Source organism: Monodelphis domestica, chromosome 3, assembly GCF_027887165.1.
Source record: "Monodelphis domestica isolate mMonDom1 chromosome 3, mMonDom1.pri, whole genome shotgun sequence".
In the NCBI taxonomy this organism is placed as follows: Eukaryota; Metazoa; Chordata; class Mammalia; order Didelphimorphia; family Didelphidae; genus Monodelphis; species Monodelphis domestica.
The window spans coordinates 268,932,248-269,147,761 of record NC_077229.1 but is presented as its reverse complement, the minus strand read 5'-3'; the positions used below and the strand labels follow the sequence as shown (position 1 = coordinate 269,147,761).

The window sequence follows — 215,514 nt, the reverse complement described above, 5'->3', positions numbered from 1 at the left end:
AACTAGGCCTCCAAGTTACTTCATACAGGACCTTCCCTATATCATTAACCATTAAATTCCAAAATTAAACTCAAATCCATGTTAATACTAATAATATCTATCTATACATTGAAATATATATGTAGACATATATAATGTATATATATATATATGTAAGTATGTATGTATGTGGGGATAGATATCAATGTATTACTTCTTATCTCCTTGATAATTTATTTCATCAAAATTGTAGATGATAACTAAGGCTACTATGGTAGCAGGAATCATTGCCCCTGTGGTAGTTCTTAGGCAAACAAAATCTACTCCCACCATGCAAATATATCTCTATCTCTGTCTCATTTTCTTGTTTCCCTACCTCCTTCTATAGTCCCTACCTTTTTTCTCTCACAATTCCCCTCTTCTTCTCTTTCTCTTTTCTCTTTTCTCTTCCTGAAATTCCTAATATCTTTTTGCTCAGTTTTTTAAATTCTTCTTGGTTTTTATCTCAGGCACATCAGTGCCCTAAAATGGACATTCCTTCACTCTACTGATAGTATTAGGACTTAAGAAGTTGATTATTACTATTAGGAAAAAGTATATTTTATCCTTTATTCAATATTTTGCAAAAATTATCCATTACTATTTTAAATCAGTAAAATTGATATTTTCCTCAGCTCAACATTTCTGCAAATCTTAATTTTCTTTTTGCTTTCCTTTTGGTTTGTTCTTTTTAGTAGATTATACAATTTAATTTTGGAATCCAGATGCCAAGAATATATTATATTGCAAAAAGATAATTTCAAACTTGATGAAAAATATATATTTCAATGATTTTTTTATAAGCAGATAAATGAATAACTCATTGAAATAGCCTTTCAGTACTTATGTCTTAGATAAGTGTTACAGATGACTAATAAACTGTTGTAAGCATTGAATACGAGGAGGAAAGCAAACTATGGCATTTGCTTATAGGCGACACCATGTAGTTTATAGAGATCATTGTTCCCTAGGCACCTCATTTGGGGCAATGCAAGAGCATAGAAATGAAGTCATATTTGTCTCTTCTCCCACTCTTCTAATATCATAACGTTCTGCCTCAGTAATATTAAAATGTTCATCCCAAACTCAATGGTTTACCCATTGACTTAATGTGATGGTTTATAAGAATCCTTGGAATGGTAAAGGCTGGTGCCTTCCTTAGGGATATTGACTCTCCCTACAAATCACTTGCATTTCCACTTCGTGTATTATGACAGATATGATTTTAACAAGAAAAAGATGTTGCCTACCTTAGAAATAGAGGTAAAAATGGAGGGTAGGCATTATAATGGAAGAGATGCTAGTGAAAAGCATGACTTGACCAGAGTCACCAAGTTGGTAAGGCAAAGAAAGAACCCAAAGATATCCAGTTAATGTAGAATATAAGGTAGAACAGGTCATAGACTGCTGTCTCAGTTTCCTCATCTATAAAATAAGAGAATTAAGCACAATGGTCACTAAGGTCCCTTCCAATTCTAAATCTATGGCATTATGTCCAAAGCTGACATATTTGCTTCTAAATGTGTTCCTCCTCCTTCTTATTGCACTGTTACCATCAACTTTGATTCTTTCCTTCACCTTCCATATGCAATTAACAATCCTATTGATTCTTTTCTATAATATGCTCTCATCAATCATCATAACTCTACTTCAAATCCTAGTTACTACTAACTTGGCCTAGTTCTAGCGCTTTTCTTTTCAGACATCTCTGGTTAACTCTATTGGCTACTGAGTAAAGTTCAAATAACTTTGACATTCAATCTTATGCTGTCCTAGTTTTCCAATGATCTTCTTGATAGCAGATAGTTTTACACATAATTTCACAAGGAAGCAAAATAATACTATGGCCCATGATACCTAGAAAACTGAAGTCAGAAGCATCTTGCCACCCTCCCCACACAGAGATTCTAGATAGTCTTCACAAGAAATTCCAGGGTCTGCCAAGCTTTCCAAATCCCACTTTAAATTTAGTTAGTTAATGCTTAAATTTTGCCAAGTAGAGCATGCCACACCAATCCACTTCCTATCATACCAACATAACAATCCCAGTCATCCATCAATGTCTTAGATATGGAGCTATATGTCCCTACTACCCTCCTCTGAAACCATCATCCATATCATAGTTTGATCAAGTCCCTCCTCACCCTTCAAAGCACCAGTGTTCCACCTTCCATTTGAAACCATGGAGTGCAAATATTCTTCAACTGTTATACTGTTTAATTTCCCATCACACTCTTCCAGCTCAGTCACTCAGATCTAAGCTGCATGGGATTATTACTTCATTTTGAAATTTGTTCCTATCATAATCATTCTTCCACTACTGTAGTGGAGAGGGATATACTGAGAGAGGGACTAGTAAGATGAATGACACAGGAAGCAGGTGAGGTAAAGGACTGAGTTCAAGGTCACAACTTCCTTCTTTTTTCTCTCTGCTGGACAGCCCTAATGGAGTGTGACCTAACAGGTGGTGAGGCAGCCCCTCCCCAAAACTTCTCCTTTGAATATTTAAATTCTCCCTCCTACTACAAAGTTTGAAGACAGTTTCTGATAGTTGAAGGTCCTATTTATTATTTTTTTGGGAAAGGGAGAATAAATAAGGAAATAAATAAGGAAATAAAAGGAGAGAGGGAGAGGAATTTGCCCAGTTATGACCCCTATCTCTGGTTAAAGGCTTCAATTCAAAGTCTCTTCAAAGAAATATAAGGTTGACTTTTCCTGAGGGAAAACCAGTTATATATCAGCTGGGATCTGCCAGGAGTCATCAAAGACCACGCCGTTTGCCACGGTCCACATGGAAACCAGGGACTGCAAAGCAGCCCCCAGGAAGGATGAAAACACCCACTGAAACCCCCCTAAATAACTTTTATTATTAACATCCCCTTATTATTGGAATTGCCATGAATATTATTCTTACTTAGCCCCAGGAAAAATAGATGAGAGCAACATGCTTGCAGGGTTAATATATATGTCCCACTCTGTCCCCCTAAGATATTACCAGGAGAGCCCACTTACAAAATTAAACCTAAGGATTCTTATATACCCACTTAGATAGGACCCTCTTTTCTAGGCATAAAAACTTCTGGCAAATCTGTGCTCTGAATTCCCTAACCTATATCTAGGTCATGTTGATTCTACCTACTGATCCTGCCCTTAGCAACAATGTTTCATTGACTATCTCCCTAGGTTTTCTGTCTATTGTTAGTTTCTATGGAAACATGTATGTTGAGACTGAAACTGTGTGCCAAGTAGATGTGTGATCATGAAGTTATAAAATAAAGCCAGGCCTCAGCCAAGGTGGAGCAGTTTATCCTGTGAAACCTGTGCTGTCGGTTGAATGCAAAAGCTGTGTCCCATCCATCGTTTTGCTGACACCATCCCACCTCCAAGACCCCAAAGCAGGGATCTTCACTGGGCAGGACTCTTTTCAATTCAGCCAGGTAAAGGAGGGTAAAATTCAAGCACTTCTTCAGCCTTCCTCCTTCAGAGGGTTTGGCCAGAAAGAAAGTGAAGTCAAGTGGTGAAGTGACCAGATCAGACCACACTTCTGGCTAACTGCCTCTCCTCTTGAACCTTCTATGGAACTCTCTCCTCCCCCACTGGGTCTGTAAAGTTCCATCTCATTCCTCTTAAGCTTATTTTCTTTGCATCTCATTTTCTTCAGTCTTTGCCCAGTTCTCTCAATAACACTATCATAATCATTCTTCCGCTTCAGGACAACATCATCTTAGTTCACTGATTCTTAGACAATCCATTGATACAGTTTAATACTTCCTAACCCTAAATTTTGGGAAATCCTGAAAAACTTACATGAAGTGATGCAAAGTGAAGTGAGCAGAACCAGAAGAATATCATACACAGTAATAGTAATATTGCTGATGAACAATTATGAATGACCTATTTTTATCAGCAATAGAGTAATCCAAAATAATCTCAGAATTCATGATGAAAAATGCCATCTGCTCTCAGAGAAAGAACTGATGGAGTCTGAATGCAGACAAAAATATGTTATATTTCACTTTCTTCTTTCTCTTCTTTTTTTTTAGTTTGAGATCTTTCCCATAAAATAAATAATATGGAAAAATGCTTTACATGATTGCAAATATAAAATTGATATCAGATTGTTTACCATCTCTGGTAGGGGGGAGGAGTAAGAGGAATTAAGAGAAGAAAGGTAGAAAGGATGGGGAGAATTTGGAACTAAAAATAAATTTAATGCATGTTAAAATTGTTTTTACAGGTACTTTTTGTACTTGTCAAAAATATTATTTAAAAGTATTTGCTGAATTTGAATTTGAACTCCTGATCCTCTGTTTTTAATCATCAGATGTCTTGTATCTGCTTGTTCTATCCCGGGATATTACTTCTCTTCTTGGAAACATAGCCTTAGCCTTCTCTTTCTTGGAGAGTTGAGGAGCCCTCAGACAAAGAAGCAGGACTTTCTAGGTAGACTTCCATGTCTGTGCAATCTTATCTAATATATAAAGTCTGTATTATGAAACCAATTCAGAGACTCAGAACTTGCTTAGTTTTCCAGAAGTCGAAGAAATGTCTTCCCTTTCTAGACTTCATTTTATTTTCTATAGGGAGGGTTTTTTTTTTTTAACATTTCTGTGGTTATCTAATTTCCATGTGGTGATAGAAAAAGTCTGGACATAACAGGATATCATTGAGAATGGAAAAGTATTGCCACCATATTCTGTCTCAGGCTAGAGGTACAAATTCCATTATAAAACTGACTTACAAAACTAAATTGTAAAGTAAGGAACCTCCAGACCTTCACATTACTAGGTAGCTCCAGCAGGGAATCCTTTAATAATGATGTTTCTTGGGGGGCTCAGTTCTTATTTCAATGCCATGTTCTTGCTGCCTCTGCTCAGGAATCAGTAGCTTTGCAGAATGTTTGTTTATATATCTTGTAGAAAGTTTGACACCCCAGCGTGTGGAAAAATCCAAGTCCCAACACAACTGATCTCTCTCAAGCATGGAAAAATACAAGCCTAGGAAAACAACTGCCAACGTCATGGACTACAGCTTAATCCTTAATGCATTAACAACTGGAATTGTGATCTAGGACTGGTGGCCCTTTAATGAAGCAATAATGCATAGTGATATAGCCATCTTTGGTAACTGGAAGAGACTAATCATGAAGATGGAATAGTGTAAGAAGCAGAGTTGATCTAAGCTATAAAAACTTTTGTTTCAATTAGTTAACCAAATGCTAATAAAAACTGAGAAGAAGAGTTCAACCCACAAAACCCAATAATATATTATCCAATGAAATATCATTCTACCAAGGGTCATTAAAATTTTAAAACAATCCTCCCCCAAAATATTATACTAAAGGGTGTTAAGGCAAGGAAATAATTTATACCCACCATGTGAGTTCATTTCCCAAAATGTGATAGAGATGTCAAATAATGGATGGGAGGTAGATTGTTTTGGGGGAGAAAGTACACCTCTATTTTTAAGAATTTCCTATTGATTTTTTTATATCAATGAATGTTTATAAATAATGTTCTTTGACATAGATCACATAAATCACCAAAGCTATCCCATAGTCCTCTGTCTCCCCATGACATCATCACTAGGAAAACTCCCTTCAGAGAATCTGGGAACTACTGCATATGTTTAAATTTTATGTGAATAGATATCTATACTTGAATGAGTATGGATATCCCATGCTTTGGTGTATGCATGGGAAGCCTAGATTGATAGAAGTTCTAAGCAGACTTTAATAAGCAAATATATTTTTAAAATTAAGAATTCTGGGTCTGCTACTTTGTCCTGTTCTCTTCTCATATCTCCTATATTTCAGTACATACATGAATAATTTCCAAGTATCATTATTTACATAAAGTCTGCCTTGATATACTCAAGAAGTTAATGCCTTCTCATTCGCTCTACTTTGTACTTAGTCTCATTTTTGTTACCATTCATTTTTATTTTACATATGTAACATAACATCATATGTAACATAAAATAATATATGATTTGTCATAAATATGCAATAAATCATCATATGCTTATCCAAGAAAAACAAATTCTCACGTTAACTTTGTCCAAAAATCCATAACACAATCTTTTTTCCCCACCTTTCTGCCCCCTACCCTTGAAAGAAGGTAATATTATGTTGTTTGTAGATATATTATCTTTTAATACATATTTCCCTGTTTGTCATGTTGTGAAATGAGATAGCTATTGCTAAAGCTAGAGAAAAATTCATGAAGGACCTAAAGTGAAGAATGAAATGTTTCAGTCTGCATTTGGACTTCGTCAGTCCCTTCTTTGTAAGTGGATATTCTTTTTTGTCATGAGTCCTTTGGAGTTGTTCTGAATCCTTACCTTATTGATAGTTAATAGTTAAATCATTCAGTTGATCATCGTACATTATTGTTGTTTCTGTGTTTAACAGTCTCCCGGGCCTGATCACTTTGCATCACTTTGTATAAGTCATTCCAGGTTTGGGGGTATCATCTTGTTTATCATTTCTTATAGAATAATAGTATTCCTTTACAACCATAAACCACAACTTGGTCAGACATTCTCCAAGTGATGAACCTTCCTTCTGTTACCAGTCCTGTGCTGCCAGAAAAAGAGCTTCTATAAATATAATAGAACATATAGCAGCTTTTCCCTTTTCCTTGAGCATCTTAGAAAATAAACTTAATAGCAGCATTATTGGGTCAAAAGGCACATAGTTTTATAACTCTTTGTGTATAGTTCTAGTACTCTCTTCTTATGCATTAATTCTAAATATTGTTCCATGATTTAATTTATTATATTTTGTCTCCCCAATGCTTTGCATAATAACTGGCATCCCAAACTGCTTAATTAATTCTGATTGATTTATTAAGTGGTTGGTGGGTGTGGGTATTCACTCCACTAACACAGATCTCAATCTTTCCCTGTCTTCAAAAAAAGTAGAGAGGTAACAAGAGCAATACCTTAGGACTTTAATGTATCAGAAATAAATAAATTGAGGAATAGATTCACATAATCAGAATTGTAGATTAAGAGTTGCAAGGGAATCAGTGGTGATCTAGTCTAACCCATACACTAAAAGTTGTTTAAGTTGACCATATCCTAAGGCTATCTATTTCACTTTGGGATGGCTCCAAAGATTTTTATTACATCCAAACTAAATTGTCCTTTTTGCAATTCATACTATTGATGGCTCTTAAGACTCTCCTCAATATTACAGTCCTTTATATACTTGAATACAAATATTATTATCCCTTCACTCTTCTTTTCTGCAGCTTGAAAACACCCACTTCCTTCAAAAGATCCCCAAGAAAAGAGTTTCTGAGTTGCTGTAAGAACAATAATAAAGCATGAATTCTCTGTCTTATGGTGAGACTCCCTATACTTTACTGGGGTGATAATATATCTTAAAGCCTATATCGAAAGCCCTCCCATTTTGTTAGGTACTTTCAAAGCATATCCTCCACTGACAGACTTTGAGAACATAAAGCAAACTCCATAATTCAATAAGACATCAGAATGAGGTCAAACATATCTTTATTCAGTTGGCTCGAATTTGGGACATTGCTGATTGGACACTGAGAGAATGGTGAGGTGCTAATGTGTCCATTCCCAATTCATAATCCGGCAGTACCTGAATCCTGATATTCCCAGATTTCTCCATTGTTTCTTCTTTGCGATCAGAAATCTAGGTTCCTCCAAACTGCACAAGCTTATAACAAAATCATTTCTTGGTACCTGATCTATCCCATTGAACAATATTACTACCCTAAACCAAACTGTCCATTTGAAAAATAGTCCTATGAATCCAATGGAAGTTTTACCTTAAAATGTCAAATAATCATTTTTCTTCATCTTCTTTTACTCATTTTTATTTTCCTCCCAGTGATTTGACCAAAGTAAACACATTTTGGTATTATGTAGACATATACTTAGAGTTCACAGCAACACCAGAACCCCTCCAAAAAGCCAAAACATTTTGTTAATCATCAAGCAAACTCGAGTTTCCAGTCTACAATTCTTAATTATTATTATGTATTCTGCTATTCTTTAGTTATAATAATTAAGACATACAATTGTTTTAAGACACCACTAAAGACTCAGCTTCCACTATTAATGAGGTTCTACATAGACTTATAACTGAAAGATTTATTTAATAATCATTTTATTCATTATTCTTAATTATGACTTCACAGATTTTCTCATATGATATTTTTTTCTGATCAAATTCCACCAAAATCACATAATAGCACATTCATAGAATATGACTCACAGAGAACAGTTCCCCAAGCCATCAAGCATCCTAATGGCAAAATGAAAATATCACTAGTCTTGAAGTCAGAATTCATAGAGAGAATTTAAATTCCTTGAGGGCAAAATATTTTTCATTTGTCTTTGAATCTTCAGTATGTGTGTAGAACAATGCTTGGCACATAAAAGGTTCCTTATTAAGTGATTTTTCCCCTTGATTAGTTGGACTAGGGTACTATAAGAAACTAGGTATTTTAAGTTACTTATCCTTTCAGGACCTCATTGATCACAGTGGCACTAGCTGATCTTAAAAAGAAGTATGTTTCCATTATACAGACATTTTATACTTTCAAGTAAAATCTGTTAAATGAGTATAAAGCTGTCAGAAAATTTACATGACAAAAAACAATAGATAAAATTTCTGCTCTGATTCTACATTTTATGCAACCCAAATCCACCAGGTTGCTATGTGTATACTCGCACAAAATGTGCTTGGTTTTGGTTGTCTCATTCTCTCAAATTCTTAGTTTCTGAGTTTCTTCCAAGGTGAGCCATGAAGTTCAAATTCTCCCAGATACCTGTTGGCTGTAAATAAGGTGGTTCTTAAGAAATCATCACTTATAACACTCCACTAAAATAGTACAATTTGAGTATTCTGTTGCTTTTACTCTTCCAGATTACAAGGCAGTGTCATAGAATAAGAAAACATTGGATTTGCATAGGTTTCATATCCATCTATTTTTCTCAACCTCTATCTTTCCTTAGTGAAGTTACTTCCATTTTCCCCCTCAGTCTCCCCATTTTCAAAAAGATAATGCTATACGTACCACAAGGTTTCTGTAAGGCCCAAATAGAACAAGAGTGGTATGGTATTAAGAGCACTGACTGGAGTCAGAAGACCAGAGTTCAAATCCTGCTTCTGATGTTAATTGCTTATGTGACCTTGAGCAAATCACTTTAACTCTCTGTGCTTCATTTTCTTTATCTGTGTAATGAGGAAATTACTTTACATGGTTTTTGATGTATAAATTCAAACTCTAGATCTGTGATCCTATGATCATTCCTAAGGTATATGAACTTACATTAGTAAATTCTCAAGTGCTAGGCAAATTTAAGGTATAGAGAGGAGAAAAACTTGATCCCAAAAGTCTATCAGCACTTCAATCTCCCAGGCTCTTTCTTCCAGTGGGAAAGAGGACAAGTCGCCATGATTCAATCCTGAGTGCTACAACAGCTTTGTAAACTAATATTGAATGTCAAAAACAGAACTCCTACTCTTCTCCCCTAAATCTTCCCACCCTCCTACCTTTCCTATTACTCTAGAGAACCATGCTATCCTCCCAGTCCCTCATGCTCTTGGTCTAGGTGACATAATGGATTCCTCATTATTCTTCACCTTCTATACAATTGGTTACTAAAGCCTATTGATTTTACCATTACAACATCTGCAGGTATATTTTCCTTTCTCCTGCCCCCTCCCACCTTTTCAGCCTCCTTACACCTCATTCCTCAATGTGCACTCTTCAATCCAGTGTCACTTACTGACTCTTCTACCAACATCAGGTGGAGAATTTCTCTCTGACTTATCTTCCATGCCTGGAAGAAAAAATCCCCAGGTCCAGATGGATTCACAAATGAATTCTATCAAACATTCAAAGAACAACTAACCCCAATACTATACAAACTATTTAACAGAATAAGCCAAGAAGGGGTTCTACCAAATTCTTTTTACGACACAAACATGGTACTGATCCCAAAGCCAGGCAGATAAAAAATAGAGAAAGAAAACTATAGGCCAATCTCCCCAATGAATATAGATGCAAAAATATTAAATAGGATACTAGCAAAAAGACTCCAGCAAGTCATCACAAGGGTTATCCACTACGATCAGGCAGGATTCATACCAGGAATGCAAGGAATTAGGAAAACCATCCACATAATTGACCATATTAACAAGCAAACCGACAAAAATCACATGATTATCTCAACAGATGCAGAAAAAGCCTTTGACAAAATACAACACCCATTCCTAGTGAAAACACTAGGAAGTATAGGAAAGAAGGGCCTTTTCTAAAAATAATAAACAGTATATACCTAAAACCATCAGCAAATAGCATCTGCAATGGGGAAAAACTCAAAGCCTTCCCAATAAGATCAGGAGTCAAACAAGGATGCCCATTATCACCTTTATTATTTAATATGGTACTAGAAACACTAGCAGTAGCAATTAGAGAAGAAAAAGAAATTGAAGGTATTAAAATTGGCAATGAGGAGACCAAGCTGTCACTCTTTGCTGATGATATGATGTACTTAAAGAATCCTAGGGAATCAACCAAAAAGCTAATCGAAATAATCAACAACTTTAGCAAAGTTGCAGGATACAAAATAAACCCACATAAGTCATCAGCATTTCTATATATTTCCAACCCAGTTCAGCAGCAAAAATTAGAAAGAGAAATTCCATTTAAAGTCACCCGAGACAATATAAAATACTTAGGAATCTATCTGCTGAGACAAACACAGGAACTATATGAACACAACTACAAAACACTCTCCACACAATTAAAACTAGATCTAAACAATTGGAAAAACATTGATTGCTCATGGGTGGGATGAGCTACTATAATAAAAATGACCATCCTTACCCAAACATATATCTATTTAGTGCCATACCTATTGAACTACCAAAAAACTATTTTACTGAATTAGAGAAAACCATAACAAAGTTCATTTGGAAGAACAAAAGATCAAGGATATCCAGGGAAATAATGAAAAAAAAAATACAAAGGAAGGTGGCCTTGCAGTCCCAGATCTCAAACTATATTACAAAGCAGAGGTCATCAAAACAATTTGGTACTGGCTAAGAGACAGAAAGGAAGATCAGTGGAATAGACTTGGGGTAAATGACCTCAGTAAGACAGTCTTTGACAAACCCAAAGACCCCAGCTTTTGGGACAAAAACCCAGTATTTGATAAAAACTGCTGGGAAAATTGGAAGATAGTGTGGGAGATATTAGCTCTGGATCAACACCTCACACCCTACACCAAGATATACTCAGAATGGGCGAATGACTTGAATATAAGGAAGGAAATTATAAGTAAATTAGGTGAACACAGAATAGTATACATGTCAGACCTTTGGGAAGAGAAAGATTTTAAAACCAAGTAAGACTTAGAGTCACAAAATGCAAAATAAATAATTTTGACTACCTCAAATTAAAAAGATTTTGTACAAACAAAACAAATGTAACTAAAATTGGAAGGAAAGCAACAAATTGTGAAACAATCTTCATTATAAAAACCTCTGACAAAGGTCTAATTACTCAAATCTATAAAGAGCTAAACCAGTTGTACAAAATATCAAGCCATTCTCCAATTGAAAAATGGGCAAGGGACATGAATAGGCAATTTTTAGTTAAAGAAATCGAGACTATTAATAAGCACATGAAAAAGTGTTCTAGATCTCTTATAATCAGAGAGATGCAAATCAAAACAACTTTGAGGTATCACCTCACACCTAGCAGATTGTTCAACATGACAGCAAACTAAAGTAATGAATGCTGGAGGAGATGTGGCAAAGTAGGGACATTAATGCATTGCTGGTGGAGTTGTGAATTGATCCAACCATTCTGGAGGGCAATTTGGAACTATGCCCAAAGGGCGATAAAAGACTGTCTGCCCTTTGATCCAGCCATAGCACTGCTAGGTTTGGACCCCAAAGGGATAATAAGGAAAAAGACTTGTACAAGAATATTCATAGCTGCGCTCTTTGTGGTAGCCAAAAATTGGAAAATGAGGGGATGCCCTTCAATTGGAGAATGGCTGAACAAATTGTGGTATATGTTGGTGATGGAATACTATTGTGCTCAAAGGAATAATAAAGTGGAGGAATTCCATGGAGACTGGAACAACCTCCAGAAAGTGATGCAGAGTGAGAGGAGCAGAACCAGGAGAACATTGTACACAGAGACTGACACATTGTGGTACAAGAGAACGTAATTGACTTCTACAGTAATGGCTTTAAAATGTCCCTGAACAACCTGTAGCGATCTATGAGAAAAAAAAAAACAACTATCCTCAAGCAGAGGACAAACTAAGGGAGTAAAAACACCGAGGAAAAGCAACTGTTTGACTACAGAGGTTGAGGGGACATGATCGAGGAGGGATGCTAAATGAACGCCCTAATGCAAATACCAACAACAAGGAAATGGGTTCAGAGCAAGGAGGACACATGTGATACCCAGACGAATCGGCTAGGGAAGGGGTGGCAGGGGGTTGGGGGGAGGAAAAGAAAATGATCTGTTTCCAATGAACAATGTATGAAAATGACCAAATAAAATAATGTTTAAAAAAGAAAGAAAGAACGTATTTAATCAAGACAAGAAAGACAGTGCTCCAAGTGGCCCTTCAAAGAGTCATGCACTAGATACCACACAGAGGCAAAGCTCTGGGACTCTGGGAACAATGTCTCTGGGGGGAAAGCCCCTCAAAATGAGATTTTCCACTGAGCTGATGAATTTGGGGTTAAATATACCTTTGGGAAAATATAGGACAGCAAATACACAGTGACTGGTTAGAAGAAGGCTTGGGCTAAAGAGGCTATAACTAGAGAATGGGGTAGCAGGGAGGGGCCCAAGATACAATAGGAGAAACTTCTAAGACAAAAAAGGTGCTTGAGGTTTGAATATTTCTATCAGTCTTCTTCAGGGTGCTTAATGGATGCCTGATGGTCCAGTGTTCATTCTAAGAAAAAAGTCAGTCTGTGACTTCCCATAAGGTAAGTTCCCAAGTAACAAAGACTAAATTTGTAGTTCCATAAAACCAAATTCAACACTTCTTTTACCTCCTTTTGTAACCCCAGTGATTATCATAGTGCCTTGCACATTGTAGGCTCTTATCATTCATGGATTGATTGATTATTCTTTAAATATTTCAATGGAGTTATGACTTTATTAAAGATGGTTTTATTTCTAATGTAAATCACAATCCAACATCTTTTTATTCTGTGGAAATTTTGACCCCATCATCTTATAAATCCTCCACAGAGCATCTAATTAATGTCAAGGAAGCTTTTTTCTAGGTCTTTTAATATTACTCTTAAGCAAAATGTTTATGCTGTACATATGTTTTCCTTTATTCTTGACACTGGATCAGTTCAACTATTCTTTTCATCAATACATCTCCTGGTTGACTTGCATTAAGTCATTGCTATTAATATGCTATGATTTTTGCTCACCATACATGCCTCCTCTGCCCTTTAGGGCACTCATAATTCTGATTCATCAATGGTATTGTGTTCTATGATTCACAACCTTATAACATTACTTTGAAATTAATGGTATAAAGATTTTAGTGTTTTTTTTTTTCCTTGAGGGAAAAACTTGGGATCATTGAAAGCAAATTACAACTTTCCAAATGTGATTTTCTTATTCACTCATGGGTCCAGGTCATTGTCCATATGGGTTGTTTATTCAAGATGTTTGTTCTATGGACTGTCTAACTGTATATTATAGCCTGAGAGAGAGGTACTCTTCATCCATTAGATTTTTCCTATGTAGACAGTAACAAAGTTGTTTTATGAAACCCCCCAAATTTACCTTTGTCCCATGGGAACTTGCCTTCAAGGAACTCCCAAACTGCCCCTTTTCCAAGACTGAGCAATAAACCATTGAACACCCATTAATCATCCTGAATAGGGGTGATAGAAATAAAGTCTTAAGTACCCTTTTTGGTTTCTTGGTTTCTCTTATTGTATTTGGGCCTCTCCCTATTCCAGGGATGACAAACCTTTTAGAGATGGAGCACTGGGCCCCTGAAACACTGAGACTGAATGCCATGCTCCTCCCCCTCCTCACCAAGTTCCAGGTGCTCCATGCCCCTCCTTCATCCCACACAGTGGAGGGAGAAAGTATTCCCATTGGGCTACTGGGTGGAGGGGTGGGTAAAGTGAAGAATGTCCTCACTACCCATAGAGAGGGAGAAGTAAGTGGCCCAAGCACTCCCCTCTAGGTCTGCCACCTATGAGCCACCCATCTTATCTCCATGTGCTCCCAATGTGCTGCTAGGCAGAGTGGTGAGTAATGTGAAAAAATGTCATCAAGCATGGTGGAGAAGGGGAAGGGAGATGCTCTGCCCCAGTCCCTCTGCCTTTCTAGTAATAAATGTGAGGAGTGAGGAGGGGCCCCCCAGGTATGTGCCCATAGAGAGCACTCTTCATGCCATCTTTGGCACCCATGCCATAGGTTTGCCATCACTGCCCTAGCCTCAGGCTACGACCTCTTTCCCAAACCCCTATGCAACTAGTCAGTTTTTTTTCCTCTGGTTATATTACCTACATACTGTTTAAGATGCCAAGTTCTTTAGTTTGAAGGAAATTCCTATAATGAGGAAAATTCTCATGATGGATATGCCATCCATGGTGCATTTTCCCAGACACATTGTTCCCAGAGTGTCAGATCCTAGCTTGGTGTGGTGGTTTTGTTTTGTGTGCACATGACTCTGTGTGGTGGCCAAAAGAACTCTATCTCGCTTAACCCGATTAAAGACTTGTTCATTGTAACTGCTTTAATGGTTCTATTTTTCAAGTTTGACAACAGTCTGGCAAACTCTTTTGAGTGTTTGTGGGTCTAATTTAGGCAGTTCTATTTTATTCTAAGACTTAAAGCAATATCCCAAATAAGAATATCAACAATGATAGAGAACCCCTCTTCCATTTAGACATTGTGGTAGTATTCTCCATGAAAATGGCAAATATATTTAGGGAATCCCCATCTCCCTATTTTATGCCACACGTGATATTAGTCATTGGAGGACTATGGGAGGAAGTGGGGTGAATAGATTTTTATCTCTACCATTGAATTTTGTATGAATTTGATATTATATCTGAAACCCTTTATTAAAAAATTTTTTGAACCTCTGAGGTTTAAGTTTCACTCAACTGAAATTTTAACAGGCAAACCCTTTTTTCCATCCCAATTCTTATTGAACTTTCAGTAGCATTTTGTATTGCTGACCATTTTTCTCTCTTGAATAATTTCTTCTTGAGGTTTAGTGACACTTCTTTACTGGTTATTATCCCACTTGTTTGATATCTCCCCAGTTTCCTCTACTAGATCATCATCTTTACCATGACTCCTTACTTTGGGTATACCCTCCAAAGCTTTTTCATCCTTTTCTCTCCAGAGTGTTTTCTTTGGTGATTTCATCAGATCACATGTGTTTAAATATATTTTTTACTAATTATTCTGAAATATATAAATCTACCCTTTGTTACTCTCTCAAACTCTAGGCATAAATCACCAACTTCTTTCTTGACCACTTTCAACATATGTCCTTTGGGCATCTCAAACTCAACAGGTCCAAAACAGAATTTGTTTTCATCTTGAAAAACTGACTTCTCTATTAAACTTACCTGTTTCTGTAAATGAGATTACCATCTGCCACTTCACCCAAGTTCTCACCTTCTATTTCACGTTACCCTCTCGATCACCTATGTTAGCCTGACAACCACATAGCTGACAAATACAATTTCCTCTTCTTCTACAACATTTTTCACATCTGCCTCTTCTCTCCATTTACAGTCAGGCCCTTATCACTTTTCCTAAGGATTATTACAACAGCCCATCAACTAATTTCCCTACCTCTCAAATCTATCCCTATTCCAACCTTCTACACATAGCTGGCACTGATTTTCTAAAGTGTAAATCTGACTAAATCACTCACCCATCCAATTAACTCAAATGGCTTCCTAAACTAAAAGAAAAAATCTTTAATTTGCAATTTCAAGCCCCCTTTTAGTGTGGTCCCTATGTACCTTTCTTTTCTTATTGTATATTATTCCATTCATGTACTCTTCCAAGATCCAGTCAAAGTGGCCTTTCTTGCACATTGTCTTCCAATTATTATTATCTATTCTTTTACATCTGTTAATCCCCTTTGACAGAGAAAGGATTGCTATTGTCTTCCTCCCCAAATTACTGGATAGATAGATAGATAGATAGATAGATAGATAGATAGATAGATATTGCATATATATCTAGATGTATATGTTTCCCATAGCTAAACTGTAAGCTCCATCAGGGTATTATTCATTTTATTTTTAATTTTCTACCTTCATTGCTTTAACAGTACATAGCACATGGTGGGCATGAAACAAATGATTGTCAGTTGATAATCATGTATCTTTTCTTTGCACACTACAGTCCAAAAGTCATCCTTCAAAGACATGTACATATCAAAGCCTTGGACGGAAAAAGCTATCATTCTACAGTACATAATGAATATTTTCCAAGAATTTCTATTTCAAAATTTAGGATATGGAGAGAAGTTAACTGGTTTTCAAAAACTAGTTTTGCTTCAAGATAGATGAAATACATTGTCACATACTTATACTTGGCACATCTGTGGGTGGACAATCTGCTGTTCATAAAAATCAAAATATTTTCATGGCAAGCTCACTTTCCCTGTGAGTGGTTTGTGTATCTGGTTTTATTACTCATCTATCTACTAATTGTCCAGAACATTTTGTCCTTCTGTTACCTGTCAGGAAAAAAAGCCAATAGATTATTACTCTCTGTTCATTCTCTACTGTTACACAATTCTTCAATCTTAGAGGATGCTGTTGTGGCATTGTTATGACAAGGCTGTATTATCCTGTCTACACCCATTGATAAAGGTGAAGAAAGAGCAGTGCCTTTGAAGTCAAGATAGACTAAAGTTTAAATCAAAGCTTTAACATGTCCTACTCTTGTAAATTTGGAAAAGTCACATCGACTCTTAGTTTATGTTTACTGATCTATAAAATGGAGACATAGCTTCCACTTTGGAGCATCTTCTCCAATTCACCCACATTGCCTGATTGGATCCCTAGAAAGCAATGACTACTGCACTCCTTAGAGTAACAGGGACCTTTCTAAGGGGCTAAATTTTTAACAATGTTGTTCATAAACCTCCATCTAGTGTGGTCCCCATTCTCAGTGAACCAGTAAAATTCTATTGGTTTTTAGCAAAAGGGGTTAATGAAAAGTGATAACAAGATTAGAAATTGTAAAACAGCCATGACCCCTAACATAAATCTGGATTGAGACACTTCCTACATTGGTGACTCTGGGCAAGTCACTTAACCTCAATTACCTAGTTCTTACCTCTCTTCTATCTTGGAATCATTACATAGTATTGGTTCTAAGATGGAAAGTAAGGGGTTAAAATATCTTTGATCAATTAATTGATGTAAAGAATAGATATATGTATCCTGATAAATATTCAAGAAATCTAATTAAACCTAAGTATGATTTTAGTAATATAACCAGTTGGTTAAGCTTCATTTAAGATACTTTAAAATTATTTTTAAATTTTTTATAATTTAATTCTCTTACATATTTTATTAAATACATTTTTCTCTTCATAAAAATTGTATTATCTTTTAAGAATGTACAACAATATAATTATCATTTGTGGAACCAAAGGATTCTATTCACTCTTAATCACCATCAGCATACTATGATTCAAAGAACTCAATGGGGTAAACAATGTGCCTGCTTTAATGAGTTTACCACAATGTCATTAGGAGTCAAGAATGTCTATGATTTCACCTAGAGCTTTTACAAAGATGAGTATAAAGGAAGCCCAAAGAAGAAGGAATTTAAAATATTGCTTTGGAAATATTGAACTTGCTAACAGGAGTAATCTATATAGACCAGCAGCTGGTCTCCAAATTTTGCCCTCTGATGTAAAGTATTCTACCCCTTCAAGTTTCTTCTGCTGCCCAAAGTTTGGAGTCATGCCCAGCTATAACATATTAATTTCAGACAGTTTGCATATAGAGGTACATCTGTGAAATGTGGCGGAATGGAAAGAACTCTGCACTTGTCATGGAGTAATGAGAAATGTGTTCAAGTCCCAGCTCTGTTACTTACTAACATCAGAACATAGGGATGTTTGGATCTTGAGAAAAAGATCAGGAAGGGTCCCTGATACTTTATATGGCCCCAGGAAGGAAAGTCTATATGAATTTTCATAGTAGTGGACCCTGAGAAGCCATGAAATACCAACGCCTGAAATTGTTATTTTATTCATACCTACATAGTTTCCTTTCTTCTTTACCTCACTTAACATGCAGATACATGAACTATTTATTCAGATGAGAATTTAATTTGATAATGATTTGGATATTTTAATTAAACAAAAATAAAATATTGATGTTGAATTCTGAAAGATTCAAAACATTAGTACAGAATACTTATTGCTTGAATTTTCCATTTCCAGTCACAAATATATAAGATAATTAGAAATTGATTTTTTTGCATCTTTAGTATTGAATTTTTTGGACTTGAATAATGTTGGACAAAATTTTTAGCAGAGACTGACGAAGAAAATTTTTATTACTGACTTTTTATGACCTTTTAATATTTTAGGAAGAAATATATAGTAGTAGAGCAAGGGCAAATCCAGAGTTGAGAAGATTTACTTTAAAAATCTTCCCATGAAAGATACTAGCTCTGTTTATCATAGGAAAAAAATACCTCTCAGTGTCCTTAGGTAGCTCATTAAAACTATGACTTACAGATGGAGTACATATCTGTTCCAGAGCAATGTATTTCTATACTATAAATTCAACACACCAAAGAAATTACAGGTTATATCACTTCAGGTATGTTTGTGCATATGAATATACATATATAAATATTTCTACATGTGCATATAGCCTGCCATTTACTAACCTATAAATAACAATTCCCTGGAAGAGATACCACTGGTAGAAATTATTTTAGGACATGTGCGGATATATAATGCAAGATATGAGCAATATATGCCAGATGATCTCAAGGAATCAAAGAATAATCACACAGAAATATAGAAGATTTAAATAACATTAATCTATGAGGAAGGCCATAGTTACAGTTATCTCTATCCTCTGAAAAAAAAGGCAAGGGAAATAAGCTGCTAACCAAAATTTCTTTTATCTGTCATTAAGTGCCAACTTTTTCAAAACAATGGAAATGCTTCATTTGGCTTCTGTAGTTAACTCGGTTCCTCTTAGAATGGTATTTTACCCAGTTCTCCTTTTAATGTCAGTTAACTATTTCTTATCAAAATAAATAAAATTCTTGAGTTCATTTTAGGATAGAAATTAAAATCATTCAGTTCTACTTGGGAATTCTTTCCAGAATGTCTTCTTCACAGAATAAGAGTTAACTAAATCCAGCTCAAATTGGTCAGATAATCAACAAGCAATTATTTAGTTACATATGATGTACATATGAGTACAAATACCAGTGGAAAGAAAAACTTCCTGCTTTCTAGGAGCTTATATTCTAGTAGAAAAGGAAGCATATAAAAGCAAACAAAAGGGGGAGAGGAGGGAAAGGGCTAAAGAGACATACTAGAGAAAGTCCTGTAGAAATATCAGCAGTGCAATCTAGGGACAAATGAAGAGAGTTACTTGAGAATGAAAGACAACTAAACACATAATTTTCCTTCTAGAATGGAAGAAAAATTTAGTTCTCCTGAAGTCTCATCAGAATCTCAAAAATGATAGTTAACTCTTCAAGTCTATTACATGCTCATTCTCCAGTTACAGTTAACTGTTTATCTATCATAGTTTCTTTCTCCCCTCTCAGTCCAAATCTTTTAAAGAATGAATATTCTGAAAAGCTTACCTGATAGGTCTATGGATAAGGGAAGAATTTATGACCAAAACAAGAGATGAAAACCATTAAAGGAGATAAATTGGATAAGCCTGATTACATTAAATCAAAAAGGTTCTGCACAAACAAAACCAGTGCAGCCAAGATTAGAAGGAAAGCAGAAAACTGGGGGAATTTTTACAGCAAGTATCTCTGATAAAGGCCATATATTTCTCAAATATATGGAGAATTGAGACAAATTTATAAGAGTAGAAGTCATTTCCCTACTTGACAAATGGTCAGAGGATATAACAGGGAGTTGTCAAATGAAAAAATAAAACTATAGTCATGTGAAAGAATGTTATAAATCAGTATTAGAGAAAAGCAAATTAAAATGACTCTGAGCTACCACCTTACACCCATTTAAAAAGGAAAAATGACAAATGTTGTAAGGTATATATAAAAATTGAGACACTAATAAACTGTTGGTGGAGTTAGGAACTGATTCAATGATTCTGGAGAGCAATTTGGAACCATGTCTAAAGGGCTATTAAACTATACACATTCTTTAACCCAGTAATTCCACTACTATGCCTGTGTCCCAAAGAAATTAAAAAAGGAAAAGGGCCTATATGTATGAAAATATTTATTCCAGCTCTTTTTATTGTGACAAAGAATTGGAAATTGAGAAGATGGCCATCAATTGGGGAATTGCTAAGGTAGTTTTGTATATGATTGTGATGGAATATTATTATATTATATTATTATATATTATATAAGAAATGAAGAGCGGGAAGGTTTCCAAAACCAGGAAAGACTTATATGAACTGCTCAGAGAAGTATGAGAACCAGGAAAATATTGGATACAATTACAGCAATATTGTATGATGATATCTGTGAATGACAACCATTCTCAGCAATACAGTGATCTAAGAGAATTCCAAAGGATTCATGATAAAAAAAAAAAAGCTATCTACCTCCAGAGAAAGAACTGATGGAGTTTGAATGCTGATCAAAACATTTTTTTTACCTTATTTTCCTTGGTGGTATCTTTTTGTTCTGTTTTCTTTTACAATGTAAATACAGTGGAAATGTCGTTTGTCCTTCCTTTTTTAAAGAGGACCAAGAATATCATGGAGTGACACCTTGACTTGCACTTAATTTAAGTGAAGGATAGTTGCACAAAATCATTAGCCTTATTTTCTCTTCTAGAGTCACTGAAGTCTTTCTGGCAGCAAGAGAAAAAGTCAAGGCAATTGGGGGGATGAAGTGGATGGCTTTGCCATAATCAGTGTCTGATCCCTAAGCAATCCACAGAGCCTGCTTCAACCACTTTCATGGACATTGGAAGAAATTGTTCATGTCCTCCGGTTTTCCAGGGTAAGTCTTCACATGCTTGGGGTAGACATCCCCCTAACTCATCAACGTTTTTGAGGTCTGTCAGTTACCTACAACCCCCATGATGAGATGTTTTTATGCAGTATGACCACTGTGTATGCTGTAGTTTGGAGGCACAAGTGAGAGTTGAATGTCAGATGAATAGCAGAGGTGGATGAACAACCCAGAAAAAGGCTCAGCAAACTCACACACCAGAGGTGCTCATCCTACCAGAACACCCCCCACACTTCAATATGAACCTATGTTTTGCATGACTCCACATGTATAACCTACATCAAACTTCTTGGCTTCTCAGTAAAGAGGGGAGGAAAGAAAAAGAGGAAGAAAATTTGAAACACAATTTTTAAAAATCAATGTTAAAAATTTACACCTGTAATTAGAAAAATATTAAGTATTTTTAAAATGACAATTAATTGTCAGTCCAAAATTCTCTTTTCTCTCTTAAAGGTACAGTAACTATATCTAAAGTTTTTGTTGGAGGAGCTATTTAAAGTGGAGTTTCATATTCATATACATTTCCTTTTAGACCAAATAAGCTCATTGGTATATGAACCTCCTAGTGAGCAGCTTCCTTATTCATTGAAGATAGACATTTTCTCTGCAACTGGTAGTCCTAGGGCATTGAGTAAAATAGGTGACTGCCAGGGTCACCCAGTCAGAATATATTGGGGTTTTCCTGATTTCAAGGTCAACTGACCATCTATTACACAAAGATGTCTTTCTACACCTAAATTACTGCATAATGTCACATACTTACATACTTTATTTGCTAGTTATGCCCTATTCCTGAAACCTGTCAGTCTTCTTCTGCCCCCCATTATGTTCATACTTTTTGCCCCCTTATTCCAATTTGTATAATTCCTAACAATATTCTAAGGCTTAATTTAAATTTTACCTCTTCTGTAAAAAATTTTCTGGGAATATAATTCTTCTTAACTCTCATAACAGGTTGATCATGCCTCTCTTTTTATTTATCGTATTATGTTGTATTATTATTATTATTATTTGCTTACATTTCTTTTTTATCCTACTAGATTACGAACAGGAATCATCTCTAATTCATCTTTGTTATCCTTTACAAAGCCTAGCAGGCTTAATTCTTTCTTCTTCCTCAAATTATTTTCGATTCACTTATCAATTTATACATTTCAACCCCTAGCCAAATGGAAGTCTTGAAGGACAAGTGCTATTTCTCACTTTTGCCTTTAAATCCCCAGCATCTAGCAGAATGTCGTACATAGTGGATGCTTAATGATTGCTTCTTGATTGTTCTAAACTGGAATCAATCTCATAGAGAAATGTTTAACTGAGTGTTTGGTGACTGACTGAATGTATAATGAAACTTGTCAGAAGGCAGTGGTATAAATAGATATGATGGAGCCCGGGTCCCATATATCATTTATTTGAAGTATATTTAATAGTAACAAATATACCAAGTAGAATAAAAGAAAAATAAAACAAAGGATATCACAAGAAAACATACTTTACAAAAAAGAAAAAGATTAAATGAAATAATGAGCTAGTTTCAAACTAATAATGAGTTTGTTTCAATTAAGTTCAAACACAATGAATAAATATTATGGGGGTAAAATAAACTACAGATCAAACATTAGAAGAAACAAAAGATCCAGAAGTGAAAAGAGATCTTTCAAAGCTATTTGTTGTGGCTAATATGTTCAATAAGATCTGAAAAACAAATGGATGGGACAGAATGGAAATATTAAAGAGTTTACTTCTTCCTCAAATACATACGAGACTTTCACAATAGCTGACTTTGGGTCAGTGATATCAAGTAAAAATATATCCCTGAAGATAGCATATTGACTTAAAAATGAAAATTAACATCATGTATGTTACCTTATACCTCTACTTATTTTGTTATACACTTTTCAATTATATTTTAATCTGATTTATTATCTCACTATAGAGGTTTGTAGTAAACTGGTCCATGTACCAGAAGTTTGGCACCTTTACTCTGGAGCTTTACTGGATGGAGATAGTGATCAAATTTATTTCCTAGGTAGGAGAAACTCCCAAGTGAAAAAAATTCACACTATCAATACAAACTTAGAGTTCTAATCTCTAAGAGCTTCCTACAGCATTCAGAGGAAAAATGACCTGCCCAATCTTATAGTCTGTACACGTCAAACCCAAGTCTTCTATCTTAAAGTTCTGTTTTCTACTAACTATTCTAGACTTCCTCTTTAGGTCTTAAAGCACAAAAATAAATATTAAGTGATCATTCTTTTTCCAAAGAATGATTTAATAAAAACAGAAAATGGGAAATGAAATGAAATGTTAAAAAAAGATACCGACATAAAGGAAAACTGAAATATGACTTGCTAAATAAGGAGCAGTTCAAAATAATCAAATCATGCAAAGAATTTTTAAACTATATAAAATTAAAAATAATACTGTTATAATTAAGAAAAATTAATGGCATAAACTCAAACAGTCTTCAAAGTTGCATTGATATCACTGAATGCTGATAGAAACAAAAGAGAAAATGCTAAAATTAATTATCTGAATATAACATTAAATATATCATTAAAAAAGTAAGAAACAATAACTCGGGGAATTGGAAACAAGCACAAATAAGTAACAATGTTTTGAAACTTGGAAGTAAAATAAACAAAATTGAAAAATCTAACAAATAATATTTAAAATTAGAATAATAAAATGAATATAGGCCTACATGATTACATTTTTAAAATAGAAAAGATAATTGCCAGAAACAAAAAAGGGAGACTGTGAACAAAAAAATTAAGCATTATGTATCTATATAACAGAAAACTGAAGATTTAAATGAAGTTGATCAATAACTACATGAAAGTGAAACATTTGTATTGACAGAAAGAAAATATAAATAATCCAATCTCATAAAATATTTAATTAACCACAAAAAAAATTAGAGAAAATTGCAACTGAATTCTATCGCACATTTTAAAGAAATACCTGCTAAGTTATATATATATATATGTGTGTGTGTGTGTGTGTGTGTGTGTGTATAAAAGAATAGAGAAGTATGATAATCTTGCCAATCTTTTAAGAAAAAATGTAGTTTTTTGTTATCTTAGTCATTGTAGTTGTTTTCTTTTTAACCCTTTAATGCTTTAAATATATAAAAGTTAATCAAAATATTGCAGAATTCTTCATTAAAACACTACCTTGTTCCTCTCTCTTAGTACTGAATTGAACTAATTTAAATATTTTAAATCTATAGCCAAAAGGAGAGAAATGAAAATAATGTATTCAACTTAAAATATTTAAATTACTACCCCAAAAAGTTTTCAACATGTGTGGTTCTGATACCAAAGCAGGCAAACATTAATAAAAAAGAACTATAGTAGGATCTCATTAATAGTCATATAAATATAATATTAATTAGTTGGATTTATATTATGAATATTATGAAAAATAGTATAACAAACTTCATTAATAACAAAATGCTAAAACCATGCATACATCGATACAAAAATATATTTAACTAAATATGTTTACGATGAAATATTAAAAGTCATGAGATTAAAGAGATCTTTTTTCTTAAAATGGTATCCAAAGGGGGCAGCTGGGTAGCTCAGTGGATTGAGAGCCAGGCCTAGAGACAGGAGGTCTTAGGTTCAAATCTGGCCTCAGCCACTTCCCAGCTGTGTGACCCTGGGCAAGTCACTTGACCCCCATTGCCTAGCCCTTACCACTCTTCTGCTTTGGAGCCAATACACAGTATTGACTCCAAGACAGAAGGTAAGGGTTTAAAAACAAAATGGTATCCAAAACTAAGAGCTATGATGACTTATAATGGAGAAATAATTGAAGTCTGCCAAAATAAAAAATGTATGAGTAAAACTACAAAATACTCTACAAAAATAGAGGTCTAAATAATTTAATTGCTCATGGGTAGACAGAGCTAATATAATAATATGAAAATACTCCCTACAACAACTTACTTGTTAAGTTCCATAACAAACTGTCAAAAGATTACCTTATAGAACTAGAAAAATAATAATAGTGAAATTTGTATAGAGGCACAAAGGGTTTGTAATCTCATGGGAAATAATGAAAAAGTGATAATGAAGGGGATCTAGCAGTACCCGATTTCACACTAGACTACAAAGCAGCAATTCTCATAACAGTTTGATACTGACTGAAAAATTATAAGGTCAGTTGGTGAAACAGATTAGGTGGACAACATACAGAAGTAAACAAAACTAGTTGCATAGTGTTTGATTAAAAACAAAGGCCCCAGCTACCATGATAAGAACTATTTTACTAAAACTATAAGGAAAATTGAATAGCAGTCTGGAAGAAATTAGATTTAGACCAACAACTCACACATTATGACAATATAAGTTCCAAATGGATGTGTGACTTAAATATCCAAGTTCATGGCATAAATGAATTCAAGAAAAATGGAAAAATATCCATTAAATTTTTGAGTAGAGGAAAAATTCATGATCACACAAGTGGAAAAGGATTACATAAGATAAATTGGATATTTTTTACTCCAATAAATCAAAATATTTTTACACAAAAATACAATAAAAGTTAAGATTAAAAGAGAAACAATTAACTGGAAAATTAATGTTAATAGATTTCTTTGATAAAGGTTTCATTTCCAAGATATACAAGAAATTGATTCAAATTTACCAAACTAAGAGATACCACCCGACTGAAAAATGATCTAAGGATATGAACAAGTAGTTCTCAAGGGGCAAAATCTGGACAACATAGAATTATTTTTAAAAATGTTCAGTGGCAGATAGGTGACCCAGTGAATTGAGAGCCAAGCCTGGAGATGGGAGGTCTTGGTTCAAATCTGGTCTCAGACACTTCCTAGTTTTGTGACCCTAGGCAAGTCACTTAACAATCCCACTGAGGGAAAAAGGGATTTCCATTTGCAATGTCTCCAACTAAATTCAGCTGGGTCACACCTTTTCTGCTCTACCCACAGAAAACCAGGTTAGCCAGTTCTGTATCAGAGTTCAGCTCTGTCATATGACCAAGGGTTAAGAGAAGAGACCATATAAGGAAAAGAGGATTCTCAATGGGAAAGGTAATCAAGGGTAGAGGTTGATTTTGTTTAGTTGACTTCTTCTGACAGACTTGTTATCTCTGATTTCTCTTAGCCAATGAGGAAACAGGGGAGGGCTTCCAGAGCTAGGCTTCTGTGGCTGTGGTCAAAGGGGTGCCAGTATCAAACTCTGGTTAGGTACTGGATCTTGCAAGGACATTAATAAAGGGTTTTTCTACTTCACAATTGAGTACAAATTTTCCATTTTAGATAAGACCAGGTTTCTTACACCATTTCCTACTCTTTAACACTCTTCTGCCTTGGAACCTTGGAACCAATACACATACTGATTCTCAGGCTGAAGGTAAGGATTGTTTTAATGCTTCAAATTACTATTAACTAGAGAAATTCAAATTAAAACAATTCTCAGGTTCCACCTCATACCCATAAGCTTGGCAAAGATGACTCCTCAAAAAAGAAGGAGTGGAAGGAGAAGAAGCAAAAGCAGAAGAAGAAGAGAAGAAGCAGAAGAAGCAGAAACAGAAGAAGAAGAAGAAGAAGAAGAAGAAGAAGAAGAAGAAGAAGAAGAAGAAGAAGAAGAAGAAGAAGAAGAAGAAGAAGAAGAAGAAGAAGAAGAAGAAGAAGAAGAAGAAGAAGAAGAAGAAGAAGAAGAAGAAGAAGAAGAAGAAGAAGAAGAAGAAGAAGAAGAAGAAGAAGAAGAAGAAGATGATGATGATGATGATGATGATGACGACAAATGTAGAAAAAGCTACAGGAAAACAAACCAATTGATATATTGTTGGTAGATCTAGGAATGATTCCAAACACTCTGACAAGTAATTTAGTCATGTTAAAAAAACTGGCTCTTTGAGCCAGTTTTATGATTCCTCCCAAAGTGTCCAAATAAAGAGGAAAAGATGATATATGTAAAAAAAAAAAAGTATTTATAGTATCCCTTTCTGTGATTAAAAAAGTACTGGAAAATAAGGGGATCCCCAAGTGTGGAGGAATGGTTGAACAAATTGTGCTATGGGCATATAATGGGATAATTTTGTCTTCGCATTTCTGTTTTAGATGTATTTCTTATGAACAACAAATTGTGGAGTTTTGTATTACATACAACATGTCACTCATTTTATTGGAATGTTAAGTCTATTTGCATTATAAGTTTATGAATAAGGTTTATATTTTCCCCAATATTTATCTGGCACTGCTTTAATTTTTTTTTTTGTTATTGTTGCTCTTCCTCTTTAAAGATAGTATTTTATCTAAATTTATTTTTGTTTAATCTATTTGAAGGCAATCTTCTCACAATCTTCTTCCCTCTCACCTTCAAATCTCCTACACCCTTCTGATTTGACAACCCTTTCTCTATTTTTGGAGGATTGTTTAATTGATTATTCCCTTTATCTTTCATCATTTACTTGGTCATCTAATTCTCCCCCTCTATTTTTCTGTTAATTAGTTAATTAAAATCCCTCTTCCTTTCTTCCTTTTCACTTTCCTTTGATTATTTATTTTATTTTCTAAGCCTCTTTCTAAAAATGATTTCTCTCCCTCTTTTATTTATCTTCTTCCTTTTCTGTTAATTTTTTAAACCCTTAACTTTCATCTTGGAAGCAATACTGTGTATTAGTTCCAAGGCAGAAGAATGGTAAGGGCTAGGCAATGGGGGTTAAGTGACTTGCCCAGGGTCACACAGTTGGGAAGTGTCTGAGGCCAGATTTGAACCTAGGACATCCTGTCTTTAGACCCGGCTCTCAATCCACTGAGCAACACAGCTGCCCCTGTTAATTTTTAATTTTCATTCTTCAATTTATGATGCTTATGGTTATTCCTTCTTTAGTACACATTTGTCCTGGTATTAAAGTTTCTAAAGTTCATTTTTTAATTACTTTTTCTAAACAATGTCTATGTCATTTTGACTTACAGATATTGTTCCCTTCCCCCTTTGTTGTGCTTCACTTTTAGATGTATGAAATAGAATAAGTAAACTGAGGAAACTATTACTTCTTGAAACAGAGAAAGTAAACTGAAGGGAAACTGTTACTCTTTGCAATGACTGCCATTCTCTGGCTTGTGACTAGAGAGAGCTGCTAAGGGAACCTGAGGCTGCTTATTTGTAATGGAGGTAGAATTGAGAAATACTGGGGGATGCCACACAGAGATGCTGGTACATATGTGACTGCTCTGGGGAATGCCTACTGATCCCTACCAATGGCTGATGGATCAATCTATTTCCTAACCTCCTTCCTCCCTCACCCTGTCCTTTAACCACCCTCTTCTGGAAGCCTTTGGCTTCCTCCCTCCCCACCCCCCTGAGTAGACTATAAAATACTCTAGTTTTCTTTATCAGGTAAGGGGTTTATTGTGATAACAGGATGGGAAACTGAGATAAGAGGAATGAGAATTTCCCTAAACTATGGGGATAAATTTAGGAAAGTTTGAGGAAATAGTCCAGTCACAAACTGTAACTCTAAGACAGTTAGGGAGATGGAGGACAATAGCAGTTCAAAATCTTTCTTCTTCTTCACAAAATCAGCCTGGCTTGTCTCCTTTCTCAGCTTCAATCCCAGAAAGAAACAAAGTTCAAAGTTTCTCAGTTTCTCCTGGCCAGCTCAAGTCTCATATAGACCACCAACTCAAAAGCCAACTTTCTCCTTCTTGTCAACTTCAACTGTCCAAAGTCAGAACCCCCCCCCAAAAAAAAGACAAATCAACCCTACCAGGGTCTTTCAGCCAGCTTCTCCAACCTCCAGAGAGAGAGAGAGAGACTCCCCGTCCCCTCCCCCTGTCATCTCAAACTGCCAACTCCTGGGAACATTCCATTTGGAATCCTAGTTCTTGCATCTTGGTTTACAAGTTCTCTCAGTTTCTCTCCATGCCTCTGCCACAGTTATCAAATATTTTAGGAGTTAGAGAGAACAAAAAAATTATACTGTGTTAGAAGCATTCAATTGCTCCTGGTCATTTAATTCATTTTGCTTCCTCTAGTTCTTATATTTATTTTCATTCACATTTTCCATAATTATTTTCATTCACATTTGCATGAACTCACTGGGTTCATGGCTCTTCCATACTGTTTTCTTCTGATTGTCTCAGGAAATCTTAATTCCCCTTTTGTGAGGCATGATCTTATTCAAGATGTCACAACATCATATCAGAGGTAATGATCTCTCTAAACAACAAATCCCTAAACATTATACACATAATAAAGTTCTCATTACCTGATATAAAACTAGATAAATAGATATATAGATAGATGCTGGATGGATATATAGTTACCAGTTTTTCTATTCTGCTAACTATTTTTGCTGGTACAGATCATAAACCTGTAATCCATTTTAGCTTCTCCTTTTATAAATCATATTTCTCTCAAACCATTTGGGAAGAACCTGCTTTGGTCCCATGCTTTCCTAGGAATATACTTATTTCTCATCTTCTTCAAGTATAGGCTTAATTTTCTTTGTCATATAATATTTAGAGATTACTGGAATTATTTATACCTATTAATTGTTGTTCTGCTATTGATTTTAATATCTTATTTCTTCATTTAAATATTTGTGTTCTAGGCTTTTAACTGACTTATCTTCTTCCTAAAATACTTGGTGACTTCAGTCTTTTGTCCCCTTATAAGCATCTATCTCACTTTATGACTTCTTGAGTTGAGGATCCCCTGAAACCTGGACCTTAAAATAGTTTCAGCCTCTTCCTTTGTGGGTGAAATCACTTTTCACTGACAGACCCTATCAAACATAGCTTCTCGGGAGAATGATCTGGCCCCATCATGATGCCATTTCCCTTTCTTTTAAGGACTTCTGTCAAAGGCAGAAAGAATATGCTTTGACTTTCCTATACTTCTGCTCCTCTGCAAGGGAAAGGGGAACGTTGAAATCTAATGGGTTCTTGCCATTGAATGAGGGAGTAAAGGCAAAGAAAGATTGCTCTTTAGGAGGGCAGAGCCTACACCAACTGGTCCTCTTTGAAAATTAAGGAGGAACAACAACAACAGCAATAAAATGGCTTGATGATTTCCATAGCACAAGCCAATGAAATAGGTTTTGCTGCCCTCCTAGTATATGGGGAGCAGTAGTAGTAGAAGTGTTGACAGAGGTCATTAGGGGTTAGCAATTAATCTTGTCTCTAGTTAATTCACTTGGTTAGACTTCTTGATGATTTGACATGTAAAGATGGCTATAGTTGCTTTACCATTTTGCACATAATTCTCATTTGAGAAACTTCAGGATGTTTTGAGTATTAGAGAAAATATCTATTAATTTCATTAATGCTCCTTGAGGGCAGAAACTGCTTAGTTTTCTTCTTTGAATCCTCTTTCCTGCTCTTAACCAAAACGTGACAAATGACTGGAGAAATTTTAAAAGAAAAAAAATAAATGATAAACTAAACTTCATTTAAGGATACATGATAGGAATAAAACAATGAAACATTTCTACTCGTGTTTGGAAAACACTGACTTCTTTGTTTCTCAAGTTACTACAAAATGATATTCTGTACTACTATTATAGAAGGCAGAAAATGAATAAATCTTTATTAGTAGTAGATGTGTTAAATGTTGCCATTCTTAATCCCAAAGGTATTTTGCAATGTATCAACTATTTTTTTCTCCAACAGTGAGAAACTCTTGGATTGATGGCTATAAAATCCATATTCCATCTTTCACAATTCTCTTCCATTATGCCATCAGCTAGGGATCTTGGGTCTTATAAATCCTGACCTTCATTTTTCTTCATTTGCCTTTAAGTGGATCTCTGCTGAATGAATTGCATTGTAGAGGGTTATTTTAGGAAAGTAGAAAATACCACTTGTTACACATATATATGATGGTCTTTTGAATTGGACAACTTATCTCTGATAGACAAATCAAGTTTTCAAAAAGAGCAATAGAAAATATGATATAATTTACTGTTTCTGTGCCTGACTGACTGATGATTCCTTGTGATTGGTACCCTTGTAATTGATAGACCACTGACCTGAACAGCATCTCTTTATTGATTTTCTGTTGGATAAGGTTAATAGCTTATTTGTTCTTTTGTGTTTCCAATTTCTATGTGATGTTTGTTTCTCTATTTTTTTAATTTCCTTTTTTTATAAAAACTACTTAGTAAATCAGATTATCATTATTGATGTCAGTAATCAAGTAGAGGAACAAAGCTGCTTGGTAACATGCTGAGTTTCTGATCACAGTAAAAACCTCCCTCACTCAATTAGTTCCTTTACAGATGATTTAAAATATTCATTTCTCCCCAATCATCTAAAGTTAATCCCAAATTAATTACTATGCTGTGAAAAGTTGGTGCAATTCAAATAATTTCAAAGAACAAATAGGATTAGATCAAATAAATTTAGTCATCCAAACCTTATTTTTCATATTTGCAATGTCCTCCCACAGACAGATGGGATTATTTATAGGAATCATTGTGTAATAACTCTGCAGGAATTTGAGGTTTACAGTTAGAGCCCATTCCTGAGAGAAGAGCCATTGTCACCTGACAAAATAATTCATGGGAAAAATATGAAGGAAAAACTCATTAAAATGCCCATTATGCATATCTGGTCTTCTTCCCAAGAGTGTCTTGATTGCAAACAGATGATCAATTGCCGTTTGTTTGATAATAAATGACTCAGGTTTAGATCTGAGGAGGATGGTTCCAATAGTTCCATAATCAGCATCCCAGCATCATGAGCTTTTTCCCTATAATGATCAGCTTTCATCTTGTGAATAAACAAACTTGTTCCTGAGAGTACTTAAAAAGAAACCTATCATCCATATTTCCTGATAATAATGAAAAGAGAACCAAACCACAGTGCCAACCTTATATTTATGGAACAGAAAGTATGATAATCTAGAGAAAAGCATCAAGTCCTGAACTGAAGTGTATTGGAAGCCAAATATCAAAAACATGCAGTCAGTGCTTAAATATGTAAACAAAAGAGTGTCAATTTTGGTGAAACTACTATTTTTGTGCTCTGTGGAAGAAATGGTCAAATAAGTGACTTAATAGTTTGACCTGGCCTGATGTCTTCACATCACATTTGAAAATTGCCTTTAAAAAAAAAAAACAGTCCCTCATATATTTTGGTTTTTTAACTAGAGTGATTTCTTAATATATTCCTTAAAGCCTATGGCCATTGAATTCTCGCTTGTAACCAAGAAAAAGAGTTTAGCAAAAATAACCACAAAATAACTCCATAGGTAGAATTTCCACTCATAGTCCCACACCTCTCTTCTTAAAGGAGAAAAAATGGTTTTTCATTATCTATAATCTGCTCTCCACAACCAAAATTAATTCATTCAACTTGAATTTGGCTACCTCTAACTTGTTTTCATTTATATAATTGTATATCTTTTTCTCTTGATTCTACCTTCTCTCTTTCTCACTTCATTTTAGTCTTCAAATGATTTTCTAAAAGCTGCATATTCCTTGTTTCTTCTGGCACAATAAAATATTTATTGTATTTACATCCCACAGTTTTTTCAGTCATTCCCCAATCAATGGGATACCTTTATTCCTCCTCCTTTTTTTGGCTATTACAAATAAGTCCTGCTATGAATATTCATACATATAGGACCACTTTTTGAATCTTTAAACCCCTTGGGGAAAATTCATAGTGACATGGGCACTGTACCCCCAGAAGCTCAGGCAAACTATTATCAGGGAAATTCCTTTGCTCCTTTACATCCTCATGACTCCTAGCCTAAAACATCCAATGACCCTTATAGCACCCTGACATGATTGTCCTCCTTTGATCATCCTTTAGATTTAAGATGGACAGAGAGATGCACCTCCAGGCTACACCTCGATCCTATCAGGCTACATCTCAGACATCTGTCTGTTCCCTAAAACTAGGGAATCTTAATGAGGGTCATTCCCTATGTCTCCAGGCAGACCCCAGTCAGGTGACCAACCCACCCTGCCAAATGCCTGAGTGACAACCACTCTAGAGTCATATCCACACTATGACACAGCATTTGTTGCAAGAGTATAAAATCCCCAGAATTGATGGGTTCTGGGAGCAGCCTTCCATCTTGCTGTTCCACCTGCTATCCTCCTGGCCATTCTCAACATTATTTTCCTAATTTAATAAATTTCTCTTTTTGTTTTTAAGCTAAGTTTTGGAGTCTTGCATTCTTGCAAAAGGTATCCTTCCCAAACCCTGAACCCCATAACACATAGTAGTGAGACTTCCCAAATCAAAATTTATCAAAGTTGATTTCCTTGTATAATTCAGCATTGTGTTCCAGAATATTTATACCAATCAATTGTTCCGCTATTAGGATTTTGTTTGACTTTATTTCCACAGTCCTTTCAATACTGACTTAAGTAGACATCTTTTATAATATTTTTCAATTTGATGGGAATAGGGAAAATAGAGGTTCATATTTTCTGCTTCTTCAAGTCTGCAAAATTTTCCTTCTCTTGATATTATTGCATTGACTATCCCTAGACCCAGATTGCCTTGGCAAGCAGCCAATTTTATATCCCCAACTCTATTATTTTAAATATCTTCCTGGTTAAAAAAAAAAAACAGCACATGTAATATAATCCTCCTTTTATCAATGAGGAAATTGACTGTGGTTCTGTTTTCATGCAGTTTAGTTGATGGGAGAGCTCAAACTCAAACAAGGCCCTCCATAATATAATTGAAATATACCTTTTACAGTCTTATTTCATATTATTCTTCTCTTTCTTTGATGTATAAGGGTGAACTCAAAGCTTCTTTAACCTCTGGGTATTTGTTCTGCCAGGGAGATATTGTTATAAGGATCTAAGGAGGAAAAAATATTTAAAAGTACATTGTAACTACAAAATTCTACATAAATGTAATCTCATATTTTTAGGTACCAGAGTTGGGTATGTAAGACTGGCTTCCCAGCAAGATGAACTGAGTCTAGGAACAAAATCAATATACATTCACAAATATATAAACATATACCTAAGCGTGTGTGTATATGTATATATATACATGCATATATATGTGATATGTATGTTATATGCACATGTCTGTTCTTTTGTTTTTATTTTAGGATTAATAAGAGAGAAATCTCACAGTTATTATGTGATTACCCCCTATATAAATGATGACTAGGTATAGTGAAGCAGTCAAAGATTAAAAAATCAGGAGAAACAATGTTCACAATACTAACATAGAATAAGGTCTCATAGAAAAAATCCAAGCCTCAGATGATGCAGCTTATTTTAAGGAAAATATTAAACCTGAAGGTAACAGCTAATTGCAGAAGGTGAGTAAAGCCCTTCAGAGGTCAAAGAATTTTCTAATGGAAATAGGCCTTTTAGACAATAGTCTAGAAAGTAATAGATAATCCACCCCGTGAAAAAAAAAATTCAAGAGACTTCTTGCCTTTCCCTTACCCCCAAACTTAGTAAGGACCTTTGCTGATGCTATGGCCAAGACAAGGAATGATACTCCTCTAAATAAAAACTCAATAAAAACTGCCTTGAAGTTTTGAACAAGAGAACATGACAAAGTCCATTTTCCTCATTAGTGAGAGATTATACTCTAGGAAAGAAGTTCAGGAGAATCCAGAGGATCAAAGGAATTCCACATGCACCAGTGCCAATGTGCCTAGCAGAGAAAGCTTAGCAAAATCCAGTGAAGACCACGCATGTCCTGAGTGTTGCTCTTCAAAATTTCCTTTATTTGTGTGTATTTTTCCTCCTTGGTGATGTGTATATTTGTGAGAGAGTATGTCCTAGGTGGATGGAACAGTTTATTTGGAATTTTTTTTCTATTCCACTTCATTAAATGCTTTTGTTTTGAATTCATTTTATCCTCTCTCAGACTTCTAAAAGGAAATGGATAGATGAGATCTTGTGAACAATGATTTTAGAGTATATCCACATTCATACAATACCTGGAACTTGGAGCATGTGCATGTGGGAGACTTGTTCTATAAGTCAGAGGATATGCCTGATATGGGGTCACAGGGTCCCCTGGACACTGCAAATCTCTAAAGGGATCCCAGGTTGAAGAGCACAGGAGGAATTTCCTAATATTACACCCCTGCATTGCTGGCTAAAGAAAGCTGGCCCCAGTGCAAGCAAAGAGATGACTAAATAAAGGATTCTCTGCCTCTTGTTTTAGATGCATTTTCCCTAGTTTTATGATAGGGCTCTTAGCACAGAGAAATATCTTCTATTTGCACCTCAAAAATTACCAGGTTCTTCAAGCCAGGCAGTTCACCCACCTTTATGATCAGAATGCCATAAATGATGTATATCTGTGCTTCTGCTCTAGGCTCCAAGGCACATCACCCTGTCACCTAATCCTCCTTGTTAACCTCCTCTGTTTTCCCCCCTCCTCACCCTTTTTTCTAAATTGCATAGATCTTGTTATAAAAATCCTAGACCCCTTCTCTTTGTCAGGTCTTACTTGCACCTGCATTCCAGTCATTCAACTCAATAAATGTCCTTATTTTTAAAGATATTCATCAGATCCTGGTAATTCTTTAAGAGCGCACCCTCCTGAACATCAAGCTCTCCCACAACACTCCCAGATACTACAAGTGTATTCTAGATTCCAGCTGTTCTATGTTCTAACTGTCCCTTACTTCCTTAATTTTTCTACAGATGAAAATCTTTCTCCATCCACTTCATCAGCCTTTTCTTTTCTTCCTTACTTTCTTCCTTCCTTCTTACTGTTCTTTATCTCTTTCTTCTCCTGCTTCATTGGTGGCCCTGAATATCCTTGAATGAATCTCGAAGATCTGGAATGAGTGCCTGACTGCATTTCACACATTGTTTTAACCATTGGGTTCAAATTCATTACCCATCAATTTCTTCATTGATGTATTGGAAGGATTACATTTTCAAGTTTTTCTCAATAGTTCCAGTGAGCAGTTAGGTGGCACAATGGAGAGAACATCAGGTCTAGAGTCAAGAAAACTCATCTTCCTGATTTCAGATCCAGTCTAAGACACTAACTTGCTATGTGACCTACAAATCACTTATTTCTATTTGCCTCAATATCCTCATCTTTAAAATGAGCTGAAGAAAGAAATATCAGAGCATTCTATTAGCTGTGCCAAGAAAACTCCAAATGGGGTCACATTTGACTGAAAGCCCTGAAACACAACAGTGGTATTCATCACTGAGAAGCATAATTTGTACCCAAAACTGTTTTTTGAGGATTCCTTTTTGTTCCAAGAGACACTAATTGTACTTTGTCAGGAAAACAGCAACCTGTTTATAATCAGCCTCAGTGCATCAAAGTCTCTGTGCCTTATAATAGCTCTGTGATGAAGTTGTCAGTTCTCAGTCTGGTCGGCTCAGTTGATAGAAAGAGTTAACACTCATTTTTCTGGGGTTTTCTGTACATGACCCAAGTGGAGCAAACAGAGCTCTGGGCTTGGAATGAGAAGACAAATCATCACATTCAAAATCAGAGAATATTTCTTAATATTTACCACATATAAGGCATTAAGGTTGCTGATAGACAATACAAAGTGAAAAATACCATAGTCCTTGTCCTCAAGCCAATGGAAGTATAATGAATGGGGATGAGAGAGACAATGTGTATATTAACAGATGTGACACAAATGGCTAAGGAGATAATCTTTGCAAAATTTGAGCATGGAAATATACCTTATCTGTGGCTCATCTGGGCCTTAAAAGAAAGGAATGTTTTCCTTTCCAGGCCAGATATCACTTGTGTGAATTCAAAGGAATGTACAATAAGATTAAAAATCAAATTTCAAAATTAACAGGTTGAATTCACAACAGAAACAAATGAGACGTATCATAACCGACAATATGAAGGTTATACAATATATAAATTATTAATTTAAAGCAAAATGATTGTCTTTAAAAAGTAAAACATCTAAATTATAAGAATATGACATATATGTGTATCTTGCAAATCCAATCTTAGAAAACAAAATTAAATAAGCCATAAAGGAATCTAAAAATAAAAACCCTTAATCCAAACAAAATTATAGAAGAATTTTTTTTAAATTTAAGGATCATTTAATACTTCTGCATCACAAATTATTCTTAAAAATTTGAGAAAACAAATACTCTACCACACTCTTTTTATGAGTCAGATATGATCCTAATACTTACACCAGCGAAGGAAAAGACAAAGAATGAGAACTATAGATGAATATCACTAATAAATATTGATACAAAAATGAAATTGTAAGAAAAAGACAAACTCCATAGATCCCCAAGTGAATCACTTTGACCAAGTTGAAATTATACATATATTCTAAGATGGCATTACTTATATTTAAAATAAATATAATCAAAATGATATGATTATGACAAAAGATAGGGGGGAAAGCCTTTAAGAAAGTGCAACACACATTTATATGAAAGCTTCTAATGTGATTAAACATAATGAGGTCTTTTTAATATAATCAAAAGTATATATCTAAACCCCAAAGCTAAATATTTTTATAAAGGAAAAACTGGTAGAGTCTGTTGACTAAATACAGAAATTTAAAAAAAAATGCTGTTGGGGGCAGCTAGGTGACTCAGTGGATTGAGAATTAGGTGCAGAGATGGAAGATCCTGAATTCAAATATGTCCTCATATACTTCCTACTTGTGTGACCCTGGGCAAGTCACTTAATTCCCATTGCCTAGCTCTTATAGCTCTTCTATCTTGGAGCCCATACACAGTACTAATTCTAAGATGGAAGGAAAGGGTTGTTGTTGTTGTTGTTGTTTTTAAAGATGCCCCTCTTTCCCACTGTTACTTCGCAGTTCTACCAATGCTACCAATAGCATTAAGAAATGAGAGACCAACTACAGGCATAACATCCACAAAGAGGAGATGAAATTTTATTCATCTGCACTGATTTAGAAAAGAGCATAGAAGAAACTGACTAAATTTATAGCTTAACTAAAAGAGCTTAAATTTTTAAAATATATTTAAAAAAGAAATCCATGAAAATAAAAGGCATTTCAATATTTCTAAATCTAATAGGAAAAGGGAAAACCTATCCAAGAAAAAAAAACATGTAAATTGCAATGAAGCATCCATGTAAAATACCAAAACAAATTCAACATAAAATGGAATTATAAAACTTTTCTTTTTCTTCTTTTCTTTCTTTTTTTTGTACAAAGACTGGGTCTATCTTGCCCAGGCTGAAAGTACAGGGACTATTCAAAAACTCAAGCCCACTCTAAGGAACTTTTATTTGTTGCATTTTCCTACCTGGGCCAATTTACTTCTTTAAGCAACTTGATGGCCTCACCACTCAGAATCTCTTCCTATCAATGTTGACTTATTTCAGATATTCGATTAATTTAGCCCACTATAACTCAGGACACTTAAACTCCAGAGATGCACCAGCCTCTGTTCCAGCAGGGATTTCAGGTATGTACCACCATACCATACTCTAAAACATTCTACACAAATAATTGAAGGGATATTCACTGCTCATGTTTGGAATGCACAATATGCTAAAAAATGGCAGTAAGAGATTAATTTAATGAGAGATATTTAATTTATTTTATTTAATAGTAGTGAAGAGTGAAAAATAATTATGAACTTCAAATTATATAATTTAGTAGTAATGATCAACTATTTGGTACTAGTGTTTTTTTTTTTAAGGTCTCTGAAACAAGTGAGAAAACTAAAGATGGAAAAAAGTGAATATGATAACCTAGTTGTTGATAGACCCAATAGTGTAAACTATTCCGAAAAGGACTGCATATTCAGCAAGAAACTACAAGCAAAACAGAAGGCAATATGGCAAAAAAAAAACAACCTATAGGATGGGGAGGAAGGGCTATAAAGGGACTTTAAAACAGCATTTTGTAACCATAATAATTCCTAAATAAAAGTTTGACTTAAATATAAGATATCTGATCTATTTTTTTAAAGAAGCAAAGTCAATAAAAGTGACTTTAACAAGTATGACTAGGGAATAGTATTATTAGATAATTAATTAGGTGATCTAGTGGAAAGAGCACTAGACTTAGAGTCAAGAAAGCTCTGAGTTCAAATCCTGAGTCAGATACTGATTAGCTGATTGACCCTGGATGAAAACTACATGAGGTGACATATATAAAATATTTTGAAAACATTACAGTGCTATATAAATGCTAAAAAATGAATATCACTCAATTGACCAAGGTATCTATTTCCTTCCAGCTGACTTTAAATTCTCCATAATTAATCAAAAAATAGTTTCACATCCTAATAATTCTACTTCTTGCTTCCCCAAGTATTTTCTAATCACAGCCTACCAGAAGCAAGAAAAAGAGAAAATTAAGGGAGATGTAAACTGTTTTCCCAGGAAGTATAGACACTCCTGAGGGGGTAAAACCCCAAAGTCAGGACCACTCTATTTAGGGAAAAGGAGAAACATCTGGTCAGGGCTGAGGGTATGAGCAAAATTCATAAAAGGAGGCATGAATACAAACTAGAAGGTGTTACCCACCAGGCAATAGCTGGGGTAATAGAGGGGTAATGGCCAGAAATATAAGTCAGAGGAAGCAGGAGGCAGAAGGGCATCTATGGGTCCTGCTTACTTGTGCCTTGTAGCCTAAATGCTCCTGCTCCAGATAGGGGTGAACACCATGGACAAACAGTGGGATTAGAAAATCCTACTGCATGGTTCAGAATAGAAGAATTAAGACTAGACAGGCCAATGGGGGAAACTGAAGGGAAAAAAGTAAGCTGAAATCTATGCTACTTACCATGTTCTGGCATTTGAACGAACATTGGCTCCAAGCAATGGAAGAAGGTAGACAGTTGTGGTCAGAACTAGCTTTACCTGTTGCATGTCCACAAATACAGAAGTAGTGGCTAAAAAGAGAGAAAGCTGAAGACAGAGAGAGATCCAAATAGGTCCCATTTATCGAGTTCTGCCAACTGAAAAAAAAAATCATAAATCCAAGCAGAGTCTAAAAGCCTAGTTTCAGAAAAATATGGAGTCTGAGAGGGATCAGCAAATCGTATGGAAAGATGAAGAAAAAGAAAACAACTGTGAGACCTGAGTAGAAGGAAAAGAAAAGGAGAAGAGAAACCTATCCAGAGATCAGCCTCAGTCTACCAGAGCCAGATAATACCAAGACTAAAATGTTGATGTTGTAGAGGTGGAGAGAGTATGAGTGGCAAGAATTAATGCAATCTCAATAGCAAATGTTATGGCAGAGAGAATTTTTAAAGAATTTTTAAGGATGTTTTTAGAGTTTCCTGGTAAATGAGTATAGCTTCTTCTCTATCTTTTCTGAGATCCACCCCCCAAAAAAAAATCTAAATGGGACTAGAGCTAGGACAGAAGTTCCTAAATGTATTCAGAGATATGACCACCTTTTTTATTTCCCTCTCACCATGTTACCCCATTGGTACTAGGATGGTAAACAGAAGGAAATAAATGTTCTCTCAAGTTCTTTCATAATTTAAGGAGGAAAACTGATATTAAACATCCAACCCAAATGCTGCCTGAGATCCATCCAGTACCCCAGACACCAAAGTAACTTCTTTCACAATCTTAGAACCAAAACACAGGAAAGTTCATGAACCTGATTATCTGGCTTTTACGTCAGAGATTAGATTGCTGTCCTTGTGTCCTTTCTTCATTAAACGACTTCCTTCCTTATCCTCCATTTTGGAGAAGGACCAAAGCTGGTCCTCCTAGGAGGACCAAAGGCTCTGAGCTTTGCTTTTGATTCTCTGGACTTCAAAATCCTGCTCTTACCCATTTCGGCTGGCTTCTGTTTTATTGTCCCATTAGATTATAAATTCCACGTATAAATGAATTAAATAATTAATAAAAATAAAATCTTTTTGCTAGTATTTATATGCCCAGTGTTTAGCAAATTCCCCAGCACATAGTAAGTACCTCATCAATGCATTTTTGTCTTGCCTTGTTTACATAAAAAAATCTTTTTTAGGCCAGTATCAGTCGAACATACAGACACATACACATGTATATATACTTATATGTAGACTAAAAGCTGAACTAATATATTAACTGATGTTAATAAAATAATGACAAATATTTTAAATACTCAAAAAAGTTGTTTTTTAAAAAATAATATATATTTAGCTGTCCTGCTAAGAGTATAAATTTCTAAATTTAGTTATATTCCTTTCCATTATTTAGTTCTTATTACAGTTGAGACCATCAATACATGTTAACTAATGTTACTGCTAATACTTCTATCATGGCTTGTAAACTTGGAAACATAATGAAATCTTTTGATGAATTAAATCAGAATTCATTCTATTAATCTGACTATTCTCTCTCTCTTAAAGATGGAGAAACTAAAACATAATTGGGTAACTGCTTAAAGATCTAAGAGGTTTTATGATGAAAGATCAGATTTCTTTCTCAGGCTTGATAATATAAACATTCAGGTGTTAAATTCTTTTATCTTAAATTATTTTTCCTTTTATTTACTTTTATCTTAAACAAGGGAAAGTTCATGGTAAAAGTATAATAAAGATTTGAATGGCAGATCTATTTACTTTTGTTTTCTTCCAAAACCATTTTAACTCCTATAATTAATCTTTTTTTTTAATAAAAGCTTCCACTTCAGTTGCAAATATAGTCTTGGTGTTTGGGAATACCCAAATGGGGAATTTCCTTTGGGAAGAGACAATAATAGAAAGAGAAAGAAGGCATTTTGTATATTGTTATATATAAATGACTCAGTGTCAGCCTTTATTCTAAACAATTCTTCCAGAAGATTGAAAAGGAAAGGAAAAAAAAAAAAGGCCAAGACAGTGTTCAGGGAGTAAGGGACCAAGGCAAGAAAATGAATTTTGCTTCCTAAAAGTGAGTTTTCTAAAATGGGTTATTTGAAGTGAAATGAATCCAGGGAGATTCTAACAGAATTTTAAAGATTTCTCCTATAACGCAGATTTCTAAATGTAATTATTTAAACTATCTTCTCTTTTTGTCTTGTCAATCTTAGGCTCATCTCTCCCTGTCTCCCTCCAAAACAAACTTGTTTTGTTAGTCACATAAAAATATTCAGCACTTTTCCTTATAAAAAATGCACCCCATTGGGGAAAAAATGTGTTTTTAATCATGTATACAATTGGGCTCTTTCACTAAGCTGTTAATTAAGATTACAGAATTTTTAAATTATGAGGAACTTTATCAGCCCTTTACTCTAATTCATATATGAAAGGAATCATCACCATAACACATCTGACAAGCAGACATCTAGGTTCTGCTTGAAGATCTCTAGTGAGGAAAAACGTGCTATATTTTAAGACATCCAATTCTACTTTGGGGAATCTCTAATTAGTAGGAAGATGTTTATTTGTTTGTTTTTGCTGACATTGAGCCTAAATTTGCTTCTTTGTAAGTTCTAATCATTACTCCTGGTTCTGTCCTATAGTACCAAAGAGAACAAGTCTAATCTGTCTTTCTGGTTACAGACCTTTAAATATTCAAACTCTGTATTCATGTTTCCACTGAATCTTCTGTAAACTAAACAAATCCATTTCCTTCAACCACTCCTCATAAGGCATATACTCAAGTTCCTTCACCACCCTGGCTGCCCTCCTCTAAACCTCTGCAGCTTATTAATGTCTTTCTTAAATCATAATGTTCATGATTGCATTAAATTTTTATCATAGATTTGAAACATTATAACAAGGCCACATTAAAGCCTACAGTAAAATTTGGAACAAGTTCATTCTAAATTTATATTTGATTCAGAAACCTTATGAGAAAAAAAAAAAGCTAGAAATTCAGTGACCTGTTCTTCAGCATTCCCTACAGGGAGACCAACACTGATAATCCTATATTCACAAATAAGAAAACTGAAATCTTTTCAGTGACAAAAGGCAATAAACAACTAATAATGAGTTCCTTTCTTTACTTTTTTTGTTGTAATCTGTGTTTTTATAGAGTTTATTCAGGTGGGCAAATAGTAAGCAATGAATTAGTCAACTAAAATTTATTAAGTACTCATCATGTACCAGGCACTGTTCTAAGGAAAGAAAGTCAGTGGTTTAAAAAATGCATAAATTAATTCTAGGCATCATCTCATACCCTCCTCTCTACATTTTAAAACCAAAAAGACTGAACAACTGAACGATGAGTATTGTCCAATAAATTACATGAGGAGACAATAAAGGTGGAAATGCCTTGTTAAAAGATGACAAAAATAAACAGTAGGAAAATAGCATTTGTATCGTGCTCATAATGATATCAAGTGCCAGCTGTTTATCAGATAATCCTCATTTGTAATGAGAGATGAAAAGGGCAGTATTTATTGATAAAAAGACATCTTTTTTTAATCATCTCTGCTTTTCAGGATTCTTTGATGTTGAGTAGAAAATTGGAAATTAATTTCAGCCTCATCAAATATTACTGAACAATTTTTACTAGATTTTACATTTTCTTCCATTCCACACTACCCTATACACTCCTCCCTAATAGACTTATAAGCTTATTGAGGGAAGAGATTGTGCCATTTATTTTAATTTGGGTAATCCATGTCCTAGAACAAAAGCTCTAGGTTTATAAGGACTGGGTTCAATCTTGGATCCCACCAATAATTAGACTCTTTTGCCTATTTTCCACCTTCATCTAGAATTTGCACTAAAAACTCCAGAATTTGGCTAAAGTTACCTTCTCAATGGGTTTCTTCTTGAACCATCTTCATTTGGTTCTCTCCAAAAGTTCACATCAAAAGGGAAGAAGGTCCTCAATTACCTAACAGGCATATAAGCTAACCACATATTGAATATAAGACAATTTTTATTTACTTAAAAGGAAAGGGAAATGGTGTCTACTTAAGTACACAGTGAAAAATTACCTACTTATTTCTGTTGAAATTTCCTCTGTTGAGATTAATATAATCCTCCATACTTATAATATTATGTCCATGTTAAATCCCTTGGCAAAAGCACTCAAGGGTACTAGAATGTCAACCTCTTTTCCTCCCAAACATGTTGTTCATCCTTCCTCGTTCATGAATTGGATATGTGAGGCAGGGTTATCAAGCCAGGATAACTCAGAAACAAGACCTGGGTCCCAGAGCTTCCTTATTCCAAGGTGCCTCTCTAGCTACCATTCTATGCTATCTCAAATAAAAATAAAAATAAAAATAGATCCCAACGTATGACTTTAATGAAGAAATGACAAAAAAGAAGAAAAATAGTTGAGTATTTCCCTTAATACATTAAATGTAAAAGGTGCTGAATAAATATTTGATTATGAATGAATGAAATGTTTTTTTCCCTTTTACAAGGAAAGGTCAATCCCTATAAAAAAATCACTAAACTCTTCATCTGCTACAAATATAGTTCTACCTTGACAGGCCAATTTATTATAATTAGAATGAAAGGGAACTGACCTTGGTATAGCTCATTGTTTAGAGGTCTTTCCCACCTTCTATGCTGCTTTCTTTATTATCACCAATCAATCCAAGTGTGACTTATGATAAGTGATTTTCACTTAAATTCTTTTGCTGTACCTATTGGAAAATGCTTCTGAATGCCTCTGTATCCTCATTAATGCCTTCATATGTGGGAATTTAAGGCTGAGGTAGAGATGAATGCTACTACTTTCTCTCAGTGAAATTCTAGTAAGGTTTGAGTTGAAATGTGTGCTTCATTGTTCTATCTTGGGTTGTGGCTTAAAATAGCATTGTAATTATTACAATTTAAAACCATCGTTATTCAAATTTATATTCCCTGTAGCAGTGTTTAGCAATATGTCCTGTACGTCCCCTAGAACAACATTGTTGAAACTTTTAGAGATTATATGCCCAAATGCACCATTAAGCCACCTGTGAGCTCCTCTTATAACCCCAGAGAGTGGAGGGAAGAAGTGCTCCCATTGCTCTGTGGCACAGAGGGACAGAGCATGCAAAAATGTCCTCAAGCATGGTGAAGAAGAGGAATAAAGCAGCTCCCCTCCAGCATGCTGGGGCACAAGTGCCACATCTTCACCAACATGACCCTAGAGGCAGTTAGGTGGTGCAGTAAATACATTTATAGACTCAGTTCCTACTCCTGGACAAGTCACTTATCTTCTGTCTGCCTCAACTGTAAAATGAGTATAATAATAATAATAATAATAGCATATTGTTGTCATAAGAATCTAATGAGATAATATTTGTAAAGTGCTTAGCATGGTGTCTGGCATACAGAAGGCACTTTATAAATGTTTGCTCCATTCATTCTCACTAATGACAGAGTTGAGACAAGGATCCAGAACTCCTGATGACCAGCATAATTATATTGTTACTGTAGATCTTTATTTTCTTTGGGTGACAGGAGAAAAGAGGCTGGAAATCATAGCCTTACAGTTAGTAAGAGTGAGATCAAAGTCAGGAATTCATTTTTATTAAGATTTTATGCAAACCAAATTTGATTAAATTGACTAAATTCAATGGAATTGATTTAATAAGCCTGACATTTTTTGGATAGTCTTCCAAATTGCACCAAATGACCAATTAGACTGAAACTCAAGTTATCATATAGATACAATAGGTTAGGACAGGAATTTTTAACATGGGGTCTATGACCTTTTTAAAAAATATGTTGATTGCTTCATTACAATTTTATTAGATTCCTTTATGGCCCTACATATTTTATTTATGGAATTTAAAATGTCATTCTAAGAAACAGTTCACAGGATTCACCAAATTGTCAGAAAGGTCCTCAACTACAAAAATGTTAAGAATAGCTGGTTTAGGGAGTTTTCTAATTAATTAAAATGTTTAGATAACAGTAATTTAAAAAAAAGTAGTATCATTCAATTTAGAAAATCTATCTTAAAGGACAAAGGAAGAAATAAAGTATTCAAAATAGAAATATAACATTTCTAAAAGCTCTTTGAAGAGGTATGAGAAAGTCTTCAGGGGTCTCATCACTTTTTCTCATATTCTCTCTTAAACAGGAATAAAAATAGTCAACAGAAAGAATGATAGTAATAATAATAGTAGCAATAACAATAAAATTTAGGATGGAAAGTCGAAGGTTGATAACTGAAGCTTATTAAAATATATCTCAGATCTCAGAGTGAGCCATCCAGGATAGGTAAGGTCAAAATGATATATCAAGTTGTCTTATCTTGAGTTCTGAACCAGAAACATTTTCATTCATTAAGACATTCAAAATGTATTCTTACAGTGTTCTGTAGGTCTTAAACGTGTAACCCAGAAACTTTTAAAATACAAGAAGTAAGAAAGAGCAGGCTACAGCTCACAAAGAAAGAAAATGTTTTTAAAGCCTAGAGCAATTTTCTATTTTAGCTCTTCAGTCATTTTTTTAAGAAGCAAAGAAAAAGAAGTTTCTAAATAATTTTGGTGCCCTGAGCATAATTTTATCAAGTAAAATGACAAAATATGACACTATTATCAGTATTGGAATTTTGAAAAAGTTTTCTTTTCAAGTCCTTCCTTCTGGACACGGTTTGGCAAAAGTGCACTTCAGTCCCTTATTGAGGCAAAGCAATGCTGATTTCTTGGAAAAGGGCTGAACTTTGAGTTAAAAGACTAAAAGACTGTCAATCTGTCAAATATTCAATCAGTCAACATTTATGAAGCACATACTGTGTTTCAGGCAATGTGCTAAGCACTGGGGATACACAAAGAGCCAATAATTGTCCCTGCTGTCAAAGAGTCTATAATCTAATGGATCTGGTTCCAAAACTCTGTGATGTTAGGCAAAAAATCTTAACATATCTCTGCTTCCATTTCCATATCATGTCCTACTTTAAATTACCTTTCTCGCAGCACTGTTGTGAATTTTCTAAAGAATTATACCATTCCTTTCAAGGAAAATTACTTCTCAATTAAGATAAATATTTTATATAATAATCACACTATAAAAACACAATGTTAAATCCAGAAAAGGATTCAGTCATATGTTCCTCTAGTTCTAAAATTCTAATCAATTTCCAGTAATCAACTTATAGCTACATTTCTTTCCCAATTTAGAAAACAAAATAAACAAAACTACATTGATGGGATAATAATTAAATGAGAACTTCCCAGATAGACTCAGAATAGAAGTGGATGTATATTGCCAGCTATGTTTATATCTATGAAACATGAAAAATCTGGGCAGGATAGAATAAAAATAAACAAAAGTAGTTATTCAGCAGGGATTTTAAAGGAAAGAAATGAGAAAATGGTTACAAAACATCTAGGGAAGGGTCACAGAAGATCAAGTCATCCCAATAAAACATACCTGCATTACTATATGCATATGAATTGCATGAAAACATGACAAAATAATTTGTGGCTGTGATTACAGCAGTACTTTCAGTAGCTTTTGCCTCTTTTTGTATTGCCAGTATTTACCATACCAAATCAATGTTTATTTATGGAATGGTTCTAATTTGAAAGCTCTCAGAGAACAGAAACAAATGTCCTGAGTCTCAAGAAGGACAGAAGTCCAGATTTGTTTGCTTGCTTTTGAAGAGAAGTATCTTCAAAACATGGGTCAATGGAATCAACTGTAATTTCTGACAAAATTATAAATCCCTTTATTAAAAGGAAGGTTTGTGAGCATTTGGAAAGAGAAGCAGTAATATTGAAGAATAAGAAAGGTTTCATTAGCAAAATGTCTTATCCAACTAACCTCATTTATTGCTTTTCATATTATTATTATCTTTGTAGATCATTTTTACCTTTGTAGGAATTATTATGTAGATATTATTACCTTTTTAGGAAATGCTATATGGACCATAAAACTGAATTTCTAGTTTTATCATTATCTCCTCATCTGAAAGACTCTCATGTTATTCTTCCAGATGAGAAGGAGATGATCATAAAACTACATATATTTGTAACTGGCTTCAAGACTGAGCTGCAAAATTAGGAAAAATTAAATAAGCATATGCACATATGTATCCATTTTACTAGGACAAGAGAAAGCATATTTGGTTAGATAGACATCTTTGTGAAAATGCTTTGGGTGTTTTATGTACTACAAGCTCAACATGAAAAAAAATGTTATTATAGTCAGAAAAGCTAATACAATCTTAGGTTACTTTAAGAGAAAGACAATGTATAGGGAGTGCCAAGTATGTGGAAAATTTGAAGAGTGCCTAAAGGAGCACTACTAAGCTGTTCCTAGATTCCTATAGATTTAGAGCTAGAAGTAGCATTAGAGGCCACTGGGTTCAACCAATTCATTTTACTGAATTGAATCAGTGTTTAAGTAATTTGCAAAGATTGGAGAGAAGGACACTTGGGTTCATTGCTCACATGTAAAGAGAGCATCTTCTCTTGAGACTGATTGATTAAATCCTATCACATGCATTGGAGATAATAATCCATTGACAAGTGGATGCTGTTTTTCAAGAACACATTGAATTCCTGTTTTTTCCCCTTATTTTTATTATTGCTTTTATTTTGATTAGAATATTTGATTTTTTCCCTTTGTCTCATTTCTTGTACTAAAGGTACATACAATTAATATTATTTTTCTGTAGTTATATATATATATATATACATATATATATATATATATATATATATTTGCTATAATATTAATTCATGCCCCAAAAGCTTTAAACTGTGGAAACCTGCCATTTATTGATAAAATTTTGTGGAACTGTGATTAATGTTTGTGTCTGATTCTAGAAAATGGGATAAAGAACAAGGGGAACAGACTTAACCTGAATAGTGCCAAAAAGAGCACACAGGAAAAACTAGTGTGAAACTTGAGGTTCTAAGGCTTCACATATGTTAAGTCATAGGACTTCCTTGTATCTACACTCTTTGTGAAGTACTCAGACAAGTACCAAAATTTGACTATCATCCTGACTCCCCATATCCCTGAGAATGACAAAAATCAGACCAGGAAATAACACTTCCCTATCAAAATAAAATTTTATTTCTTGTTCTTCTTATAGTATGGCAACTTCCTGTAGTCTTGGCTGCAAATGGGCAAGTGAAATATTACTGCATTCTGTCCTACAGACTTGTGGGATAGAAATTACTTTATATTGGACCTATACAAGGGTCTATTATGAATTTATTCTTGCTTACTCAACATTTTATATACATAGATTTTGGTATTTTTATTCTGATTTTGAATTTTTTCTTTCTACCAAAAGTTTAACTTTCTTCCATTTTTTTTCCTTCTTTCTTTATATTTTTGAGGGTTTTTTTTGTTTTGTTTTTCTCTTCTTTTGATAATTGACTCATACACCCCCATAACTCGACATTGCATCCTGAGCTGAACTGGGTGATTTTTAACACCTACTTCAGGGGTGGTTTGCATTTTAATAAAAATCCAAGATTTTGAAATTTTGTTCGAGAAAAGATCTTCAAGGAAAAAGCTTGCTAACTCCTAAAATCCAGAGAATGAACTGTTGCAGAAAGATTCCAGAAAATCTACACTACATCAAGAAGATCCAGGATGAACTTTGGATGTGGTTGATTGAACTGGTTTGATTGAACATTTATTTGAATGTATACTCCTATGCCAAAAGGGGACTGCCCCCTAATTGGTTTTTGTCAAATGCACCCAGGAAACATTGGTTTTGCTGTCTGTCTTCTTTTTCCCTCTTCTATCTAACTATTGAAATTTCCTCTTAGAAGGTGAAATTATATATGCACCTTCAGTTAGAAAACTTAAGGGTGCAGGATGATGACTATGTTTAGTGATCAATTGGGGAGAGTAGTCTCCCAATCATCATCGAGGGGACTGCGAACTTTAGATTACTCCACCCTACTTAGTCTAACAAAATCAGAAATGTCTACACCCATACTTAAGGATTAAGTATCTAGGAGGATGGCCTATGATAGAAGTGTGCTAGCAAATGACAAATCAGAAATAGCTGACAGACCCCTGGGCTGTCCTAAGTCAAGCTTAAGCTACCAATGGTACAGGTGAGAAGCAGGAAAGTGATGTAAAACTGTTCATATATTTGGTGTCAGTTTCTCTATTGGGGCTCTTTCAGTGGAGAAGTGGCTCTGGCTGGCAGTGCGCTGAATGTTTTGACATCTTGGCGTGGAGGCAGCTATTGTCTGGTTTAGTGGCAAGTTTTCCTTGATACTATACTAGGAGAAGCTGAGTGGCTATTTCAGGTTCAGACATCTTAGCTGAGCTCTCTTGGAGTTTAGGCTGATACTTTCTCCTTTACCTTCCAAAACTATCTCTTAGAGAAAGCCTCTAATCTTCTGCGGGAGAAATCCTACACCTTTTCCCTCTCCCTTCTCCTTAATTTCTTTCCTCTATATTAATTAAAATTACCATAAATTTCCAGCTGACTTGGGTATTTTATTTGGGATATCCCCTGGTGACCAAAATTAATTTAGGTTAGGTCACAACCCTAAAATTATCCTTACACAAAGCAAAAAGTATAGAAAGAGGAACTTAAATTAAGATCTTTCTGATTCCATGCCTACTGTTCTAGCCACTATTGCCTCTGAAAGAATGTATATGCTTAAAGATGGAAGATAACAACAGGTAGAAACGGTAATGAAGGTATTCTAAAAGATGTCCAACCTAAAGAATGAAAGGATTGAAAATTCAACCAAGAAAAAAATGAAGGGGGTGTCTGTTTCACAATAAATTGCCAGTAAGAGAAAATATGTCTGGTTTTCAGTAGTTCATTTTACCTTTTAGTCTTCCTCTCTTCTCTTCTAGGCTCAGGGAAGTTGTTGGAAGAAGCTCAATCAGGGACCTCTCAAGATTCACTACATTTCCAGTTTTAGACATATAGCTAGTTTTGTATATATCTTTTTGCAAGTTATCTTCCCCATTGAATTGTAAGGTCCTTGAGGATAGGAATTGTCTTCGTCCTCTTTTGCACTTATGAAAATACCTAGCAAGTAGTAGACACTTAATAAATGTTTATTGATTGATTGTATAGAATGCACTTTAGTACTGGAGGAAATGAAGAGGTATATAAATTGGTTCACTCCACACTTAACTCTTTTGACATCCCCAACTTATTCAATGAATGGCTTCTTTCCATGACTCCAATTGCCATACCAGGGGTAGCTTTACCAGTAGGTAGCTTCCAAAATATCAATTCTTCCACCTTCACCATTGTGACAGAGGTTGGCACTAGAGAAAAGTGCCAGGCTGAAGAGTATGTGAACCGGAAGTGGAATCCAGAGGAGGAGGAGACTCTGTCTTAGAGAACATTGAGGGTCTCTCGGTCTTGAGAAACCAAAGAGAGAAGTTGGGGAAAAGACTTTCTCCTAAGGGTTACCTACTTTCCCTGCTGGTGACTAGAAATCTTTTCCCCCCAACACTTCTCAATTGAAGGGACTTCTGAAGAGAAACCTGAGCAGACTTTTGCCTCAGCTCCTGTTCCCCAGGGGTGAGTCAACCTGACTCTCTCTCAGGGAGGCTCAGGCTGCCAAGGCCTGAGTTCCCCCCAAACTCAATGAGGGAGGGGAAAGGGTTTATATAGAGAGAGGGACCCCTTTCCCCACTTTCTTTTTCCCAATCTTCCCTGCCCATTATTCCTTTTGTATTACCTGATTGAATTAACATTAAAAGTTATCTGTTCCCCAATCTGCGTGTGAGTAAATGGATCAAGGGGAGACCTTTTTGTTTCCAGTAGTGGAGGAGGAACAAGAGCGAATTGGGGAGAGCAACTTTAGCTAAGGAGGGAAGTTAGAAGAGGGAAAATCTTCAAACCCCTCTCCTCTCTCTGAGCCAATTCATTATATCTGCTGTCTCCTCTGAACCCCACTTCGAGAAGGGGGTTCTCCTCTCTTTCTCTCTATCCATACTGAAAGTACAAACTTCCCACGGGGGACAAAACTTCCCTCTTTATCTTTTTCTAATACACCAAATCTACTTCACTTGTTTCATTCATTAAGATTTTCTACTAGATTGGAAGCTACTTGAGAGCAAGGACTATTGCTTTTTAATATCTTCAATACCTAGATTATAGTAGGCACTTAATACATGTTTTCTCCATTTCTTAAATGAATCCTTAACAGTATCTTTGAGGAAAGATTTAAATATCTTAAATATCTTGGGGAGGTAAGGGTTTATATATCTTAAAATAATACCTACTTAGATCAAGAATAGTTGAACAACAATTAAAAAGCCAGACTAGGGCATTAAGGTGAGTTGGAGGAACTATCCCAGGAGAGAAGAAAGAGATGGCTAATAAAGAGGAGGTCAGAGAAGGGGCATGGGGTGAAAGATGAGTTATGTCTTCCTCATGGTTTTGCTTCTTCCTGTCCCTGGCTAGTATACTTAAAACATGTTGATTTCTTTCTTCATATAGCCCAAGTGCTCTAGGTTACCAGCTCATATCCATACAACAAAAAACAGAGCCCTCATTAGCAGCTTGTTTGTTCTGATCTTTGAAAGGCATGAAACACAATTAACTGCCTTTAAGACAGCATCAGAAGCTCAGTCTCCTCACTAATTGGCAGTCATATTTTTGAAAGTCATATTCTTTATTTCATGAAACCACAGAGTTCAAATATTCAGAAGCAAAATTACATATATACATGCATATATATACATATGTAGATAACAAGAATTAGGTTATGGTAAGTGGACTGAGCCTTATCTTGATGGGAAATGGATCACCCTTGTAAAGACTACTTGATATATGAGATGCTATTATGGTTCCATATCAGTCCTAGCCCTTATGAGATCATAGGTCCATGTTGGCAAACCTATGGCACATGTGCCAGAGAATGCTGGAATGGACTTCTACTGGTGCCTGAGGACATTTCTCACATGACTCACCCCTCTGTCAGGCAGTCCAATGGGAATGATTCCTCCCTTCCCTGCCTGGGGTAAGGTGAGGGGCTCTCATATGGCATGAGGGTTGCAGTTTGGGCACTCAGTCTCTAAAAGATCCCCCTTCACTAATATAGGCTATCCAGCAAGGATGGCTATGCCTTGCTTCCAAGTCAGACCCAATTTCTTTTTAAACCACTCCAACAATGATTTAAAAAAAAACTTTACCCAATAAACAAACAGATATGAAAGAAAAGAAATTTCAATAAGGTAATCCACACAAAAATCTGAGTTTGAAATTCCATTCTTTCACTTACTTTTTGTTTGAAATTATGTAAGTCATGTAACCTCTTTCCTCACATGTAAAATGAGAAGATTGAACCAGATAACTTCATAGGACCCTGTTGTTTAAAAAACATAATGTAGGTGACAGAAGGAACAATAAGGAACAAAAAAATCCCCACTTTCCACAATGAGTTCTCTAGTTCTGAATTCTTATGTATTTCCTACCCACTTTGTTCTGGTGACACTTTCAATTCTGATTGGTATGCAGGGCCACTTCAGTATGAGGTGCTCCAGATTTACATTTGTTTGCTCTTTTGATCTTTTTATATATTTACTATTTTGGAATGTACCCTCCAATCTTAAAAAAAAAAAAAAAACTTTAAAAAAGCCTTCACTAGCATCATATTCACTCAAGCTATTGTCCTATTATATTCTTTCCCACCCTTTCTCAGCTGAACTCCCAGAAGCTCTCTACATCCTTTCACTTCCTGTCTTTTTATTCACTACTCAACCCTTTGAAATCTTTTTTGCATATATTTGTCATCTGTTTTTCAGATCTCATATGTTATCTTTGCGCCAACCCTATTCCAACTCTATTTTCAGTCACCTAGATTCTCAATATTGTTACATCCAGTTCTTTATTCTCCAACATCCAATCAGTTTATAAATTTTGTCATTTCTACCTGTATGTCTATTATATCTTTTCTATTCATATAGCCACCACCATATTTGAGGTCCTCATTACCTTTGGCCTAGACTATTACTACAGGTGACTAAATAGTGTTTCTTCCTTTCTCTCCACTCCAAACTATCCCCCAAATGACTGCCACTTCTCTACTCAATAAACTCACATTGCTGCCTAGAAGCTCTAGGATCAAATATCACTCAACATGTATAATCATTCTTTTAATTTCTATTTTTGTCAGTTTTAGAATCATTATGATGGTAACATCTGTCCCAAAGGAATGGGAGGTCCACAATCACCAAACTACACTGATCAATACCAGCAAAAGAGAAGAGGAATGAAAGGCACTCCTATGGCAGGGATTGAGATCATACCAAACCCATGTTTGCCTTGATAGCTTAACTAGATGAGAACACATTCCAAACAACTAACATGAACACGCCTCAGACTAGGTGATAAAAGGGCTTGGATATTGTATGTGAATCATTTTGCTAGAATGAGGAAAGTTGTCCATGCTCTAGTGATCATCTATCAATGAAATTGTTGAGAAGGGGGAAAATTCCAGAAATTATTGGAGTAAGTGTGGTGATCTAGCTAAACCCCCTGAGAAGAATGTGTGTGTGTGTGTGTGTGTGTGTGTGTGTGTGTGTGTGTGTGTGTGTGTGTATATATATATATATATATATATATATATATAGAGAGAGAGAGAGAGAGAGAGAGAGAGAGAGAGAGAGAGAGAGAGGAAAAGAGGGCATGGTTTCAGCTTTTGCCAGCTTCTCTCCCACTTCCCTTTGACTAGAGAAGGACAATATGGCACCTTCTATCTTTCCATCTATGATCTATCATGCCAGTCTTAGAATAGCACCACTTTTGCACAGCATGTTACTAAAGGGTATCCCAGGTGGCCATATCTGTATTATTAAGAGCCACTTCAAGGTTCCTCGAGGAACCTAGCAAAGAGTATCAATATACCGAGCTTGAGCAAGCCACAAATGGTAGAAAAAGGACTCCCAAATTAAGAACTTTGAGTTAACTCTTGTCAGTTTGTTCTCCTTCAACTTGAGTTAACACTTCCTTGAACCCGTATGAACTTAAGAAAGTGTATGTCACAGATGTGATGAGGAGGGAAATGCTCTGAACTAGTTAATCTTATTATACCACCTTAGTAAATATTCCTTTCTACAAGGACTTGAAAGGGGAAGTGAGACAGCTTGAAGTTACACAGGGAGAGAGTGGAACCAGTGTAGAACTTGAAATTAGGAGGGGATTATATTTGAATCAGCTGGATTTGAATTTGGACAGCAAGGAAGTACAGTGGATAGAGCACTGGCCTTGGAGTCAGTAAGAATCTTCCTGAGTTCAAATCTGACCATGTTACCATGAGGAAATTACTTATCCCTATTTCCTTAGTTTCCTCATCTGTCAAATGAGCTGGAAAAGGAAATGGCAGACAATCCAGCATCTCTGCCAAGGAAACTCCAAATGCAAACTCAGGAATCCTTACTCCCAGTGTCATAAATTCTGCTGCCTTACTGCAATAGATGATTGTTCTCATCTCTCTTCCAACTCAAATATGCTATGATAGTGTGATCCTATGATTAGGGGCAATAGCAACCACTCACCTAAGAGCCACCCCACAGTCACTCTCACCTGAGGCCACACTACATTCCAACTACCAGTGTAAAACAGACCTTGGGAATGGTGTTGCAACAGAAAGAGCTCGTACAAACAATGAAAACACCTGCTTGGAAGCCAACTGTCAGGACAGATCATGCCAGTGTTCTCTCCCAGAGTGCCAGATGGCAGAGAATTTTATGACTGCTCTTGAGCCATTATAAGATGATGATTTCCATAGGGAAAATGAGATTTCAATTTGCAGACCCACTTTAGCAAAACCCCATGATAATAAATTGCACAACTAGCCACTTAGCACTTTAAAAGAGTTCATCTTCTGAGAATATTCCCTTTTCCTCAAGTTTACCAGACACTCATTTCTATGACATATAATGTGATATTTTTTAAAGCATGCTTTCCTCATTACCGTAAATTCTGACAATTCTTTTTGTGGCTGTATCATCAACACTGGGCAATCAAGACTGTATCTTGCTTTCTGTCTCCAAAATGGGGCCCTCCTTGTTTCTTCTTTCTCATTCTTTTTGGCAAGGTGAACAAAGAATTCATTCTCTACAGTGTTGGTCAAAAAGAGTGGAAACCAAGAGAATTAATGGAGAATTATAATACCAGTCTCATGAATATTTGCTTGTTCATAAGACTTAAATTAGACTTAATTTAAAATTTTTAATTTATATCTAAGCTTTTCGAAAACTGAGGTGTTTTGCTTAATTCTGACAATAAAAGCTTCAAGGGTTCCTGGAGGCCTGGGTTACCTGAAGCTGAAGTTTTAGAATCAGGTAGCTCAGCTACTTATAACTGTTTTCCTGAGTAAGTTGCTTAGCCTTTTAGGGTTTAAATTTATTCATCTCTGAAATCAGGAAGCCCTAAAATAAGGTACCTACAGGTCCTTTCCAGCTCTAAACCTCTGATTTGAAGAAAGTTGAGGGAACCTACCTCCACAGAACAAAATTTGATTAGTGTAATTTCAAGGGCACAAAGAGATAAAGAAAATGCAAAGATGCTTAGTTTTCTCAATTTCTTATATCTGGTTTTTATAGGAAATTTCTCTGATAAAAGGCTAATTTCTGAAATTTATACAGAACTAAATCAAATTTATAGGAATGCAAGTCATTCCCCAATTGATCAGTGCTTTGATAAGGACAGCCCATTTTTAGAAGAAATTAAAATTGTCTTTAGTTGTATGAAAAAATGCTCCAAATCATTATTAACTAGAGAAATGCACATTAAAGCAACCTCACACCTATTAAATTGACTAATCTGACCCAAAAAGGGAAAATGTTGGAGGGGATATGGGAAAATTGCGATGCATGCTAGTATATTGTTGATTGAATGATGAATTGATACAACTATTCTGGAGAGCAATTTGGAACCAGCCCAAAGGGCTATCTGACCCAGCAAATATCATAGGGTGGGGGAAAGGACCTATCTATTTAAAAATGTATAACAGCTCTTATTGTGGTGACAAAAAATTCAAAATTGAAGGGATATCCATCAATTGGGGGATGATTGAATAAGTTATGGCATATGTTTGTACTGAAATATTACTGTCATAAGAAATGACAAACAGAACTTATTTTATTATCACTTTTTTCATTGTTACAAGGTGGAGTTATCTGGAAAGGAGAAGTGAGGGGAACATATTGGGAAATTAAAGTGGCATTGACATAAAAGTTATTAATAAAATAATTAATTTAATAATTAATAATAAAATTAATAAAAGAGTTTAAAGTAAAAAAGCTAATTGACATCCTTAAAAAGAGCAGTTTCAATTGTTTCATGATACTGGAAGTCAGATTACAAGGCATTAAGAAATGAATGGGGAAGACAGTGTGGGAGAGATTAGGTTTGGATCAACACCTCACACCCCACACCGAGATAAATTCAAAATGAGTGAATGATTTGAACATAAATAAGGAAACCTAAGTAAATTAGGTAAACACAGAATAGTATACATGTCAGACCTTTGGGAACGGAAAGACTTTAAAACCAAGCAAGACATAGAAAGAGTCACAAAATGTAAAATAAATAATTTTGACTACATCAAATTAAAAAGGTTTTGTACAAACAAAACCAATGTAACTAAAATCAGAAGGGAAGCAACAAATTGGGAAACAATTTTCATAAAAACCTCTGACAAAGGTTTAATTACTCAAATTTACAAAGAGCTAAATCAATTGTACAAAAAATCAAGCCATTCTCCAATGGATAAATGGGCAAGGGACATGAATAGGCAGTTTTCAGATAAAGAAATCAAAACTATTAATAAGCACACGAAAAAGTGTTCTACATCTCTTATAATCAGAGAGATGCAAATCAAAACAACTCTCAGGTATCACCTCACACCTAGCAGATTGGCTAACATGACTGCAGAGGAAAGTAGTGAATGCTGGAGGGGATGTGGCAAAGTAGGAATGTTAATTCATTGTTGGTGGACTTGTGAATTAATCCAACCATTCTGGAGGGCAATTTGGAACTATGCCCAAAGGGTGATAAAAGACTGTCTGCCCTTTGATCCAGCCATAGCTGGGTTTGCACCCCAAAGAGATAATAAGGAAAAAGACTTGTACAAGAATATTCATAGCTGCACTCTTTGTGGTGGCCAAAAATTGGAAAATGAGGGGATGCCCTTCAATTGGAGAATGGCTGAACAAATTGTGGTATATGTTGGTGATGGAATACTATTGTGCTAAAAGGAATAATAAAGTGGAGGAGTTCCATGGAGACTGGAACAACCTCCAGGAAGTGATGCAGAGCAAGAGGAGCAGAACCAGGAAAACATTGTACACAGAGACTGATACACTGTGGTACAATCGAACATAAAGGACTTCTCCATTCGTGGCAATGCAATGTCCCTGAACAATCTGCAGGGATCTAGGAGAAAAAACACCATCTACAAGGAGAGGACAAACTGTGGGAGTAAAAACACCGAGGAAAAGCAACTGCTTGACTACAGGGGTTGAGGGGACATGTCTGAGGAGAGACTCCAAATGAACACTCTAATGCAAATACCAACAACATGGAAATGGGTTCGAATCAAGAACATATGTGATACCCAGTGGAATCACGCATCAGCTATGGGAGGGGGGGGGGAGAAAATTATGTTTGTCTCCAATAAATAATGTTTGGAAATGATCAAATAAAAAAAGAAATGAATGGGAGACGAAAAATGGAAGCAACAAGAACTAATAAAATTTCTATAAAATGGAAGAAAAATATTGATGATTTGGGAGGATGGTAGAATCAAGTTAAGGTTATTTTTAAGATGAGGAGATTTAGGTGTATGTAAGTAATAAGGAATGAGTCCATTAATAAGGAGAAATTGAAAATTTAGGGGAAATAAGGAATGATCTATCTTCTAAAAGAGATAGAACAATATAGGATCTAGGGAACCACTAGATAGGTTACCTTTTTCAAGAAAAGTGAGCTTTGAGGGGCAGATAGGTGGCTCAGTGGATTGAGAGCCCAGCCTGAATATGAAAGATCCTAGGTTCAAATCTGACCTCAGATACTTCCTAGCTGTGTGACCCTGGGCAAGTCACTTAATCACCACTGCTTAGCCCTTTCCACTTCTGCCTTGGAAACAATATATGGTATTGATTCTAAGACAGAAGAAAAGAAAACTTTGTCTCTAAGACTAAAAAGGGCAAGAGAGTAGAAGATTAAGTTGAAATATTTTGAATTATAGAACCAGGGAGACCAAGGCACCCTTAGCAGATGGACTCCATGTTTTTTGATAAAGAACAAAGCAAGAAGGTCCTCTGCTGAAATGGAAGTAGAATGATATGGTCTCCATCAGCATCATCACAATGTCCTTGACCATCATGTGGTTAGAAATAGATGTTGTCTAAAGTCCCTTCCAACCCCATCTGAGATTTTGTGAACATTTGTGATCACCTGTATCAACTCTCAATAACTGGGAGACTCTATTGCTTGTACATAAATAAGGAAAGGCATAGTATTTTGTCATCTGTTATCCTCCTGATTACTTAGGTTAGTTTAGCATATTCTTAGCCTCTCTAAATTCAAGTCATTCCCTCTTGCCTTTAGGATCAAGTATTAACAGCTATCTTTGGAACTAAAAACTTGAATCCATCCTGCCTTTCCAATCATAGTGTCCATTACTTCACAAACTATACAGTTTAGCCAAACTGGCTGTCTTATTGTTCTTAATCCATGACACACTATTTCTCATCTCCACATCTTTGAACTGGCTGCCTTGTATGCCTAGAATACTCTCTTCTTACCCTTGGCAGCTAGAATCCCAGCTTTCCTTCAACAGTGAGCTAAAGAACCTTTCCATGCTCTCCTTTCCTACCCAAGCTGCTAGTGCCTTCCCCACAATGTTATGTAGATGCCTCTATATACAAATGTTGTCTCCTCTGTCTAAACTAAAAGCTTTGCAAAATCAGGAACTGTTTCATTGCTGTATTAATACCCCAGCATTATAGCAGATATAATAAATTCTTAATGGCTAACAATAGATATGTATGCATCCAGACATATGTATACCACTTTATATACATTACATATATATACACATATGTGTGAACACTGTTTGTATAAATATGTGTCTATGCATGTGGAATATGGGTGTGAAATATGATGATGATGATGATGATAATGATGATATCTACCCATATCTCCAGATATTACCAGGATGTTCTTAGCAATAAAGGAGTTTGATTTGTAGCCCTCTATTTTCCTTTCATTTTAATAACTAAAAACTTCATTTCTGCTTCCAATCCTTACGCTTACTCATTACCCAATGATAATAATAATTTATATAGCAATTTAGGATTTTCCAAAAGCTTTACATATATTATTTTATTTGATCATATAAGGTAAGAGGTATTATTATTCCCGTTTTATAGATAAGGAAACCAAAGCTGAGAGAGGATTAATGACTAAATCAGAATCCACATCTAACTAACTGTCTAAAGTAGTATTTGAACTCAGGTCTTCCTGACTATAAATCCAGCCTTTTATCCACTGTGCCACCTAACTGCCTATGAAACAGGGAAGATTAGGGAAACTATTGCCCCCAAAAGGCCAAATTCCTACCAGAATTCAAACAACTAAGTTAGTGGTAGGATTGACACTAAGATTCCTAGGCCAATGTTATTTCTACCACATCATGCTGCAATGGGAAAATATAATTTAGCTTGATGAAATATATTCATTTCATTAAATGAGGGAAGAGGACCTATACTTGGTTCTATGTATTAACTTTTAATGTGATGGGAAAATCCCATATCACCTAGATTCCTTGTTACCACACTGTTTTTGTGATCAGTTGATAAACCGATTTCTTTTCTCTCTGAACACTCTGAAATCTGCCACCTATGTTTGCTACTTTTAATATCTCCTGATAAATAATCCTCCTTAAAACTCCTAATTAATTTTCTTGCTTTTATCTGAGTCATGATCCCCCTCTTTTTTATTCCTTCCTTATTCTGAAACTGAGTTGGTTATAAAAACTCAAGTAAAATGTTTCATCTGATCAAAGGAGCTTGACAATTTCCTGAGAAACTTATCACCACCATGTTTCTCAACTCAGATCCTTCATTTTAATTAAACAATTACATTCTAATTATTTGGATTCTATTCACTTGACGTTTTTAAAGAATTAACAGGTTTTATAAAATAGAGAATTTTATCTTATTCCTCCTAATTATATTAAATGAACTCAAATCTCCCAATTAAGTGACATTTTGAAATCATGGCATTTTTCTTCAAAATATTGTTCATTATCTTAAATAGTTTCATAGCTATTGAAAAATAACATGGGCTGTGAATGAACTACAATAATAGATCCATAAATTGACTTTCTGCCCTAGGGTTAAAGCTAAATTTAGGATGTAGGTACAAATAAGTGGATGTGAACCTAATCTCATCTTACTCACTTTGCAAATACAGCACATGATGTCAGATTATAGACAATATTTATTGATAATAAATTCAAACCAGATTGTGCATCATAAGTGGTGCTAGAATCTAAATCTGGATACACAGAAAACAGGAAACAAGAAATTCATGTTCAAGTAGGCAACATGACAACTATTAAAATTATCAGATTAGTTCTAGCTCTTATGGACTATAGGAATCACTGAAATCCCCCTCATCATTCTAAGAATGAGAAAATTAAAACAGAGGCAAATGGCCTGTCCCAGCATAAGCAGACCTAATTAGTAAGTTAATACTTTCCACTACAACTTTTTCAAAACAGCACTGAATTAGAAATAGTTTAGATTTTATATTATCTAGCCTTACCTTCTCAATAATGTAATTTATCGTCAATAATAAAAACATTTATATAGTAAGGGCTAGGAAAAAAAAAACTTTCCTTTTAAGAAAACAACTTTTTGAAGTAGGTAATATAAGTTTTATTACACCCTCTCATACAAATAAGGAAACTGAGGCTTTGATAGGATATATAACATGGTCATATTTGTATAGCTAGCAAGGATCTGAAGTAGGATTCAAACCCAAGTCCTCTGAATCTGAATCCAATTTTCTATCCCTTCTATCATAGTCTACTTGCTGTTTGTCTCTCACGCATGATACTCCATCTTCCTTCTCCATATCTTTGAAGTGGCTGTTCCTCCATGCTTGGTATGCTCTCTCTTCTTACCTATACCTCTAAGAACCATTGACTTCCTTTAAGACTTGGTTCAAGAATCTTGTACAAGGGGACTTTCCCAGGCCCAATAGCTCTAAAGTTACTTTTTTAACTACTCTGTACACATCCAGTTAGTGTCAGCTTATGCTTATTCCTCAATTATAATGTAAATTCTTGAGAACATTTTACTTTTGATTTGTATTCCCAATTGCTATTTTATCAAAGGCTTTTTCTGCATCTATTGAAATAATCATGTGATTCTTGCTAGTTTGCTTGTTGATGTGGTCAATTATGTGGATGGTTTTCCTAATGTTGAACCAGCCCTGCATCCCTGGTATGAATCCTACTTGATCATGGTGAATGATCCTTCTGATCACTTGCTGGAGTCTTTTTGCTAGTATCCTATTTAAGATTTTTGCATCTATATTCATTAGGGAGATTGGCCTATAGTTTTCTTTCTCTGTTTTTGACCTGCCTGGTTTTGGAATCAGTACCATGTTTGTGTCGTAAAAGGAGTTTGGTAGAACTCCCTCTTTGCTTATTATGTCAAATAGTTTGTATAGTATTGGGATTAACTGTTCTCTGAATGTTTGATAGAATTCACAGGTGAATCCATCAGGCCCTGGGGACTTTTTCTTAGGAAGATCTTTGATGGCTTGTTGGATTTCAATTTCTGATATGGGATTATTTAGGAATTCTATTTCCTCTTCTGTTAGTCTAGGCAGTTTGTATTTTTGTATATATTCATCCATTTCTCCTAAATTGGTGTATTTATTGCCATATAATTGGGCAAAGTAATTTCTAATGATTGCCTTAATTTCCTCCTCATTGGAGGTGCTGTCCCCCTTTTCATCTTTAATGCTGTGAATTTGCTTTTCTTCCTTCCTTTTTTTAACTAGATTGACCAGTACCTTGTCTATTTTGTTTGTTTTTTCAAAGTACCAGCTTCTTGTCTCATTTATTAAATCAATAGTTCTATCACTTTCGATTTTATTAATTTCTCCCTTAATTTTTAGGATTTCTAATTTGGTTTTCTGCTGGGGGTTTTTAATTTGATCGCTTTCCAGTTTTTTCATTTGCATTTCCAATTGATTGATCTCTGCTCTCCCTTGTTTGTTAATATAAGCATTCAGGGATATGAATTTACCTCTGATTACCGCTTTGGCTGCATCCCAAAAGGTTTGAAAGGATGTTTCGCCATTGTCATTTTCCTCGATGAAATTATTAATTGTTTCTATGATTTCTTCTTTAACTAAACGGTTTTGGAGTATCATATTGTTTAATTTCCAATTGGTTTTAGATTTGGTTTTCCATGTACCATTACTAATCATTATTTTTATTGCCTTGTGATCTGAGAAGGCTGGATTCATTATTTCTGCTTTTCTGCATTTGTGTGCTATGTTTCTGTGACCTAATGTATGGTCAATTTTTGTGAATGTGCCATGTGGTGCTGAGAAGAAGGTGTATTCCTTTTTATCCCTATTTATTTTTCTCCATATGTCTATTAATTCTAATTTTTCTAAGATTTCATTCACCTCTTTTACCTCTTTCTTATTTATTTTTTGATTTGATTTATCTAAATTTGATAATGGTTGGTTTAAGTCTCCCACTAGTATGGTTTTATTGTCTATTTCTTCCTTCAATTCTCCTAGTTTCTCCATTAGAAATTTGGGTGCTATATTATTTGGTGCATACATATTGATTAATGATATTTCCTCATTGTCTATAGTCCCTTTTAACAAAATATAATTACCTTCCCTATCCCTTTTGATCAGGTCTATTTTTGCATTGGCTTTATCAGATATCATGATTACCACTCCTGCCTTCTTTCTATCAGTTGAAGCCCAGAAGGTCTTACTCCATCCTTTAATTCTGACCTTGTGGGTGTCAACCCGCCTCATGTGTGTTTCTTGAAGACAACATATGGTAGGGTTTTGGATTCTAATCCATTCTGCTATTCGTCTACGTTTTATGGGTGAGTTCATCCCATTCACGTTCAAAGTTATGATTGTCATTTGTGGACTCCCTGGCATTTTGATTGCCTTCCCTAATTCTAACCTTTTCTTCTTCGGCTCTACCTTTTAGTCCAGTGATTTACTTTGAAACAGTCCCCCTTGTCCCCTCCCTTGATGTTTCCCTTTTTAGTCCCTCCCTTTTTGTTCCCTCCCCCTCCCCCCTCTCTTTCCCTCCCTTTTTGTTCTCCCTCTCCCCTCCCCCCCCTTGGTTTTCCCTTCTCCTTACCCTTGTTGGGTAAGATAGAATTCAAGATCCCAATGGATCTGGATGTTTTTCCCTCTCAGAGCTGATTTCCCTGAGATTGAGGTTTAAGTAACCCCCCCCCTTCCTCTCCTTCTTATAGGAGTTTTCTTCCCCTCCCCTTCCCATGTGAATCTTTGTGTGAGAATGATTATTCTATTTGGTCTTTCTTTACCCCCTATTTATACATTACATTTTCCCCACATGTTAGTATACATAGGTTGATATAAATGTAGTCCTTATAGAAGAGAGTTTGAGTAAAAGAAGAAGATAACATTTTCCCCTTTCCTTAATATTTACCTTTTCAGGTATTCCTTGCTCTTTGATTTTCGGTATCAAACTTTCCACAGAGCTCTGGTCTTTTCTTTGCAAAAAGTTGGAAGTCTTCTATTTTGTTGAATGCCCATACTTTCCCTTGGAAGTATATAGTCAGTTTTGCTGGGTAGCTGATTCTTGGTTGGAGACCCAGCTCTCTTGCCTTTCTGAAGATCATGTTCCATGCCTTACGATCATTCAGAGTAGAACTTGCAAGGTCTTGGGTGACCCTGATTGGCATTCCTTTATATCTAAATTGTCTTTTTCTGGCTTCCTGTAGGATTTTTTCTTTTGTTTGATAGCTTTGGAATTTGGCAATTACATTCCTGGGAGTTGTGTTTTGGGGGTTTAGTGTAGAAGGTGTTCTGTGAGCTCTGTCAGTGGCTGTATTGCCCCCTTGTTCTAGAATCTCTGGGCAATTTTCTTTGATTATATCTTGTATCACCATGTCCAGTTTGGTGTTTATTTCTGGCTTTTCTGGGAGTCCAATTATTCTTAAATTATCCCTTCTCCCCCTATTTTCCAGATCTATCACCTTGTCGGTGAGATATTTTATGTTCTCTTCTAATTTCTTGGTATTTTGGCTTTGCTTTATTAATTCTTGCTCTTTTACACGATTGTTGTTTTCCAGCTGCCTGATTCTGGCCTTTAAAGCCTGGTTTTCTTTTACAGTTTCATCATACCGGTTTTGTAGATGCGTGAATTTCTTTTGCATTATTTCCAACTTTTCCTCCCAGAAGGCTTCCATCTTTTTGGTCATTTCTGATTCAAATTCTTCATAGGTTTGTGGAGAGTTTCCATTTCCTTTGGAAGGTTTTGGAGCATTTTCTTTTATATTATCTTCTGTCTGCTCTGTATTTTGTATTTTGGCTCCATAGAATGTGTCCAAAGTCGCCCCTTTCTTCTTATTTTTCTTGGTATTTTGGGGCTTCTGTGGTTCTGTGGAGTTTGCCATTTCTGAATGTGGAGGATTAGTTTTTCTTGTCTCTGTCTGGTGTTCAGAGGCTTTAGTCCTGGGCAGATGGTTCTACGAGCTTTCCCTGGGTTAAACTGAATATGCCTCACTGGAACTGGAATGGAAGGGTCGGACCACGAGGCCACACTCTCCCCCCGGCTCGCTTTCTGGAAGTTGCCTTCAGAATCGCTGGCTGTGAGGCTGTTTCGTTGGCCTGCGGGGGGATGGGCTGCAGCTAGCCCAAGCTCGGAGGGCAAGGACTTTCACTGAGACTTGGATAGCAGGATCCAGCCCGTGAGGCTGTCTTGCCCGCCCTGAGGGTTGCTGTTGTTTCGACCAGCTCTCTGCAGCGGAAGCCCCAGGCAGTAACTTTCACCAGGACTGTAGAAGGCCCTGAGGGTTCTGCTCTCTGAGCCAGGCCGGGCTGCGGCTTCCGGGAGCCTTGGACTCTGCGCTCCTACCCCTGAGGTCCGAGGGATCTCGGGTTCTGGCTTTTAAGGGGAGCCGTACCTTTTGATCCGGGTCCAGGTCCAGGAGGAGGGTTCCCAGGGTCTGTGCTGTTGATCGTTTTGAATTTCGGCGCCTTAGGAGCTTATCGTTTGAGATTGGTCGGGAAGGGTTTTCAGGAGATCTGAGCTTTAGCTTTCTCTAAGCCGCCATCTTAACCGGAAGTCGTATTCCCAATTGCTTAGCGGGGTGCTTGGAACATAGTAAGCAGTTAATAAATTATTGTTTATTTGTTATATTAAGAATCATCATTCTTGGTGGTTTTCTCTTTCACTAGAAGAGGACCAATGACATCACAATGTCCATGTACAGTGTATCAGACTGTGGCTGATCAGACTTGTATAGACTCAGAAGGCTCTACTACAGATCAGGCACAAATGGCCCATGTGAACATTTGGGATGGATTATTCGGGTCCGGGTTTTCACCCACCACCACAGAAGACCAATAGACAATGCAATTAGCAAGAGGGTCATTTATTGAACTGGTACACACCAGGGGTAACTCAGCCACAGAGTTCTCCCGTAGCTCCTGACCGCTGGGATTATATACCCTCCAGCATGCATTCCCCCCCCCCCCCCCCCAGTCCTCATCTGGTACATACCATTGTGGGAATGTTGCCAGCATTTATGGCCCCTAAGTTCTTATCTGGGACCTTCTGCTGCTGGGACCTTGACATATTAACTTCCAAGTTTCCTGCTCAGGCCTCCCTCAGGATGTGTTTCTAAATTTATTTTGAGCTACTGTAATACTGCTGAGCTCATAGAACATGGCACTTTCTTTGATGCGGGCATGCCCGCAGGATGGTCCTCAACCAGCATCTCCTGCATCTCACAGTCAGTACCAAAGTCTTTCAGAGAGACCTACAAGTGTCCTTGTATCTCTTCTTCTGAACTCCATGTGATTGTTTGCCTTGTGTGAGTTCTCCTTAAAATGGTCTTTAACTATCATACAAAGGGAAAATTAATGCTCTGGAAGAATGGGATCTCTCAATGTATAGTGATAAAAGATAATCAGCCCCTGAGGGACTCATGAAAAATTTGATAACCTCAATTCTAATTGGTTTTCCTTCACTCAAACTCTCCCTTTTCCAATCCATCCTCCATGCAGCTTCCGAAATACTTCCTCTAAGAGACAGACCTGACCTTATCATTTCCCTGATCAAAAATCTTTCATGATTTCTCACTAAATATAAGATTAAAATATAAATCTGGGATTAAGGTCCTCCCTTTGCTCTCCTATCTATCGCTCCAACCTTATTTCATAAACTTCCCTTCGGGAAAAATGTCAGCCAAACTGGACATATATTCTCTAACTGAGCACTCTCATTTCTCTCTGTACTGAATTTATATTGATTATTCTTCCTGAAAAGAAAGTACTTCTTCCTCCTCTGAGTTACTTACAATCTTTCAAGACTTTTCTGAGTTGCAGCCTCTTCTCTGAAGCCTTCCTAGAGATACTACACTTAATTCCATATTAATTATTATTAATATCATTCATTTTTCATTCAAGAATTTTCCTTGTGCTACACTTATTTTCTTACATTTGTGGCAATAAGAGTAGAACTCAAAATCAAAAAGTCTTGGATTCAAATCCTACTCTCTGACACATACTATTTGACGAACAAGTCACCTAATATTTAAGTGCTTTATGGCGATGCAGTCAAACTCAAATAGAAATGGATTTGTGAAACCTCCATGAAGATAAACAGTTACATATGAACATTTTCTATATTGTGTGTTTTCTTTATTTTGCTAAATATGTCTCAATCATACTTTAATCTAATTCAGGCAGTATGCCAGACTTCTGGCATACCTTTGCAATTTAGTCAGCTCTCTAAAGATTACAAATTTCAAAGTAGGTGCTGACCTACATTGACTATAGTTTCCTCATCCTGAAGTTTAGGCCCTATCCCTGGGGCATATCAGTGACATAGTGGATTGTACACTAGACCTTGAGTCAAGAAGCCCTGAGTTCAAATATGACCTCAGAAACTTACCAGCTGTGTGACCCTGGGCAAGTCTCTTAACCTTATTTGTCTGAGTTTCCCCATCTGCAAAATGAACTGGAAAAGGAAATGGCAAACCACTCCAGTATTTTTGTCAAGAAAACCCCAAGTGGAGCCACAAAGTACAGGACACAACTAGAATGACTAAATAATTATCAATCATTGTTATCTACAATTATTATCAACAAAACAATCAACAAAAATTAACAAAAATCTTTCAGATTAATAAGGGAAAAATGAGTGGATAAATGAGGCATTGAGGTGGTAGTAAATGGGGAGGGGCTACAAGTCAGAGACATGAGAGCTCAAAGCTGGCCTCAGGCACTAGCTGTATGATCCTGAGCAAGTCACTTCACCTTGGTTTCCCCATCTCAGTTTCCCCAATTGTAAAATAGGGATGATAATAAAAACCTACTTTCCCAGGTTGTTTTAAGAATCAAATGAGATAAAATTCATACAGTGCTTGGCAGAGTTCCTGGCACATAGTAGGTGCTAGATAAATACTTATTCCTTTTCTTTCTCCTTCCCTAAATATAAAGTGATTAACAATAATTAAAAGTCTCAAGAAATCTCAAGTATTCGTCCAATTTTAAAATCTTGAAAAGCTGGATTTTTAAAAAAGTAGACCATGTAATAAAATAAGCAACATATTTACTTCAAGATTTAAAACCAAAATCAGAATAATATTAGCTCTCTTTGAAACTCCCATCTCCTTTGACTACATAAGAAAATAAATAAAATCCTATGTTTTTTGTGAATATGCTTTTGCAACTCATCCTTTTAACGTCATACAAGACTGGAAAGTACTGTAATATGCTTCACCTATGTATTGCATCTTCCCCACTCCTGTTTCTTTTTATATCTTTGCAATAATTATAAATAAAGACAAGCAAAGGAAACAGTTATTTTGAGTAAAATGCAAAGCACGTTAATTTAAAAGTCTTATTGGTGTCTCAGAAAATCTCAAGTAGCATAAATAGCGTGTGCTGGGAAAGTTGTCATAGTAAAAAGAGGGGAAAAAAAACTGCATCATTAGACCTACTTAGTCTGTTTCCAAATATCACACTAGAGCTGATACCTAGATTGACATTTAGTAGGAAAAGTCATTTTGAATACTTAATCATTATTAAGAGTTCTCTAATTAAAAACAAAACAACAAACATCCTTACGCATCAATTAGGCCCTCCAGACCTTATAATACAAAAGGTAACACATGAGGTTTCAAACCTTATCTCCCTAGCTAGGTTAGCTTTCGAGGGGAAACAAAGCACATGGGAAGGTCTTCTGCTGACCTAATAAATAGCTGGGTTCTCCCTAACTTAGGAAATTGCATTAGCTACAGATGAGTTCTATTGAGAGAATTCTCCTCATGCTATTTAATTCCATTCAGAAGTACCTACCCAGTTTGTCCCTAATATAAAATGTCAGTCCAATCTATTAGAAGCATTTGCAAAGCAATGGTTTTATGACATGACATAATGAGATATAGTCAACTCAATTCAGGAAGAATTTATTAATCACCTACTACATTCCAGACTATTCATCTTTTATTAATGGACTTACATGCACTTATTAAACACCTACTGCATGTTAGGGATACAAAATGAGAAAATCATTACTCTTACACGATTACATTCAATTATGGGGATGTAGGGAGCAGCTGGGTAGTTCAATTGAGAGCCAGGCCTAGAGACGGAGGTCCTAGGTTCAAATCTGGCCTCAGACACTTCCCAGCTATGTGACCCTGGGCAAGTCACTTGACCCCCATTGCCTAGCCCTTACCACTCTTCTGCTTTGGAACCAATACACAGTATTAATTCCAAGACAGAAGGTAAGGGTTTAAAAAAATTATGGGGCTATAGTACAGGACAGCTAGATAAATAGAGTAATGGGTCTGGTTGGATACTACTGAAAAAAAAAACTGAACAAATTGGGATACATTATATACAAAGAAAAGTAAACACCAAATATATACAATGTAATCTCAAGGAAGAGGATACAAACTATTGGGAATTAGGGAAGATATCTTATAGGAGTTAGTATATGATCTGAACCTTGAGGGAACTCTAAGTTCCAAAGGGGTAGGTGAGGAAGGACAGCATTCCTGGAAAGAAAGTAAGTAAATGGTGGTGAGAATATGGAATGCCAAGTGTGGAGAGAAGCCATGGGACCAGTTTGACTGGATCTCACAATATGTAAGGAGATCTTTTTTGTAATCAACCTGGAAATATAAAATAGAGTTAAACCTAGAAGAGCTTTAAAAGCCAAACAGAGGAGTTTGAATTTGATCCTAGAGATGATAAAAAAAAGCCACAAAGGTTTGGAGGATGGGTTAGAGGAAAGATTGGATGAAGGGAAATCAACTCAGAGGCTCTCATTATAGTCCAGGAAAGAAGGAATATGATCTTAATTCTGGGGGTTGTGGATGAGTGAAGAGAACGGCATAGAAGTGGGAAATATTGCGGAGAGGTTCAAAGGTCCTAGATTTCAATCCTGGCTCTGTCCAAGCCATTTGACTTCCCTGGGCTTTAGTTTCCTTTTCTGACAATGAAGTTATATTATATGACCTCTATGGTCCCTTCTATCTCTAAATCTATGATCCAGGCATTTCTTCTGTCACCTGCTCTCTCTGGACCAAATGCCCACAGTTACAGTTGGACAATTTCTTGGAACAACAAAAACCAACATGTTTATAGCTCTTAAAAGTTTATAAAATGCATTACATCCATTAACTCATTTGGACCTCTTAAGAACCCTACAAGGAAGATGTGACAAATATTCCACAGACAAAGAAAGTGAGATTCAGAGAATTCAAGAGCCTTGGCCATGATCCACTCAGTAAGTGCTAGTCTTTTTGACTCCAAGCCCATTGCCCTATCACTGAGGCATGTTGCTTTTCTGGGCAAATTCACTTGTTGCCATGCAAAATATTCAGGAAAGTCAAAAAGCAACCAGCAAATTCCTAATTGCTTTCTGTACTAGTGTCTGTTGCTACTCTGAAATCCTTTAGATCTTTTCTAATTTACCATTATAAGCTTAAAACTTCCATAACAATGATGTACCCTATCCCTCAGGGGCAAGGAATATTAGGAACAAACATAATTCATAACAAAAACAACAATAATAATATTTAAAATGCTTTTAGTGGTGTTCAAAGTTACTCTTGGTATGTAAGGACTTAACCCTAATCAATTCAAAGACTGGGATAAGTTGAAGCATAAATCTGAACTTTGCTTTAGTCAAAACATGAGGTGACTTCCTGCAACAGAAACAGTTCTGATATATCATAGCTTGATTCAACTCCTGAGATTCCTGGAATTCTGTAGGATGGAGAGGAACAAGGGTCTTCATGCAATAGCCACCAAAGGAATCATAACTCACAGAATGGACTTCCTGTCTTGAAGAAATGGTATGAGGCTATGATGACAGAAGAACAGGAAGAGATTTACAGAAACAAGTGCAGCTAGCAGCTAAGAGTAACGTAAAGAATGGAGCTGAAGGAAAATTGACCTGAGCTCAAATTCTAATTATATCAGTTCTTTGTATAGTGCTTGGCACATAGTGGTGTAAAAATCACAGCACAGAGGATTAGGGACGGCGTTAGGTAGAAATACAGCATGAGACCAGAATGTGTCAGAACAAATCAGAAATAAAGTGGAATTACTAATACAAAATGGCCCCTGTTCATTCTTTCAGAAAAATACACATCATACTTGTAATATAGGTTGGAAGGGGTGGGACAGGAATATATGATTTCCTTTATGTCAAAAATTCATCTATTGATATAGAGGCTCATCAGCTTCTCTGTAACTGGCTTTGAGAAGGGCTTGCAGCAATGAAAAGATAATAATTGTATTATCCATGGTCACAGGGTCAGAGATCATCCTGCTAAAAGCCATCTAAGCTAACCCTCATTTTACAACCAAAGAAACTGAGGCTCAGAGAGGGTGTGTGACTAGCCTATGGCTAGTAAAGTCAAAGGCTAGAAACCCAAGTTTTTCCAGTTCTTGCCTTCTGCTCATTCTATTACTCAGCTTCTCTCCTAGACAGAGAAATACCTAAAGTCAACCATGCTCTTGGTTTACTAAGTTCTTTTCTGGATCTAGGAGAGAAAGATACCATCACCTGGTATATTTGCCTAATTTTAACTGTCTTTACTTTATGTTTACTTTGATCTTTGTTTTTGTTATTGGGAAAAATGGATCAAGGTTTTATCAACAAGTTAGAGCAGACTCTAATGGCAGGCGATTGGAAAATCTTGGGACTAGCCTTAGCAGAGCTGTTCACAGGGCAATGGCTGGTCTGGTGGGGCATGGGGCCCAGAACACACTCACAGTTTCTTTCATCTCGCTAGATACAGAATGAAATTTAAGAGTCAAAATCAGTCACACTTTTAGATAGCTCTAGTAGCAGTCAATAACACCCTCCCACAGTACAATGATAATTAGGTTTGCATCTCAAAATCACTTTACAAACATTAACTAATTAACAGTAGTCATCAGGCATACAAATATCAATAGGCAATTATAGCAGTACAGGCCCACAAATTCCCAGACTAAGAGTTTTATATGTACCTTGTGCCAAAAACCTAATTGCAATAAATAGATAACAGTCAAAACTATCCTACAGAATAACTATAGTTCAAGACAATAAAACCCTTTAAAATTACAAAAGAGGTAGGCACTAATGGCATATTCTCAGTAGTAATGTTAATAGAAAAAAATAAAGGGGGGGGAGGTACAGCACTAGTTGGCTCAGTGAATAGAGAACCAAGCCTGGAGGTCCTAGATTCAAATCTGGCCTCAGACATATCCTAGCTGTGTGACCCTGAGCAAGTCACTTTACCTCCATTACCTAGCCTTTATTGCTCTTCTGCCTTAGAAGTAAAATACAATGTTGAATTTAAGACAGAATGTAATGTTTAAGAAAAAGGAAAAGAATATTATTTTATGACCTTATTTTTATTTGTCCACTAGGAGGAATGTGCTTTAAATTTGGTTTGAGTCAATAAACATTTATCAAGTACCCAATATAGGTAAGGTCCTAGGGTTGTATTAGGAAGGCAAATGTGAAAATATGTAACTTAGACTTCAAGGAGCTTAAAATCTATTAGAAAAGAAGATATATAGAGATTTTTTTGTTATTTTTCAGTCATTTCAGTTGTATCTGGGTTTTCTTGGCAAATGTGCTGGGGTGGTTTATCATTTCCATCTACAGTTCATTTTACAGATGAGGAAATTGAGGCAAATGGTTTAGTGACTTCCAGGTTCGCCCAGCTAGCAAATATCTGAGGTCATATTTGAACTCAAGTCTTCCTGACTCCAGGCCCAAAGTCTTTATCCACTGTATACTTAGCTGCTGGTAATTCTAAACTAGAGCTTAAAGCAGAGATTAGCACTTAATGTAGATAGATGGCTAGATGAATGGATGGATTCATTGAGAGAGAGAGAGAGAGGACAGAGAGAGAGAGAGAGAGAGAGAGAGAGAGAGAGAGAGAGAGAGAGAGAGAGAGAGAGAGAGAGAGAGAGAGAGAGAGAGGACAGAGAGACAGACAGAGAGAGAGAGATCTAAGAGTCATCTGTATAGAGATGAGAACTGGAGTCAGGAGAGTATGAACTCACTGAAAAAGACTGTAGACAAAAAAGAGAAGAATGCTAGAGGGGCTTGGAGATCAACCCCCCCCCCCTTGAAAACAAGAAAAAAAAATGGAGCAAACCAAAGAGCCTGAGAAATAGGAGTTAGAGAAGCAAGAAGAGAACCAGGAAAGAACTAGGTCCTGGAAGTCAGCAGAAGTTGGGCCCAGAAGGAAGGGGCAATCAGTGATGCCAAATGCTGACAGAGGATTAAGAAAGATGAGGACTGAGAAGACACTGCATTCAGCAAATAAAAATCATTGATAACTTTGAAGAGAGAAATTTCTGTAGAATGCTGGGAGAAATTAGAAAGCAAGGGAGTATATGAAGCAAAAGGAAGAATTCTGAACCTTGTCCACCTCAGAACCAGCAAAGGCTTAATCCAAGGGGAGTTAGGACTTAAGAGACAAAGAAACTGAGATTAGATTCTAACTCTGATTTTCATTATAAAGCACTTCAACTATCCTGAGCCTCAGTTTACCCATATGTAAAAGAAATGGGTGTTCAATCACCTCTCTGAGGTGACTTCTAGCTCCATTTCTATAATTCTCTGCTCTTTTCAGTATGGTTGTTACTCTTGAAAGCAATACATGGGCTACACAATGCAGTGAATAGAATGCTATTCTGACATGAGATCAAATCTGACCTCACATACTAACTAGCTGTATGACCCTGAGCAGATCATATCATTTCACTTCTGTGTGCCTCAGTTTCCTTAAGTGTGAAATAGAGATTATAATAACATTAACCCCAAGAGTAGTAAGGATGAAATGAAATAATATCTCTAAAATAGCTGGAAAATAGCAAATACTTAATAAAAATACATTCCCATCTCAATAGAAACCATAGAAAGAAATAATAAAGAGATGCCAGGGCACTTTAAAATAAACCTTATTACTTAGCTGGTATGTTTGATATCTACATTCTTAGTTTGCCTGATTTCTTTGGAATCTTGAGAGCTGGCGTTCTCTTTGCCCATTTAACCTATCATTTTAATATGCTTCATTAAAGATGAGTGCTAAAAATAGTAATTAATATATTACCACTAAGTAGGCCAAAGAGATAGCATTTTTGATGGCACATACTATGACTTGGTCAGCTCATATTAAACCGCTTTGAATAGATCAAGAGTGTGTTGGCCACTTCCCCTTGGTTTGCCTGTGTTCCCTCATCTGTAAAATAGGGATGATAATAGCATCTGCCTTTCAAAGTTGTTGCTAAGGTTAAATGAGATGATGATTGTAAAGTATTGAGCTTGGCACAGAGTGGAGGCTAAGGAAATGTTAGCCATGATGATGATGATGATGATGATGATATAGCAAAATGGAGCCCATCTTTTTCTCTATGCCTTTGCCTGATTTTTTTCTCTTTCCCTTTGATTTCAGAGGATGAAGTGTTCCTAAATCTTTGCTGATAGTATCATGCCTGTTCTGGGAAAATGAGTATAGCTAAAATTCTGGACTTTCAAATTTCCTGATTTCTTTAAGCAGTCGTATTATAAGATGGATGCTGAGTGAACACAGCATGGAATTGTGGATCAGAAACAAAATCTGCTTCCTCTTCTGTGCCCCAACTATGGAGTGTCCAGTTTTTTAGCCTCTACTTGGCAGATTAGCTTCTATCCTCTACTGTAGTTATTTATCATGTCCCCAGTCTAATACTACTGAGATAAATATGGGAATATTCTCCTCAGCACATTAGAAGCAGAGGGATTCTGGTCTTCTAGTTTAAAGACTGGTTTGATGCTAAATAATAGAAGGCAGAAGCTTCTTCTACAGGGTTCTAACAATGAGGCAGCTAGGCAATGCAGTGGATTAAATGAATAAATGTATTTCTATAAAGAGATAAATAGAAGTCTAAATAAATGAATGAATGAATTGCTAGAATCAGAAAGATGAGTTCATATTCCAATTCAGACACTTACAAGGGTCACCTTAGTCAAGTCACAACTTCTATTTGCTTCAGTTTCCTCAATGTGAAAAAAATGGGGATAACAATCCCCTATCATCTATTTCTCAGAGTTGTGGTGAGGATCAAAGATAATAATCAATGTAAAATGCTTAGCACAATGCCTGGCATAGTTATTGCCACATAAATGTTTATTATGATTTGTCCTTAGGGCAACTATTGTAATTAGCTATGGGGAAAAGGGATGGGTGCTAGAGCAGCATTCCTGGAATAGCTTGTTCTAATGAGAAGCTGGGCAGTGTGTCAGAGCTGCCCAACTGCTCTAGAGGCCAGACAAATAACATGATGACTGTCATATGTTATAAGGTCAAACAACAAGAGCTGTCAGTAATACACTGAGGCCAAGCTAGAAGGCACCAAAGCCTACAATGCCTTCTGACTAAAGGATCTCTCTCTCTCTCTCTCTTCTCTCTCTCTCTCTCTCTCTCTCTCTCTCTCTCTCTCTCTCTCTCTCTCTCTCTCAAACCCTTACCTTCTGTCTTAGAATCAATCCTGTGTATTGGTTCCAAGGCAGAAGAGCAGTAAGGGCTAGGTAGTGGGGGTTAAATGACTTGCCCAGAATCACATAGCTAGGAAGTGTATGAGGCCAAATTTGAACCCAGAACCTGCCCATCTTTGGGCCTAGCTCTCAATCCACTGAGCCACCCAGTTGCCCCCCAGGATCTATATCTTTTACCAAGATTTCAATTAGGAAGAATTGGGTGAGAATGATTTGAAAAGTCAGAATACAGAATGGATGCCATGCAGTAATGCAGAATGGATGAAGTAAGAGAGCATGAGGTCCAATATGGCACAGTATTGGGCTCCCAGTCAGCAAGCATCTATTAAGTACTAAGCATTAATGAAGGTACTAAGGAGAGACCATCAACACTGAAAAAGTGTCTTAATGCATGAGCCTTAACCATCTTATGGGATGAAACACCATATAGACATAAATGTGTGTATTCAAAAAGACTATAAATGAGACAGTAGAGTGCTATCTTCTGCCACCTTGTGGGAGGCATGGGGGGATAAGTCTGTCCTGCAGGAGGCTAGTTTACCTGGCTTTTGAGGGAGACTCTCCTAAGTTGGATTTAGAAGACATCCATCTGTACAATTTGGTTTAACATCAGAAGTAACATGGTATAATGGACAACATTCTAGAGTTGGAGTCAGGATCATCTGGATTCAAATTCTGCCTCAGCATGGTAGCTGTAACTCTGGACAAGGGGGTGGTACTTCATTGTTCTTAGTTTCAGGTATTCTTTTATAAAATAAAGGGGTTGGATTCTGTGACCTCTAAGTCCCTTCCAGCTCTAGATGAACAATCCTACAATCATATGATGGCCTGAGAGAATAGTGCGTGTGAGCAAGGTCTAATGGTATCAGTGAATTTGGGTTGAGAGGCAATAGAAAGTGCCCTGGATTAATGAGAGTTAGGTTCTAAGAGCCTCATTCCTCCCAAGCAATCTAGAGTAGGGCTTTTTCCTGGGGCTCTAACACTACCAAGAAGATGATAAAACATAAAGGAATTAAATGAGTCGACAAAGGAACAAGTTGCTACATCACCAGAAAATAAGGTAGTTTTGTCTGATTTTGTCTAGAGGAAAAGGGGCACTTACCTCCAAAACTGCAATACTTCCCTTCCATGCAACTTACTTCATGACTTCTTGAGAAAGAAAGAAAAAAGAAAGAAAGAAAGAAAGAAAGAAAGAGAGAGAGAGAGAGAGAGAGAGAGAGAGAGAAAGAAAGAAAGAAAGAAAGAAAGAAAGAAAGAAAGAAAGAAAGAAAGAAAGAAAGAAAGAAAGAAAGAAAGAAAGAAAGAAAGAAAGAAAGAAAGAAAGAAAGAAAGAAAGAAAGAAAGAAAGAAAGAAAGAAAGAAAGAAAGAAAGAAAGAAAGAAAGAAAGAAAGAAAGAAAGAAAGAAAGAAAGAAAGAAAGAAAGAAAGAAAGAAAGAAAGAAAGAAAGAAAGAAAGAATAACCAGAATGTAAAGAAGAAAAAAATGTTGCTGTGGCAAAACATTCAAGTTTCAGGGGAACATTAAAATATGTTCTAAGACATTCATGACATATTTCCTAACCACTTCAGAAAAGCAAATTTCTTAAAAAATAATACTCATTTTCTCATTCAGGGGGGGGGGTGTTAGTGTTAGTGCAAGGGTGGGGCATATACATACATGCCAATTCATCAAGTGGCTGTATTTTATGCTATTTGGGATTGTGGGAATGACTTTGAAAGAACAATCTCCCACACTGGACCAAAATGTTCCTCTACTGTCATAATGCCGAGGCACCACAAAATGATGCTGAAGACAACAATGAGGGCCCACTATGCATATCTATGGCAATAATGACAAGTGACTGTATTCAGTGGTTTCCTACAATCTGAGGAAGAATGTCTTTTCTCTTATTAGGGACATTTAGGCTGCATAGTGAATAGAACACTAGACTTGGAACCATTTCATAAACTGAAATTAAGCCCCAAACACTTACTAGCTGTGTGATCCTGGGCAAGTCACTTGGTCCTATTTGCCTCAGTTTCCTCATCTGTAAAAAGATCTGGAGAAGTAAGTGGCAAATCATCCTAGTATCTGCCAAGAAAACCTCAAATGGGGTCATGACAAGTTGGTCATAACTGAAATTGAGTGAACATTTAGGAATGTAAATCTAGAGTAAGAATGACCTTAGGTCACCCCCCACCCCCTTAGGATAAGAAAACTTAGAGCCAAGAAAGAGATGAGAATTGCCCCAGGTTATGTAAGTAGAAAAGTAACAGATTCTGTCCTCTGACTCCAAATCTCGTGTCCTATCCACTTTACCATGCCTCTCCCACAAGGACTGCTTCATATAATCATGTCTGAAGGCACGAGACAAGAAGCATTGAAATTCTGCCGATTCTTGAGTTGAGTCCTAGTTGAGTCCTTCATCAGAATCTGAGGACAGATACTGGTACAGGTGGTGGGGTTGGTGGCCTGACTTGCCCAATATATGCTTTCTCTCGTCTTTTTCCGTTGCTGTAGATGTTACAGAAGGGATTTTTATATTCCGGTAAATGTTGGAGCACAGTATATAATAGTAGAAACAGAACCAGTCTCTAAGGCAAGAAAACCTGGTCTAAGCCAAATCTCTGACACATACTGGCTGTGTGACCCTAGGCAAGTCATTTAACTTGTCAGTCCTCTAGGCAATTCTCTAAGACTTTAAGTTACAGAGAGTTGCTGACTTACTTGGATAGTTTCCTCACCTAAGAATTCCCTATACCAAATAAATCATCAGTACCATCTCAATCCCTCTCTACTATATTAGCTTTCTGATGCAGAATGCCTCTATCTGTGTGAGTGTGTGTTTCTATATGTATCTGTGGGTATATTATATGTTGTCTATAATATTTCTATTTGTTAAAAGTATATATTATTAAATATATATTTCAACATAATTATATATTAATCTATTATCTTAAAAAGTTTTCCTGAGCACTGGGAAGTTTAGTCACACATCCAGTATATATCAGAATAAAACTCTGAACTGAGATTACCTTGACTCCGAATTTTAAAATCACAGAATGTGAAAGTTCAGAAGCATCTTTCCAGCCCCCTAAGTCAACCTATCAAAGAAAGCAATCTCCACTGTATCCTACCCAATAATGACTTCTCTTTGAATGTGTGCAGAGACAGAATTCTTCCAACACACAAAGCAACCCATTCCATTTATGAGCAGTTCTTTTCAGAAATATTTTTTTCTTGACATTTCCTCATCATTGCTCCTGGTTCTGCCCTCTACAAGGCCAAGCATAATCCTTCTTCCATATGACAGGCCTTCAAACACATAAAGAAATTTATTTTCCACTGAATATTTTCTTATTCAAATAAAACATATCCAATTCCTTCAATAAATCCTTTGACATTGACTTAAGGCCCTATCCAGCTTATGCATGTTGTTCATAAAGGGACTTGAAGATTTTTTTTTTTAATACTGTAGGCTTCTCTCAAGAATTGTTCCAGTAGAGCAGAATGACAGTGAGCCATATTGTCTCAAGGGCTTGAGTTGCTTCCATATGCAACAGCAAACTAGGATTTTGGGAATACTAACTCTTTTGGTCACTGTAAAGTCATTTGTGGCACTAGTTATAATTATGAAAAAAAATCAAAGGAATTCCAAACATCTGGGAAGTTATATATTACCTGGGAGGATACAGTTCCTGAGAATAGGGCACATTAATCAGCAATTCTTTCTGTGTAATTATCAATCAACAAACATTTGTTAAATATCTACTTTGTGCCAGGCACTGCACTCAGTTCTAGGGAAACAAATACAAAATGAAGCTTGAATTCTGATGGGAGAGACTATAAATATATACAGAATTAAAATAAAATGAATCCTTACAAATAAATATAAGAGGCATTCCTTTTGACCCAGCAATACCACTATTAGTTGTATAACCCAAAGAAATAAAAGACAAAGGAAAAACATCTAAAGATACAAAAATAATTATAGCAACCCAAATTGTTTGTGGTGACAAACAATTGGAAACGGAGTGGATATGCAAGATTAGGAATGATTGGACATGTGGTAGTATATGATTGTAATGGAATATTTTCTGTAATAAGTATGATATTCTCTGAAAACCCTGTAAAGATTTATATGAACTGATATAAAGTGAAGTCAGAACCAGAAGAACATTGTACACAGTAAGAGCAATATGAAATGATGATTAATTGTGACTTAGCTGTTCTCAGAAACACAATGACAGGAGTCAATTCCAAAGATTTATGATAAAAATAATATTCACCTCCAGAGAAAGAACTAATGGCGTAATGATTGTAGACCAAAACATATATTTTTTTATTTTTCTTGTTTTCTGTTTTGGTCTGTTTTCTTTTGCAAAATGACTGATATGGAAGTATATTTTGCATGACTACACAGGTATAATCTATATCAAATTGCTTGAAATATCAAGGATGGATGAGGGGAGAGAGGGAGGGAGAAATTTCAAGTGTTTAAAAAGCATTTTGAAATAAAATTGAGAAAAATGAAAAGAAGGAAAAAAATATGAGAATTTTTAAGTGAAAGGGTACAAGCACTTAGGGAGGCCAGGAAAAACGTCATGTAGAAGATGGTAGCTGAGCTGCATCTTCATAAAGTTTCATTAAGACTCAGTAACTATTCTCTACCAAACATTTTGTTCTTAAAGGCACAAAAAAAATAAAAATGAATAACTGCGTGAGTAGATAAATTAGTATGTGAGCCAGTTAGCCCAGGAGGTTAAGTTTGGTGCTAAAGCCTATGGTCAGAATCACAGTTTGATTATAATGATGATGATAGCTAGTGCATTAATTTTTTTCAAAGTTCTTTATATGTAGTTATCTCATTTGATCCTCATAGCAATCTCGTGAGGTCCTTGCTGCTGGTATCCTCATTTTAAAGGTAAGGAAATGGAGACTGAGTTCTAAGAATAAGTGGCACTCCTAGAGTGAACACAGCTGGTAAGCTATCTGAAGGAGTCTTTGAACTCAGGTCTTAGTGACTCTAAATTCTATCTTTTACAACATTTGATTGCTTCACCATAGGTTCCCACTGGAGGGGAGAGGAGGCAAGTGCAACAGGGGAATCTGTTCCCTAGCCAAAGAGAAATTGCTCTTCTGTAATCCATACCTGTAGTCATAAGGTGAATGGTAGGCAGGGAAGGGGGCAGGAATGGAGGGACTGGACATACATGAAAATCATTACTAAAATTGAACCAAAAGTCTCAAAGTAAAAACCTATAGCTATTACATTCACAGAATTGCTCTCACATAATCCTCTTATCCAGAAATCTCATAGATTATTGTCAGATATTTTCAAAAGGATTTTAAAGGATTTTTAGTGTTTTATTTAACTTCACTTTCTCTTTTATTTTTATAAATCATGATTCACTGTAGATATCATAGATATTGTAAAGAGCATTTTGACTAACAGTTTCCTGGTCAGTTCAAAGATGGCAATGTATTGGAAGTAGGGAAAAAAAACAATGTAGATCCTTAAATAAAATGCATTTGAAGTCAGTTTAGTTCCATAAATTTTCTATCACATCAGCCAATTTCATGGTTCTAAATTACATCATAATGATACAGAAGAATCCAAAATAGATATTTTACAAATCCAGATTTGACTTGCAATAATTAGTTTTTAGGTTTCCACTAATTGTCATATTGAATAAAATCTACTCTTCATTAAACGCATATAAAGCAATGACATTCCTTTAAAATTTTTATCAGTGGGGTGATGTATTTAAACAGCATTTTACTTTCATCATGCTTCAGGAAGGAAGTTTTATCTTCAGAATAGCATTACTTGACTAAGCTCTTGCCAGAATCTGTAGAAGAATAGCCTAGGACAATGATGATAAACCTTTGAGAGTCCTATGCCCGCCACCCACAATACTATAAAACAAGCCTTGCCAGCCCTCACCACCCCATTCTCCCCATCCTAGACAGGGGAGGGAGGAAGCACCCCCATTGGGCTGTTGGGCAGAGGGGTGAGTGATGAGAAGTGTATGTAGAGATGGGGAGCAGAGTGGCCAGAGCACTCTGCTCCCCTCCAGCTCTGTGCAATGTTGTGAGCTATGCTCCCCTCTGATCTAGCTCCTCTCCAACCTCACCACAGGAATCACCTTCACCATAGACTGAACAGGCTACCATCTGTGCCACCCCCTTATAGGGCATGTAAGCCCCTCTCCCCAGCTCCTAATCCCCAACAGGGGAGGGAAGGAAGCTCTCTCATTGACTGGTGGATTGAGGTAGGGGAAGTGAGGAATATCCTCAGGCTCATGGAGAGGGAGAGGAGAGCAGGTCCACCCTGAATCTCTCTAGTAGGGAACTTTGACAGGCAACTGCAGGTATGTCCACAAAGAGGGCTCTGTGTGCCCTTTTTGGCACATGTGCCATAGGGTCATCACCATGGGCCTAGGGTCTGCAATGTTTCACTTATACCTACAGCTCCAACCAGTTTACCCAGATACAAATCACAGAACCTTAAGCAAAGGCTGATAACTTCATATTTTTTTTTTACTTTTTGTTGACTTAATTGGATATCATCAGCAGATTTCACCTTTATCTTAACTATCTGTAAAGAGAGATTCTTAATTTTTTTTTGTATTATGACTCCTTGAGTAGCCTGGTAAGCCTATAGATCCTTTCTCAGAAAAACTGTATAAAGTCCATAGCATTACACAGTAAGTCAATTATAGTTAAATGTACTTATCCAATTTTTTTAAAGTTCTAAGACTTCAAGTTTAAAACTCCTGAATAGGTTTCAGAGACTTCCCTAGGCTTCAGAGATCCTAATTGTTGGGCATTTATCACTACTTAATGGGAAGGATAAGAAACCATTCAAAAGTGCACTGGCTAGTGTTTATTGTGATAAAGGGAGGAGTCATTGTATAACAAATTAAATGGGGAGAGAGAGAGAGAAAAGAAGATGACCTCACTGACTATACTGGCTAGAGAAGAATGCACACAAATCAAAGGACATTGCCATACCCTATATACTGTCCCTCATAAGGAGAAAATGTCATCCTATCAACTTTCACAGCAGATATCCAGAAGTAGATCCCACAAGCAGGAGAGGTGAAGACTTGGGGGGACTAGTTGAAGCAGCAATTGGCACATGTCATCTTCTGAAGTACACCAGGGTTGGCCAATGGCTCTTATTCTAAACAACTGGGCATCCCATAATTGTAGTTTACTAAAATATTCATATTTAAAGTTAAAAAAAAAACCATTGTAGTCAAATACCCTCCACTTCTCTACCGCTCTATCCTCATCTTTAATCACTTCTCTAGTAAGACACCTATAATGGTAAAAAACTTGGATATCATCTATTCTTAATAAATACAATAATATACTAAAATATTTTAATTTCCAAAGTACATATCAATACTTAGAACCCAAATAAAGGAAAGCTGGGGGGGGCTCAATAATTTTTAAAATTAAAAAGGAGCCCACAGAAAAGAATGTTTAAGAATCACTGATTTAATACAATGCATTCATTTTTAAATGAGGAAACTGAGACCCACAATTTGAGAATTTTAAAATGAGGAAACTTAGGCCAGTTTTGCCCAAGACCATATAGTGGATAGTTAGTGGTAGAGCCAATATCTGAAACTATTTCCTCTGGCTATAAATATAGGACACTTTCCATCATGCCATCCTGTCTCAAAATGTCTAATTTTACCTGCCTAGTATTTTTCTTTCCTTTGTAGCCTTTTTTGTCTTTTATCAAAACAAAAGAGAAAAAATAGTGTTTGTAGCCATATACCTCTGGTTTTCAAGAAAATCTTATAACTACAAGAAGCTTCCTAACTTCTGTTATTCAAAGTATTCCACCCCATCTAGTGTCTGGCTGCTTGATATTTACCTATAATTTGCATAGAACAGTCTTTTAGTAGCTCTTATTTTCAGAATCAAAATGCTCCTTTTCTCTGATACAGGTTGCTTTCTTTAGAGAGATCATAGTAAACTGTAATTGTGCTCAATAAAAGAATTTGAATAAAGCATAAAAAGTTATTTTGTTTTGTTTCAAGAAAGATAAAGGTGTAGAAATTCTCCTGATGTCATGATGTTTACCCACAGTCATTCTTTCATATTTTATGTCAAATATAATAACATAAGTGATGGTACAGTACTGGAATATGGAACTTAGATTCAAGAAGGCAGGGCTAGGGACTAGACATGTAATTAATTTCATTGACACAGGAAATTCCCAGCTTAGAAAATTCCCTCTGCCAAAAATGGGCAGCCCACTTTTCTGCAACTTGTAGTTCTAGAGGGATTATTAGCTTTGGATCCAAGAACTTAAATAAAGTTTTTTATAATTTTCAATAAAATTGGTTTACCTTTTAATGTTGTGTATTTTATTTACCCATTTTAAGCTTTCTTAAAAGGGGTCTATATGATGCAAAAAAAGTCCAACAATGCCCAGAAGTGTCCATATGATGCAAAAAGATTAGGAATTCAAGCTATATGTGTCATCTCTGTTTAAATAGTTGCCAATTGTTATATTTATTGGAAGAGATAGGGAGGATATGAAAAACCATGGGATAAAAGGAGGTTTGTTTGGGGGTATGGAGGAGTTGAGGGGAGGGAGGGAATATTGCTCCTGGTGAAGCAAAAGAGAGAGATGCCCCCTGCAGAGAGGAAGCAGCAGGAGTCCGATAAGGACTGTTTGTCCTTGAATGACTGAACTGATGGTCAGCTCCCTCTATGCACAGAAAAGATAGTCCACTTATCTGACTGCGAATTCAAATAATATAAAGTTTAATAACCAGTTGGGATTGGAGTTTTTCCTCAGCTTCAGAGCTGAGGCCAGGCCCCAGAAGCTGGTGGAGGGTTTCTCCCTCTCCCATCTACTCTATATCAGTCCTTGCTTTGTCTAATTCAGAATCTTAGCAGTAGACAGAAGGCAAACAAGAACAGTTGTGACCTCCAGAAGTGATTGGGCCTGAATCCTTGGGCTAAACCAAGAAGAGGCATGCCACTCCAGACTGGGCTGAACAAGCTCCTCTCTCCTTCAACACCAGGAAGAAAGTCAAACCCAGCAGGAAGGAAGTACTAGTCACAAGACCCAACTGCCACTCCCAGTTGCCCCTTCCCCCACCAACTGTCAGTCTTGTTTCCTTTCCACACAATTAGTAGATTAATTTTTTTAAAAGGGAAAGCCTACATAAAATTATGAAGAGTGAAAAGAGCAGAACCAAGAATGTGTCTGTGTGTGTGTGTGTGTGTGTGTATATACAGAGAGAGAGAGAGAGAGAGAGAGAGAGCAACAGCAATGTTGCTTGAATAATGACTTTTATATGTTTGAAGCCTGACATATATATGTATATATAAGTTTCAAAAGAAAGAACTGATAAATAGAAATAAGTAAGACATAGTTTTATGTAGAAATGTGTCTGTCAAATGATGCTTTTTCTGATGGGGTGAGGAAAGAGAGGGTGGGAGTTACCTGGGTATTTAATGTAACAAACTAATTAATTAGTTAATTAATTAAAATTTAAAATAAATAATTATATCAAATAAAAGTTGCCTTATGTATTGATAAATTATTTGCCTGAACTCACATGATCAGTATGTGTTAGAGTAAGAACTTAAACCCAGGTACTGCTACCTCTCTTTTTATCATACCACACTGACTCTCAAAATCAAAATCAAATTAAAACTTGCCTCTAACATTTCCTGCTTTTGAGATTCTGAGGAAAAAAATTTCTATGTACCTCAGGTAAGTCCTTAAGGTTTTTCTCTATTGAGAAAGTCATGGATGGATTGAAATAGTATTGGGGAAATTTCTCCAAACAACTTCCACTTTACAAAAATCATTCTTTTAGCACAGTATAATTCTTGTTCATTGGTATTAAGGAAAGAAAACTGAGCATAATATTCTGCATTGATAATTAGATTAATGATCTTGAAAAGTCAAAAAAAAATATTGATCTCCCTATCTATATAATTGGCTGAAGTAACCTATCCTATAATCACAACCCATGAATTTTCATGCTGGCTCAAGATTGAGCTTCTGTTACTTTGGAAGCGGGGGTAATATATATATGTGTATATATATGTATATATATATTATTTATACTAAAAATAAATAAAATATAATATATATAATATAAACATCAATGTTTCAACTTCCTTGTCTGTGGAATGTAATTGATAGCAATATATTCTCTTCACTAGGAGAACTTAGCTATAGAATAAAAATATAAGCTTTATTTGTTTTAATCTATTCTATATTCTATTAGGAAACAGGATGGAGACAGAAAGCAAACAGCAGAAAAGTAGGAATGATGGCTACATCTAAGATTCAGGATTATTTACTCTTTTGATTTAATCCAAGATTCTTCCATGACCAGCTGTTTCTTGTGTGAGCCTCTCTTTATCCGCTGATGCTCTTGTTGCTCCTCTTTCAATCACCATTTTCTTTGATATTGTGGGAAGAAGATATGTGCTTCCTGACATTAATCAGTTGGAACTGAGTATTGTGGGTAGCTAGAGACATTAATGAAAGCCCTTAAGAAGAGTTGCCAAATCAGAAACTGATGAAAATAGGCTACTATAGTGGTTCTGAAAATCAGAATTAGAGATTAGTAAATATATGTACATATTTTTACTGACATTTAGAAATTCAGTGTTTTATCTTGGAAAGGAGGAAATTCATCACATCAAAAAAAGAGTAATATAAGGTATAACCTTGGAAATATGGAGTTTCACTATATTTATTCCAAATGCTATATATTTTTTAATTATTTAAGTGGATCAAGTGGTATTATACTAAATTGGTTTCTACAGAGTACAGAATAGTTATAAGACTAGATTAGTAATAGACTGATCACTAATCAATAGACATGGTGCAATCCTCTAGTAATAAGACTTGAAAAGGCCATGACCCTGTAAACTATAAAGGTATCATGGTATGATATGTGATAGTCTGGTGCTTTTCCCCTCTTTTCTTATTTTTATTTTGAAACAGATAGAAAGAGCAAGAGTTGGAGACAAGGAACCTGGGTTCAAATCCTGACTTTACCACCTACTACTTGTGTGACCTTAGCAAAATATTTATACTTTCTGGGCCTTTGTTTCCTCACCAATAAAATTGAGAATATTGTCTTGGATGACTTCTAAAGTCCCTTTTGGTTCTCAATCTATAATCCAATGACTCCTTATGGGAAAAGGCCAGGACCTTGACTGTTAATTTAACTGAAATTTCCATCAGAGGAATTTCCTGAAATCATTCTGCAACCACCTCTATAGAAAAAGTCAAAAATAGCAGTGTTTGAGTCATTTCCTCTCTAACATGCTGCTATGTTTAAGCTGTTCTCTCCCACAGCTTGACTTCATATCAACATTAAGCAAGTCATTTCTCACAAGTCAGCAGCCCATTCTAAAATTTTAATTCAGTGCAAATAGGACAGCTATTTTCTTGCTTCAAGAGCAGAATTAACCTAAATATTTCACATTTTATGGAAGCACAGATCACTATTCAGTACACTGACTGGAATGACTTTTGCATTGATATTAGAAATCACTTCAGAAGATTATGTGGTAAATTGTACAACTATGAGTGGCATATACCCAGGGGTATGCTAGAGTCAGTTAGGACAGCTGAGGAGAATGGATTATCAGATTATTAGTATGTATGCTTAAACCTTAGAAATCATAAAACACTAGCTTGATTTAATGTTTTATTGATTTTTTTCTAGACTTTAAAAACTAATGTAGAAAATGTTAATAATAATTTCATGATACCTTTTTTTCAGAGTCAAGTGTTAAACATTTTCCAGCACACCACACCACGGTATATACTTTGGGAATGAAACAAATCAGAATTTTATTTATAGTGATGTTCAATGACTTTTTGTGTTATCTGTTATAACTTTAGTTATGCCGCTTTACTGCCCTCCTGATAAATGCTAAGTATGGGCACATATTGGAGACACAAAGTATCCTTTGAATTCCATTTTTCCCAACTTTCCATGTTCTCATACAATAATTGTTACATTGAATTAAAAAGAATGTGAAAATTCTGATTCAGAAACTAAGATTTATAATGAAAATATAATTTCTTTTTGGTAAGATAAGAATCCTTCCTCTCAGGTCTCACTGAAGTGTAAAGAGAAGATTGTATTATCAAAGGCTATTTGGTCAGAGGAGTCCAGGCTATGGCAGGTCTTCATTACCAATGAGAGAATGCTCTGGTTATTCGATTTCACAACAGGCTATTCTTACCACAGAGTCTGGCCAACAAGTGATTAGTCCATAAATCAGTCAAGCAGGCAAGCACTTATTATGTACATACTATGTGCCAGTTACTGGGCTAATAAGTAGGGATATAAGTTAAATGGTTCCTCACCTGAATAACTGCCCACAAAGAGATTACATTATGTTGAAGGAGAATATGCAATATAGAGGATGGTTTTGAAAAACCTGCTAAGACTTACATGCACTAGTGCAAAGTGAATTGAGCAGAACTAAGAAAACATTGTACATAACAAAAACTATTTAAGGATAAGCAGCTATAAAAGTCTTCACTACTCTGATCAAGATAGTGATACAAGACAATTTCAAAAGATTGCATGATGAAAAATGTCAATCTACCAATTCCAAGAGACTCGTGATAAAAAGGACTATCCTCTGCTATAAATTGAAATAAAGAAGTATGAATTCAGATTGAACCATGTCATTTTTTTATTTTTCACACAAATAAAGTCATATCTAAAAATTTGCAAAAAACATTAATTGCTCGTGGTTAGGCCAAGTTAATATATTAAAAAGGATGATTCTACCTAAATTAATTTACTTATTCAATGCCATACCAATCAAACAACTGCAAATTATTTTTATAGAACTAGAAAAAAGTAATAAAATTCATTTGGGAGAACAAAAGGTCATGAATACCAAGATTAATGAACATATATGAAGGAAGATATTCTGGGAGTAGCAGATCTCAAACTATACTATAAAGTAGTAATCATCAAACATTCTGGTACTGACTAAGAAATTAAATAGTAGATTAATGGAATCAAACAGATACACCAAAAAAGGCATAAATGACCTTAGCAGTCTAGTGTATGATCAACCTAAAGACCCCAGCTTTGGGGAGAAGAATATTTGAGTCTTAAAAGAAAAAAAAAGAATCATGAATCCCAAGAGGTTAAGATAGGAAAAGAGTATATATAATCCAGGTATGTATGACAGAGTAACATTCAAGGTAAAAGCACAGAAATTATAGATTAGAGATAGAGCATAATGTGTGAGGTATAGCTTATAGGCCAATATGGTTAGCTTATAGTTACCTGAAGTTCCCATGTTCATCATTTCCTTTAGCATAATAGTATTCCATCACAATCATAGATCACAATGTCTTCAACCATCCTCCAATTGATGGGCAACCCCTCACTCTCTAATTCTTTGCCACCACAAAAAGAACTGTGGTAAAAAATTTTGTCCATATAGATCCTTTTCCATTTTTAAAAAAATATCTTTTGGATATAGACCTTGTAATGGTATTGCTGGATCAAATGTTATGTACAGATTTATAGCCTTTTTGGCATAGTTCCATATTGTCATAATGGTTGGATCAGTTCACAACTCCCCCAACAGTGCATTAGTGTCTCAATTTTCCCATATTCCCTTCAACATTTGTTATTTTTCTTTTCTGTTATATTAGCCAATCTGATATGTGTGAGGTAGTAGTTCAGAATTGTTTAACTTGTGATTCTCTAATCAGTAGTGATTTGGAGTATTTTTTTCATATGACTGAAGAAAGCTTTGATTTCTTCATCTGAAAATTGCCTTTCATATCCTTTTACCATTTATGAGTTGGGAAATGACTTGGATTCTTACAAATTTTATTCAATTCTCTATATGCTTGAGAAATGAGGCTTTTGTAAGAAACAGTTACTTTAAAACTTTTTTCTCATTTATCTTTTTTCCTTCTTATCTTGATTACATTGGTTGTGTTTCTATAAACATTTTAATTGATCATAATCTAAATTATCTAATTTTAATCTTGTAATGCAGTCTATCTCTTATTTGGTCATAAATTCCATGCTTGAGGGGAGATCTTTCTAAGGAGACTAACAAGTTTGAGCTAGGCTGTGAAAGGTTTAAATGCTACTACCAGAGTTTATATTCAGTTCTAGAGGTGACTAAGTACCAAGGAACACTGAGTAGGCTGGTGCCAAGATCAAACATATTTTATAAGAAAATAAACATTATAAACTTAGGAGATTAGAAGGATAGTAATGTTCTCCACAAAAATGGGTAAAAAACAGGGATTGGGTTTGGGGAGAAGGATAATGAAATCTATCTTGGACATTGCAAGTCTGAGATGCCTGGGGGTAGATAACAAGTTGTAGATGTCCAACAGATAGTTGGTGGTATGGCACTAGTGCTGAGGAAAGAGTGTGGGACTGGGTGAAGAGATTTAATAGTCTAGTGCATAGACATCTTAACTGAACCCATGGGGAACAAGTAGTGTCACCAAATGAAAAACTGCAGAGAAGGAAAAAAAAGAGAACCCAGGGTAGAGATTTAGAGGTGACCTGGAGGATGATTCAGGAAAGGCAATGATTTTTTGGCTATAAAAATACTTGAAGCCAAATACAAAGTTACAAAAGGACTGTGATCTAAATGACAGAGGAAATACTTCTTTGAAGAAAGCCAGAGGTCTCTGAAGAACTGAAATAAGTAATACAGAAAACTACAATGTTACCTAGATTTTGAAAGCTTCCCTCAGTCTATATAAACAAATAGCAACTAAATTTGATATCTATTTCCACATTTTAAAATATGTCACTTGTTCTTTTTCTCTGGAAAACTAAATCAAAAAATGAAGAGGACAGGAAAAGAGTCAAGGAGAAGTATAACATCAGGGTTATTTTTTTGGTTTGGGTAAGGTAGCTTTCAAATTTCCCCATGCATGTGGAAAACAGTGAGCATTTATTAAATATCTACTGTGTTCAGGTATGCTGAAAGACTTGCCATATGGAGATAAGAATAAAGAAGCCCATGTCCAGAGAAGCTCACATTCTATTGGGGAGAAACAAATCTGGATAAAACACATAGATTCTGTACAAAATAAATACAAACTAAATTGGGGAAGAAGAGGGGGAGAGATCAGGAAAGGCTTCACATAAAGAAGCATTGGTCAATTATTGGCATGGCGACATTCAGGTAGCTGCTACCTATCCCCTCTTCCCAGTGTCAGAGAACATTTTTTCACATACCCAAACCCCTTGTAAAGATTAAAATTTAGGAATATGGGGAGACTGAGGCAGGTAGAAATTAGTTTCTCTCTGCAAGAAGTATTATATTTTTTAGAGGTTTATTAAAGGTTAAAGATTAAAGAATATACAAGTAAGAAACATGTGCCTAGGCCAGAGGCCTACACAAAATAACCTCACATCACACAAGAGACGCGCCTGCTCCAAAATGGAAGTCCAAAAGACCCCCAAAAACCTTTGCCACCAGTTTAAATCCTTCCTCGATCTTGGCCCACCTCAGAATTCCCGTGAGATTACAAAGCATTTTGGGGAAGTGGAGCAAAGGCTTGTGGGGATTGTAGTCCTGTATTCAAGTCTATTTTTTACATTCCTCCGTTTGATCGTTTGCAAAAAAATTATTTTTTTTTTCCAAAGGATCATGAAAACATAATCAATTTAAAGATTACAATAATTTGAGGATAAGAGAAAACAAACAAACCCAATAATTGCTGAACGCATTGACAAAAAGCCAGTTAGGGGGCAGGTCCCCTTTGGCATGAAAGTACAGATACAAATAAATGTTCAATCAACCACACCCAAAGTTCAATTTTGTGCAACTTGTGGTCTGGAGGCTTCTTCATGGTGGCTTCTCCAACAGTTCAGTTCTGGATTCAGAGAGGTAGCATCTTCTTTACCTAAAATTCTTCTCAAAAGGAATTTAAACTTTGCAATTTAAATAATGATATTTTTTACATTCCCCCCGTTAAGAGGATAATTAAAAAAAAAAAAGGATCACTTAGGGATGCATGGCTGAGGTATGAGGTATTTGAATCAATTGGCGAGAGATATTAAAAAGACATCAGAAAAATCAAAAGGAAAAGAAAAATTTCTGGATGAAAATATAGACTATCAAAGTCTTATGTGTAAAAATTCCAAGTAAAAGAAAAATAAATCTATAACAGGTCCTTGAATCAGGGCCCAATTAAAATGATCTAAGCAATGATGCATTTATCCAGTCAGTAGCCAGGACTACAGAAAGTTACCACACTATGAGAGGCAGAAAAGAAAGGGACCAGATTATAGAAGCCAAGGTTCTGGGAGCCAAGTTTGAGGTACTTGGTAGAATGTGGAACAAGGAAGACCTGCTTTTAACACATGTTAAACAGCCGCAACCTCAAACCCCAAACACCTTCAAGTCCTCTTTGTCTAGGCTCAAAGTGACATCAATTTCACCAGGATTGGTTGGTCTCTTTGACCTTATGCTCTATTGGCACTATGCAGTGGCTCTTTTGTGTATATCTTGTCCTAGAATCAGACAGAATCATTAAGCAAAGTCCCATAATTTATTTAAATAATTAGTGGAATCGTTTTTTATAGTCACAAGCTTTTTAGGGCACGCATTAGCAAATGTATTTCAAACTTGTAGCACTGAAAAGTCAAAAAGTTAAAGAAAATCTTAATGCTGGTGACCCGTGCTTCAAATATAAAAAGGAGAGAAAAAATAATTTTAAAAAACTGAAAAAGTATATTGCATGTGCAAGAAAAATATAATAATAAAAGAGCTTTAAAAATTCAAAAATATAATCATTGACACTCTGTGTCAGCTAAGAAAATATAAAATGCAAGGCTTTCTCACCAAAAAATGAGATCCATTTCCTCTTTGTATCTGGCCATGATCACTGTGAGTAGAAGGCAAATGAACAAGGTTCACAATTTTTTCATTTTTAAAAATACAGTAGTACAAATATGTAGTTATCAAAATCCTCAAAATTCTCATTAGCCCAATTAATTACAATAGCAAACAAACATACTTTCATATTTCACATAAGTTGCTGCATGGCATTTTTAAAACCTATGAATTGATGGACATTTGTCACAATTTTTACAAACATAGCAATCTTTCAACCTTGGTAATAAACATATATATATATATTTTTTTTTTAAACAAGGTAAAACTCATCTTGGGTTTTGAACATAATCAAGAAATCTATATATCCTTCTGGTAGAAGTAAAATAGTGAGCTGAAGAGCATAAATAAAGGGGTGCTCCTTTTTCTTGGAGGCTTATTGGGATACAAAAGCCCTGAGATTAACTGCCCAACTTCCATTCACATGTGGGAAGGTTGGGGTTTATAAAATGAATTTCATTTCAGCTACAATTGGCAAAAATAACCAGATTGTTAAAAAAAAAAATTCCAAAAATCATATTTAAAAAACCCTTAAAATCAAATCATTTGAGGTATTTAGCACATTAAAATTTCCAAAGGTTGTTAATACAATTATAACCAGTTCTGAAGTCCATCTATCCTCAGCAAAATAGAAAAAGGCTGTTTTTTCATATATGGGCTTATTCACAATAATATTTGTTCAACACAGTTATAGGGGAAAAACAACAGAATTTCAAAACTCACTACATTCAAAATAAATTCAATCAACCTTCAGTTAAAGCAGAATAATATTGAATCCAGTAATATATGAACTTAAAATCACAAAGTTAAACCTTAAACAAAAAATGCAATAGAATACAGAGATTTTTATAAGCCATTGGAGTCGGAAATGCCTTAGAATATAGCCTTTAGTCTCTTCAAAGTTCCTTGGGTTCTTATCCATTTAAATGCCTATTTTCTGAAGGGCTAGGCAATGGGTTTCAAGGGACCCGTCCAGGGCCCCATAGCTGGGAAGTATCTGAGGCCAGATTTTAACCCAGGACTGAATGTCTTTATGTCTGGCTATCAGGTCGCTGAGCCACCCATTTTCCTCCCCAAAGTTAAAGTTGAATCTTTGGGCTGAGTCTGCTCCCTGACAGGCAGGTAAAAGCAATGAAATTACCAGAACAGTCAAAAATCCTTTTAAACAGCCCATTGCTTTTTAAGTTTCTTTTTGAAAAATCTGTTTCTTCTCCTCTCCCTTTTCTCTCTTTCCCCTCTCCCCTGATATGATCCCTCCTCCTCTCCTCCTGCTCCAGTCCACCCACGTGGAGCCAATACACCTCCATTTGCTTGGAGGCTTAGCTTAAGGGAAAATTACCCTTTCTTCTTTCCCTCTCCTCTCTCCCCTCCGCCCTGTTATCAGCTGGTCGAAATGAGTCCTGATCGATCTGCTCCAAGGATCTGGGTGATGAGCTGGCTGGGTCGGAGGCCAGATGGGTGAGAGACAGACCGCCGGGGTGGGTTGGGCCGGGAGCTGGAGCACAGCTCGGGCACCAGGTGAGAGGCCAGGAGCAGAAGCAGGAGCTGATCAAGATGGTTTTCTAAAGAGCTTCTTGGAGAACAGTGGCTTAAAAAAAATCATTATCTAGGCTAAAAAATTTGAGAAGTTCTCATCCAATCGAGGTCATCATCTGTAAAGATTAAAATTTAGGAATATGGGGAGACTGAGGCAGGTAGAAATTAGTTTCTCTCTGCAAGAAGATTAAAGATTAAAGAATATACAAGTAAGAAACATGTGCCTAGGCCAGAGGCCTAGACAAAATAACCTCACATCACACAAGAGACGCGCCTGCTCCAAAACGGAAGTCCAAAAGACCCCCAAAAACCTTTGCCACCAGTTTAAATCCTTCCTCGATCTTGGCTCACCTCAGAATTCCCGTGAGATTACAAAGCATTTTGGGGAAGTGGAGCAAAGGCTTGTGGGGATTGTAGTCCTGTATTCGAGTATATTTTTTACACCCTCTTTCCAGCTACCCAAAGCAAGCACTTTTTCCATCCACTCTCTGGGGTAATGGAGGGAAGGGGAGTTCATAGACAGTCTGAATTTGCCCCATGAGCACTTGAACTTGAAAACCTTCACCAGCGCTGATATAGAGGGCAACGCTTAAGGTGAGACTTAAAGAAAACAAGAATTTCTAAAATATGGGTTTCAGTGCATTTCAGCAAATAGCTAGTACAGAAGTGTGAAGGCCAAAGATGAAGTATCTTGTGTGAGGAACCTAAAGAAGATCAGTTTAACTGTTGGAAAGATGAATAACTTAATAAGATGGGAAAGTTATGTTCAGAAAGAGAATAAAGGGCCTTAAATGACCAACAAGTAGGGCTTGTGTTTACACATACAAGAGGCAACAGAGTCACTGATATTTACGGAGTAGGGAAGTGACACAGTTAGACCTGCACTTTAGGAAAATCACTTGGTCAGGTGCATGAATGGCTAGTTTGGGGCAGCATAGTCAAATGATGATTTAATTTGGGAACATTTGCCAAAGTCATTGGCATTGAAAGTTAAAGGATATTTTCCAGAATATAGAATAAATGGAAACTTTGCCATCATTTAATGACAATGTGATGCAAGTTTCATGATATGACAGGAGCATGGTAGGACCTACGATTTAGAATCAGGAAGACTGAGGTTTAAATCCCACCTCAGACACTGACCACCACATTCACTTAAAACTTTCTGTTTTTCAGTTTTCTCATCTGTAAAATAAGGGTCTTTTCCAGCTCTACATCTACCAACTTATGATAAAACTGGCCCAAAATATCTCACAGCAAAGAGTTCACCTTAGTAAATCCAATTATTAAAAAATAACCTTTGGCATTCAACTCCTTTAATTCACAGAGAAAATGTAGTTTTATACAGAATATTGAATTGCCTCATCCAGTTTGAAGGAAGTGAGGTTTTTTTTTCCTTAACTTGGACTAAATGCTACAATTTTGTTTTTATGTGCCAATTTTTTGGCATGGCTCTAAAACTAACATCATGAAACGTGAGTTATATGTCCATAGAGAATTGTTTAAATTTCCCAACAGAGCTTTCTCCTCACCCACACCATATGGAGAGTAGTGCTGCAGCTCCCACTGAAGGAAAGCTACCTGAATATATTTAGTTTGGGGTGAACTCCAGCTTCCTCAATCAATTCTGATCACCCCTCAATGACATCATAAGTTCTTCTCTTGCCTCCTTTTCATCTAAACTCTGGTGAAAACTTTTGATCAATTATATTGCTGAACTTTTCATTCTTTTTCCCCTTAAGAGCCAGATGGGATAACAACATTCATTGCAGACAGCAAACCTTTGACTATCATGCCATCTTTGGAGGCTTTTATGATTTGTCATAGTATCCTTAATGAACCATTCATTTCCTTTACATCATATTTTTTAAGTTGTTGTGGTTATTTTTCTTTAACAGTGGCTCACTTTGTAGTTGCTAGTACTGAGATGATTTCAACTTCTAAATAACTGTTATTTTAAATTTCTGTACTCATTTTCCTCAGTGTTAAAGCTAAAGTAAAAAGGTCAGTGGTTTACTGGGCTCTCCAAAATCCTACTTATTTTATATCTCAAGTTTCCAGTGACACAATTTTTCTTGCTCAAACTTCATTTTGACCTACTTCAATTATTTGATCTTTGGTAACTAGCAAAAGCTATCCAGTCATATCTCGAGCTCTTCTAAGTGGTGGTGGTATGTCTTGTTTGGGAGACAATCCACTCTTATACATTACCACCACTACAACCAAAAGACTCCTGACAGCATCTATTAGTCATCAGACCCTTTTCTTTGCTCCCTTAACTATTAGATTTTTCTATCCACAAAAATAAAATTTTTGATAACATATAGTAGCCCCTCACGATTACCTTTCAACCTTCTGTCATTCTCCTGGCATAATTTAAACTTCAGACAGTTGCTTTATGAGATCAATTTATCATGTTAGCAGCCTTCTTTCTTTTAACTCCTTCTGTCCCAGATAGCAGAGTACAATAGTAATACAGTATGTTTTAAGTAACTGGATTAGGAAGACATATTCTATGAGTTATAACTCTTCAAACTAAACATTTTCTGTGTTAAGGACAGACCAGTTTTAGTGATGGAGGAGTTGCATGATCTGCCAAGGATAATGAATACTAATGAATAATGATAACTCATTTATTTGACAGAGGAAAGAGAGAGAGGGAGGGAGGGAGGAAGGGAGGGAGGAAGGAAGGAAAGAAGAAAGGAAAGAAGGAAGGAAGGGAGGGAGGAAGGAAGGAAGGAAGGAAGGAAGGAAGGAAGGAAGGAAGGAAGGAAGGAAGGAAGGAAGGAAGGAAGGAAGGAAGGAAGGAAGGAAGGAAGGAAGGAAGGAAGGAAGGAAGGGAGGGAGGAAGGAAGGAAGGAAGGAGAGAAGGAAGGAAGGAAGGAAGGAGAGAAGGAAGGAAGGAAGGAAGGAAGGAAGGAAGGAAGGAAGGAAGGAAGGAAGGAAGGAAGGAAGGAAGGAAGGAAGGAAGGGAGGAAGGGAGGAAGGGAGGAAGGGAGGAAGGGAGGAAGGAAGGAAGGAAGGGAGGAAGGGAGGAAGGGAGGAAGGAAGGAAGGAAGGAAGGAAGGAAGGAAGGAAGGAAGGAAGGAAGGAAGGAAGGAAGGAAGGGAGGAAGGGAGGGAGGGAGGAAGGGAGGAAGGGAGGAAGGGAGGAAGGGAGGAAGGGAGGAAGGGAGGAAGGGAGGAAGGAAGGAAGGAAGGAAGGAAGGAAGGAAGGAAGGAAGGAAGGAAGGAAGGAAGGAAGGAAGGAAGGAAGGAAGGAAGGAAGGAAGGAAGGAAGGAGAGGAAGGAGAGGAAGGAGAGGAAGGAAAGGAAGGAAAGGAAGGAAAGAAAGGAAGGAAAGGAAGGAAGGAAGGAAGGAAGATATCAGAGGCATATTGACTCCCATTAACAACCAGTAATTCTAGTAATATTTTAAGCAAGTTTCTGCTTTATCATCAGAGAAAAGAGAGGAGTCACAAGAGACAAAGGAGTGACCATTTCCAAGCTGAATATTCCCAGTCCTCTATTTCCAATCTGGACTAGGCCCATTATGAACACTATAGGACATTCCATTTTCCTATAGTCTCTATAGCTTATTCCTCAGTCATTCCTGAAGTTTGGAGGCAAAATCATACATTCTTCAACCCCAAGTGTATGTCATGCATACATGCAGAGTTGATAGTTGTCAGAGCCAAGATATACACCCAAAGGCACAGAACATTCAAGGGAATGATTTGTGGGGAGCACTGTCAATGGCAGGGAAGAATGAGGTTAAATGAATATAAAACATTGTAACAGAGAGAATTTCAATCTATTTACTTATGAACATTAAGCTTGTTTCCCATTACTGATAACCAGAACTATGTGAAATTGTCTCTGCTACTCTGAACCCTTAAAAGCATGATAAAGCAAGACTTAAAAAGCAAGATAAAGAAAGAAATAATAAATTTTCATCCCAAGGTAGAGCTTAACACAACTTACATTGGGCAATATCCACTAGAACCTAATCAGTGCCTATTATCTTAGCTTTCTCAGTATTAGTCCCTTGCATACAATTAGTAATTAGGAAATATTTTTAAACCTTTATCTTCTCTCTTGGAATCAGTACTAAGTATTAAGCAGAAGAGAGTAGTAAAGGCTAGACATTTCGTTGGGGTTAAGTGATATGCCCCGAGTCACACAACTAGGAAGTGTCTGAGGTCACTGAACCAAAGACCCTGCATCTCCAGACCTGGTTATTTATCCAATGATCCACCAAACTGTCCCTTAATAAATATTTTTTCAGTGAATATTGCTAAGATTTTAAAGAATTATAGAATCATGGATCTAGACTTTGAAGGGAACTGAGAAGCCATTTAGTTCAACTGCCTTATTTTACAAGTGAAGAATCCTAATATCTTGTATCTTTGTGGGCTATGTATAGAGTTATTCCCTTGATTGGCATGCTGAATTGTCCAGTGCTTTCCAAATAATAGACCTTTAATAAATGTTTGTTGATTGAATGGATGTTCAATTGCTGCTACTCCACTAGCTCCTTCACTTGCTTACAAATGTATTTACCCCTCCCCTTTAGACTAAGCTAAGTTGCACAGTTGACAGAACACTGTGTCTGAAGTCATGAAAATCTGCATTTTTATCTACATTTAAGAGCTAAGGAACCTTCCTCAAATCACTTAACCTCTCTACCACTGTTTCTTCAGTCATTAAATGCAAATAGTAATCACACCTACCTCCCAGAGTTATTGTGAGGATCAAATAAGAGATCTGGGTATCCCTTCCACATCATTGGGGTTAGGTGCATGATGCTCCCACACTCTGGAAAATGCACCTAATTTTTTTTGGCTCTCATTATGTACCAGAGAAGAAGTCTAAATTATTTTTCTTTTTTCTCTTATGAGGTGTTTACAGTACTTTATTGTAAAATTTGGGTTAAATATTTGGTCAAAAGCTATATAGATTCTAAAACCATTGAAATCACAATGGAGAAAGTCATGATTTGTAAAGGATAGATGTATTTACAAAATAAAGTTCTTAGCATAATGCACACAGAAGATGCTTGAAACATGCTTAATTCCTTTCTTCTTTCCCCCTCCACCTATTATTCTATCTTCCCTCTCTTTCTCACTATCAGATTTTTCAAAATAGATACCTAAACAGGAACTCTTCACTTCTTTACCTCCCATTCTTTCATCAACCCTTAAACTAGGTTTCAGCTACAATAGCCTACTGAAAAAAATGTTCTTACTCGTCATTAATTAGGTCTTAATTGTCACATTCAATGGTCTTTTTCAGTCTTCAGTATTCTTAATTTCTCTGTAGCTTTCAACATTATTGTTAAGAACTTCACAATAGCCTTTGCAGATACTTTATTACTTCTTAGCTATTTGGCAGAGGGACATAGTAATGTCTCCTTCTCTATTTGCTTTACACACAACAGTAGATATAGGGAAAAATAGAAGTAACAAATCATGTTCCTTGGGTAAGAAGTCAGCTGTCTATTGATAGTAAAACAGGACCTCCTTCATTTCTTTAAAGCCTTTTTCACCCTCAAAATGACCACCAGACATAATGTACATTTGGGGATGCAGGATCTATTTTTTTTTTGTCCATGGACCTCAGAAGGACCTAAGGAAAAAACTATAGTGAATATGGGAAAATAGAATGTCCCTGAAGGTTCATAATGTATATAGACCAGACACCATAAATGGTGAAGAGAATGCATGTAATGTTCAGTTTGGAACTAGGCCCTCTCTTTGTCTTCTATGTCTCCTCACCCATTTCTCTGGCAAGTAGAGTAGTCACTTATTTGAAAAATTCCTAGAATAAATAACTAGCGATTCATTGGAATCAATTTTGTCCTAAAATTCATTTTTAAGCCAAAGCCATGTACTTGTAATATCCTCCCTACAGAATTCTAGATTTAGAATTGGAAGGGATATTAGATATCATCTACCCCAACTGCTTTATTTGACAGATAAAGAAACTAAGGTCCTGAGATGTTTAGTGGCTTTCCCAAACACAGATTGCAAATAAAACATAGAATTACCTCCTTCTGTAAAAAACCCAGGTTTTCTGAGTGCAAATCCAAAGTCTTTTTCCATTCTACCACACTGACTTTCCTTTAATATTTCTTGACTTTTGAAATTTTAACTATTAAAAGCCTGATCCAAGTGTTAACTCCTTCACAAAGCCTTGTTTAACACATTCAGCCATGAACCAATTTCCCTCCTTACACCATACTAGCTGAAAATCCCTACTACACTTTTGTATCCATTCATGAAGATGTTTTATTCCCCTACTAGAAGGTAAATTACATAAGAATGAGGATTATGTTAGATCTCATCTTTGCATCCCATTTACTGCTGAGCATAGTGCTCTGCTTAATACAGGTGGCATAATAGATGTTCATTGAATTCAATTCAACCTGATTATTTTGCTTTTAACTGAATTTTGCAGAACAAAGTCACCTACAACTTTAGGTTACCAGTACAACCTTAAAGATCAAGTGTGTCTTCTTTCACCTTTCTCTTCTCAAAATACTCTCTAGTATGGATTCACAGCTCCCTCTGACATTAGTAAGATGAGGCACCCTTTACCACACTCATTCCTATTGAAAACACTAGAAAGTACAGGAATAGAAGAACCTTTACTAAAAAAAAAAAAAACAGTATATATCTAAAACCGTCAGTAAACATCATTTGCAATGGGAATAAACTAGAAGCCTATAAGCTCAAAGATCCCAGATTTGGGGATCAAAACCCACTATTTGAAAAAAACTGCTGGGAAAATTGGAAGACAGTACGGGAGAGATTAGGTTTGGATCAACATCTCACACTCTACACCAAGATAAACTCAGAATGGGTGAATGACTTCAATATAAAGAAGGAAAATATAAACAAATTAGGTGAACACAGAATAGTATACATGGAAAGGCAGAGTCAAGATGGCAGCTTAGGAGCAGCAATAGTTAAGACCTCTGAAAACCCTTCTTACTGATTACAAACTAAATGCTCCTAAGGGACTGGTCAAACCTAATAACAAGACAGAGCTAGGGAAAACTCCTGCTGGACTCAATACAAAAGGTACATCCTCAAAAGCTAGAATCCTAGAACACTCGGGATTAGGGGGAAGGCAGAGGGAAGGTCCTAGGACCCCTCCCAACACCACTTAGATTGCTAAGCCCCCAGCAGCAGTGGGAACCTCTGGGCAGGCAAAGGTGCCAGTCTGGAGGGTGTACCTTGTGGACAGGGCTCTGCCAGGCTCAGAGTGTCGAACACAGGTGGTGGGGAAGCAGCTGGAGAGGGAGCGAAGAGCTGGCAGCCTGAACAGGATAGCTGACACCCTCCATATTGCTCCAGCCTTCCAGGAGTTTTGGGCCTCAGGGCATAGCCAGTCCAACCCACCTGAACTTAATCCCATCAAAAGTCTTCAGAGCTCAGGGAAGCCCAAGTTCCAATACCCCTCCCTCACTGACTGCTGGACTTTAATCTGGTAAAAAGCCTTTAGAGGACAGGGAAAGTCAAACTCCAAAACTCCTCCCCCAGAGACTGCACTGAGAGATCTGACTAAGCTCCAAGAGGGGGAACTGACAGAAAGCCCCAAAACCAAAAAAATGAGAGGAGCAGGACAACAAACAAATACAGGGAGCAAGGAAGGGGTAAATATTAGCAAACAACAGAAAAAGAAGAAAGAAATTACAATTGACAGCTTCTGCACAGGCAACGAACCGAAAACAAACAATACACGGGAGGAGGCAAGTAATAAAACAGAAATCCAAGCAAATTTGGAAGCAGGCTTTGAAAGAAATCAAAATGAAATTCAAAACACTATTAAGAGAGACTGAAAACAATTGGAAAAGGGATTTAAAAACTAAGATAAGGTCATCTGGAAACAGAAAATGATGTCTAGAAAGCCAAAATCAACCAGCTTGAAAATGAGGAAACGAAGATGAAAGACGAGGCAAAGAAGATAAAAGATGAGGCAAAGGAGATGAGAAATGAGGTAAAGAGAAGGAAAGATAACCTCCAAAGAAAATCAGACCAGAAGGAGAAGGATGACCAAAATGCCAGGGACAAAATCCAGTCTTTGAGAACCAGAATACAACTAGAATTAAGTGACCTCATAAGGCAGCAGGACGCTATAAAACAAAATCAAAAGAATGAAAAAATTGAGGAAAATATGAAGCATCTCATTCAAAAAAAAGAGGATTTAGAAAATCTTTCAAGGAGAGACCATTTAAGAATCATTGGTATACCAGAAGACCATGACAAAAGAAAAAGCCTGGACATAATACTACAGGAAATTATTCAAGAAAATTGCCCTGATATTCTAGAACAAGAGGAAAAAGTGGAGATTGAAAGAATCTACAGATCATCTCCTGTACTTAATCCCCAATTGACAACACCCAGGAATGTTATAGCCAAATTCAAGAATTATCAGACCAAAGAAAAGATATTACAAGCTGCCAAGAGGAAGTCAGTCAGATACCACGAAACTACAGCGAGGATAACTCAGGATATGGCTGCATCCACACTGAAGGACCAAAAGACATGGAATATGATATTCCAGAAAGCAAGGGAACTAGGCCTACAGCCAAGAATCAACTACCCACCAAAACTGACTATATTCTTACAGGGGAAAATATGGTCATTCAACAAAATAGAAGAATTCCAAGAATTTTTAAATAAAAGTCCAGACTGAACAGAAAATTTGATGCCCAAGCACAGAACTCAAGAGAATCATTAAAAGGTAATTAAAAAAGAGGGTGGGGGGGAGAAAAACCAGACTGAACAAAACAAAAAACACTTTTTTAAAGAGACTCAATAAGTTAAAACAATCAGTATCCCTATTAGAAAAGAGGTCATTGGTAACTCTTAAAAATTGTTATTTTTAACTGGGCAGCTAGAAGAATTACACTTAGAAGGGACCTGTGACAAACTGTATAGGATGAAATGAGAAGACATAAAAATAGTTATATAGATATATCTATGCATAAATCCATATACATGTATGTATGTATATATATATGCAACTAGAGCTAAAAAAAAAGAGGTTAATACTAAAAGAAATGGGAAAAGAAATAAAAGGAGGTAGATTTATATGTCATAAAGAAGCTCATGATGGGAGGGGGGAGAACATCAATACAATGGAAGGGTAAAGAGGTTGGAGATAGAAAATACTCAACTCTTACGTGCATTGAAATTGACCCAAAGAGAGAACAACCCAATCCATTCAGGCAGAGAATAGATTTGCACCTTATAGGGGAGTAGAAGGGTAACAAATGGACTGGTGGGGAGGGAAGCAGTACAAAGAAGGGAGAGGGTGGGGGTAGTTTTAGAAAGACTGCAAATCAAATAAAGGGGGAATAACAAGGGAGGGGGTTAAAAAGGGAAGTCAAATAAGGGTGGGAACTAGGGAGTTTGACTAAAAACAAACATTGGTGTAGAAGGAAATAGTGAAAGAAGAAAAGGCAGGACCAGGAGTAGAAATCAAAATGCTGGGAAATACACAAATAGTAAGCATAACTCTGAATGTGAATGGAGTGAAATCACCCATAAAATGAAAGTGAATAGCAGAGTGGATTCGAATCCAAAACCCTATCATATGCTATCTACAAGAAACACACATGAGGAAGGTAGATACACATTGGGGGAAACTAAGAGGATGGAGCCAAATCTATTGAGCATCAACTGATAAAAAGAAGGCAGGAGTCACAATCACATCTGACAAAGGCAAAGTAAAAATAAATCTAGTTAAAAGAGATAGGGAAGGTAATTACATCCTGATGAAAGTCAGAATAGACAATGAAGAAATATCAGTACTCAAAATGTATGCACCAAATGGCATAGCATCCAAATTTCTAAAGGAGAAACTAGAGGAACTCAAGGATGAAACAGATAGGAAAACTAAACCTTTCTCTATCCAAATTAGATAAATCAAACCAAAAGATAAATAAGAAAGAGGTAAGAGATGTAAATGAAATCTTAGAAACATTAGTGTTAGCAGATATGTGGAGAAAAATAAACAGGGACAAAAAGGAAAACACCTTTTCAGCAGCACATGGTATATTCACAAAAATTGACCATGTATTAGGGCATAAATCATTGCAAACAAGTGCAAAAGAGCAGAAATAATAAATGCAACTTTCTCAGATCATAATGCCATGAAAATAATAATTAGTAAGGGCACATGGAGAGATAAATCAAAAAATTAATTGGAAATTAAATATGATTCTCCAAAAGCAGTTAGTTAAGGAAGAAATCATAGAAACAATTAATTACTTAATTGAAGAAAATGGCAATGATGAGACATCCTTTCAATACCTATGGGATGCAGTCAAAGCAGTACTCAGGGGGAAATTTATATCCTTGAGTTCATATATTAACAAATTAGGAAGGACAGAGGTCAATGAATTGGGCATGCAAATTTAACAACTTGAAAGTGAACAAATTAAAAATCCTCAAATGAAGACTAAATTAGTGATCCTAAAAATCAAAGCAGAAATGAATAAAATTGAAAGTCAAAGAACTATTGATTTAATAAATAAGACTAGAACCTGGTACTTTGAAAAAACAAATAAAATAGACAAAGTACTGGTAAGTCTAATTAAAAAAAGGAAAGAAGAAAACCAAACTGACAGTATCCAAGATGAAAAAGGAGATCTCACCTCTAATGAAGAGGAAATTAAGGCAATAATTAAAAACTATTATGTCCAATTATAGGGTATCAAATATAGTAATCTAGGTGACATGGATGAATACTTACAAAAATATGAATTGCCTAAACTAACAGAGAAAGAAATAGATTACGTAAACAACCCCATATTAGAAAAAGAAATTGAACAAGCCATCAAATAACTCCCTAAGAAAAAATCCCCAGGTCCAGATGGATTCAAAAATGAATTCTATCAAACATTCAAAGAACAACTAATCCCAATATTATGCAATCTATTTGGCAGAAGAAGCCAAAAAGTAGTTCTACCAAATTCATTTTATGACACAAATATGGTACTGATCCCAAAGGGAGGCAGGTCAAAAACAGAGAAAGAAAATTATAGACCAATCTCCCTAATGAATATAGATTCAAAAATCTTAAATAGGATACTAGCAAAAAGACTCCAGCAAGTGATCAGAAGGGTCATCCACCATGATCAAGTAGGATTTATACCAGGGATGCAAGGCTGGTTCAATGTTAGGAAAACCATCCACATAATTGACCATATTAACAAGCAAACTGACAAAAATCACATGATTAGCTCAATAGATGCAGAAAAAGCCTTTGATAAAATATTGAAAACACTCGAAAATATAGGAATAGAAGGGCCTTTCCTAAAAATAATAAACAGTATACATCTAAAACCATCAGCAAACATCATCTTCAATGGGGATAAACTAGAAGCCTTCCCAATAAGATCAGGAGTGAAACAAAGATGCCGATTATCACCTCTATTATTTAACTTTGTACTAGAAACACTAGCAGTAGCAATTAGAGAAGAAAAAGAAATTGAAGGTATTAAAATTGGCAATGAGGAGACCAAGCTATCACTCTTTGCAGATGATATGATGGTTTACTTAAGGAATCCTAGAGAATCAACCAAAAAGTTACTCGAAATAATCAACAACTTTAGCAAAGTTGCAGGATACAAAATAAACCCACATAAGTCATCAGCATTTCTATATATCTCTAACCCATTTCAGCAGCAAGAATTAGAAAGTGAAATACCATTCAAAATCACCCTAGACAATATAAAGTACTTAGGAATCTATCTGCCAAGACAAACACAGGAACTATATGAACACAACTACAAAACACTTTCCACACAGCTAAAACTAGATCTAAACAATTGGAAAAACATTGATTGCTCATGGGTGGGACAAGCTAACATAATAAAAATGACAATCCTATCCAAATTAATATACTTATTTAGTGCCATACCCATTGAACTACCAAAAAGCTTCTTTACTGAATTAGAAAAAACCATAACTAAGTTCATTTGGAAGAACAAAAGATCAAGGATATCCAGGGAAATCCTGAAAAAAATGCAAAGGAAGGAGGACTTGCAGCCCGAGATCTCAAACTATATACTATAAAGCAGTGGTTATCAAAACAATTTGGTACTGGCTAAGAGACAGAAAGGAGGATCAGTGGAATAGACTTGGCGTAAATGATCTCAGCAAGACAGTTTATGACAAACCCAAAGACCCCAGCTTTTGGGACAAAAATCCATTATTTGATAAAAACTACTGGGAAAATTGGAAGACAGTGTGGGAGAGATTAGGTTTGGATCAACACCTGACACCCTACACCAAGATAAATTCAGAATGGGTGAATGACTTGAACATAAAGAAGGAAACTATAAGTAAATTAGGTGAACACAGAATAGTATACCTGTTGGACCTTTGGGATGGGAAAGATTTTAAAACCAAGCAAGACTAAGAAAGAGTCACAAAATGTAAAATAATTTTAACATCAAATTAAAAAGTTTTTGTCCAAACAAAACCAATGTAACTAAAATCAGAAGGGTAGCAACAAATTGGGCAACAATCTTCATAAAAACCTCTGACAAAGGTTTAATTACTCAAATTTACAAAGAGCTAAATCAATTGTACAAAAAATCAAGCCATTCTCCAATTGATAAATGGGCAAGGGAAATGAATAGGCAGTTCTCAGCCAAAGAAATCAAAACTATTAATAAGCACATGAAAAAGTGTTCTACATCTCTTATAATCAGAGAGATACAAATCAAAACAACTCTGAGGTAGCACCTCACACCTAGCAAATTGGCTAACATAACAGCTATGGAAAGTAATGAATGCTGGAGGGGATGTGGCAAAGTTGGGACACTAATTCATTGCTGGTGAAGTTGTGAATTAATCCAACCATTCTGGAGGGCAATTTGGAACTATGCCCAAAGGGCGATAAAAGACTGTCTGCCCTTTGATCCAGCCATAGCACTGCTTGGCTTGTACCCCAAAGAGATAATAAGGAAAAAGACTTGTACAAGAATATTCATAGCTGCACTCTTTGTGGTGGCCAAAAATTGGAAAATGAGGGGATGCCCTTCAATTGGGGAATGGCTGGACAAATTGTGGTATATGTTGGTGATGGAATACTATTGTGCTAAAAGGAATAATAAAGTGGAGGAATTCCATGGAGTCTGGAACAACCTCCAGGAAGTGATTCAGAGCGAAAGGAGTAGAACCAGGAAATCATTATACACAGAGATTGATACACTGTGGTACTATTGAAGGTAATGGACTTCTCCATTAGGGACAATGCAATGATCCAGGAAAATTCTGTGAATCTTATGAGAAAGAACACTATCCATATTCAGAAGATAAACTGTGGGAGTAAAAATACCGATGAAAACAACTGCTTGACTGCAGGGGTGGAGGGGATATGACTGAGGAGAGACTCTAAATGAACACTCTAATGCAAATACCAACAACATGGAAATGGGTTTGAATCAAGAACATATGTGATATCCAGTGGATTTGTGTGTGGGCTATGGGAGAGGTGGTGGGAGGGACGGGAGGGAAGAAAAGAAAATGATCTTTGTTTCCAATTAATAATGTTTGGAAATGACGAAATAAAAATTAAAAAAAAATATTGCCCATTCTCATCCAACTCTAACAGTCAACTAAGCACTTACAGAAAATCCCTTGTCTTCTTCATATATTTAGTATTTTGGTAAAGGCTGAGGAAAAATGTTTTAGAATACCAGCATTTTGGAAAGGACAATTGATAATAGTGTTACATACAACACAATGCTAACCTAAGTACAAATGTGTATTTTAATCAGGCGCATTCTAAAATTACTCTAAAATGATAGATAGAACATGTATTTTATATACAATTTTGCTATTATTTCCTTTTTTCTCTCCAGACAAATCAAGGATATTCTATCCATTCTAGAAGGTTCTCAGAAATCAAAATAAAACTAATTGGACTACTATAGTTGGCAAATGATTCTGCTCTCCTCCCCATCCCCGCCCCCAAAAGGGGGATTTCCCTTTTCTAGTAGTATTTCTCCTATTCCTTGTGCATTTTCAAATACTCCTTACAGTGACTCTGGAAAACTCCACAAAGTTCTTTCAGTGCCTAAATCTGTAGTTCATGTGGACAAGTCAACTTGAATTTTACAAGGCCAGGTAGGTGCCCTCTGACTATATTGTTACATATATTAGCTATTAAGTCTTTGTTATCCATTCTTGCTCTGTAATTTCCAGGGCAGAGGTCATTCTCTTTTGCAAAGTAAACAAAGTAAGATTCAAGATGCTCTGCGTTTTTTTCTCTGTTGACAATTAATATTGTCCAATTCATCCCAGATTACCTGTCGTTTTCCTTTGATCCTCCTTTTCCTCCAAAAAGATGGCTTTTTATAGGTGGCCATAGTCTTCCTATTTACCCTCATATTTTTCTGAGCTTTAGAATTCCTGACAACTTCTTAGAGGACTGTGCCATAGTCATAGACATTCTCTGTTACTTTGTCTTGCTTTCAAGTTCTACATAGTATATTTCTTTCTTTTTTTTTTTTTTGGTTTAAGTCTAATATAGTTGGTGAATTCCCTGAACTCTACTTTCATATCTTAGACAAACTACCTTTTTCTTTCTCAAAAGAATTGTTTGCATTTTTTATCTTCAGAACTTTATTCTTGTGTAACTGCTGTTCTTCTTGGACTGACTTCTCTATCTTTCCTCTAAAGTGTTTGAAACTTGCTTTTCTATAATCCAGAGCACATGTCAAAATATGCCTTAATTTCCTTTCCAACTGTGTCAGAAAAACCCTTCTGAAATTCTCTCCTCCCTAAAAAGTTTCTCTTCATTTCCACCCCAAAAATCATTTCTTTCCTACTAACAAGAATCAGATCCAGAACAGAATATTTCATGCTTGATCCTCCACATTTTGAAGAATGAAGTATCATTGAGGCAAGTCAAAAATTATTCATTACTTTGTTTTCAGGGGGGAAAAGGAGAGAGAGAGAGAGAGAGAGAGAGAGAGAGAGAGAGAGAGAGAGAGAGAGAGAGAGAGAGAGAGAGAATCAGTAGATGTTAAAAAAGTTGAGAGATTGATTGGAAGTGTGGAATGGAATAGAATGAAGTAATGGAGAAGGTAAAATCAAGGATGATTCTAGTGTTTTCATTCTCAGTCTCACTGGGAAGAAATAGGTGCCACTAAAAAAACTGGGGAAAATTTCAGGTTTAGAGAGTCAAGATGCATTCAATTTTGAACATATGGGAGTCAGGATATTAGTGGCATATCCAGATTGATTTGTCCAGCAGGCAGAAGCTAGAATGAAATTTCAGGGAGAAATTATGGCTGGATATATAGATTTTGAAGTCAACTACATAGAAAAGAATTTTGAATTCGTAAGATAACCAAAGTAATGTAGAGAAAGAAGAGAAGTAGACTGAGAATATCTTTGAGGAAAATTATCTTAATTTTCTTCCATAAACACATGCTTTCTAATAGGCTTTCATTAAAAGCAGTTTGGAGCATGTGGATCTTATTGAAGTAAATATTTTAAAAATAAAGATAGATTGGTACCAAACAGAGACACCTTAAGTATAGTTCCTTTCAAAGGCAAGGCTGTGAATCAGATTAGATGAAGTCAAACTTTGGACATAGCCTAACATATACCTCAGGATTTGAAAATAACTTTAAACGAGTTCAAAGGAAGGTTAGATAGTAAGTTTCCAATGCATTAAAATTCTACGTGGGAGGTCAGCCCAAGAATGTTGGAAAATTGTCAAGAATGAAATATTAAAGATAAAAAAAGGAATTCTAATGGGGTTGAAAAATTGGAGTTGCCAAAGAGACCAAATTGGAGACCAAAGAGTCAAAGAATTCACAAACAAAATTATATTTTAAAGATATGTAGAGAAGATGGAAACAAAAACAGGTAATCAGAAAGAATATATGACTTAATTAGTGTTAAGAATGAAAAAGCTCTTAATCAGTCAAGATTGTCCAGAAAAGTTGAGGTCAACAAAAGAGATTTGAGGTTTACTGGGTTTTTTAAATATATATTAAGGAAAAGAGATAAATCAGAGAAAGTATTGGATTATTAATAGTTGTACATGAGATGATAATAACTACAACAGAGAAAAGAGAGAATTTCTCAAATCTTATTTCTGTTTTCTGTGACAATGAAAATGATCTTTGCACTAGAGATAAAAGAACTAAATCATCTGGCAGAGAGTGTATACTGTTATATCTAAAATTAATATATTTACCAGTTATTGTTTTTCACAATGTTTATTAAAAGAAAATGTAGATCAGTACAGAGTTAAATATCTTTCTTATTCTAAATTCTCAGACCACATGTCTCCTAGTTTCCAAACATCTTCCTCTCTCTTGTTACCTGTCTCTCTTTGCCAGAGTCCATCCAAAAACCCTGAAAACGCCTGCCCCCTTTCTTATATTGAAATTCAGGACATTCACAAATGTTCACAGGTGCAACCCTGGCACAAGTGTGATATTTGAAAAATGTTGACAGACCTGGTCAGCAATCCAGAAGGGAAGGGATGAACTCCCCTTAACACAATACCCAATATAATAGCTCAGTGGATAGAACCCTGGGCCTAGAGACAGGAAGATCTGAGTTCATATTCAGCCTCAGATACTTACTAGATGTGTGGCACTAGGCAGATCACTGAACATCTATCTGTTTATTAATCCACTAAAAAAGGGAATAGAAAAATAGTAAAGATACTCCAGTATCTTTAGGGCATTGTTGTGACACAGTGAATAGAATGCCAGGTCTTGGCTCTGGTAGACTCACCTTCCTGAGATAAAATCTAGCTTCAGAGATTTACTAGCTGTGTGAACCCTGGGCAAGTCACTTAACCCTATTTGCCTCCAGTTTCCTTATCTACAAAGTGAGCTGGAGAAGGAAATGGCCAACCATTTCAGTATTTTTGCCAAGAAAAACCCAAATAGGATCACAAAGAGTCAGATACAACTGAAAAAACATTGAACAAAAGTAGCTGTAGGTGAATTCCAGTCACCTCATACATATAAACGACATTGTTGAAAACCAAAGGAACTGCCAGTGATGACTGCTGATCCAATTTTCTGCAACATTTGAAAGGTCATGGAAAATGGAAGAAATACCACAAAACTGGAAAAGGTAAAAAAAAAAAAAAAGATTAAAGTCTTTAAAGTATAAATTAATTTAACTTCAAATTATGGGGGAGAGATAAAATTCTAGAATGATTCTAAATTTATATCATATTTTTTGTTATGGTTACTAAACTTATAATAGACATAGTTTACCTAGATTCTAGCAAAACATTTGATAAAGACCTAATGCTGCTCTTCTGGAAAATACAAAGAGATGAGCTAGATCATAAGTGTCAAACAAAGGCCATGTTCCTCCACATAGCTGAACTGGATTAAAATGTAATTCAGAAGTATTTAATAAAATAAACAAAAATACAATAGGACAAAGATACTGTTTGTATGTGATTTTCTAAGCTACAGAAATAGTTATGTACAGTTTAGTGTTCCCTAATCCTATTTGAATTTGACACCACTGAGCCAGTTGACAGTATAATAAATATGAATTCACAACTAGTTGGATAAATTAAAATAGTAAGCCTAATGATTTCATGTCATCTTGTAAGGAGTATGACATTAGAGTATGTCAGAATCTCTGCTTGAGCTTGGGCTATGTATCTTTTTAACAATAATATGGATAAAGGCACAGATATTATCTTTATGAAATTTGAATAAGGTAAAGAGAGTTGACATAAAGGGTAACAACAAAAGTCCAGAAACATCACAAACATCATAACTTTGGGATTAATCTTTTAAGATTAAATATAATAGAGATAAAGAGAAGTCTTTAAAATGTGTTTTACAATTGGCATCCCAAATACAAAATGAGAGAGGCATGCTTAGTTGGCAATTCATCTGTGGAACATAAACTCAACAAGCTTGTTTGACTGACTTGTCAACTACAAAAAAAATCTAATGAAATGATTGCATTGAGAATCAAACCTTCCAGGAATAAGGAGGTGATAGTTCCATCATACTCTGCCCTCATCAGACCAAATCTGGAATATAGTGTTTAATTCAGGGAAATATATTAAAGAAGGATTTTGATGTGCTTGAAAGTCTATAGGGAAGGATAGCTAAGATGATGAAGGGACTCAAGTGATATCATATGTGAATTGGTTGAAGGAACTGGGGACATTTAACCTGGAAAAGAGTACCCTTCAGATTTCTGTTATAAAATGAAATAAAGATGAGATACGCTCTCTTTGGCCACTGAGGGCAGAAGCAGAATCAATATATAAAAGCTGTAAAAAGGAAAATGTTAGAATTGATGTTAGGAGGGGGGATAGAATTTCCATAAATGGAGTGGGCTGGCTCTGCAGTTCCTACACTTTCCTTATCAGAGGTAATCAAATGAAGGTTGGCTAACCACCTGCTAAGTATGTTATTGTGGATATTTTTTTTTGTTTGTGTTTAAATGCCTACAGAAATTTCTTCCACCTCAAAAACTATATTTTTAAAAAGTATTATTTTTCATTAACTGAGAGGTCCCTTATGCTTTGCCCAGTGTTAACCTTGAAATGTCGGGGTAGACTAGAATGAAGAATCTGAGGACCTGGTTTCAAATACTGACTATTTTCTGTTACCTTAGCCACAGAGCTTCTCCTTTCCAAGGCTAAGTTTTCTCATTTGCAAAATGAAGGTGTTGAACTAGTTGATTTCTAAGGTCCCTTCCAATTCTAAATCCCAGGACCTGTAAAATGAAGAGAAAGATGGGATGATACCTAAGGTTCTTTTTCTTTTTTAATTCAATGATACTCTGAAGGGTAACTTATCAAGTTCCACCATTTAGGTTCACAAATAGTCTGAAATAGTCCATGCAAATACCAAGAGGGAATATTCTAAATAAATTAGTGTCATGATCCTATTGGTTCTAACAAAAATGCCAGAGCTAATTTTCAGTGTTTCTCTTGTGGAAACTGCTTATATCTACCAATGAACAGGTGAGATTCTTGGAGAAAAATTAAGAAATTTCTCTATTATAAGAAACAAATTAAAAAGCAACCTCAAAAAAGCAGTATAGTTCATGCACATGCATTTTCTCATAATCATATTGGCAATCAAAATGAACAGATATCTACATTTTTATGTTCTTCCACACCATGTGAAAATCATTAAGGTGTGCATTTGGATCATGGAGATACCAGGTGAGTCTATCAGCTTCAAAGCACACTTCAGAGACAAGGTCCTATAGTTTGTATCTTTCTCAAAATGTCTGGTCAGTATCAACTATCCCTGTTGTGATTTGGTCTAGTTTAAAGGACTTTTCCTACAAACATTCCAATTCTGACTTGGGTTATTGGGTCAATTGATGATTTTTCCAAGGCAAGATCAAACTGGACCCCTTGTGAACTCATCTCAGATTAGCCCAGAATAAATCCAAAATAGGGCTAAAATTCTGACTTCCTGAGACTCCTCTGAAGGTAACGCAGTACTGAACCAGTTACCAGTTTTTTGGAGACACAACTGAACAAATTAAGACCCAAAGTCAGAAGTCCTTGGGAGGGGGAGGTGAAGGTAAAGACAAAGACGTTTTGTTCTATCCTGAGTTAGGCTGATGCATTGACCTGAGGTTAAACATCTGTCAGGTAGCTGGTACAGAACACTGGACTTGGAGTCAGAAAAAGCTAAGTTCAAATCTGTCTAAAAAACTTTTGAGCTGTATGAACCTAAGTGTCACAATCCTTGACTGTCTCAGTTTTCTCATTTGTAATTTTTTGTAATGAATAATAATAGCAGCTACTTCCCAAAGTTGCATTGAGGATGAAATGAGATAATATGTTTGAAGCATTTTGCAAATCTTAGAGTGCTATATAAATGCTAGCTCTTATGATTAATATCTGTCTCCTTAACTTTGGTGTTAATTGACCAATCTTCACATTGCCCTGTAGAAAGGGAAATGAAGCTGCCCCCCATTAAATGTGTGACTTCATCTCACTGTTACAGAGAGGGTTAGTCATTTTGGTGGCAATAAATGACTTGTTAAAGAGCAGAATTGGAGAATTCAGAGACCATATGTTTTACAACTAAATAGGCCCGTATCCAAGGGCCCAAAACTCAAAATAGATAAAATGTTTACATCCCTCTTTTTTTCTGGATCCCTAATATAATGATGTTTAGAAGAAATGTTTAATGGAAATAGTATTGGCATAATCTGACTACATAAATTGAACAAATCAGTCTAGATATCTTTAACAAATTCATAAAAACTCATATTGATTAAGAGTAAGACAAATTGCATGGCTTCTTTGAACAGTATTTTATTTAGCCCAAAGAAAATAAGTAATAAAATATGAAGACGTGCAGTGGTTTTCTAATAATTTGCTCTATTCACCCACTCACCCTCATGGCAGGACAGGCAACTGTTTTGCCCCAATAGAGATACCATTTACTCTATTATGTGATTTCAGTCAAATTTAAGTCGATTACTAAAAAGGGAACAAAAAAGATAATTCCATTTTCTTGAAAAGCAAATGCAATGGCTTCCTTGCTTGTAATTAACATATCTGAAACCTGTAATTTGATTATTCAGTATCCCCTAGAGGAAGCCTACTTTAATATCCCTCCCTACTTGGTTTGGGTCTGTAAATTCCTTGGAAATTCAAGACCATTCTGTCAGGCCCCTTTATTATGATTCAATGAAACTGATGGGCACTGTGCATTTTATAGATTCTTGAGGAAAAGATTTAATTTTCTTGGTCCTACCAGATCTGTCATATTTTATCCAGCAGTTTCAAAGGTATAATCTCTGAATGGTTTTACCATCATAAACACTGTAGTTGCTTTAAAAAAAAAAACAAAAAAACCTTACCTTCCATCTTAGAATCAATACTGCGTATTGGTTCTAAGGCAGAAGAGGGGTAAGGGCTAGTCAATGAGGGTCAAGTGAATTGCCTAGGGTCACACAGCTAGGAAGTGTCTAAGGCCATATTTGAACCCAGGACCTCCCATCTCTGAGCCTGGCTCTCAATCCACTGAGCTACCCAGATGCCCCCTATAGTTGTTTTTATGCAGGCAATTGCTTGGCTTAGCCATCAATAATTCAAAATGGAGCAGCACACATGTGATGCCTCTGTTTACCTATGTGTATACATCTGTGTTCTATAAAGAGGCTGCTTAAACTAAAGCAGTTTGCATTACTATGGAGATAATATTCTTCCACAGCTGTCTGGAGAGAACAAGATTTTGCCTTTCTGCTACCTGGATAATGTGGTATTGCTATTTTAGGATAACAGATGACAACTCTTTCATAGAAGCATATCTTTCATTTAGTCGATAAAAATGTCCTCCCACCAAGTCCACCCACACAAAACAATCAATAGGAATGAAATTTTCGTCTACACAGACTAAAAGTAGTGGAGCCAAAAACAAGAGAAGAAACTAGAGGGTTATGAAATGTGAAATCTTCATTTCATTTAGCAATTTTTGAGCTGAGAAAGCATATAGACCTGCTTAGGTGTTTTCCAATTAAATTAGGGACATTGTTTAGTGTGTTTTGAAGTCATTCTTCCTAAAGTACAATGTTAACCTAGTTTCGTCGGGATAATTATTGTCTGTGCCCAATTAGTTCAGCCAAATTCATATAACAAGGGCTCATAAGACCAACTGTGTACATTCAGTCAGTACCACAATAATCCAGTCAGCTCCTCATTGGTCTGAGGAACACAGAGTGCCTTGCTTGGTCCTAGACAGCTATTCTGGCAAAGATACACCATTTTTAAAAAATGGAAATCAGGTGAATAGGTGCTGCTCAGAAAGAGCCAGAACAAGCATCACGGAACTGAAAAAGAATGCCAGAGCTTAAATCCCAGCCATGCTTGAGCAAAAATAATAATAATAATAAACCTCTCACATATCCCCAACAACTGGCCATCTGTCTTCCCTTGGTGATGGGAACACACTATCTCCCATGGCTTTTACTTTCTGACCTACTCAATTTGTTAGGAAGTTTTTCTATACAATGAGTTGAAACCTATCTCCCTGCTAGTTTTAGGAAAGAAGGTTGCTGGTGTAGGAAAAAGAATACTGATCTGGAATTATGGAAGAAGAATACAAATGCCAGCATCAATCTAAGCAAGTAAAATACTGGATGGAGCTTTTTATAGTCCCTCATGGCCCCCAAGTCGAATGTTTTCCATACACCGAGAATAATCTATTATCATTATTGAAAGGAATAGTTTTCTATAGAAATATCTATGAAAGTTATCACAAAGAAAAAATGAAAATAAGGAACTCAGTGGACAAAAGAGTAATATCTAATGTAATTATCGCAATCACAAATACCATTAAGTACCTCTTGAGTAAAGAGTGCTGCCAAGCACTGTGGGAAATAAAAAGTTGTCTTAGATAAGAAATCTGCCCTCAGAAAGTTTATACTCTAATAGAGGTACTTATATGGGTATATGATTCAGAGTTGTGGTTTTTAAAAGATTACTCTAGTACAAATATGAATGATATGAAAATAGGTTTTGAGTAATAAGACATGTATAAACTAGTGGAATTGCTTGTCAGCTCCAGGAGAGGGGAGGGAAGAAGGGAGGGAGAGAACCTGAATCATGTCACCATTGAAAAATATTCAAAAAATAATAATGTGAAAAAATTTAAATATAACAGAGGGTCAAGATACAAATATAAATATATATAATATACAATATTGCATGGTAATTGCAGGAGAAGCATCATGTAGTTGTAGATAAAGATATGATCTTTCAATCAAGAGGATCTTGGTTCAAATGCTGCCACTGTGCAAACCTGGACAAGTCATCTATCAGGATTGTAGGCAAATGTGGGGAGCCAACAGACCCCCCCCCCCAGCTGACAAGGTCATAGTTTGGGAAATGGGAGCTGCAAGGCAGCCCCCCCTCCGAGAACAAACCCCTCCCCCATTGACCCCCTTCTGTGACTTCTTGCTCTCCAACTTTCCCAACTAATGGACTTGTTATGATTATTATTCTCTCCCCCAATACAGGAGAAATAATATGAGAGCAAATACTTAGGATCAATACATATATATGTATATACATATACATATATATATATATATATCCCACTTTAATCCCCCTAGATTATTATCCCAAAAGATTGCATTTACAGAATTAAAGCCCAAAGATTATTGCCCATTACTCCTCCTTTCTCTTACTCAAGCACAGATTTGCTTCAAAGCCCCACAATAAACATTGGCCAAATGCTTGAGCACCATAATAAATCTTTCCTTACAGTTATCACACTCCAATGATTTGTTGATGGACAGAAACCAGGTAACATTGCCAGGTGCTTTAAAGTAACACAAGAAAAACAGAACTTGTAAATTGAGGAAAACCCCAAATCTGGTCTGACATTAAATTGCTCTCAAACCTTGCACCTAGCTACAAAATGTTTTGTTACCCTTCTCCTAAGTAATTGTGATTTATTATAAAAGCTGACCAAAAGTAACAATGATTCTCCTAGGTCAGGGAGAACTAACCTCTATATCACCCTGTCTATGTCATTCATCTATAGCAACAATGTTTCGCTGACTATCTCTTTAGGTTATGAGTCTGTTGTTAAGTATTATGGAAACTCATATATAGAAAATTGATTGTGTGCCAAAGAAGTATGTAATGACCAGCCTATATAATAAATGAACCTCCTTGCTATGGCAGAACACTGTGTGATTCCTAAGCATGTGGGCCTGAGCACATAGTGCTTCTGATCTCCATTACTTGACCAGATTGTCACATCTAGATGGAGGGAGTCCTCACCCTCAGGGAGACCGCTGGACAGCTCCCAAAGGGCAAATCTCTAAGGCTTACAATTGTAAAGGGGTTTCTATTATGCATTGGTAGATAGAGTTTCTTTAACAAGACTTCCCTACATCAACAATGGACACCCAAAATGCATTAAATTTACAAAATGATGCTTTACATAAATACAGAGAAAGGAGGTTATTTCACCAAAAAGGCAAAAAAAGAGAAGGCTTCAGGGAGTTAGGAGTAGCATTTCTGTAAAGTTTCTGTGTATGATTTTAAGCAGCAAAGAAAAGGGCTAGAAAGAGCATTCCAGGCCCTAAAAATAGCTTGAGAAAAGGCAGGGTAATAACAGTTCAGTTTGCTCTAGGAATATAGAATTATCCCTCTGCTTGTGGTAGAACATATATGGAAGGAAGTAATATAAGAAAAGGTAAAAAAAAAAGAATGGTGTTGGATGGTGGAGGGCTCTGTATTTTATTTCATTTTATTTTAATAACAAATTTCCACATAAGTTTTTCAGTTATATGATTCATATATTCTCCCTCCCATCTTCCTTTCCCCCACATGGAAGTGACAAGCAATTCAATCTGGGTTATACATGTATTATCAAACAAAGCACATTTCCATATTATTCATTTTTGTAAGTGAATATAAAACCAAAACCCCAAAACATGTACCCAACTAAACAAGTGTTAAATCATATGGTCTGCATACCTACTCTAATAGGTTCTTTTACTTGAGGTAGATAGCCTTCTGTGCCATAAATCCCTCAGAATTGTCCTGGATCACTGTATTACTGTTAATAGCAAAGTCTATCATATTTGATCTTACTATTATGTTTCATTTATTATGTAAAATGTTCTCCTTGTTCTGCTAATTTCACTCTGCATCTAGGTCTTTCCAGGTCTTTCTGAAATGGTGCAGGGTTTTGAATACTCAGCAGAGGAGTTTAAACTTTACTTAATAAGTAGCAGAAAGCCAATGAAGATTTTTGAGTAAATGAATGACTTGACTAGAACAATGCAAAATGAAGTTGAGTTTAGTGGCAGCAAATTTTAGCATGAAGAATGAATTAAAGAAATTATTAGAGTAGTTGCTAATGCATCATAATGAGGGTCTGTCCAAAAACTCTAGTATTGGAAATAGAAATAGGCTGGGTAAACTGGAATCTTTTCAGAGCTAGAAAGAACAGGATTTAGTTATTGATTGACATTAAGAAGAAAGGGGGCAAAAGGGATTTAAAAGACTGCCTGTCCTTTGATGGGTTTATACCTGAAGGAGATAAGGAAAAAAGACTTGTACAAAAGTATTTATAGCTGTGCTCTTTGTGGTGGCAAAAAAATGGAAAATGAGGGGATGCCCTTTGATTGGGGAATGGCTAAAAAATTTGTGGTATCTGTTGGTGATGGAATACTATTGTGCTCAAAGGAATAATGAACTGGAGGAATTCCATGGGGACTGGAACAACCTCCAGGAATTGATGTAGAGCAAAAGGAGCAGTACCAGCAGAACATTGTACACAGAGACTGATACACAGTGGTACAATTGAACAAAATGGACTTCTCTACAAGTTGCAATGCAATAATCCAGGACAATTCTGAGAGATTTATGAGAAAGAACACTATCCATATTCAAAGGAAGAACTGTGGGAGTAGAAACACAGAAGAAAAACAGCTGCTTGATCACATGGGTCAATGGGGATATGATTGGGAATGTAGACTCTAATCAATCGCCCTAGTGCAATTATCAATAATATGGAAATAGGTCTTGATCAATGACACATGTAAAACCCAGTGGAATTGCACATTGGCTAAGGGAGGGGGGTGGGAGGAGGAGAGGGAAAGAACATGGATCATGTAACTATGGAAGTTTTTTCTTAATTAATCAATTAAATAAAATTCAAAAAAAGAAACAAGGGGGCAGCTAAGTGGCTTAGTGTAGAGTTTAATGATTTAGATGTAGTGATTGCATTGTATGTAGTGATTAGAATACCAGATCTGAAGTCAGTAGGAACCGGATTCAATTCTTTCCTCAGACACTTATAAGCTATGTGACCCTGGCCACATCACTTAATCACATTTGCCTAGAGTTGTTATGAAGACCTAAAGTAAAGGCTTTTTAAAGAGAAGTGAGAGAGAGAGAGAGAGAGAGAGAGAGAGAGAGAGAGAGAGAGAGAGAGAGAGAGAGAGAGAGAGAGAGAGAGAGAGAGAGAGAGAAGAGTCAAAGATAAGCCCCCAAGTTACAAATTTGGAAAATACCGTGGAGAGATATAAATCGGCATTCAACTTCTCCTATATATCCTTTGTCTCTTCTGGGCCACATTTTTCATTTGTGAAACAAAACTTAGGTACATAGATTGTGTCTACTCAAGCATTCTTGTGAAATCCAGTTTTTACAAATTTGAGGAGGTTCAGCAAATGAAAATGCCCGACAGGTTCTATGATAGATGAACCTGCTCCAAGAGCATTGTAATATTCAGCAAGCATGCACAAGGGTTTGAGCAAGATATCACCCCACTCTGGGGAGGTCAGGCTGTGCTTGGAATCTTAAAGGATGAGATATTAATGTCTATCTAATTGATGAATTTATCAATGCAGCATTGCCAGTAAATAGCCAGCCATCTGGACCCAGAGGTTTGTGATCACTGCCGATTGTCAAAACAATGGCATTTCGCTGACCTTAAGAAATTTAATTTTAAAATGTTACATTGCTTACTATATAGATATAAAGAGCAAACTTATTAGAAAAGGCTAAGGTTCTAGGACTGAGAATTTCTATCTTTCTGGTTTCATTAGAATCATGTCTGTTCTGAGAATGTAAGAACATATAAAATATTAAAAGCTATAAGGAAGAGATGAGTGGAGAAAAGGAGAAATGTGAGTTACATAGGTATAGCGATTAGTTCAACCAGGGAAGGGAACACTTGGCCCCAGGGTACACCAGTGGAAGAGCAAGTTGCCAGGGACTAGAAATGAGTAACTACAAGAAATGGGAGTTGCAAAGTAAGAATCAGAAAACAATCAGTTAATAAACACTCATTAAGCACCTGCTGTTTGCCAAGCATTATTCTAAGCCAATATCAAGATTTATGGCGGAATGTCAAAGTAGAAAAATCAAAATAACCAGCTAAGTATCAAATCCAGGCCTGTACATGCCACCTCCAGGGCTTTAGCATTGGGCTAGATTTGATACTGATCAAAAACTGATGATCAAATAGCTGAAATGGACTCTAAACCCTAGAGAAAAGCCACTATAATACAAGAGTCAGCCTAGGAAAAGAGAAGCAGTAGAGATCAGAACATCAGAGCAAGGCAAATAAGCAAATATTGAAAAAGGGAGATGGTAGGGTGGAGGAGAAACAGAGTGAGAAAGATGTCCTAGAAAGATACTGCTAGGAGGGAGTGGCATGGAGGAGGCAGAGAGGAAGAGAGAGAAGAAAGATAAAAGAGAGGTAAGGAGTCATAGGGAGAGAGAGAGGGAGGGAGAAATGAGGAGGAAGAATAGGAGAGAAGACAAAAGAAGAAAACATAGATGAAAAGGAGAAAGGAAGAATCACTCCCCAATAACCTGGGTACCACTAGCACGGCAGGGCCAGTCTCAGTGTGCAGGTGTGTGAATCAGTCACATAGTCCACACTGGGGGTTACTGCCCTTAATGATCTACTGCCACAAACCAAGTCCTGTTACAACATTTCAGGAAATTGTGTTGTCTTCTGAGACATTGCTAAGGAACAAGGCTAAACACAGAGGAGAGGAAGCATGACATAATATAAGGTCTCTGGATTTGTAATCAGACAAGTGAATTTCAGATTTTACCACTATTAATTACTGCTTCTGTGGCCTCAACAAGTAACTTAACCTCTCTTTTCTTCACTTCCTCATCAATCAATTGAAAGAAAACAATGTGGGACAGTATAAAGAACACTGGATCTGAAGATCAAAAGACCACTTTTCAAATCCCATCTCATGATTACTACCTATATTGCCTTAGGCTAGTCACTTGACCTTGCTAGTCCTTAGTTTCTTCATCTATAAAATGAATAGTTCAATTCTAGTTTCATACAACAAACTAGGTGTGTGACTCTGGGCAAGTCACATAACCCTATTTTCCCATTTCCTCATCTGTAAAATAAGTTGGAGAAGGAAATGGCCAACCACTACAGTATATTTGCCAAGAAAAGCACAATGGGTTGATGAAGAGTCTACATGAGTGAAATGTGTAAACAACAAAAATGAAGGGTTAATCAAGATAGCCTCTGAGGTCCCTTCCATCTTTTATATTTACTGTTTCTAGGATCCTTTAGTTTCTCCTTTAATAAGATGATTGCTAAAATCCATTTAAACTCTAAATATTAAGAGCTTATGAAGTCCATATAAATTGTCACTACAATTCCCTATGCAAGGAACAGTGCAGAAAGCATATCTTCACTCCAAAATACAAATGTTCAAATATTATCTGAGATATTATAAGAATGCAAAAAACCTAGCCCCCCCCTACCCTTAGGACTTAATCTTTTAATTTCAAACTTGGAAAATGTACCCCAGACTATGAGGTTGAAATAAAATCCCCTGAATATTAGCATGAGAATACTAAGGAAAAGAACTTTTGAGTTGGGTACAAGTGAGGAAGTTTCTCATCCCAATGTTTAATCTGGTACCTCCCTATCTCAATTAATTATTCTTGCTAATTAGGTGATAAATTTTATGGTTTCTCTGCTGGGAGAGGAAAGCAAAAGATAGCCATCTAAATTTGGAGCCTCAGAATTCACTGTCTCAAAAAAAATCTTGGTTTTACCACCAGAATTATAGCTTTGGTTGGCAAGTAGATTGCTAATTGCTGTTGGCAAAGGATTTCACATAAGATTTCATCTGATAAAATCAATTGTTGTCTATTTCTACCCAAATAATAAGCAAATGTTAGTTGGATAGCTGCTTGATGAACATGATATACTCCCTAACCGCAAGAAGGTTACTATCTACTATTGGTAAATAATTCTACATTCATGTGGTTCTGTCAGTCTCCTTTTCAGAACAAAATAAATTTACTTTCCTTAAAATATTTGAGGATAGCCTAATGCTCAATTCAAATGGCTATATGGTTTGTTTTATTTTTCCAGGAATCTCCTTACTAATTTGTAATATAAAGAGATTTGTGATAAAAGTTGTTAGTTATATAATGTGAAAAATAACATTTTATCTATTATAAAAGTCAAAGCATAACCCAATATGTTCCAGGGAACATATTCCAAATCCTTGAATTCTTATACCACATAAAGAAATACATTTAGCAATCTGAAAAAGAATGGAAACCATATAAAATTCTCCAAGGTATATGATATAAACTATAAACAATGGGAGGATAGCTGTTCTGACTGTTCATCAAGGCCTCTAATTTTTTCCCATTTTTGAAAGTCTGTAACTCACTGCTAAAGATTCACATAAGCCTCATATTCAATCCAAAGATGAAAGAATCATGACTTATGTGGACTTGCACATTTTATGATTAGAAAGATTCCAAAATCTTCCTAAATAAGCAATCTTAAATCCTTCCTAAATAAATCTTCCTTAATACAAGCTGTTGGTATTAAACAGATTTGGAACTGAGGCCGATTGCCTCATGAATTAATGAAACACTAATTAAAGTATTTTACCTTCACTCATCCCTATTATTAGCTTGTAATTTCAGCTGTAACCCAAGTTAACAGAGGTTGTACCTGCCTATATGGACAGAATTATGTGGAATTCACACACACACACACACACACACACACACACACACACACACACACATTCATTCCTATATACATTTGCATTGAATCTAATTCTGAAAATACAATGGATTATTCCAGTCTAGGTACAACTCTTGCTAATAATAATAATGATAATGATAATGATAATAATAATAATAGCATTTATATAGTACCTTAAAGTCTACAGAGAGCTTTCCAATAATATCTCATTTGTTCCTTATGAATTAAGCACTATTATACTCATTTTGCAGTTGAGAAACCTGAGACAGAAAGAGGTTCAGTGACTTGTCCATGATTATACAGTTCGCAAGTAGTGCCTAAAGCAAGATTTGAACTCTGAGTTTCCTGACTTCAAATCCAATCATTGCTCTATCCATTAGACCATCTAGCTATCATCTAGCTACCTCCTAATTTTATAGATATTTTTACAGAAGACTAAAATAAGTGAGGATAAAGTATACAATCTGTTTACAATGAGTCAATAAGCATTTCTTAAGGACATATTTTATGCTAGGCATTGTGCAAAATGCTTTACAAATATTTTCTCACTTTTCATAAGAGCTTTGGGAGGGAGCTGCTATTATTATTACCATTTAACACTTACAAACTTTGAGGTGGAATTTCTTGGTAAGCATGGCTGCAGTTTAATCACAGGAATCTACCTTTGCTCATTGCCTACCGATATAGAATACCTCAAAAGACCAAAAAACAAAAACACAAAAACAAAAACAAATTCAGATCAATGAAGGGACACTACAGTAGGTATGGGGGATTTGGGCATTTACACACTATAAGGGGGTGAAATAGCTTCCACCAAAACACAAGCTGATCTATCCTCCCCTACCCAACCTACAGAGACAGTGCACTAGACTTAGAACCAGTGAACACTAGAATCACTGAGCAAGCAAGGGGCACCTCTAGGTCCTTGGCAGCTGACTAAGACCATGAAAGACCTACCCCTGAGAGAAGCTAGTCTTGAGACCCCAACAGGCAGGAGAGCTCAGACCATGGGCACAGATATAGTGTAGAGAAGGGCTGCAAAAAGGAGAAGCTCCAGAGACTTGAGAAGTGGCCTAAGGCAAAAACCTCACTCCTTAGCTCCATACACAGAGAGCCTGCCCTCCTCTCTCAGACTTCTGACTGGAAAGGGAAGGAAAAACTAGCATAGTGATGGCAAACAATGCCCAGGAAAAACAAATTCCCAACAACAATATACAGGACTGTTTCTAAGGTGGGAGTAAGGGTTTAACAACCAAAATAAAACAAATATTGGAGGAGTATGAACAGATCACTAAACCCACACATAGGCAGCAAATGGAAATTGGCCAAAAGCTATTGAAGAAATTAAATCAAAGCTTATTAAAAAGATGGAAGAATATTTGCAAGAAAAGTGGGAAATAGTTCAAAAAAGAAAATAGCAGTTTAAAAGACAGGAACTTCCAATTGGAGAAAAAAGCCCAGAAATCAAATGAAATGATAAATAAATTAGAGATCAAAATTAAACAGCTGGAAGGCATGAAAAGCAGGAGAGACCAAACCAAAAAAGGAAAATCAAAATAGTATAGCAGAAAACCAGGCTTTAAAGATCAGAATTGGGCAATTAGAAGCCAATATTCTTGAAAAACAACAAGAATTAATAAAGCAAAATCAAACAATTAACAAAATATAAGGAAACATGAAATATCTCATTGAGAAGATGACTGACCAAGAAAACAGGTCTAGAAGAGACAATTTGAGAATTATTATTCTACCAGAAATATTATTCTACCAGAAAGTCAAAAATAAACAGAAACATTGACATCATGCTACAAGAAATTATCCAAGAAAACTGCCCAGATTTCTTGAACAAGAGGGCAAAATAGACGTTGAAAGAGTTCATAGAACACCCTTTAAACCAAATCCTCAAAAGACAACCCCCAGGAATGCAATTGCCAAATTTTAGAGCTTCCAAGCTAAGGGAAAAAATTTACAAGAAACTAAAAACATAAAATTAAGATGTCAAGGAGCAATAATCAGGATCACACAAGATCTATCAGCTTCCACACTAAAGAACTACAAGGGTTGGGATATGATATTCAGAAAGGCAAGAGAATTGGGTTTTCAAGCAAGGATCACCTACCCATCAAAACTTACTTTATACTTCCAGGGGAAAGTATGGGCATTCAACAAAATAGAAGATTTCCAAGTATTTGTAAAGAAAATACCAGAACTCAAATGGATAGTTTGATATCCAAACACAAAAATCAAGAGAAACATGAAAAGGTAAATAAGAAAGAGAAAGGGGGTGAAATTATTTTATTTAAATTGTATTCTTTAAGTGCTTCAATAAGATCAAATTATTGATATATGGGGAAATGTTATTTGTAACTCTCAAATATTATATTCACTATTATAGTAATTAGTAGAATCATTCATAGGTAAAATTAGGATAATAAGTGGTCTAAGATGATATATAAAAAAGAAAAGAAAAAGGAAGAGAGGAATAGAAGATGGCACCAAGAAAAATTTGATGGAATAAGATAATATATAATAAGAATATAATAGTATTCTTCCCCTCATAAGAAGGAGAGGAAGAGTGCTAATAGGAAATACATGAACCTTACTCTCAGTGAAATCAGTTCTGAGAGGGAAGAGCATCTAGATCCATTGGGGTATAGAATTCTATTTTACCCTATAGGGAAAGTGAGAAAAGAAAAACTAAGGGGAGCAGTGAGTCAGGGAGTACACAAAAGGAGCAAAAGAGGGGGGAGGGAACTTAATAGACTATAAAAATGAGAAGGGAACAAAAAGTGAGGAGGTGGAAAGGGAAGTAATTAATAAGGATGTATATAATAAGGAAGTAAATAATAAGGGTGGGAACAAAGGGGACTGATTAAAAGCAAACCACTGGTTTAAAAGGATATAATGAAAGAAGAAAGGACAGAAGTAGGAGAGGATATCAAAATGTCAGGGAATACAGAGGTGGTTATCATAACTCTGAATGTGAATGGAATGAACTCATCCATAAAACAAAAGCAAATAGCAGAATGGATTAGAAACCAAAATCCTACTTTATGTTGTCTAGAAGAAACAGACATTTGGAAGGTAGACACTCACAGAATAAGGATCAATGGCTGGAGCAAAATCTGTTGGGCTTCAACTGAGAAAAAGAAAGCAGGAGTTGCAATCATGATATCAGACAAAGCCAAAATAAAAAATAGATCCGATTAAAAGAGATAGGGAAGTTAATTACATTATGATAAAAGGCAGTATAGACAATGAAGAAATATGAGTATTCAACATGTATGCACTAAATAGTATAGCATCTAAATTTCTAAAGGAGAAATTAGTGAAGTTGGAGTTAAAGAAGGAAATAGATAGCAAAACAATACTAGTGGGAGATCTGAACATTCCTCTATCAGATCTAGATAAATCAAACCAAAAAATAAATAAGAAAGAGGTAAGAGATATGAATTGAATCTTGGAAAAAGTAGAGTTAATAGATATGTGGAGAAAAATAAATAGGGACAAAAAGGAATATACCTTTTCAGCAGCACATGGTACATTCACAAAGATTGACCATTCCCTAGGGGATAAAACTATGACAAACAAGTGCAAAAAAGCAGAAATAATCAAGGCAACCTTCTCAGACCACAATGCAGTGAAAAAAAGAATAAGTAAGGGTACATGTAGAGGAAAATAAAAAATTAATTGGAAATTAAATAATACGATTCTCCAAAATTAGTTAAAGAACAAATCATACATATAATTAATAATTTTATTGAAGAAAATGACAATGATGAGACATCCTTTCAAAATCTATGGGACACAAACAAGGCAGTATTCAGGGGGAAGTTTATATCCTTGAGTTCATGTATTAACAACTTAGGGAGGGCAGAGGTCAAAGAATTGGGCATGCAAATCAAAAAAACCTGAAAGGGAACAAATTAAAAATCCCCAGTTGAAAACTAAATTAGAGATCCTAAAAATTAAAGGAGAAAATAATAAAATTGAAAGTGAAAGAACTATTGAATTAATAAATAAGACTAGAAGCTGGTATTTTGAAAGAAAACAAACAAATAAAATAGACAAAGTACTGGTCAATTTAATTTTAGAAAAGGAAATATAAAGCCAAATTAACAGTATCCAAGATGAAAAGGGAGAATTCACCTCTAAAGAAGAGGAAATTAAGGCAATCATTAAAAACTATTTTGCCCAATTATATGGCAATAAATATTACAATCTAAGTGACATGGATGAATCTTTACAAAAATATAAATTGCCTAGATTAACAGAAGAGGAAATAGAATACCAAAAAAAAAAACAAAAAACAAAAAAACCCATGTCAGAAAAAGAAATTGAACAAGCCATCAAAGAACTCCCTAAGAAAAAATCTCCAGGACCAGATGGATTCACAAATGAATTCTATCAAACATTCAAAGAACAGTTAATCCCAATATTATACAAACTATTTGACAGAATAAGCAAAGAAGGAGTTCTATGAAATTCCTTCTATGACAGATATATGGCACTGATTCCAAAGTCAGGTAGGTCAAAAATAGAGATAGAAAACTACAGAAAAATCTCCTTAATAGATGCAAAAATTTTAAATATAATACTAGCAAAAAGACTCTAGCAAGTGATCAGAAGAGTCATTCATTGTGATCTGTGGGATCTATACCAGGAATGCAATGATGACTTCATATTAGGAAAATCATCTACATAATTGAACATATCAGCAAGCAAACTAACAAAAATCACATGAATATCTCAACAGATGCAGAAAAGGCCTTTGACAAAATGCAACACCCATTCCTATTGAAAACACTAGAAAGCATAGTAATAGAAGGGTCTTTCCTAAGAATAGTAAGTAGTAGATATCTAAAACCATCAGCAAGTATCATGCAATGGGGATAAACTAGAAGTTTTCCCAATAAGATCAGGAGTGAAACAAGGATGCCCATTGTCACCTCTATTATTTAAGATTTTACAAGAAACACTATCAGTAACAATTAGAGAAGAAAAAGAAAGTGTAGGTATCAAAATAGTTAATGAGGAAACCAAGCTATCACTCTTTGCAGATTATATGATGGTCTACTTAAAGAATCCTAGAAAATGCACCAAAAAGCTAGTGGAAATAATCAACATAAATCATCAGCATTTCTATATACATCAAACTCATCTCAGTAGCAATAGTTAATAGAGAAATTCCATTTAAAATCACCCTAGACAATATAAACTACTTATTGAGCTTCAGGAAGTGGAGTCAAGATGGCAGAGTAGAGGCAGCAAAAATTCAGACCTCTGAAAAACCCTTCCATACCTTGATTTCATATAATAACAAATTAGGGAGGGCAGAGTTCAATGAATTAGACATGCAAATTAAAAAAAAAACTAGAAAGTCAACAAATTAAAAAAACTCAAATGAAGACTAAATTAGAGATCCTAAAAATCAAAGGAGAAATGAATAAAATTGAAAGTCAAAGAACTATTGATTTAATAAATAAGACTAGAAGCTGGTACTTTGAAAAAACAAATAAAATAGACAAAGTACTCATCAATCTAATTTTAAAAATGAAAGAAGAAAACCAAATTGACAGTAGCCAAGATGAAAAGGGAGAACTCTCCTCTAAAGAAGAGGAAATTAAGTCAATCAATAAAAATGATTATGCCCAATTATATGGCAATAAATATGGCAATCAATGTGATATGGATGAATAATTACAAAAATATAAATAGCCTAGACTAATAGATGAAGAAATGGAATACCTAAACAACCCCATATCAGAAAAAAAAATTGAGCAAGCCATCAAAGAACACCCTAAGGAAAAAATCCCCAGGACCAGATGGGTTCACAAATGAATTCTATCAAACATTCAAAGAACAACTAATCCCAATATTATATAAACTATTTGAAAGAGTAAGCAAAGAACAAGTTCTACCAAATTCCTTCTATGACACAAATATGGTACTGATTCCAAAGCCAGGCAGGTCAAAAACAGAAAGAAAACTACAGACCTATCTCCTTAATAAACATAGATGTAAAAATCTTAAATAGGATACTAGCAAAAAGACTCTAGCAAGTGATCACAAGAGTTATTCACTATGACCAGGTAGGATTTATACCAGGAATGCAAAGATGGTTCGATATTAGGAAAACCATGCACATAATTGATCATATTAACAAGCAAATCAACAAAAATCACATGATTATCCAATAGATGCAGAAAAAGCCTTTGACAAAATACAACACTCATTCCTATTGAAAAATGCTAGAAAGCATAGGAATAGAAGGGCCTTTCCGAAAAATAATAAATCTAAAACCATCAGCAAACATCATCTGCTATGGGGATACACAAGAAGCTTTCCCAATAAAATCTGGAGAGAAACAAAGATGCCCATTATAAACTCTATTATTTAACATTTTAGGAGAAACACTAGCAGTATCAATTAGAGAAGAAAAAGAAATTGAAGGTATTAAAATAGGCAATGAGGAGACCAAGCTATCACTCTTTGATGTTTTCATGGTCTACTTAAAGAATCCTAGAGAATCAACTAAAAGCTGGTCAAAATAATCAACAACTTTAGCAAAGTTGCAGGATACAAAATAAACCCACATAAGTCATCAGCATTTCTATATATTTCCAACACATGTCAGCAGCAAGAATTAGAATGAGAAATTCCATTTAAAATCACCCTAGACAATATAAAATACTTAGGTATCTATCTGCCAAGACAAACACAGGAACTATATGAACACAACTACAGAACACTCTCCACTCAGTTAAAACCAGATCTAAACCATAGGAAAAACGTCGATTGCTCAAGGGAAGGAAAAGCTAGAATAATAAAAATGATGACCCTACCTAAATTAATTTACTTATTTAGAGCCATACCCATTAAACTACCAAAAAAAAACTTTTTTACTGAATTAGAAAAAAAAACATAACAAATTTCATTTGGAAGAAAAGAAATCAAGAATATCCAGGGAAATCATGAAGAAAATGTGAAGTCTTGCAGTCCCAGATCTCAAACTGTACTATAAAGGAATGGTCATCAAAAGAATTTGGTACTGGCTAAGAGACAGAAAGGAGGATCAGTGTAATAGATTTGGGGTAAGTGACCTCAGCAAGACAGTTTATGATAATCCCAAAGATCCCAGCTTTGGGGTCCAAAATCCACTATTTGATAAAAACTCCTGGGAAAATTAGAAGACAACATGGGAGAGATTAGGCTTGGATCAACATCTCACACCCTACACCAAGATAAGCTCACAATGGGTGAATGACCTAAATATAAAGAAGGAAACTATAAGCAAATTAGGCACAGAATAATATACTTGTCAGATCTTTGGGAAAGGAAAGATTTTAAAACCAAGCAAGAGCTAGAAAAAAAATCACAAAATATAAAATAAATAATTTGAAAACATTAAATTAAAAAGACTTTGTATAAACAAAACCAATGCAACCAAAATTAGAAGTGAAGCAACAAATTGGGCAACAATCTTCACAACAAAAACCTCTGTCAAACATCTAATTACTCAAATTTATACAGAGCTAAATCAATTGTACCAAAAAATCAAGCCATTCTCTAATTGTTAAATGGGCAAGAGACATAAATAGGCAATTTTCAGTTAAAGAAATCAAAACTATTAATAAGCACATGAAAAAGTGTTCTAAATCTCTTATAATCAGAGATGCAAATCAAAACAACTCTGAGATACTACCTCACATCCAGCAGATTGACTAACTTGACAGCAAAGGAAAGTAATAAATGTTGGAAAGGAAGTAGTAAAATTGGGACCTTAATGCATTGCTGGTGGAGTTGTGAATTGATCCAACCATTCTGGAAGGCAATTTGGAATGATGCCCAAAGGGCACTAAAAGACTATCTGCCTTTTGATCCAGCCATAGCACTGCTGGGTTTGTACCCCAAAGAGTAATAAGGAAAAAGACTTGTACAGGAGTATTCATAGCTACACTCTTTGTGGTGGCAAAAAATGGAAAATGAGGGGATGCCTTTGATTGGGGAATGGCTGAACAAATTGTGTTATCTGTTGGTGATGGAATACTATTGTGCTCAAAGGAATAATAAACTAAAGGAATTCCATGTAAACTGGAACAACCTCCAGGAACTGATGCAGAGCAAAAGGAACAGTACCAGGAGAACATTGTACACAGAGACTGATACACTGTGGTACAATTGAACAAAATGAACTTCTCTACAAGTTGCAATGCAATAATCCACGACAATTCTGAAGGACTTATGAGAAAGAACACTATCCATATTCAGAGGAAGAACTGTGGGAGTAGAAACACAGAAGAAAAACAATGCTTTGATAACATGAGTAGATGGGGATATGTTTAGGGATGTAGACTCTAAATGATCATCCTAGTGCAAATATCAACAAATGGAAATAAGTTTTGATCAACGTAACTTGTAAAACCCAGTAGAATTGAGCTTTGGCTATGGGAGGGTGTTATGGGGAGGAGAGGGAAATGACATGATTTTTATAATCATGAAAACTACTCGAAATCAATCAATTAAATAAAATTTTTAAAAATATAGAACATTGAGGCTAAAGGAGATAACGTGGCTTGCCTATAATCACATAGAAAGTCTCTGAAGTGAAATTTGAATCCAGATCTTCCTCATTCCAGGTCTAGGGTTCTAACAACTGCACCACCAAGCTTCTCAACAAAGAATCAATCCTTGCCTTCAAAAAGCTGAAATAGAGCAAATCTAATTAAACTCCATAGTTAATTATATAAATATTGACCAGCTGATATTTTACTGTTCTTAGTTTCTCCTTCCAAAGTGGGAGAGCTTCAAGTCATTGTAGCTCTTAGTAAGCCAACATTTGGGGAAAACAGTTTAGTAGAGTGGATAGATAACCAGCCTTGGAGCCAGGAACACCTGAATTGAAGTCCTGCCTCATAAAGGTTGTGTGTCAGGGCAAGTTACTTAATATCTCAATGCTCCAAGCAACTTTCTAAGGTTGTTAAATTAAGGACCAAGTGCCAGTATGCACTGGTAGAGAACGTTTCCTATCTGGTAGTTAGCTACACTCTCATAGATCCAGTCTACAAAATATATCATAAGAAGTATACTTGATTTTTTTTCTACATTAGTTAAAAAGAAAAAAGAAACTTCTTCTTTTCAAAGCTAAGGTTATTGTAAGGCAAGTAGCCACCCACACCTCAATTTCAGAAAGTCATGTTTGCCTAGTAATTGCATACCTGTTCACTTAGCCCTCCTCCTTTAGCCCTAAGCTGCACTAAAAGAAAAGAGAATTCAAGATTAGCTTTCCAAAGAATTGACTTTTTACCCTAGATTAGACCCAGAACATATCTCCCATCTCCTCCCCAGGCACCTAGACAACAAGTTTAAAGTCAATTTACCAGGGCAGAGCACTCTGCCCTAAGTCTTTTCTACTAAAGAAGTAAGAATACCAAAGTTTTAGCAAATATTTGAAAACATTCCAAAAGTTTAGTAAAGCAACAGTAAGATTCCATTTTAAGTTAAATGCAATAATAATGCCAAAAAAGGGAAAATGGATGTTAGAATGACTAGTTTAATATATGAACAAATTGATCTAACTATAAATCTATAGATATCTACAAATAGAAATCTACAGATAGGATTCTATAAATGGTGCAACTAGGTGGCTCAGATTAGTCAGGTCTGGAGATGGGAGGTTCAAATCTTGCTTCAGACATACCTTGGCTCTGTGATCCTGGGAAAAGCTGCTTAACCTCCATTGTCTAGCCCAAACCACTCTTCTATCTTAGAACTATTATATAGTATTGATTCTAAGATGGAAGGAAAGAAAGGCAGGAAGGCAGGAAGGCAGGAAGGCAGGAAGGCAGGAAGGCAGGAAGGCAGGAAGGCAGGAAGGCAGGAAGGCAGGAAGAAAGAAAGAAAGAAAGAAAGAAGAAAGAAAGAAAGAAAGAAAGAAAGAAAGAAAGAAAGAAAGAAAGAAAGAAGAAAGAAAGAAAGAAAGAAAGAAAGAAAAGAAAGAAAGAAAGAAAGAAAGAAAGAAAGAAGAAAGAAAGAAAGAAAGAAAGAAAGAAAGAAAGAAGAAAGAAAGAAAGAGAAAGAAAGGAAGAAAGAAAGGAAGAAAGAAAGAAAGAAAGAAGAAAGAAAGAAAGAAAGAAAGAAAGAAAGAAAGAAAGAAAGAAAGAAGAAAGAAAGAAAGAAAGAAAGAAAGAAAGAAAGAAAGAAAGAAAGAAAGAAAGAAAGAAAGAAAGAAAGAAAGAAAGAAAGAAAGAAAGAAAGAAAGAAAGAAAGAAGGAAGGAAGGAGGGAAGGAAGGAAGGAGGGAAGGAAGGAAGGAAGCAAGGAAGCAAGGAAGCAAGGAAGCTAGGAAGCAAGGAAAAAGAAAGAAACAAAGGAAGCTAGGAAGAAAGAAACAAACAAAGAAAAAAGAAAGACAGAGAGAGAGAGAGAGAAAGAAAGAAACAAACAAACAAACAAACAAAGAAATGACAGAAGGAAGGAAGAGGGAGTGGAGAGGGAGGATGACACAGAAGTAGAGATACAAGATATCGGGACATGAGTGTCATGAAAATAACTAACCAGGCACAAGCAAGTGTTAGAAGTTTACGTAGCTTGCAAAAGATAGAGTTGCCCAACAAAGAACAAGAATATGTGTTGTTAGGCATAGTGGATACTAACCTTCCCTTGTCTCACATCCTTCCTCATGAGAGACCTAAACCCATAGATAGATATACATTTATAGACACATTAAATATAATTAGAAATATATCAGTCTATCTATAGATATCTATATACTTCTATGTTAGTTGTGCTTCAGTCATTCAGTACTGTCCAACTCTTTGTGACTCCCTTTGAAGCTTTCTTGCCAAAGGAGTGGTTTGCATTTCCTTTTCCAGCTCATAAGATAAAGAAACTGACACAAAAAAAGGGCTAAGTTACTTTCCCAGGCCACAGAGCTAGTGTTTGAGGCTGGATTTGAGCTCATGAAGCTGAGTCTTCCTGTCTCCAAAACCAGCACTCTGTACATAGCACCACCATACCTCCACATAGACATGTGCTCTTACATGCACATATACATGGTATAACCACACATGCATGTGTGTATGCACACATGTGGGTATGGTATACATGCTACATGCATGGGAACATTGTATGCATATAGGGATACATGAACATGTGCATGTATATGCATACCTATGTATACACAATGCACATGCATTCCTAAATACATGAACATACAACTACACTCATGCATATCTATACAATGTGTGCAGTTACATGTATGGTCCATGTGTGCATATATAAATACATGTACACATCTATACACACATGTATACCTATATATGTGCACATAGCTAGCTAGCTAAATGACTCTGTAGTAGAGCTGCCAAGAGTGTCCAACAACAGGCTGCTCATTTTCAATAATGGAAATTAATTCTGACCAGCATAAGAGAATATTTCATCTCCAGCTGTGGGTATGCCCATTTGCAAAAGGACATGAAGCCTGTCCACATGCAAATGAGGCATTCTAACTACTCTCTTCTCCCTTTCCCATAATCTTATTGTATTCGAGTTAAGGTAGAATCTTGTCCTTGCTTTGCTACCTTCTGCAAGGTCTGGTTACTTATGTAAGCTGCACCGATGCCTGGATATCTATCGCCATTTTAACAATATCTATAGAAATCTATTACAGCTCTATCTAAAAGAGGTCCTCATAGATAACAAAATACAAGCCAGTGTTATAAGAGTAGTTTGTTTTTTTTTAAGAGAATTCTCGAACACTGAACAAGGATCTGTGTTGTTAGTCGTGGTGAACACTGGCTTCCCCTTGTCTCACATCCCTCTTCATAGACACCACCTTCATGGTTGGTGCAGCATGAGGAACCCCTCCAAAACTGAGGAGACAAAAAGCCTCCATGCTGGGTATTTTTATGTGTCCCCGAAACCCGCCAGCTTCTAAGTCACCCTCACATAGTCTTCTTTACACATGAAATAAAGAAACCTTTATGCTTCAGCTGCCTATCTGGTAAGTCTCTTGGTGAGCAACATTCCCCTAGTCTCTACAAAGCTTAAAATTCTACCTGTGCCATAGTCTAAGGGCTTACCTCTTCTCTACTCCTTTCTAATATGCATACACATGTCCATAACCTACCATATGCCCCAAGTACAAATTACAAATAAACATTTTACTCTGGATGTGTTATAACCTATTAGCCAAAACCGTAGTCCTTTTAACTTTGTGGTTTATAAAACATTTTTCTTTACAACTCTTTGAAGTAGACAGTAAATTTTTATCCTCATTTTAGAGATAAGAAAATGGAAGCAGAGAGAATTTATGGATCTTCCCAAAGGTCTACAAATGAAACAGGCTAGAGCTGATCCTTGGAATTGGTCTTGCTGACTCTGACTGGTGTTCTTTTCGATTGACTACACAGTTATTGGTGTTTTGAATACCCCCCAATTCTTCCTCTTTGTAATTTACCTTTAAGGATACCTCAGAACAAATAGAAAATTTATAGTGATTTAAATTCTTGGCCACATATTCAAAATATTATTAAGAGACTGCCAGCTTCCTTTTACTAGCTATTCCACTACAAAACCTAAAAACCTGAAGGTCAGATGTGTTTTTTTTTTCCTTCCCCATGATGGCCCGCTAAGAATAAATCACTGATGTTAATTACTCTGTAGGGACCAGACAGAGATTTCTGGAAGGTGTCATTTAATAGCCTTCAGGGAAATGGGGCTTGTTTCTATTTGCAATGCTTCTTTTTAACATGAATTCAGACTCTTCCACCATCTCCTAGCAAAAGGTCAAAATCTATCATCAGACACTTGAAAAAGAGATTGTAACATGCAAAATTTTTAATGATAAAAATTAAAGGGACTGAAAGCAAACAAATGAAGTATTGACATTTAGGAAATTGGCATTAAAAAACAGAGCATATAATGATATATCATTAGCATGTTCCTCATTACTGAATTTTCTTAGAAACTACATTCCCTGTCAGTGGACCAAGTCAAACCCTGCCATTTACAGTGGGCATTTACTAGTTCATTACCTAGAATCACTTTCATTATATCCTAAATCCAATAAAGGGTATAAATGACATTTCAATATGATAATACTACTTTTTACACATGTAATTGCTCCCATATGTGGAGCACCAAAGATATGGATATCTATTTTTTAAATGTCTTTAACATAATATCTTGAAATTTTGTGAAACCAAATCAGTAGATTCTATTTTTCTTTGATATTCAGACTGTGAGGAATTAATTCAGACCCTTTACTAGTATATTTTCAAACACAAAGTATCAGTTTTAGTTACTGCCTCCTCAAAAATATAAATTCACTAATGATGTTTCTCTGTGTTTCTAGAGTATTTTGAAAAAGTGATAGTGTCAAGAAAGAGAAAGGTTAATTCCAAGGTACTCTATCTATTCTGGACACTTCTATAGTACTGGGTCCTCTTCTGGAGACCCCATTTAAAGACTAGAGACAAGATCAAGCATATTCTGAAGAGTGGGATGAAGAGATGACTAGACAACATGTCATATAATAGTAATCTGAAAACTTCTGAAGGGCCTGCAGATGGAAGAGGAATGGGACTTTTTCCACTTGGCCCTAGATGGCAAAATAAAGGTACAGGGATACAAGGAGAAAAATGTAGGTTTAATATAAGAAAATACAGAGTAACCTAATCAAAAGTAGAAAAGGCTATCTTGAAATGGAGGGTTTTTTTTTTTTATTAAAGGAGAATCTGCAAGAAAGGGCTTGTCAGTTATACTATAGTGGCCTGTTGGTTAGGCCCCTCTTGTCCCTGACAATTCTGATATCTGATTAATGCTTATCAACTGTCAAATCATTTTTTAGAAATCAATTTAAAGTTAAGTGGCATTTTATGACTAATATGAGCCATAATACTTCTTGTATTGGTTGTGCTAGAGTCAAAGCAGTTTTATCCTACCCATATCTTCAATATCTTCTGTTTTTTTCCTATTCCCTTTATAAAAATTTTTCTTTTCTTCACTTTCAAGGTCATATAATTGTATCATCATTTAGCAGTTGAATGTATTTTCTGAACATTTTTACAGTTATTGGATAGAAAATTGGAATGACATTTATATAAATTAGTAGACACTTTAAATCCACTATCATAATGTGGCACATTTACTAATTGAAATCCACTTATTGAAATATCATTCGCACATCTCATTTAGGGCAAGTCACTGTCCCTTTCTGAATATGTTATCTCACCTAAAATGGATACAAAACTACCTCATTGTTCCAGTTTGTTTTGATTATAGTAGAAAATATTTTTAAAGTCATAAAGAACTACAAAAATTGTTAATGGAGAGTGGAACTAGACTGATGTATTCCTTAGCATTGGGAAGTCTCAACTTCTTTGCTAACACAAGATGATTCCTTCTCTGTAATTTATAGTCTTAGAGAGATACATAGAATAATAAGGGGATAAGCAACTTTCCCAAGATCACACAAAAAGGTCGTCCTAGTTCTTAGGTCAGCTTCCTCTGCGTTGTGCCAATAAATTTAATACATATTTATTAAATACTATATCCTAGATACTGTGCTAAAATGGATTTATCTTTAAGAAAAGTTGTGCCCCATGCTTGTATAAGATGCCATATCCAATCAGCTGCTAAATCTCCTTGATCCAACCCACCCAATATATATTCCATCAGTTCCATTCTTTCAGTTCACACAATCTCTACTCTAGTTTAGACTATAATTTTCTCTCTCTGTTCCATTATAATAGTGTCATAATTAGTCTGCCTGCCTCCAGTCTAGTCCTTCTCCAACCCTTCCTCCAGTCAGCTGCCCAAAAAAATTCCAAAGTATTGGTTCAGTTTGAAAAGGTAACTGCAATATAAGCATGGTTTTGTTGCCTATGTAGTCCAAAGAATCAAATATCATGTGGGTCATTTTACTGTAAAGTATGTTGTAGACCCAGAAACCAGCAATAACTGCCATAACCACAGCTCCACCAATAACCTGCTTAAACATCTTTCTTCTCTGCTGTTTCTAAGGATTGTGGGGTTCAGTCTGTTATAGGGGTGCCAATCTGTAATAGAGAGATAATTGAGGGTATCTATTAAATGTTCCTAGATGACTAATGGATCAAGGTTTTTCCTATCCTCCACCCTTTACCTCCCACTTCAGAAACCTTCAGCTTCCCCTCCCCCTTTCTCTTCAAGTCACTCAGGGTAAACTATGAGATTTAGAGGAAATACTCTTTTCTCTTGATTTCTCAAGTAAGGGGTTTATTTGGGGAAGACAGGACAAGGGTAGAAGATAAGGTAAGAGGGATAGGTTTCCCTATTCTCTACAAGGAGCCTTGGTTTGGAGGATATTGAGGAAATGGCAATCAGTCACTAGCAGGGACAGTCAGAGGGTTTAGGAGGACAACTGTATGTCTTCTTTTCTTTTAACCAGCCAGGTAACCTCAGTCAGTCAGCAAAAGCTTCAGGGTCTTAACCATCAGCCACAAGCAGTCAAAACTTAGTCCAAAAGCCAGAAACCCAAGCTTCTTCTCCACCACTCTGTCAGAAGCCAAAGGGTCCAGTCCAGTTTAGCTGTTGGCTTAGCTCCAACTGTTTTTCCTGGTAACCTTCCAAGTGGAATGTTCCTTTTGACTGACAGATGATGTCCTTTGCATACATATATAGTCTCTCTTTTACACATGTCATTATCATCCCCTCTAACTCTTTCAATGACTAGTCATTGCCTTTAAGACAAACTCTGAACCTTTTAGCCTAACATTCAAAGTCCTCTACAATCTAACTCCTGCTACTTTTCCATTCTCAAGTCACATTACTCCCTCTTCAATTCATCTCATTAAAATCATTAGTTATCCTCCATACGTGGCATCCAACTTCTTTTTTTAATTTTATTTTTATTGTCATGCAAAACACTTCCATATTGGTCATTGTTGTAAGAGCAAAATTATATTTAACCAAAACCCCAAAATAAAACCATAAGTACACTGATTTGAAAGAGATTCCAACAGTTCTTTCACTAGAGGTGGATAATATTCCCCATCATAAGTCTTTTAGGCTTGTCCCAGATCATTGTATTGCTGAGAGTAGCCAAGTTTTAATGGATAATCATAATCCAATATTGCTGTTACTGTATAGTGTTCTCCTGGTTCTGCTTACTTCACTCTGCATCAGTTCCTGCAGATCTTTCCAAATTTTTTTCTGAAATCACCTTGCTTATCATTTCTTATACCACAATAGAATTCCATCACCAACATGTACCATAATTTTTTCAGCCATTCCCCAACTGATGGACATCCCCTCAGTTTCCAATTCTTTGCCATTACAAAAAGAGCTGCTATAAATATTTTCTCTTTGGAATACAAACCCAGTAGTGATATTATTATATCAAAAGGCATGCACAGTTTTATAGCCCTTTAAGGCATAGTTCCAAATTGTCCTGCAGAATGGCTGGATCAGTTCACAACTCCACCAATAAGCATCCTATCTTCTACCACTGTGCCTTTGAACATTAATCCCCCAAATTAGAATGCATTCTCTCCTCAATTCTAATTCATAGAAGTTCTACCTGGTTTTGTTCAAAGTAGAACTCACACACTGCCTCCTACTTTTCTTGATCTCCCTCCCTTCCTCATTACTAATACTCATTCTTGAAATTCCTTTGTCATACTTTGTATTTATTTAATGTTGTACATTAATAACCCCTGCTTTTATCCAATAGAATATATGTTCCATAAGGACAGAGAATGTTTTGTTTTTATTTTGAGTCAGCTCCTAGAAAAGTTCTTTCTACTTTTTGTTTAGTCATCCCAGTAATGTCCAACTTTTCAAGACTCCATTTGGGGTTTTCTTTTGGCAGAGATACTGGAGTGGTTCACCATTTTCTTCTCCAGCTAATTTTGCAGATGAAGAAACTGAGGTAAACAGGGTTAAATGAGTTGTCCAGGGTCATCCAGATAGTAAGTTTTTAATTCATTTGTATGTATAACAAGAGATAAATCTAAGGAAAATGAATCTTCTCTAATCTAGACTTGGCTCTCTATCCCCAATACCACCTAGCTGCCCATTTAGTAGATGTTGAATAAATGTCTGTTGGATGGAATTCAATTAAAATTATGATACCATCTCAGCATAGGGTTTAATATATTATGCATTCAGTGGGGGTAAAAAAAATTAAAGTACATGGAGGGAAAAACAAATTAATAAAGAGAAATAAAGAGGTGAGAATGGAAGAAAAGGCAGAGAAAGACACAAAGAGAGTGCCAGAAATTAGGTAGTGATCTGTCTCCTAAACCTGGAATGTGCCAAGGAAGAAGTGTTCTTATCCTTCTAAGCTATAAGATTGGTACACTAAAAGGAGTCCAGTAGCAGCTAAGGGACCTGTGACAATCTGGGATGTGACAGAGATCAGGATTCCCTCTTAAATAATCTCTCTAGTTCACAAAGTCACTTAGTAAAGGATTGAGATACTCCCTTTTCCTAGTGCTTTGGAAGAAGAAAGAATTTATGAGGAGGCAATAAAATTGTCTGCCTTCTGAACCCATTGATATGGAAGTAAAATGGAGAATGGAGACTACATTCCAACCTAGGAGAAAAAAAAAGATAGAGTAAAGAGGACACTGGGGAAAGAGTTATATAGGTAGACAGATTCACTGGGGATTGATATCCAATCTGTTGCTTAATTCTTCTTTATATTATCAAGTTTAAAGTAATGTGTTAGCAATAGATATGTCTAAGATGAACAAGATTCTTTGGGATGGTAATTCAGACAATGTATGTTATATTGTATATGGGTCTCAAGTAGAGACTGAGGGATAATGGGAAATAGGGGAAGAGTATCTCTAAATGACAGTTACATCTATTTAGTGCTTTTTCTAAGAGCCTCTAAATGAATCATTTTGTCATGTTTTGATTGGACCCTGGTAGTCACCTAATCCAAACATAAGTGACAAGTAACAACAGTCTCCTAAAGACATTTCTTTATCTATACTTATAATGATCCCATAAATGACATAAATGTACAAAAGAATATGTTATTAATACTAGCTTTATAAACAATCACTCTAGCACTAGTATTAATAATATGGAAACAGGTCTTGATCAATGACACATGTAAAACCCAGTGGAATTGCACATAAGCTACAGAAGGGGGGAAGGAGGGGAGGGGAAGAATATGAATCATAACCATGGAAAAATATTCTAAATCAATTAATTGAATAAAAATTTTCAAATAAAATAAAATCTTTACAAACTAAAAAAAAATACTAGCTTTATTTGCTAGCTCTAGTAAACTTCAATGGTAGAAAATGACTAGTCCAAAGATAGATTTTTAGCCTGATTTCTCCAATAACCTCCACATTAATATGAGAGAATCTTATTATTGATTTGATGCTGTCTTTATACACTTTAACTTTTCAAATGTCTAACACTACATGTTAAATGTCTTTTGCTTATATCTGCTTATATAATATATATATATGTATATATATATATATATATATATATATTAGTTACTGGGAAATAAGTAGAAAGCTTCAAAAGTTCTCTCCTGTTTATTTGTAATTTCTCAAAATAAGATTTTTTTTCCTGAAACTTTCCAGTTCCATGCTTTTTCTCCCACCGGACCCAACTCTATTTCCTTCTGAGCCATGCTTGATCATTTAAAAGAAGATTACAGAAAATAGTCACCCTCTAATGAAAAAGCACTCTAAACACTCTGGCATCTCTGGTACCCTAAAAGTGCTAAAACTATAAAATTTCAAACTAAGAATCATTATAGTCCACATCAAGAGGGAAATAAAAGTAATACACATATGAATGAAAAAGTGGTTAAATATTAATGAGATAAGGGTTTGGAATTATAGCTCAGAGGATTCCCAGAAGAATCTTACTGTCTCAATTCCTATGAATGTCTCATGTAAGGACATCCCAAGGTAGTCTCTTTCCATTAGTATTAAGCTAATGTGATGCATTACTTCTTCACTCCATTTTCTTTCATATTTTCCTACTTGTCTTGATCACTCAAGTATTTATTGAGCCTCAACTATGTACAAATTATTGTACAAGAGGAGTTTATGAGAGAAAAATAAGACAGTGTCTGTCACTACTCAGGAAGACAAAATGTAGGCCATAGTATTAGGAGATTTAGACTTTGGGTTGTGAGAGCCAAAGAAACCTTCCAGATCACCTGGAACACTTTTTTAATTGTATGAAAAAGAAATTAAGACTTAACGAGCTAAAGTAGTGAGCACATAATACACACTTAATAGATATTTGTTGATTGATTTAAGTAGCCTACCTAGTGTTACACACACACAGAACACACACACAAACAACACACACACACACACACACACACACACACACACATATTTCTTCACTTTCCGAAGTTCCCCCAGTGAGAGAAAACATTTTCCAAGAATTTCACAACTTCCACAGGACTCCCACAGTATTCAGTGTTAATGGAGAATTCACCAAATGAAGAGAAATTCTCAATTCAGTTTTTAAACAGCCTCCACACAAATATGATTTTTTTTACCTTAACCATGAATGGCTCAAGAACCCAGAAGTCTTCAGAAATGACCCTTCAAATCATTGTCTCTCCTCTCAAGGATCAGTTGGCTGATGGCCCTGATCAGAGACATAAGAAAAAATTCTTCCGGAAGTAACTTTGAGAGTGAGGGAAAGGAGATCATTTCAGAAATGGTGGTAAAGAGTGAAGCCCACATTTTTACAATTACTTTTAAGGGACTGAGGGAAAAGTGAAACACAGGATTAGAATTCTACTGCAATGGAAGACTTTAAGGAAAAGAATAGAGCTTTGGCAAAGATCCAGTTGTCCTCTGCTAATTAAGGATCTGACCATGTTTGCAATACTTTCTCCCAATTTCTGGTGAGAGAGCAAGTAAATGAGTATGTTATACTTATCCAGTAAAATATAATCACTTAGAAAGTATGAACCTTAAAACATGTGTACACACACATACATACACATACACACAAGTACATATATATGTACACAAACATGCCAGAAATTGGAATGGCCATATTCTGGTAAAAAATTTTTTAAGAAATGTCTCTTCCAAGTAGCTCAGTGATCTCTGCTTTATCAGACCCAGGGATATTTTGAATTGGCTGTCATTATTACCACTTACCAATGTTAATTATTCTCATACTTTCATAGAAATGGCTACCTTCCTCTGTGTTTTTTTCTGTTCCTTTCTCTTCCCAGATACATTTAATCAGCTTCCTAATAACTGACTTTCTTCTATAGAAAATGTTCAGCTCAAATAACATTCACAAATTTCAGTTATGTCAAAAGCTTCCTTTCAAGTCAGACATTTTAAGATTTGAGAAAAAAACATAAAGAATATGAGCACTTAGAAAATGCACAGAAAGCCACACTTAAAAACTCACATTTTTAAGCAAATAAGGTTATAAAACTCAGTACAATCTTTTTAGGCATAAATGAAATTTATGCCTTAGCTAACAGTGTTGGTACCGCTTTATCCTCCTTCACAGGACCAGTTATTATTGTAGTTTAATTGTTTTCACTCACATTTGATTCTCCATGATCTCTTTTTGAAATTTTCTTGATAAAGACACTGAAGTGATTTGCCACTTGCTTCTCTGACTCATTTATAGATGAGAAAACTGAGGCAAATAGGGTCAGGTGATTTGCCCAGAGTCACATAGCTAGTAAATATCTGAAAATTGATTTGAACTTAGGTTTTCTTGCATTCTGTGCACTTTGCCACCTAACTTACTTCAGAGGACAAACACAGGTTCAAACAAAGACAGCATAAGAAAAAAGACTGGAATTGGAACAGGTAGGTGATAGAAGGTCCAGTCTGGAGACAGGAAATCTTGGGTTCAATCTAGCCTCAGATATTACCTAGGTGTGTGACCTTGGGCAAGTCACATAATCCCCATTCCCCAGCCTGTACAAAACAACAACAACAAAAAAAAAAAAAACCACAGACACCTAGATTCTGAGCTAGTCAATCATCTTGGAGACCACCCAGTGATGAAGAGCCAACCAAGAATGGAAATGCCCATTTTATAGGTAGCTATCCCCTCGGATGTCCCCAAATAGTAATCTCTGTTCCACTCGTATATTTCATCCAGTTGATTAGCAAACTCTTTAAGCAGATAAAAATAACTTAAAATCTTGATCAATCTCTCTAATAAACAAAATAATAATTTTAGAGCTAGAAGGAAAATCCAGACTCTGCCACTTACTTGTATTACTTTGAGCAAGTAACTTCACCTTCTCTGGGACAGAGTTTTTTATCTAAAAAGTGAGGGCATTGGACTAGATATTTTCTATTGTTCCCTTCCAGTTGTAGATTCAATGGTCCTGTGGCCCATTCCAATGCTTAATTCTGTGACTTTGCCTGATCAACCAATGTTCCCCACATCTCTGAAATGATACCCTTTGCTTTCTATTTTAAGTTTAATGCATCTACAAAATCAATCCAGAAGAAACTGAACACAATTACATTCCAGGTCATCTCAATTAAAACAATGTGAAAAAAGTTATGTAGTTCAAGCAGAAAAGCTCTCATGTAGTAGTCAGTTTACAAAAAAAAAGAAAGAAAAAAGCTACATTTCCTTATTCAGTGAAGTGTAACTGAATTGTAAGCAGCTAGCACAATTTTATACAAAACTGCTGAGAAGACAAGAGGGTAAGTTTATTGAGGTGCAAAGAGTCAATCCACACTTCGTATCCTGAGTACATGTTTTTGTAAATTAGCTGAAGTCCAAGTGGGTGGCAGGAATATTGTCAAAGAGTGGGGAAAAACAAACTAGTTCAAAAAAAATATTTTTAAATTTATTTCACCCAGCCTATATAGGTTTGACTGAGTCTATGCCACTGGGGACCTTGTTCCCAATTCACACTCACCTTTCACAAACAGAAGCCTGGTCTTTGACGTCATTCTGATGATTTCAATTTGCCAACAATAAAGCAGAGGTTGTGCTCTCAGGCAAAGAGCCAATACAGAGGCTTTTGTTATATTGTTGTTTAACTTCGGGGGAATCATTTAATAAACTAATGGCTCAAATCTGAATCTCTGGTTCCCCAGCAAAATATATATATGAAGGGTTTATTCAGAGACAGTACAATAAGTGGCCTTCTTGGGTCCTACTTCTAAACACTATACAATTGGTATATATACACAAATTTTATATTTAGCCTTTTTAAAGAAAAATAGGTTTATTCATTTTTCAAGGTAATAGTCAAAATGCACAGAAATGAAAAATGATAGTTTCATCTACTCTACCATAAATAGACCACATTTGTAATATTATATGTTTGGTGCCAAGTCCCAATTAGGAAGCACTTTGACAGAGCAGAGAGACAACTAAGATGGGGAAGAGGACCCATTGGAAAATCAAAGGCTTTTTAGCCTAGAAAGAAGAAAAGATGACAATACAGATAAATTAGCAGGTTTTTTTTTAATTTTATCTTATTTTCTCCTCAATTACATATAAAAGGTCTCCAACATTTTAAAAATAATTTTGAGTCTTGAATTGTCTCCCTCTCACTTCTTCCACCATGATAAGCAATCTAATATATATTTTACATGTTCAATAATATATATAAATTTTTCCATATTAATCCTTTTGTGGAAGAAAACTTGAACAGAAAAAAAATCAAGGAAAAAAGTGAAAAAAGTTTCAAAATAGTTTCCTGAAAGAGGGTTGGACTTGTTCCATTTCACACATAACTAACGACTATGGACAAAGACTGTAGAGGCTGATTTAGACCAATGTGAGGTATTTAGACCACTTCCTCACAATTAGAACTGTCCCAAAATGGCATGAGTTGTCTAAGGAAGTAGTGAGTTCCCCATCACTATGTGTCTTCAAGAGGAGGTTGGATCCCCAGTTCTTGAAGATGTTAGAGAGGTAACTCCTGTTTAGAAATTGGCTTAGCCTCTCAGCTCCATTCCAACTGAGATTTTGTGACTCTGGGAGCAAAAAGAGATTCCTTCTCCTGTATTCATAACTATTGAGCAAACTTCTGTAATAGAGAAAATTTCCCTAATCTAAATAGCTCTGAGAAGCATATTATGAGTGGCACCATTGAGTGTACTGAGACAGTAACTAGGTAATGCTACAAGGATCCTTATGTTCCCTTGAGTCTGTGCTCCTTGTCTCCATTTCCTTGGACTAGATAATTTCATGCTAACGAAGGCCAAACTATCACGAAACCATTTGATGTGGGGAGGAGCTAATAAAAATAGGTAGAAGTAACTCATATATTCATATTTTAAAGATAGTACCATTTCATTCACCTGTGAGAATTCCAATCACCTCTGGAGAAGCAGATTTCAAAACTCAGATCACATAAGAGGAAACAAGTTCCTTGTGTCTATTTGAAATCTTTCTAAGATTGTTTTCTCAGAGTAATCACAAAAGTAACATAGAGTACTGTGAGCCTTTCTCCTGCAATTATGAAAAGGTTTAATAGCAGGACTAGAAGGATGAACATGAATAAAACTAAAAGAAAAGAATCAGGGACAAAAAAATAACTCAGAAAGTGAGGTCTAAAGGTTCCTTTAAAAAAACTCCACTCTGAATAATACATAAAGCAGATGAGAGTTCATGTCTTAAGATAACTTAAAAATATAAGATACAATAAAACATCCATGAAAGCAAGGGATTCTGGCAGCCATATGTGAAAGAGAAGAAAGAGTAGAAGAAAGAAAGGAAGAAAAAATAAAGAGAAAAAATTGAATTAGCAGATCAGGGCTTTTTTTGGACTAATATTGAAAAAGAAAAGAAAAAAACATTGTCACAAATCTGGCCCGATAAGATCCTCCTGCCTCCAGTTCCCGGAAGTTGAAAGCTGTCCGCCTTTGCCAGTGCTACCACAATTGGTTATATTTACCATAAAAGTGTCTCAAAGGAGATCATTCACAGAAACATGCAGAACTAAAGTAAGCATTTCAGGGTCAAGTACCCAACTAGGAAATGAAATATAGAAGTCAGTATAGGCAAATAAGCTCCCAGCTTCTCCAACAAAAAAATAGTCGTGAAAAGAAGGTGTTTCCCATTCCAAACTCACCTCTAAATCACCTTTAAAAGAACTCAAGAATAGTTAGAGGTCATGGATATTAAAGTAAGAATCATAGACATGGATTCAGGAGTCCTACTTCCAAATATTAATAGATATATTCCTAGACTTGTCATTTTACTGTTCCCAGCTTCAGTTGCCCCATTTGTAAAAATGCAGATAACTATTGTATCTCCTGATTTAGTGGTTCATTGTAAGAAAAGTATTGTTTAAACAAAGGGCTAAGAAATACTCAATGGTTTTTATGGTTAAATGTAGAAGTGGAAGTTTTCCAGCAAAAAAAAAAATCTGAGGGAAACAGTAGCATGAAGAACAAGAAAGCTAAATTATGAAGGATTAAGTACAATTGGTTGAAGTACCAACATGACTCAATAAAAATTAGAATTATGCAAGGAGACATTGACATTGTCTTAAGACAACAAGAAATAGTACAAATAAATCAAAAAATAAAAAAGAAGAGAATATGAAACATTATTAAATGGACAATAGATCAAGGAGAGACAGTATAAGAATTCTGGACTATTTTAAAGTTTTGATTTAAAAAAGAGCTTAGACACTATATAGTTCAAGAAATTTTTTAAATGCCTCCAAAATTTTGAAACTAAAAGATAAAGTAGAACTTGAAAGGCTTAATAAATCACCACCTGTAAAGGGCCCAAATAGAAAAACTCACAAGAATATTATAGCTAAATTGTGTAACTCCCAAGTTAAGGAGAAAATGCTACAAGCATCTAGAAAGAAACAATTTAAATGTTGTGGAGTTATAAACAGGATAACACAAGATTTAGCAATTCTACATTAAAAACATTAAGAACATGGAATACAATATTGAAAGAGCCAAAGAGCTAAGATTACAACCAAGAGTAATCTACCCAGCAAATCTGAGTATCATCATGCAAGAAAAATGATTAATTAATTAAATAAAATATTTTTCAGATATTCTTAAAGAAAGACCATTTGATCTGCAAGAATAAGAAGAAACACAAGAAGATATGAATTATAATTTTTAAAATTATTTTTGAAATAACAACACAGGAATTTACATTTCAAAATATTAACTTGCTTTTAGGCTATTATCATCCTGCTACACAGATGAGGTATGGCCAGATCTTTGCTCTTCCTTCCTACTGACAGAGCAGATTTTGGCCTGGAAATGTGTTGTTGGAATAGACACAGAGACAAGTCAAGCAAATAGAGAACCAGCCATTTCTCTAAGTACACAACTTGGGACTCTACCCAGAGGTCAAACAGTAATAAAAATTGCAAGTCAGTAGAAAAGGAAACTTTCAGTTTGTGTGCTCAATAATTTAGAAGATTTTCTCTGAACTTCATAACTACTCAAATCTCTCCAAAATAATAATTATATCTTAGAGGTAAAGTAATCACAACCATCACCACATGACCCTAGCAAGTTAATAAATCAATAAATACAGAAGACTTCTCTTATGCCTAACATAGTGAATAAAACCAGATCCCTTTCTAACCCCCATGCTATAGCACACTGCTATTTTAACCCTCCCTCACCAGATAAGGAAAAAATGGAGGTATAATAAAATGGAAGCAGGCACTCATTTTGGGAGAAGAGACAGTACTTGTAATTCTTTTTAATAGTCCTCAGCCCTCAGACACCCAAGAAATAGAGGGAACTGGGACAGGGGAAAATGTATGTATAAGGATCTCTTTCAAGCCTACAGGAAAAGGAACTGGTCCCTTGAGTTATGCTATGTTATTCCCCTTTAAAAATCACTTGTGGCACAGCCTGAGGAACATAGAAAATAAATTCCACAATGTGGGATAAGATTAAGACAGCTTTAATATTCAGCTCTAAAATCACTATCAAAGGGGAAGGAGTCAGAAAGTGAACAATAGACAGGAATAAGGAAATAAGACAAATTATCAAAAATTTGTAGAAGTAATCAGTTTAAAATCTTGAGCACAAGCAGATAAAATGATTGCAAAATATAACAGACCAAAAATGGACTCTAAACCATCTAAATGAATTTGAACATTTATGGATATTGTAGTACAAAGTAAAGTGAATCCACACCTGACAATCCTATGCATTCTCAAGGAAAAAAATAGAACCACAACAGCATGTATTCAAATTGTTCAAGAAATAAGCAAGAACTGTAACAGTAGAAATAATTGGCAGAATATAAGAACTTGAATCTACAAAAACAAATCCTACCAAAAAAAAAAAGAAAGAGAATGAGTGGTTGGAAATGAAAATACAGAAAAGTGAAGAAAAATGTAGAAGAAAAGTGAAGAAAAATGTAGTAGAAAAAAGAGCAATAACATTAAAATAAAACCTGATCTCTCTATGAATTATTGAATGAATATCTGATGTGTGTGTGTGTGAAGTTTTATGTTAACATTCCATGAGACACTTTTAGGCTTTGAATCCTACTTTAAAAATGATATGGTGTTTAAACTTGTATATTTGAACTTGCACATTGTTTGAAATCTACCAGTAGTTTTTATTAATATTTGTCAAGTCACCATTATGCTAATCTGTTTCCCAGATTCTGATCTCTAATTACAGGAAGAAAATTAAAAAACTTCTTTGCTCAAATCTAATTTTTGCATCTGAGCCTGAGATGCACTTTTCAGTGATTACAGTTTCAAAATCCTTCATTAAAACAATGCAAACAAAAATGGGATAATGCTGCCCTGAGACCATGAGTAAAAATTCATTTTTGCAGGATATACTTCCATTCTTGGTTTACAAAGGAAAAATATACAGTAAAGATGCTGAATATACTCTCTTTTGTTCTGGACATGGGTCTTGCTTAAATAAAGAGGAATATTGTGGTTGAATGAAATCAGTGCTTTCATATCAAGTTTTTTAGCTTCTGTTGAAATTGGGACCAGGAACTAAAAAATGATTCTACATTTCCTGTTGTATAGACTAATTCTTGTATTGTGTTCACCTTTGAAAGATTTTGTTTCTACTTTAAAGAGCAGTTCCTGCATTGATATCTCAAAAAATGTAATGTCTATTTGCTGCCCTTTCAGGAACAACAGAGGAGCCTTGAAGCTGTATGAATCATCAAATAGCATCATTTTATATGAGTATATTTTATACCATTTTGGAAATGCAGTTCAATATTGGGAAGAAAATTAATGTAGGAGATACTTGGAATAATTTCATAGTAACTAAAGAAGGAAAATATAAATAATCTTCTAGAGGTTTGGGTTTGAATTTTTACTTTGTCTTTTGAAGAATTGCACCTAATATTTGATAAGCATTTTTCCCTTCCTATGTGAGGTAACAAGGTTTACTACTGAAGAAACAGTGATTATACGTACACTTTCATTCAAGTATGTAATCTTGTGAAGATAGTGTGCTTGAAGCTATATAGTTGAAAGAGCAGTGGATTTGAAGCCAAAGAGACTGGGTTCAAACCTTGGTCCAGTTATTTCCCACCTACATGAACTAGGACAAGTCACTTAACCTCTTAACATCAGTTTTCTCATCTACCAAATGAGGGAGTTGAACTAGATCTCTTCTACCTCTAAATTCTATAATGAAATATTTTAATCAAATAATGATTAATAAAAATAATAAGGAAGGAAGGAAGGAAGGAAGGGAGGAAGGAAGGAAGGAAGGGAGGGAGGGAGGAAGGAAGGAAGGGAGGAAGGAAGGAAGGAAGGAAGGAAGGGAGGGAGGGAGGGAGGAAGGAAGGAAGGGAGGAAGGAAGGAAGGAAGGAAGGGAGGAAGGAAGGAAGGGAGGAAGGAAGGAAGGAAGGAAGGAAGGAAGGAAGGAAGGAAGGAAGGAAGGAAGGAAGGAAGGAAGGAAGGAAGGAAGGAAGGAAGGAAGGAAGGAAGGAAGGAAGGAAGGAAGGAAGGAAGGGAGGGAGGGAGGGAGGGAGGGAGGGAGGAAGGAAGGAAGGAAGGAAGGAAGGAAGGAAGGAAGGAAGGAAGGAAGGAAGGAAGGAAGGAAGGAAGGAAGGAAGGAAGGAAGGAAGGAAGGAAGGAAGGGAGGGAGGGAGGGAGGGAGGGAGGGAGGGAGGGAGGGAGGGAGGGAGGGAGGGAGGGAGGAAGGAAGGAAGGAAGGAAGGGAGGGAGGGAGGGAGGGAGGGAGGGAGGGAGGGAGGGAGGAAGGAAGGAAGGAAGGAAGGAAGGAAGGAAGGAAGGAAGGAAGGAAGGAAGGAAGGAAGGAAGGAAGGAAGGAAGGAAGGAAGGAAGGAAGGAAGGAAGGAAGGAAGGAAGGAAGGGAGGGAGGGAGGGAGGGAGGGAGGGAGGGAGGGAGGGAGGGAGGGAGGAAGGAAGGAAGGAAGGAAGGAAGGAAGGAAGGAAGGAAGGAAGGAAGGAAGGAAGGAAGGAAGGAAGGAAGGAAGGAAGGAAGGAAGGAAGGAAGGAAGGAAGGAAGGAAGGAAGGAAGGAAGGAAGGAAGGAAATGTGAAGATGGGATTAACTCTACCCTGCTCATTTTTTAGATTTAATCACCTAAAGCTTATTCACTCCACTTATCCCTAAATTGGGGAGGTCTGTCACCCATGTGTGTGAAAGTGGGTGTCAATTCAGAACATGCTGACTGCCCCCTGGGCAGTCCTAAGAAAAGCTTTAGCTGTAATCAGTCCATATAAAATGGAAGGAAGGCACAGGAAGTAACAAAAAGAAATGTTCTTTAAAAATGCCAAGAACTTACTGTGATAAAGATTTTTTTCCTTCAACTTGACCTTGGAGGAGCTCTGGTTGAGGATTGCTTCTATTAGGAATACCATGTGGGTGAGTGAGAAAGGCTGACTCCTTTCTCTGGTCTGTTCTGAGAGGTTCTAGCCTTTGATAAAACCCTTGTTTAATTGACCCCTAGATCCTGCAGCTGGATCTTCTAGAGCCCTGATGGAGTAAAGCCGTGGTTTGAACAAATAGTCTAGCTCTTTAAGCTATATTTCTTACTCCAATCTCTTTCTCATTACTATACTTTCACTCTTTCTATATTTTACAAATAAATTGCTAAAAAATCATTTGGAATTAATTCCTGGTGACTACTCTGATAAATTTAGTCCAACCCTTTAATTTTACCCCTTATATTTTTCACCTTATAGAAGGATGATTAAAATTATCTTGAGTCTGATTTTGGGCAAGAATATGTTTATTGATTATATCAAGTTTATTGTTAGACTAGTATAATAACCAATAAAGTAATATAGATCTCCATTTCAAGGATGACTTGAAGTGGGCCAGAGAGTCTAACAGATTGTTTTAGAGTTCATTATTCAGTCCCCCTCCTGAACATCCTATGTTAATTGGTGATAGCTAATTAAGAGGTGGTCCATCAATCTATCCACCCCTCCTCATACCACAGGTGAACAGGTCATATATATCAGAAAAGGAGACTTCTCCCCATTACATATTAATCATATTTTGTTAAAAAGGAAGGCAGAATTTAGGGTTCCCAAGGACAAAGAAAATACAAAAAGCAGCAGACTAGAAGCTATTTCTGATCCAGATTCCAGACCCAGAAATACACAGTAATTCTCCCTAATATAAAGAAATTAAGTCACTATCTAAAAAATAAATTCTTACAGAAGGAAAGAGAGGGAAAGAGAATATAGACAGCACCAAATAAAGAAGAGGAACAAACTTGACATTTATCAACTAAAAAGTACCTTTTGAACTTAGAAATATAAATAGCTTTTATTATTTACTCATTATGAAAACTAGGATCATTTATTCTTTCCATCACTTCCCAGCACATTGCATTAATAAATGTCTACTGACTTGACTTATTTTGATGAGTCAAAAAAGTAGGAAAAGACCTATAAAATGTTTGAGTTTCATTTTTTTAAGTAACTACTATATGTAAAGGTTGGGTGTGCAACTTTAAAAAAAAATGGTCCTTGGTTCAAATCTGACCTCAGACATTTTTTAGCTCTGTGAGCCAGTGCAATTCACTTAACCCCCATTGCCTAGCCCTTACCACTCTTTTGTCTTGGAACCAGTTCACAGTATTGATTCTAAGATAGAAGATTAGGGATTTTTTTTTATTTAGAAAAAACGAAAGCATATATGGGAATTTTCAGTAACTTACTTTGCCTAGATTAAAATTATTTTATTTTAGATTGGTCCACAGACAGTCAAGCATTTAGATGAACAGTGAAAAATTCAGTGAATCATATGGATGACTTTTCTTCATTCTGACAAATATCTAAATGTTTCCAAAGCAAAGCCATCAAAATTAAGTCAGGCAAATCAAAATATAATGATACAACCAGACATGTCAGATTATTGTTTGTATTTTCCACAACAATGTAAATAAAGTATGTGTCAATTGAAAGTGGTATGGGAATATAAATCTTGGGGTTTTCAAAAATGACTATAATACTATTCATTGAGCCTCTATTGTCAGGAGATGGACAATTGTCATTTAGCTGAGAAAAAGACTTGGAGATCATAATTTTAGGAATTTCTGAGAACCTAATCAAAGAGTTGAGAGTTATTGGAATAGGAATCTATTAAAAGTACTTTAAAAGGTTCCTAGTGAATCTGTATCATACAAATACAAACATAGCCATAAAGTCAGATTCCAATTTAGAAATGACCTAGATGAGATTGAAGGTTCTGAATCATGGAATACAATCAGCAGTGGGTCACTCATGTAGGATTAGAAACAGCACCAAGAGACCTGACCTAGGCTAGCACCCTAGGACAGAACACAGCTGAACCCCAGGTAGGGGTTAGGAATTAATTTAAACTGAAGCTATAAAAAGGGGATTTCAAGTAACAAAGTAAGGAGTAAAGATATGGAAAAAGAAATGGGAAAACCTAAAACAGGACATACACAAAAGAAGCACAAGAATAAGATGTGGATCAGAATTCAGGCAAGCAGACAAAAAAACAGATCACAAACAGGGAAGAATCTCTTTCCATATTATTGAGTCAGACTTTGCTATGTGATATCCCTTAGTCTATGAATGCCACCTAATGTCTTGTACTCTGTATCTTCCAGAGGGACTACAGAGAAGGAATTTGGCAACATTGAGTAGACTCCACCTGACACAGATGTCCTATATATGACTTGGGTTCAGAAATAATATTTTAGGTTCCACCAGAATATGAAGGTGACTTTGGCCAGGTTATCCTCATCCCACTATCACCATCCAGGCAAAGAAAAGAATGGTTGTGCTATGCCCAAAGTCTTAAGTCAGTAAGATCAGTGTGAAGCTAGACTCAGTCCCTTAAGCAAACCACATTCATTGGGCTGAGAATGGTATGTACATCTGCATTACCTTCATTGCCACCATACTGAATTAGTACTAGGGACTGGCTCTACAGATATTCTCTATTGGTACTATCACTGGACAAGGATTCCTGCTGTCTCACTCATGGACAAACTGCAGGGAACTCTCCAAACTCAGAAACACATAAGCATCTTCTCATTCTCTAGTGCAGCAGTTCTCAACCTCTCAATTTGTAGCAATGAGAATACATAATGCATAGCAGGTATTTACATTCCGAATCATAACTGTAGCAAAATGACAGTTTTGAAGTAGCCACCAAAATAATTTTTTGGTTTGGGGTCACTGCAACATGAGGAACTGTATTGCGGAGTCACAGCATTAGAAAGGATGAGAACCACTGCTCTAAGACCTTTGGGCTATGACTTCTCCAGCTTGGGGATGAGACAAGGGGTTCAGCGCTAAGGCTCCTACCTCACCCCTTCTTCACTATATTTAAATGTGTACACTAACTTTTCTATTATCTTACCTCAGAGCAATTTATTTGAATTTAATAAACAGTTGATCTGCCTCTTTAAAGAAAAACAAAGGGCAGAATAAGAGAAGAATATTAACAAAAATAAAACCAGTCATAAACTGGCGAAAGAATAGGGCAAAAGCAAAAGGCAAAGACATTTGAGGCAGGAACAGTCAGGAATGATATCTTTAATTAAGGGAGACTTTCCTACATGGTGTTGAAGGCTTTTTCATGGTTTTTTGAAGATAATACTCAATTGAACTTGACTTAACATGGATTTATTAAGTAGTAGTTTTGTGTTAATCAATGGGAAGAGGGAAAGGTAATAAGCATTCCTAGAGTACCTACTCTGTGCCAGACATCATGCTAAGTGTTTTTAAAATAGTTTCATTTGATCTCCATAACAAAGTAGTTGCTGTTGTTCAGTCACTTCACTCATGACCAACTCTTTGTGATCCCATTTGGTACTTTCATGGCAAAGATGTTGGATTCCTTCTCCAGCTCATTTTACAAGTGAAGAGACTGAGGCACAAAGGGGAAGATGACTTGCCAGGATCACACAGTTAGTAAAGGTCTGAGGCCAGATTTGAACTCATGTCCTCCTGACTCCAGATCCTACACTCTATCCATTGTAGCACTGGTTGCCTAAAAAAAAAAAAATAGGAAAGAAAAAAGAAGGAAAGCGAGAAAAACTTGCCACAAACAGGGGCAAGGAGGGAGAACAAGTGTAATTTGAATGTCATGATTGCCTCAACCAATTAAGAGGGAGGTGAGGAGAGTAGGAAGAGAGAAGGAAGGGGAAGAAAACTGAGAAATTATCAATTTCAAAGTGGAGAGAAATACAAAGAAAAATTCAAGAAGAGAAGTGGGGGAAAAGAGAGGAGATTGGCATAGAATTATATTTAATTTAGTAAAATATGAGGGATTGGGCAGAAATGAGAGGTTGTAATAAAGAGTATAGATTTAGAGAAAGCTTAATTATAAACATAATAAACTCCAACCTCAGAAAATATGTTGTGAATAATGCTTTAAAAAAAGACAGGACAAAACCTGTAAATGGACTATGGCCCTTAAAAAGAAGGCAGAATATGGTTAGCAGAATCCATTTTCATCAAATGTAGAGTACTTATGCCAAATACATTCCTCTTCCACCAGTTTTTTTCTTTGTAAAATGAGTCAGGAAGTTTAAAAAAAGTATGAAATAAGATGGAAGAAACAAACAATGATCAAAATTTTAGATAGGAATGAGGTTAACTCACCCATAAAATGAAAGATGATAGCAAAATATATTAAAAAGCATTATCCAACAATACATTTTTAATGAGAAATACAGAGGAAAATGTGAAAAATGAAAGAATTTACCAATCGCCTCATAAAAAACCCAAAATTAACACTTCCAAGAAAATCATAGTTCAAATCAAGAACTTTTAAATCAAATAAAAATACTGCAAGCCGTCATAGAGTTCAAATTTAAAGAAATTACAATTAATATTGCTCAATATTTAGCAATTCCAAATTTAAAGGAGCACAAAGCATGAAATACAATATGCTAAGAGAAAAAATATGCAGTTCATAATCAAGAACAAACTGTACAGAAAAATGATTATGTGGGAAAATTGAGCTTTCATGAAATTGTGGACAGTCAAGTATCCCTCATTAAAAGACTATAGCTGAGTAGAAACTTTGAAGTACAAACAGGAAATACAAATAAAATGCAAATATAAGCAAGCAAGCTGAAAAAAAAAACACCTTATAATAAAGCATTCACTTTCTAATGGGTAAGAAAGAGAGGATATAAACATCCCTTGGGAACTTAATGTATAATATGCTAAATAATTAAAATACTACATGTAATATTTAGAAATTGGTTTAGTTAAACAATATTAGTAAAAAAATGTTGTGGTCACTGTTCATAAAATAATTAATCCTTAAGTTACAAGGATGATAGTAGCTTTTAACAATTTATTTTAATATTAATATAGTCTAAGAAAGAAATAAGGAGGGAAGGAAATAGAAAAAATATTTCCTAGCCTACCACCCTAATCTTACCAGCCTACAAGAATGTCTTCCACCCGAGTCATCAATGCCAAATCCCAGAAAGACCCCCAGACAAAAACCTCCAGAGAAGAACCCAATCTCTCTACAGTCTCATTTCTTATAGTCCTCTTTCTCCACATCACTTCCTTCCCCTGTGCACTGGTCTATCACATGTCAGGAACCAATCAAAGTCTCTCTGACTGAAACCAGTTAACCCTATTTTCCTAGGGCTCTTAACCTGTGACCTCTGTTTGGAGCATTCCAACCATACTAATGGGCTGGCTTGGAAGAGCAGAAAGTTCATGACCCTGGGAGGAAGGGGTTCCCTTTACACAAGTGTAAGCAAGAATGAAGAGGGAGTCCAATAAAATGGAATACCTGGGAGTTGTTTTTGCTACATTGTGATGACAAAAGAGAAGGGGGAAAAGACACACATGGGGATGAGAATAACTTGAATGCCATTTTGAAATGATGCAGAATGAAAGGAGCAAAACTAAGAGAACAATTCATGCTATGATAAAACTGGAAAAGCAATTTTGAAAGACTTAAGAACTCTAATCACTGCAATAATCAGCTATTATTCTGAGGATCAGTGATTTAGAATTCCACTTGCTAAGAAACTCAGTATTCAGAGTAAGGTATTCATTTTTAGACAAGATCGGTGTTTGTTAGTGTGCACTTATTGTTTTTGTTTGTTTTTACTTAACTGTGTATTTATTGCAACAGATGAATTTTGGAGGTTTCCCCTACTGTGGGGAGAAAATAAATGCTTGTTAGTTTAAAAATAAAAGCAAAAGAGATAAATTACAAAGTATATAACATCCAAAATGAATGAGGATTAAATAAAAAAAAAAACTGGCTCACCAAATATTCTAAATTGAACCAAAAATGGAAAGAATGTATGAAAGATCTTCAGGATATTTGACAATCAGGATAATCTAATAAACCAGTGCAGTGCGATCAAATGTAAGCAGCTAAAAGAGAGGAATGGAGAGTAACAATAGAATTTAAAGAATAACTGAGGAAAAAAAGAGCATTCTATAGCCAAGTTGGGTTGTCAGAGAAAAGAATATTCTTGTATTCATGGTTTGGATTAATAAAAGCAACTGTATTAACAGCAAGTTAAGTCAACAAGGATTTATAACACCTGGTCCATTGAATGAAGTGCTGGGGATACAAAGAAAAGGGTGGGAGGAAATTCGCCCTTTATCTCTAAAGCTCCCAGTCTAATGAATCAGACAAGATGCAAATACCTATACATAAACAAGATGCATACCCTATAACTGGAGAAAATCTTATGGTACTAAGGATGAAGAGGATTGGTAAAGGCTTCTTAAAGAATGGGATACTTTAACTGAGATTTGAAGGGATCCCAAGAGGCAAAGATGAGTAAGAGAGTTCTAAATATGGGGGGCAGCCAGCGAAATGCCTGAAGTCAGGAAATGGATTGACATGTTTGAGCAAAGAAGTCAGCATCACTGAATCATAGAAGAAAAAAAATGGGGAAAAGGCATAAAAAGACTGGAAAGGTAGAACGGGGCCATGATATGAAATGGCTTTAAAATTCAAAGAAATTCAAAGAAAGGATTTTTTGACCCTGAAGGTAATGGGGAGGTGCTGGAATTTAATGAATGAGGTTGTGGTATGGTTAGACTTGTTTTAGTAAATCAATTTGATAGCCCAGTGGTGGGCAGACTATGTCAAGAAGGTTACTGAAATAGTTAAAGTGTTAAACCTGAAAAAGGTTTGCATCAGTTTCCAAAGAGAGAAGGTTGCACAGATGAAAGATGTTACAAACAGAAACAACAGGATTTTATAATTAATTGAACATTTATTTGAGGAGTTGAGTATCACAACCAGGTTGTAAGCCAAGACAACTAGGAAGATGGTGATACCCTCAACATTAAGAGGGAATTTAAGAAGAAAGCAATTGTGTTGGAGTAGAATTCCCAAAACGGAATGGACGTAGAATTACTTCCTTTTTCCAAAAAAAGAGTGATTGTGGATTTTGCAAGCATCTGCAAAGGATAATAATTAGTCACTTGTCCATGTCTTATTTGGAAACCAATTTCTATCTCTTCCATTTTCTTCTGTGGAATAGAAGGGAATGCGAATTTCCAGTGAATAATAGATTCTATGAGATTTGTCACTTACTAACACAGTTCTGTCAGGCATGTTCTATGATTAAAGCATTTAGTCAATAGCTATTGTCAACAACTTCTTGCCACTATTATTGTCTCTTCCAACCCTTTCCCTGAACAAAAATCAAAAACAGTTATTTCTTTATTGTGAATTTTTAGATGTTATGAGGTCACTGCCCTTAATTAAAGTTTCTGACTTCCAGTGCATGAGCAAGAGCTTTCATGTTTCTCTATAGAGAAGGGCTTTTATAGTCCATAGAAGAGGTGTAGAATTATTCTTTGAGCATTTTACATAGAATCTCTAACTCAAGACAGCAAAGGTGCTGAGAGGTTGCAATGATTGATTAGATGTTCAAGCCATCACAATGCTAGTTTTATAGCCCCAGCTAAAGAGTAAGGCCTTAACAAATAAAATTAGACTTGGAATGAATGAGCCTTACTAAAATGTTGCCTTAACATAGCACTTTTTAAAAGGGAGGAAGTGAAAGGGGAAGACAAAGCGGGAAGAGAGAAAATTTGAAATAAAATGTTTATATCTAAAAAATTTTAAACTAAATTCATATATTCATTCTACATATACTTTCAACCTAGTAGCACAGTTTTTGTTCCAACAGACATTGATTGATTTGCCATGTGAACTCCAGTTACTCTTGTCAAAATCAGGGAAATCTAAATAACATTTAAGACAGGAAGTAAGAAGATAGATTTTGCAATTGTCTGAAGAACAGTGACATTTTCCAATAAGCCAAGCTTTCATCTGTTACATATATACTTTCAGTCATCACTTTTCAATTTCCTATAAGACATCTTCATTTGGATGGCCCATTGACTTCTGTACTTTAATGCTGGTTACCAAGTGTTACAGATCCTGTTCCATAATGTCTCTGAAATTTTTCCATTTTTATATGACAGAAATCTGGATCTTCATCACCTTTCTACAAACTAAAATAGAAAGCTATTGCTTTTCCCAACTCCACTTTTTTATTATTTATTGGAAACATAGGTTCTGATTGGTTAGTTGGTTAGTTGGTTGCTTGTTTTCAGCTGGAAGAGGTCTGTGATTTCATTAGTGTAGGGAACTCTATGGTATAGAAATTTTCTCCTCTAATGTATATCAGAACTTCTTTATGACGTATTGATTTAATGAGTTGCCTGGGGCATGGAAAAGTTAAGTGAATTGACCAGAATCAGAGTTAGTATGTGTCAGAATCAAGATTGGAACTCATGTATTCCTCATTCCAAAGCTGGCCCTCTCCCAATGGGCAATAGTGCTTTTATGCTACTGAAATGTAACTTTAATCATATTCCACTGAGGAGGGACCTACAACCCTATCCCCAAGTCTTAGAAAAGTGAATTAACTTTATTCAGTCATCAGACATTTATCAAGCATCTACTATATTTCAAGCATTATGCTAGGTACTGGAGATACAAAAAAAATGGAACAATCTCTTTATAAAAAGCATACCTTTTAAAGGGGGAAATAAGTATAAACATATAACTATACTCAGAATAAATATAAATAAATACAAATAGATAAATACATGTGAGCTTGGAACAAAGGGCTTTAACAATTGGAGGAATCAAGAAATGCTTCACTTGGAAAGTAAGACTAGAGCTGTATCTTGAATAAAGAGAGGGTAGCTAAAAGGCAGAACTAAGGACAGAATGAATTCCTGGTATAGAGTATTGAACTAATGCAAAAATAGGAATATTAGTAAGAAACAAAACCAAAATCAAACCAAGTTTATCTGACTACAAATAGTGTTGTTTGGGGTATATCATTTTGCCTATCAATAGCTCAGATCAGTCCCATCTCCTTCCAGTCATTTAAAGATTAAAAAATAGAACAGGGGGTTCTGCAATCCCAATCCAAAATGCATATCTCTCTCAGGAACACACATACTCAACATCTCTCTTATGAGAGAGTTTTTGAGACTCTTATTCAGAAAGGGACACAAAATCATATGTGGTCAATTTAGATACAGCTGCTAGACACTATGCTGATAGAAGCCCTCAGAGTCCTTGGTCTTGCATAAGCAGCCTAACTACAGAATAATATAGAATTTCCATTCTGCAAATATTGGAAAAGGGAAATAGGTGGAAGATGAAATACCCTACAGGCATTTTATCCAGGTCTAGGGAGGTGTTAGTACCACTATATTCTCCTCTGTTTCCACAACATGTGAAATGTTGTATTCACATTTTAGGGTACTACCTGTGAGAGAAAGTATTTGGATAAGCTGAAGATTATCCAGAAGAGGACAATAGGAATGATGAAGCCTTTCAACATCATTCTACACAATGATTGGTTGAAGGAACTGGGAATGTTTAGCTTGGAAAAGAGAAAACTGGGAGGAAAGGGGAAGAGAGACATTATAGCAATCTCTAATCATGGATGTGATAGATGCAATTCCTAATGGTTCTCAAGTTAATCATTTAAGTTTTCAGTGTGAGCATTTATTTATGTCCCAAAAGTCAGAAAATGCAATAAATTAGCCTTTGATTTATGGTTGACTCTCTAGATTTAAGAAAATTCTAGAGAAAATGTTATTAGTGCAGATTAAACTTTAACATTTATAATTTTAAATGCTGTACATAGATGTTGGGGGTGTGAGAAACAGTTGTTAAACATTTAACAACATACCTCTGACTTCAATTAATTCAAGACCTACTATAATAAAGAGGGATCAGACTTGGTGTGCTTGGTTGGAATAGAAATAGAAAATATAGATAGTTGAAAAAGGTCATATTTAGGGTTGATGTAAAGAAACAATTCATTAAAAATTTGAGTTATATAAAGGTCGAATGGGATTCTTTGAGAACTAGTGCATTCTCCCTTATCATCAGTCTTAAAACAAAGTTTAGATGGCCACTTGGATATGTCAAAAGGGAGATTTTTTTTAATGTAGTAGTGTAAGTGCCAATTATTCAAGTAAAAGTTAGAGTAGATGGCTTCTAATTTTCCTTTCAGTTCTGTAATTCTATGATCAGGTTACTGGCATTAGATTATTCCTCTGGTCTGGTTGAAATGAAACCAGCCTAACTATTGCTCAGTCATGTCATGACAGACAGGCAGCAGGAACCAGGTGGTATAGAAGAATGAAGCATGCCTTGCTCTCTTTTGAATTCATGATGGTGAAAATCTCTCTTTTGGCTATTGGTAATTATAATGCATGTCATCACACACTAAGCTGTATGGTTCTATTTAAATTCTATACTCCAGGGAGTGTCTGCTACCAAACTGCCTCAATTGTTGGCTTTGTAATCACTGAACTACTAATTTTAAGAGGCTGCTTCCTTTAAATGGTGGAGGTGTTTAAGACCTAGAGAGAATTAGCTTTATCAAGATTAGTTTATTGATTTAATCATTTCTTCTATGTTTTTTAGCACTGACATCCTTAAAAATATAGATCATTATTAAGAATTTGGCAAATTTCTATAAATATACATATACATATAACAGGAGAATAAAAATTATATCATATATTGTTATTGTTGAATATATGTTTTAGTCTTGTGTTGGTAAACTTATGGTAGCATGCCAGAGGGGACTGCTCCCTTCCCCCTCTCCATGAGTGTCTGAGGACATTTCTCACATCACCTTCCCCTCTACCCAGCAGCCCAATGAGTCTGCTTCCTCCCTCCCCTGTCTGGGGTAAGGGGAGCAGGGCTCACATGTGGCATGAGGGTTGCCCTTTGGATACTCAGTCTCTAAAAGGTTCACCATCACTGCTTTAGTCCCTGGAAGATCCATCACAGTTTTCAAAGATTTTATGAATTTATATAAATATACATGCAAACATATACATATATGCTTTATAATTAGATTCTAGATACAAGTTCTTTAAATCATTAAACTCTATAATAAAAAATGGATTTCTTTTCTATTAAGTCTCTTTAACAGAAAGCAAAAGAATTTAATCCTGTACTATTGAGAGTTGCTAGGCAACCATTCAATGCAAATAAGACTTCATACACTAGAAGTTCAAGGACTAGCACTAAGAAAAATGGAGGTGGTAAATTGGAAGAAAAGGATTGCTGATTAGAATAGTCCAATCACAAAGGAGTTGACTATATATGCAGTGTGTGATGAAATCCTTTTATTTTGCTCTTCCTCATGAAAGGGAAAAGAGCCTTGAGCTGGAGTGTAGGAAGCTGGTCTAAGTGCTTTCCTGATTCAATAGGAAGCAGTTATTAAGGGAAGACCTGCACTAGAGAAGTTGTGGAAGGAAGAGGAATTTAACTTAAGAGTCATTTAATTCAAGTCATTAGGGAAATTAGTTCTATAATAGAAAATATATATATAATATATATATAATATATATAATATATAATAGAAAATTTTCTAGAGATTTTTCATTTTAAAGTTTTGAAGACAAAAAAAGGGAAAGGGATTGAAAGTCACAACTGTCAAAATATAATGATAAAAGTATATGAGTGTAATTTTAATGCCTGTAAATTTATAACATGATCTAAATTGTATATTAGTGACTAAAAATAGTATTTCAAAATCATTTTGTTCAGTTGTCAGATTAAAGGATTTTATCATAAAATTGTGGGGTAAAGACACATTAAGGTACCCTGTAATCCTTGACATTGTAGATGAAGACCCATGTAATGCTTAGATCATGAGGCTATGAAGCCAACAGCAGTGGAGCCACCAGTGTTGCCCAGATTTTAATTGTTAAATCTAGGTTAAAAAAGAAAATTGCCTCCTACTTGGCACTCATGGAAATTCAAATATAAATTATTTAGGTAAAATGCCCTTTAAACTTACATATAATTGCTATGGTTTACAAAAAGATCAGGGATCATAGGATATATTAATTTGAATTATATATTACTTTGTATAGCGTATAATACCTAATATTGGTGGTTATGGAGTATATATATTTTAAATGTAAATTTAAATAAAATATTAAATTTAATATTTTAAAATTTTAATTAAATTATTATTAATAATACAATAAAATTAAATATATATATATTTTAAAATGTGATCTTAATTGAATTGAATTATTGCTTTTGAATTTAACATGCCTTTATAGCCGTTAAAATTCCTAGAGTAATTTATTCTCATCAGCACTGATAGTGAAAAGACAATATTTGGAATCCCACCACCTTAGTATGCAAGGTGCTGGGAAATGTGTGAAGGGAATCCCCTTCCCGGGATCATGCAATAGGGTCTGACAGGTTTCCTGTGCCAGCATGGGTCTTGAGAGAGTGACTTAGGCACATGACCTAGAATGGATCAGATTAAGGATCCCTGGTGAAGGAAAGGAATAAAAGAGGGAGTTTCAGGAAGTGCTGCCTCTCTCTGGCTCTCTATGCTCTCTATTCCCTTATACAGCACAGTGAAAGGAAGGTCAAGGAGAGAGTAATGTTGAGAAGCACCCATGTAGCCAGTTAAAAATAGACTTTTTTTCCTATCTGTCTGCCTTCTTTTACTTGAGTCAATATTAATAACTGAAAATTAAAGCAACTCTGAAATTTCTCTGTATACTCAACAAAATTGCCAGAGAAGAAAAAAATGGTTGGGGGAGGAGTATAATATCTGTAGGAAGACAACTATACAATTAAATATTGGTAGACCCAAAGAGATAAGGAAAAAGACTTGTACAAAAATATTTATAACCTTGCCCTTTGTGGTGGCAAAAGTTAGAAAATAAGGGGGTGTCCATCAATTGGGGAATGATTGAACAAATTGTGGTATATGACGGTGATAGAATACTACTGAGCTCTAAGTAACAATAAACTGCTTGGTTTCAATGTGAGGTGGAAAGACCTCCACAAACCAATGCGGAGTGAAATGAGCAGAACCAGGAGAACATTGTACCCAGAGACTAAAACATGGTGGGATGAGCATATGTAATCGACTTTACTACTAATATCAATGCAATGATCCAGGACAATACCAAGGGATTTATGAGAAGAAATGATATCCACATCCAGAGAAATAACTGTAGAAATAGAAACCTAGAAGGAAATCATTTGATTTTTCACTTGGTTAAATGGGTATTGGAAGTGGGATTTTTGTTTTTAAAAGATTATTCCAAAAATGATTATTATAGAGATAAGTATTGAGTTATAATAAATGTGGAATTGCTTGTAGACTCTGGCAATGGGGAGGGAAAAGGGGAAGAAAATAAATCACATAACCATGAAAAATACTTAAATAAAAAAATTTTTAAAGATATTGGTGGAGTTGTGAATTGGTCTGGCTATAATATGTCAATTTAGAATTATATTTTTAAAATGACTAAAATATTCATACCCTTTGATTCAGAGAGCCCATGGCTAGTTATATGCCTTAAGACCAAAAAAAGGGGGTTTGGCCCTCATATAAAATAACTAGGTAGCTTGGTGGTACAAGTGATGAGCACCAGGCCAGGAATCAGGAAGTCAAACCCAGCCTCAGACACCTAATAGGTGTGTGACCCTGGACAAATCATTTAACCTCATTTTCCTCAGGTTACTAATCTATAGAAGGGGCTAAAGAAGGAAATGGCAAATTAATCCAGTATCTTTGCCAAGAACTGCCAAATGGGTTCACAGAGACAGTCAGACACAACTGACATAACTGAGCAAAAATACATAAATCAAAATATTCAAAATAACACTTATAGCAAAAAACTAAGAACAAAGTAATTGAGTATAAGAAATTACTATGTAAATTGTAGTTCAAGAATAAAATAGAATATTAATGCATCAAAAGAGATGACCAATATGAAAAATTCAGAGAATCATCTGAAGACTACGCAAAAACTAATGCACAGAGATGTAAGGAGAACACAGAAAACAACACATATAATAATGCAACAATATAAACAGAAAGAACAAGGAAATTGTTATAAATTGTCATCTGCCTTAGTAAAGAGTATTTCTTCAGGTAGGGGATTGCTATAAAAATTAAGTAACTGGTTGGGATACTATCCTTTTGTTCCCCAAGATGGCTTACTAACTCTTGCATATTGGCATGATTACTTGGTTTGATGTTTTTCTAGAAAGTATACAGGACATCCTATTCCTCTCCTTTCCTTTTTCATGGAAATCAAATCAACAGGCAACAACACTGATCTTCATTCTTTAAGAATAAGAACACTTCCTGATGGCCCACCAGTAAACAGTTCTGCTCTTTACTGCCCCTTCTGGTTCTAACTGATTAGCAGAAGCCCAAATATTAATGTTAATCTATCCCTGACTCCTAATCATTGGGAAGCACATATGGCCTCTTATAATTAATTGCAGTGAATTTTAATCATTATGATCTCACATTAAGTATTTCACAAATTCTATCTAGTCCAGAATAAAAAAGGGATTTTTATGAGTTAAGTGGTCTGATTAGAAAAAAAGAACTCAGAATCTTGCTTTTGGGATCATTTGAAGAAACTAAAGATTTCTTGCTTGCAGACAAAACTGCTTAAGGAAAACAAATACATGACGCACAGTATCTGGTAAGGTTCTTCTGATGAAATTTAGTGAATGGCTAAAAAAAATATTCTTATCTCTCTTTTATGAACATATTAAGAAATAAAACATTTGACCCTTGGAAAAAAAATAAAATTATCTTTAGCCGTACCCAAAAATGTTCCAAATCATTATTAATTAGAGAAATACAAATTAATACAATCCTGAGCTACCACCTCATACCTACTATTATATAGTTTGTACACATTCTATTATGTGATACATATTTTAATCTGTATCATGTTGTGAAAAAGGACATGTATTATCTATACGAGGGGAAAATTCATGAAGGAAATAAAGTGAAGAATAACATGTTCTTCACTTTAAAGGGATAGATTTTTTATTAGGAGTCCTTTGGAGCTGACTGACTTTATAATTGGCTAATATGACCAAAAAGGAAAATGATTAATATTGGAGATGTGGAAAAATTGGGACACTAATACAATGTTGATGGAGCTTTAAACTGATATTATGGAGAACAATTTGGAACCATGCCCCAAAGGCCACTAAACTGTGCATTCCATTTGATCTAGTACATGACCCATTGAGACCCACTAGTAGCTCTGTAACCCAAAGAGATCAGGGGGAAAGGACCTACTTGTACAGAAATATGTATAGTAGCTCTTTTGTGGTGTCAAATAACTGGAAACTGAAGGGATGCCCATTAATTGAGGAATGGCTGAACAAGTTGTGGTATATGCTTGTAATGGAATATTCTTGTGCCATAAGAAATGACAAACAAGATGATGAAAAAATCTGAAGAGACTTATATGAAGTGAGCAGAAATAGGAGAATGGGGAACACAGTTAAAAGCAATAGCATATGATGATCAACTGAGAATGATTTAACTATTACAGCAATGCAAGGATTTACGCCAACTCCAATGGACTCATGATGAAAAAGGTTATTCTACTACCATAAAAGGAACTTATGGAGTCTGAATGCATATCTTTAAGCATATCATTCTTTACTTTATTTCCTTTATGAATTTTCCCTAGTATAAGCAATACATGTCATATTTCACAACATGACATAGGTGAAAATATGTATTGCATAACAAAACATGTACAACCTATATGATATTACCTGCCATCTTGGAGAGGGAGAAAGAATAAAAAGGAGTGAGAGAATGTGAATATCAAGTTATTAGAAAGTGATTATTAAAAATATATCTACATGTAATGTGAAAAATATAAAAGAAAACAAAAAAAAATACAGCATGGGACCACATGTCAGGTGGACTTGGGTTCAGCTCCTACCTCTGACACATCATTGGTGTGACCCTGAGTAAGCCATTTAATCCCTGAGTGCCTTCAGTTTTTTTTTTTCTCAACCAAACTTCATGCTGTAAATGAAAGCTTGCAAATAACCTCACTCTCCTTATCACCCTCCATAGAACATCCTCCATTTTTGTCAGTGTTCCTCTTAAAATTGTGTGCTCAACATTGGACATAGTAATCCATACATAAACTGAAAACTTTGAACTAATTAACCTTTAAATTCCCTTCTAGTTAGAAATGTATGACCTTATGATCCTTATTACTACTTTAATATACATAAATATGTTCAGTGATGTCATTTTAGGGAGAAAGTCTAGGACAAATCCCTTCTAAGAGTACAGGCTTTAGAAGATGTCTAATTTAATTTAAGGGCAGAGTATTTAAATAGACATATCCCTGTTTCAAGATTCTTACTTAAAGACTTTCCAGCTTGGTAGGCCCTTCTACAGTTTGTTCTAACCTAGATTCAAGGTTGGGTAGCTAAGTGGCATAGTGGATAAAGCACCAGTTCTAGAGTCAGAAAGATTTATCTTCCGGAGTTCAAATCTAGCCTTAGAGATTTACTAGCTTTGCAACTCTGGATGAGTTACTTAACCCTGTTTTCCTCAGTTTCCTCATCTGTAAAATGAGCTAGAAAAGAAAATGGCAAACCACTCCAGTATTGCCAAGAGAACCCCAAATGGAGTCATGAACAGTTGGACACAACTGAACAAAAAACTCAAAGTTACTTTCATGTTCGATGAAGTATGGGGGTAGGGATCCAGTGAAACTTGGTGAGTATATATACTTTCAAATGTATTCTCAAAAGTATTCTTGCAAACCCAATAATAAGTATAAGAAAACATACTTCAACACACAGGAAGGTCTTTGTCACTTTGAAAATGATTTATTCCTACATCTTCAGAGCTTGAATTAAAGTCATATATTTTCAATTAAAATTCATAAATTTTTTGCATTTTTCTACCTGCAGATGCATAATTAGGAGGAGACCATGTATTTAGAGGATTTTTTCTAATTCAGTTTGTGAATAGTGTGTATATAAGATGCCTGGACTCTAATTGGAACTAGGTCACATACAAGTTAGTACATGCCTGTAGCCTTACCAAAAATTCAAACTAGGAGGACGAAAAGAAGGGCATTAGCAATCTAGATCAAAGTAAATACAAAGAGAATATTACACAGTAAGGCTCATCTTTAAATTTAAAAAATAGTTCAACTTAGTTGTGTTAGAAAACAAGACTATTAAAGGGCCAAACCACTAGTATTGTGTTTGATTTAAGAATCAACTGAACTTTCAAGCCTTCTTGTAATAGAATTAGAAAATCACAGATAGTATTGGAAGGGACTTTAGAAGTTCATCTAAACCAATTCCCTGTCTAATCTCTGCTTTAACACCCCAAAAAGTAGCCATCCACTAACAAAGAACCCACTATCTTACCAGATAGTACATTCAATGTTTTATGTTTTGATCGTTCTTATTGTATATATAGGTGGTGAGAGAAAGAGATATGGATATATAAATTTATATCCATATACATAATCTGTGTTTATATTCTAATCTGTTCTCTATAATTATATATAACTATAATTATAATCTGTTCTCTATAACTTCCATGCATCAGTTCTTGTTCTGCTCTTCAAAGATACATGGAATGATGCTAGTCTCCTTTACATATGTTGTTCTTCTTTCTTCCTTTCAAAGAGGATCAATGACACCATGGGATAATGTATTAACTTGCTCATGAAATGGATTAAAGTGAGGCAAAGTTGCACAGTCATCAGTCTCATTCTCCCTTCCAGAATAACTGAAGTACAATGGCAAGAGAAAAGAAAGGATGATTGGTAATGGCCCAGGATGTAGTGGACAAACTTTGTTTCTTCTAAGTCTGACCAAGCTTTAAGCACTCCACAAAATCCACTTCAACTACCTTCATGATCATTGGAACAAATTGTTCTCATCTGCCTATTTTGCCAGGGAAGTCTTAACATGATTGAGGTAGACATCCCATAACTTGGGAAACTGGTTTATCACTATTTTGTTGGTTGTCAGCAGGAGGATGTTTCTTATGCTACAGGTTTTTGGAGTCACAGGTGAGAGTTGGGTAAAAGGTGGACAACAAAAGTGAATGAGCAGCCCTGAAAAGAGGTTCTAGTCCTTCTTGAACATTTCACACATACAATAATATTAGATATTTGGAGGTTGCAACCATATCCTTTTTAAGTTCTCTCTCTCACACACTAAGGACCCATAGTTCTTTCAACTATTCTTCATGTGGCATGTTTGAAAATAACCTAACGGTCCTTGTCACTCTTCTCAAGGACATTCTCTAGTTTCTCACTATTTCTCTTAAAATAGTGTCCCACTACTGGACATAGTAATCCATCCATGGTCTTACCAATGCAGAGCACCATAGGACTATTACCTCATATTCTGGACTGAACCCATATTAATGGAAATTTCCTGAGTAACAACACAGTTCCTACATAGTTCACATTAACTTTTTCTTAGGGAAACTACATAACATTGCATCACTGGACTAAAGTCATCATGTCTTTGTCACCTGAACTATTCTTCTATCAATGTTCCTGGAAGATCATTGACCTGGAAATTTTGAGGTCAGAATAAATGGCAAATCCTCAAGAGATTGTGTTAATCTTCAACAACAACAAAAAATTTCCAAAAGAAATTTCTGTTCTGATCTTATGTGAACATTATTCTACTCCCTCTTTGTGTCAGAGAGGACTGCCACTGAGGGAGTTTGGGCTTACCTTGTCTGGGCTCTCTCCACTCTGCTTCTATTGCTCTGCATTTCAACTTCAAGGAACAAAATTCCCCTCCCAGGTTAAACTCATCACTTATAATTCATCACAAAACTGCTAATTTAAGCCATGATGGATACCACTTTCCTCAGATCCTTCTCCTTTTAGCTGAAGACTGGAGAGGAGAGCACAAAACTCTTCCCAATGCCTTTCTATACACAGGGCAGAAACTGGATTTTTCAACTCACTCTATTCAACACCTGCTGTTGTGTTTGGTTTTAACTGGACAGAACAAGGTTCCCCAATGCTGAATACCTTTTGGTCTCTTCCCCCACTCCATTTTTCTGCTTCCTCTTCACCCCCTACTCCAAGATTATAAGATCTTTGAGAGCAAGAACTTTCTTTTTAGTTATTAGCTTTATTCCTTTCTCTCTCACACATTTAGCACAAGACTTGGCATTCATCAGGCATTAATAAATGTTGGTTGAATTGGATTATCAGGTAATAAGAAAGGGGTAGAGGAGGAGCGCTGGGAGCCATCAGGCCTTGATAGTCACACGTGGAAGCCAAGAAATCACAAAGTGTTTCCTTGACAGAATGGAATCACCCACTCAGCCCCCTCGGTATGATTTCTCTCATTAATATCCTTTAGTAATGGAATTGATATGATTATTGTCCTCTCCCTAGTCTCAGAAAAAGTAATATGAGATCAAAATGTTTGCACACTATTTCCCCAAAAATATCACCAATAGATCAAACTCACAAAACCAAACCCAAAAACCATCATGGATTAACTTTTGCTTAGGTATATAATTCCTAGCAAAAGCTGTGCCCACAAAGCCTTACCCAGAAATCCCTTACTCCCATGCTCTGAAACTTATTCTCCTAAGCCAATACATGAATCATTCATAAGGAGAGGCCTATACAATATGCTTTAGTACACCATGTCTCATCATGCCTCAGTGACTTGATTTACCAACTAAAGCCTATCTTAGAAAATTCCCCAACAAACTCTGAAAAATTAGTCTAATATTAAATCTGAATTGTGTTTCTAGCACCCCTTTGATCTCTTCACTTGGCTACTAAGATTGTTAATTGCCTCTAGGATTCCTGATTGATTATCTATTTTTATTAAAGGTAATAAGTGATTTTCCTTGATTGTCTGTAAGTTTAAGCTCCTCACAAGTTAATGAGAAAATTAAGCCACCTTTGACAAAATCATTTAATTTGTGCAAAACCTTTGTGTATCCTGTCAGAATCAATAGTTACAATATAAGTGTATAAAATTATCTCAGTATGTTAATCAAATGATTTGTTAAAAGTTAATGTATCACTTATCCAATTATCTTTATTTGAACACATATGTTGAATAATGTAGCTGTGTGCCAAGAAAATGGGTATAAAAATAAAAGCTAGCCCTGGGCATTGTGAAGCAGCCATTCCATGCAGAACCTGGCCCCAGGCAGTTACACACACACAGCTGTCTTCTTCTTTCATTTCTGCCTTGCCACTCCATCTACCAAGGACCCCTCGAGCCATGACATGGGCTGAACCCAGCAGTTGAGGGCCCTAAAGTTAACTGTAATTGACCAGTTTCCTCTTTTCCCATTTTGGTTGGGAATGTAAATCAGACAGTTAGATGCCCTAATATCAAAGGGGAGAAGGAGAAGTCACCCTGTGTGTAGTGGCTAAAGATCCATATTACCTTCAGTGTTATAAGTACTAATAAAAGGTATACAAATTTATGACATTTTTCTCATAAATTATAATAAGCTTGACAGGAAGACTGAGGTGGAGCCATATAAGGTACTTCAATCACTTCATGGAATTTTTAACACAGTGAATTATGTAAAGACTTCATCCCAGAGATCAATCAAGTTATCATTGTATAGTTCTAAGATGAATTATCTTGGTTTAATAGCTTAAGGAAGATTCTAAAAAGAATGGCTTTTTTTAAGGAAGTTCAGTACTTAATTCGTAGTCTTCCTTTCTACCCCAACCCCTATCCTTATACCTGAGAACCCTAGTTCAGACTCCAATTACCTCTTTCTAGGACTATTGCTATATCTTTTTCATTGTTCTTCATCCTTTAAATATCTCTCCTTTGTAATAACTCTTCTAAAAAGCTGCCACATTCAGTATCCTAAGGCTTGACCATTTAGCTTCCCTGCTCAGAAAGATTCAGAGATTTCTTCTTGCCTGCTACTTACACAAATTCCTCTACATGGCATTTTAGCTCTTTGCAACCTAGATCCAATTTGTCTTTACAGACTGATTTTAACTCACACACACACACATACACACACACACACACACACACACACATACACACACACACACACACGCATGCATGCACATCTTTCCTGGCAAACTGGCAAACTTGTACACTGTGTAATCAATGGTTTAGACCCCAAAATATTGGTATTCTATTGTTCAGGCCCCCAAGTATTATTTTTCCATGGATTGATTCCAATACAGGGATAGGGCAAAAAAAATTTTTTTTAATTATCTATATGGCTTTTGTTGTTCCCACCCAGAATATACTTCGTCAAATATCAGAATACGGACCTAAATCACCTGAATCTTTACATATTTGAGGAAAAAAGTTCATTCAATTATGTACAAATACTCAAGTCAGCAATGCATTCATTTATCAAGAACAAGATAACTTTTATTTATCCCCCTCAAAATAAAACACATAAAAACTTGAAAAATGCAAAAGAATAGAGTAAAATACCTCATAGAAACACACAAGCAAATATAGAAAACGCATGAAAAATTCACAATAACCCATAAAAAATTGATGGGGGAGGGACAGTTAAGTGACTTAGTAAATAGAGAGCTAAGCCTGGAAACATGAGCTCGTGGGTTCAAATATGGCCTCATATAACTTCCTAGTTATATGATCCTGGGCAAGTCACTTAACTCCAACTATCTAGCCTTTACCACTTTTATGCCTTGGAACTGATACTTAATATAGATTCTAAGACAGAAAGTAAGGATTTTAAAAAAGAAAAAGAATCAATGGAATCCTCTCAGTTAAGTGGTAGGGTAGATAAAGCATTAGCCACCTCAGTTTTCTCAAATGTAAAATGGGTATAATAATAACACCTACATTCCAGAATTATTATAAGGAGCAAAAGAAATTATAATTATATAGTACTTGGCACAGAGCAAAATATATAGTAGGTACTTAAAAATGTTTCTTCCTTCGCCTTTTCCCCTCTACCCTCCCACACACAGGATTTGGGGTTCTCTAAGGATTAAATTCCTTCAGATTCAGCAAAACGTTGTGGTGAGGACTCCCTCAAAAGGGTACTGGATGTAAGGCTGCTAGATGGGCAATATTATGATATTCTACTGAGTCTTCTTCAAACTTTCAGAGACTAATGCAAACCTCCTGCTAAAAGGTAATACTATGAGGATTTGAACTTGAGCTATGTATAATATGTATATAAGTGGTCAAAACTATGCCAGCAATTTTATAATTTTTATATATTTCATAATTATTTATATGTGCACATTTCCCTTAATAGAATATCAGCTCCTTGAGGGTAGGGGCTTTCATTTTACCTTTGTATCCCTGGCAGCTAACACAGAGTATGCATATGGAAGCCATTTAATAGTTATCTAAATGATTATTGTCTGGTCATGGAATCCCCGAATCCAAATCCTAAACTTCTACATGAAATTTCATCCCTTGCTCACAGACTTTGCTCAGACTCTTCTATAGGTATGGCATGATCTCCTACGTCACCTCTACTTCTTGCCTCAGCATAAGAGCTACCTCCTACACAAGGACTTCCTTGATCCTTCCTGGAACAACATGAACATTTAATACAGGCTTATTGAATTAAATTGACCTTGGAGACATTTTCTGAAATGCAGTTTATATAAAGGATAAAAGGACAAAAGATTAGTTTTACAACCAGTAGGACCTGGGTTCAATCTAGTCCAGTGATGGTGAACCTTTTAGAGACCTTAAAGAACAAGTGACCAAACCACAACCCTCATGCCATATGTGAGCCCTGCCCCCACTTTATCTCAGACAAGGCAGGGAGGAAGTGTTCCCATTCAACTTCTGGGAAGAGGGGTAGGTCATGTGAGAAATGTCCTCAGACACCCATGGAGGGAGGAAGGAAGCAGCCCCCTCCAGCAAGCCCCAGTATACATGCCACAAGTTCTTCAATATGGATCCAGACTCTTACATACTATCTTGATGACCCTGAGCAAATTCCTTAGTCTCTTGGCACCCTCATTTGTATCCCCAGGATTTAGCATGGTGTCTTATGAACTTTAAGTGCTAAATAAGCATTTTATCAATAGTCCACAGGTAGCTCAAATTTTATCAGTAGAACATGTTTTATACTGGAACTTCTCTATACTAATAAAAACTAAGATCTGGTAAGATGTTTCTTTTAAAAACCCTTACCTTTCATCTTTGAATAAATGCTATGTATTGGTTCCAAGGCAGAAAAGTGGTAAACACTAAGCAATGAGGGTTACGTGACTTGCTCAGAGTCACACAGCTAGGAAATGTCTATAGCCAGATTTGAATCCAAGACCTCTCATCTCCAGGCCTGGTTCTTTATCTACTGAGTCACCTAGCTATCCTCTAGGAAGACTTCTGATTGACTCAGCATAGATTCTTACCATGTCCCACTAACATGAAATAAGAGATAAAGAATGATTGGCTAGTTGATTCATCCTAAATGACAGAAGGTAGGATATGAGAAGAGTAAATTAAGATCAATATGAGCTTCATCAACAACTAAGAAACCAGAGAGGTTGGAGTCGAGATGACAAAGCTAAAGGAGCAAATAAAAGAAAATAACAAAGTAAAAATAAAATCAAAATGGATAAGGTGGCCAGCACAAAGACAGACAACAAACAGTAGAATCAAGATGAAAGTTGGTCATCAGGAAACCAAGAAGTTACAAGTTACAAGCAGAAAGTTCAGCAATCATGATAAATGAGGTGGGTATTCATTTAAGAGTACATGCCCCTTGGAGTCTTTCTTTTAAGAATAAATTTAGGTGTGTTGGCTACGTTTCTCTTTGAATCTTAATTGGAATCCTGGGACCAGAAATTCCTTACTATAAAAAAAAAACAAGAGAAATAAAATTCAAATATATATGTATGACATACAAATTTATAAAGTTTCAAAAATAAGTATCATTTTCTAATAGATATTAACAGGGGGAGAAAGGCTTTGGTCAAAGAAATATTTGACTGGAGTTAGTAACAAAATCCTAAATAGATTTATAACTAACAAATCTATTTGTTCTTCATTGTGTTTGCCTCGGGTACTTTGATGGAGAAACACATCTAGATACCCAGAGAAATCCAATTGTAGACTCTATCCTTACCTAGTTTAAGTAAAGAAGTACTTTAACTAACTTTGTGCTACTTTCAGTACAGATACACATTATCAGAGGGAACTTAAACATTGATGAGATGTTCTGTCTTTTATTTGGTTGTTAATGACACCTTAATTTCTGCAGAGAATTCTAACAGTGGACATTTTTAATCCACTCTGAGTATTAGTTATGACACAAAGACACTTGTGTAATCATTTCAATCATTTCCAACTCTTTGGGACTCCATTTGGGGTTTTCTTGACAAAGATATTGGAATAGTTTGCCTTTTCCTTCTCCAGTTCATTTTACAGGTGAGAAACTGAGACAGAGATAAGTGACCTGTTCAGGGTCATATAGCTAATTAGTATCTGAGGCCAGATTTGAACTCAGAAAGAGTTTTGTTTTGTTTTGTTTTTTAATTTCAGGTCTGATGTTCTATCCATTATATGAACTAGCTATCCACATTTAGACACACTTGCATGAAAATCCCTAGCCTGGCAGTGTCAATAGTATTCAAACTTCAGAGCCACTTAAGCCCTCAGGTATATTCATTCCACTACCACATACCCCTCAAAAGCATGTCCTTTTCAGATCCCTCCAGTGTGTTATCTTCAAAATCCTTAAGGGCAGACACTATCTTTTTGCTGTATTTGTATCTCCAGCATTTAGCCTAGGACCTTGTCATATAGTAAGGGTTTAATAACGTTTGTTGCTTTACTTGTTGCTGTGGTTTGATTTGTTCTTCGATAATTTAATTTTGGTTAATTACAAAATTAAGAGCTATTCAGTTAATAGGTGTCCCCAGCCTAGTATTTCTGTCATCCACACAGGCAAACTGCTTAGACAGTACTTATACCTATGACAAGAAAATACATTTTTCTAAATTTTGCCAGAATCAGAACTGCCAAGACTGATTCTATGATAATATGCACTCCGTGTCACCTTCTATTATAGATGATAAGTCTGGCCTGAGGAAAAGAAGAAGGTGGTGGCAATACTTCGTTTGAGTTACCTGAATTTCAGCAGGACAGTTTAGAAGAGAGCTCTAAGAAGCAAATTGTTAAGTCTGGCACTTCAGAATTATATTTCCCATGTGACCTTGTTTACACTGAAGCCAAATATAATTGGGTATACTCACACAATTGGGAGATTACCCAGTAATTAAGATAGCATAGAGAGAATCCAGACGGGAGCAGGAATTCATAAGATAATTAATTGGCACAGCATGTGCCTTGCCTGGACTTACTCTGTTGACATTTTTAACTGGCCTGTGGTTTTTCAATAATTATTGTTAGCCCTTCAAAATTCAGGATAATTTAATCAAAAGAAAATTTTAAAGGCATTTTATGTCTTTTGAGTTGGGTTTGACTTCACTGAACAATCATGTCTAAATCTAGGTGGGGTCATTGAGAACAATAATAAATAAGGAACTGGAGTCCTAGTCTCTGGCTGCTGAAGCTTTAATTCCAAAGCCTTTGTCCTTTCACCTCCCAAAAAAGGAATGAACTTGCAGCCCATATAGACTCCTTTTCTATCTCAGAAATCATCATGTGATTCTCCAAAGAACATGCATGTTCCCAAATTCAGAGATGAAGAGAAACCTTTCCATGTGCTATCCTATAATCTACCCAAACCCGAATCTATGAAAGTAGCAACACTTGTTAAATTGAATTGAAATGAAATGAAACAAATTGGGTTTTAATCTATAAAGCGGTTGACTAAGACAGTTTTTATGCTTTTCCTAAAAGCTCCATGTGAGTCCATTGTTAAGGAATGGCAGGACCCTGAGAAGTAGAACACAATCCAATGAAGTCAAGGCCTCTTCATCAAAAGTCAAGAGTCATCAGACTCCTTAAAGACGTGACCCTGCAGAACCCTTGGAGGGCTCCCCTCTGGTGACCTCCGGATCAAACTATAAGATGATGCTACTTTCAGGTCTTACTGCTAAAGGACCTAGTAATAACAACAACTTTTACCTATTTGGGTCTGGGTTTCCAAGAGATTGTTGGTGCACCCTAAGAAGAATGCCTTCAGGGTATAGTTGCCTGCTTACAGCCTATTTTTCTTGGCTCCAGTAGATGAACAGGACTCATTTTAGTTGTGTGATCTCCTTTCAAGAGTTTGGCCTACAAGGGTTCAGCCCCTAAGAACCGTCAGAGATATACAGCTTCCTAAAGCCAAACTCTTGAAGCTAGTCGTGTCCCTTGCTCTTCGCTAGAACCTATCTTACTGGCTCACTGTCTTCTGTTCTCCATTCCCAGTATGAAATCTGGCTCACCTGATCTGTCTGACACTTTTTGACCTTATATACTCAACCGGGATCTTGCTTACGAGCATTGTACCCTAAGTATCTAACCACACACATTTTCAAGGGAAAAAATGAAGTTGGAGAAATTGGCTAGGATGGTGAAGAAACTAGAAATCTTGGCATACATGACTGAGTTGGAAGAATTAGGGATGTTGAGCCAAGAGAAGAAACTAGCAGGGATATGAGTAATAACAAGGGCTCCCTCTTAAATAGGGGATTAGACTTGATCTCCTTAGTCCAAAAGACAGAAGAACTAAGAACTATGAGTTATGAGGTGATAGATTTAAGACCAATGCTAGACAAAGTTCTCTAACAATAAAGCTGTCCAAAAATACAATGGGCTACCTTGGGAAATAATGGGTTCCCCCTCATACTTGGTCTAGTAGCAAAGTGTTAGTGATTTCTTGACAATGATTTCAGTTAAAAAATTATTTCTGGGAGCAGCTGGGTGGCTCAGTGGATGGAGAGCCAGGCCTAGAGATGGGAGGTCTTAGGTTCAAATCTGGCCTCAGCCACTTCCTAGTTGTGTGACCCTGGGCAAGTCACTTGACCCCCATTGCCTAGCCCTTACCATTCTTCTGCCTTGGAGCCAATACACAGGATTGACTCCAAGACGGAAGGTAAGGGTTTATAAAAAATATATATATTTCTGAGACACTGGCTATGCTGCCAGCCAGTTTGCTAAGTGCTAGAGGTACAAAGAAAGGTAAAAATAGTCTTCTCCTGAAAAATGCTACAGATGTTCACGGATGGGTTGGACTAGTTAGACTCCGAGTTCTCTTCCAGTTCTAATGATGCTATGTAAAGTATACTCATTTTAGGACAGTCTTGCCAATAGCATTTTCCCTTGGCCTGAATCCTAAATATATTTTACAGCAAGACTGTCTAATACCAAAAAAAAGTATGTGTTCTAAGGACACTTAAAAATAAATATCAATTTTGTTTTCTTGCAAGTTTCTGGTGATCTTGGTTATCTTGAAGAAAATTAAAATGATTTCATGAAAAAATTGGATTTCTGAAATCTGTACTTCTCCTAGCAACTGTATTCATTTTCTCCTTCCCCTTATATTGAGTAAAATCCTCAATCAAAAAGAAAGTTTAACAATCAAAGGTACTTTAAAACTAGCACACTACTTCTGATTTTACTTGTCTTTCACTGTCAGTGATATAAACAGAAAACTACCAAATTGGCTTCCCTTCAAAATATTGAGGTTTCCTCCATTCAGAGGACATTTTAAAAAGGTGCAATTTGGTTAATTTCCTTTTTGGTAGTCAATCAAAAATCATCTATTAAGCCCTAGTTATGGGCCAGACACTCTGCTAAGTTCTAACTATGCAAAGAAAGGTTTCCAAAGTTTTATCTTCAAGGAGCTCATGTAGAATAGTTAAGAATGCTTAGCAGCACAATGACAAAAAAATAAGTCTCTTTTTCTCCATTTTCCCCTACCTTCCTCCTTCCCTTCCTACATCCCTCCTTCCTTCTTTCTCTAGTCTTCCCTCCTTCATTCTTTTTTCCTTTCCTCCTTCATTCCTCCTTTCTCTCCTTCCTTTCTTTGCATTCACACTTGACAAAATCATAGATCCTTCGGACAGTTCTAATTTTTAGAAAGTTTCTTCTAACATCAAACCTAAATTTTCCTTTTTGTTCATCTACCCTTTGTTCCAGCTTCTGCCTTCTAGAACCAAATAGAACAAGTGCAGTCCCTCCTCCACCTTACAGATCTTCAAATACTTGAAGACAGGTATCATGCCCTCCCTGATTCTTCTGTTACCCAAGTTAAGCATGCTTAGTTACTTCAAGTGATTCTCATATAGGGACTCAAGGCCCTTTACCATCCTGGTTATTTTCCTCCAGGCATTATTCAGCTCATCAATATCATCCTTAAATCATGGTACCCAGAACTGAAAACAAAACTGAAGATTAGATCTGATGAATGAAAAACACAATAGGACTAATATTTTTCTATTCCTAGAAGCTATGCTACTTACTGTGTAGCCCAAGTTCTCATTCACTTTTTTGGCTGCACATAACTTACTCATATTGAGCACACAATTCACTAAGACCCTGAGATCTTTCTGAGAACAACTCCTGTCTGACCATGGCTCTTCTATGCCTGTGAAGTTTATTTTTGTACCCAAGTACAAAAATATTCCTCCATCTCTATGAATCTTCTTAGATTCAACCCAATGTGCTAGCCTGTCAAGATCCTTTAAGATCTAGGGATGATGAGCGAACTGAGCTAGGTTTGAGCTCATCCTCTTGTCAATAGTTGTCTCCAAGTCCACAAAAACCTTTAGTGGATGCAGGGTACATTTCTTCTGGTGCAGGTGGCACTAAATGAAAGGAGTGAGAGAGACAGAGACCAAGACAAAAAGACAGAGACAGAACGACAAGAGAGATTCATATAATATATAGTATCATTGTATATCTATCCCCAAAAAGGTCTCCCCTTGATCTGTTTGCTCATACTCAGCTTGGGGAACAGATAACTTTAATGTTAACTCAATCAGATAATACAAAAGGAATTAACTGGCAGGGAAGAATGGGAAAAGGAAAGTAGGGAAACGGGGTCCCTATCTCTATCTAAACCCTTTTCCTCCCTCCTCAGGTTCGGGGGGAACTCAGGCCTTGGCAGCCTGAGCCACCCTGAGAGAGTCAAGTTGACTCACCCCTGGGCAACAGGAGCTGAGGTAAAGTCTGCTCAGGATTCTCCTCAGAAAGTCCCTTCAATTGGGAAGTGTTTGGGGGAAAGATTTCCAGTCACCAGCAGGAAAAGTGGGTAACCCTCAGGAGGAAGTCTTTATCCACCTTCTCTCTTCGATGTCTCAAGACCGAGAGACCCTCACTGCTCTCCCAGTCAGAGTCAGGATTCCCCTCCTGGGGCCCCTCCCCCGTCGAGGTGATCAATTTCATATACTCTTCAGTCTGGCACTTTTTCTCTAGTGCCAGCCTCTATCACACTTGTCATGTCAAAATATTGCTACAAATCACATTGTAAAGTGAAGAATCTCTTTGAAAAATGAGTAATTCCCAATTCACACATTATATAGGCCAATTATTCACATATCGGGTTGGCTTCAAATTAGGTATGCTTGTATATATATATATAAAATAAGAATTAGTAATGGTCATAATTGGAAAAGAAAATGGAAAACCACTCTAGTATCTTTGCCAAGAAAACCTCTTGGACAGTACTGGCTTGTGATGATCCAGGAGATCATGAAGAGTTGAACATGACTAAACAACTCAACAATAACAGTCATAATACTACCTTTTACATAACACCTTATGGTTTGCAAGCATTTTCCCCAAAGCAACCCCATAAAGAATGTAATATTAATAGTCTTAATTCTCTTTACAGATACAGGAACTATGAAGTGTGTCATCATGGGGAAATGTGAAGTTGAGTGTTAGAGACTTCAATTCTTTGGAGCAGAAGGAACTGGGATAGGAGGCAGCATCTCACTGCAGTAAGAGGCTGCTATAGAGAACAACTTGGATGGACTCCAAATAAGCCCTGGGCAGCTGCAAGACATTTTTTACCTTAATGGGAGATATAAAACAAAGGAGACAAAAGGAAATGAAAGGGAATTCTGGAGGTGAAGCCAAAGCAAAGTCCATTTTGTCTTACATCCCCTGTCTCCAAAACCAAGGAAGAAAATGTCTTTTAGACAGAGTCAAGAAAACTCAGTTTCAATTCTGATCCTTAGTGCTTCCCTCCCAAGCTCAGAATAACCCTAACTAGACACTGAATTCCCCAGGAAAGCTCCAGTTTTCCCTAGCTAATTCAATAGATCAGCTTCTGGTAAGATTCTAACATAACCAAAAAGGAAAATGGAAACATATATGCAACATATATGTTTTTCTAATATTCATTTCTAATAAGCAAATAGATAATGCTTTTAAAAATCCATCCGCTCTTCTTTAAGGAGGATCTGCAGGGAGAGTTCATTATCTCTGATTTGACTACATTATAAAAACAAGCTTAGGGAAATGCTGTTAGGAAGCTATACAAAACAGCCTTTTGACAAACAGATAGTATACTCTATAGAAAAGCTGATCGAACTCAAATTGTTTCTACCTTAATTCTACTGTAGTTTTGATTCTAAGCCAAATGCCATTTCAAAACCAGCAAAGACATCGATGTCCATAACCCTTCCTTCTCTATGCTATGATCTGAGAGTCTGTTTCCCACTAATAAGTACACACTGCCCCCCTCAGATCAAATCATCCTGGGATCTCTTTTTCTTTGAAAGGAAAAAGCTGTGATTTTTAAAAGCATGGGAATTGAGGTCTCAGTTTCCTTGTCTGTAAAATGAATAGGGTATGACCAGATGGCCTCTCAGGGTCTTTACAATTCTAGCTATATGATTCCATGAAGAGAAGAAATCCCTACAGGAAAAAGAATCAAAGGGAATAACTGAGGATAATAGATGAAAGAGTCAGAAAAAGTCAGAGAAGCTTTGGCAGGACATGGCAGGTCAATAACCACAAGGCATCCCAAAAGAAAGATGGAAATCTCTGAAAAGAATTATCATCTATTTCCCAATTTGTCTGAAGATAATAAGTATAATCCTGAAAGGTAGAAATGCCTCTGATATGTAGGAGTTCAATATGAGTTTTATAGACTCTGATAGATATAAATGACAGATAACTGAGAACTGAAGAAATGAAGAAATTATATATCATGTAATAATCCTGATCACAAGCAAGATATTCAACTGTATAATATTTAACATTTCCTATTTCTTTTTTCACTTCTGATGCCACTGGGGAAAAAAAGCTGCTCAATCAAATGACTGTGAGAAAATAAAGTGTTGGATAAAGTGCCTATGCAGTGCTGAGGCCTGGATTTGGGATCAGAAGCCATGGGTTTGAATCCTGGCTGTGCTGCTTAATGATCTGTGTGCTTTTAGGCAAGTCATTTATATTCTATAGGCCTCCATTCGGTTATTTGTAAACTGAAAGGGTTAAATTTAATATTGAATGTCCCTTCTAGATCTTCGTCCTTGAATAGAAGAGAAGCCTGTTGAGCAAAAGAGTTGAATTTTCAAGCTATCTCAGTGAGTTTTCTATTTGTACTTTTTCCCCTTTTCCTATTTCTTTGTCAGGCCGTAGACTCAGGTGGCAGATGACAGAGCGTTCTTGCAGCTGGAATTGCATTTGTCACTTTGGCATCATTGTTGTCCTGTCTCTTAGGATTGGTGTAGTCTTGTCTCTAAGTGAAATGATCTGTCTTGCATTCCTGCCTGAGTGAGATTGATGAGGGTGAGCATTTGAATTGCTCGTCTTCCTCTAATTCAGTCATCACCCTGACACTTTAAGGTCTCAGAACTTTCTTGTTACTTGGAATTTTTTTCTTGCTTCTTTGACTAGTCTGTCTTTCCATAGTCTTTCCTCTTTTAAAATGGGTAGACTGAAGTCAGGAATAGAGTCCCAAATAGTGAATTTCCAATAAGAGCTGAAAGAAACCAGTAATTTCATCAATATTTCCATTTGGAATCAGCTGTTTCACTAGTCCAGAATCCAGTCTTGATATTCAAATGCTGACTAGAGATCTCATTTATTATCCCAGTCCTATGGGAATGCAGAATCTGTTACAAAGGCTTGACTCTAGTTGGGACTTAATAATTTTTATTAATAATTATTTTATTTATAAAGTTTTAACAGTCATGTTGCCTGTAAGACCCAGATGCTCCCAGAGCCAGAAATGGTTCTTCTTCATAAATTCCCATGAAAAGTGACAAAGCATGTAAAAAAAAATAGAGAAACATTTCTTCTTTCTCTGCTCCTTTCTTCCAAATCTAGAAACTAGTGAAGCCTATTGGCATAGAAGACAGAATGTTATATTTGAAGTCAGGAAAAGTCTATTTTCAAAGACTGTCTCTAATAATTACTAGTTGTATGACTACAAGCAAATCATTTAACCTCTCCAAGCCTCAATTTCCACATATATAAATGGGAGGGGTAATTTCTATAGTGATACCCTCATAAACTTGTTGTGAGGCTTATTACATAATATTTTTAACTGCTTTGCAAACTTTAAAGTAGTTCTATTTATGTCATTTATTATCCATGTTAAATTATCTCTTAAAATGTGCTGCTTATATTTTTACATAAGAACAAATTGTTCTGAAAAGTTCCAGTTCTGTATACGCTGGGTACTTAGCAATTATTAAAACTGATTCTAACTGCATCTCCTAAAGATCTAACTCCTCTTGGTCTCCTTTGTTTTCCTGAAATGTGACTAGAGTAATTTATTGGGAAAGAATTTTTCAGGTGGGAACAAGATACTGAGAAGGAAAAATATCAAAAATAGATACCCCTCTCCTGCAACTCAGGATGTTTGAAATACTTATTGTACAGTTAATTGTAAGCAGACTTCAAAAGGTTACAAACCAAAAAATAATAATAATAATAATAGCAGAGAAATGAGTAAAACAATGTGATCAAGGTAATGCATGAACAAAGAAAATTGAACAAGGATGATCAGAGATCTGAAGAGAGAAAGGATCTTAGAGACCATCACATCCAAATCCTTAATTTTACAAATGGGAACACTGAGGGTCAGAAAGGTTATTATTTGACAAAGCTCAAGTGGATAGCAAATAAAAGAGGCAAGATTTTGACCCAGGTCTTTTAACTCAAAAGTTCATAAACTTTCCAATTTCCTCTCATTTTTCTGGTGATAATAGAAAATGAAGAAGATCCCTAACACATTATAGAGGTCCCATGAAGGAAACCCACAGGAAAACATAAAGAAGAATCACAAAGAATGGCCAGGCATGGATTTCTTTAACCTACATCTATAGTGGAATATCCACATCAATAAGTTCATAGATCCATTTAATTTTTGAATTTTGTGCTGCAAAATTCCAATGCTTAGCCAATTTGGGATCTTAAATTCTAGCAAAAGAAATCAAAAAGAAATGAAAGGTCCAAGGAGAAACTTAGGGTAATAGCATGAACACCAAGCATAATCAAAGGACATTTAACATGCTTGGTGATTAAATGTTTTATTTCCTAGCTTTCTAAAATGATTCCCTAACCATGTACAAAATAATATTCTTAAATCTGATACCTTAAACTATCTCATTTAAACAGAAAAAATGAAATAAAACCCTTTTTTAGCATCTTGTGAAATATCTAAACTATTATAAATTCAACTTTGCAATCACTCTGCTGGCCTGAGGCAGATCACAAAACTATACAGTGAAATAGGTTAGTTACTCATGGGTCAGAGCAGACAAAAGGTCGAATGTTAGTCAGTTTTAGACTGTTTGAGGCACACATCTAACTAGAGAGGTGTTCTGTATCTTAATAAATGTAGCTAGTGTCAAAGATAAAGTCAGAAAGTCATGGTTCAATTTAAACAATGGAAGAAGATCAGGTACAGAGATAAATGGTTCTCTCCCATCCAAGACCTTCAGGCAAAGAGAGCCTAATACCATGGATACCTAAGAAAAAAAATGTTTAAGAAGATGTATAGGTTTAGGCCCCATTAGGCTTTTTATGAAGTCCTAGACCAGGGAAGACAAACCTATAGCACAAGTACCAAGTGTAGCACACAGGGCACTCTTTGTGGGCACGTGTACCACCCTTCTATCTCCTCACTCCCAAAGAGTTCATTGTTAGAAAGGTAGAGGGACTCAGATGGAGCTGCTCCACTCTCCCTTTCCACTATGCCTGATAACATTGTTTCATATCCCCCACCCCTCTGCCCAGCAGACCAACGGGAGCACACAGGGCTAAAGGGGGTAGCTCACAGGTGGCAGAGCTGGAGGGGAGCAGAATGCTCAGGCCTCTCCCCTCCCCCTCTCTATACTCCCTGAGGACATTCCTTATTTCACCCACCCCTCTGCCCAGCAGCCCAATGGTAGCACTTCTTCCCTCCCCTGTACAGGGTAAGAGGGGTAGGGCAGGTTATACCTGGCACCCCGGGGGGGGTAGGGCACAGCACACAGTCTCTGGAGATGAGGCATGACACTCAGTCTCTAAAAGGTTAACCATCACTTTCCTAGACTTGATTGTTCTATTATTACCTCATTGACATTAAAGGAATATTCTTCATAAAGGACTTGGTCTTTTGTAAGAGTTTTGTTTATAAACCCCTAGCTTTCAAGCCCTGAAGCACTAATAAAGATTATGTCTTTAGTCAGGCTTAGGGTTTTACAGGACCTGTGTCCACAGTAGTTCTGAGGCCTCATTCTCCTCATCAGGAATTTTTCTTATAAAGGTCTCATCTTTCTAACACTAGAAGCACAAACCAGAGACAGAATCCAACTCTTTCTCAATTTATTCAAAGAGTGAAAGCTCTTAGGATAGAGATGATCTTTCTGTTGCTAGAGACTGTCTGGCATCTAAAAAAGTCATCCACATAATAGCTAAAGGACTCAGCTAAAAATATGAAATACATATGGATTCTTTGGGTCATAGTGTAAGCTTAGAATTGGTTTGACTAAATATATGAATTAAAATAATTGAATTGTGGTCACCAATTTTAAAATATAAGCTCTTAAGTCAAAATGACTGTTAGCAACTTTTATTTACAACAAGGTAGAGATATTAAAGTAGAAAATGTAGGAAGGAGGTAGAGAATTGTCTGCCTTACCTCCCTAAGTGCTTCTCTTATGAAGTCTAGCTTAGCACCCAGAAAGGACTCCCTCAAGTCCCAATCTCCACATGGAAGTCCCAATGGCACCTTCAGCCAAAAATTCACTAATGCAAGCTTCCTCCTTCACTCCAGTCATCCAGCAAGCCTCTCAAGCTCAGAAAGCTCCAGTCAGGGATGAGTCCAGGAAAAAGTAACTGCCTCCAAGAATCTCCGTTCAGTTGGGCTCACCAATGCAGAAATGAATGAATCAGTCCTTGGATTTGGCTTTTTATACCTTTTATACCCCTTTTTCCAAGTCAATTCCTCTCTCTCTCTCTCTCTCTTTCTCTCTCTCTCTCTCTCTCTCTCTCTCTCTCTCTCTCTCTCTCTCTCTCTCTCTCTCTCTCTCTCTCTCTCTCTTTTCTCTCTTTCTTTCTCTCTCTCTCTCTCTTCACAAGAACCAACTGTAGCCTTTCAATTTGCCTAGCACTGCCCAAGGGGGGAAGAGGGAGGGGGAAGAGTGGCCTTTGGAGGTGTGAGTGTTCTCTAATAAGTGACTTGTGAACTCTCTTACTTAATGGCTAGCTAAGTGCTATGTAGGGGCACTTCAAGTTTTTGATTTGATTAACTTAAAATAGACAAAGGGACAGTTAATTCACAATAGATAGTGATGGAATCATCACTTTTAAAAACCCTTCAAGACAAGATGTTACAACTTCCCTCAGAGAGGTTGAGTTTTCTAGATTTCCCTGTTTATGGATGTCATTGTTCCTGTCTTATCAGACAGCTGAATATCAGTCTTATTAATTAGATCCACAAAAACTCCATCCTAATAATCCACCCAAGAAAAATCAAGTGGATAAAAAAATAACTACTGCCTAGACAACCTATTGAGTTGGTCTATATATATATATATATATATATATATATATATATATATATATATATATATATATATACATCATTACAGATATAGATATAGACCTTGGTTAGACTCAGAATTGAATAAATTAAAAAGCAAGTTAAATTGAGTTTGAAAATTTGTACATTGTTTCTATAGTCCCAAGAAATAATACAAAACAAAGTCTTTTCAATGCCATGAATCATAGGATGCCACAATGTCTACAGAATGAAAATTTTAAATAAATCAAATAGAAATGGAAAGAAGGATAATGGGTATGTATAGGCTATTACATATGAAGCAAGAGTAAGAAATGACAGATAAATAGTTTAAGTGCTATGTAATGATAAAAGACCTAAAAGGAGGTCTCTAGCATGCTGGATGAATATATTATTGAGAATTTATGGAAGAACATAGACAAGAGTCTCACATGATGAGAAGGTATGAGTGGGTTGTGATCTGCATCTCTGGAAGTACCTAAATTAGTAAATCATAGATTTGCTAAAACAATGAAGTGTCATCATCATCATCATCAATATTACCAAACCAAGGAAAGCTGAAGATCTGTGTCTAGACCTTGTGTCACAAATGTATTTCTGGTAAACCCAAATGGCTTATAATTGCATCAACATGTTGATCAGTTAAAAAAATAAACAATTCCAAAGTTAAGAAAATAGTATTAAAAATCCTTCTCTGCCTAACTAAAGAAGTATGGAATAATGCTTGCAGATGCATTATTAATTCACTAAGATATAATTTGAGGTTTCATACAGCTATAATAAGAGCTGAGATGCTTGCAATTTGTATTACAAATACTTCCAACACTGACTATTTCCTAAGTACCAAAGTCATGCTGAGGCACCATATGGGGTGCTCTACGACTTCATTTCCTGTGAAGATAGTCTTAAAATATTAACTCCTTGGAACTTTGAAAAATAGGTGTGTCAGGAAAAAAAATCGTTGCTATAAATATCACCTGGAATAATGTGGCTCATATTTTGTTCGATTGGTCTTCATGTTCATGAGTTCTTAATTAAATGCTTCTCTCCCCAGGGAGAATATTAAAAACTTAGAGATGATTAATGCTGAGTATAGATAAAGTAAATCATATTCCTTATTGAATAGTAGTACATTCCAAACTTATATTTCCTTCAAAGCCAGACATAAGTCTTTATATGAATAATTCCCCATTCCCCTTCTCCCTCCCCCCCCCAATAAAAAGATTTATTCTTCTTTAGGAAATGAAAGATAAGGATTTAGAGGTTTTTCTCCAAAATCAAGATGGGAACTCTGAAACTGGGGCCACCTTTAACACAATCAAAGGGATTTGGGTATATGAAAAAACAGAATTTAGTATCTGGTAAATGAAATTTGCATTCAAGGATACAGGAAATGGGTGAAATTATTTAGGGTTTGGCAAATATTTGAATGCTATTGAGCTATTCAGAGACTTTCAAACCATGTGCCTTAAAGAAGGTTAATACACATTTTTTTTTAACATCAGCAAACAAATATGGGAATAACAGTTCCTTTGAACTTCTGGATTTCATCAAACACACTGTGGAGGGGATCAGAGGAAGGAAATCAAGGCAAGCATGTTCAAAAGAATTCCAAATTAGACAAAAAGAACTCATTTCTTTTTGTATGTTTGTTTTAAAAAAAGAAACAGAAACAAAATGGTTGAGTGGATAAAGAATTAGTTTCCAAGTCAGGAAGAAAATTTACAAATATATTGGCTATTTGATTTTGTGCTTTTCATAGTCTAGGCAATTCTCTAATTCTCTCAGACTTTAAGATGCCATCTACATTGCTAAAGAAAATTTCTCTCAGAGAGTTCTCTATACTGATGAAATCACTGTTTTAATTTTCAAAATTAAAATAAAAAAGATACTTACTTGGCTTCATTGCCTCTGTTAGTCATTGATATGCTCCAAATTTATTGTTTTCTAATTAGTTTCTTCATGAAATAGAACTGAAAAGGGGGAAGCCTAGGTAATGACACTCTCCTTATGTTTTCCTAGAAAAGCATTCTGCTAGTGGTATTAAAGGATGGAGAAATCTCATTTAATAGCAGCTTTTCTATGTTTCTTATTGTTTACCAAATAGACCATTCTTCTGGTTCTAAAAGAGCAAATATTCTGGGTGCATCCAGAGAGTTGTTCAAAAATTCATGTGCACACACACATGCACACACAGATTTAAAGTTCTGGTGGGCATGCCGTTCTTTAAGATGCTGGGATTTCTCAGGGTTATTCATTTCCCCAACAACAGCACCACAGGTTCCAACACAGTAAGATCTGGCAACTTAACCCATCTTATGTACCCTAGAGTACATCCTACCTGATTATCATTCTGTCTTTCCCCAGAGAAAATGTAAGCTCCCCGGGGTGAGAACTTTTTTTCCCCTTTGTCTTCTCAATACCTAACATAGTGTTTGGTATGTATTTTGCTTTTGATTAATTAGTTTTAAATGATTGATAACTTAATGGGAAAAATGTGACCATGTCCCTGTGTCAATACCATAAACTAGTGCTGCAGTGTCTGTGGACAGGAACCATTCTCTTCTATAAAATGCTAGCAAATACAAACACACACATACTCTCTAGTCTTTGATTCCAAAACATAGACATGCACACACAGACACGCATGCACATTCACATACACACACATGCACACACTGCGAATGAAACACATTAGAACCATTAAGTAGGGAATGGATGAACAAGTTGTGATACATGTTCTTAACAGAATATTATTGTGCCATAAGAAATTATAAATAAGATGATCACAAAAAGCCTGGAAAGACTTACATGAAATGATGCAAAGTGAACTGACCAGGACCAGGGGAACATCGTACACAGGAACAACAATAATGTATGATGTTCAACTGAATGACTTAATTATTATTAACAAGGCAAAGATCCAGGACAACTCCAACAGACTCATGACAAAAAAAAAAGGATATCTACCACCACAGAAGTAACAGACAGCATCTGAATGCAAATTGAAACATACCATTCTTTATTTCCTCCATGAATTTCTCTCTAGTGTAAGCAATATGTCTTCTTTCACAATATGAAGAACATGGAACTATATATTCTATGATAATGATGTACAACTTATATCATATTACTTGCCTTCTTGGGGAAGGGGGGAATGTTGGAGGAAGAAAGAGAACATAGATTGTGAAATATTAGATAACAAATATTTTTAAATTGTATGGGCACATAATCTGGAACAAATTTATTTTAATCAAAGAAAGAAACATATTAGGAAGGGGAAATGAAACCATGTATTATAGAAATGAAATGTAAGAAAGGAAATAAAAATAGAGAGAAGACATGCTCAGATCACTTTAATTCATCGATAACCTAATAATTTCCTATTATCATAATATCAAATACTGCATTACAAACTGAGAATTCAAAATTTTAAATTAAATTTGGTATAATGGAAGAGGTTCTGAAGTTCAAAGACTTAGGTTCAAATCACTTCTAGGACTAAAGATATGACCTTGAGTAAATCATTAACTTCCTTGGATCTGTTTTTGTTTTGTTTTGTTTTTGTAAAATGAGACATTGAACTAAATGGCCTCTAATATCCATTCTAGCTCTAATGTCTGATACTATGACATATACAGTTCTTGCCCTCAAGAAGTTTATATTGCTCTGATGGTTATACAACAGATAGATAGATAGATAGATAGATAGATAGATAGATAGATAGATAGATAGATAGATAGATAGATAGATAGAAAAAGAAATACAACATATATACATATAAATGACAAGTCATTGGGAAAGGTGGGCATTAGTGTGGATAAGACTTACAACTAGACAAATCAAGAATAGCTTCATTAATAAATCACTCTAAGAGTTCTTTACTAACAATAATAGAGGCCAAAGGCTGTCTTCTCTAACCACCATGCTTTCTGAGTGGAATTTTCTTTAGGTTGTTTTTGTTTTGTTTTGTTTTTTGCTCTATCTGCAAGGTTACTCCATTAACAATTCATTATTTTTTGTTCATCAAGATGATTGTGCTTACCATGCTCATAAACTAATTTTTGCCAGATGATTCAGTATCCCCTATTCCACCCTCTGCCTATGACTCTTCCTGTAGAATGTCTTTCCAGTTCCTCTCTTCTGATATTTGAGCCCTGTCACTAAAAATATGATGTTGCTGTTGAAGTGAGGAAAGTCCCAAGGGAAGATGGTCTGATGCTTTATATCAACCATAGTAAAGTTCCCTTCCATTAGATCAGATCATTGAGAGCTGACTATACAATCAATGTTTGGAGGACTTATGTGCAATACCAAATTAGAACTCTGATAAGGTCAAGCCAGGAGACATTACTCACATGTTTCCACCAGCTGCCTTGTAATTTTTTAATATAAGATTAGGAAAAGACCTCAGATAACACCTAGTCCATTTTTGGTCATCCATATTAAAGGACAAAATATCTCTACAGTATCTACAATCAGTTTTATCCAGCCTCCATTTAAAGACCCAAAGTCCTTACATTCAACTTAATTGAGAGTTCACTACTTTTCAATACAGCCCATTCCACTATGGAAATGATCTAATCATTACCTTATATTGAATTCTTCCACAAATTGGTCCCAGTCCTAACCTTTGGAACTAAGTAAAGCAAATATAAAACTGAGTCCTGTACTAGAGATGAAAACTTTGTGAATTATAATGGGGGTAAATTTAGAGATCTTGCACCAGGAAGTAAGCAAAAGAAAGAGACTGAATCTTGAACCCCTCCCCTATACTACTTCCTGTTTCTTCCTTACCAACTATCTGGATGAAGATTTTCTCACAGATGATAAGTTGTGAATTTTCCCACTAATAACCAATCCTACAAACTAGTACTTTAACTAAAGGATCTTTTATTCTTTGGGGAGAGGGGTAGGATGAGGTTGGGGAAAGAGGGAAATTAGAGTCTCCCTAATTCTAAGTTATCTTTTTGATTGAAGGCTTTGAAATAAAGTCAATTCAAGAAACAAAAAAATATCTCCCCCTAAGGGTAGATAATAACAGCACTGCTAACAAGGCTCTTCATGGCAAGACCAAATATCTCTTCATCTCACACTATAGGTAGAAGGCAATGGCCAGAGAGGAGATGAAGGAAGTCTGTCCTTCATCTTCAGGCAGAAACAGCCAAGTGAATTCCCAGGCAGCTGGAAATCCTAACTGCCTTTCCTTCAAGCTCCCATTGGAATAGTCTCTCCCCTCCTCCAATGATTTGTATTCCAAAAGTTCTGAGCTCTGCTTTTGCAGATCCAAAGTTTTGCCTTTGCCCATGCTTCTTCACTCACACAGTCCTCAAAATAGCCCTTCAAATACTTGTAGCCAGTCATTATTCCAAACTAAATATTCCCTGTTCCTTCAACAATCTTTGCATGACAAGGTGCTAAGTCCTCATTATCATCGATATCATCCTCTGGACATACTCTAGCTTAAGTCTTGGAACATAATGAGAGAAGGAAGAGGAGGAGGAAAAGGAAGAGGACAAGAAGGAGGACTAGGAGGGGGACGAAGAGAAGGAGAAAGAAGAAGAACAAGAACAAGAACAAGAAAGAAGAACAAGGAGAACAAGAAGAACAAGAAGAAGTCATCAAGATGTGGACAGTGAAGCATATCTCTTTCACAAGACAACCCATCAAATACTTGTAGTCAGCTATCATTTCTCCTCTAATTCTCTTCTCAAAACTAAATAAACCTTTTTTCTTTAACAAATCCTTGTATGGCGTGTTGCCAAGTCCCTCTCACCATCATGAATATTGTCCTCTGTACATGATCTTTAGAGTCTTAGGACATAATGTCTAGTGGGGAACACAATCTTCTAGATGTGGACTAACCATGGCAGAGAATAGGAGTACTGTCATCACAAACACACACACACACACACACACATACACACACACACAAACATTTTGTTTTCCCTCCTAAGGAATGTACTTTGAGAAGTATGAAAAGTGAACATACTATGAACCCTGCACTTTGCCCCCTTTATTTTATGCAATATCTCATTTGTTCCTCCTATAATGCTATAGTACAAGTTCCTTTATCTCCATTCTGAAGGTGAGGAAAATATGAGGCTTAGAAAGATGATCTGCCTTTCCAATGGTCAGATAGTTGGTAAGTAATGAACTAAGATTGTATTGTGATGATTAAAACAGTGGAAGACTTAAACTGTGGCAGATAAAAGAGTGTTTGGCTTAAATTGTGACCACAGAAATATGTTTACAAGACAGTGTCTTGTTTTAAATCAAAATATAAGGTGGTCACCAGGGAAAAATTCCCAAATATGAAATATACCCAAGTCAGCTGGGTTTTTATAGAGATTTTAATTAATACAAATGAGGAATTAATGAAAGAGATAGAGAGAGAAAAAGGAAACAATGAGAAAAAGGGCTAGACCAGCCTATGCCAACATGAGCCAACCTAGGCTGAAAACCCTAAGAGAGAGATCAGTCAGTCTTTTATCCACTCACCACAAGATTTGTCCAAGCAAGATTCTAGTGTTCAGAGAGAAACCAGTTCAGCCAGCTCCATCTCCAGAGATTCTTCTGACAGTCCCCGAGAGAGTCCCGAGAGAGAGTGTCCCATCTCTCAGCTTTTCATCTCCTTTTAAAGGGAATTTTCTCCTATGTCACCTCCCCTAAGTTCTCACATCTACCAATCACAGTAGATGCTTTCCAAAGGACAGACCATTCTTAATTCACACCTAAGTAGGCTTAAACTTTTGATTAAGTTTATACCTGAAAAAACCTCTGAGTAAGTTCTCACCTCTTTGCTCCTTGTAAATTCACAAGTTGCCTGACCTTTATAGATACTTATCACTCTTTTGCATTAGATCTAAAAATAGGCACAGCTTAAGAACTTTTTCCTTACTATGTATGGGTTTATGTATTTTTCATTGTTCAGCAAGGAGTTTCTTCCCCTAAAGCATGCTTAAGTAGGGGTGTAGTAGAGGTCTCACATTCCTGATCTAAGTTCTTTCATTGTTTAAAATGGGGAATGGTCTTAACCAAATCTTATGAAGTAGGATCTGAGAATTTTTAAGGTTCACAATCCCCCCTGATGATCATTGGGAGACTAGTCTCCCCATTGATCATTTAACATAATCATCTTGTAGTCCTAAATGCACTTCTAACTTTAGATATACACAATATTCAATTTTCTAATAGTAAATTAGAGTAGTGAGGGAGGAAATAGAAAGAAAGAAAGCAAAATCAATGTTTGCTAGGCGCACTGACAGAAAACCAAATTAGGGGCAGTCCCTTTTGGCATAAATGTGTACCTTTACAATAAATGTTCAATCAAAGTTCAGTTCAATCAACCATATCCAAAGTTCATTCTTGATCTTCTTGATGTAGTGTGGATTTTCCAGCATCTTTCTGCAACAATTCATTCTCTCAATTTAGAAATTAGCAAACTTCTTCCTTGAAGATCTTTTCTCTAACAAAATCAATATCTTAGATTTTTATAAAAATACAATCTCAAACAAAAGATCAAAAATCTTGGATTTTAAATTAAAATACAGTATATCAGCCAGTCTCCTGACTCTGTGTAATACTATTTCAATGATCCTAAACTCTAAGCTCTCTTTACTAGAGGATGACAGACGAGTCATGGCAGGACTTCTGAAATTATTATATGTTCAATGAAAGGGAAGAATCAAAATGATTCCAAGATTATAAGACAGTGTGGCTTAAAAAATTAAGGTGTCATCCCCAAAAGCAAAGAATTAATTGGAGATCTGAAAGGGGAAATGGGGTATTCATTTGGGTTTATGTTGAGTTTGAGTTCACAGAAATATATTTGGAGGGGAGATATTCTGAAAGAAGTTAGAAATATAGAACTGAAAACTAACTCACATATAACTACTTTGTATATATTTATTCTGACTTCATTTTTTATATGCACTTGTCTTCCCCATTAAAATATAAATTCATGGTTAGTAGGGATTATCTCATTCTTTGTACTTCTAATCCTCATGCCTAATACAGAGCTTAATACATAAATTGGAGCTTATTAAATATTTGCTGATTGATTTACTGATTTCCACTATTGTTGTTAACAAATAATGATCAATAAACAGTTTCCAAAAAATGAAAAAGGATAGGCATAAGGGAATGAGGTAAAAAACCAAAACTCTTCTTAGAAAAAAATTTTTGGAGTGGGGATATATTTTTATACTCTCCAGAAAATGAATTAGAGAACAAGTAAAAGGCTGTAGGACTTATACTGCTCTATACCACTATATAGTATCTCCATAGTTCCATAAAAGCTAAAGGTTTGGGGATTTTAAAAAGTGACATTTTGTTCAATTCAGCAACCATTTGTTAAGCATCTCCTATTTGCAGAGCAGTTTAAGTGGTACAATGGATAGAGTGACAGACTTGGAGTTCAAATTTAGCCACAGACGCTTAATAGTTGTATGTCCCTGGGAAAGCAACCTCAATTTCCTTATCTGAAAAGGCTGGAAAATGAAATGGTAAACCACGTCAATACCTGTGCCAAGAAAACTCCAATCTCGGGAACGAGTCAGACACAACTGAATAATGACTGAAATTTAGAAAGCACTATGTTTCTTTCAGATCTAACTAATGATAGATTACATTTTTAGAATATTTTAAATCCTACAAAACACTATCCTTGCAACATCACCATGAGATAAGGAATGTGAATTTCATTATGTCAGTTTTATAGGTGAGGAAACTGAGACTCAGAGAGATTAAGTGTCTTGTCACTGGTCACAAAAGTAATGTGTTCACTCCAGCAATAAAATCTAATTATTTTAACCTTCTATTCTTTCTCCCTATCAGGTTACAAAGATATAACATGACTAAGTTAAAAAACTATAGAATAGTTACATTTTATAAATTGTCTCTATGTTCCAAGAGATCAAAGAACGTTAGTCATCATGTGTTTTGTCTTCTTTTCAAATCCATTCTATGAATGAGTATTCTTAATAGCCATTGTCCAGATTGGGAAATTTAAGCTTACCCACAGAAAGTCAGGGTTGAACTGAAGTGGACATGTTTTCTAATGCATTTACCTCTCTTCAGGTGAAGGCAGACAAAAAAAAAGTGTCATCATTGCCTTTGTATATGGTACAGACTACTTCAGGATTATTGTCATAAGATGCCACTCACAATAGCTTAGAGGAATGTTAGTCAAAGAAGAGATGAGGAAAAAACAGTTTTGTCAGAGATTGGGGGAGGCGATGAAGGTCAGGCTACAAGTTAATGATCATAGCAGGACTCAGCTCCAAAGTTTCCAGTCTAGTGACTAGCAGGTTAGTCACATTGCCTCTTCCATTTCTTATCCAAGAAATATAATATGTCAATCTCTAGAATGGAAAAGAAGTCATGTTCATCAAGTTCCATTGAGTAATGTGCTCTCACTATGCTCAGTGAGTGAAGGAACATTTATCCACCATCATATTCTGAATCAGCTACCAAAAGAGAAAGATTAATCTAAACTCTGGAGAAACAACTTCCAAGAGGTTAATCAAAGAGATACACTAAAAAGTAAAGGAAAAGATTATCTATCATTTCAGCCTTATTACATTTTTTCCAGGATTTCTACTATTCTTTCTTTTAAAAAATTTTATCCTATTTTCCTTTACAGATAACATGTCAATAAAAATTTTAATAAGCATTTTTAACATTTTTCAATCCATATTCTTTCTTTCCTGCCCTTTACTACACCCTCTACAAAGATGACAGGTAATATGATGTTGCTTATACATGTGCAATACATATTTCCATGTTCATCATGTTTTGAAAGAAGATACATGTTGCCTATATAAAAAAAAAACATAAATGAAATAACGTGAAGAATAACATGCTTCAATCCGCATTCAGACTCCATCAGTTCATTCTGTGGCAATGTGTAGCTTTTTTTGTCACAAGTCTCTTAGAGTTGTCTTGGTCGCGGATAATAGTTAGGTCATCCACAGCTGATCATTATACATTACTGCTGTTACTGTGTACAACTTCTCCTGGTCAAGCATACTTTGCAATATTTCATTTAAGTCTTTCCAGCTTTTTCATAATAGTCTTATTTGTTATTTCTTATAATATAATATCATTCCATTACAAACACGTACTACAATTTATTCAGCTAGTCGACAATTGATGAATATCCCTTCAGTTTTCAGTTCTTTGATACCATAAAAAGAGTTGCTATAAATGTTTTTTGTACAAATAGTTGCCTTCTCCTACCTTTGATCTCTATGGAATACAGACCTCATAATGGTATTGCTGGTAAAGGGCATGCACATTTTGATGGTCCTTTGGGCATGGTTCCAAATTGCTCTCCATAATGGTTGTATCAGTTCACAACTCCACCAACATCTATTGCACTTTCTAAAGAAAGTTTCTTTCATCAATCTAGGTCTATCAAATTCCACATAAACCAAAGCATTCTCTCTTCCCTTAAAATAAAGATCTAATATAATAAAACTTCTTGCTGATTTTTTCACTGGAAAAAATAAAGAACTCTAAAAACTTAAGAGAGTGAAAAAAATATGAATAAGTAGAAGCAGGAAAAAGACAATAATAAATTCACAGACAATCTCAGTTATCAACATGTTAATATTTTGGTGGGCATATGCTATGGAGAACATGCCACAGGGCAAGGAGGGCTCCGATTCATCATGGCCATTGAGTGAGAAGAAGACAAGTGATGAATTTTAGAAACCATTATAAAGAAAAGAAGAGATTGCAATTATAAACACTTATTATCCAACAAAAATTCAAAAAATTTCATAAGGTTATATGATCACCATGTTGCACTGCATGACTGGTCTGATAGTCAAAAAGACCCCAGTTTAAAAGCATCAACTTTTCTAACACAATAGTTTTATAACCATGGGCAACTAACAAAACATTTCTGAGCCTCAGTTTCCTCATCTGCAAAATGAGGATAGCAATTCCTGGAGTACTTCACTTTCATAATTGCTGCAGAACTCAAAAAAAATTATGTTAAGTGCTTTGCAAACTTTAAAATACCATAAAAATGTCAGCTAAATTTCCTCATTTTCCCTTTGTTCAGCATCCCCTCTGACTTTTACTTCATTTCAACTCTCCAAGAAGAATAGCATTTCAAGAAAGAAAAGTAAACACATTCCATGAAAGTTTCTTAGTGACTATCTCTAATGTTGAACAGATTGTTAGATCCATGATGGTTAATGAGAATGTCCCAGCAAATGCAAGACTGTCCACACTAATCAACCCTAACTGCTGATTTAGAATTCGACATCTTCTCTTGCATGTGAATCTTGTGGGGCACTTCTACTGCAAAAGGTTATGTTAATTTTGACTTAATTGAATTTCACACCAACTTAATTCAATTCATTAAACATGTATTAAGTGGCTTACTGTGTGCCAGGTTCTGTGCTATGTACTGGGTATATAAATAGGGAAAAGGCAGACTGCTTTTGCCTTTCATGGAGTTCAAACCAAGCAGAGATGCAGATGGAAAGGGATGTTTTAGTTGGAAAGTCCAGATCTGCACCCTCTGTGGAGAAAAGCTTTAGAAGTAGCTTACTGCTCTCCCTTCCAGCCCTCAAATCAAAGGCAATAGGAGACTGAGGGAGTTGATTGAAAGATGTTGAATATCCAAAGCTGAGTTAAATAGCATGATGATGAGATCAGCTTATCCTGGGAGTAACATCATATCCTTTAAATTTCTCCAAACTTATTGCTTCTAAACTATGACTTAGACTTTGGGACTTACACATGCTGGAATCAGTCTTGCGTCCACCTCACGTCACCTTATTTTTTGGCTCCTGATCTCACCCCTGAAACATTAGAATTTGCCCTATCCTGAAGATGACTCAAAAGAAATGGATTAGTCATGCGATAAAAGCAAAGGGACAGATCAGGTCCTATACTAATTCCACATGATTAGGTAGCTAAGCATTTTATGGAAGATTTATTGGAGGACAGTGGACAAGAGTCAAAAAGGTAAACTGCAGATCAATTATTGTCTAAACCATTAAGGGAAATACCCTCACTAATGGCATCATAGATTCAGTCAGTCAATAAATGTAAAGTACCCAAGTACTAACTTAAGTACCTCCTGAGAGTAGAGGAGTGTGAGACCTAAAGCCCAGGGGAAAGAACATTGAATTTGGAGTCATTGGATGTAGGTTCAATCCAAGTCTGTCATTAACTACCTATATGATGTTGGACAAGTCCCTAAAGCTCCCTAGACTGTAATGGTCTATATTTCCAAGGTCACCTTTACTCATTATTTCATAGCATATATGAGTCTACCTCAATTATATGATATGAGGAAATTGATTTTGGTATATTAAAATAATCATGTGATTTTAGTTCAGCCTACACAGCCAAGAAGTTCTCTTTAATTTTGTGAAGCTTCTGACTTTTCTAATCTTTACTAGCTATGTAAGGGGCAAGAAATATACTTATTTTCCCTCAATCTCTCTATCTGCAAAATGTCAATAATAGCATCTATATCACAGTGCTGTTTTAGGGCAGATGAATTGCTATTATTTCTGATGAAGAAAGAGAGAAAGTAATTTGAATGTATCAAGCACTGTACTGAACTAAATGTTTTTCATCATTCAGAGATCTCCCATCCTTTTCTGTTTTATCCTATTTCTCTGTACATTGTGAGTCTAAGTGATGCCAGCAGCTTCCCAGCTCTAGGGAAAGAAGACTCGACAATGTCACTACTCAATCTGTGTAGGCTCAGCAAGCTGGACAGTTTCAAAAGCGATTCAGACCTTTAAAGATTTACCCTAATCTCACTGAACCATGGGTCCTTTTGTATTTCCTCATTCCTGCAGTGCAGCTAGTCCACATTGTAAATCTGCTGAGCTTTTATCTGCTTTTTCCATCTTCTCTATTACTTCTTATTTCAGAGAACTCCAGTTCAAAATCCTGCATACTTTTCTTTTCCCTCATGAAAGAAGGAGCTTTATAAGAAACAATGATTACACTGTCTTCTGCCAAGGGGCACAACAGAGAACAAATAAAAGGAAGCAGCACAGAGATTTTGAAAAATACAAGCAATAGGCATTCTCCTGAAACTTAGCTCTCAGTAAAAGGGTAAAAGGATTATGACATGCTTTAATAAAAAGGGACAACAAGGTGGTTTACATGCTCTATAGGACAAAATATTCTCCACCAATTTTACTGCTGCATTTGACATTTGCTCTAAATATTATCATTTAAGTCTACTTTGGGGCATGGGAATGAGATATCCCAAATTTCTCTGCATGTCAGTACCCTAAAACCTTAAAACACCATTAATAAAAACTGGGGCTCTACATGAATTTCCATGAAAAATGTAAAAACTATTTCTAATTCATAGGCACTAGGAATGAATGCAGATTATTTCAGAGAAATAACTGTGTCCATAAAAAATATACATCCTATAAAATAGTTTCTATGAATTGAGAAAATACTTATTAAGCCTATATCTTCAATATACAGCCAGTTAAACATTCCAGCAAGGAAGATGGAACTAGATTATAAATAACTGCCTCTACTAAGGTTCAGTGGGCTGAAGAGACAGGAGGCCATCTGGTAGCAGAGAGACCCAAACTTCCCTATACTGTGCCTCCTGAAGCCAGCACTGACACGCTCTCACCAATGAGAGCCAGAGCATAATTGTGTAAACCACAGAGGACACTCTTGGGGATCACTCCTTCAGTTCCTAGCTGTGAGCCAGAGTGGGTCTTTGAGTGGGTCTTTGAGCAGGAGCTGCAACAGACATGGGTACTCCCAGGGCCATCTGCCTGCTGAATCTTGGGGTATCCTCCCAGATGCAGGAAAACAAGGTGGGGTTGCTAATCCTACCCCCCAGGAATTAGTTTGGTTTTTTGACTCTGCTCTCTTTCTTGGCCATGGCCTAAAAGAATCAGAAACTCCTCTTTCACTCTTCAGTTTCACTAAGGTCTCCTGACTTTTTTTTTTTGCCTCTTTTAGCTTTGATTCTGTAGAATTATTTTTGATTGTTTGTAGGGCGTATTAGGAGGATGAAAAAGCCTCATGCCCATCTCCCACAATGCATTATAACTGAATTTGGAGTCAGTGGATATGAGTTCAAATCCAACTCTGTTACTTACTATCTGACCTTGGAGAAATCATTGAAACTCCTTGAGCCTCATAAATTCCTATGATGCTAAATTGTTCAAAGTCACCCTAACTCATTATAGGTGCTAGAGACACAGTGCAAAAGAAAATAGTTTTTAGCCCCCAAGGAACTTATCCTCTATCAGGAGAAATATATATCTATACAAATTTAAGTAATGGCAAAATATACACAATATGAATACTGAGTAATTTAAGCAGGGAAAATATTAGCAACTAGAGGGATAAAGGAAAAGCCTTTTAGTAGGAAGTGGCCTACAGTTGAATAGTGAAGAAAACTTTTCATTCTAAGGGGTGGAAATAAGGAGGTAACACTGTCTAAGCATGAAGGTCAGCTAGTGCAAAGGCAGAGAGGAAAAGATCTGTTCTATATGAGGATCCAGCCAGTTTATCTGAAATGTAGACTAGATGAGGAAAGTAATGCAGAATAAGCCTAGAAAGGGATCATGAAGCCAGAATGTAAATGGCTTTAAATGCCAAAGAGGAGTTTGTGTTTTGCCTAATGACAGTAGGGAACCAGCCATTTGAGGTTTTTTAAAAGGGAAATGATAGGAGTCAGATCTATGCTTTAAAACTACCGATTTGCATATATATTTTCTATGTAGGACTATTAGTAGTGCTATTATTGCACCTGGTTAGCTTTCCTTTGTTAGTTAGTGGTGCTTACTGGTTTTGATTGATTGCTGTGTACTGCAATATGCACGTCCTTTTAAGTTGTGAAATTGTAGTGTCCTTCCAGGTGATACTCTTAATAATGCCATGTCTAGTGAAGGTACTGTTGTTGGATATTCATTTTATTTCGGTTTCAGTCATATCAAAGGTTAGTTATCTAGGATGCCAAGAAAAATCATGTTTTAAAGAATTGGTGTTTGTTTTGATACAGGTCTTGAAATTACCCAATTTTTCAAGGGACAACAAAGAATTTTGGCTCAGAGGAGGAATGTCAATGCCCTGTGCCTGAATCAGGAAAAATGAGAGGGAGAAGAAGGGAGGAAGAGAGAAGACAGGGAGCAGCACTCTATTCTCTTTGAACCTCTTCAAACTCTTCAATCTCTTTGAGTCTTGAGTTTCTTCAGGGTCTTTGGGCTCTGCTCTTTGAGATCATCTGTTTTCAGCTTTGAAGGGGAAGATGGATAATACTAACCCCTGAGAAAGGGTAGGAAAAAGAAGAATGGAATAGGCATTGGGTGGGCACTAACAATTTCCCAACCCAAGATTTTCCAGGTAATTTGCTACTAACAGTCCATACCAAAGTTCACACCCCACTACTATCATCCCCCAAATGGCAGCCACATATTTAGCTGGCAACTAGTGTGACCATTGATTAATAGTTGAACAAATCCCTGTGGGAATCCGTTATCTTCCAAATTTGAGCAAATTCAGTAAGAAAATTGATCTCTCCCTCTTGACTCTATGTGGGGCAGGGAGAATGGTGTTGTTATGTCCTACTGAGTCAGAGCAGGAGAATTTTAAGTGCTCTTACTTCAGATTTAGAATTGATATCATCTCAAATGAATTAGAAGAGTTCAAAAATAAGGTTACAAGTAAGACAATTATTAACAAGGAGTATTAGCAGGAAAATGGGAACTGGTCTACAGTTTCCATCCTTTTATCAAACAAAATTCAAGCCAATAATTTGGTGAAGTTGTAAAGGGGAAACCATGTAACCTTCATTCTAAGTTCACCCTATCAACCACACCAAAAAAACAAAACAAAACAAAAACTTCCTGAGTTGACATAGACAGTTTGATCCTGAGGTTAACCCCAAAGAGTTAGGTTCTCTCTTTGGTTCATTGCCTCCACTTCAGTTTTATTCTGGGAAAAACCTCCAAAGTAAAGCTTAGACATAGCTCATAACTAACCTCCTCCACCAAAAAATAATGTGGCTAATAGAATCCTCTTGTACAGGAACTCAATGTATAGTATAGGCAGAAAAAAAATTATCTTCATAATAATGAAGCTATAATAATAGCTAACATTTAAATAATTTTAAGGTTTAAGTGCTTTGTAAATATTTCATTTTGTCCTCACAATGACCCTAGGAAGTAAGTATCACCATTTACAGTTGAAGAAGCTAAGATGGATAGAGCTTAAGTGACTTGCCTAGGGCCATGCCACTAGTAAAGGTCTGAGGCCAGATCTGAGCCTCAGATCTGATCTTTCTGACCTTTATTCTGCCACCTAGATGACCCTTGTTTACCCCATAGGAAATGGGAAAAAATGCAAGGAAATCACCAAGCAGCCTGAAGAGATACATAAAAACAAAACACCCAGGCCATATATCCCCCAAGCACAGAAGAGAACTGAACATGGAACTCTTATCTGGACAACTTTTGGTCATTCTGAGTGAGTCCATCTTTCTCACAGAATCCTACACAGTATCACTTAGACTCAAGTAGGTAGAATTTTGTGTTTTAGCCACCCGCTAAAACTTTAGGGGTTTCTAAATGAGCAAGCTCCTTTCTCTAAGACTTGTATTGTCTGAGGAACTGTTTTAGGTTATTTTGCTCTCTGGATAAGATGCTGTATAAGAAATAAGTGAATTATCTTCTTTTTTTTCCTCCACACAATACATCAGGAAATCCCAGGAAGAGTTGGTGTTCAGCAACAATGTTCATTATGCTCTTAAACCACATACAAGCACATGTCTACCACTTTTCATATTTCTATTTCTGATCCCAGGGAGGAGTTAGGCAAAGAAGGCAGAAATACACACACACACACACACACACACACACACACACACACACACACACACACATACACACATACTCTTCTTACTACACTCTGGAAAAAAAAATGTAAGAGATAAAAGAAGAATCCTGAAAATTGAGAGAATGTGAAAATGGTGGTATAATAGAGCTTTGGAACAAGAGTTAGGAAGACCTGAATTCCAATCGGCCTCAGACATTTCTTAGCTGTATGACTCTGGGCAAGGTACTTAACCTCTGCCTACCTCAATTTTCTCATCTGTAAAATGAGGATAATAATAGCACCTACCTCACAGGACAATTGTAAGGATAAAATGAGATTAATACTTGTAAAACCCTTTATAAACCTTAAAATGCTATATAAATGCTATCTTTTACCTATTAGGATGTTGAGCTGGTTCTTCAGCATGGCTGGACTATAAGTATTGGAGACTGGTTCCCAATCTTTATCAGGAAGTAACTCTAGTCTGAAATAATCAGTAAGGCACCAATGGGAATATTCATATTCTGCTCCTTTAATCACATCAGACTGATTTAGGAATCCCTTCATATGGATCAGATTGAAAAAACAATAGATTAGGATTTCCATATGTTGAATTTATATACTAATTTTGCTGCTTACTATCTCTGTGATTTCTGGAAAGTCGCTTAAACTTTCTGAACCTTAGTTTTCTCATCTCTAAAATAATGGTAGCAGTCTCCTTGGTAACTTCCTCACAGAGTGGTTGTTAATGTATCTCAAACAAAATAACATATCTTGAATAATAAGGATTTGCAAATGCTAGATATTGTTACCTATTATGAAGGTCCTTGAGACTTGTGAAAAGTCAATGATTTTGTTCCTAGTGTACATGCAAATTAAAAGCAGGAATGACCCTTAGATATCCTCTATCCACTACAAGGTCTTTTGTGTTTGTTCAGTCTGTTTCTTTTTCCTCCTATGTGACTTTTTGTGACCCCCTTTGGGGTTTTCGTGGCAGAGATATTGAAATAGTTTCCCATTTCCTTTTACAGATAATTTTATAAATAAGGAAACTAAGACAAACAAAGTTCAATGATTTGTCCTGACCAAGAAATTGAAGATAAGGAAAATGGTCCTACTTCTACAAAAATATTCATAACAGCTCTTTTTGTGGTGGTAAAAAATTGTAAACTGAAGAAATACCCATCAATTGGGAAATGACTGAATGAGCTGTGGTCTATAATTCTAAAGAAACACTATTGTGCCATAAGAAAAGACAAACAAGATGATCACCAAAAAAACAAAAAAAAACACTCAAAAGACATGAAGTGATGCAAAGTAAAGTGAGCAGTATATTAGAGGGTTGGTTTGGGTAAAGAGTAGATGATAAATATCCAGAAGGTAGAAGGAGGGTGAAATGGATTCCCCCCTTCAGTCTTCTTCAAATATATCTCCCCACTAACCCTGCAATTACTCCCCTCTAATAACTGATTTTAACAGATGACCTTCTTCTCTTGGGGAAAGAGAGAGAAATCAGCTCTCTCCCTCTTTGACAAGGAAGTCAATTTAGGATAACTGACAACTTTATTCTGATAACTGTGGTAAAGGGGTAAAATAAGAAAGATGTCTATAGGAAAGAGGGTAAAGGAAGTCCCTGTCTGCCTAAAATATCTTTTTCCCTCCCTCCAAAGTTGAGAGACTCAGGCTTGCCAGCCTGGTCTCTGAGAGGTTCAGAGTTTGTGACTCCTGGTCTTTATCACAGCAGAGCCAGTGTCCAGACCCAGGATGTCATAGTAGCTGTGTGAGATCTTTTTATGCTGTTTTTATTCTTCTCAGATTTCTGCCACACTTCTTGGTATCTTTGGGGGGGGGGATGGTAATTAACTTCAATGAGGGATTTTATATGACTCAGGATATAATCTCTGATCAGACTGTCACCTTGGTTGTCTCAAAATAGAGAGATCAACTGCCTCTCCTTGGAATCTCCTCTTCCCTCAAGAATCCAAGCCTTTTCAATCATCCCCCACTGTGGATGAACCTTTGCCTTTCTTCCAGGTTTTGTCCTTCAAAGTCTCTGGATCATTCCTCTATCAGAGAAGGACCAGGAGAACATTGTATACAGAAAATACAATAATATATGATGACTAACTGTGAATGAATTAACTGTTATTAAAAATAATAAGGGACTCATGACAAAAAAGTTGATCTGATGCCATAGAAGGAACTGACAGAGTGAATGAAGCATGCTATTCTTTGTTTTATTTCTTCCATGAATTTTTCTCTAGTGTAAGCATTATGTGTATTGTTTCAAACATGGAAATATGTACAGTCATCCCTCACTATTTTGTGGTTCACTTATCACAGCTTCACTATATCACAGGTTTATATATATATATATATGTATGTATGTATGTATATATGTATAATTCTGTATCACTGATTTTTCACTATATTGTGGGATTTTGTGGATGAATACTGTACTGTACACAATGGAAATGCAGTATGCCACTACTGCTTGCGTAAGTTTGCCAGCATGAGGCTATAAACAGCACACTATTGGCTTCTGGAATGAATGGCAACCAACCACAGCGCTGTGCTCTGTATCTTAAGCAATGATTGCCTCAGTGACTGTAGCATTGGTCTGTTTGCTCTCTAGCACTGCACCCCTAAGTTGAGCATCTCTCCTGGTCTACTTCACATCGATGTCTGATTACTTCATGTAGTGTTGCTCTGGGATGTTGTGTTTTTGTGAAGTTTTCATAAAAGTTTGAATTTATTTCAAGCCCCATGCCACCCAAACATTCTCTGCCTTCTAAGGCTTCTGGCAGTAAACCCAAGCACCAAATTAAGAATGTAGAAAGTGTTTAAGAGCATATGAAATTCATAAGAGTATGGGAAAGTTTAATAAGAGTGTGGAAAAGGTTTATAGGTGAGTGGGAAGGGTTTATAAAGTCTTACAATATATATATAAATAATAAAATAAATATAACCCTGGTCCTTTGTGCATTTTCACTTATTGTGGGGATCTCTGGAACATAACTCCTGAGATAGGTGAAGGATCACTATATTATATTACTCATGTATTACCTGACATCTAGGAAGGGGGTTAGGAGTGGAAGGGAAAGAGAGAATGTGGATTATAAAATGTCAGGAGACAGTATTAAAGTATTTACTAAATTAAATATATAACAAAAGGAATATATTTTTTAATTTACTAAAATACATTAAAATTATATAGAAATTATATTTTATTATATAAATTAAAATATATTAAAACATGTACATATTTAAAATATTAAAATAAAATAATAAATAATTTTTGAGGCCACTTGCCTAGACTCATACATCTCTGAAGCAGGATCTGAACTCAGGTAAGTCTTCCTGACTCCAGGTCCAGTGCTCTATCCAGTGTACCATGCAACTGGTCTTTAGCTATCCCTACTATATCCTAGAAAATGATAGCACAAAGCTATGGAGAGCCTTCTGAAGGCTAAAAACTAACAGACATTAGTAGCGACAACCACCACAAACATAAAACCAATAAATGCCCAGCAAAGAGTGAAGACTTGACTCCAAATAGAGGCAATGTAACACCTATCTGAAAGCAACACAATGACATCAACAAAGGTTATAAGTAGCTCTACAGCAATGGAGTTGTGAGTTTTGGCTTACCTTGGACACATGACATATGTGACCTCAATGTTTCCCAAATATGTATATAAACATATTTAAAATAATGGACTTTCTTTTTTTTTCTTTTAAAGAATTAGACAGATACTGGTATCTACCTGTTAATGAAGTTGTGGGTTTTTTGCATTAAAATATATATATATGTATATATATATCCCCTTATTGGTGTTGTTATAACCAATGGGAACTAGTATGCTATATTTGCATAAAGTAATCTTTTCTTGTCAGTTACTTCATTGTGCCATTTGCTAAAACGTCTTTTTTTTTAAGTAATATATCCTACCATGAGGTGGTAAAAATGAATGAACTCTTTCATTAGAGCGATGGTTTTACGTAGGTGCTAAGGCACAAAGTTTAGCAAACCTGGTTATTATAACAAGCAAAAACATAATGCCACAAGATCAAAAGTTTAGAATTTCAAGTGATACTTGAAGGGATCTAGTCCAAACTCCTCATTTTAGGTAATTTTTCCCCAAGTCACATATGGGTAGAAAGAGAGCTGGGATTTGAACCTGGTCTGATTCCAAAGACAACACTTCCACAATAACATGCTTTCTATTCATTGGAGTTAATACATCAGTCTCTATATTTAAATAGTTCATTAAGAACTACAATGCTTGTGTACAACATTCAAGGAATGACATCTCAAGTCTTTAGACAACTTTTTTATAGCAACCCTGTTCCCTAGTGGGCAGCTAGGTGGCACAGTGGATAGAGTGCTGGGCCTGGTTATCAGGAAGATTTATCTCCTCGAGTTCAAATCTGACCTCAAACTACTAACTGTGTGACCTTAAACAACTCATGTAACCCTGTTTGCCTTAGTTTGCTCAACTGTAAAATGGGCTGAAGAAGGAAATGGCAAATTATTCCAATATCTCTGCCAAGAAAACCCTAAATGGGGTCACAAAGAATCAGACATGGCTAAAAAATGACTGAACAACAAAACTCCCTTTGTGGACACCATTCTTTTCAATGAATTATGAAACTGAAAAAAAAATCATCCCCAGATTTGGAAAGAATCAATTTCGTTTTTTAATTATTAAATTCTTATGGTATGCAAAGCAGTATGCTACACTCTGGAGGAAATGTAAAATTTAAATTACATGCCTCCTATTCTCATGGAGCTTTCAGCCTAATAGGATATGATAGTCAAATTTATAAAAATAAGAGTTGTTCCCCAACTGAGAAGTGGTAAAAGGATATAAATAGGCAGTTTTCAGAAAAAGAAAATCTAAAATTTCTAGTGCTTAAAAAATAAAAAGAGATGCTATTATAAATATATACTGTTTCATTAGCCTGGCATAGAGGACACTGAGGAAATCAGGGAAGGCTTCAAGGAGAGGAGATAGCATTTGGATAGGGATTTAAAGGCAACTAGAAACATGGCATAGTAAGTAGAGAGGACTGGGCAGGGAGTAAGAAAGACCTTAGCTCAAATCCTACCTCTGATATTTACTAGTTGTTTGATCCTTGGCAAGTCACTAAGTCTTCAGTTTCCCTCTTCTGTAAAATGGGAGTAAAAGTACCTCCCTCATGGAGTTGATGTAAGTCTAATATTTGTAAAGAGCTCTGCTTTATGAGTGCTACCTATTTTTACTTATAGGTTAGGTAGGTCTTCAAGGGAAGACATTCTAAGGATAGGAAACAAGTATTAACAAAGGTAGAAAAGCAGTAAAGTGGATAATGTGTCTAGAGGAGAGTTAAATTGGCCATTTTGAGTCATTTGAGTCATCTAGGATAAGACTGACAAGGCAGAATGCTTATAAAAGAAGTATAAAGTGTTTTCCAGAAGCAACAGGAAGCCACTGAAGACTTTTGAACAGAGGAATGGACATAACTAGATCCCTGAAAAAATATGTGGGAGGGTATCCTCCCAATATGGGGGGGGGGGGGGCAGATAGGACAATGGGATGGTAGACAGAGGGCCAAATGAGACCTTAGAAGTCTTCCAGTTTAAGCCCTCATTTTATAGTTGAAGAAATTCAGGCAGAGAAAGGTGATTTGCCTAAGATCACAGACAGTAAGAGCCAAAGCCAGGATTGTAAATAAGGTCTTCTGGACTACAAACCAAGCCTTTTCCCCACTGTATCATGCAGCATCCCAAATGATTACAAAGTGGTGAGAAAAGATGTGGGAAAAATTATTATGGGGCTATTACAATAGTTGAGGTGGATAGAACTTGCAATAAGTGGTAGGAAAATGAAGCACCAGTAGGTAGGATTCAAAACCTGTCTCTTATTAGCTGTGTATCCATGGGTTACATTTAACCTCCGTGCACTTCTGATTCTTCATCAGATAAATGCAGAAGACAATAATATTTGTACTACCTGCTTCACAGCACTGTTAAGAAAAAAGTACTTGGGAAAATTAAAGTAACATACACATGTGAATATTGTTAGGGTAGAGGTAAATAAAAAAGAAAGGGAGATACAAGTTATTACCAGGGTGGAAGTAACAAAAAGTGAAGGGAAAAAAGTATGGATTTTAAGATAAAAACACAATAGGGGGCAGCTGCGTTGTTCAGTGGATTAAGAGCCAGGTCTAGAAATGGGAGGTTCTGGGTTCAAATCTGGCCTCAGACACATCCCAGCCATATGACCCTGGGCAAATCACTTAACCCCATTGCCTAACTCTTACCACTCTTCTACCTTGAAACCAATACACAGTGTTGATTCTAAGATGGTAAGTAAGGGTTTAAATAAATACACAATGATTATTTACTGACTTTCTTCCAATGGAATCAACTCTCCTCAGTCACACTGACTATTGACAGGAGGCTCCAATAAAAACAGAATTGTCCATTTGTAAAAAATAGACTCGAATACAGGACTACAATCCCCATGAGCCTTTGCTCCACTTCCCCAGAATGCCTTGTAATCTCACCTGGGCCGAGATCGAGAAGATATTAAGCAAGGGCTTTTGAAGGGCTCGGCCCTTTTTGGACTTCCGTTTTTGGAGCAGAGGCGTCTCTTCCATGATGTGAGGTTATTTTGTCTAGGCCTCTGGCCTAGGCACATGTTTCTTACTTGTATATTCTTAATCTTTAAACTTTAATAAACCTCTAAAAATTATAATATTCCTTGCAGAGAGAAACTAATTTCTACCTGCCTCAGTCTCCCCCTCTCCCCTAAATTTTAATCTTTACAGTTATGGCGACCCAGATGGGACAAAGAACTTTCAGTCTTCTGATTTCTTTTCTGATCTTAAATTCAATTTTAATAGCTAGTACCTAGAAAGCGGCCCCGCCGCTTCCTGCCTGCAGCCTGCAGCCCTGATCATCCTCACCTGGTACCTGGTCCCGGCCTTGCCCACCCCCGCAGCCGCTCCTGCTCCTGGCCTCTCACCAGCCACTGCCTGCCTATTTCTGTGCCCCAGACTCAGGAGCCCGACCCAGCCGGCTCATCACCCAGATCCTTGGAGCAGATCGCTCAGGACTCATTGCGACCAGCTGGTAACAGTATTGGCCACGTGGGCGGAGGGGAGAGACCAGAGGGAAAGGAGATTTTCCCTTAGGCTAAGCCTCCACGTGGCTGAGGGTATTGGCCACAGGGGTATCAGAGAGGGGAAAGACAGAAAAGACTAAAGAGAAGAAACAGATCTTTTCAAACAGAAACTTAATAGCAATGGGCTGTTTAAAAGGATTTTTGACTCTTCTGGCAATTTCATTGATTTTACCTGCCTGTCTGGGAGCAGACTCAGCCCAAAGATTCAACTTTAACTTTGGGGAGGAAAATGGGTGGCCCAGCGAACTGGAAGCCAGGCCCAGAGACGGGAGGTCTCTAGTTAAAATCTGGCCTCCGATGCTTCCCAGCTATGGGGCCCTGGACGGATCCCTTGAACCCCATAGCCTAGCCTTTACTACTCTGCCTTCGGACAATAGACATTTAAATGGATAATTAAAAACAAACAAACAAACAACAACCCCAAGGAACTTTGAAGAGACTAAAGGCTATATTCTAAGGCATTTCAGACTCCAATGGTTTATAAAAAAATCTCTGTATTCTATTGCATTGTTTTGTTTAAGGTTTAACTTTGTGATTTTAAGTTCATATATTACTGGATTCAATATTATTCTGTGAACTGAAGGTTGATTGAATTTATTTTGAATGTACTGAGTTTTGAAATTCTGTTGTTTTCCCCTATAACTGTGTTGAAAAAATATTATTGTGAATAAGCCCATATATGAAAAAACAGCTTTTTTCTATTTTGCTGAGGATAGATGGACTTCAGAACTGGTTATAATTGTATTAACAACCTTTGGAATTTTAATGTGCTAAATACCTCAAATGATTTGATTTTAAGGGTTTTTTAAATATGATTTTTGGAATTTTTTTTAACGATCTGGTTATTTTTTGCCTGCCCCTACCACGAGGTAAGGCCCAGTAGCTGAAGTGAAATGTATTTTATAACCCCCAACCTTCCCACACGTGAATGGAAGTTGAGCAGTTAATTTCAGGGCATTTGTACCCTTGGGAAAAGCCTCCAAGAACAAGGAGCACCCCTTTATTTATGCTCTTCAGCTCACTATTTTACTTCTACCAGGATGATATATAGATTTCTTGATTATGTTCTTAACCCAAGATGAGTTTTACTTTGTTTTAAAATATGTTTAAATACCAAGGTTGAAGGATTGCTCTGTTTGTAAAAATTGTGACAAATGTCCATCAATTCATAGGTTTTAAAAATGTCATATAGCAACTTATGTGAAATATGAAAGTGTGTTTGTTTGCTATTGTAATTAATTGGGCTATTGAGAATTTTGGGGATTTTGATATCTACATATTTGTACTACTGTATTTTTAAAGATGAAAAAATTAAGTTAACCTTGTTCAATTCATTTGCCTTCTACTCACAGTGATCATGGCCAGATACAAAGAGGAAATGGATCTCATTTTTTGGTGAGAAAGCCTTGCATATCTCTTGCCAATTGATTCATATACCTCATACCTCAGCCCATGCATCCCTAACTGATTCTGAATCTTTCAATCACCCACAACACGGGGGAATGTAAAAAATATCATTATTTAAATTGCAAAGTTTAAATTCCTTTTGAGAAGAATTTTAGGTGAAGAAGATGCTACCTCTCTGAATCCAGAACTGAACTGTTGGAGAAGCCACCATGAAGAAGCCTCCAGACCACAAGTTGCACAAAATTGAACTTTGGGTGTGGTTGATTGAACATTTATTTGTATGTATACTTTTATGCCAAAGGGGACTGCCCCCTAACGGCTTTTTGTCAATGTGTTCAGAAATTATTGGTTTTATTCTTTTTTCTCTTATCCTCACACTATTGTAATCTTTTTAAGTTTATTATGTTTTTTATGATCCTTTTGGGGAAAAATTAATTTTTCCACAAATGATCACACGGGGGGATGTAAAAAATAGACTCGAATACAGGACTACAATCCCCATGAGCCTTTGCTCCACTTCCCCAGAATGCCTTGTAATCTCACCTGGGCCGAGATCGAGAAGATATTAAGCAAGGGCTTTTGAAGGGCTCGGCCCTTTTTGGACTTCCGTTTTTGGAGCAGAGGCGTCTCTTCCATGATGTGAGGTTATTTTGTCTAGGCCTCTGGCCTAGGCACATGTTTCTTACTTGTATATTCTTAATCTTTAAACTTTAATAAACCTCTAAAAATTATAATATTCCTTGCAGAGAGAAACTAATTTCTACCTGCCTCAGTCTCCCCCTCTCCCCTAAATTTTAATCTTTACACATTCCTCCTAATACCGTCACTCTAAGAAGGTCTGTCTTTTCGACCTCTGATTAGATCCTCCAAAACAAAAGCCATTCATTCCTCTCCACTCATTTCAAGGAGTTTCAAGGATTATTAATGACATTATTGATATTAATGATACCTTTATTAGCCAACATCCAACTTTATTCTATTTGGAATTTTAGGGAAAGGTTGTGATCTGCTTGTCCTGTGGTTTGATCCGATTAATCATGTACAGTGTCAAGATGGAAGATAAAATATGGCCAGCCCAGACTGCAGCTACTTCAACCATCTCTACCAATACAGGACAAAGAGAGAGAAAAAATAAAACAGCAAAGCAACACATTCAAAGTTTGGTATGGTTTTACTTTTATTGGAATGATAGAAATTTATAAAGCTTCCTAT

The 215,514-nt window shown here is 35.9% G+C and overlaps 1 long non-coding RNA gene across 2 annotated transcripts; it reads right to left on the bottom strand.

Moving 5' to 3' along the window:
* Nucleotides 1–30,457: 30,457 nt before the first annotated feature.
* On the bottom strand, nucleotides 30,458–187,543 carry LOC103104261 (uncharacterized). Of its 2 annotated transcripts, none has more exons than XR_008917681.1 (3): nucleotides 187,321–187,543; nucleotides 33,958–34,071; nucleotides 30,458–31,055 (listed from the first exon to the last, which is right to left on the bottom strand). It is a non-coding gene; the product is annotated as an uncharacterized LOC103104261 (long non-coding RNA). The 2 variants fall into 2 exon arrangements; XR_464801.3 differs by lacking the exon at nucleotides 187,321–187,543 and adding an exon at nucleotides 55,943–56,128.
* Nucleotides 187,544–215,514: the final 27,971 nt, after the last annotated feature.